Raw genomic sequence first — 222,618 nt, forward strand, 5'->3', positions numbered from 1 at the left:
AATAAAGTTGCTTCAGGTGTCATGACACGTGGTGAAAGGCTATTTTAGTCCCAGACACAAGCTGATGTATGGAGACATGAAGGCAGCCGTATGAAAGGCGGTTTGAAATATTCTTGTCTTTGAAGCGGAGGGGGAAGTACACGAAAAGGAAACAAAATGTACACCAAATCCACCAAAAATAATGACAAGCGGACCGTGAGACTTTTCTGCTTAAAAGTACAGAGACATGGCTGTGCTGGCTGCTTTGCTTTGTTCCTGATGATCTAACGTGAATGTTTAATTAATAATACAGAGGATGATATGTGATAGACTAACATTGTTCTAGAAGTCACTATTTTAAATGTGGGAACTGCAGACACTATCCTGAAATGAGAGGGGAGTGCCTATGACACAAGAAGTCACCACAACAGAGGATGCTTAAAATCACCTGCGGCAACTGCAGGTGCTTTACTGGAGTCAGTCAAAGCAATTGGGAAGCCGGTCCAGATTTCCACCGTGTCTTTGGCTTCTCTCGATGCCTTACACGGAGACCTTTCTTCTCATGACATGGTAACTCAGCCATCGACTGAAGTGCAGGGTGGTTGGACTTTAGGGGTGCTGTTTACTTTGTGTCTGAATTCTGCCACTGCTTTGGGCAGCTCAGGGCATCATCTCAGATGCAGAGATAGGGATTTGTGGGGACTTCTGTAGGAAGGAGACACCCAGTGGAAACCGGCGCCAATAATGAGGCATTAAGCCCTTGAAACCCCTCTGTCTCAGGAAAGGGATCTTGGAGCAGGTAAAGATGGGCTTTTCACACCCACCTTCAGGGCCTTAATCCACTTCTGACAATGCATTTGCTGATGTTGTTTGTCAAGGGCTTCAGTACCAGCTTTGTTGGGCTCCTGGAGACCCGTGAAGCCTGGTCTGTGTGTGGCAGTGTCTGTTCCCACCGGGGTGGCCCTGATGCTGGGTGACAGAGCAACAGAGAGCCCTGTGCTGCCTCCTGCTTCCTGGGCCAAGGGAGACGTGCACCAGCGTGGCCAGAGGATGTGCAGGGCCATGAGCATCAAGGCAGGACAGAAAGCAAGGAGAGATTCCTGGCTGACAGCACACATTGGGTGTCTATTGCCTTCATCCAAGGCCAGAAGGTGATTCCCAAGGCTGGGAACCAGGCCGTGGGCCCTGCCACCACAGGCACATTCACCCCGGTGCCTCATGACGTGCCATGCAGCCAGCGCGGCCCTCTCAGCCCGGCAAGAGCAACACCAGGCTGAGCTCAGCCTGCGCCCCCCAGGCAGGTTCCTCTTCTGCACCCAGGGGATTTCATGGTCTCCAGTGTGGGGGGAGCCCCTGAATTAGCAGCAGTCCTCAAAGGGCCCCTTCAGTGTGGCATAGTGCTGCTGGCATAGCTCCGGCAGGTCGTTCTGGTTCGTGCATGGGGCTCACCACACGCCTCTGCGAGAGGCAGACCAGCTTTGCCCTAGGGAAGCGGCAAGGAAACCTTTCTGTAGGATTGCCTTGGCAGCATGAGGAGCCAGCCCTGGAGTCACAGGCAAGCCTTCGAGCCCAGCACTCCACCCTTCCTCAGGCACCAGCCTCGCACGGCTCCTGGTGGCTGCTCTGAGCCTGTGCCTCCTGGCTCGTCGTTCTGCCTCGGGTGCAATTCCCACGTGAGTCAGCTGGAACTTCAGAGGTTTTTGGTGAAAGCAGAAGCCAGCTTTCTATGCATCGAGCAACTGTTGAGAAGAAACAGTCACTTTTCCTGGCATGCCTTTAGTCAGTGTGACCTTCAGAGTGTGAATAACAGGGGGCCTGGTGGTGAACGCAGTGGTTAAACAGCAGCAAGAGCGTTTCACAAGCGGACTTCAATTCAGTCATTGACACAGAAAACTTCCATGTAGACAGTGGGGCTTTTGGGCAAAGTTTGAAGAGTTAGGTGCTTGCACTGGTGTGGAAATCACTAGAAAAATCGAACAGTGCTGTGAGGTGCTGTAACTGTTCAGATCAGGAGCAAGACCAGTTAGGGAGTAATCGTCTCAACATATGCAAAAAGGACACTACGAAAGTCTACTGGCGTGCTGCTGCAGCATTTGATGCAGATAACACAGTTGCGTTATTGATCAGAGTTTTCTACTTTGCAGACTGAAATGGTGGTCCTAATTTTTTTTCCCATCTAAATGGAAATGGCTGATGTCCAGAAACCCTGAGCAACGAAGTCAGCAAAACGAATGACATTGTCATGGCTTACTCACAAGAAGACTTGCAGGGGCCAAGTGTGCACTTGGGAGTCTGGCTTTAAGCATGCACTCAAAGATTTGGGCAACTGCAGATAGTTTTCTGGCAGAATTATTTTTATTTTTATTTTTTTTTTGCACAAAGACAGCAACCAACCACCCAGCCAGAGAATTTCCCAAGCAATGTACTATCGTTTTTTTTTTTTTTTTTTTTTTTTTGTCTTTTGTAAAAGCTTATGAATGTCTTTGCCTTCTCTTAAAGCTTTCTTAATGTGTAACTCACCTAGCTCTCTACCATGAATTGCATTGGACAAGAACAAGTATTTTTTCAAGGTATTCTCCAGAAGCTGAGAAAGATGTTACTTTATCCTGAAGGCTTGGATCTAACGCAGATCAAATCTGCATGTTTCACACTGTTCAGACTTCGCTGTCTTAAAAACTGCAAAAAAAAGATGTGGTAGTAGAAATCTTCATTTTACAGAGATATGTGTCGAGCTGTTTTTGGGCTTGGTGAAACCACAGTCGGTGCCCTGAGTGCCACCCATACCTGCCTCTGGGAATCGCACCTTGGATTTTTGGGGAGCCTTTCTGATGCCTTCTGGTAGAGCTGCGGTTGCTCGTCTTGATTTAAGGTGGCTGTCACCTGCAATCTCAAAGGCGTGCCCTACTCTTTTAACGGTGCCTTAGCTCGTGACTGAAGAGATTTCTGGTGGGCTCTGCCAATTCTTTTTCGAGAGGATGGCGTGTCATAAACCCAACACCTAAAAATGGCTGCGCTTCTCACTTCCCCCTCAAAACGTGGCGATAATTGCATTTAAATTTCAGAAGATGGCGTTGAAGATTTGCAATTAATATCCTAAACCCTGCGGGTACCCTCCGCGCCGGCGGCCTGCCAGCGCAGGGCGCGATGACTGACTGGGTTTTTCGATCTGACACGTTACGGCACAAAGGATGTGGATGTGTTGGAAACGTTAAAACAGAACAACAACACGAAAGCAAGCGGAGCGGCATGGGACACGGGTGGTTAGAAACCTGACAGGCGCTCAGCCAGATTTTGGGGCCAGCCCGGCCCCCCAGCTTCTGTGCTTTGCGCATGGGGGCTGCTGGAGACGAGCGTGGGATGGGGTGGGGGGCAGCGGCCCCATGGGGCTGCGGACAGCCGGGATGAGCCGTCCTAAGGGAGAAAACCCCTCCGGCCGTGGAGGGCGGCTCCCGGCCCCCGCTTGTCGCCCTGCGAGCCCCGGGGCGGTGGCTGCGGGGGGCTCCTCGTTGGCCGCCCCGGCCGGCGCCGTCTGGGCCGTTTCTGGTGGGTGTAGCGAGCCGGCTCTCTTACAGTAAAACCCAGCCGGCTCTCACAGGTAGGAGTTTCCCCGTGCTATTTCTAGCCCCGCGTGTGTCTGTCTGCACAGATTGAAAGAAAAAAAAAAAAAAAAACACGCGCGGACGCCCCGAGGGCGCCGAGCCGCGGCCGCCCCCCCCCACCCCCCGCCGCCCTCCCCGCGGCTGGTGTTTACCAGCAATGGGCATGTGTCACTGCCTCAGATGTTTTCCAGCTCGCAAAGTCCCCGCTCTCCTCCGCCGGCTCCACCTCCGGGCCGGGGCCCGCCTCCCCCCCCGCCCGGCCCGGGGCCCTCCATCATATAAAGAAACTTCCCGGGGCAGCCGGCCCAGTCGCGCTGCGCCCCGTCCGAGGCAGCCGCCGGCCCCAGCCCGCTCCCAGCGCCGCCACAGAGGTAAGCGGCGGCCACCCCGGCCCCCCGGGTCCCCCCCGGTCCCCTGCTGCCACCCCCGGTCCCCCACTGCCACCCCCGGACCCCCGGTCCCCGGCCCCGGTGCGCCCCGACGGGTGGGCGCTGCGGGCACCGCGCCGTGAGCCCCCCGCTCCTCAGGTGCTGGTGGCACCGCGATTTCCTTCTTAAAAAAAATGTATTTTTTTCCCCCATTTTTTTTTTTCCTTTTCTTTATAACTTAAAGAAAATTAATCCCCGTCCCGTTTTGTGCTCCCGAGGTGAAGGCGTGCACCGCGCTTCTTGCTGCTCGGGGTAAAAGGGTGGGCTCCGTGCCGGGGGACGAGCACTTTTGGGGCGAGGAGCACTTTTTGGGGGGCTTTGCCCCGGCTCCTGCGGGCACGGTTTGGGGAGCCGCAGCCTCGGGGACCGCGCTGGGTGCCCGCGGGATGCTGCCACCTGAGGAGGGCTGTGAGGGATGCGGGGCTGCCTGCACATGCTGGCTGTGACTGTAAGGCAGCGACCCAAGGCAAGCTTTTGGGGGCACGACAACGTTTTTAGGTCGAGGGGACAAAGTTTGTGCCCGGTCCTCACCTGAGGAGCCCACGGCCGCACTGCGGGGCGAGTGCGGGCACCTCCGGGGCTGCCCGCGGTGGGACACGGGGAATCTGGCCACCCCTTGGGATCTTCCCACTTTTCGGGACTTGCAAAGTGTGGATCTGAAGGCTGTAATGCGTGCGTGTTGGGGGCAGTTGGAGGGGAGGTTTGCGTGGGATATCACGCGTTCAGATGTGATGTTACGGGAGCTACTTCGGTGTTACGGTGGAGCGCGGCGCAAAGCACAAGCGCACGCGGAGCCCTCCAGTTTGTGTGCGTGGGTCTGCCCTTGCATACGAGCTCTGTCATGTGCAAACGCACTTTTATGGTTTTATTTTATTTATTTTCTTTGGTTAAAAAATAAATTAAAAAAAAAAAAAGATGTAACTCAGAGCCGGACAGGGGTTTGTGCCTGAAGTCACTTGCACTGAGGGCTTCAGCCACCCGTGTATGCTCATGCAAAACAGCACCAGGCTGGGGGGGAGCCTGCAGTGGTGCCCGGGGAGGGGTGCGAGGGTCTCTGTCCCATTTGCTCACGCTTCCCGGGCCCTCTTGGCACGCTGCATCTGACCCCCTGGCTTTCCCTCAACCCGTCCCATCCCTCTCGCCCTCCTCCGCAGCCCCCCGAGAGCTGGTGCTTGGGTGCGCAGTGCGGTGGGCTCCGTGACGCACCCCGAAACCCCCCCACCCCACCCGACCGACGTGAGTGGCATGAACTTGGAGCCGGGCGAGTGCGGGATGAACTCGGTGAGCTGTGGCAACGGGAAACTCCGCCAGTGGCTGATCGACCAGATAGATAGCGGCAAGTACCCGGGGCTGGTGTGGGAGAACGACGAGAAGAGCATCTTCCGCATCCCCTGGAAGCACGCCGGCAAGCAGGACTACAACCGCGAGGAGGATGCTGCTCTCTTCAAGGTAGGGCTGCCTGCCCTCTCCCCCTTCCCCGTGTCAGAGCTAAGTGGGGCGGCAGCACGTCGATTGCCTCCACGTCCGTGCCGGGCACTGTTTTAACTTGCCACGCTGCTTTTTTTTCTCAGCCTGAACCTGTAGGGAGTAAATTCTTGCATGTATAAGCACAGACATATATGTTGTTGTAAGCGTTGTGAACTTTGTAACTTGTAGTTGATTCTTTTTCTTTCTTTTTTCTTTCTTTTTTCTTCTTTTTTTTTTTTTTTTTTCTTTTCTCCTTGCTCTTTTGATTACCTGAAATGTTTCCAGGCTTGGGCTCTTTTTAAAGGAAAGTTCAGAGAGGGCATTGATAAACCAGATCCCCCTACCTGGAAGACAAGATTAAGGTGTGCTTTGAACAAGAGCAATGACTTTGAAGAACTGGTGGAGAGGAGCCAGCTGGACATCTCAGATCCCTATAAAGTGTACAGAATAGTGCCAGAAGGAGCTAAAAAAGGTAAAACATCTTAAATACCCTGTGAACAGAGTGCAAAGATCTGTCTTATTGTAAGCACGTGAGGACTGAGGTGTGCTTGTCTGGAATGGCCACGCAGTCTTTTTAGGCGTAGGAGCCAAAGCGCAGGGCTCAGGTGCATCTTACTTTGACAACTCACGCAGGGGGCTCCGTCTGCGGGGGGGCTGCTGGCACCTGAGTCAGAGCACGGCAGGGGAGCCCTTGCAGAAGGTGCAGACAGGCTCCCTGCACGTGGAAAAAATAAATAAATCAACAACCCGAACCCATCCTGCTGGATGTAGGCTTTAAATACAGGGGGGAGCAGAAGTGTTTTGAGGCAGGCATTCGGTCGCTGCTGGGGGCCAGGGATGCTCAGCCTGCAGCTCCAGGCAGATGCCCCTGGTGCCAGGCAGGACTCGGAGGAGGCAGAGTTTTGGCAGGGTGCTGGAGGGTGTTGTGGTGAGGGCATCGTGGTTTTGGGGTTATGGGCAGTGCTTTTAGGGTTTGGTTCTGGGGAGCCCTGTGGGACAGGCTGGTGGCTGGAGCCACCTGTGAGGGAGGGCTGGGAACCCTTCCCCCAGCGGGCGCTGAAGCACATTTTGGTCCTCTGTTTGATCAAGGGCAGGTTGCATGGACTTGTCCTCAGTGCGCTGCTCTCAGATTTCCTTCAGATGTGGTTGATATCCTTTATTTTCGTTCCCTCTGCTGAACATAGGTGCAAAACAGATCAGCATGGAGGAGCAGCCGTTAATGATGAACCATCCCTTCCCAATAACGTCTCCTTACACTTCACTACCATCCCAGGTACGGCATCCATTGTGCGTTTGGTGCTGGGAGATCGGGCAGCATTGTTTTTGTGCTCTGCAGTCTGTCTTTCTTTGCTGGCCTGGCTCTCTTGAGTTCTCTCTGAGAAAAAGAAAACTTCATTATGAAAACTGAGAAATTGAGAAGCAACTTTCCTAATGTCATATGAGGCCACAGGGCAGTCGATTTCCTTTGGTGTTGTTTATCCCTGAGTAATAGCTCTTCTCTGTTCGGCGATAGATATTAGTGTACTGCCATCCTCTTGGAGCCAGAATGTAAGCACCCGATGAAGCATTGCTGTTCCAAGCAGACATTTACCAGCAATGCTTTGACTGCCTTTTGTTATTCCACCCGGCTTGTTATTTACACCAGTGGTGAGAAGTTCATTTGAAAGCCTCATTGGTGGCGGTGGCGAAGTGCCATTCATGTAGCCTGTGCAATGCTCAGACCTCCGCGAGCTTTGGCAGGGCAAATAATGCCAGGGAGCTGAGCTGTGAAAGCTGATGCAACACACAGCATCACTTCTGACAGCTGCCGGGTAAAAGAATATCTCGTTAAATTGAATAGGTACCGAACTACATGGTGCCCCATGAGCGCAACTGGAGAGAATTCGCCCCGGAGCAGCCGCACCCCGATATTCCCTACCAGTGCGCCAGCGTCCCCTTCACAGCTCGCGGTCACCACTGGCAGGCGCCCGGCTGTGAAAATGGTAAGACATCCATCCCACTCGGTGCTGATGGCTGGAAGGGAGGACGCACGGCCACCCAGAAGAACTGCAGGGTTCGCGTTTCCCATTCACGGCTTTCAGTGGCGTTAACAGAAGTGCCCATCCAGGAGCATGGGGCTTCCTTCGGGGGGGACCCTCACCCACCTTTGCCCTCTCCTTTACATTTGCTGCCAGTGTAGGAGCCGTGTGTGGGCTGCACAGTGCTCTGAGCTGATGCTCAAAAGGCAGCCCCCAAAAGTCCCGAGCTGTCCTGAAAGCCCTGAGCAGTAAGAAGGGAACCAGCCCCCCAAGCTCCCCAGATGGGAGCTTGTGTTCTTCAGCTTCGCTTCCTGATTTCGGGCCTTTTGAGGCACACATTAGTGAGGTTTTTCCCTCTAGCCCTGTGGAGTGGAATGGTATTATTCTCCCAAGAGGGAAGCTGAAATTATGGCTTCTTTTTAGTACTGTGACGATGGGACAACTTGTCATGGATTGAGTATCTCCTGGGGCTGGCACAGCAGAAACAGAATAAAGGGACGTTCCCTTCCCCGAAGATCTTACAGGATTAGGGCCCAGCATAATCATAGCTTTCCAAGCTCTGCATCCTTAGAAAGAATCCTGAATAGTCAAAATTGGCAACGCTGAAGTCTGCAGGGGTTAAAACACAGGAGAAAGAAAGGGAGCCGTGTGTCATTGGTACTTGCAGGACAGCTCACCTGGGCAGATGGGCATTTGCTTGATGAGGAGAAGGAGATGGCTCAGAAGGGCAGACAGGGATGGGAATTGAGGAGGGACTTCTGAGAGCAGAAACTGTCAGGGGACAGATCTCTGGAGGCTTCCGTGCAGAGAAATAAACTTCTTATTCTCTACGTCTGCTGAATAGTAACTGCTCAGTGCACTGCAACTTTTGCTGCTGGTGTTAGAATTGTTAAGCCAAATCATTTGCTTTTAGTTGAGCTGTTTGCTAATAATAATGGACCTATCAAGCAGAATAAACAGTGCCCCAGAATACATCCCCTGCAGCTGTTAAGCACACACGTGGCCACTTTGCTGTTTTTGGAGGCAGCGGTTAGTGGCTGGTGCTGGGTTTGTCACTGGGCTCCAAGGCTTGTCCGGAGGTGTGGGGGTTTTGTGCCTGCATCGCTCCAGCTCCTGATCGTGGTGGGTTCCACCATGGGGAAGGGTAGTGCGTGCTTGTCTGCAAGGCACTTGCATCATCCTCCAGAGACTCTTACTGACATTAAGAAACCGAGGAAAACATCAATTGCCCATATGATAATCTATGTACTGAAAGGCATCTCTTGGACTACGAGTAGTCCTGGTAATAAGAACCCAATAATCTCCTCCTGCACAATTTTCTTTCCCAACTTTCACAGCAGTGCTAATTCCAGCTTTGTTGTTATACCTGTCTCTAATAAAATTCCTTAGACTGAATGGATTGTTTATGCCGGCAGCTTTTAAGAGCACTGTGGTCTAGTTAATAATACAAGTTATTTCTATAACAGAATAACAGATTCTTGTTAGGTAAGGAAAAAGTAAAAAGGGTAGTACTGCTATGCTGAAGGAGTATTTCTCAGGGACCCAAATAGAAATATAGTCCAGATAACATCTCAAGAGATTTGTAGAGTTGGCATATTCAAAAAATGGGAAATAAAACTGTGTTAAGAAGGAGGGGGAAGAGAGAGAGTTCCTGGTGGGGCCCAGAAAAACACTCACTTTTGCAAAGCTGTGATCTCTGCCCAAGCTTTTCTCTTAGGGTTTAGGTAGCTGACACTGACTTTTGTTTGTGAAACAGGTTGTCAGGTGACAGGAACCTTTTATGCTTGCGCCCCTCCCGAGTCCCAGACTCCTGGCATCCCGATTGAGCCAAGCATAAGGTCTGGTGAAGCCCTCGCCCTGTCAGGTAAGGTCTGCAACCCCCTGGGGTCTATGGGGAGCCTGACAAGGGGGTCCCACTCCTGACTTGCCCTGACACTGATGAAATAAATAAATAATAATAATAATAATAAACAATAAAGCACCCTTTTCAGTGAATGAATTTGGTAATTTGGTGTATGGGCTTAAGCCTCTGTTTGCCAGGATGTTGAAACACTTGTAGGCTTTCCCAGGGGAGTTTGGAAATGTTGAAAGGGTCAGGAATGATGAGCTCGGTTTTTATCAGGGAGGAGCCCCACAAAGACTGGCATTTTCTGGGCACCTTGCTGTGCTCAGGCTGGTGCCGCAAGGCTTTGCTCCATCTTATTATTCGTGGTAAATAAAGGCCTTTGGGAAAGAAGAAGGGAGGAGCTGTCTCAGACAGGTTTGCAGACATCCAGATGCCAGGGGACTTTCTAAATAACTCTAGGAAAAGATGCAGGAATGTATTTTTCACAGAGGTAGTGGATAAACCTATGACACGATGCCTGACATGTTTCTTGATTAATCTGAATCAGGGTCTTGTGTGTATATATACATACACACACACATATATATATGTACGTGTGTATACATAGGTATATATATACCCATATATTCAGTGCTGTGTGAGCACTTAGCAGGCAGCCAAGCTGACCGAATGGCCATCTGAAAGTGAGGTTTGGGATTTCAGGTACAGCCCTGCTGGAGCCGAAGCCAGCAGCTGCTTCTCTTCAGGCAGCTAAGTGCAAGTTTGCAGGTCCCCTGTGCAGGAGCCTCTTTTATGCAAAATCTGGGGAGAAACGCAGCTACTTCCTGATTAAATCTGAGGAAGTGCACTGAGCCAGTGGGTTTAATTGTGATGTGAGCCTGGAAAATGTGACAAACAACAACTTTTCTCATGCAAGCTTTTCCTGTTAAATAGGAACAAGAGGTTTGCTGGGCATTAATTCCTCCTGAATTCCCACACCAGTAACCCTACTTAATAAAATGAGAGGGCATTAATGTTAACGTGGCCCAGATACTTTAGTATTTGTTTTCTTTATATGATTTTTGCTAATGTGAGCATGTCTTTTGGGTGGTGGTGACTGTCTGTAGTTACAGAAGTACAGAAGTCTCATGGAAATACGTCTCTTGGCCTTAATACAACTCTGAAGCATAAAACATTCATACAAATATATCATGGTGACTCTTTTTATTTTTCTTCTTGTAGATTGTCGACTCCACATCTGCTTATATTACCGTGAAATACTGGTAAAGGAGGTGACAACAACTAGTCCTGAAGGCTGTAGGATATCCCAGGGCCAAAGTTACGAGGTCAGCAGCCTGGAGCAAGTCATCTTCCCTTATCCAGAGGATAACGGCCAGAGGAAGAACATAGAAAAGCTACTGAGCCACTTGGAGCGGGGAGTAATACTGTGGATGGCGCCTGATGGCCTCTACGCTAAGAGACTTTGCCAAAGCAGGATCTACTGGGACGGGCCTCTGGCGCTCTGCAGTGACCGACCCAACAAGCTGGAGCGGGATCAAACATGCAAGCTCTTTGATACTCAGCAGTTTCTAGCAGGTAATTCCCTCCGTGGCTTTGGTATCCTTTCTGGAGAGGTCACCCACTCACTCTCCCTGTCAGCTGTATGGGAGTGCTCTTTTTATGTTAGGAATTACCCCACACTGCTATTTAAGCTATCATAGCCAAGGAGCAGTTGTCTTGTGAACAATTCTGCTCTCCATGCACATGCAGTGCCCCTGCACAAACAGGCAGGACTGACCCCCAAACCCCATCGTGAGGAGGAACCTAACAAAATAGTGTTTCCGAATGCTGGGTGGCAGAGGAAAGCAGGTCCTGGCCTTGGATCTGCTCCTGTTAAGTTCTGGGTAGCCCTGAGATCTGCAGTCACGCTGCTCTCAACCTGACCCGGAAATCTGGTGTAGGGTATTCAAACACTGGCATGGATTTCAGCAGAAAGCTGCCTTTTCTGTCTGCATCCTGTCCCACTTGTACCCTCTCCATTGCTCTATAAGGTCTCACTTTTCTCAGGGCACTTGTGAGCAGCAGTACAGGGGGAGCAACAGCACGGGTCGGGTCTGTCCTTTCTCCTTGCAGCCCTAAAGCCTCTGTCCCACTTTGAGAACTCCTGGGCAGTTTCCCCACCTGGAGAAACTGGTGGGAGCCTGGCGTTGCCTGGACATCAGCGGGCAACTTGGGCAGCAGGAGTGCACGTGGCCCCTTGTTGGAGAAGTGTGGCCTGGCTGCAGGTGAACTGCGTGGCTGCCCACTGGAACAGGGCATCTGCACTGGCAGGAGGCTCTTAGAGGAAAAACGCCTTCCAAAAAAAAAAAAAAAATAATAATAATAATAAAACAAACAAACAAACAACAAGCCCAAAGCACCAGCTTCTGCACACTTTATATTCCAGGGTTGAGGCACCATCCTAGCAAAATGGCCAAGCAGGAAATGCGTATAAAGAGAGAGATCTCATATGGATATGAAAATTGACAGTTAGAAAAGGGGAATTTGAGGTCAGGGTACTGGCTTGCACTTCAATCACATGCTAATTTAAAGACACATAATTCTGCCTGTGATGATGGTTTTGGAAATCCCTTTCCCTTTTCTCAGATGGTTTTTCAGATGTACTCTGGGTTCGTCCAGACGGTTGACAGTACATCTCTTTTTAGAAGCCTAACCCCAAAGATAAGTTAAAAAAATAGGTATTTTTCCCCCTCCTAAATTACTTATGCACCAGTGCCTGTGCAAACCCAAGCACGTGGTTGTAGCCATAGTCTGCGGTGTGTGCAAAGTGAGGTTTTGCATGCGTTGATGCTCAGCTAGGTTTGTAAGTGACTTCTCATGGGCATATCCTATCTGCAAGTCAGTTGAAATTACTGGGGTCCCAGGCTACAGGCTTAGGATTTCCCTCCTTGGGAAATTGTTCCTTCCTTGGGAAGAGACACAGGAGGCTACTACCAGGAGAGGTAGTACAGGGAGCAGAGAAAGGTCTCTGAAGAGCACTGTGTGATAAATGCAGTAGACCAGGGCCAGGGGAAGGGTGGGAGGATGCAGAAGGAAGATTTGGGAGCATGGTGATGGCAGCTGAAGGAGGGCTGGCTCGCCAGAAGGCCAAGAAGCAGGAGCTGGATCATCAGGACTGAGGGGTGGTCTTGGGAAGCGTGGTGGGACTGCAGCACGGGGAGGCACCTGGGCACGGAAAGGCAGACGAAGCAGGTGGAGGGCTTTGGAGAAATGCAAGGCCAACCTCCATCATGAGTAAAACGGGGGGAAGAGAAAGATGGGAGGAGTTCTCCATTAGCAGCGCTGAGTTGGATGGGCCATGGGTGGATCGTCCTGCCCTGTCCTGTGGGAAGCAGGGCCCCATGGAAAATCACTCCTCTCTCCTCACATATCACCAGAAGGCTCACAGCACTTTCAGGTGTTTTGATGTGTTTTAAGTGAACTGTCCATTATTTTTCTCTCCAAGTAAGAGCAGTATTCCCAAGCTAGGGCTGGGGCGCTGTTGGGGCAGCTGCTGAATTCATACCTTGCTCTGAACAGCTTGCAGTCAGAGTAGAAATGGCAGGTGTGTAGCAAAGGAAATGCTGCACTTGTCATGCCAGGTTCAAAGACTCCTTTCCCTATAGAGCAGGGAGTACTTCTTTATAAGACCTTGGTTTCAATATTAATTGCCTTTGCAACTTTTCTGCAGAAAGCACAAACTGGGCTATAAATTAAAATGAACTCTTTATTGATCAGCTATGTAGAAATAATTCACATAAAGCAGATTTTAAGGAGGATTTTGTATTAGATGCAGTTTTCTGTTTTGTGGAAGGAAATAGTTTCTAAAACACAACACAGTGATTTTGATCTCTCTTATAAAAGCCTCCCTAGCTCTCTGTTGGTGGTGACACTTTGGCTGTTGGTGTAATGCTAGGATTTGATCTTTTGCCTTTATACAAGGTGTGGATTAGTGAAGAGAGTACAGGCAGGCAGAAGACACAATCTCCTTTGCTGGCTTGGTGCATGGTTTAAATAAGATCCTGTGCCTCCCTGTCCACCACACGGAACAGTGGTGCCAGTGGCTCCATGACGGTGTCTAGGCGAGGTTGAATTTGTGCCTGGCAGCACTTTGGCTCTGCCAAGCCATTGGTTTCAGTGCTGCTGTTGGACGTCCTCTTGAGTGGGTCCAGGCTACCTCTGGCATCTGCTCCAGGAGGTTCTGCTGCCGAGGCCAAATAAAATTATTTGTTGGAAGACATCCCGGTTTGTGCATACGAGATGAGTTATGAGGCAAGGCAAGCAGGAAGATTGCAGTGTTACAACGAGCTTCTCCTGATCTGCAGGAAAGGCTTCAAACTCAGTTTCTTCTCCTTGACCTCTTGTCTTTCTCCTGACCTCTCTCGTCCTCCCCTGGAGTTACTTCACTCTCTCCCACTCAGCCATCCACAAAGCCTTCTTAACAGCCCTTTCTCTCTTCCCAGAGCTTCAAGCCTTTGCTCACCATGGACGTCCACTGCCCAGATACCAGGTTGCTCTGTGTTTTGGGGAGGAATTTCCGGATCCACAGAGGCAGCGGAAACTAATTACAGCCCATGTAAGTAGGACTTGTGCCTTTGCTGAACGAAACGTGTTCCTTGGAGGATATGAATCTGCCAGACAGGCTTTTCTGCCTTCTGAGGGAGGTGATAAATTCTTGACAATGCAGGACCATCAAGACTGGGGTTGAGTCCCCAGATCTGCCAAGGGCTACCTGGTGGCCAGAGGGCTCAGAGCACCCAATTTCCCCCTCTGTAAAGCATTAAGGGTGATCGCGATCTCTTTCACAAAGCCCTTCAGGGCCTAAAGGGCACCCTGGAAGAGCTGGGCAGGGCTGTTATTGCAGGCCCCATGGTGCTGCCAAGCCAGTGCAGGACACAGTGCTTTCACAGCTACTGCACCTAGGGGTGCTCCAGAGGCCCAGCCTGCATCTCAGAGACCTCAGCACCGAGCCTGATGCAGGGACTGCCTGTGCAGCTCCAGCATGGGGGTAGCTGGCGAGCTCCTGAACTGACTGACCACAGTTCGCACACACTCAAAGCTCGTGTTTCAGGATGCTGTCTCACAGAGGGTGATGATAGAGACTGAGACCAGGTACTTTCTAAATGGCCCGTAAAAACCACAAGAGAGAGAATGATGCACACGCTAGAGGTAGGGCTTAGCTTAGTGCATCTTTGGGAAGAAAACTGGTGTCTGTTTTAATCTTTCAAAAGCCCCTGGGTAGCAAGGGTCCCTAGTCAGGCTTGTGTCATAAACCTGGCCTCTTAGCTGTGCAGCTTCTGTACTGCCACACTGCTGCTTAGTAGCTGTTCAGAGCAGAAGGTGGGAAGCTTACAAACCTGTCCTGAGCTGGTGAGGGTAGTGCTCCATCCCTGTTTCTCCTCAAACTCTTTGCCATTTTGGCTTTCCAGCTTCCCTTTCTAGATCCCCCTTCCCAGCCCCTCCTCCATCTCCTGCCCCACCAAGTTCCTTGGGAATCTCCTGCCCTTTCAGGAGCTTTGCTTTCCCGTTACTGGTTGTTCCTCACCCTGCTCAGCTTCTCAGGCTGTCCCACCTTGTGGAGATGCTTCAGTGCAGAGCTCCCTGCCCAATCTGTCCCTGTCTGCTGGGCTGACCCGCAGCAAGTGTATTTTTCCACACGATTGGTGCCCGTGTCCTAATGCGGAGGAGCTGGCTGACTGGGAGAAGAGGGCTGTGTTGAAAAGTCTGCCAAGGCATCCAGTCCTGGAGAGTAAAGTTCAGGTTTTAGTGCTTAGTGTGCAAGCTAAATATTCCAACTGGTGCTCTAAGGCCTGGAGGGAATAGTGGTTTCTGAGCAGGCAGACGTGAAGGCAGTGTTAAATCATACAAATCCCTCCTGGCGGTGATCACTGGCTGAACAGATTCTTCAACAGAGCTTGAGGGGAAAAAAAATAAGAGTCACCTCGCAGTTAGATTGAAGTCTAATTCAAAAGGCAGTGATTTTGTGACATACCTAAGCACACCTGAGAGCTCCAGCATTTCAATCTAAGTCCTCAGAGTTCTTGAGAACAAAGATGAGTAGCCACAGACATGTCTGGGCTCTAGGCATCGCTCATGGGTGCAATTCCAGTACCCCATTTGTGTCACTGGTAACGTGCACCATAAGGTGTGTGTGCAGGTAAGGGGTGTGTGCGATTAGCAGAGCTCTTGTCATCAGAGCAGGCAAACCCTGTCTTAAAAGAGATGTTAGTGGGAACAGGGAAGTTGTTTTCCCATTCAGGTAAGCAGAACCGTTTTGTCCTGCCCTGTTTTTTAATTTAAAAGCGCTTTAGATAACTAACATGAGGAAGATGAAATTTTGTCACGTGTCTGATTAACATTTTGTCTGTTCTTAAGGTTGAACCAATGTTTGCCAGGCAGCTGTATTACTTTGCTCAACAAAACAGTGGACATCTTCTGAGAGGCTATGATTTGCCAGAACTTGTGACTAGTCCAGAGGATTATCACAGATCTATTCGCCATTCCTCTATTCAAGAATAAGATCCTGAGAATGAGTGTTTTTAAAGGCACTGTAAAGATTGTGCAGAGTGGAGGAGCAGATCTGGATAGCAATTTGGAGATCCAAATCACAGCTGGATGTGTTCAGGGGAATCAAGGGTTCAATGATAGGAAAGTGAACTGGGACAACTATATTGTATGATACAAATGACGGGTCTTCAACGTTTGGATGCTACATCTCACATAGATTCCACTGTTGCTGGGAATAACTCAAAACTGACGAAATGATTGCTATGTTTACGTTTGCTTAATGTTCTCCTTGGGTTTTGAGGACTGACGCTTACTGAAGACTTAAATGCAGAGTTTACACTGTTACATTTGCAGGGCTATTTATTTTGGATTACTGATCTCAGGGAAGGTACATAAATTTGCGGTGTTCCCAGTTTTAAACTGTAGCTACTATAGGTGGGTAGCGAACGTAGACGGTTTATCGAGAATAGCTATAAATGTAAGTGGTTATAAATTTAGACTGGTAGGTGTGACGCCTATATTCCTGTGTAGAATTTTTTAAAAACAATGCAAATCTTCAGAGACCTATTTTTTTAATGCCTGACTGACATTTTTCCTTACGATGAATTTTATTGCTGCCACTGTTGTTATTGGATTAGGCCCCGTAATAGCAGTTCCTAAGGTGATGAATTGATGGTACTGTGTTGGAAAAGTGACCGCTTAACCCACATTACCTGTGCATTTAGTGAATTAACCACTAAAATTCTAGAGTCACGGAGAGCAGGTTTGAAAAGAAATTACATGTTTTTCTTCTAATTGTAAGCTACTATGCATTATATATATATATATGCATTAGAATTAAGCTGGCAGACTTTGAGAAGAGCGCAGAAGTGGTCCTGCTAGCCTTTGTTCATGTGGCGTGCAGGAGCCAGGCTGAAGTAGCCACCACTTCTGGCTTGCACCGAGCCAAACTCTGCTCTTCGTGTGCACTCACAGCTTCCTTCCATTGGTACTGAAATGAATGTGGAGGGAGAGTTCGAGCAGAGCAGAACTTAGCCTCTCATACTAAGGCAGTCAAGGAAATACTTGTTTTAACTTTCATTTTCAAAAACTTCACAGAAGTATCATTTCATGCAATTTGCAGCTTTTCGTGCTAGGGTGCCATTATAAAGATGAAGCGAAGGTGTCTGTGGGGTCTGCATGGCAGTGAAACTTCCTCGCTGTTATGCTGGAGATCAGACTATGTGATCTCCCTGGTTTCAGCTCCAGAACATGACCTCCCTGTGATTAACATACATACTTCACTTGAATTTCTAAATGAGGAAGAAAAAAAAATGGTACTTGGTCTGGCAGCAGACTTGTTTTCTAGGGACTTGTGATTTATACATCTTAGAGATGCATACTCTTTTGGGATATATTATCCCCCTCCTGCTCCACAGTGCCAAGCAGAACCAATCAATCATTTTTACTTTTGTGTTCTTTGTTACCTGAAGTGTTTTCCTCGCTATAAGATTTTTGTAGGGGAGACCTCTTTCATAGACATTAAAAGCACTGTTTTAGGGGACCTTCAGAGCTTCTGCATATGCTTTTTGCCTGTGCATACATTTTACTGAAAGGGCCTTCTGTGTTCAAACTGAACTGGTACAATACGATATTTGATGTGTTTTTCACTTTTTTCTAGTGGTCGTTGCTTCATATGCTCATTGCTTCAGCTCACATCTTAGAATAAAGTCCTTATTCCCTACCAATGTGATTTGTATGTGTTGTTTTCAGTAGTGGGGCAAATCTAATGGGCTCAGTACTGCACTGCTAACCTGGGCAACACTGCTGGCTGAGTCAATGGGGAATCTGTTTTAAGCTAAAAGGGCAGGGAAAGGTCAAAAGGTAAGGATTTTTTATTTTTATTTTTATTTACTTGTGAAAATGTCTGCCATACCAGCTCAGCAAGTGAGAAAAGAGCATGGAGGGTGCCCTTTGGCTCGTGCCCCCGGGCTCAGCCCAGCACCCTGACCTGCTCTGATGAAACTTTATGAGGTTTGTGAAGTGTCAGAAGGGGAGCATCTTTCTCTTTATGTGGAGCATTGAGGTGCATTATCATTTCTGCCTTTGGAATGAGCTTTTCATTATTTTCCTCGAAGAAGCACAATTCAAAATCGGCTGTGAAGAGGAAGGGCGAAGAATGCTGTCCAGCTCCCAGCCAAGCACAACTTGCTCAGTTTTAGTGGTTAGATCCAGGCAAAAGGCTTACTGTAAGTAAGCAAAGGGTCTGAGGGCTGGGACAGGGGAGGATGGAAGAAAAATCAAAGTGTTGATTATTTTGCATGTGCGGACTTTTAAGGTGTGCTTGACTTTTGGAACAATCTTTTCAAAATAACTAATGGATGCGTAAAGTGGAAAAAAAAAAGCAAACAAGAAAAACCCTGAAAACATTTTCTCCTTTTAGTATCTTTCTACAGTCACTACGTGAAAACATTTGAAGTACTTCCTACTTCTGTTAACTTCTGTTTATAGTTTCTGAGGTCTACTTCCTTCCTGTTATGATTTCAGTGGCGTTATAAATGACATGCTTTACTCCTGTCAACACCGAAGGCATAGCTGGTGTTTTTCAAACAATTTCAGTGTGTGATTTGTCTCAGCATTGGTTTTTCTTATTTTAATACGGCCACAGTTGGAGCTGCTTCGTGAAAAGTTTCCTGCCGGAGTTCTGCAGCTGAAGTACGTGTCTCCAAAACTTGGTTCTGCTAAGTGGTTTTGCTCACTACTGTAAACTGTGTGAGCCTTAACGGGATTGTAGGTTAACCAGAAAGGAGGAGATGTATTTTAAGCCGAAATACAACGTAACAGGCTTTGTGGAAAAAACACAGGATTCACGTGAAAACCCCCGTGGCCTTTCAGGCGGGCATATGCTGTTTACATCAGCGTTTGTCAGCAGCGTGGAGGTGGGGAAACACCACCTTCGCGGAGAGCTTTCAGGAAAAAGCAGCATTTTCTCTTGCATGCTCTCAGATCATTGTCTGTGTGTACATGCAGAGAGGCAGAGGGAGAGAGAGTACTTATTAAAAAAAAAAAAAAAAAAAGAGCAGAGTAGACTAGTTTGAAACAATCGTAGTATCTTATTTCCCAGGCAGAGTTATACATCAAGATCATTTGAACCGGGACGGCATGATTTTAGAGATTGCTAGGGTGTTTTTTATCTGAATGCAGAGGCTGCTGTGGCTCATGGGGCTCTCAGGGTTCGCTCTTTGGATGTGAGTTTGGCCAGCTCTGAGGACAGGTTGAGAGCTCCCTGTGACTTGGGGCTGGCTGCAGTGGACGCCCAGGTGGATAAATTTTGGGAGTCACCAAGAGCAAGCACCTGTGCTCAAAGAGGAGCTAAAAAAACAAACGGTCAGATCCCTTGGTTCTGGACTTGGATTTGGTTTTCCACTCTGCACTGACAGAGTTTGACCCGAAAGCTGAAGTCCAGCTGAGCCTGCACGGGTTGGTGGATCATGAAAACAAAATAGTCAAGAAAGGGTAGAGCTCTGTCCATTTTTATTTTTATTTTTCTTCAGCTTTTAGATGTGAGTAGATCCATGCCTTGGAAAACAATGGCGATGAAATGCAGGACTACATTTTGCAAACGCATTTTTATTGTTTCTGCAGCGCTGGCGCGGCGCGGCTGTCTCACATACATGCCCCTGCAGGCCAGCTGGCACTCTCCTGCCACTTCAGTGACAGTGTTGCTGGCTGAGCCCAGACTGGGGATCGCTCACTGGTCACTCTTCTGAAATCAGTCTTCCAGGCTTTGGCTATCATTTCTTGCTCCCTTCAAAAAAAAAAAACAAAAAACCACCACCACCGCCAACAGAAAAACAACAGATCAGGAATTATGCACAAATTCTGTCTCTCAAGCCAAGAAAAGACAGACATAGGTGACTTCTTTCCCACAAGCCACAGGTAATGTGTGTTCTCCCTACTCCTGGGAAGTGTTTTCATTTTTGACCCTTGGGCTAGCTCTGTTTTCTTTTGAAGACTGCCTTCTGCATTCTTGCTCTGGAAAGGTCTGAAATCCAGAAACTTGTGGACTCAGGTTGGCCTGGCTGTTCTCCCTGGCTTTTAATCTCTTTCCTGGCCAGGCAGAATTGACGTCCATGTAGCATCATTGGATCTCCACATATCCCTCTCAGAGCAACATGTCCTGTCAACATGCAAATATATATGGTGAGGAGCTTAGAGCATGTACATGCACCTTAGCAGCAGAAATATACTTACCAGTATCTCTCTGCCGTATCAGTTAGTGACACTAACTTTCTTCATGAAGAGCAGATGTTTAAATCTGAATCAGTCAGAGGGATGCCCTGACTTGTTCAGTCCTCCAAGATGTGGACTCTCTATGCTATTGGCTTGACTGAGCTGGGGATAGCCAGCACAGCACAGGCAGAGGTAAGACACTTTCCAGGGCAAGCACTTGGAAGTCCTTGAACTTTCTTTGACTTTGTCTCCATAATTCATTAGCCTGTCTCTATCCATAGGTAAATCCTACTCATATGTCAGGGGATTGTCTGTCTCACGTAGTCTTATGCCTTCTCCAGCCCTGATACTTGATCATCAAGAAATTTCCTTCTTTACTGGAGTCTGCAGCCATCTATTAATGCTGTCCATTGCTAAATACTTTGCTGTGTGTCTAGTTAACGCTTTTGTCTCCCTCTTGGGTCTCCTCTCAATCTTTTTTCGTGTTGACAGCAAGACCCAAAGGTAGGGAGCACTTCTTATGTATTTGCACAGTGCCAAGCACGATGGGTAATACCTTTGAAGGTAAGGCTTTGGACCACACCAGAATTGCTGTAATTGTGAGAAGGGTGTCCTTGGGTCTTGCCAGTTATGATTCTTACTCTAGAAACCACAAAGTGCTCAGCAGAATATAATCGTGGCAATCATTTATGCTAGGCTTTCCCATAGGAAGCTGGCGTGCAGCTTAATTCAGCATGAGACACCACATTCAAATTACTTTTTCTCAAGGAGGTGATTGAATCAATTGTTTCTCACGCTTATCTCAGAGCCATTCATAATTTTCTTACAAAAGGCAAGGCTGAGCATTTCCAGCCTCTAGCCTAGAGCATCTCAGTTCAGATGAAATCACTGTAGAGCTCAATGCCCTACCTTTTTGGTAGGTATTCCTTTCAAATTTCTCCTGGAGTTCAGGATTTGTATATCCTCAGAAACAAAAGTTATGGGTCAGGTCTAGCTACATCTCCAACAACTCATTTTCATTTCCTCTTTTCACACATGATCAAGAGGTTTAGCCTTCTTCATGACTGTCCCCTCCCACAGAAAAACCCATGCGAGTAGTGAGAGAGAAAGACTTCAAAAACAGGGTAAGTGACATCATCATGTATCTACTGTAGAGACGTCAGTCTCCAAGAAATAGGAAAGGTCAGAGCTGTTTAGAGCAAGGGGTTTTCACAAAACGGCTGAAAAACCCAGACCAGGTCTGAAGAAATCATGCCATCCTTTCCCCCTATCTTATCTTAATCCAAAATATTTGAAGACCCTCTGCTCAGAGGTTTGCAGCTGTGTGACTTTTTCAATGTTGATCACCATCCTGAAGCTCAAGCTGGTCATGGTAGCTTTCCCCAGGCTTGAGCTAAGTAGGAAATAACACGGGCTTTCCAGAAGAAAACTGTGGAACAAGTGACAGATATTTGCATGGGAACAGAGCAAAATGCTTTTTTTTCCTTCTAAATGAAACACTTTTTTTTTTTTTTTATAAACCCCATAGAGCTTCCCCTACCCCACCCCCAAAATAGCTAAATCCTGAGTGTTTTCATTGCACCACCTGAACAACTGCTGCCCTCTGGACTAATAACCACGGATTGTTGCTGGACTTTGCTCCGCATCTCCTGGCCATCCCACCAGCAGTGGGGCACCCGGGGTGGGCAGGATTGATGGAGGAGCAACGTGGTGCCCCCACTCATCACTGCTTCATCACACCTGGGCTTCCTTCGTCTTGCTGGGTGGGAGCGGGCCGATGTGACCTCTGTTGTGGAGGTGAGGCAGGGAGGTGGAGGACAGGGCAGCTTCCCCAGGAGAAGGTTTGGGAGGGGGTTTGGCTGGCGTCCTGACAGCCACCCATGGAGCGGATGCTGGGCACCCATGCACGAGACAGTGGCAGCCCAAAGGGTGACTCTGAAGTCTCACTTTCCTTTAAAACCATCGTTGTGCGAATAAAATGGCTCACCTACAATCCCCACAGATACAGGCCCTGTTTAAATATAGCAAGCCTTGATGTCTATCTGTAAATTACAAGGAAATGAATAAATCGAGGCAACGCAGACCGCAAAAAGGAAGTTTGAGATCAGCCCCAGGCTTTGGTTGGTCGGCTCCCGCCGAGGGAACCTGCCTAACCTTCACGATCCGCTACGGCAGCGGCACAGCCACCGAACCGAGCCCACGGCTCCCGATCCCCCGCTGCCTGCCCCCAGTCCTGAAGCCACCCGCGGCTTCGCACGCCTGCCCGCCCGCGCTCCCGGGGGCCTGGACCACGTGCGGTGGTCCGGGCGAGTGTCACGGGGGGGCACGGAAATGCTGAACGAGCCCCTGTCGCCCAGTTTCTCAGGATCCCGGCCTTTTCTGCAAAACTACGAGCTCATTTCAGGCAGGCAGTGGGGGTGCGCAAGGGGTTGTGAAGAGGATCTGCACAGGAAGTTGGGGGGAAAGGTTTTCTTTCTTCTATTTCCTTTTTATTTTTTTTTTCTATTTTTTTTTCTTCCTTTTATTTATTTATTTCTTAAATTTAAAGCACAGCTCCCGTGCTGCTTGCCATCCCACAGCCTGCTAGGCAGGCACAGATACTTGGCCAAGGGTATTTGGCTCAGCTTCACTTTTATTATGAAGGCTGATCTTTTTTGTTTTTATTTTCTGCAAAGTTTAAAGCGAAGACAAAACTGTTAAGAAAAAAAAAAAAAAAAAAGACTTTTGCATACAGCATGTGTGTCTGCACCTAGCAAGCCTTCCCCACCCCCCCTAAAACAGCATTTCATATGGTTGGCCTGGTTTATTCCCATAGGACTGAAGGAAATGGTGCTAATGAGGTCCTAGAAGTGTTATGAAAATATTGGGATGGGGAGAGGAGATGGAAACAAGGATCACAAGGACACATGTGAATGGAAGCCTGCTGCAGGCTCTCAAGATGTATCAGACAACTCAATGTTTTACACTCCATCCAGGGGCAAGTGCCCATCGGTGCCTTAAACCTTATTAAACCACGCAGCCGGAGCTGCAGGGCACAGCAAGCAGGCCTCGCTGACCGTGCTGCTCCTAAGCTCCGTGTTTCTCACAAGGTCTTGCAGAAAACAAACCACAACGTCCACATATTCGCTGCTCCTACAACAAAGGCTTTGATAGCCTAGTTTCTCCTTCTTCCACATGCTTGGTGCTCACAAAACAAAGGCAGTAACTCTGGCACTGCCAAAACTTCTTTACTTCTCGCCGTGCAGGTGACTGAGCCCTGGCACAGGTTGCACAGGGACTTGGTGACGTCTCCACTCTTGGAGATCTTCAGAAGCAGCCTGGACGTGGCCCTGGTGTGGTGCTGAGCAGCAAGAAAAGGCACGTCTGGCAGGCTGTAGGGTCTGTCAGCATTGCTCGTTACGGCTCAGAGGTGGCTGCAGGAGCGGAGCCGGGGGACGCAAGGAGGTGGAGAGCAAGTGGGCAGGAGGGAAGCTGGCAGAGGACAGCTCATCCGCCATGTGTCCTTGAGCTGGGGATCATTAGGGCCATTTTGTGCGTGCTGCCAGGGTGAGTGTGCCTTGCCTCTCGCAAGGGAAGGGGGGAGCAGTTCTGGAGTGGAGAAGTGGGTTTTGGCCAGGAGGAGAAGTCAGCTATTTCTCAGAAATAAGGCAGCACATACAGGCGTGGGGAGCAGGAAAGGCATGAAAAAAAAAAATAATCAATGCATAATGTCAGCGCTCCCCCCTCCGCTTGCCTCCACCAAAAAAGAAAAAAAGGAAGAGAGAAGCTAAAAATGGCTGAACAAAAAAGAGGAGGGGAGGTGTGAGCTGCTGCCTGTGGCTGCAGGGGGAAAGGGGGCTTGTGGGGCAGGGAGGATGGGGTCAGCTGCCCGGGGGCTGCAAGAGAATTGGGGTGAGACAGGCGAGCAGGGCAGCCCCAGGCCAGGAGGAAGCCTGGAGGCCACCCCAGGGCGAGTGGAGGAGAGGACAGGGGGTGAGAGGACTCCAAAGGGCAGCAGTGGTCTTAGCCAAGGGAGGCTGGGATGGGTGCCAACTGGAGGTGTAGGCAGAATGAGAATTTGGGGATGCAGCCAGATTTGGGGAGAGAGCTTGAGGAAAGGGCTGGAGGGAGGGGAAGGGGAGAAAGTACAGCAGGAGGGATGATGCAGGCACTGGCTCTCTATCAAAAAGGTTGAAGGAAGGATGGAGAAGAGGAATAGGATGGTGATGGTTGGAAGTTAATGGCTTGTTGTGTTTTGAGGGGTCACTGTTGTGAGGCAAGATCTATAGGAGCTAGAGAAAAATGTTCTTGGAGGGCCTTGCCAGAAGGCTTTCGGTCACACTGGGAGAATGGGAAAAAGCAGATCTTGAACTGGGATAGAGGTTCCCAGAACAGACCCGATGCCTGAGGGAGAGGAAAGCAGGGGACGCCGAGTTGTCAGAGGGGTCCTGGAATTCAGCTGTGCAGAGAGTCACGGGGAGGCTGAAAACAGCGGAGGAGCCACAGCCAGTGATGCAGCTGAGGTCATGGAAAGGCCATGCAGAGACAAGAAGATGATGCTGAGGGAGAGGAGAAGGTGGTCATAGAGAAGGAACTGAGAGCCCAGAGATCAGATAAGGAGCAGCCTGTAGACTGAAGAACTTTCTTGAGAGGAGCAAAAGTTAACAAGTGGTCCTGATGTGGTGAAGCCTTAGTGAAAGTGGGATGTTGAATAATTCCTCAGTTCCTCAACAAAGTCAAGTGGAGCTTCCTTGGCTTCATGTAAGCATCTCCCCACAGCTACTCACGTGCTCCTGCCCAGCTCTCAGAAGCACCTTGTTTGGAGGGAGAAGGCAAAAAGTATTATTTTTAGAGCAAAGACAGCAATTCCTGCTCAGTACACCATGGTCTCTCATCAAGACCCCAAAAGGTTTAATGGTCCAGGAAGGCTGATTTTCAGTAGCAATCAGTCCAATTAATCATTATTTGTATTGCTAATGACACAAGGGTACCAGCTGGCATTACAGGTCAACACTTCTTTTCTTGGGAAGCATCAGCTCGCTGGACTGGCAATGCCATGGCCTTGCCCCCAGCAGAAGGCATCCCCGTGAGCTACACGGGTGCAAGGAAGTGCATGTGCCTAGCACACACAGCACTGTGGTGCCTATAAAAACCTCTTCAGGCTCACAGCCCCTCTATTTTGGGTCTTGAACAAGCATGAGTCAAGGGCCTCTGCCTAGCAAGAGTGACAACGAGGAAGGTTATAAGGTTATACTGCAGTCTGTGCACAGGGAAATGCTTGGTGATGTTGGACAAGGGGCAGACAGAAGTCTACAGTGGGTCCAGAGTAAACCCATGGCCAGGGGTTGCCCAAAGCCACCTGTGTGCTCCTGGAGCATGTCTATCTGCGGGAACTTACCCAGACCTGCTTTTAAATGCACTGGGAGCAGGCGAGTGTTCAGCTAAACACAGAAAGCACAAGTGCCTTTTATTGCTTCTCACGCTGACGATTAAAGCAAAGGTTTTCTTTTCTCTCTGAGGAATATTGTGAGCTGTGCTCAGTTGTGTTGACAACAGCAGTAACAACAACGGCAATAAGTACTACTTCAGTGGGAGCAGAGGTGTTCATGCGATGCTTATAGGCTAAGAAGATGGAGTGGGGCAGGGCTGAGGGGGGCTTGAAATCCTGACTTGCCTGGCTTTGTGGGCTGAGATTTCACCCCCAGGTGACAGTGAAGATTTAAACAATTGAGATGAGATAGTCACCTGGGAGCGGGTTTGTGATGTTACTTAACTTGTAGAGGCCATCCCATGAACCTCACGGCTTGTGAGCGGGGCCGCCTGTGTTGTGATGGCCAATTTCTAACCAAAGTGAGTTCTGTGGTGGAAATAATTATCTCATTGTCTGATTTAGTCACTTCGGCAAGGTGTTTGCAGAACGTAGTGGCTTTGTATAGGATAACAGCAAAGCAATGGGCTGGCTAATTTAATTAAAAGCGAATAGCTACAGTCTAGGCACTGACAGCATGTGGGAGGAAGTGGTGTTGTTTCCACTGTGACTGGCAGTGAACGACTAGCAAAAACAAGGTGGTTTGAGGAACGCTTGCGTGTTAATGGCATTTCCCTGTTCTGTTTGTCAAGCAAAGGTGGGAATATAGAGTCAGAACTTACTTGAATCAGTTCTTTTACAAGAAAAGACCAGAGGCCGCCATGGGAACGACGCCGAGCACCTGGCTGCCGCTGTGCATAGGCAGCACTTGTGCTGCAGGGGCTCAGGCTTGGGCTTCTGTGGGTGAAACAGAAAAAAAAAAGCCCTTGTGCATGGGGTGCCGGGGGGTGCCGGGCTGGGCTGTCTGCCGGGAGCAGCCGGCGGCGTGTGGTGCCAGCGGGGCCTCGCACTGGGGGGAAGGCAGCGGGCGCAGGGCATGAGGTGATGGCAGGCCTGCCTCGTGGCAGGAGGGTCTCCAGAAGTGAAACAGACACACTGTGCCTGACAGCCCCGTTACGGCTTGGCAGAGCATCCTCCTCTGCCTGCCTCTGCCTGCATTGAGCTTCACCTCGTTACTGAGCTGAGCAGGGCCCTGGCAGTGGTGGTTGGCGCGCCACTGGGTCACCTTTAGGCTGCTAATCCCCTTCTGACCGTCTCGTCAAGTAGCCTTAAAATAAAGTTACTCTCCTCAAAATAAAGTTATAATTAATTCCAGAGTTTCAGTGGCTTAACTATTCAGCCAGCATCTAGGGAAAGACACTTTTACCACAGAGGCCCCAGGGAAGCAGCATGAGGGGACTCAAGACTGTAGCTGCCTCCCCTCCTCATCTGCCGAGAGCTGAGAATGTGTGTGCAGGGAGGGGGCCAGAGCTTTGCTGCATGGAAATTTGGCCTGTCTTTATTTGATGAGGCACTAACTAATGAGTACGTGGTGCCTGTAGGATGCAGGGACCCGCTGTGGGTGTGCATTCCCACCTGCAGTGCTGGTCCTGCAGCGACCACCCTACACCAGTACCGGGCACCTTGCTGCAGGTCAGTCTCTGCTTTCTGAGGGGTCTCTTCTCTCTGCTGTATAACAGCAACAAATAAAATGAATACATCAGATATGCCACTGTCATTTCAAAGATTACAGGGGCATAAATCTGGAAAATGACATCTGGTTACTCTCCTCTTCCTATCCCCTAAGCACACCCCTGCCATAGTGGCAGCCGCTCCTTTGTGACTCAGGATAAAACCAGCTAAATTTTTTTGCCCTGACAGAGCTGCGCCACTTGGAGCCTCCTGCCCTCCCCCTGCCTGTCTTGCTCTGTTCCAGCTTGTTTGGTAATATTACTTTATTTTCATCGTGTTACAAATCATAACCCTTGAATACGCCCAAAGCAGAGCCAGGCCATGCGATGCATGGGGCCATAACACACCACTCCAGCTGGCCTGGGACTTCAGTCCCACAGTGCCCAGCAACAACTGCAGCTGAAATCTGAAATGGTTTTCATCTGCTTCCCACTCTAGGGAAGTAACGAGGCTGGCATGAGCTGGGAATTGCAGAATTGCAGTGGTGGGACTGGCACGTGTCACCTGCAGGCACCTGCTGCATCCCGGACGCACCGTGGCGGCAGCTACTTGACCATGCTCGCTCACATAAAAAAGCAGTTCCTTCTGTTCTGTGGTTGGCATCAGGAACTCCACACCAGTGATTTTTTTTTGTTTTCAAAAAGTCGTTGTCTTGTGGGGAGGAAGTGCAGCGCAAGGGTGCAGCCCCACAGCCCCTTGCCCCTGTCCTTGCAATCCTGCTGGACTGCCACAAGTCAGGAAACACCAAATGGACCCCAATACTTGGAAGCAAAACTGAAAGCGCACTGTTAGATGCTGCAGGTGGAACTTTTATTTATTTTATAATTTCTGAGGAGCACAAGGGGTTAGGGCCACCCCGAGCCAATGAGCTGGCTGTGGGACACTGCAGCTGGGTGGCCCCACGCTCCCTGGCACCTTGCGGCCCTGTGGCCTGAGCCATGCTCATGGCAGCAGCAGCATTCTTGGGATTTGAGCTGCATCCCATGTAGGAGGGTGTTTATGTGTTTTTTTTTTTTTTTCTCTCTTGTTTTCTTTCTTTTTTTCTTTTTCCACTGCCGTCACAGGTCTGTCTGCTTTGCTTCTGCCTGTCAATAAGTCAGGGCTGCTGGACAATAAGAACTCTGTTTTGAAGAAGAAGCGAGTTTTCTGACATTTGGGGTTTTGGGGCTTTCTCTTTTATTTATTTTTTTTTTCAACGAGAGGCTAGAAAAGAGAAATTTCTTTAAAATTTCCATTAAAATTTCCTGTGGAAAAAACACGCAACAAACAAGAAAATAAATATTAAAAAATAATAATGAAAAACAAACAAAAAACCAAAAACACATCAAAGATCAGCCACTCCCAGGCAAAGGCCACTGCTCCACACCGGCTGCCTCAGCCTGGTCTCCCCAGTCACCCTCCTGTGCATCACTGCAGGTGGCCCACCAGGGGCAGGGGGACACCTCTGTCCAATAGTAAAGCCACCAGTGGCCAAAGATGAGCTGGGGCCACCTGCAAGGGGAGGTGTGAGCCCCACTCCCCTGCAGTTTGGGGGCTCAGAGCTGCTGCTCCTTGCCAGCATCCGCAGGGAAAGCTGAGCCTGTGGCAAGAGCGTGGCAGTGCAGGGCAGGCTGGAGCAGCGCTGGTGCGCCTAACCCTGTTTTTCTAAAAACAGAAGGCTTACTCAGAAGCAGAATTGAGGTGCCACTCGTCTTCACTCCAGCCCTTTTTATATATAGTCCCCATTGCTCCTGATCTTACTGCAGCAGTCACCATATGAATTGCACTGTAGAAGTGGTGGGAGGGAGGGAGGGGTCGGGGTGAGCTCACCCTGGGTGGGGGAGCTGCTGGACCCGGGGAGCCGGCGGCTGGGGAGTCCCCGCTGCAGGGCCTGCTCCAAAGAGCAGCCTTCGCCCTTCAGACTCTTGGTACGTTTTGTTGTTGTTGTTATCTTAAATGAAACCCATGTCTCTTCTTTTTCCCCCAGGGACAAAACATCAGTGTTTTCATTAATGTTTTCCTTCCTGTTTTGTTATTTCTTTTTTTTTTTTCCTTTTTCCTTTTTTTTTTTTTTTTTTTTTTTTCTTTTCATTTTCCTTTTACAGAGACAAGCTGTGAAATGAAGAGCTTTATTTTCCTACAACACAAAATATGCTGAGCATTTGCAATATGGGTGTGGATTAGTCTCACGCCTTTTCAAGAGAGGTGCTTGAGGTCACCTCTGTGAACCGGATTGACCTAGAACCTACACTCAATGTGAGGAAAAGAGAGGTGCTTTGACCTTCCCTTTAGGCATCTTGGCATTGGAGACAGCAATATGCTTGCTTTCAGTTTGTCTATGACTTAGAAGATCCCCAGAACCATTAACAAAATGTCTTGAGGAACCACATATGCCTCATGATGATGCAAGCTGGAGTTGCATTTGCTTCAGCGATTCCCAAACTGATGAATCAAGCTCTCTGCTTATGACAGCAATTCAAAATGCATATTACTAGGAGGCCAGTCTCTTTCAGTCTTGGCGTTTTTACAAAGCTATGGCAACATAAACAGAGATTCATAACAGCCAAAACAGAGATCACTCAAGCAGCCTGAAGTATTTTCCTAGAAAATAGTCCCATATGCATGAATCTTTGGCCCAGCTGGCTATAAGCAGAGATAAACAGCAAATGCTCTTTTTGGACACTTCTTAGGCTGCTCTGCTCAGAGTAGGAGAAATTGAAAGCGAGGGACCTCTTTCCATACTGGTCACTTGAATTGACCTATTTTTTCTTTTTCCAGTGGTACCAAGCAACTTCTGAAAAAAAAGCAGCATGTCTCTTTCTGCAGTTTCCTACTTCATTTAACAGAAGTGGTGCATGATCAGCATGGGCACGCACACAAATCAGGTCATCTGCATGTTGGAGCCCAAATAATAATAATAAAAATCCCTCCAAAGCTCCAGAGCAATGCCAGACTTCTAAAAACTCCAAGACTTGACTTCACCTTTGGCGAAGGCGGCTGTGAAACTGTTGAGCAGGTCTTTCTAATATTTGGGCGCTCAGTTTTTATTATCATTGTCCTCTACATTGCTGTCTAGACACCAAACCAAAATGAGGTTACCCAGTGTAGTAGCATGTAATAAGGGATGTTTCTTGTCCTCAGAAGCTTCCTGTCTACATCAATGAGGCAAGTGGCAGGAGAATGGAAGCATTGCTAAATAGATCCCTCCTCCACCACCACCTTTAAAAAAAATTACGCACAGAAAGGGCTGACAACGAAAAAGATCTAGGCTTTGATAAAAAGAATAAAAGTGGCTCAAAATGTAGATGGCATTTCTCAAATGGAGTCATAGGCCTAGCAGTACTGGAAATGGCACCCTTTGGCAGCCTTAGGCACCAGACCTGCATCTCCAAGGGGGATTGAAGGATGCTGCAACCAGCTGCGTGGGTAGCTGGTCACAGGCAGCCCCACTGGGAAGGCCCCATAACTCCTCCTTGTGGGCTTACAGCTGCAGATGGTGTCCTTGCCCAAGCGCTGCTGTCCTTCATGGAGCATTTCCAGGAGCAGGCCCTGCCTTTGCTCCTTGCTTGTCCACTCTCATAGGCAGCTGAGAAAGGGGGAGGGTGGGCATGCATGTAGCTGCAGAAGGGTTGGTGGGACGCTTTTCCAGCCCTGTAGTTGCTGACACCACGTATAAACATGGAGAGTTGGCGGGACCTGCTTGCAACCTGGGCCTTTCCCACAGGCCTGGCTGGCCCGCTGGTGGGATGGCACCATGCGGTTGTGTGGTGCAGTAGGGTGTAGGGGCAGGCTCAGGGCTGTTTTAGGAGTTGCATTTGAGTGTTTGAGCAATTCACTAATGGTCACAGGGGAGAACTATTAGTTAAGCTGGGGATTAAAGCAAGATCCCTTGTATCCTTTTCGTGCCGTAGGAGGAAGGTTTCTGCACCACTTGTTGGCAAGGTGGGACGAGGATGGTGCTGGTGATGTCGAAAACGTACCTTTCACCAAGTAAAACGAACCAATCGAAAACCCCAACAACCTGTTTTTATGAGCAGTTTTGTCCATTACCTGAAATAAAGGGGAAATCCCAGAATTCTGGGAAAGGACTGGGCCTGAATGGGCTGGAGGCATTACCCAAGGTCTCCTGCCGATGGCAGATACCTCAGTGGGTGAAAAAGGAGGCAAAAAGAATTGAGGAATACAACTGCAGCACATGAAATGTGTCTCAGTAGCGCTAGAAAAGAAGAGCTGATGTAAGGAATATTCTTGGCACAGGTCTTAGGGTTTAGAAAGCCCTAACAGGCTGTGATTCAGAGGTGCTGGCCACCAACGTGGCTCTGTCTGACACGGTGGGTATTGAGTTTGATACACAGGCAACTCTATTTACAAACCCACTCATTGCTTACAAACCCACATATTTACAAAGCCTGCTGATGAAAGCGTCTCTTCTTGAACTTTTGTAGGAAGTCTCTTTAATCACAAACGTTTCAGATCTCTTACTTGCTTTGGGTTATTTATTTATTTATTTATTTTATTTTGCATTTCATGTGCAATATTATAGAGGATAAAATGATGAAAGCTACTTACTTAAGAACAACATTGGACTTCTCTGTGTGGGGTTTGCATACCTGGGTAGGCTGTTTCCTTACCTTAAGGTGGCAGAAATGGGAGACAGCAAACTAAAGCAACAAAACGCGATGATGTTATATCAGACCTTTTGGCTCTACCCTCCTGCTTTAGCCCACAGAGGTACGCTAAGTTGCCATCCTCATTATGAGTCCCCATACAGTCCCCCATGTGCTCCAGGCCTTTGGTCCTTTGTTGCTCTTTGGCTCCTCCTGGGTCTCATTCCCTCTCCTTTTTCTTGTGTCCTTGTTTCTCTCTGCTCCCTTGAAACCAGTCTCACACCCTCCCATCTCCAGTCCACCAGTTGGTGAGGGGATGGGGGGGCCATTTCCCTCAATGACTTCAACTTTTGCTCAGGTGCAGACCTCTGAGGGCTCATGTGCAGCTGTGAGACCAATCTGAAGATAGTGAAGATTTTTGTTTTATAATCAGTCTGGATTTAGTGAGTACTCGTGAGTGAGATGATTTTTTCTCTTCAGAGGCATATTACTTGGCAAAATTTGGATGGAGGGTTTTCACAGGCAAGCAACACATTCCTGACTCACAAGCCAAAATCCTGCCACATTTCAAGTTCTTTTTCCAAAGCCTGGGGGCATGAAGAAAAGGTCACCAAATTTCTAGAAACATGGGGGGAAAAATAAGTGCATATTTTCTTCCAGCTAAGTGATCAGCAACCACTTAAAATTTCCAGGCAGAGAAAATGTACTGGGGCAGACTCCAACCTGGAATATTCCAGCCCAAGCAGCTGTCATTTGACAGCGTTACGAGTAACTGCAATTGGGAAGCAACAGGCAACTGCTGGACTTGCTGGTGCCCCCGTTAAAACATGCTTTTGAAAACATTTTTTAAGGATTGAAAATTTCTGTGCAGGTGTATTTGCTATGGCTAGGGAGAGGTAGCATTCTGTTTCCCTTCCACCTCCCCCCACCTCCTTTTTTTTTTTTTTTTTTTTTTTTTTTTGTTCTGAATGAAAGTGTTTTACAAATGAAAAATGAGGTTTCCTGAAATGAAGGGGCTGCCTTTTATTCTGAGCTGGCTTCCATGAAATTGAGAACCTCCCATGCTTATCTCTGAACTTGTTTTGGGGTGATGAGCCTCTGTCCAAGTTGTCTTGGCTGCCTGTGTGGCTGGGCTGGAGGCTGAGCAATGAAGGATGCGGGCTCTGGTGAGCCTTGTGGAGTACCTGAGAAGGTTCTAGGCAGCTGCAGGAAGAGACGGTCACACTTTTTGTTGCCTACCCTCACCTAGATTTAAGCTCAAAGTCACTCAGCTTCTCCTTGGGGCTGGTGGGGTGCCCTGGTTGATGCTGGCTGCAGGAGGTGAGTCTCCCCCTGGCATCGCAGAGCTATGAGCAGCCCCCTGCTCCAGGCATGCCTCTGAGAGTGTAGCAGCAAGGATGCTCCACCGACTGCCAGGTCCTCAGCTGGGTGCATTTAGGGAGAGGCTGGAGGATGCAGAAAGGAACTGGGTGCCACTAAAGGGTCCCCTTCCCCCAGCCCAAGCAGGGATGCTGTCTGCAGACCTCTCACATCAGTGACCTCCACTTGCCCCCAGAGCTGCTGGCAGACTGGCCTCCCCCACACTTTCTGACTCATCTCCATCACCTCACTCCAAGCCCTTTATCTCTCCCCCCCTCCTTCCCTCCCTCCCCAAAAGCCCCTCTTTGTGGCCTCATCCTTCTTTCACCCTCATTGCTACTGCCTGGAGCACTGCCGTGAAGGACAGGACGCAGCAAAGATGTGCACCAAATCCCTTCCTCACTGGAATGGGAAAGCATAGGCTCCTGAAATACAGCCTGACATGCATCATGGCCAGGGCCAAGCTAGAAAGAGAGGAAGATGCAGGCATAAATGGGAGGCCGTGGACAAAAGCCTCTGTTGCTTTATCTAGGAATAGTTGATACACATCGAGGGAGGCTCTGGTATGGGAACGACAGCACCCCAGTACGCGTAGCAGTGCTAGGTTACAGTGAGCACCAAAGCTACCCCACACAGGCAAAAAGCTTTGCTCTTGCATGTGACAAACTGCTACTTGCAGTTACGGCTCTTTGCATATATTAGGATAATATGCAAATGAAAGATTTGCATACTATTATTATTGCACAAGGGAAAGATTTGCAGGAGGTAGCTCTGGTAGCTCTTCTCTCTCTAACGTTACCCTATGGGCTCGCTGCCACAAAGTATTGATGAAGCAACAGCTCAACAGAAAAGTTGAGCGTGTGATAATTCAGCCCCTTCCCCCTTGTCTTCGGGGCTGCTGGGGAAAGAGCATAGCATTGCAGCACAGGAAAAAAAAATGCAATTTTGTTCAGATATTACATACTGCAGGGCTCCTTGAGCCCACCAGGTATGTAGGAAGGATGGCTTAAGGCTGGAGCACTTGTTCCTCCTCATGCTCAGGGAGTCATTGTGCTTTCTAGAGCTGTGCTTCCCTGAGTTTTCACTCTGGGGGGGCAACCATAAGAGGTAAAGAGTGTGTGCTGCTGGCCTGTGAGCAGGGAGCAGGTCTGAGGAGCCTGAGCCCCCTCTCTGCTCCCATCTCCTCTCAGCATCACTGTCGCTGTGTCGCTGAACGTCCTCTTCTATCCTGGGGTCAAAACAGCAAAATTTCTTATCTTACATAGCAGATCACATAAAACACATTCTCTTTGGCCAGAGAGAAAATCTTTGTAATGCTGAAGTTAAAATTGAAATAATATACCGGTGGGAAGTGCAATTTGGAAAAAAAAAAAAAAAAGAAACAACTTTGCCAGTGCAAAATACTCCTCAAGTAGCACCCCTTTCCAACAGATCAAATACATGATCTTGCCAATAAAAATTCAAGCAATCAGACCAAACTGAAAACAAAAGAACTATAAAACCCAAAAGGACTGACCAGCCCCAAAACTCTGACAAAAGACCAGAAATCGTGTTTCACTGGAACTTGGTGAATTTAGTAGATGAAAATCCAAACAAAACACAGATATGGGAAGTGGGAAAAACAAACAAACAAACAAACAGACAGAAAAACAAGATGAAGACCAGAAGGAAGTGGATGCCTGGGGCATTGCTCCCCAAAATCCTAATGTTTTGCGGTGTGGCAAGTTACTTCAGATGATCCCCCAGCAGCCCTGCAGAGCTTTGCTCCCCTCCCCGCTCGCTGCAGCTCGATGAAAGAACAGGAAGGATGTTCGACTGCAGATTGGCCAGCAGCCACTTTCAAAGGGGAGTCATTTAGTGAGATTCACTCATACTTGTATAAGCTCGAGCAAAAAAATGAACAACATTGGTAAAGCAACGAGACCCATCTTGCAAACACTTGGACCCAACTGATGGGAAAGACACTCTGTTATGCAGAATGTAACATTACGAATACTGATAACACCTCCCAGCAAGCCTCAAACACCTATTTCCAGATGACTGTTTACCACCACGTGGTCAGCCGGGGCTGACCATAATGTGTGCAAGTCTGATTATTACAGCCCTGGTGCTGCATTGGTTTTACTTTCCTTTAAGTAGAGGCATGTATGGAGATGTTTTTGACTACTCCTTTATTTCTGTAACAGACTGGAGCTGTTGTGCTTAGACCAAAATCTGTGAGCTGTTCAACCTGAAGTGGTCAAACTGACTAAAAAGGCTCCCCAGAAAGGCTGAACCATTTTTAACAGTGAATATTTATCAGTTACTATCCTTGATAAAAGCTAGTCAGCCAGCCTTGAGGTTGTAAAGAGAGAAACCACAATGCTTCTTCAGTTAGTTTAGCCATATGCTGCTCCCAGAACTGTCGAGAACGCTTTTCAAGCTTAGATCATATTTCATTCATGAGAAATTGATTTTTTTTTTCTTTTTGGTCCTTTTACGCCCATTTCACAGATAAAACTCGACAGAGTTCACCAGCAGCAGGAAACTTTGGAGGGTGCGGTCTGCTGGGTCGAGCAGAGGCTCAGGGCTTTTGTGTCTCACTGCCATCCCTGCCGCTGGCACTGCACTGACTCACCGGGTGGGTGGCCGGGGCTGAGGTGAGTCACCTCCCCTCTGCGGTGACATACCTGGTGCGACAGCTCTGCTGTTGAAGCCAGCGAGCACCAGGCATGTGGCTTAGGGACTACTGAGGCCAATGGGTCGTTTCCCTCGGCTTTCACGGATTCTGATGCACATCCCTGCGAGATGCATCAAGAGTCAAATGCCCAGGGTGCTGGTGGAAACTACTTTGGATTTGCAAACCATGTTCTCAATGTGCTGTGAGGGTACTGGTTGAGTTAGTACAATACTGCCTTCTCTGAAGTGTCAAAAGCTTGCCACAGATTAGCCATCCAGAAGTATGGCCCTCCTAAAGGAGGACTTCATGGGTCCAGGTTTGTCTACAGGCGAGGAACCAAGGCTGACCTCATGTCAGGAGCCTCGGGGCATTTTGTCCCATCCCCAGCAGGGCTGCTTGTGGCCCCTCCAGCCCTGGACTGTATGTCCCTGATCCCTGTCTACTTCCTGAGCCAGGTCAGGGTGGTGATGAGGCAGCCTCACACTCCTTTGAGCCATGTGTTGGAGCATTGCATGAGACTTCACAACATCTGAGCCCTGTAGAAGAACCCATTCCTAACATCTTAAGCAAAGCTCCTTAACAAGGTGTCTCGAGAGCACATAGATGGCATGAAGAGTCAACTACAGTAGCCATTAGGAGAAACGAGGAGTTTGTTTTTAACCATGCCTTAGCCACGAGACTTCATCAGTCTTCACACCTGAAATGTGGAGCTTTCCCTGTCCTTGGTGATCATCTTAGGCAATGAAACACCACTTTGCTACTTCTTTCTGACCAAAGACATCTTGAATTCTTTCAGCTTACACCATGGCTGTTGAGGAGGCACAGTATTAATTCAGCTCTGGGCTTGCAATTAGATTTTAATTTAAGGCATGCATGAGAAAGCTGCCCTTAGCTGATCAGTGCATACACACACTACAAATGTGGTGGTAAGGAGACCATAATTACCATGTTAGGCATTGCAGGCACAGATGAGGAGATTCGATGTCACGCTCCTGCTCTTCAGCAGTTGTTTTTTGCCTACATCCCACCAAAATCTGGGATGGGAGCACTGTAGAAGTAAACAGAGGAGCTCTGATGTGCTATGAAAAGCCAAGTACCTTCAGGAGGACGGAGTGAAATACGATAGGATTAGCACAGTTCAGATGGGCACTCAGGAGGCTAAAAATACATACAGAATGTATTGTGCTGGCACAAAGGGCTCTGAAGGAGTGGAGGTTACGGAGGTTCAGAAAGAGATTCAGTGTGTGTTTGGATGGGACACTCAGTAAAACTGTATTCTGCTTACAAACGGGAACCATATGTGTTTGTCAAGGAGCCACTCAAGGCAAGAGCTAGAAATCAACTTTCTCTTTTAATACAACATTATGTAAAAGGACAACCTGGATGCTGCTGCTTCATGGCACAATGGTAAAACATGCCTACACAGACACCTTCCTCAGAGGTTTAGCCATGCTTAGCCCAAGTGTGTTGCTAGCTTTTCGATTTTCAAAAACATAGCACAGACTTTACCCTTGTGAGACAGAGAAATTTCCTGGGGCTTGCCTTACTCAGTTTTGTAGCATTTCAGTTAACACAGAGAAGCATCTTGCATTCTGCACCACGGTATCACCTGCTGCTGCTCTCCAGCACGGGCAGGTGGAAACGTCTCAAGAGACATGGAGGGACGTCTTCCCTGGGCAGGCTGCAGAGAAGAGGGTTACAACAGGTGTCTGCCAACGTTTTTACCACAATGGTTGAGAGCACTCTGGTCTATTAATTTATTTTCAAATCTATGTCTACCCATATTTATGTCGGGTTCTAAAAATAAGTAGCACCGTTAACATTTTGAATTTTAATTATCTCCTGAATATCTAAAAAGATAAGCTAGCAGGGAAAACCCCTCTGTGAGCAGAAGTACCATCTAGTTACATGAGTGAAATTTATCAGAAAAAGTGAGTAATGAGCAGTGAGGAAGACTGTCTCATTTTGCAAATTTTACTTTATAAATTATCTGATTTGACATTCTGCACTAAAAATCTGCTTATGAGCCAAGAAGAGCAAGGGACATGCTCCTCTTGGCTGAAGCAGACTCTGTGGACAGAGGTTTTTTTGCTGCTTTAGTACAGACCACCCCCTGCCACTGAGATGAAGACTCACAATGTTGTTTCTAGATCACCACATATCTAGAAATAGATAGGTACGCTGGGCTTTGGGTTTGAGTCCACACACAGAGCCTCCTGGTTTTCTGAATTCAATCAAAACTGTATTAATTACACTGCAGAGGTGTCATCCACGCACAGAAACACAGCACAGAAGTGCCAACCGAAGTTGTCCTCCCTACCTGCGCACCCGAGTCCACCCCAGGAGCGAAAGAGATAACTCTTAATCCTTAACCTAATAAAATAATTCTTAATCTGTAACTTTTATTTCATACATTTTTAATGGACCACATCAAGACTATCAGCCCATGTTATTTAGGAGCATTTGCCTGGGACTGGCAGTGAATATTTTACACTGAAGTTATTTCACAAGAAAGAGGCGAAATGGTGCCAAGATGGGCTATAAAACTAAGCATGTGTTAATAGCATCTGTTACAAATAAGGCTGGATTCCACTTTCCATTGTCTTACTCCTTTTTCCTCAAGTTGTTTAAATTTTCCAATTCAAAAGGAATTTGGCTGAAGATCTTCCTTACTTGGTCTTGACCTAAGGAAGGACTGCTCGCAGAAGGGCCGTGCAAAATCTATTACAAGCCTTTAAATAGTGAGAGCACGAGGGAAAAGGAACACAAACTTCTCCTTGGACATTCAGACTCGAAAAAAAAATCAGGTGCAATAAATGAACCCCTCCAGTCTCTCACTGTCTGAGCCCAAAAATAAACTGTAGCAGCTCTGTTTGTGCTGCTAATCCAAACGCAGCATGTGCCTCCCTGTTCCTAATGAACGATGCAGCAAAGTGTGTTGTTTAAGTTACTCACCAACACACATTACTTTAAAGGACTTACCCTCTGGGGCCATCAAGTAATACTGGAAGGAGTATATAATTTACTTGCTCAACACCTTACTTGGGAATAAATCTACCATTTTGGACATGCTCTCTTAGTATTCCCATTAGAGACAAGCTTTTAGAGCTCTAAAACTCAAACAGCCCAAAAAGAAGGGGAGCTGAATTCTACAGATCTCTTCAACCTGTGGACGCACTAAATAAAAACAGAAAAAAGGCAAAGACAGAAATGGCTACCATGTTCCCTAATGAAACTGGGCACCCCATTATTACCAGTTTTCCCCCTTTTATTCCATGGGGGAAAAAAAAATAAAATAAAAATGAAAAAAAAGTAGATACTGCAAATTCAGAAAATAAGCTATCACCACATGAAGCCAAAATACCCTAAAAAGTAATATAGTTCGTGTAAAAGTACTTTACCTATAATTACCCATGTAGCATTTTTATAGTCTCCTTCAACAACCTTAAAAGAATGTCATGAGTTAACACTGCAGAAACACTCGAGAGACTACAAACATGTTAATAATGTGCACGCTTAGTATTAGCATCTAATCCTGAAGAATATGAAAGCTGCTCATGAGGATACAGCAGGTAAATTGAACCATCTCTTTAGCAGAATATGGTCAGGCTGCAATGTAAGGGGTGATGCATGTTCAAACAGAATTTGTGTTCTTTTCTTTTTTCTTTTTTTTTTTTTTTTTCTTGAATTGTAAAATAACCAGATTCTCTCCTAAAGTTTTTAAAACAAATTTGCATTATACAGTGACTTATTTCTCTTTTGATTTTGGGTAAGGGTCAGCACCCAAAGCTCCTCTAGGTACATGGCTAGGCCCGAAATGCCAAAAGACTCAGGACCAAAGTCCTAACTGAACACATTTAACAAATCCCCAAATAGTTCCAAGCTATCTGGAAACTTAATTCAAAACACACTAATTTCTTACTAGTTAAATATGCCCAGGTGGCACAACATATGCATTTGCTGTTGCCTGCTTTGACAGTAGTCACAGGCTATTACCGATTCCTGACTGATGCTAAAATCGTTAGTGCCATGCAAAAACTACAATCCCTAATGGTAAGAACGAGATTGCTGTGATTTACCTACTGGGTCCCTCTTTTTGTCAGGACAAGACGCACATGACCAACTGGATCTTAGCAAGCAAGCACTTTACCAGTGTTAAAGATCCAGATCTGAGTTTTGGAGCTCAGGCTTCTGCAGGAGCACTTCACTGTTTTTTCATTTTCAGAGTGTTCTGATGTAGTTAGGGATCTTTCCTTTCTATGATAAATTTTTCCCTCCAAAGAACAAAGCAGCAGCACATTTATAGTGCTGAAAATGTAAAACCTCTCCTTGCTAGCAAGGGTCCAGAAACCTGTTTGGACACAAAAATCAGCATTTGCATCCACCAGTGTAATCAATATTGTAACAATCACTATTTGCAGGAAAATCACAATGCTTCATATATATTTTAGCCGGACAGGGCCAAAGAAGTTGGCTGGAATTGACTGAAATACTGTCTGGCAGCAGGTTTGGAGGTGTAAATCCCCTGCATAGCATTGTCTCAGATGTAGCCATGGCAAAAGATTCTCGGCTCAGTGTTCCTTTTCTTCACAAGGCCAAAAGAGTATCTAGGAAACTGCGGTTTACTACCTTCTCTTGGATTATAAACTGAAAATATCACTGCTTTCAACATCAAGGAGTTAAGTGAGTAATTTTCATGATTTTGGAGGCCTCTGCCTAGCTAAAGGTTAGATGTTTGCAAGCAAGGGACACCATGCTTGTCATTCAGCGTGGGCTCAGCAAAGAGCTTCACAGATTTTCTTGTACTATAACCTAGGTGTGTTCCCCTCCCCCCCTTTTTTAATATTAATTGCCATTACACCTTCTTTTATATGAACAATCAATTGTTCTTTTTTTTTTTTCTTTCTCTAAACATGTAAGTATTTAACTTGAGCAGAATCTTAATAAACAACGACTAAGTTTATCTTTATTATTTTTTTAGCACCATGCTCTGTACAATGTTATGCCAGCTGTTATGGATCTGTTTTTATCTGCATCTCCCTACTTACCAATAGAGCCAGAGAAACATGCTATTAGTTCATAAATGCTTCTTTATTTCTGGAAGACAAAAGGCTGTCTGCACTGAAGACAAAAGCCTCTCACCTTCAACATGAAGTACCCTCTCTTCAGGGAGATGCCATAGCTTTGGCTGAGGCTGGCAGACGACCTGCTTTTACAAGCCAACAGTCACACATCACTGCTCCAGCCAGAAGCGCCCCTACAAAGCACAACCCTGCAGCACTCCAAGCACAGATTTCTCATTTCCTTCTCCGCTGTCACACAGTGAAATTCAAATGGTTTGAGCCTCACTTCTTTTTATGCAACTGGAGGAAGATGCAAGGGGTTTAAGGCACAGAATACATCTTCCCTGATCCACAAATGCTGGGCGTTTGTGTTAAACATTTGAAGGAGATCAGAGCAAGAAGTCTCACATCTATTCATGGGCTAGAAATTCAGCACATGCATGAAACTTAGCAGGACTGCAGTTCTTTTTAAGTTCTCTAAATTGCTTGTTAAAAGTTTTAAGAAAGTGTTTAACTTGGACAACGATGCACTATCAGTACATTCCATAAACATCTTTTCCAAACAATATCAGTTTAAAAAAAGGAAAGGTTTTGTGAGTGAAAAGTGGCAGTGTTTTTTTCATTTCTTTATGCTACTTACTTTATCTGTTTCATTAAGTTACCATCCAGGTATGGAATGTAATGAATTTTCCTCTATTTTTTCTATCATTTTGCTGATGGATTTATTTCTCTGTTGCCACCTTCTCCCCCCTCTCCCCATTTCATTACATTGATACTGCATTTCCTTTTTATTACTTCTTTGCTTACATCCTGAACGCCTCATGACTACTCAAAATAAATGTTCAAAAATACAGTAACAGGAGAATGCCTCAACATCTCCAGAGGCTGAATATCTCAACACAATATATTGTGGTTGAATTTTCCCATAAGTCTTTACCTATTTTTAGCAAGACATGTTTTACAACCTTATTACTTCCTAAGTTTTTCTCTTAAATGAGAAATAAAGCTTTCCAGGTTTCCATTTCAGTATCTTTTTTTTTTTTTTTCTCCAGTATGAATTGATATTAGATTTTCTAGAGGTTCAAAGTTCATGTAATAATTCACTTTCTCTTGTACTGTTTTCAGCACTTACCTTTGCTTTAAATGTCAGAGCCTTTCACTTCTGTTACTTTAATTTCCTTGCTGCCTCCCTTTTCTCTGAGAGCCCTCATCGTGTATTTTAGTGTGGTCTCCCTATCTTTTTCCACTTCCAATACTATTTTTTTACACCTTATTGTATCTTTGATTTTTTTTTTTTTTTTTTTTTTTTGCAAAGCCACACTGACCACTTCTTGTTTTTGTTTTTTTTTTTTTTTGTTTGTTTTTGTTTTTGTTTTTTTTTGTAATCCCTTTAGAGGAACTGTAGCATGCTGTACCTCAGCTTTGAAGTCTTGGTAGTCCCAGCTTTCCTTATACACAAATGGACTTCAACACGTTCTGTTGCTGCATGATCCTCACTGACTTACTTAATTCCTCCAGCTGGATTAATGGAACCCAGTGCTCTGACTTGATTGTTGGCATTTATCTCATATCAGGCTGAATTCGAGTATTTGATCCCTTATACATTGTTCTTGTTTGGTTATCAATGACACATTCTGAAGCATTATTCAAGAAAAGCAACTAAACACAAACACATGACTTACATATTTCAGGTTTTAAAGGCAAGCAACAAACTGTTGCAACAGAAGACAGGAGAACAGTGTTACAGTAAATAAATGCCTGAACCTCTATTATGTCAGTACAGGCAATAAATTAAGTTTTTGATACTTATGAACATGTCTGATACAAATGTAGAAAATGTAGATGCTGGCAAAATTCATTAGAAAATCACATCTCTTGGAAAGCAAGGAATTCAAGAAAAAATTATGAACATATTTTTCTTAATATTTTATTATTCTGAAGCTAACTCCTTTACAGACTGAACTAACTGGATGATTATTTCAGTTAGTATCAGAAGCTGAGACTACGACAAGCTTGGAATTGACAACATTAAACAAAACAACATTGCTGAGATGTTTAACAACTTTCTCTCTTAAGCCGATAATGACATGCACTTGCACTTTTAAACTTCTATTCAACACACTATTACTATGTGCCCACAATACATGTGCATTGAATTATTTCTTGTAGTAATTACTGGAACTGTATGTTATATTTTTAAAGCACATAACTGGACTAGCATAAAGCTGACAAAAAACGTTTGAAAACTGAATGCACAATTTCAAAAAGTCACACCCCAAATGGCTGCAAGTACAGAAAGAATACATCATTACTGCATGATTTACTGAATGTGTGGTTTTCAGGTATAAAATCAAACCCACCCCTCACCCGCCAAAACAAGACCACTTTTTATTAGTTGCTCTCTCTTACAGCTTCCCACAGTTTTTATTAAGTCCCCAAATGAAAGTCACAATCAAGTCTGGTCTTGACTGTTCATTGGGAAGACAGCTATTGACTTTTGTGTAATGATAAAGTAATGGCAGCAAAACTGTTCTCGCCTCCTGAACCCCTATTCGCTTCCAAACAAATTTAATGGTGGTGACAAGAGGACTGACTAACAAGAGAGAAGAAGACAGTAAGACGGTAAGAATGATGAAAGACGAGAAGAGTGAGAAGGACACAACAAAACCAATGGCAAATTGTGCTCTTCTTTAGCCTCACACATAGTCAGAAGTAGTTACCGTTCTGTTCCTTAATGCTGAAGGATATTTAGCTTAAACATACTTTTAAAGCATCTACTAACCTCAAACTCAGAGCACTTTTAATTAATTGTTAATTGCCAATGAAAGGAAAGCTTATTTCTATTGTGAAGGGTTTAACACCAATACTCAAATGAAGGGAGAAACTAAGGGGACAGGAAGATCTTTTCAGTTATCAAAGAAATAAGAAAATAAAAGCCTCCCAAATATCAGATTTAATGAACACTAAAATTGTAGATCATATCAGAAAAAAAAATTAAATTAAATGCAGAGAAAGTAGTGTCCTTCAGCACATTGTATATGAATACTTAGGCATCTGTAGGTAGTAATGTTTATTGCATAATTCTCAATAGTTTACAGACGCTGGGTCTTCCAGTTACATCAGCATTGCTCTACATCTAGAAAGAAACTGATACATGTGTATGTACTTAAATTTAAGGCAATAGTTGCTAAAAATATATTTCAACGTATTTTAACAAATGAAACTGAGATTGCAGCATGTAAATAAATATTTTTTCACAAACATATAGCCAAGAAGAATGTATGTAAACAAAACTGGCTTAGTCCCCTCCACAGAATGAAATACAGTAGACAGAAAAACATTTTGTCAATATATTTACAACCAGAACTCTTACTCAGCAGGATACCTCTTATCATTACTCAAAGAGTTGGATCTCATAACTTCTTTTTCAATGAAATTCATTCCTTTTGATTTCCTCAGTCCTCAAAGGAACTGACGAAGTACAGACAAATGAGTGACGTCTATCGGCATTCATCTATCGAGTTGCCTGCATTGCATCGATGTCTATGTTTTCATCATTGCTGATGAAGAAGCTTGAAAACAGGTCAGCTGCAAGTGCATGCTGCTTTTAAATTTGTTGAGCAGCTCTTCTAATAACCTGTGAAAGGAAAATATTTATAATTTTGGTGGATTCTGAAAAGGGAACAATTACCAGAAGTTTTGGTTATTCTGTCTGTGACTTCAAATACATTGCCTGCGTAAATAAAGAGCCTAAAATTAGATCTAGTTTAAACATCTGAATCTTATAGATATTTAGAAATACACCAACTGTGTTGGGATGATCTGTGGTGAGAGAAGGACTTAGCCACAGAGATCTTATCAACATTATAAAATAGGCCTTTATATGCCTTTCCTTCCATATAAACACCATTTTCCTTAAAGAAACATAAATGCTAAACACAATAGCAAAAGGACTGGTAGAGAGGGTCATAAGATACTGCTGTAAGGCAACTTTCAGACGGTGCCATAAAACCGGTATCCCTTATCAAGGCTATGGCATTTAGCTTGCAGCTGAATTCAGAATGTGAGTTCTCAAACTTGTCTTTGAGAGGTATTCCATAGTTTTCTCTTAAAGATTATGGCTAAAGGATCAGAAATAAAATGTCTGTTCCAGGAGACATACTAATACACTGGCAAGCATATGTTTTTGTCCTTTATAGATAACTAAGAAAGTATGAGCTCAATTTGTAGCATAGCAATAGTTGGATAATTGGTGCAATGGATGATATTTATTATAAACCTAACTGCAGGTTTAGGACCAACGATGTCAATAGTTCTATTGTAGGAGATATTTATTGTAGCAGTGGAGATGCAACACAAAGTTTTACAGTCTTTCCTGTATGCTTTATGTTCCTTGTATTCTAGGAAAGAACATGTTCTCCAAACTTTCTGCTCTATTTCAAAAACAAGCTAGATAGGGCAGACATGCATCACTGCAACTTTTTTGGCAAACTGTGATTATTGAACAGCCAGTAACAGAAGAAATTATACTTGAACGTTAAAAAAATACCACGAACAACAACTTGAACCACAAAATCGGTATCTGCTTCCTCAGCAAGCCCTCTGGAAGATGCCTATGGCCACATTCATCATTTAGTATCACAGTAATGACTGAATAAACTGAAACAAACATCTCTAAATTAGTGCATAAATGTGTGTTATTTTAAAACAAATATATATTATGGCCAGTGTGGAATGATGACAATTGTCATATAGAAACCTGAGACACAGAACAAATATTATGCTGTCTAAGGCTCAGAACTCTGAGATAGATGTAAAAATGATGCAGTTCTTGATTCTCATCTGTCCTACAAAAGCTCACACACTTGTGACCAAGTCAAAAAAACCCCAACCCTACAGGTGTTTCGGAAAGTCTGAGTTGAAAGAGCTATCTCAAAACTGATTCCTATCTTTAATAAAGCAAGAGACCCAAGTAAGGCAAGGGGCTATCTTGAGACTTCTTGTGGCTGGTGAAGAGTAGGTTTGAACAGAGAAAAGACAATTAGTATGGGCTGCACAAACAGGCTCTACTTTTGTCTACAGAATATTCTAAATTCTGAATGTTAAGTGCAGGCTGATTTGATGCAGTTCAGTTCCTAAAAGTACCTTAATAGCAACCTCAAGTTCAAAAAAGCTATATTTATACTAATATACTCATTACAAATCTGTCCGTGCTTTACCACTCTTTATTAAGCTATGCTTATAAAATAGACCACCAAATACTAGGTTCAATGCAGCACAGCAGCTTGGTTGTCAAAGTTTGCTATGGTGGGGGAGAAAGAACCCCAAAGGCCTCCTCCTGATGTTAAGAAAGAACAACAGAAACTTCTTGATTTTAAAATTAAACAAGCCAGTTTTGAGAATTACCCAAATATCAGCTGACAAAAACTTGGACTTTGTTCCTTGGTCATTTTCTTTACTGCTGCTAAATTCACTAAGACAAGACAATGGACCTCACAGAAACTAAGATTAGCATGGAAGGCTAAAATGGACTGAAATTATAAAATAATTACAAAGCGATTTAGAACTGATAAGGCTAGAATGGGAGAGACATATGCCACGAAGTCATCAGCTCAGTTCCTCTGTATAACTTAACAGGCCACAAGGAATAGGGGTTTATATTATTCTTGGCTCTGTCCAAAGAGGCTTCTATTTTGTAATTTTAAAAGGTCAAATATAGCGAAAGTTAACTCTCTTCTAGCAAAGCTCTGGTAGAAGAGTAAAAAGCAATGGCTCCTTAGAGCATAAGAAGAACAAGAAGCTGCAGTGTACTCACTTTTTGTCAGTTCCACTCGAGAGCTGAGGCAAGGCTTCCAAAGCTTGCTTAAAGCTTGAGCTGTAAGGAAAACAAAAATACTCATATTCCTCCAGTACAAGTCTCAACTTTCAGCTTCTCTCTATAATTTTCATAGCAATGTACAATATTTTAGCCACGCTTCTTATTTCAATAAATTAACAAAATGTTAACTTGACACCTGACATTCACGTGCAAATTATACAGAAAGTGGCCAAAGGCCCAAGCAGGTCTCTCAACACTCCTGATGCGATGTACAACATACACCAACAAGAAATGTTCAATCCACTGATTTAAGACTGAGTCTGATGTTCTGGACCCTCCAAGGATTTGAGGTAGTTTGCCAGCCTGCCTTCTGCCTAGAAGTGAGCATCACTAAGTGAGCATCAGAGTGTGAAGCACAGATATAATGTTGATTTTGGCTTCCTGTGGTCAGCTGATAAGTCACTGCACTCTCCCCTAGAGAAGGGATCCTACAGAGATTTGCATTGTGCTAACACAGAATCATAGCATAATTGAGGTTGAAAGGGACCTCTGGAGGTCTTCTGGTACAACCCCCATCTCAAACTAGGGACAACTCTGAGGTTATTGAAGGTTTCTTGGGGCCAAGTCAAGTTTTGAGTATCTCCAAGGATGGGGGTTGCACACCTCTCCGGGCAACATGGAACAGCCATGCAGGGAATGATGCAACTCCTGCACTGATGGGTACAACCTTCTCTCAGCAGAATTAATATTAATTTGGTGGCTTGTGGCATCTACTGCTAGTGAAGGGACCAGGAATAAAAAGGCATCTATGAAGCTCCAGCTTCCGTGGTTCACTCTGATTCGCTCCCATTCTGCTCAGAAACAACAGCACTTTCGTTTTATCCAATATAAGCTGGGGCCAAATAGTCCACATTTAGGTCTTCATCACTATCAGACGCACAGTACAAAGAAGCAAGTCTTGAAACTGAATGCAGTGACACCACAGAATACCGTCAGCAGTGACGTGACGACACATCAGTGCCTTAAGCCCTGCAATGTCTCCTGCAAAGTATCGGTCAGTTAAGAGAGAGTTAAGACCAAATCGCAACCTGTGGGAATGGGTAATGCCAATCCTAACAAAAGTGTAGGTAATCGAAAATAGTGAATGGACACACCCAGTCCCGTATATATTCAACTAGAAATTTCAATCAATGAACTTTACTCAAAACTGCTGACAGCTACCACAGTTTGTGTTTTTACGTGTCTTGACTACACCAACCATATTAGCATATGCATGAGCACGTCCCCCACTGTTTAGCTCTGGTCTTTGACCTCCCTAAGAAATGATGCACTGCTGAAAGCTTTTCATTCTAATAGACAGGGTAAAGCTGAATTCACTCTCCTCAATGAGGTGTGTGGAAAAGGAGTAGGGTAATGTACAAGCTTGTGGAGAACCCTAATTCTCCATGTTCCCTTAAGGGGATCCTGCTGGTGTCTGGTTCTGTAGCCTCTTTGAAGTCTCTGGCAGACTCTCTGTGGTATGCTTTATGGGACCTCTGTAAAAAAATGGATGAAACTCAGTGGCAACTGCTTTTGCCTTAGCAACATTTTCCTCAGTAGCTGAAGTAAGAGTCATCATCCCTCCACCTCTTCCTTTGGTAAGAATGAAGAATATCTAGTCTTTGTCATCAATTAAAAAACAAAACAAAACAAAACCACAAATTCTTTCAAATGATAAAGCCATAGTAGTATCAATTTCCCACATATATATGTAATACATTACATATTCTATTTGTATCAATCTCCTGAAAATCCTTAATTTACACCATGTGTTTTTGCATGTTTACCAAGGACTCCACTACATGGAAATGACAGAAAATACAGCACAACTTACTTGCTCTCAGGTGTTAGGTATATGGCCACTGTATCCCTCAATGCACAGATTTCAAGTCTCGCCTGAAGACAGAAATGCAAATACTGAAACACTGAGACAACTTCCTTTGATCAGAATACCAGTATCCCAAAGCTTCATCTTTTTTAGAAGCAAATGCTACTGCATGCTGCAGTGGTAAGCAGCCTTGACTTCTAACAGTTTGTTTCCTGTATTTTTGGTTGCCATGCTGCTGTATCAGTTAGGAGAGTGCTAGAAGGAACAATTTCACATTTTTCATACTTTCATACAAGTCAAACTGTTTGCACGGTCACTATGTAGCAGTCTGAAAACATTGTTTTGTCTCTCAGTAACAGTAATAAAACTTTAATTCTGCTCCATCTTTTCCGTTCTGTTATAGACAGAGAAAGGGACACTACCTTGATAGGGTATGCTTCTTTTTTATTTATTTTTTTTAATAGTGAGCTTGACTTCTTACAGCCTGACTTGCCCAGGAAGGAAGGAAACACAAGAGTACAAAAATCTGTCAATACACATTTTATTCTTGGTTTTGCTGTTGAATTTATTTTTTTTCCATCAAATGAGGAAGTAAAACAGTCGTGCTTTGCTTCTTGTCTGTCACCTGGTGGGCACACAAGCTTGGGGATTTGATTCCTGCACGGTACTGTATGGCTAGGTATTGATTTTCACCTAGTTCATTCTCTACCATACGTAAGAGTGGAGAATGAACTCAAGGATTAAACCAAGTTCACAAATCTTCCTTCAGTCTTTGAAAAATATTCACTCAGATTTTTCATGTGAAACAAGCATTCTGAACGTGGTCAATATTACAACTATTTCATTTAAATCATAAACTGAACTTCATCCAAATTCAGATTCAGTTCTTATTCATCAAGGTACAATTTAATCCAGCTAGTCATTACAGAAAGTGATCTACATTTAGAACAAATTAATGTGACATTACTTTTCCAAAACAAAACTTTTTATAATATAGCATAGACATCTAATTCTGATTCCAATGAAAGCATCTGGCTTTTATGTCTTCTCCTTATCTCTCCCCTAGGTAGGAAGCCAGCAGAGATTAATGCATCTTTTTTTCGTACCAGAAATCTCACACAGAATAGGACCTAGCTACCCACCAATTTCATACCCATAAGGAATGCCTTTCTCACCACAGAATGTTTCACCTTTTCTGTATGGTGCTCCAAACTATCTGGGAGTTCCTGAAGTCCACATATAAGGTTCTGTAGTTTTCCCTACATTTTAGGAAGCAGCAGCAGAATATCCCAAATTGGAAGGGACCCACAAAGATCACTAAATCCAACTCCAGTACCATGTGACAGTGTCACATTCTCAGGCATCACAGCCTAAATAAACACAGTGTAAGGGCAAACACTGTGAAAGTATGGGCCATCTGATGTGAGTGTACAGATTTAGGCTTCTCTTAGGAAACGGGTCTCTTTTAAACAGACTGACACAGGCCCAGATCACTCTTATACTGCTGTTTCCTGCCTTGAGTGACATAGGGTTTTCTGTGCTCAGAGGAACAGAAAAGGATCATGAGTGAGAAATTTGCAGAAGGGAGAGAAAATCCTTCCAGTTATGAGTTTAGGCAGCAAGTTCATAGAGCGGGTCATCCAGTCAAATAAAAATAATTTACAGGTAGCTTTGTTGCTATTCATTGATTTGGTTTTAAGCCGGCAGCCAATCTTATTTGGTTGTGATCTTCCTACATTAATCATCTGTCATGTGCAATTACTAATAGCAATTGGAAAATAAAGCTTGCATTTGGATATTTATTTTCCCACAATAATGCAAGAATGTTATCACAGACAACGAAAAATGAAGGTTGCCTCTTCCTGCCTGTTACAGCCATGGCAATCATTAGGTCAATGGAATTTGTTTTTTAACATATGTAGCTCTTCTTCTATAAACTCCTTTAAAACTTTTTCAGCAGAAAAGACAACTACTGGTGCAATCACAAATGAAGAGGGCATTGTAAAAGTATCTGTTGCATCTGTGTTATGACAGAGTGCTAACACAGAAATAGCACAACAGGCATGTGACCAGTTCTGTAAAGACTTACAAGATCCTACAATATCACATTTTCAAGATTTTAAACCTCTAAATATTATAAAACTTTTTTTTTCTTTTCTTTTAAAATATTTTTTTTGGTGACAGGACAATGGTAGTTTAACAACAACTTAAACAGATACTGTTACGATGGTTTAGGCAACCTTATTTAGTGACTGATGTCCCTGCTCATTGCAGGGGGGTTAGAACTAGATCATCTTTAAAGGACCCTTCCTAACCAAACCGTTTAATGATTCTACGATGCTTTTTAACTCATAGGATATGGGTAACCTTTTACGCACTTACACAACGACAATGCTAAAATATGATCAACCCAAGGACTAGTTTCCCAAAGGGTATTCATCCATAAATATGAGAAAGAAGTTGTATACTAATCCTTTTAACCTCCTTGTTTTCACTGCTACAGTAAATCCAACAAATACACGTTATACCTCTCTGTTATTCTAAGTTTTATAAACTCAGATGTTTGACAGTACAAATGATTCATCTACCTGTAAAGCTCCATTCCTGCTGAAGGATGAAACACACTGCATCAGTCGACTCAATTCTTCAGAGACTGCTTCTACAATCCTTGACATTACCCGAGGAACTAGGTCTTTGGAAATGGTAAACACCTGATTTTTATAACATAAGAATCATGAGCACAATGCCTATATATTGACATAAGTATTTTATAAAGCAATATTTTGGTAAAAAGCATTAAACACTTTGATTGAAAGGGCCATTGTATTTTTAACAATGGACAAAGAAATTCACAGCAGCTTGAACCTGAAGAATCCTTTGACGCTTGCCCCGTGCTTTGGCCAATCACCTCTGCTAACCACAGTGCTCGCTACCCGACGTGATGCTGACAACCTTCTTGCAATACCTAAAAGGAAAGTATCTGCTCTCGCCTGATGCGTGCAGGTGGTCAGGTGGCTGTACATAAACTGCTGTTTTGTGGATAGCACCTTTTAAATTCAGGATTATGTCACTGACTGACCTAATTATGCATTCAGACACATTTTACCCAAGCATTTTGCAATTTCTTTTAGAACCTTTCATATGTGGCAGAGGCTCTGCTGCACACTTGCCTCATCACTGTCAAACGGCAAGTGTCTTTATGCTTTCTGTGGAGAAGAGTCTTAAAAAGGGTTTGAGACTATGGTGGCATAATGGATTTTCATTTAGATTTTTCCCTTACTGCAATTTGTTAGCTCCTGGGCAAAAACATTACATCTTACTGTTTTTTCCATGCATCAAGACTAGTTTTTATACTGTTTATTTGTACAACTGTTCAAAGTGGTCACATCCTCCATCTGAGATTCAGAGCAGCAACTGCAACCTACGACCACCACAGAATTAAACATTAGATCTATGCCTAAAGGAAAGCATGAAGTAACCAGTCTTCCCTAAAGCTCACTTTAAGGAAGTGAGAAACTGTTGGTGAATTAAAAAAAAATAAAGTATGGTGTTCTACACAGAATTGGGGAAAATGCAGACCGAGAGGCTGGATATAGGAGGAAGTGAGACTAGGTTAGACAGATCAAAACTGTGTCATGACTTAAAGGTGATGATAAAGCTGCACTAAAACTGCATGAGGTTGGGGAAAAAAGATGACACAAGGAACTGAAGATAATGTGACTAGAGTGGTGCAAGAAGGAAAACGAACTGGATAGAGTTTGTAAAAAATGTTTCACCTCATTTCCTCTTTAAAATGACCTAGAGAATTAAGCAGTTGAAATTTTGCTAGAATAGAGTCTGACAAGGAAAAGTAGATAGAGATAACAGAAGATATTCATACATGTATGTAAAAATAAATTAAAGGGAACAAAAATGAATGTAGGATTCTTACCCACATTCCAGTGCTTGAAGCAATGAATTATAATCAGGGATCCCATAAGGCTGACCATTCAAACAGGCAAATTTGCATCACAGACTAAGTACACTGACCACATAGGTACACGCCAGCTATCAGTTTTTATCACTGACAATTCAAACATGCAGCCTTTGCATGTACTTTGACTGTTTCGACCCACAAAAGCTATGTAACTGACATACTTAGCTTTACAGTAAAGAAAAAGTAATTTATGCATGGGTCATCTTATTCAGCAGCAAATATTGCTGAGCAATTCAACACAAACGTACCAGGAACACACAAAAAATCTTCTACTGAGAAAAGAGTATTTGTGCCCATAACGAGCACTCTTGATGTTACTATAGAGAATCCAAGAAAAAAAAGTTCTCAGCAATGGTGAATCATCACAAATTTGCAATATGATGCCCTTATTTTGATTTCAGCTGAATTTGAATTCAAAGGTAGTTCTCTTTCCATGCTCATTGTTCAGCTGATTGTTAATTTTTGCTGTTTCAAACTACAGAAACTTGCAGCTTTGCTAACTAAACTTAAATCTGACCCAGCTTAGAGAATTTCAGCAGAAAACAGTGCAAATGGGAGTTTCGTCTTGACACATTTTCACATTTCTGCAATATTTCACATGTAAAAATTCATGACGCAACACACTATTTGGGCCAAAATTAGTATCAGTCTCAATGAAGTCAGAAGCTAGTGCACCTTTCTGCAGGAGAATTTTAATAAGTATGCCTTTTATCAGGATTAGCAAAAGAAGTCAAAAATGCCTTTGAATCTTTTAATGCCCAAGCCCTCGTTTTTATTTTTATTAATTTCAACTACACTGAAAAACTGCAAAAACAAATGAATGTCATGTTGGTATCTAGTTTTGTTTACTCCCTCATTCTGAAGAATTTGGTAAAATAATCAATGCTAGTGTGAAAACTGCTGTAAGCATATATTGAAATCCAAACAATAACATTGCAACCGATAGAATATTTTTTTTTTGAAGATATTACACTTTGATTTACATGAAGCTTTGTAATTCATGGAGGAGTAAAATAAAAAGGAACCTCAGATGAATCTTAGCAGGTTTTAAATAGATTAATAAATAGATGTTAATACGTAGAGCAACTATACTAGTGATATTTTGAAAGGTATTTCTGATAATACAAAGATAAGAGTAATACTATTACCAGCATATACACCAGGAGCAATAGTAATCTGATAACACTCTCAGTACTCAGAAGGAAGGAACTTGTAGAACAAGTTGTAATTTAAAGTACTATAGAAAATTCCTGTATATTACCACAAGAGGCCAAATAACTGAAGCTCTGCAAGCTGTTAATTTTAATAATACTTAAATTTTAATATAGACTCTCTGTCATAAGCCATTGCCTACCCAAGTATTTCAAGTGCTATTTGTGCCATATAGAGACTACAAAAAATTCTGTGTTTAGCTTTTCATTTTTTATCCTATGTAGAAGAATATGATATATATATTGCCTTTTCAGTACAAAGGGCATATATCAAATATTTGTTTTAAATAAAGTTTAGCACAAGCTTGTTTCTATATGCTGTGGAAAATAAAGTTAATCAGAGAAAGTGAGCATCATCATCATCTTGCTTCCCCCTCCCTCCCCCCACTTTGTAAGGAAAGGGAAGAATTCAGCTTTAGACTTTGGCTTTCTTTTTCATCAGACAGTGGAAAGAAAAAGGCACTCCAAAACATGTAACAAAGTGTTACTGAGGATAAACAGGAACCGTTCATCTCTTTCTGCCTTTAAGTTAGCAGTTTCATACTTGGTTGGCTAAACCTAACCCAAAGCACCAACATCTATAATGAACACACTTCAACAGAGCTACAGTTTTCAGGGGTATGAAAGCCAGAATTTACTGAGCAAAATACACTGAAATTATTCATCTGAATGTAAGCATTGAACAATCTGAAGTTTTCTCACCTCTGCATGCACAGCAATGATATTCACTAATGCTTCTTTCAAATAGTTTCTGACACCTGAAAGAAAACAAAAAAGGGTAATTAATTACTTTCATTCTATCATCTCAACAAGGCCATAGTATTCTACAGTTCAATACTGTACTTTTTCTTTTCATTTCTTTCACTAGCACTTTTGCAATCAGAGGCAGAAAGAGAAAGTTCCATAGCCACACCACCAGTCTATTTCCTTTTTCAAATCAAATGGAGAAAGGCACATTTCCTTACAGCAAAAGGTTAAAAAAGCCAGCAGGTTCCTGTTTCAGTATTCTTCTCTGGCAACTTTTACCAGCTTTGCCATTTAATAAAAACTTAGCGTCATTATAAAAAAAAAAAACAACAAACAACTTCAGGATGTCTTGCTGGAATGCACTTACCATGGCATAGGACATGCACTACAACTTGGTAAGTTATAAGGAAACAGAGAACACAAGGGAACGCTTATATACCACAGCCTTGAAGAAGGCCTTGCTACTTTATCAGCTTATCTAACTGTATATTATTATTATAGATAGAAATAGCAAGGATTCTTGTTTCTCTGAAAGTGGTTCAGAAGGTATTACTCATGACAATTTATACGGAGATGTCAGGTCTTAGTAAAAATTTCCTCCTGGGGAAGGTGAAGAAGTTAAGCAAGCACTTTATTTACCAAGCAAGTGAAATAATTGTCAATTTATACTATGCCCTAAACAGGAGGACATTCAGCAGGGTATGTTTTATAGTTAGGACAGGCTCTTAGTCCCCTGCACTGCATCTGGAATAACTTCAGAGGACTGGACTGGAAGGATCTGGAAGATCTAAGATACGGTCGTGAATAGTGTCGTGAATAGAGACAGCAATGTCTCGCAACTGCCATCTCCGCTGTGGTTAAATTTGCTTTATGAAGTGAACGCTGTTCCCACAGCCTACCCCAAGATCTAAGAAGGAGATACTTACTCTTTCCTAGACAATCCTTATGGACAAAAACTTTATGAGAGTAGGACAAAAGGAAGACAGGATCCCCTTGCATGAGATACAAACACATTTTTGCCTACGTCTACGCCGTGTGACACGGTGCGGCCTAGCGTTCAGATTGAAGGGTGCTTCCTGAAGCACCTGCAGGTCTCCTGGGGGAAACAAGGGCATCTGGGGGAAAGTGGAGGGAGAGATGCTGAACAAGGAGCCCTTTCCAACACGTAGGCAGGATGTCACTAAGTTCTGCACCCAAACCTGTGCACAGGCCGTCTCCGTTTCAGAAGTTCATGGCAAAGAGGCACATGTCAAAGATGACTTTACAGCTCTCACTAAAAGCACTTTGGTTTCTAAACATACAAAAGCATAATGATCTTTACAGAAATAATGTTCTATTTTCACTTTGGAAGAAATGCAAATTAATGAAAAAGGTAAAGAATAAAACAAGCATTTCAGATATATTCCAAAACATCTCTGATACCTTTTGTTGCTATCTTTATTCTTTTCCATGAAAAATTTGTCATTCTTTCCATTTAAACTAGATGAACAACAAATCAAACAACATAGTATACTAGTATGCAAGCATATAGTTTCTTGTTATCTTAGTGATTTTTTGCAACAAGGAAGGAAGGGAGGGAGGAATAGAGCAATAGCAGAAATTTTATGAAACTTTTTTTTCTCTCTCTCTCTCTCCTCTGTAACCTGCAAAACAAAGTAAGGATGCTACACACCAGAACTCGAACCACACCAAAAGATCACAGGTATGTGTGGAAATGCAACACCCCCTTCCTTTTTCCTCTTCTGCTGCTCTCCTCCTGCCTCACTCTGCCCCAGTTTAAATCCCCCCCCCGGGCTTCGTATCACAGAGGACAAAATTTGTACCACCTCCCACAGTCAAATATACCTTGACAAGGCACCAAACGGTGGTATGCAAATCACGTCAAGAGGTACAGGGCAGATTTGGGAGCTGGTTTACAGTTAACCTCAGGGTGCAAAGTGTTGATTTCGGTCTGCAAACCTATGCGGTATTCAGCTCTTGGCTGTCTACTGGCCTCATCTTGTGACAGGAGGATCTTTCATGTGGAAACTGTGTGCTTTTACGTTTGCACAAATGCCATGCAACGTTAGGACTTATATGGTCCCTTATGGATGCTTGAGCACTGTCAGAGCATGTTCATTAATCAGTCAAAGTTATAAACAGAGAGGGCAGGTGTCTGCCCTAAAAAGAGGAGGCCAGCTGGCTGAGCTGGGAAGAAGCGTTATTTGGGAGGTGAGTGAAATGCTGGGATGCATACAGGCTGATCTGGGTGGGCTGTATGAGAGAGTGATGTGGTTTGACAGAAGAATCCTCGTCTTCCACCCATCCCACCAGAGCTCCTGAGATAATGTGTCTCTTCGGGTGCTTTTAAACAGGTTGGTTCAGCACAGCAGCTGCTAATTCTGTCTGCTGCTGCTGTGAGAGCATCCAAATTAAGCTGCTCTTGGCTGTGATAATAAAAAAAAGGTTGCCTATCACATCTGTCTGAAGAAACCTTCCATGACAAAATTCTTAAAAAATGCAGCCACTTGGTTAGGGTTTACAACCAGGTAACGTCACAGGTTTTAAGCACCACTGCCTAAGACAGACGACATAAATGACCATTTTCACCTTGCACCCTTGCCCATGAGAGCTTACAGGAGACTATTTCTTTGCTGCAATTCCAGCAGCTAGCACTAATGAGATGTTCCTGTGGTTCTCTTATGACTGCAGAATCAGAGGACTCAGCACAAGCTCAAATATTTCCTCAGTTTCTTAGGCTTTGCAATTTAACGCCAAAGAATTCAGCACAAACTGAGCTAATATTAGTAGCAAAGGTATGCAGCTTAGAGGCAGTCCACGCATATAAAACTGTAGTTGCCTTAATTACAGCATCTAAGAGTCTGAAAGACCTTGACTTGGTAAGCTAAACTAACCAAAGGTGGAGAGAGGATGCGACTGCACTCCAAAAATGCCAGTAAGTATAGGCAATCAGGGAGAAAAGAGAGAACTAGTTGAGCTTAAGAACAATATTGGCACCCCAAAGAAAGGTAGAAATTAATTGTCCATCAGTAAATTGAGGCTGGAAATTAAAAGTAACTATGTAACAGGTTTGATCTCACACTGCTGTTGAACATGTAGTGGTGTGAAAACCATTGCTGCCTGGGAGTCAGTTTCCTATCACGAACAGTACATAAAAAAGGTAAAAAGGGTATTTCCCCCCCCAGCCCTTCTCTTCTTTTTTTATGAAGGATTTTAGTTTTTGCATGTGGAGACAAAGCCAAGCATATCTGAATGTCAGGACCTGCAGGCATAGTTAATGACTATACTATATTTTGAACAACTACAATTAAAAAATATCCAATTTCTGATTTATATCACTGCACTGTTTGTGGCAGGCTTTGTTGAAGCAAAGTATTACTTTTCTGGAGTATGATTCAGTGGAAATACAAGCAGTGGCATCCAACTGTGAATTTGTTGTGAAATTCATTTCAAAATGAAAAAATTCTGTCTAGAATAGAATTTTTGTGCAGCTTTCTCTACAACTGTTCAGCAGCCCACGCAATTACAGTTTTTGGGACACCATGCTGCCAGTCCTATTATACAGCACTGAAAGCTAATGCAGCATATAACTGTAGGTTGCAACTATTAGGCTAATCAAGTGAAACATAACATTCTTAAGTCTAAAATACCTCTTATTTAGCATATTGAAGCACAAATACAATACCTTTCCATAGCTTCTGACAGAAACGTGTTAAAGAAAGTCTCAACAAGCCCTAGCAATTTCTCTCAAGAAAATGTTATTATTTTGTTACAGCATAAATGCATTCCACTCCCACTCTATTCTTAACGCCAAAGAATCTGACTTACTGGAATTCTAGCTTCCACTAACAAAGCCCCACGAACGCTATAAAGAAAATGGATGGGAAGACTTGAGACATATAAATGAAGGACAGTTTCAGCCATCAACTATCACAATGGCTGACAGAAACTTTAAAATAGCATCTTCCAATTTGGGCCCTCCACTGCACTTTTTACCGGTAAAAAAAAAAATCTAGCAAGATTATCCATTAAATTTAATTTCCAGTCTATACCACCTATTAACATTTTTACAAATGAAATCCGTCAGAAAGTCTACATCTACGAGCAATTTTAACGATACTACAAAGCCGTAGCAAGGATGACTGTGTGAACTATGGGAAAAGGAGAACGGAAAAAGATTTGTGGTTCTGAGGATTAGCAGAAACTGATCTCGTAGCCTGACAATGCAGGAGTCATTCAGGAGATGTTCGGAGGGGGTAGCGCTACCAGTTGTCCCACATGTGGTTCTAAGAGCTATGTTTCCCCCAAGTACACAGATGACAGCATTCTACTAGGAAACCTCCGAAGTGACTGAATAAGCATGCAGAAGTTGGAACTGCAATACCGTATGTGTAATTCTAAGATGCAAAGAAGCTACAAAAACTTGCAGGCACAAATAGAACAAAACTTACACATGCTACAACTGAACTCAACAGGATGATTTTTTTTCCGAAGCCAACAAAGTTTTTCAAATGATCCCAGTCATTCAAGAGTAAGAAAAGAGGATATGAGTAAACTTTTTTTTTTTTTTTAACCTATTCTGCAGATCAGAAAACACAAGTTCAAAGAATGAGTAGCAGTTCTGCTAGGACAACACAAACACACAGGAAATGTTATCCCCAGCAGCTTGGGTTTGACATATTTTAAACTCTTGTGAAATTGGGGTCTCATTTGAAACGGACAGAGCTAGAAGGCCTGGGAAGCTAATTTCGCTGCTGTTTCTTGCTAAACAATCCTTTCAGCCTGCCGATTGTGTGAAAAGGAGAAGGGCGGGATAAAAGCATACAACTGTTTAGAAAAAGTGGATGGTGTCAGCAGTTACCTCAATTCACTGGCAATAAGCCGCACAAGTGATGAGGATTAGAGGATACAAGGGACAGAAAGAAAGAAGGGTCCAAGGTCAACTCACAGTCAAATAAAATCAGGCAGGAGCATTAAAAGCTGCAGCTCTTCTGTGGAGGAGCTAAAAAAGCCATTAACTAACTAGATGCTCTACAGTTCAATAGCTGTCACTCAATTTTAGCCTTTCTTTTTTTTTTTGAAAAGCAAAGTTTTCACCAAAGAGGAAAAGCACAGTTCTTTACACACTGACCAAGTGACCAGCCCTGTTTCAAGTGCGACTTGACCTAAACTCTGAGGGACTGAAACAAAAATGAGCCTTGGGCAGGCATGGAGCCACCAACTGAGGGAGCAACGGGGAGCATTTTGGCCTCTGTAGGAGGCCAGTACTTGCTTCGGCAAGCAATTGCTGCTGAGGGGAGCAATTCTTAGTGCCTCTGAAAAGCAAGCACTGAATTTGCTGGCCTTGAGGCTTGAGCATGACTTGGTCGCGCTAGGAAAATTGATGCCCGAGAGTCTGAAATTTCAACTTTTAAGCCCATCCAGTTGTATGCAGTGTTTGTACAATTTATTGTTCCGTTCAGTGAGTTATGCCAGTGACAGTCAATCAGTCTGAAACTTTTTTTTTTTGCCTGATTACTTTTTGATAAAAACTTTCCTTAAAAGTAACATGAGACAGAATATGGTGATCCAGAGACATGAATGGTTTTCATACCTAGCTGCACTTAATATTTGATGTTTCGTTTGCTCTGCTGACAGTGAATATAGGAATAACAACACATAAAGGAGGATAAATGAAAAAAAAAAGATTTCATCTGCTCTGTTTTAAGGAAGATACCCGCTTTTTAAATACCTTAATATATATTCTTAATTACATTACATCCTATTGACAGATTTAATTGAATCGATATTGGAAATGTTCATCTCCAAGCTTCAGAAATGTAGTACTTTCCAGCTGTCACGCAGTGTTTTGAACTGTCAGTTAATCTCCTGCAGCTCTTCTCTAAGTTTTTTTACTTTGCTATATGAAACTGCTGGAAAAAAAAACAAAACCTGCACACATCTTTTGCAAGTCGTTAATCAGTGCTGTGTAGTGCACATTAAAAAAGAAACTCATCAATGGCATCCACAAAGCCATGTAACTTCTTTAAACAGTCTGATTTTAACTGTTGAATTTCCTCTAGATTCTGGCTGTGCTGTAGCTGAGGCAACAGCAATATTATTTAAAAACTGCTTTAACTGCAGTTACTCTAGCATCATTTCCAGTGTGGTTAGGACGTGTTTTTTTTTCCCCTTCAAGAAACACCGTGTTACAAAAACAGTAGTAAGGGCTAGCAGGATACCCTACGCTGTAGGATCACAGCCCGTTTGTATTTTGGCGGTTCTTGGAACCCCAGATCACACTTTGCGACTTGCCAAGCAATAACTGGCCTGCCTGGAGGAGCCTTCTTGGGAACTGGATGGTTCAATGGAAGCCTCCTGACAAAGCCCGCTGCCCGATTGCCCAGCACACACCACAGAATTTCACTTTCCAACCCAACCTAACCGATAACTTCCGACTCAAAGCAAGTAACCTCTTCTTAAAAAACTAAAAATATAAACAGGTAAGACAGAATGGGTGGGAGGGGGAAGAGGCATTAAAAAGTGAAACACCATCTGAGGTCACAGCAGGTCAGCAAAGAGGTTGGTGTCTGCATGCAGAAGTTGCTAGAAGGATTTAAAAAAATAAATCAGTGCAAACACGACTTGGTACACAAACCTTCAGAGAGCTGCAGAACATCTGTAGGCTTCCCTAACTTACAGACGACTGCCTGGCACCTTGAGCAGATTGAAGCTCTAACCATCAACTACTTTATTCCATGAAGCAAATGAGAGGCAGCACAGAATAAAAGTGGAAAGAAAAACGAATGACAAAACTTTTTTTAGTGTGCAGCATTCTGAATAAATCTAGTTTATAATACACCTTGCACACAAAATATTTCAGAGACAAACTAGAGATTCTATACCAAGGCTGCGCAGCAAAAATCATTTTATGATTTATTCTATACAGAATGCATTTGAATCAATTTATGATCAGAGAAAATTTGACAGTCTGTTTAATTCAAACATACTATTAACTGAAAGAATTAAAATTCCATTACAGACAAAACCTTTTTAAGTTTCTAGAACAACAAACTCTACTCGCCTCATTAGAAAATGTCCTAACTGCTTTATTATTTCTGGAAAATAATTTTAATAGCTAGCTACTATTTCCAATTACTGCGGTGAATACAATACCTCATTTAGAAAATTAATATTTTGATTTCCAAGAAGCCAGTACCTTTCAAGATAGTCTCCTAACTGTGGAATAGAAAGAAACCTAACTTGTTTGCAGACATGAGTCTTTCATGAACTATAGCACTTGTATGTGACTATGTCATGCTGTTTTACTGAAGTGTCCCCACCCACACAGTGTTATCATCTAACCCAACACCCTGCAGATGTTAAAAAGAAAGAAAAAAAAAAAAGTAGATACGTGACTTGGAATTTCCCCATGGACAAAACAAAGCAGCTCACCTTTACTCTTTACAACAGCACACAGGTTTCTGCCTTCAAAGACAGTTGATAGGAAATCAGCTTCAAATACTGTTACTTCCAGTGGCCTGTTTTCTAAATTAAAGTAGCTAGACAAGCCTGTTTCTTTCTAATTACTAAAAATTTATCATCACACTTTGTTGTTTTCCCTGCATAAAAAAACATTTCTAGTACACTGCAGGATCCCAACAGCAGGACACTGATGTCTGACAGTAATTCTAAAAACAGAAGAACTCCATCAGGTCACAGACTTTACCGCAACTAAAGCTGCTTCATTTATTATACTCACTCCTCCTTTTGACTCACAAATAAATTAAACAAACAAACAAAAAAAATAATTATTAGTTCCATTCAAAAAAAACAAATAAGGAGCAGAGCAAAGAATGGCTTTCACTTGCATGTTATTGCTTCTGCTCTCCTCAAAATAACAAACACAAACAATACCTCTTTGGGAATTATATGGATGTCACTATCATGTTTAATACATTTTCTGCTTCACGGTAAGACTTACCCAGTCTGATTCATAAAACTACTTTTTCTACCTCCAAACATGATTTTATATCTAATACCAAAATATGTGCATAGTATATTAACTAACAAGCACAATCCCATGTCAAAGAAAAAGGTAAAGTTGGAGGAAAGTCACTATTTTAAAAGGAATCTAGAAGTGAGGTTACAATGACAGTGTTCAAAGACTTTTATGGATTCATTTCATAACACCCAAACCAACCGAAATGCAATAGAAGTGCTCCAATGTTATTAAAGCCGAAAAAAACACAGACAGTGACTCCAGAGCCTCATTTGAATTTAACAAAGATTGTAAAACTTTTCTCTAGGCCACTTCCTGCTATTGCTGGAAACATTCCCTCCTTTAAGCAGAGATGGATTTCAAGGTACTGTACTTGGTGTTGTTTTGAGAGTGTATTCAGAAGAAAATGTGAACGTGTAGGCAAACTGGAAACTCTCTGGAGAGATTACCCGCTTACTTAACCACATTTCCTGTTTTTTTAACCCGTTTGTCCTAAGTCAGTCCTTAGACTACTGACAAAAATAGATACAAGCTGCTATAAATAGTTCATTAGCAGGTCTTTCTTGGTAAGACCGAAAATGTTTTGATAAACCTATTGTTCATAGGAGCTCCATTCTAATTAAACGGTGAATAGGATTAATGTTTACTTGAAATTCTCCTCTGCATAGGTCACCATCCCTGGAGGTCTTCAAGAAACGTCTAGATTTACAACTTATGATGATCTTAGAGGTCTTTTCCAACCTGGATGATTCTATGCTTACCACAAACATACAACACATTAGGAATTGTAGAAAGAGCGGGAAGAACTAAAACTGACCTAAAAATAGCTATTAAAAATTGAAGTTTAATGAATTAAGAATTACTTGTAATCTATCTAGGAAAATGCTTTTAGAAGCACAGTTCTGACACAAGACAGGGCAAAATCTAATTGCTGAGAGTCAGTCTGGCCAAATACTTTGAGAACTGAAGGCCAGAGCACTGCATTTTTGAATTACTTGCCTTGTTCTTATTTTCAGCCATGACACTATCTTGTTGTAGCAGTGAATGTCACTTGAAAGACTTGACACAGGTAGCCACAAAATTACTTTCCAAAAACATTAAACATGAAGGCTTTCAAGTCTTACATTACTTGTACTTTTTGAACTATTTTAATTCAAACAACAGAAGTTATGTCATAATATTCAAAGAACCTGAAAGTTTCTGTGTTTCAGCTGGCTGGGAGTAGCAAGAGCTCTAAAGACTGCCAATACTGTGATTAATATCTTCATCTACGCATAGACTTCAGTCTACAAGAAGAGGACGCTGAGAGAATTATACTGAGCCCTTGTGCATAGCCCAAACTAAGATGTTTTTAACAAAGCTGCTGCTGACATTGTGAACTGTCTGCTACTCCATCAAACCTGGATCTGAGGGAGAGCTGAAGAAGCCTACAGTTGAACATACTTGCTGCTTTCCAATCCTTACTGCTCACATTAAAATCCACTGCTTCCTGGGAGAGAATATAGTCTGCTTTATTATTCAGAAGGTAAGGAGAAAAGCCTGTAAAGGCCAAAGGCTACAACAGGAAATAGAGTCTAACAGTGCTTCACTTGGGAAGAAGAGATCTTTGCTAGCATCTAATACTTAAAAGATGTGCAGGTAGCTGAAGGCCAGTTCAATATGTCCAAATTTTGTTAACAGGTTTTGTTAGGAGATGGATTTACTTTCATTTCTTTTACCAGACACAGTAACATAAAATGTAAAGGGCATTTTACCAACCCAGACCTGAAGGTCATGAGCTAAGGATGCTGCATACCACACTCAGAACTGAACCACAAAAACTTTCGAATTACTTTAATTATTGCAGAATAAACCAAATTTCAACCCATTAATCAGGCAATAAGAGATATAAATGGCAAAAGACATACAACAGAAACAATCAAAAAGCCCTACACCAAACAAAATGCCTATACACTAATTCAAAAACAACAATAACAACAAAACACCAACAACTTAATTTGGAGCTTATAGCTATCCACACATTATCATCAAAAACATACATAGGCATCAGGTCACCCAAATCCCTCCTGTGAACAAATATATCAATAATCCTTAGCAGAGCACAGTGCTTGAGATACATGACCCATGGAAACTTGGCTTTTTGTTGTCATTTAGCTATTGACAACATTGCCTGGTATGCACCAGGCAATTAACTCATGAACATAACCTTGATACCGAATAAGAATACAAACACTTCACAGCCAACAGTGTGTTCCCATACAGATTTAGCAGCCCATTAAAAAAAAATAAAAAATGAATATGTATATATATATCTTACTGCATCTACTTCAGTAGTAACAGTGGTGGGGTTGTTAGGTCTTTTTTTGTCTGAATATAAGTGGCTGTGTGATTTAAGAGGAAACCCAACGGTATAAAATAATCAAAGCATCAGATATTTTAAAGTAGCTCGTTTGAGGTAGATGAAAAAATTGTGCTGTGAGAGAAGACATCTCACCCAACTACAACATGACATAAGCTACCCAAAACAAAACCATTGTTCTCCCTGAGTGGGAAAAATAGGCTCTGAAGAATGAAATTCACGTACAAGTTTCTTAAATATAACAAACCCTCCTTCTTTATATAAATACATCTAATCACGCCTCAGCATTATCTGAACTTCTTCTATTAGCAATCCATTACAGATATAGGACATCTTCTTAAGCAAATACAGTTTTATTCTCCACAAGAAAAAAAATCTTAATTTTTAAACAAATTCCCTCCCTATGCCTCTGTATCATTTTCATCACATAAAAGTCATAGCATTATGTATGTAACTCCTATTATCACTAGATTTCCACCCAAAGAACAGTGTGTTTTTTTAAGTGCTGGACCCTTTCCTTTTGATAAAGCAGAGTATTAATAACTAATATGTAAGGTGATGAAAAATCAGCAGAACGCACATCCCTGGTATGACTAGGTTCCCAGAGATTTCAGCAGTTTGTAAGGCAAGACTGAGATGCTTCTGTCCAAGAAAATGACATTTGACCATGTGGAAAGTGAATGGGTGTTTCCTGTCTGCAGAACATCCTTAAGTTTCCAGTGTCTGTGAGCAAGAGAAACAAGACGTGATATTGTACAGAAGAGGGCACAGACTGCTTAGCATATAGATTTGATATACACTGCATGCATTTTCAAAAGTGCCATCTGCATCAACACATGTCATAAAATAAAGTTAGAGCAACTGACCAGGAAACTACGCTGCTGCTTAAAAATTCTCTCTGGGTTTTTGTCAGACTTCAGAAAAATCAAGAAACTGCAGAACACAGCATCTGGGGGGTGGTGGACATACTAAATTATCATCATATTCTGAAACTAGTACCTATGTTCTTTAGAAACCTGGTACCCTCACGGTTTCCAGTGCTGTGCCCGGCTCATCATTGACCTAGAGGCTTTTCAAAATTCTTGACAAGTGAGCCATTTAGGAAAAAAAAGAAACCAATCGCACCCCTCTCATCTCACAATTTAGACAAAGGGTTCCAAAACCCTCTGTGTTACAACTCATCACGTTCAGTGGTCCTTGCCAAGCTGAAACACACCTCTCAATCTACAGATGCTTGTGTTAACACCTGGGTGCTAACGTGACAGTGACAAAAGATGTCAGTGAGGGGTCGAAGCCAGCAAGATAAACCGACCCTTCACACTGCCACCCTATGTCCCAGTGCAGGAGGATTTATGCAGTGGTGAGAGATGACAGTTTAAGAAGATGTGTTTCACAGATAAAAAGAGCTATATGCACCATTAAGATACCAGATGACCAGTTCAATGGCAAAAGCAAGTCATTTTGTTAACCGTAAAGTATGCTAAAAATCAACATCTCTATCAAAACTGAGAACAGTTGAATCCAAAAATCTCAAGCAATATTTCCTTTCATTAACACAAACCAAGCATAGTCTGCAAGAATATTCATTTATTTCTTTCAAACACATCATTTTTAAGGCACCCTGAAGGTGTCCTTTCATGATTTTATAAAACCTAAAATTATTAAAACCTTTCAAAACAGACTCGCTCAGGAAACTGTGTGTTCTTCTCAATTCCTGAAGTCACTGTTACTGTAATAATAGCCTGTCATATGCAAAATGACAGCAATTTCATAAACGAAGAATGGGTTTAGAGATATACTATGTTTATGAATTTACTTTGCTTGTCACTCAAACATTATTATTACAAGAAATCAGAAAACTGAAGCCGATTGATCCAAAAGAGACCAATGTCACATCAAAGTACTCGGAACAATACAGACACTAAAATTCTAGTGTCCAGTTATGTCTTGCATCCGTCTGACCTTCAAGCTACAGGAAAAAAAAATAATAATCCGTAAAAATATCCATATATCTTATGCTTATTACACTGACTTCAGACAGATATACTTTGGTAAGTAAATCAGAAAGCAAACACAGAAAATGAAAGTAGAGCATGGACTTCCAAAAAGTGACTTTAAATAAGAAAAGCGATGTTTTGAGAAACAGGATTACTAGCAGCAATAAGATATACTTTTTTTTTTTCTGTCTTTTACTGCATAGTTTTGTTAGCAACTTAAAAAAAATAATTGTACTATTGCTACTGAATTGTACCTGTAGTAAAATTGTAACAGGCAGGTCAAAGTAACTTTTCCTATGATTGGGCATGGATATAACATAAAACCCCATACTTTTGGATATCAATTCTGCAAAGGTCTGTGAATGTTAACTCAAAAAAATGCAAGCAATCGCCACACTGAACTAAACCACAAAACTGACTGTTAATACTTTTACATACTTTCTTCCAAACTGCCTTTGCATTTCTCAATACACAGGATTTTTATTTGTCCTTATTAATTAAATTCAGTAAACCAGCAACCAAATCGATGCCAGGTTATTACCTTAGAGGCAAACATATATAGGCAGCAATATTCTGGAGGCATAGTAGAAGTATAGAGTCATGGGAAAGACCTAAAGGAAGAAAGGGATTTTGGTTGCATACAGATCTAGTGTATTCCCTGGAAGATGTACAAAGGACAATTCTCAGATTCAGTTTCTATGGTAAAATGTACTTTCTTTTTCACAGATGTGATAACCTGTGATGACTGAAGAGGTAGTCATCATTTTGACTTTCAGACAGTCCTTACTTCTACCAACGTAGGTATTGAAGACTGCAGCATCTACTGAAGTCAAAGGCCTGTGGATTGGTAAATCAACTACTCACAAGAGTATACTTTAAATTTATGACCAAACAATGCCATAAGCTGGACTTAGTGTAGAATGTTATTTATCTGCGTGTTTACATATGCAGTGACTTGGAACCATACCATGGCAGCTTTTAGAGATATTACTGCAGTAAAAAACAAACAAACGAACAAACAAAAAGCACTTACTGCCCTCTACTCTGCAAGGAAAAAGAAAACAACAAAAAAAAAGATTAAAAAAATTTGCTAGGCACACAGCAACCTAGTGAGATTGTATATTTATCCTATTTATTAGAGTGAAGGTGAGAACTCTCCCTGGCTTCCAAACTTACTATTTCATAGTTTTTCTCTTCCAAGTTTCACTGAATCCAAACTGCATTTTGAAAAGGGCAAGAGTTTGAAATGAAGAATGTCTTTGCATGACCTGAACAATAGATCCGTAAAAATTGTTCAAGTCCAAATTTAACATTTGGAAGCTATCCGGACTCAGGAGTGACCCACAATAACTGGAAAGCTTAAGATTTTTCACAGTTCAAAGTAAAGGATTTTAATAATTTTGAATTACTTCAACCACTGAACAAGTCCAGCACTATAATTTCATCCAAACATCAATAAAGTTTAAGTGTTTCATTAAATTTAAATTGCTATTCGTTGTGTAAAGAAATTTTAAGCTAATGAAATGCTTTTTATTACAACAGATCTGCTGTACTGTTAGAAGTCTATCATATTTTCCCACTTAAAAAGTAAGAGTTCAAGGGCTTGATAACTTGGCTATACGGAGAATACGCTCTAGGCTGAATTTTGTATAGAGTTTTTGTATAGAAAACTGAGACTAAAATTTTTAACATAAAAACATACCCCAGGGCAGAAAGTGTTACCGAAGCTTGGAGTAGGCAACTATTTTCCCACTCTGCTAGCTTATTTAGCTGTCAAAAGTAACAAGGTACATTTTGGAGACTGTATTTTCATCAGTGTTTTTAAAATATTAAGAACTAAACATCCTTAGCTACAGTACACATTCAGGGATTAGAAAATGTTCATCTTTATCACACCTTTTATGTCCTGAATTCAGTACTTGTTTTACTACTGACCACAATCCCCATTTGCAGCATTTCAAGCTGTAACCAGAAAACGAAGTGACCGATATCTTTACTGAATACGTCAATGCTTTTGGACCTTTCCTGATGAATCATCTTGGGCAACTTTCAGATATTTTTACATGATTGTCTGCATCTGCACAGGTGGTATAGGAACTACTGCATCACTATATATCCGTACAGCTCTTGAAGGATCCCCACAACAAGTCAGTAAGCATCGTTATCGGGGGGGAACGCACAGTGCTGCGGACTGTTTTTAACTAGTACCTACATGCCAAAGGTTAACATGACAAAACTATTCTTTATGCACAAGTATCATGTATAGGAACCATATAGGAAGACTGAGTAACGTTTGTCATCATTCTGGCAGCTCTCTGCTAAGTCTAGCAGTTTTGACACAGTTTAGTTTACCTAGAACAAAAGCAAGCTTTTAACTTGGGACTTTAAAGGCAAAATTCGGAACCCTTATAATTTCAGTTAGAGGACTATGACTTAGGTAGAAGCAGCAGCAGGCACAAACCTCTACTACAGATCAGCCATTAACAGAAATGAGAGCCACAGTCACCTATGAGTAACAATAACACACCAAAGTTTCCCAAATATTGAGACCTGTAAATGCTTCTTCACCTCAAAGTGCTCCTGTGCACACACACGTCTAAAACTGTGAGCATGGCCTTCATATGATCTGCTAAACTGTTCCCCAGTTTCTACTGCATTAGTTTCTATAGCATAGGCTGTCTTGAGCCCAACTTTCAGAACAGATGTCTTTATTTCAACAGGATTTTGTCTGCAGCACTGACAGCCTCGAAATGGGAAATTGAATTGTGTGCTAACACAATATGAAAAAATGCCACTGTTCCAAAAGAGCAAATGCATTTAAATATAAAATAGCAGAAAAGAGATATCTCAGTAATATTTCTGAAATGTATATAGCCAAATGCTGTAGAGTAAAAAATTAGTTGCATCAATACAAAAGACCATGGCACGCAGACTAACTGACAGTCAAGCAGCAGCAGTGCAAGCAGGAATGCTTTTGGATTCTGGTTAGAGACTGCCAAAGGGACAGTTCCAGACTACAAGAAGAGAATGGTCCCAAACTCTTTAGCAGCAAGAATTACTCTGCTAAATATTACTGCAGCGAAAGCAAAGCATCTACAGTGTGCACACCTGAGGAAAGAAATCTTTGTAGGATGAGAGTAAGCCCAAAGTAAAAAGCCTAACTGAGGAGTCTGGGACAACCCGATACAGTTTGAGACTACAGTTTTTGCATGTGGCTTTCTTTCCCTCTGATTGTTTCATTATACCTCAGACTGTTAAAGAGTATTGCAGAAGTTACATTGAGCATTATCAAGAAAATAATACAAATCTAGCCTCTAAGGGTAACTATTAAAGGAGCAGTCTAACAGTAAACCCATTCAAACACCTCATTCAGAACCAAGGCAAGGTTTTTATTATTTTATTTTTTTTTATTTTTTTTTTTTTTATTTTTATTATTTTATTTTTTTTCTTATAATCAAACTCGTAATCAAATAAAAACAAGTATGAGTAACAGTAATTATTTACTTGGAGTTCTAAGCTTTTGCCTTTTTGTACAAGCAGTCATCATACCTCCCCTACCTTCCTGGTCTTCAGCTACGGCTCCCAAACCCACCTGAAATATCAAAGAGTTCTTCCACTCCCACCCCTCCCATTCATTCATTCCAAAAATTAGTCATTTGCCCAACCCACAAACCCAACCTGCCCATGCTCCAAAAGTTTTTCCCACCTCATTACGGTGACATGGGGTTACCCAAAGGATACGGAGGGGAAGAATCCAGGAAAAAGCTGTATTTGAATAAAGGTCTGACTTTTCCTACAAAAAATCCTCTCCTCCATTCCCAGCAGGTTTTCTTCATCCCCCAGAATACTTTCCAAGAAAGAGAGCTCTAGCTTTGGAAATATTTACTAGTTCATTTAATTATGTCAAGCATTTTCTAAAGCCAACATGTGAAGAACAGTTACTGGTTAATTAAAGGAGATAATCTAAATGACCCTCTTCTCTTAGATGAGTATTTCACCAGCAAAGAAAAAGACGATGACTTTAAAGGGATCAAACTGACAAAAATGTTTGCCCTTATGAAAGCAACCTACCATATCTGACCTTCATATCAGAAAAAAATCACATAAAATCCCTTAAATTAACTTCTAAACTCCCTTTAAAAAGTGAAAATAGTGTGCTTACAAACACATGAAGCTAAACTATGCTTAATGTCTTTTAGCAAATAAATACCTATTACACTTTGAAGATCATAGCTCATATCTGATACATTGGCTTCCAAACATTTAAAATGCCTAAATATTGGAAGATACAGAACCCAAAAGAAAGTATTCAAGAAGCTGTCTGATTTCACAATGCCTCTTTCTTCAGAGAAGGCAGTCTCCTTGATAGATTTTCAGTAGGAAATGTTTTGGTGCTCTTAGAAGTTCAAAGCCAGCTCCAGTATAGTGTGTTATTATGCAACGACAAGGCTTTGCATACACATATTTCTTTCTTCTCTTCTGGGAAGGCAGGTGTATAAATAGGGTGAAAAAATCTAGTTGTTCTAGCTATCACAAATTTGTTCTCAACAAAGATGTGCAAGTCAATAATAAATAATATGTTGGTTTTTGAATCTGGAGGGAAAAAAAAAAACAAACAAACGAAAGCTGGCTGTCTAGTTACAAACAGTTGCAATGGTGAAAGAAAAAGTCCTTTTGCCCCTCAATAGAAAATACAGACTTTCTAGAGCTTATATTACACAAAGATGCGTAAGTGTCCGTGTTTGGTAATAAGCTCACCTTATGAAAACAGCTTTGAACATATGGTTTAGTGGGGACTGTTAGCGTTAGGTCAGAGGTTGGACTCGATGATCTTGAGGTCTCTTCCAACCTAGAAATTCAGTGATTCTGTGAACTCTTCAATTAAATGCTGATCTACATAAACAGTCATAATTTGCTGAATGTTGGAATTCTAAGACTTGGTGACACATTATGGGAAAATGGACACAAAGAGATTATTATTTGAAGTCTGGATTCTGCAAACACTGAAGGTCATGCTAAATGTATGGGATGAAACTATCCCCGTATTCTACCTAAAATCAAAATGGATTCTACTAAAATCAAGTTGGAGAGTAATTCCCAAATCACAGTCCTCAGCAGAGTGTACATAGAAATGCCACAAGACACTGCAGGAATGGGTTTGACAGGTAAAGCCAAAGTGAAGTTGGGAGAGAAATGGATAACAGTCTAGTACATAACTACTAGCAGTCTTACTGGAAGAAAAGGTTATAGAACTGTGAGTAAAGGCAGACATGTGCAAAGCATGATGAAACATAAGAAGTAACCTTGTTAAATTGCAGATGAAGTCCTACTGCATTCCTGCACACCTAGAGTCAGGAGTCTCCTGAGAGCAGTCAACAAGAAACCTGACTAAAAGTCTTTAGGAGCAGAAAGATTTTCACGTATGATGTGTGCAGAGACACAAGAAGATACCTAATGCAGTCTACATTCAAGTGCAACTCACTATGTAGCAGGTAAAGACATGGAGAACGAAATGTCTATCCAGGATGGATACTGGGATTTCTATAGTAGCTAGAAATCAAAGAAATGTCCTGGCAGAAGCTACAAGAAACTGGAGAAACAGATGTTTCTTCTGTTCTCATCTTTTGTACCTGTTCCCTATGACTGAGAAGGTATGATGTCCACTCCATTTCCCCAGCTAGAATGACCTTTAATATTAATAATTCAGTCACGAACGTAATATGTTAAAGAAATCTCGCTGTTGCCAGAAGTAAGAAATGTAATGAAAAGTGGAGGTCTGAAAGTGAAATTGAAGAAAAATCTGAGGTTAAAATGAAATTACACAAATGAAGGTATTTTGAAACGTGCGTCAAAGTTTGTGCTTATGTATCAAGAAGCAAATTATTATTCTATTTTATTATTTTTTACAAAATGAGTTTAACAGGTATGGTACGAATACCACTGAGGTTTTAGTACACCATTCTACTCTGTCAAGAATTATGTGTAGTGTGCCAGATGAAGGAAGAGCAGTCATGCAACAGATGGAGTATCATATGTGCTGACATGTCATTTAAGGATTTTGAATTCAACTCATTCTAGTAAGATTTTAATTGTTGATGCAGAACATTGTTAATATTTCTTTGCTATAATGACAAAACATCAGTTTATTAATGGATGTTGTAAATGCAGTTAGTTTGAATCAAAACCAGCATACTTTAATAACAGCACGTAAGAAGTACTGTGTATAAGAACATTAGTGTTCAAAAAAGTTGCTTCACGAACACACAGCATATCTACATACACAGCTTTTTTTTTCAAATGCTTTTGTGCAGCACTGTTTTTTTTCCCTTCACACTTCCAAGATGAGCTGGCAGCAGCTCAGTTCTTCCAGGACTTAGAAAAAAGACCCAACTATACTTAACTGCTGGATAAAAAAGAAAAAAAAGAAAAAAAATCACTTGCTGCTGCAGTTGCTAGCAGTTAAAGGTAAGTTCCCTTTTCAGTTACCAACTCTCACTGACCCTGAACAACCTGTACTTTCTGAAATGCAACTTAAACGCTGCAGTAAAACGAAATACATTTGTACACAGTGCAAGAATGGGCAAACTGTAAGGCATGTAAGGCTTCAGCCTGCACCCTCTGCTTTTAGTCCACCAGCTGGATGAAATTAAGTAACTAACGGAATATATCCACGACTGCATCACAAACAGGTAACAAGCATTTTGTAACAAAAAAAAAGCATAACTGACAAGTCCTTTTGCAGCTTTATTTGCCATTGCATAAGACATTTTTTAAACATTAGATAATCTATTTTGTATATGTAACAGAACTGTAAAAAACACCACTGTTTTCTCTCTGTTTAACCCTGCAATGAAATAGCAGAATTTGGCTTTATTAAGAACAAAAAGAAATACAATTCCTAAACCCAGGGCATCACTAGTTTGATCTGTGAGAATTCAAAATCATCTAAACCAAGTAAGATTAATTCTGAAACCATTCATTTGAAATGTTAGAAGCAATCTAAAGGGTTACAGAGATTTCAAACCAAACTATTTTGTGCATTTCAGTCAAAAAGTAATTGCCTATTTCTCAAAAAAAAAAAAAAAAATCTACTATATCCAAATGTTTTTTAGATGTAAATGCACTTGTCATCTTAAATGTAAGCAGGGTGCTGGTGCCCCAAATTAAACAAAAGAAGAAAAGTTAGGGTTGACAAGTATGTCGCTGTGTAAGTACAAATTAAATATGCCTTTTGATATTTCATGTTTAACTGTTGAGTACCTTTTCATCAGGCTATTGCCATTAGAAATTTTTTATTAGATTTTTAAATTAGACAAATAACAGATAAGAGATGTGACAAGTATATCAAATCTGATTTAGCAGATCTGACGCACTTAATCTTTTACTGTAAGAGTGGCATTTGATATATTTGAAATGTTTCAAACAATTCTCCATTACCGTGACAAATAAAATTCAGATTTAACTCTACTATACTCCGTTTATGCCAAGTACAGAATGAATTTCTAAAAAAACCACAAACAACCAACTTCATATGAAAGTGTGAGATTACCTGAAACCTTCCATGCAATGTAAAATTTTAAATACTACAAAAAATGCCAGTGAAACACAGAAGATACATATTTTGAGATTGGTAGACTAACCTCTGCAACTCTGTATACTGTGAATCTTGAATGAATGTTGCCTAGACTGCACAGCAGGCCAGCATTTCATAAATAATGAAGGATCACTGTACTTGAATTCCTTAGAAAAATAAACAAGTACAGTGTGGTAAGTACAACCACACTGACTATGGTCTCAAATGTATGTAGTAGTTGTATATAAACAAATAAAATATAATTACCCTTGCCACATTATTAAAAATTATTTGACATTTGCATGCATACCACATATTAATCATCTAAAAGATTGAAGGCCCCCATACTACAAATACTTTTGCTTATACTGCACAAACTTCAGTGCACAAAAATCTTTTCTATCCAAATTCAAAGTAATACAACTTCTTCGTTAACCTTCCAAGAGGCCCTAGGCTTGGAATCCAGAAGAGATTAGAGTCTGATTTTACTTGTCAGGTGACTGAGATGAAATATATGCATTTTAAATTAAATTAAAAAACAAACAAACAAAACAAAACACAATGAAATAAGAACAAAAAAGATGGAACGTAGAGGGGAAAAAACCTGTATGACAAACTAGATGATTGACCTCTACACACAAAACAAAAAATAATCAAAAAACATACCTGGCAACTGTTTAACACTATGTTTCTCATTATCACCTACATCCCTCTTAATTCTGTCAGAAACATACACTAAATTAGAACAATGTTTCAAGCAAAAAAAAAGATTTCATTGTTATTGCGTGTTAAAATTGAAGACTTTGTTGTAAAGACTCAGAAGTTGCAATTGAAATTATAATGAAAATTTAAATGAAGTTATTTATTAACAATAAATAAATTAATCATGCTGCCTTTTACCACCAGCAGTGAGTTACTCCTTAGATCAAAATAAAGGGACAAATGTATAATTGCATTGTGTACAAGTTCTTACTGACACTCAGAACTTTCATATTGAAAAGGGCATATATATTGAAAAACTAAGTCATAAAAGTTTTAGCACACAGGCTAAATTAAAATTTGCCCAATGCAAACAATTTGCCCTCCCTTATATTTAAAACCGTAACAAAAAACATATGTATAAGTAAATATCTAATAATTACAGGACAACTACCTAACAGAGCAGGGCGTATGCTTTTTCCACACTGAGAGAAACAGGGTATAAAGCTTCAGTATTAAACCTTTTTCCAAACTTACAAAAAAGATGGGTTTCTTAATTTCATTCTAATTTCTTCTTCATAACTGTTCATTTATTACAGTATTTCCCATTCTTACATTTTCCCATGAATTATGTGATGTAAGGAAATAGTGTCCCCATACTTGCAGACAAATTACTGGAAGGGCATCAATGACGTAAAGTATAGACTATGAAGATTTTTGGTAGGATTTTTCTGAATAGTTGATATATTACAAGACTTCGGGCAAGTATATTAAATATGAATGTTCAAATAGACAGGATTCAAAGCAGGCATTTTACAAATAAAGACAAAAACGCTCAACTGAGTTAACAACAAAAAACAGAAAAACCCTGCACAGGCAGGGACACAATCCTGCCTCCACCATTTTTTCCTTCCATTTAATGCCTCGTTGATTTTTCAAAATCTGTTACAGCTGAGGGTAGATTTTTTGCCTGTAACAGATCCAGTTAATTTAAAATCCATTTTTATCTTCAAAACAGCCTCCATTTTGTGAAGCAAGTCCCACGTGAAGAAGTACCCATGTTGGAAATAATGTTATTATTTAAAAACTAAATTATACTTGACTGTCTTTGTGTGTGCTTTCTGCAAAAAACTTACTGGCTTTTTTAAAAAAAAGCTAACAGAAAAACAGAATGGAAAACAGGAAATTTGCCTTTTTATTTGCATTTCATTTCAGGTCTGTCTCTTGCTTGCAGCATCCCTTTATATGTGTATATATATGTGTATATATATGTATATGTATATATATACATATAGCTGTATATATATGTTCATGTCTTAATTCTATTTCTAAATACTACCCTAATTTATGTTTACCTTGCTTAGCCATGCCTATTTTCTCCCTTTTTTCCACTTTCATTCCCTGGTTGATCTCAGTCTTTATCACAATCTTTCTGTTCCACTCTGTTGCTTCCACTTCAGCCACCCTACTTTCTATCCACTTTTATATTCTCCCCATGAACAATTCCATCTACCCAAAAACATTATCTTCCTAGATAATCCAGATTTGGCTCTCTGCACTTGAATTCAAGCTTCCAGTTTCTTCCTTTTGCTAGGTAACAGCAGGGGGAGCATCAAGAACAGAGTACATGCTAGTGTTTGACCAACACAACTGTTCAGAAGAGTTGCAGGATTTAAGTTGTGGTCTGGATTACCACATTATCAGGACATTCTTAAATGTTATTTCTAACCAATTCCTGAGATTTTTCATAGTTACATTTTTTTCCAAAATGTCCTTTGCATTGATCCATGGCATCAATAGGCCCCAACTCTGGTCAAGTTTTCAGTCTCCAGATGGAATGCTTGAAAGTTTCAGACTGTAACAGTGAAGTTACTTACATTCTTACCTTATCTTTTAAACATGGGCAAGTTGATGTCTTCTCCCACTGCTTACTTTTAAAATCAGAGCTCTTATTGTCAAAACTTACCCTCATCCTACAACAAGCGTATTTGAAAGCTAATACAAAATTGAAAGCTAATACACCATACAAAAAAACTTCAGTACAAACTATTATGGCTTGGCTATCAAGAATAGTTGTATCCACTAACGAACACCAAATAACTTTGTCTATGCAATACTACATACCATTTATAGCACCCCTCAGGAACACAACTGACACCTAAATGTTTTGCCTTGCCAACACCATCAACACTTTCCTTTTTTAAAATCAAGGCTACAAAAATCAAGATCTAAACCGGCCAAATGACTCAAATCAAATTTTTAAGTTTTGCAGCCATAAGGACTACTGAAACACAGATGCTAACTTCCACTAGATACATGCATTTTTTTCATTACCAAACTAATGTGTTGATCTTTTAACGAGTCCTTGAGTATGCTCGACTTGGTCATGCCCATTCCCAGTCATCTGTATGTTATTTTAGTTTAATAATGTCGACACTTTTCATGTTATGCTTAAAGATTAATTCTAGTTTTTTTTTCTGTTTTCATTTTCCTCTCAAGGAAAAAAAAGATGGCATGGCAGTACTGCAACATACTGCATCTTTTGGATTATATAAGGGTACATTTTCTCAAATATAATTTTGCTGTACAATTTCGTTTTGTTTATGACTAAAAGTTTATTGTAAAAATCAGCTATATGCTTGCTGATTATTTTTTTTTTGGTTGAGTACTAGATAAAGTCAGATTTGCATGTGCCCCATGAAGAGGTTGTTTGTTTGTTTTTCAGTCCTCTTCAATAATTAAGTCCATTTACCTCATCCAAAAGGACGGCTTTCCCAGTCACTAACTTTATCTTAAGATCCCCACATATTTTCAAGATCATATAATTATGGCAAAAGGCAGACAAACTGAAGCTAAAGTCACACTTGTTATACCAATATTCAATACAGTACAACTGACAGGATTTATCCATCTGAAAGATGGATCATCAAGGTGAAGTTTGTAAAGAAGTGACTACATGTTCTTCTTAACACCTTTACTTTGTGGATTAACAGAAAAACTTTTTTATCACTTTAACTTGACACCTGTTGTGCAACACTATGACATGCACAGAAAGCTAATATACACCACCTTCACTTCGAATTTTGTGAAAAAGATGCAGATAAAGTATGTAAAACCAACAACGATCTGGAAAATAAACAGACCAAGGCACACCTCTAATAGAAGTTTGGTATTCTCTTTAAATGAAAAAAATACTACAAAACAATCCTAAAGGTAGTGTGAGTCGTGTAAGTAGATCCCAATGCACTGAATCGGGAACTGAGCACGTAAAAAGCTGACACAACAACTTTCTCATTGCTTTTGGGAATACAATCATGTCAAGCAAAAACACACTTCAAGCACAATGAGAAATTATGCATTATTCATATATAAATGTGAATGTATAAGATGAAAATTTAAGTTATTTCTGCTGTATATTGTATTAGAGCATATATTCCAAGCACAAAAGTAATAGAGAAAGATCAAAGAGATATTTTTCTCAAAAGTAACAAACCCTACGTTTTTTGCGTATTTACAGCCCAGTGAACAAGCACTGCAGCTCTTGATTCACAGATTACAAGTGTGCTTCTTGTAATTACCTCCCTTATCAAAGTACCACAGAATTTCTACTAAGCTTGCTATATGCAACTCTGAGAAACAATCAAACCAAGAAAGTACAAATTGTCACGTCAATCATTGATTTATTGAAAATTAATAGTAGATCACCTCCAAACTTCCAAGTACTGTTACTAAAACTTAATTTCAACTTCGTATTAGCTAGACATTCATATGGTGATTTAGATGGATTAGTTTTAGAAATGACAAATATGATGTTTAAAGGACCTAAATGTTAACATGCACAGTATTCACTGCTGAAAAAAATCAGATTCTTCCTTAAAATGGAGGTTCTTAAAGCACCTAAATAAATGACTAACATCTCAGTCATTCTAAATACCATATTCCTGCCCTTCTTCAATGGTTTAACAATTGTTGCTGAACTACTTTTATAGTATGCATTTGCTCATAATTTTACCTTTTCAGAACTGTAATTATGTCTATTACCAAAGTGGCCAGATTCTTTGGAAAAAAATTCCAAACAATCTCAATGAATTTCATAAGAAAATAGCAAAGATGTCTCTTATAATAATTTCTATTATATATAAGCAATGAAGCAAAATAATCACAAAAAACAACCATTAAAGAGATTATCAATGATAAAAGCTGCTTTAATCATTCAGGGGTATTTCAAAAATTATTTAGGAACTAAGTAAAATCTGTGAGAAAAACTTATAATAAGAACTTGTCAAAAGTTAAAAACAGACTAGAGAAAAGTTTTTAATTGTACAGTATATTTTAATTCCTATCAATCACTGTTAAAATAATTTCAGTTTAATAAGCAGATATTTACCTGCTGGAACAAGACAATCTTTCCAGTCAAAATATCCTGCGTAAATGCCAGGTTCTAATGACCCAACTATAGGATCTGCCTTGGATTCAATGTACATTTCAAACAGTCTCTGATCCAGCTCTTTCAAGGATTCCATACTAACCTAAAAACAAACAATCAAAACATATATAGTCATTAACTATATGAATTAAATTACATACGCAAAAACATTAGAACATCATCTTTAATTTTCAGTAGAGAGTAGCAATTACTTACACTTTTCAGTTCATAAATACCTATTAAAAAAAAAAATAGGAAATTCCATATCCTCTGTCCATCCTAGCCACTATAAAATCTTTCCTGATGGTGCTCAGCAACAAGTTTTTTTTGGGAAAGGTCCAAGAAATATCAAAGCAGGCAGATCATTCTATAACTGTCTGCTGGCACGATTTTCTTCTGCCTGTCCAGAGGTCTTGATCTTCCACCAAGTAAACAACTGAATTTTGCCAATGTTTTAAAATATGTCGATAATAATTATTTTCATAAAACATGAAGATTTTCTTAGGATACTTAAAATCTACCAACTGTAGTGTTACAATTTCTCATTATCAGCTGTGTACTTGAAAATGCATAAAGGAGCTTCTGACTTCTGAAACCATGCACGTGAACTTCCTGACTCCAAGGCATCTCCATACAACAGATGCATAAGCTGCAGCTCACGAACACCTGCAGAATTCTATTTAACAGCTCTCAATGCATTTTTTAGTACTTCACAACACTTAGCCACACTGAAAGCTAAAGGGATATGTACAATTTGTTCATTGTACATGAACAGCTTTAGATTTTATACAGAATCACAGAATCACAGAATTTCTAGGTTGGAAGAGACCTCAAGATCATCGAGTCCAACCTCTGACCTAACGCTAACAGTCCCCACTAAACCATATCCCTAAGCTCCACATCTAAACGTCTTTTAAAGACTTCCAGGGATGGTGACTCCACCACTTCCCTGGGCAGCCTGTTCCAATGTCTAACAACCCCTTCGGCAAAGAAGTTCTTCCTAAGATCCAACCTAAAACTCCCCTGGCGCAACTTAAGCCTATTCCCCCTCGTCCTGTCACCAGGCACTTGAGAGAACAGACCAAAATACAGTGCTGTTTTATTAAACATAGTTATCCTTCTATAGCTACAGCTTCTAAAGCAATTCTGGAACACAACCCATATCATAAAATGTTACAGTAGAAAGTCAGTATCTTAGTATGGCAATGTATGCTAAATGCAAACACAATACACTGAAAATATCATGTGAGTTCTGGTTAAATGTATTTACGTTTATGTGTAAGAGCTTAAGAAATAGAAAAGCAAAGCTTTAAACTACTGCTCATTTTCCTCAACCCGTATGGAAAAAGGCAGATTTATATAATAGGATAATTTGCAGAAACAACAGGGTTGTAAATATGAGGACGCAGAGCAGGGCTCTAGACAAAAGTGGGAATTCAGAAGAAGAAAGAAAAAACAACAACTTCTTATCATTCTTTTCTCTGTGAAGAACAGACAAAAGGTTTAATGCTACAAGCTGCAGAATTAAGGATAAAGCTTCTTCATTGCATGGATGTTTCTAAACTGTGCTCTCCTTTGGCACACCTGCATATTGCCAAATGAGGAGAAAAGTAACCTGCAATTTCTGAGTCAGGAATAGACAGACAGATAAGCCTTCAGGAATGAGATCATGAGTGCATGGGAAAGTAGAGGTATTAATGAGATCAAAGAATCTGCTGGGTTCAGCAAAGTTGGGGTGAAGAAGTTAGTGATCAGAAGTAACAGAGATCACCACTTTCCTGGTTTTCTATCTGATGAACCTCCTCTAATATGTCACAAGAAGATCTATATATCCTGAGCACAGGATTTTCATAAAGCACTGAGAATCTGGCCCCAAGCAAGGAATCAAGACTACCTTCTCCTACTTCCTTTTCTACCTCACAGCCTGTTGACACTTAAGACTTGAAAAAGAAAACATTCAAAAATGCACTGCAATCTCACTAAACCCTATTTTTCCCCTTACACAAAACTGCAGAAATGTAAACCTGGAACGAGTTTCAAAAGATATTTCACTCCAACTTCTTATGATTAAGGAGAGTACGAATCCGTAGACTATTTCAGCTTAGGTACGAGTCAAGGGTGGAAGGATACAACTTCCAGTGGGAAGTTCCCATCAACATTCACCATTCAAAGGACCTGTGGAACTGCTTTGATTGTCCTTAACAAAGTGTTCTAGAATTAAAGGATGCCACTTTCTACTTCTGCAGTCACTCAATAAAAAGAGCATACGTATGTACGCTACAGGTTCTTTTTTCTTTTTTCTTTCTTTTTTCTTTCTTTTTTCCCCTCCCCTCCCCTCCCCTCTCCTCTCCTCATTAGTTCACTTCAACCTGTTTCAGATTCAGTGCACAATCAAGATAATGGAGGCTAACCTTGTTTTTCAGCTGCTGGAAAGGTTACAAGATAGAACAACTCATCTGAATGTTATTTTGCGCCCTGGATGGAGTGTGAAGGGGAGGAGATGTCCTCAACAACATCCATTGTGTATACTCATTTCCCTGACTCCCAAATAGGGGGAGTAAAATATAAAATATATTTTTATAAAAATGTACAATTCTCTTATTGATTTATTTCTGCTGTGAACGTCTATTTCAATTTTTGTATTAAAGCCATTTTGAGCCTTTATCTTAGTAACTACTCTACACAATCTGAACACCAGAACTTTGGAGACAATTATATTCAGAAGCTTAATCAAGAAGCTGTGATAACTATCTTGGGATGCACACATTTTATTCCAGTTGCTAACTGAATAAACTGATGAGAAAATCACCACGGAAGAGCAATTGTAAAATAGCTATGTAGAAATTAAATAAAATTACTGGTGAATGTTCTAAGTATGTGCAAAGATGGCATGCATTAAAACAAAGGGCCATTTGGCCATTCTTATATAACTTAGCTATTTGCACCTGTGGAAAAAAAAAAGATATAAATACGCAGAATGTAAGAAAACGTCCTTGGTTATCACTTTACTTTTTTTTTTTTTTTTTTTCTTCAAAATATGGGATAATAATGATTTCCCTTCTAATTGGAAAAAACCCTCAACCTAACAAATAGTTTTTTCCAACATAAAATACAATGTTCAATTTAATTTACAAAATTTAAAAATTTCAATTTACAAAGCTAACAAGTGAAATATATAGTTTTGTTTCAAGACTCCTCAGAAAAGAGCAAATCCTATCTTTCAAGAAAATTCCAATTCCTTGCTTTATTTTTTTAACCTAATAAATAATTAAATAAACTAAGAGACAGAGAAAGCTAAGTGGCATAACAAAAAAACTGAAACAAGCATCCAATCCTCCTAAACCTCTGTGAACTTATAACCTCTCTTAAAATTAATGAAGGTTTCAACAATTGCCATCGTAAGATGATACTATTTGATTATCCAAACCCTGCAAGATAGCATTATCGGCTGATTTGTACCAGATATTCAGGACTGCATCAGTCCATGTTTTCCAAGGGTTAAAATAAATTTGAAATTAATCTGTGACTTCAACATTTGAATTTTGTTATTTGGAAACCTACCAGATATTTAAAGGCAATACTGTGATGTGGCTGTACAAGACAGAGTATTGAATATATAGCACGTCTCATTTGCCTATGTTGTCAACACTGTTTGTAGCTCAACTCTTGATTGCCTCAGCATCAAAGAGTGATGATATCCAGAGTAATTTCATATACTGCATTATCAATACAAATCATATCAGCCACGCTTAAATGTTATTCAAAATAACTTCAGCCACAAAAAATCAAACATTCAGACAGAAGAGGACTAGGGATGTACTATGTAGCAGAAGCATCAGTTCGAGTGAAATATTTTACTCTATACTGGAAGAGATAACATTTTACTTCCAATCAACAAATGTTTCTGGAAATACACCAACTTTATGGTCCTAAGGATTAAGTCACAACATTTCTCATAAAAAATGATTAATCTTTACAAAAAGGCAGGAAAATGAGACAGCTACTGCCGCCCACTTTGACATTTTCGTTCTTTGAAAAAGAAAAAAACACACACACAAAAAAAAACACACAACAAAAAACCTGAACTAGTTTATGAACAACAGCTATCAGTAATGTAGATTGCCAGATGAAATAATCTATCAAGTGTATTTCTGTGATAATGATCTTTTATCCTCTGCATTAAGAAAACACTGTGACATTAAACAGCTTTACTGAGAAATCTGATAAGCTTTGCCCGTGAACATACAAATCTTGAATAAGAAGTCATATTTTCTACACTAGCTACCTAAGCCTCATAAGAATGCATACAACCATATGATCATTATTGTTGTGTCCATGAACTAACTGATGTTTGGAGTCCCACTCATATGTAGAAGGCTCACTCAAGAGAAATTGGAACACTTGCAGTTAATTCCCACAGAAAATAAAACAAGTGCAAACTTTTCCTTCAAGCAGTGACACTTCATTCCAGTGTTCTCACTTACTTGAGTTATTTTTTCAACACCTTGAAAGCCATGTTTCTCAAAATGTTCAGCTATATTTAGGAAGGTATGACGTTCCAGATAGCGGCAGTTACTGAGTGCAATTAAAACTCTTTGTTCCTAAAAATTTGTTTTAAAAGAGAAAGAGTATAACAATTAGAAAAGAAAAACAAAAACAAGCAAACAAACAAACAAAAACCAGAAGTATCAGCATGACCAAAATTTTAGCACGACTAAATGTGTAGTATCTTATTGACTCTGTGTGTGATAGACATGCTGATAAATAAAGCAGAGTTTAGTAATATTTTTGTGAATAAAAGTGAGTAAATATAAGGCATGATGACTGAACATCTATGCTTTTTCTTATAGGATCCGGAGCATTCACTGGAATAACTGTGACTAATACAGAACTGTGGTTAAGATTTCTGTACAAAAATTAGGTTTGGACAATTTTCCAGGAAGCTGTTTCTAGCTTTTACTTTGTTTCAAGAAATACGCTAAAAATTATGACCATCATAAAATGTAATTGAAGATCATCTTCACCTTTACACGAAGCTGGCTAAAACAAGAGAAATAAAACAGGTACGGCACAGATATACCCACCCATTCTACACTACCGGAAAGTTCTGAAGTACCCAATGAAATTTGAAAAATTCTAGATGGTTACAACTTATCTCTGTTCTTCTATGACTTTTTCTTTTTTTTTTTTTTTACAAGAAGATTAAATATGCTCTGGCGTTGAGATATCAGAATTGCTTTTCCCTGACCTTGGTGCAACACGGTATAGTTTCCAAAGAGGAGACAACTAAAGAGATAGAACTACTTTAACAGATTTGTTTTTCCCTCTTCCCTTTTCTTTCCACTAATGGAAAAATATTTTCAACCTCAGATGGGGGTTCAGAATCAACAATGACAAATATTTTGCAAACAGAATTATTTGGCAATGAAATCAGCATAATCATAGTTAAGATCTGATTAAAAATGATGTTGACTTTCAGACTCAGAAAAATTCCGGACTGTTTTGTCTTCTAGCAATATGATGATTAGTACTGAGATGTGCAGTTGCCTACTACGTTAAACGCTCATGTGTTGGTATATATAATATTGACAAATAAGCATTTTACAAATAGTGACAAATCTTAGAATGGTCACTCAATTTTTCTGTTCTTGTTAATCATAACAGAAATGACAGTGTTCTGTGATTTACAGAAGAAAATAAATATGATACCATGGAAATCAAATATTGTCTAAAATATTTATTTATTTATTTTTAAATGTGAAATGGTCATACCCATGACATGTGGCAGGAAGGCCGTAACAACCACAAGAAATTATTTTGTCAACAGTCAATATCAAAATCCATGTGTTGTAAGAATGAAAGATAGAGACTATAAATCAGTACAGTCTGCAATTCAGATACTGGATTTTGCAACCTGTGATTGTTTATTGTAGTGGGAACAATCATTGCTCTGCTCTTGTAAATGAGGGAACGCCAGGATTCTGACATTTAAACCTGCACCAAGTAGCATTAACCTCAAAAGAGCTTCTCACTAGGTTTCTTTCAGGTAACAAGGACATTTTTTTTCTATCAGAAAAAAATGTCATCATCCCCTCTAGAAAAAATTATATTAAGCAAAGTGAAAGTACAATTTTTCAATTTATTAAAACTGCAACAACAAACAAACAAGTTACAGAAATAATCAACACTTACACTCAGCAATGTTAGTTTTTTGGGAAAAACTACATTACTGACTATCTGTATCTCTATGTATTTTAAAAGTAACTAATAACCAGACCAGTTCTTAGCATTTAAAACATGGTAATAAGTCAAAAGTTAAAGCATCAGATGTTTTAATGCTAGTGCTATTTTCACGGATTTTAATGATGCCATTTCTGAGGAGGGCCTGGTTTCAAAAATTGTCTTCATTACTTACTTTAAGATAGTATACTAAGATATCATACATGGTGCTTTTAAAAATACCCTTATGCTCAAGCCTTCTAATCTTACATTCTTGTAAATATATTTCTTAATGTATATGTTAGAAAATGCCTCTATAATACAGACTTGCTCTCTAAAAAAGAAACCCCCAAAATTTGAAACAATTAATTAAAAAAAAAAAAAGAATAAAAACACCACCTTCCTGGAACTTTGAGAATTATTAAGTTTCACATCAGCTTTTAAAAACAGAAGTCAAACTTACTGAAGAAAGACTTGAGTCCTCATGAATGCTTCCAAACAAATCTGGAGATGAAACATCAACTGAAAGACTGGGAATATTGTTTAAATTGTGAGTAGCGCAGTGATTTTAGCTATTTGATACATGAATAATGAGTTCAAATAAACAGTTGGAACAAAAGACTAGAATTTTGTGTCAACACCCCAGCATCACCCCCTGCCTCACACAAGATAACAAAGTAGCCCACATTAAGATGTCCAGAAAGCCTGCAAGAGCTTTGTGGACAGACAGTACTGCAGACCTTTCTTTAAAGCATTTTCAATGTCTTCAAGTTCTCTGGTTCGCTGCAGATTCTGCTCTATGTTTACACCTATCTAGTCATCAGAGTCATCCAAATAGCAAATAAAAATAGTATTGGGAACACAGTTAATTGGCCTCATTCTAATGCATATTGTGGGTAGTAGTATTTGCCAGCTCTCCAACATTTCACAAAAATTTTTTGTGCTCTGAAAACCCAGGCTATTCTGACTGCTTTGATCTCCAAAATAACTGGCTGATGAGCAATTATGGAACAACCTTTCAAGAATTTAGCAGAAATACTAATATCTAGTTGAAATAGAAGGGAAGAAAAAAAAGGCAGTGGCTACATCTCCATGAGTAGATATTACTTAGTGACAAGGATAATCCATTCCACGTCAGGTCATGTAAAAAACAACATACTTGCTTCTACAGCATACTACAAAGCCTGTCATTGAAGAAAGTGTTATAACAAATACCATATTAATTATCTTGTACAATATTTATTACTTTATATCACTCAATTTTTAGCATAAAAAGTATCTAATTGTATTTCAAAGCAACACTAGCCAGAGGCAAAAGTATTAATATGAAATATGTAACACCAGAGGGATAAAGTCACCACCACCACCAAAATGTGAGACCTGTACCCACAATTTCAGAATACTACAGTTGGGTCATGTTTATTTTACTTACTGTGCTGTATCTATGTCACCATCAGGTTTGGTACTCAATAGTTCCAAACAGTCTATGAAAACCTAGGAAACAAAGTAACATCCATATTTTCTGTCAGAACTGAAAAATAATCTCAAATTCACTTTTAGTACAGTCAATAGAAGCAGAACAATCATCAATAACTTTCACTGACATTAGTAGAGTAGTTAAACATTTTATATGGATCATACTCTTTACTTGTGGCAAAAAAATAGGTGGTTTTCGTCCTGCTAAGTGATTTACATCAAGTATGGCTAAAATTCTATGATGATAAAAATCTATGATTTGCAAAGAAGGCATTGCTAATAATTTTCGTGTTCAATCTGAAGAGTTGTATTTAAGTAAACATCACAGAAGCATCACTAAAATCCATTTTTTGCTTTTATTCAAGATTTCTTGTCTGAAAATACTATAAAAATGTTTTGGAAGCCTAAAGCATGCTATTACCCGATTTCAAATATATATGGTTTTAAAATACCAAATTTTACTATGAAGAATATTGGTTTCCAACAACAACAAATAAAAAGAATCTAGATCCTCAGCTGATGAAAATCAGCATTGCTCCTTTTATGGTAGTGTATCAATGCTAGTTGACATCAGCTTAGCAAGTATCTCGATCACAATGATGGTGGTTCAGTAAAATATTAGAACACGTCAACAGCCCACACACTCGGGATTTGATATCATCAGGTTCAGCTAGGAACATCTACATACTTCTCAAGTCAAACATTTGGCACGATCGCAGAGTGTATTAGAGGAACAACATACTGTCATCAACTTAAGCTACCCTTTGGAAGTTGGGAAGTATGCAAAGCACATCTTTTTGTTGGTCACTTACATTCACAATTTCATACCTCAAAACATTTGAGTTACCTGCATGATCCCAATGCTTAGCTGGCACACATCCTCCTGCGTTTTCTGTTGCTGGAACACCTGAAGATGCAAGCACATTATTTCAATGGAGCAGCTTCACAAAGCTTTATTCTCAAAGAAGGCCTGAGTGATGTGTCCCTCCAGAGACAACACAATTATGTGAATGACTGCTTGGACACAATGCTCTCATACAGATCAACTTCAGTTTTTCCCCACTCTAAAAATGGGGAAAAAGTTTATAAGACCAAATAAGCAGCTTGACAAGCACGAGGTGTTAAAACACTAAAGGTAAAGAAGTCCTAGTAACTAGTACACATGATACGTATTGCTGTCGGAGAATAGAATTGCAGCTAAATCTAGGATATTCAAAGATCTCTGCACCCTAACAAGAAGGATTCACCATGCACGGCATATTCTTATAAATAAGAAAACTGGACAAGCTAGTCATAAACAATGAAATAAAGAAGGAGATAGAAACCATACTCATACAGAAGGTTGCAAGGGGCTTTGGAAAAGTATTAAACTTCCTCACATCACTGAGGAAACCTGAAAGAAGATATCGGTATGACGTTCAATCATGGCCTCAATAAACTAAGTGGATGTGGATAGGCACGACTCCTGGTTTAGAAGTTTGCAGAAGTAAAAAGCTGAATTAATGTTCTGCTAGTAGTTCAGATGCAGCACTGAGTTAAGTGTAACTCCTGGGAATAGATATATACGTATACATATACACATGTGTATATATATATATATATATATATATATATATATATATGTCACATCTCTGGTAACCTGAAAAGTACATTAGTAGCATTCTTCTAAAAGAGGAGCTTCAAAAATTTAAATATAGGTCCATCCGCCCCATATACATACAATTAATCTTAACCGAAGGAAATAAATGAAATATAAATGATAATAATAAAAAGCTAGCAGCAGTGAAAAGGGTGCAAGTTAAAAAGAAGAAAAAAAAAAAAGGAAAAGTTAGAATCCTGTATCATTCTTTGAAAGTTCTTGTTCTGAAATGTAATAGTGATTTACATAAAAAGAAGGAAATTAGAAACATAAATCAAAACTTACACTGGCCTCTCCAGGTTTGCAGTCCAGCACAATTTTTAGAGATTGCAAGGAATGGACAATGCACTGTTCAAACTGGGATGGCTGAAAGACAAATGACTCTTTAGATTCTAGATAAGCATTCCATGTAAAATAAATGCTACACAAGCAAATGCATAAAAATTCCATTCCATATGGCAAACTCTTTATTCGGGATAAGGAGAAAAATCACAATTCATATATTACTAGAAGATACTTTTGAAATGATGTGATTATCTACAAAACTATTACAACAGATAACGATTTTTCTCTGAGAGACTTATCCACTGAATAGCCCCCTCTAGAAGGGTCATAAAAGAATTTTATGGCTTTTTTTGTGGTAGCACATACATTACATTATAGAGGCCTATGACACATCCCCTTGATCTAAGTTGGGACATAATTTCACCTTGGATATCTGTTATTTCTGCATTTAATTTCAGCAAAATATTTCTAAGAAAAGTGGACTGAAATTGCTTTCACATAGAAGAAAAATAAAGATTGGTTTGGGGGACTATTTTTTTTAAACCTCCAGGGTTTCCAAATCTGAAGCACGAATGCCTTGATGTATGTACCAATTTCACTATGAAAGTGCAAATGAGTTCACCGCATCACAGTCATTAGTCAGTTTTTCCTCATCTTTCTCTCTTCCCTGTTAAAGTCACTTTTTTTCTCTGAGACTGCTGGCTTGCTATGAGGCAGGAAGCTGCAGAGAGGTGTCACTGTTCTATGAAAGAGGGACATCATTCATTTGGATACAGGTCAGAGACACGGATGAAAAAGCTAAGCCATGTAAATTTGTGTTTTTCTGTTTTTTAAACCAGTAAATAGTTTATGACATGCCACCCACTTAATGCTTAGGAGTAATCTGTATTTCTGTAAATGCTAGGGTGGATGTGGAATACACGTGACGCCTGCACGGCAACCTGAAAAGCATGAAGGAAGGGCCACTCAGACTCTATTATTTTTGGATTGACTCAGAAAAACAACAACAGTAAAGTGCTGCTGTTATATTTCATTTTTGTATCATAAAACACCACACCGCAGGAGAAGAAAGCCATTCAGATACATTATCCTTTGCATATCATGAAACTGAGGAAAGCTGGTTTTCTGTCTTAGTGTATCTCTTACCTGGAATATGAATGCTAAAGGGGTTGTTATTAACCAGTATTTCCTACCTACTTAAAATACAGTTTCTGTATTAAGCCAAAGGTGTCTCCAAAGACACTGCGTGGCACTTGTTTATGCTCATTATTTTTTTATTACAATATTACCACAATGAACTCTACTTCAGTAGGCAGCTAATCTCATTATGACAAAACATAATCAACTGCCACCAATAAGATCTGGCATGGCTCAACCACTGCCTCAAAAGGGGGAATCTAGGAAAACATCGTACACAAGGAATTTATGGGTGACTTCTAAATACACAAAAGGTTGTTAAGCATTTATTAACAAAGATGCTGTAAAGGATACAGCCAAAGCATAAAGTAACAGAAGCTGTTGCAGTAGGTCTTTTCTCCCCCCTCCATTTTGCAGATGAATAAAGTGAAAAACAGAAATGTTAAGGGACTTGCCCAAGTCAATGGCAACTGAAACCAAGACCAGAAGCTATAAATCTGGTTATAATACCCGAATTGCCCAACAACACTCCTTCCTACAGTATGTATGTTGTGACTGCTTCATGCCCTCCTACTCAACTTCAAACGTATTTATAGAAGCAAATAAGAAAAACTAAAAAAGGCGGTGGAGCATTCCCTTAGCTAATATATACAAAGCAATTCTCCCTCCCACAGGCCCTTTCTGCTTTCGCAGATTGTTTTTAAGTCACACCTACAACGTGCTTGCTGTGTTTTAGCCATTACTCACTACTGTTTATTTCCAGAAAGCATCTCACTAGTTTATCCGAATTTGGTTTCAAGCCATTTGTTGTTTGTGTGTAGGCAATCTCCTAAATTAGTTGCTTTTCAGTTCAATTTCTCGTTATAACAGATAAGTGACCTATTTATTCAGCTACAGACCAATTCCATGGTAGTATGCCTACTAAGTTATGAAGCATTTTGATGTGAACTGAACTTGTGACCTCAAAAAAAAATTCTTTACTTCGGTAAACTATTCCTAAAATAAGTTGCTTAACAATTAAAGCTATTATTGTTTATTTCAGCAAAAATCATACTAAAGGTCAGCACTAATTATTCTGACACATTTGAATAACCCTACTTAAAAAAAAAAGTCATGCTACAGATCTTTATTCCCAATTCTTGTCTCTCGATACATGGCACAAATTTACAAACCTTTTATTTATACTTTTTAAAAAATTAGTATTCCCCCCATAAGTCAATGAACAAAAGAGGCTGGATAGGGAAAAAAAAAAGTCCTATATCTATGTTTACTATAATATATTTTAGAGCATATATTTTAATTCATCGTTAACTGGAATATACTGCATTGATTTTTTTAAAAAAATATTATAAATAGAGAACTCGTTCTGGAAGCCTACTTAAAAATCCTCAGAAAGAAAATACTAGTTATTTCCTTAAAAATATTAAAATGCAAGATTTCATAAAGTAAGAGTTACTAAGTATGTTTTTTTTGTTTGTTTGTTTGCTTCTTTAACATGTATAAAATACACAGAAATGAAAATAAACTGTACTTATGTAGAAAGCAATTTCTGAAAGAACCATTTTATCCCATTAGTGGTGGGTATTTGGTTATGGGCAGTTTCAGAAATAAGCAGTTTCATTGGACAGCTCACCCTAGAGCTGCAAAGTTTTATCCATTTTGATCCTAAGTTTCACTCACAGAAAATGGGGGTCACTCAAGGAGTTTGTCAATATGAACCTTGCATGCACAAAGTTAGGTACCATCAGTCTGAGAAGAAATATTGATACTGTTCAATAGGTGAAGTGGCAGAATCTCCATGTTAACTGCTTAGATTATAGGCATCAAAGAACTTAAGTCATACCTCCACCTCTGAAAACATTTGTCGTAGTAAGGAATGTTAGAAAGCATTCTTTTTATGTTAGAACTACTCCCACGTGAGAAAGGGCTGGTTTAGAAAGACAAGAAACTTATCCATCTCACAGACTTAAGACCAAGCTGTGTTCCCTATTCATGCCACCTGTGGAAGAAATGAGGTACTAGGATATGAAAATGCAGCTTTTATTTTGTTGGTCACATGTCAATATTGAACATTTATCTCAAACTAACTTCCTTTGTGATAATCCTAGCACAGTTAAGAAGCTACTTTATCTTACTACTAAGTTCACAATTTCTTTTGCACTTCAGAAAATACTGTTACCTAGTAGTACAATTATCACTTAATGTTAAAATTACTTCAAACAGAACAATTTAAGAAGAACAAATAAATGTCTTGGTAAAGACACAAAAATAATGTTGTGTTTTGTGATGGGATCTGTTAAGAAAGCCCTAAGTAACTATACCAATAAAACTTTTTGGATTTTTAATCTTCCTGTATTTTAATATTTTAATAAAACTGTAGACACCAGTATGCACACGCACAGACAAAGTCCAAACTAATTCAATTTCTCTGGAGAACATGCAAACCAGTTTATTTGCACTTCTTAAAAAATAAATAAATCCAAAGACACTGCCTGTAACACACAAGTATACCCACCAGCGATGTCAAACCTTCATTGTCAACAACCCAGTCTTCCTTTTCAGCTAGCCTCTTTATATCTGTAAGACAGAGAAAGAAAAAAAAAAAAAAGAGGTATTCATGTTCATTATTAAAAACTCCTTGAACTTGAAAAGATAAACCACAGACATTGGGACTGCAATGACTAGACATACAAGCAAATAGCACTAAAAGCTTCAAAGCTTTCAGCCTTCTCAAATGACTAAGAACGGAACACGTACATGGTATGCTGGTGACACCACACTGAGAAGCATATCTGTGATACATGGCAAGAGTTGCATGAAGCCCACCTTTTACTGGAAAGCTTAATATTAAAGGAATATTGTCAAGGCTCTGGGTTTGTTTTTATTTTCTAAGTTCTTAATCAGAATATAAAATAATTCATTTAAGAACTGAAGTCACTGATCTATTATACTCCAGCTCTTAATTAAAAATGAAAGACCAACTGCTTAGTATTTTAGAAAAGATAAAAAGGACAGCATATAATTCATAATTAATAACTATAAAGAAGGCTTAGAGACACCACTTAGTGTTAAGAGTCCATGGTGCTGGACCATTCATGAAAATGCTTGAAAGCATATGCAAAAAACTATCTTCTACTACCCAAAAGGTTTCAATTTCTACAGGTTTACTGAAGCTAAGAAGGAGCCAAGACAGGATGTGAATCCAAACCTGTTGTTCTGTGAACAAAAGTCCTCTGTGGATGCACTTATTCAGCAACACTTTTTTTTTTCTTTTTCTTTTTTTCTTTTTTTCTTAATTGACAAACATGAATGAGATAAACTGTGCGCACTTCATGGGGGCTTTGGCATACATTCTCTTACATAAATTGCTCTTCAGAACTGTCTGTATATCATGAAACTCCCTTTTAAATGGGAAATGATTTTGGTGAATTTCTCCTTTGAGCCCAAGAAAAGAGGGTAACTAACGCATGCTGAATGTATCTACATTACTCTTGGTGCTCTAATTAGCTAGATGAAAAAGCTTGAGCACGGTGTTATACCCTGCAATACTACATCTCATGGAAACAGTCTTATTGATGAAAAAAGTTATTAGGGGACTGCACAGAATAAATACTCTGTTCATTTCCCTATTTAGTAAATCTCTTATTGAACTGATATTCTTGCAGGCCTTTAGATTGTGCTGGTCAGCCTCCGCATGCTTTTGTGGCCGTTCATTTTTGCAACCTGTTCTGAGCTAGCACAAATACAAAACCAAAAACAAACCAAACCAAAAAACAAAATAAATAAAACCCAAAAAACTAATTTCACTGAAACCCTCCATCAAATTCCAGTCAAATACATTGATGTAAACCCCCTGTCTGGTCTGGCAGTCACATGCATGTATTCTGGCTCTCATGACCTTTATGACCAGTGATCACGCAGTAAGACGGAAAGAACAGAGGTCTTTCTCAGGGCCAGCATGAGTACACTGCATTTATCCGAAGACAACAAGAAAAACCTGTGTGTGGGCAGATTTGTCCTATTTAAATAGCTAATGGTAGTGAGCTCTATTAAAAATTTTAACTGATCTGAATGCCTCTACCAACTTACAACGTGTAGTAAGAGATGAGACTGAGCTTTACATTGCCAGTCTACGGAGCTCACATTTCAGAGAGATTATAGAGGGGGATTCAAGTCCAGTGGGAACCTCTTTCACTAATATAATACAGATATAAATATATCTGACATCCATTTACATAGCTCCATGAAAATATCCATTAATTGTTCTTTTGCTGGTTCCCTAAAGACAACAGTTTCTTCAAGGGCCCAATTAATCCAGTCCTGTTCAGAAAAATGATCTAAACACACTTAACATAAGCAATTTTGCCTAGACTGGTAAAGAACAAAAGAAGGCACCCGTAGATAAGTCACCCAGTGCAACAAAATGAAATGAGAGTTGTAATAGAGGCATGTATCTTCACTCTTTCTCTGGTTGATGCTCTGGCAAATGCATAGGACTGTTTCACTAACAGGGAATATAAGAAGCAATCAAGAAAGGCAGTTATAATTGGCTAGATAAAAAAAGATACATTAGCCAGCCAATATAAAATACCAAATGTTAAGGGATCTGATCTCTTTTAATTCAAGACACGGAAGGATGAATAAAGATGTTTAGACCAAACAGAGAATCATTCCTACACAGATTGGTGAATCTGCATTATCAAAAATCTAAGTTAGAGACTACTGCTAGAATTTTTCCTCCACTGAAGTTAAGTGGCCAGCAATCAGGACATAAACAGAAATACTGTATCTGAACAAAGGACTGGGCTACTCTGATGATGCAATAAGTAGGCAAAACTAGTAAGATAACAGGCTTTTTGACGTAGTGCTACATGATTAATCACATATCTGAGTTCTCTGTACCACACTGGGGAAACTAGGTGAATAGAGACTATAGAGAACTGATTTCTTCATATATCAAGCAAAAGCTGTGGTAAATCCTTTTCGTACAGAGTTTTAAAGAGACAAGACAATCTCTGCACTTGTATGGACAACAAGCTTGGTATTAATGCAGGAAAACTAATGTTAATGCTGAAATGGGATTTAATCAAAGAATTAATAGACAAGAATAGAATTCATATCGACATTATATCAAATAAACAACAGAGACTTTGTCATTTGTTGTCAATGAAAGTTTAAAAACATAATTAATGTAGCCACCTACATTTAACACACTTAAGGCTTGAGTAAAATACTTAGCTTCATGTCAGCCCACAAAATAATGATGAATCATATCAAAGATTAAAAAATGATTAAACTGAAAGAGTCACTTTTTTTTTATTTATATTGAGACCAATTAGTATTTTTGGGGAAAAATAGAACTATTGAACTTCCCTGAATTTTAAGAGGGAGAATTATTTCTGGAAGATTTACTTCATTCAAATTCAAGTTTCAGGATATGGTAAGATGAATGGCCTCTGATGCACATAGAATCACGTTAGGTTTAGAGAACGTGCTATTGGCCTTTACAATCCAGACATTTTTGGGAAAAGCTATGTACACAGAAGGAGGCACAAGGATAACAGTGTTAGCAAAAGGCCTTGGAAAAACAAAATAAAACAAAACACACAACTAAAATATTCCATAAAGGGTTGTTGGCGTTTCTGGGGAGGTGGTGTGAAGTGTTGGGGATTTTGGTGTGAGGGGTATTGCCGATTTAATTCGTCACTTCACAGAAGAACTCAAAAAAGAAAAGCTACATGATGAGATAAATCACTGTTTCAACCAAGAGAAGATGGATCTAAACTGCTGTAACAGTTACGATTAAGAGAAGAAAAGATTCAGAATACAGAATGTTCTCTGAACCATGAAATGTTTCAGTAATTCTTGGGAGATATACTACAGAACTCAGAGGAGTCCACTGCCCCTTCAATATCTTAAACATCATTATCATCCAGAACATGGTTTGGCATAGTTGGAGAGGAAAGAGAGGAAAGGAGAGAAGAGGAGAGAAATGAGAGAAAGAAAAAAAAAAAAAAAAAGGAAAAAACAAAGCAAAACAACAAACAAAAACAGAAAGATCTGCAGCCTTTTCTTACCTTCAGCTGTATGTTGTAAGGTCACTATAATGCAACGTACACGAAGATCCAAAATAAGATCCTGGATGATCTGAAGCATATCATTGGGTATCTCAAGTGCAGTAAGAGACTCAGAACTAAGCCTGAAAAGAATTAAAAAAATAAACAACTGAATTTTAAATCCGTGTAAGTTTTTTTTAGCAGATAAACTACATTAAATTTTTGTAAAATCTTCTCAATATGTGAATACAGTAGCTCCATCCACAGTAAGTCTTTGACAACTGGTTACCCTGGTGAGAAAAGTTTACTTTTTTACTTAATTCAGAAGCATGCAAATACGTACTTTTTTTTTCCCCCTGTAATGTTACAATAATGTCATCATACAAACATGCCTACTTTTCCCACTGTCCTCTTGCACTTTCCTACCTGCCTTCCTTCATCCATCTTATCTTATAATCTAAAAATAATCCTTCTGGAGCAGAGGTAGCTCTTTTGCTGTGTTTATATGAATGTCTAGATCAACTCCTAGGTCTACAACTGGGTTTATGAGGCATCGTCTACCTGTATTAAACAACAAGGTGCAATAAAAAGTTATGTGGCCATGTGGCAGATCACAATGGTACACATGTTTAAGGGACCAAAAATACAGCTACTGCTGAACAATGAATGAATTTGTTGACTGTTTTGTTCTGAACCGGGACTGGGCTCAATCACCAAGTTTTGTAGCAGAGGATGGAAAGATTCATTTCTACTTTCCCCTTTAGAAAAAGCAACACAATAGCTGCTTAGAAGGAATTTCATTTCAGCTTTTGACTAAAAGATTGTTGTTAGTCAGACTTTAGTTAGGGGCACAAAGTGAGGTTTATTGTTTGTTTCCATCCTCTTGAATACATAAGCAAAGACAATTCAAATGCAGTCATTGCTGTTTCCTGTACTGCTAATACTGAGCAAAGCACAGGTACCAGAAATTGCCAAAAAACAGCAGTAGGAAGGCACAAACAAATACGTTCGAGTAATAAGTGGAACACTTCTAGCCATCCACCTGCAAACTCTATTTTTTTACTCCTGGTGTTGGTCATAATCCATAAAAACAGCACCATTAATTGCTAACTACATTCCAACTCCACAGTTTTAACTCTAAAAATGTTATTCAGATCCCGACTGCTATCAGCTCAGCATAACTACTGAATCAATAGATTACATAAATCTGCATTATCTCAGTCATGCAGAAAACACAGGACGTAAACAGCCATCTGTGAGAAATTTAAGTGACTTCAGGCTGCATAAAAGTCCTGTACTTGGAGTCGACTGCATTCCCAAAAGAGCGCACAGCTTTACCTCACACAACTTATCCTAACATACACATCTTTCTAATCCCTATAATGAGGCCAAAGTCTTGCAGGAGATGGCTTCACTTTATTGCTGAGCTCTCATTTATCCTTTGGAACCTACTGCTTACACCAGGCAATGACAGAGTGGGATACAAGGCAAAAAAGCATGTAACCACCTCACTGTAAGCTCTCTGATGTATATAAACAAATAGAAAAATTAAGATACAAGCACTAATTTGGGAAATGACTAATCCCATCATGTGCTTCTTGATGACTAGATGTTGGGAATTACAAAAATAAGACATAAGTCATCATATAACTTTGCGACAAGTAAAGTTTATATGTAATGTGTAGACTATTCGTGAGAGCAGTCCAACTTCTTTACTGGTGAGAGTCGCAAGAATTAATTAGATTGTCAAAGAACGCCGGAGCTTGAAACGAAGACCTGCAGTACTTGCAAAAATTTAAGATTTGGTCATCACTGATTGGTACCATATCGTGGTATGTTCAGTCCCTCTTGTCCAGATTGCCCCTCTTCTCTACTTTTGACTGCTTTCTTTGCATTAAGCCCTAGCTCACTCCTGTTAAGAGCACTAACAACATGAGGTGGTGAAAAGAATGGGAAGAAGAGACAGTTTCCCAGATTTCAGTTCTGGTACTCATTACCAGGGCAGTAGCCAGAAAGAATGATGAGAATACCTAGAAAAGAGCCTTCACATATCTTATAACCTTATACTGGATCATATCTCAGATGGCAGGACTCTGACACACAACCAACCTTCAGACAATCTGTTGGTCAAATTGCCAAGCCAGTGCAAGTGGTAAATACTAGATTTTTATAATTTGAGTGTAATTGGATTACTTTTCATAAATTGGCAACACGCATGCTGAAGCCTGTTCCCTCACCCCTTTATGTATTTTTCATCCAATGCCAAGTCCATTCCTTATTAAACTGGAAGCTTTCCATAAACTTCAGCCAGAGTAATAAACTTCAACCATCCAGAAAAAAAAAAATAAATCCATGTGAAATTCAGATAATGTAACTGACAACAGACTTCTGCAAAGTGTTAAACAGACTTAACAACAGGTGCATATCATTGTTAGCTCCATCTGCAGTAAGAGTTAAATACATGTGAATTAACATATGAGTAAGAGTTAACTACACCCTTTCTCTTCATCACCTGTGTTTTGCTTGTTATTTACTTTGAATAGTAAAGTAATTAAGTAAGAAAGTAAGTAAGAAATATGCTATCAAATCCACGTTATTACTTGAATTTCCAAATGATAATGATGATGCATATACCCTCCATGGACAAATGGAAGGAAATTCCATGTATTTTTTGAGACATTTTGTAATTGATGACATGCACATCACTAAGTTTATAAACAAACATAATTATAAGCAGAATGACATTGTAAGCAGGAGCATCACCTTTCGTAAAACAACTGCGAAAGCAAATTGTGATTTGAAAATGATACTATACTGAGAGGCATGTTATTTTTATCTATTTTGGCAGAGATGGGAAGATATGTAGTAAATAAAGCTAATAATAGCAAAGCTGCCTACCTAATTTTACCCTAAAGAATCAAATCCCATTTCATTCATGGAGCTTCTATGCTGTGCCATGCAAATCATTTATTCAACCCTTTCCTAAGGTGGTCTAGGAAAAAATGAATATATCATTTGTAATAAGCACGTATCATGAGACATCACAAATTAAACTTGCTTGCAGAATCCTAAATCTGCCCTAAGCTATTTTTCATGATTGTATTTCTGAAAGCATTAACATTCTCAGTACGCAAGAGTATTTAATGAAACAAACAAAACAATTTGTGTTAGAACATACACATTCCAGGAATAGCATCATATTGTAGGTCAACAGCTCCATTTACCTTACTGTCTGGATAACATGTGTTAGCCACTGGCCAGAAAGTTCAGTTTTCATCTCCCAGCCACCATACTGCCTTGATTCTCCTTCTCTGAGACTGAATGGAAGTAAAGCTCCACGGATAAGTTTCACCAGAGAGTGCATCACTTCTTGAATCATTTTCTGAATCAGAATAAGGAAAAGAAAAATCGAGCTCTATCAGTATGCTTAAGAAGTTAAACTATATATTTGCTATACTTGCTATACACTTGCTATACTTGCTAGACACAATATCTTGTAACATATGATTTACAGGAGGTTCCATATGACAGAGAGCATGGAAGGATGAGGTATAAGGGCACAAAGATGATTTAAGAAATCTGATTTTCAAGGTGGTGATGCTAAAACATCCTGGTATGAAAGGCAACTGAAAGAAAGCAACGTTTACTCCCCATAACTTACCTTGAAATCATTTTGTCTTTGCCTAGCGTTTTTCTTCGATCTTTCCATTTGGCCAGATTTTTCAGCAGTCTTGTGAAAATGAGAAAATTGAAAAGTGTAAGTATCTCATAACCACTGTTAAAATAATTCTGAAAAAGGGGGGTTTCAAAGTGAAGAAGTGAAAACCGAACACTGAGTTTATGATGTAATTATAAAAACTAACTCATGCCATCTGAATAGGCAGACTATATATACCAGTAAACTTTACTTACAGTAGATCAGTGTGCAAACGTTTTATTCTGAGGAACAATATGTATTTAAGACAAAGCTGGAGACAAATGTAAGAGTAGCTCAAATATCAACTTCATGAAGTCAACGTATTCTCATTACAATATTAATGAGAGCTAAACATATATAGTCTAATTGTGCATCAAGTTTGTATGAAGAAACTATTTTCTCAGTGTGGAAGGTGTCCAGAGAAAGGCATCAATATGAAGTGACAGACACTTTTTGGAATGAGTGCAATTTGGAATTACAACATGGATAGGGGATTTTTAAATCATTATTATTATTTTATATTATTTTGTGTGCGTGTGGTTTTAAGAGCAGCATTTTGTTGAAAAAGCCCTTGAAATAATTCAACTAACTGTAAAAGAGAGTCTGCAAAATAATCATCAGCTTAATGGACAGTTCACATTTTTGAGAACTGAGGAACGTGAGTACGCTTTGCATGAGACAGTTACAGTTGAAGAAAAACATGGTTTGACTAATAGTCTTCCTGTTTGTAGTTCCAACCTTCTGTGGAGTCTACTGAGAACACAAAGCAAATTGTACCGAAAAAGTTATTTAAAATACTGTGTTAAGCGCAGATAATAGAATTTTATAGTTAGAAAATCTCCTGTTTAATGTATGTACAGCAACATCTACTGGACAAGAAGTGCAATAACATGACAACAGTTTATTCTCAGAGACTACGTTTACTTTCAAGTCATTAACTTGAAATTGCTGTATTTTTTGAATTCCATCTCTAGCAAAAGTGTTTCACATTTTTAGGATAAAATACATCTTTTGAAATGATCACAACTTAGAAAAAAGAACTAAAACTGCTCAACCATTCTGGAAAATAGATAGGTATGAAACTGTTGTACTTTAAAGCTGACTTGCAGAGTTTCAGACAAGGAGAACAAAACTTTAGAATTACTTCTATGTATAATAACCACTTCTCTCTTTAATGCCTTAAAAAAGAAAAGAAGCAGTATTCCTTTAAACCTCAGGTATCAAGTTAAAATTCACACCGTTTTGCAGCTGGATTAAAGAACAAGAAAAAGTTCAGAGATCTTTGATATCTTTCTTTTCTTAGTGGTTTGCTGAAGACCAATCTTAAACCTTTCCTGCACAGACAGACCAAAACTATTTTGTGGTAAAACCAACGGTTACTACTCACATATGCTACTTCACCTAGAGTGATTCAAAGAACTACACTTTTTAAACTGTTGAAAATATCACGTAAATCTTTAACTGACAATATTTTAAGGCATAGAAGCTAACCTTTCAGAAGCAAAAAGCACACCCCCCCCCCAAACCCAAAAAACCCTACAAACCGAACAAGAAAAAATAAATACAGCTTGTTATTTATAAGTGGGGATTTTCTTTCCCCATTTTTACAATGCCTTGTGCACTTGCTCAAGTTAACTGAAATGACTGTCTATGCCATTTTCACAGGACTTTTCTCACAAAATAGTAGCGTGTCACTTTGCTTCCAGAATGACAACAAACAGCAAGTAACACAGTTAATAAATTTCTTACAGGTCAAATAAAATCTGTATGGTCTCTTATAGAAAAACATACACATCTTGAATGTATAAATCTAAAACATATGAAGCTTTGAATGAGACATGGTGACACATTCTTGGGTGCTCTAGAAGTTTTCTAGCTTGTGCCACACTGTCCTCTCTGTCACTGTCTGTTGATTTATGGCATGCAGACACTCAAAAGGACACAGTTCCTCCTCTCTTCCCTAAGAACTTGGAGGGTCTTCCATACTGATCAACAGACCAGAAGATACCAAGCATATGGGGGGTTAACGTCTTACAAGCTCAGAATCTGTCCCAACAGAAGAAAAGTACAGGTACCTTGCAGACTAATGGGAAAACTACCTCCTCCTTTTCTTTTTTTCTCTCTTTTTTTTTTTTTAATAATTAATAAGGAAACAATGTTTTGATTAAACCCAACATAAGATCATTGCATTTTCCACTTGCAGTCACTCTCAAGAGCAAAATTTCCTCAACCTCATTTACAATTCAAGTCTCAGTTTCTCTAGAAACTGCTTTCCTTTTCATTGTAGTCAGAGAAAGAAAATCACAATAACTTAAATTTGTAAAGTCTAATTTCCAATAGTATTGTGATCAAATATGAAAGCTGTCATTTCCCTTACAAAATAACTTTTGTGAAAGCTAACAGTACCAAGATTTATTCTTGATTCTACCTCCTTCACAGAATGGCATGAGTAAATGTAGTATCTTTCTTTTGATTTTATCATGTGAAATGAAGATTATGAATAGAATCTATTTCACTAGGGCTGCTAGGAGCTTTATATTGTGTTTGACATAGTACCTATAGTACCTATCAGTATCATCATATGAAAACATTGCACTGGATATCAGACAGTGACAACAAATAGAACTGACAGCTTGAGAAATTAATTCTTCAGTTAGAGAAAAGGGAAAACAGCAAAACAAGCATCTAAATTGCCTTTACACAATTTGTTTTGTTTTCTACTAAATCTGCGAAGAATAGTAGTTAGCTGTCACTGTAGTTCTATTTCAGGGATTATTTTCTAGTGGAATAGTGTAATTGTGATGACTTAGGGTTGTAAGCATAGCAGGACACTGTAAGCATGACAAGATTTTATCTCAACTGATGAAACGATATTGCCACCATTAAACAGAGAAGTTTTAGATGCACAAACCTTTACGCTTAACTATAGAAATACAGAAACTTTAATAAAGAGAAGCTGATATGAATAATGCACGTTGAAAAGCTTGCTTATTTTCTGCCTGTTTCGTAGTAACCCAACTGACGCTACATCTACTTGCAGACCTTGCCTTCAGAGTTTTCTAGGATCCAGAATGAGCACGTTCAACCTGCAGCCACAAGACTTTGCAGTGATTAAATGTGAATTAGTGCCCTGTAATCTGTTGATGGAACAGGGCACTACCTCTCACTGTGCTTAAATCATGTGTTTGTCTTTGTCAGATTCGCACCTCGGGAATATCCCATCACTACAGATCTCCTTCTGGAGAAAGAACAGCACAGCTTGAGGACCAGAAGCAAACTCTCTATAAAACATATTCTGTGACCAACTTTTAACAACAACACAAAAACAAAAGGTATTATATTCATCTGTTAATGATTATGATGGTAAACAGTATACTACCCATACCAAGTTAATTCTGAAATGTGTCCTTTTCAAATGTGTTAATAGTGTGCACATAGAAATGGCACATGATGGCATGAATTGTTACTTTTTTTTGTTGTTTGTTTAATACTTTCTGCATCTTGGAGTATCATCATTCTATTTACAGAATTTGTAGAAAACAGATCACTTCAGCAAAGACTAGGCGCACAGGTGACTGCAGCTGACTACTTTCAGACTAGACTCCCTGTAGCATTTCTGTGTACAGTGCTCGTCTTGGTCATTTTACAACTCTGGCGTTGAACCTATCTTCACTTCCAAATTCTTAAAGCTCAAGAAATGAGTACTTCCGTTCCAAAGAAATGAAGCTTTTTTTTTTTTTTTCCTCTATGACTTTGTCTCTTACATATCTCTATCCTTCAGCCAATTTGCTATTTCTTCAAGATCACCAAAGAAGGGCAGCTGGTGACCTACGATCAAGAGGTGAAACTACACAGATGTTGACTCCAGCATCTGGAACACACACACAGGCAGAATTCTAAGTAATTCCAGTGTATGCTTTCATTCTTTTAAAAATAAAGAACCTCACTTCTATAGGCTAGTATTACCAGACAAGCTAGATGTCACCATTTGTAATAGACCAAAGGTAGCATCTCTCAAATGTGTAAAAGTTTACAAATTGTTTTATAAACCCCTCAGATTAAAAAAAATCCAGTCACTTCTTCCAGTGAAATATAACACTTCAAACCTAATTATTATGGAACTTTGTTATTTAGAAGTCATTTATATACAAGAATCCATACCTCACTGAATAAACTTCCATTCACATAAGAAATCCAGAGCTTCCAGAAGTTGGGCAGCTGACTCACAACAAGTTTTGTCAACTTTTCAACAAACACAACTTGCTGAGGTGCTTTGTATCGCCAGGCTAAAAAGGGGGAAAATAAAAGAGGGGGGGAGGGAGAGGAAGCAAAAAAAAAAGAACTTTGCATTAATAATAAAATATATAAAATAATAAAATAGGTTTGCTGTTGCCTTGTATTACACAAATGATTATACAGTATGGATATAAAACCTTTCAGGTAGGAGTGGAAAAATTTAACAGCCTGGTCCATATATATGCAAATAATTGGTACACATGCAAGTTCTTTCTTATTTTCTCATATGCTTACAAGGTGCCAGCACTATGACAGAATGTACAGACAATTCACCAAACAATCCATTCAACTGGTCTTCTGTCTTCAAACCACTAAACGTTACGGTATCATAAAACCAATCAAGACCTTCAAAGTTTCAGATGATGAGGTGGTGATGCTAAAGAATTAGGGCTGCTAGGACGGGTTTGGTAAAGGTAAACAATGGCAATGGGAAGATCTGCTTAATTTCTAGCTCAAAGAATTTTCCATTGTGGCCTGAGGAAAGTTGCCAACCTCTCATCTTCATTTCCATTTGTTTGCGAAAATCTTTTCTCTGGAAAACAGGGAAGATTCCAATACTGTTGTTCAAACTCAATAAATGTAGCACTAAGTATATACCGAGAGTCTTGGATGAAGAACACAATCAGAATTATCATATAACACTGCCACATCTCTCACTTCACCAACCTACTTACAGCCCTGCTGCACTGGCTATTAAAACAAAATAGCTTACATTTTGGCAGCAGATAACTTTTCGCAGTTTCTTATCAAATGGGCAAAAGAGACTGGCAGAGGGAAAGTAAAGAGAAAGCTGAAAATGTGCAGAAGAAAAGTGCTGATTAATATGAAAACCAAAGGAAAATGAAATATTTCTGTAAAACCATCCACCATCTCCACAGAACCTTTCTTGATAATGATGTTTTTAGCAAACCAAGATATATAGGCAATTTTTACATGCTAAAAGACTGTTTTATTTCACCTTATTAATTAAAGTCTACTTTAGAATGTTAGGAAAATAAACAGATTTCGGAAAAGACTGTTTAAAGAGTTTTTTTTTCTTTTTTGCTGTTGTTATTATTTTTTAAACCAACCGTGATCTTTTATAAACGAAAAAATTAAAAACATGATATTACCCTACATAACTCTGGAAATGCAGATTTTTTTTTTTTGCCTTTAGCCTGCCAGAGAATATCATCCATCCATAGGAGTTCACCATTTAGGCCAAAACAGGTGCCTAATAGCACATTAGGTAACCAGCACACATTACCAGAGCCTCACTATTTTATCGTGTTAGTAGCTGGTTTTGAATCTCCTTGAATGCCTTTTGATTCTCCTTGAATCTCCATAGCATGCCTTCAGCAGCATCCATCACTAGAGGTGCAGGTCAAGTATTGGTCCACTTGTTTACTGGGTGGATAAACATCTCCACTAACCAAAGCATTCTTTTTCATCACAGCGAAAAAGTCTAGGGACTGTGGGTTAGTATTCAAGAACCCAAAAATCACATTGGAAGCCTAAATTTAGAGAGACTCTTTAGAGAGAGACTCTGACATAACTGAAGTGTAACACTCAACTCATAGTGCTGTTCCCGTTAGGAAGCATAAAAACATCGAAGTTCAAACAGCAAAACTTGTACGGTGGACACACAGATGTCAGAGCTGTGCTTTTGCCAGCTTAGTTTATGACAGTCAGAGAACTGGTCTAGACCCAGTAGCAGAAAAAGCCTTCTTACTAACATAGGCTGTGACTGTGCCAGGAAGCCGGGCCAACACTGCTATAGCAACAGAGGCTCTGTAATGCCAACAAACCAACTTCTAACCAAAAGATTTTAATTTCTCCTGGAAACCAGATCATCTTTGCCAAAAGCTCCAGTGCCAACCTAAGGTTATGACCAGGGATGTCTGTTCCTAACTATAAACACAAAATTTACTTTACGCATGATACTCTTTTCTTCCAGGAAGAATACTTCAGGCCTATTGCAGAGGCTGTCTTAGTCTCAAGTCTACAGACAGCAGATACTTCTTAGAGTAAGTTATCGCATATCATGGCAAAAGGACATTCAGGCCATAAGTAACAGCATATTTGGACTTCGTTGCTAGAGAAAGCTCCAATCTATATTAAAGATTTTCTTAAAATTTGATGAAACATTTTCTTTCATTCTATTTATTCTATTATAATCTGTGCTATAACATCCTAGAGATGAAACTAGATGAAACCAGATTTCTTGTTCAAACATTCTCGCAAACATGCACTCTAGCCAGAGCTGAATTATATTTGAATACTGCAGTTTCAAATTCAAAGCAATTTGTTCAAAAAAAAATGTCATGTACAATGACTGTCAATTACATTGTGGAGTAAAACCAAATGAAACCAAAAAAACTATGCCATTCCTCAAATTTTCTGAAAAATAAAAGGGTGCGCATACTGCCTGAAAAGAGAGTAAGTACATAATGGCATATTTGGAATGGCATCTTGTGCACAGGTATCATAAATTATTTATTTGCTTTGGATCTCCGCTCTGAGAACAGCAAGACAGCAAAGCCCTCAGCTCTTCCTAAGCATGCATTGGGCACGAGCACCTAAGGAGCAATGAACTTAAGTCAGAGGCAACTCATTCAGACTCTAGGGTCTGTGCTGGATTAGATTCCTAAGGTATTGTGGTGTTCTGATCCTCCAATTTTCCTTTGAAATTTGGTTTGAATTGCTGGTTACAGAATCTGAAAAACTTGCTGAAGACATGATCTTTTCCAGGTTGTGAAAGGTTATGGATCCATAACTAAGAATCTGAAGCCAAATATAATCAATGAAACTGAAATTGCCTTCACTAAATGTAACTATTTAAGTTGAGAGAAATGCTAAAGAAATTAAATAAAGGAAAAAAAAAAGAAACTGGACTAACTATGCTGCTTTGCTACATTGTCTGGCATGTGTATTGATAGTGTTGCAGAAACCACTTCAAAACATGCAAGTACTACATAGAAACCAAGAGCTTGTAGTAATGGTGGCACAGAACAATAAGCAATTCACTGTTTTGGTCTGTAAATACCAGGCTCTGGGCTGAGAAAGGACAAAGTTAACAGCAATACAGTAATGCAATTACTCAGTATACACATATATTTTGAAATACAAACATTCAGTTTCAAATCACAAAGTAATTTAATTTTCTCACTTGTAAAGTTACACTGTGGCACCACAAGAATGTACAATTCTTTCATTATTCTTCACTATGCTCTTGAGAGATTCCCTTCATTCTTCTTTGTGCTCGAAAAGATCAGATATTTATAGATGTTTTTTCAAGTAAGCCCACAGAGTTGGGAGAAGAGCAACATCAAAGCAGAACACAGCCAGAAAGTTCTTCATAAAAAACTGCTTTCTGCATAGCTTCAAGATCTAAACAAAACAAAATATCACACCCCCAACTGGTGTGAATGCTGAACTTTCTGAAATAAAACTATTAAAGCATTTATGTCAAAACTTACACTTCAGAGCTTCAAGCAGCTTGGTAAGAAATGACCTCTCCTGTGAAATGCATGTTTTCTGACTCCTGTGATTTCACTATTAAAAGACTCCTGTTGTTTGGACAAGGTGCACTGAAGACACTCTTGACACACAAGGGCTCTGTTGGTTGTGGACACACTGCTCAAGCTAAGTCATACACTTTTGTTTCCCCTTCTAAGCTCAGAAAATAAGGGACCCAGAACTGGATATATGAAGTCACAGAAGGAGCAAATACAAGATCTGTCTCAAACGCACACAAAAGATGTAACAACAGCAATAGGAAAGTAGGTGGTTATGTAAAGGGGGGAAAAAAATCTGATACTGTGGAAAAAAAAAATTACGAAGATTTTAGTTAATGAACTGCTTTTTAATTCTGGAAAAAAAAGCAAACAAACAAACAAACAAAAAAATCACACAAGAAACAGAAGACCCCCTTGATAAGCAACGGTAATACACAAAAAGAAAGAACACAGTTCCTAACATTAAAAACAAAACAAAACAAAACAAAACAAAACAAAAACAAACAAACAAACAAACAAAAAAACATTTGGAGTGAAGTTTCAAAATTTGCCTCTAAGACTTTGTCTTCACAGAGATCTAAGATAATCTATAGCAGCACATAATGTTAATAATGGTGACTGGAGAGATTTGCTGTCTACCAACAAACCAAAACAATAAACACACAGAATCTAGGTTTCTGTTTGTTTTTCTGACTGTGCAGCACACTGGATATAGGGAATTACAGATTTGTGTTTCCAAACAAAACAGTTGCCTACCATCATCACGGCCAGACTGAAAACTGCTGCCTCTTTTCAATGAAGCAGTTTGACTGAGGTGGCCAATTGGAGATGGACGCACGTCACTGTCCAGGTCTAACATTGGGCTGTGGATCAATGAGGTGCCTATGGAGGGGGAAGAAGAGTAGTAATAATGATTTTGCACATCAATTGACATGAAAATGCATATGGATTCAGAAGTAGTTTGGAAGTGATACAAGACTAAAGTTATCTATCAAAAACATTCTTAATCTTATTTAGACTGTTTGTTCATCCACACAAATGCTATTCAAAAACACGGCTATTGACACCCACAACAAACCCAAAACCACTTATCACGCGAAAAATGTTCTTTGGTCTGTATTTCCCAGCTTTTACAATTAAGACCCTACAATTATTTGCTTGAAAGCCATGGATAAATATGTATTTATACCATTAATGACGTGACACACACTGGCATATGACTGAATATACTTTTCAACTGCAAAGGCTTCTTGTGTCTCCAACTGAAGCAGTAAAGGGCAGAGTATTCTACTACTTCTTAGATGCTTGACCTACACAGAATTCAGGTAGTAAGAATCCACCCATCGTGAAGCAGATGAACTAATTGCTCCATATTCCTGTGCATGTCTATAAATCACCCCCTATGTACACATGGTTCAAAACACAGAATATATTTTTCAAAGAACCAGTTACTGTTTGCAAATTAATTATATTTTCTTTGAGTGTTTGTCCCTATGTAGATCACTATAAGCAAGCCCTAAACAATGATCTAACTTGGTGGAGGTGTATACTTGGAGTCTAATAAACGTTCTGGAAAACAACTTCATAATGAGAAGACCATGACGATTTTTTATTTCTGTTTTTAAATATACTAAAGCGCTGCTGGTATTTCTCTTGAAGTCTACAATGATGGTTTATGCATCTCACTTTACAGATATATTTCTGAAAGTAACCACCAAAAAGGATATCAGCACTGGCCAAGTGAGCTGTAACACATCTGAACTTGAATTAATCACAATTCATAAGGAATTCTGTAGTGAGAATCTAGGAGTTTGAGTTTATATTGCTTGATCTTTTCCATCGATACCTGCATTCACTTAAAATAACAGGAAAGCCACACAGTAAGAGCACTAATTCTAACATGACTGTATACAGGAACAAGAATAACACAAAATAAAAAGGACTTGAAGTATGTTTCTTCTGAATTTATGTTTCTGTCAGACCAGTGTTGTAGTAAAGATACACCTAGTCACTTTACTTCAACAGCCAGGATTTAAAGAACAATATTAAACACTGTGAAAATCACTGCAAACTTACAATAGATGACAGCATTGTTTTTTGCTTCTTTTTGAAAATAATTTTTCCTCCCATAATTTTTAATGGCTTTTAAACAGATTTTCCTGCGGCCTCAAGGAGGCACTGTCATTACAGAGCTGTCAGTTCCCTGCTTCATGTTATTACCATTCACACTATAAAATACCTAAATAAACAGATCTATTTGCTACATAGTGAAAAACTGCAATGGATACGTTGTGTTAATTGACTATATTTGGCCTGCATTATGAATATGTTGACTATTCAACTTCTACACCACTTATTAAAACTGGCTTATATTTATTACACCTTGAAAATTAATGAATTTTCAGCTATACGGAATCTGCTGCAATGGGCAAGTAGCACCACGGTCAATTTCTACTATAAGTTGATTTGGGAAAAGACTTCTCCCTCTGAATTAACTAAAAATATGAGAAAGGAAAAAAATAAAGCTATCAGAAGTTTTTAGAGTAGGTATGGATGCTGCAAATAGTTAATTATGAACATGTACTATGCAACTGCCCATATGACAGAGATCTGTTTAAGGTCACATATCTTCTGCATTCAGGAATTAAATGCCTTTAACTTTTAAAACATATCTTAAATGTTGTAAATTTGCAATAATTAACTTGTGTGAAAACATTCCAGCAACCGTGCAGAAAAAAGTAAAACAATGTCTTCTTTTTTTGATTAAAAAAAAAAAAAAGATGTGAGATGCATTTGGTACCTTGCAGAGATTCTACTCAAAATAAAAAGAAAATTGCATAAAAGGTTTTAAGAACTTTTACGTGTCTCCCATAGTTCTTTGGTTTCCACAAAAAGTTGTCTCTGAGATTCGTATCTGCCTTTTATTTGGTTGAAAATAAATACATGCCCAAAAATACAAATCAGAACTGTCACAGGCATTGCTAGTTAAAAAGCACATATATTTAATACGTAAAAATAAAAATGCTATTTCCACAAAAACTACATTTAGAAAAAGGCATGATACACCAAAATTTCTCTCTTTGATGTCTTCGTGTAGGAGTTATGCTCTCACCCTTCAAACACCTTGTTAATACAGGGAATTTCTTGTAAACAGATGGTATCTAAAAATGACAGTGCCAATTAAACCTCAGAATTAAGAAAAACAGACACACTTACCAAAACATCTTAATGTGAATTAGTTCAATTAAAGCCATTTGCCTGAGGTAGCTGAAAAGCTAAAAATTCTGTATTGCTGATGATATACTAACCCCACGTCGTCCAAATGGTTTATATATTCACCAGTAACAGAAAACACGTAAAGAATACTCTCTTGTTCCACCAGAAAAACCACATCATCAGTTTGCAGCCGTACCAGGAAAAGAAAGTTTAACATGAACTAATTTCTTAATTGGTTGTCTAGCATTACAAGCAAGTATAACACAGCAGCAGGGAACTACAACAGCACATATACCCTCAGGACTAATAAACATCTGGATTACATTAGCAATGCTGATCTTGCTTGCAGCCGACCAGAAGATAGCGCTTGAAGACTGCATACTAATGCATATATCTTGTGTTTAAAAAAAAAGAGAAAAAAAAGGAGTAAACTTAACAAACAATTTTTCTCCCATCCCAATTCATTCCCTCTCTGGAGCCATGAGCTTAATTTTAGCAGCATAATGTAATACAATGAATTAATATTAGTATGAACTGCAGACAATAATATTTATAAAACTAAATAAACTACCAAAATAATAATTTACTGCTTATTCATTATCTGATTTTATACTATTTCTACATTCTTAGATCCTGAATATCGCATAGCAAAAATCTCAATTTTTAAAGAAATTAACTTTCTACCTTGCTAACAGTTTTTTAGATATTGTATAAGCAAACGGTACGAAAAATAGATTCCTGGCAGACATCCGTTTTTTAACAAACGTACTGCATCTTTGAAGTCACACAAATATTTTTTCCCCCAAAATACAGCATTTACATGGAACGTATCTGTCAGTGACTACAGTGCCAAGTGTATATTTAACCAAGGAAACACAGGAAAAATAAATGTACTACATTCTCCTCTTCTACCTCGTCATGACAAGTAAGTACAAGAAGTATAATTAAATCCTTCTTACATTTACAACTGTGAAATCATGAGATCAAACAAGTTTTGAGGACCTTAATAATTGTTTTATTTTTTTCTTTTTAAAAGATTTTATTGGGTTTCAACTTTTTGCACGTATATTTTAAAGGTATGCAGAATAAAATTGAGGTTATTCAGATACCGTGTGAAATACAAACAATGCAGTGTCTTTTTTTTTCAGACCTCCCTGTTCTAGTGCACTAAGATATCACCGGAATAAGGATTTTAATAAAATACAATACAAGCACGATACTTTTTGAGGTCATTTACTTTATTTGGGTTTTCACTTTTCACCAAATTTATCAGCACTAGAGTTGCTATAGGGTATGTATATGCCTACAGTATTTATGGCTGATGTACATACTCTTTGACCCCAGCTTTTGTGCACATCATTGTCTGCATGCTCGTGGCACATAGCACGCTGCAGCCTCAGTGTAAAAGATGACTAGCGTGAAATTTGCCTAAAATACGATTTTTCCATGATCAACGATTTAAGCCTTTAAAAGCAGCTCGACGTTCGTGTTTCAAACCCATTACAAAACCGAGTGCAAGACCCATCCTTTGAGCCACGGCCCTGCTTGCTGTGTCCCCCTGCCTCCTAGCGGAGTGAGGCTCCTGGCGGGCGTCAGGCCCACCTCGCCTCCTGGCTGCCACCAGGCCTCGGCCGCGGCTCTGTCAGCCTGTCTCAGCGTTAATGTCCCGCTGAAGCTTTATAAAAGGCTTTTTGCAAAAGATACCGAGTGACCTGAGGATAATGCAGGGCTAGTGCTTTTTGCAGCAAGAAAGAAAAATGTTTACAAGTGGCCAGCCTCGGGCTGAGTAGTTTTTCAGTGTGATCCCCCATGGCAAGTCAAACGCCAGTCATTACACAGACTAAATGCACAACCAGAACATGTATATGAGCACGAGGGGGAAAGAAAACGACTGTACAGATGTGCAACCAGGTGAATACAGTCACTGTATTCTTTCATCCATTATGTATCTCGCAGCGAATTTTCTCACAGGCTACAATGGCGAGGGAGCGCTGATCTATAGCCTCCGGACGCTCTGAAGGGCGGCAGACTTCCTTACCACCCTTAAACACCTTTGAACATTTTTTCCTGCGCACAGCGGGCCCTTGTCCTGTGCTACAGCCTGACCACCCACTGTTGCTTGTTGACCAAACACACGGTGCCTGGAGCCTGCACTGACACGACCAGGATAAGATTCCTTTCAAGGACGCCGCAGAGAGAATTTCAATTTGTCTGGGCAAAAAAAAAAAATTAAAAAAAAAATAGGCAAGCAGAAGAAATTACCTAAAAATTAACCTGCTCAGCAAATGAATGATTGCATTTTATTCTTTTGCTTGAGTACTCTTTTTGTTCTAACTTTACATAAACATTTATTTGGAATCTGACAGGTTTAAAAGATCAACACAAAAATGGGTTGTATTTCTAGCAAAGAGATGAGTGCTAAAGATTAAAATTGCTGCACTTTAGGGAAAGCACATTTTCTGAATACATTTTCAAATGTGCTCCCCCCTCACCCCTCCTAACTTAAGGTCAGTCTTTGTTATCCTAAATGTATAATGAAATGATTTCTTTGGTTTACCACAAAAAAGGCAATTGGGCCTACTCTTATTTTGAGTGGTGTTCTAAGTATTTCACATCACAATCTACGGGTAAGCCTTACTGTCAGGCCAAAAAACACTGAAGCAAAAGCCAAATACTCCGAGTTCAGCATATAAACAAAAATGATGTCATTTTACTAGCTTGAGCTCCAGTGGACACTGAGATCTTCAGCAACTTTGAGATCAGTCCACTTCCACTAAGTATCCTGCATAGTGATTTAAAAGACTCAGGAAGACACTGAGGTAAAATTCTAGCCACAAAGAGTTTCTTTTATCTTCAGTAATACCGGTCCTTCTCGGTTTTGATTTTATACTACCTGTGCCTCTTTTTAATCACGGTATTTACTGTCTGTGGGATGGATTCTTATGTAAAATTTTATTCAAGCAATGCCCCCTCCATTTCCCAACAAAAGTCTAAACATCAGCAAAGTTACAGATACAGGTGGTTAAAGGAAAACAAATCTAGCGTCAAATTTTGTACTGATTAATTTTTTTTTTCAATTAATAACCCATTAAGGGTTTGCTTGACGACTGCTGTCAAGAGAGTATTTCTGCTACGGACAGGGGATGTGGTTTAGACGTGAAATGGTTCCCAGCTGTAAGAAGTCTTCTTCCAGATGTACAGTAAGCAAAGGCAATGGAAGAGAACCAGCTGCTAGGATAACAAATTGAAAAGGCCCTTTTGACACAAGCCTTGCTGGCCTGTCTGATCTAACAAAGATAGATCATTCATTGCAAGGTGAACAGAATCTCAGTGTGGCACAGAAGACAGACCAATGTGGTCTAAGTAACCGTCTCTCTCCTTCATGCTATACACAGCTGCTGTTAATCTGGCACAAAAAAAAAAGACTGTTTTTTTTTTTTTTTTAAAAAAATGATATCTGCACCATATTCTGAGTGCTGCAAAGACTATTTTTTCAGCAGTTTAAACTGCTGAAACTGACTGAACTAGTATACTTGTGTATCAAGAACTGTCTCCATCTTGGGAACATTAAGAGGCTGTATATTTTGCAGCCAGAAGGGTTGCAGAAAGATCACACCACCACTTCATTAGTGTTTCCATTTACAATTTCAATTTCTAGAAGGTATTAACAGACAGCTTATTTGCACTAATATTACTTATATCTCGAAAAGGCCTGTTAGCAGATGTTTAGTCACTTTTAAGATAACTTGATTAAAGTCCCTATGCATTTTAGCTCATAGCATCATGAAAACTGCCTAGCAAATTCAAAGTCTAAGCAATAACCACTGGCCACACAGAAAATAGTCTTAATCTCCATAGCTTCTTTCCCCAATAGTTACATTGCTTAATTCATTTTGGCTACCTGCCCAGTGCCACAGGCAAATTTTAAACTAAACCTCATTTATTTACATTTATTTTCATGTCATTTTACGTCACTGTATCCCCCATGTTTCCTGTACTCCAAGTCTGGGAAGCAGAAACCATACTTAAAAATCTAAAATTACACCTTAATAGTAGGGGAATTATCAAGTAAAATTAAAAAATACAAATATTTAAAAGTTTTAGTTGAAGGAAACAGCATAGTATCCAGAAAGCAGGTCCAAAAGCCTCCAGACTTCTTCAAATTCTAAGTTCAAAGTTCAGAAGAATCAATTCAGACTAGCCAATACAAGGCACAAAATACCAGCACAATGTAGTTTGTCATTCAGGTATTGTTTACGAAACATTTTAGAAATACTACTTTGACTGAGCATAGTGCTTTTCTATGTTAAATTTTATATTTATAGTAATCAAAAATATTTTTCCTGTCCTAGTCTCACACATTTCTATCTCCCTAACACATATCTACATATTAAGTAACAGCAGCAAACTAGCTTTACCTACTTTAGGTCCTTCCAGTGGGCAGCAATAGCATTTTGCAGTCAGAGCTATAAATGGAACCTATTGGTGCTTCAGGAAATTACTTCATGACCATAAAAAAATAAGTTTCAAAAACAATAAAAGAGCACAAAGGTGTCTATTCCATTCGTAAAAGACAGATATTAAATAGAAAACAAAAAGTTAATAAACCTGTTTATTTCCAAGCATCACAACATCGTAGAGGTAGAGCACAAGGCAGCTGCAGATGGGTCCCGTGTCCATAGGGGCATCTTTTATGAAAGACTCTGAGTATCAGAGAAGTGGGAGGATGGCTTTATGAAAGGACACTACCATTCAAGTTTTCTGATCTGAGCATCCCCTGTACTGTCTAATGCTTCCATGATGGCTTTGACTATGCTGTTGAGTCTCTCTCTCTGTCCTGGCTTCTCATACGTCTGAGCAGAAGAAATTTTAATCTGCTGTCATAGATGCATATTCACTCTTTCCTTTCAACATACGGGCTTGGATTTCAACAGTTTTTCATCTTCTGTCCTAGGTTAAAGGCTGGACTAGATGATCTTAGAGGTCTTTTCCTATCTAAATGACTCTAGGACTTTATGATTCTGCCTGCATTATTTACCTCACAAATGAGAAGGTCAGTTACGGTTATACAGTGTAAGAGAGAGCTAGGATGAAAGCAAAGTTGTGCAAGTAACAACTGCCGTATCGGAGTATGTAATGAAGTGCACATAACTTGAGACTAATCAGCAAACCAGTAGGGTTTAAGACTGAGAGGAAATGGTATGTTAATACACATACATAGATATTCCTCAAGGGAAATTAAATTCTCTCCAAAATGCTAGCACTGCCATAAAGGAGTTTGTACACAGGACTTTATAAAATTCAAATCCTACTTGCACCCTTTGAAATGAACACAACCAAATAGCTAATGATAAGATTGCTGTATGCTTTATAATTAATAATTGCCTATTTAAATCAGAGAAGACATCTGATTGAATGATTCGCTGTTGGTAGTTAACTGTCTTTAAGACACACTGCCAAATCATCTGCCAAAGTTTAGTACAGCCTGACACACCTTTCAGTTTTTGGAAATAATATTAATACAAGCAGGATTAACTGAAAACAGATAGTACTTGAAACACAAAGAACTTCTGCTAACCACAGAAACACAGTCCAAGAGTGAACTCCAAGACTATTACAGCACTGTAAATTTGCCACATATTTCAAGCTCCATCAGAGTTTGTACTATACTGTGATATTTTGCAGTTCTTTGGACATACAAGTGCAGAGTATTTTTACAAAAAGGAGCTAATCTCTAATAATAGTCAAGCACTGAGGCTATTCTATTCTTGTTTTACTTTACATATGGAAGTGCTGCTGAGTGTGAAGGATTCACACTTAGATATAAAAATAAAATATATGTGTATGAAAATATATCTCTAATTTGTGGTTTTGTGATAGCACTTTCAATCACCTCTGCATGTACATTAGTTAACTACACTTTTCAACTATGCTTCAGATAGTCTTGAAAGTACAGCCACTTACAATGTTAACCTTCTCTTCCCAAATGCATCATGGCCCCACAAACAAATTACATGTATTTGAGGATGCTTGGTTTTTGACAATTAGCTACAAACCTTCTGTGCAGGAATGTCAGTAGAGTTTTTACCAAAAACTTTTCCAGATAAGAAAAGCAAAGTTTTTTTTGGTCTAATTCCAACTCCATTTCACATAGTAAAAAAATGGATCACGTTTAACAACTCAGAGCTCTAATGTGCTTTGAAAACTACTAAATCATCAGCAAAATACTTTTGCACAAACTCAGTTGAATGTTGAAAAATATGTGCACAAATGCATAAATAGATACAATCTGCTATAAAGATTTAAGTTAACTACACTCAAGAGTTTTGAGTCAGTCAGTTTGAAGCCACAGATTCATGGTCTGCAGAAAAACAGTTAATAATTGCCAGAAACTGTTGGTATATTCAAGGTGGAATTGTAATCTCTGTTTGTATAATCTAGCATATGCCATCTGCTAGAAACAATATATATTATCTCTGTTAAAGAGAAACCTAGAAAAACATCTAATGCACTTTCAAGAGAGTACCAACATTATGACCTACCTCTTCCTCCAAACATTTGATACGCAAAATCTTTTCTGGAAGAATGTTTCAAACTCCAGTTTGAAAATTTATTACTATTCTCTCTTAAAAATACCCTCTGAAACTACGAACATAGAAACAACATTTCTGACTTCAAGTTGATTTGATTTCTCAAAATCATGCGTAACTAATTTGATATCTGAGTGAAAAAAGCACACTTTTCCTGTCAGAAAAGCATACATCAAAGAAAGTATATTAAAATAAATTCCATGTCTCTGATCACAATCAGCACTGTTCTGCTTGGCAGTTAATACCAATTCTGAGTTTTCTCTTTGCCTTCTCCCATCTGGTGTATGCTAAAATTAAAGATGTATGGAAATGAGAAACTAAGTTTAGCAACTTTTGCCCAACTAGATACTAAGATACTAAATGGGAAATTCCATCAACCAGGATCAATACTTGAGTATTTTACAGACTGTGCAAAAATTGTATCAACAAGGACCATATAAAAGAAAAATAAAGCTATTTAAATTAGATTGGCTCTTTTTAATGGAAGTCATAATATATTACCATTTTTTTCATGCAAATATTAACCATTCATACATGCATTTACTGGGCAGTCAAGTTATGTAAATTCCTCCTTCTGTCAGCCAAACAAAGCTGTTAACATAAAAAGTCCCTTTGATATTAAGGCTGAGGTAAGCAGAATCGTTGCAAGAAAAACATCACATTGGTTGAGATTTTCAAGACAAGCCAAGGAATTTAGGCTCATTTTCAATATTTTACTGGAGCATGCATATCAAAATTATACAGACCAGTACAACAAAAAACTCTCAAGTATTTAATGTCTTTATGATCCTATTTTTCTTGCTGAGAAGCTGAGAGATGGCATTTTGCAGTGGAAAAGAGAAAAAGAAAGCTTAGAATCATTAATGGCAGCCTTTTTTTGCAACCTGGTGTTGCCCTTTACCGGTGTGTTGCAAGGTAGGGTATCTCAGGTTTCTGGGGAGGACAGGAGATGGGGAGGTTATGGAAATGTTCTGAATTTTGACCAAGAGGCCAAGAAACCAACCTGGCATTCCAACTCTTCCCATAAAAAAGAGCACTCAATAACGTGTTGTAGAACAAAGATGGTCTGTGCATGCTTACAGCTAAAACTTATTGTCATATGATAAATACCATGTGAACCCTACACCTGTTGCCACAACCTCTGCTAAAGAAGAAAATTTAAGCATCCTGTGGCAACTTCACAGCACTTATCTGCAGCAGCATTTACTCAGTAAAATTCTTGTGCCTTCTCATAAGAAAACACCTTCCTTGGTTTGGGATACACACACAGCAACACTGAACATGAGCATTACCCATAAGCCAAGCGAAGTTAGGTTCCAATATGCCTATTTCAGAAATATCAGCAATCCTGCTAAGACTCCTTGAGAAACAAGACACTACTTGTCATTTTCTAATACAGTTTTCAGATTGTACTAGAAATGACAGGCCAATAGCTTCCCACCTATACCCTTTTGAAAATATGCTGATGTGATAGATTCTATTTACCAGTAGCTAAGTTGCTGCCACACCTGAAAGCAATACCCATCAGGGTGCATTTCTTCAGGGAGTAATACTGGCAAAAACATACAGAACACAAATAAGTATTTGTATAGTTCTTAATACAACATGGACAAATGGGATATTTAGACAGTCTCACAGGTCTGTGCATCATTCACTGCATATTAAGAAATTACAATTTATTCCACTATACCCTGATGTCTTGCATATTCATACCCTACCAGCATACCCTGTGAAATGAAATCAAAATAGTAGATTCAAACAATCTAAATTTAATGTGGCCTCCAAGACGTATTTCTAGTGGACAGTAAACTTCACATATATGATTGAAATTCAATGCTTTTCCCATGTAAAGAGCTTAAAAGTTCTAAGTTAAACAAAAATAAAATTCCAATTGCTGTTTTGTTTTCATAAGAATAAAGAAAACAATACATTTCAGTATTCAATGTTGTAAAAACTACCAAAATTAAATGGAGAAAAGTATCATTTTTACACTAAATCTTGTCAAATAAAAGGCAATGCCAAATTCCTAAGTGTCAAACATATATATGTATATATAACAAAAAATATATCCTTGCCTTTTTGTTCTTTAACATAGTTCTCCTTGCAGTTGTGCATGAGCTTTAGAATCCACTGATGTTGAGCACCAATGCACTGCCAAGCAGGGTCCCCAGGCGCATGAAGATCAGAAAGATATCTGTAAAACCCAGTCCAAAAATCACAGTTCTGACTTGACACACTGAAGGCCTCATTGAAACAGACCAAAGATGTACCATGAAATATATATATATATATTAAAATCATTTTAAAAATTCAAGAAGAATAGTTAAGATAACCTCATACCCAATGCAAACACAAACTTTGCATTCTTCCTTCCTAATTTACTGAAGCAAAAGTCAGTTAAAAAAAAAGTGTAATAATAAACAAAAAACACACATATATCACATATATATAACACATTAACATTTATTTTCTGTTGAGCCTCTAGAAACGTACCCTGGAAATCAAGCTCTTTATCTGCCAAAATTGCAAATAGTACTTCATGTTTTACATGAAATCTGTGATGGCATATCAAGCACATGAAATATGATATTTTTCTTCCCACTTTATAAGTCCCAATCGTGTCATCATGCAACTGTAACAGGCAAACGCAGATGGAGTTAATTTTTAGTGGTTCATTAATTTTAGCACAGGCATGCGCAAGTGAATGTAAACTAAGCTCCTGTTTTGTTTCTTTTTGCTTCTTTTTATTTTGTTTTGCATTAGGATGCACACACACAGTTTTTAAAATTTAATTTATATGTATATATTTATTATTCCATCTATACATGGGGTAATGAAAAAAATGAACAGATTGCCCTGAGAGGTTGTGGAGTCTCCCTTCTTGGAGATTTTCAAAAAAGGAGGTGGTCCTGGGCATCCTGCTCCTTGTAGCCCTGCTGGAGCAGGAGGGTTGTACCAGGTGACCTCCAGAGATCCCTTCCCACCTCAACCCTTCTGTGATTCTCTGAGTGGGGCTTTCAATTAGTGAAAGTGAAAAACACCATGTCTTTGGGGAGAGTGGAGTATTGGAAGCCAACTGCTGTGATTCCTAAGAGAACACAAAAGTATAGTCTAACGTACAGGATTCATGACTAGATGACAATGGTACTCTCAAAAGAAAATTTTCATAAAGCAGTAGCTTCTCTACTATTTAACGTGCTCCATTATGCTCTGTATTTAGAGACATGGGACAAATTCAAAAATTCAAGGTGTTCAAGATGAAGTATGCTGATTTATTATCTTAAGATGTACAGGGAGGGCATGTCCAAGTCTTTCACAAAAGCTATTTTACTACAATATGTCTAATACTAGTTAGGACTGCATTGCTAAATGCTGTCTTCCTTGAGAACTGTCTGCAGTACACGAACAAGCAAAAACTGTCAAAGTAGGATTGGTGGGATGGATGAGAACATTACACAACCAACCATTTTGACAGGGTGATATTTATAAATTATGAGCTCAAGTTTTACCTCAGCATTCAGGGGACTTTTAGTATTTGTTTAGACACAAAATTGAAAAAAATTAATACTGCTGGTCTTGAAAAAAATACGCCCCCTTGCCTGTTAAAGTGATATGGTTAAGTTTCTGAGCAGTATAAATAATTATCAGTGTAAAGAATGTAATAAAATAAGGGGAAAATGTGAATTTGGGAAAATATGAATTGAAGCTTAATTATAAAGACTGAATACATACATTAAATATCTGAGTGGGGAGAGTATGGTATTTCAAATCTTGCTCTGTTTTAGACATTGGAGACATACAAAACAAACATATCAAGGAAGAAAAAAAAACTCTTAAAAGTAGCAGTTCCTATGCAAATAATTTTACAGTTAGGATTTTATTAATTTCCACTTAACTGAAGTGCTCTGAAGAAAGCTTTCTTTGCACCTCGACTCCAGGAATTTTACACTAGTATTAACCACACCAGCATACCTAGACTAGTGAAACTCATTTAATGGATTTGTATGTTGGACTTTTGTTAATTCTTTATCACAAAATTATTCCAGATTTGTGCAATCCTGCTCTCCTTCATGATACTATTCTACATGTGGAATATATCTGTCACTTACATTAACAGACTGTTTTAATGTAGAATGGGATAATCTTAGGGATTCAACATACCTCAAGGTGAGGGGTTGGAAAAAAAAAGCAACAAAAAATGAACAACCACCACCACAATCAAACACCCACAGAAATGCAAACATATACAACTCTGATTCTTCCGAGGAATCTTTAGAAGAGTTCATAAGACTTGGCCTAGATAAAGAAGCTCTTCTTTAAGGTTTTCAAGACTGAAATAGACAGAAGGAAATAGCAATGTCTTCTTCAAGAGACATGCTTAACTACTCACCTTAAAATGAAATCTTAGTAAATATGCAATATTTACATGGCATCCAGAAGAATGAGAAGCACTCTACATAATTGTACATTCTTCACATAAACTAACATAAATCAAATGGACCTAAGACTCCAACGCTGTATTTTGTCCTGTGCAACTTGGTCTGGTGAGCTTACAAAACATCAAAGACCTCACACAGGTGTCAGAGTTTTTAGAATATCCCATACAAACCATTTGGTCTACGTCTTTAAAGATAACTGAAAAAAGCACTAAGTATGTCAAGAAACACTAGGAGTCCTACTAACATCTGAGACTCAAAAGCCTTCAAAGTAAAGCTGTCATATGTTTCAGAGCACTCTCAAGTCTGGCTCCAAAGAATGTAAAAAGCAGGCTCAGGTCTATGGTATAAGAAGGTCCAACCAATTCATGTTAGTATTCCTTCAACAGGCTTTGACATAAGCCTCAATAATGACAGAAAACAGAGGAATTCCAATGAAAACCAGGAATCTGGTATATGTTCATTAAATGTAAAGGAAATGTATTATTTAGAATGAATAGTAAAATAGCCAAAACCAAATTTAAACGAAAGTCTGGATTAAAACCTTTCTACTATCTGAATCAAGATGATTCCATTTCAACACCAAGTCAAGCCGAAATAAATGATAAGTTCATAAGCAATCTGTAAATGATCATTTCAGATGTAACTTGCAATATCATGGTTTAGAGGAAGCAACAACTTTAAATGTAATACAGACTTTTAAAAATGATATTCAAACCACTCAATAAATAATCAAGTACCAATGTAATGCTATTATTTATATATTCACAAAGCTGCTACTTGCAGCTTTCCAATCAGTATATAAGCTACCATAAAAATAGTCACTCTCCTATTCAGGAAATAGTTTAAAATACAAATCTAACACCATATGTCTGAAAAAGACAGTAGTCAAATGATTACCTTATATAACGTTTCTGATCATGCAATGTTGATGGAGTTTCAAGGAGTTTATCTAACAGAAGTTCTCTTAAAGCTTCAATTCTGGTTTCAACTTCAGCATAATCTAGGAATGGGGAGAGGAAATAAATCCAGTGTGTGTCTTCAGCAGTAGTATGAACTTAAAATCACATTATTTTTCTAGGACATCAATCACTTCTGAACTTATTATGGAAATCAATTATTCATTTTATAACAAGCACCTGAAAATTTCATACACAGTTCAACAAAAAAATTGGACTTCGAAATCTTTCCAATAATATACCATTGAGAAATAGCCAAAGCCATATTTTTAGTTACCGTAACTGTTTTTTAAAAATGTCCATTAATACCTGGTCTTAGTAAATAAATAAAATATGCTGTGATTTCACGTTTTGAAGAATATACCTTTCTTAAAAATCTTGCCACACATATTGCTTACAGTAATTGTTTCTATAAATGTGTAATTTTTATGGATTAAAATCCACATAAACCTCTTTGAAATACCATATGCTTTTTAGCCTTTAAGTTTTACAAAAAATCAGGAAAAAAAATAAATAGAAGCTAATAATAGAATCCATCTTACATTTTTTGAATACTTGCACCTCTGTCTTTCCAAAGAGTGACTTGGCTTTTTCGTAGTCATTAATAACCACATCATAATCACCCTTAAAAACAACAACAAAACAACAATAAACATTTTTATTTCTCAAGAAAATGTAACAGAGTAATTTCAGCAAAAATAAAAGTATTTTTAAAGAATTATACCTTCTGGATATTTCTTTCAATGTTCAAAGGAAGGTTGAAAAGAAATTTAAAACGTTGAAGAACATTAAGTGCATTTCTTGTTGAATCTGCTTTATCTTTACGGCCCAGCACCTCTTGGAATAAGGTATCTGCTGTGTTACTGGCTCCTATTTTAAAAAGCATAAATAAGAAAAAGTAGAGTAAGTAATCAGTTCAAACTGAATACAAATTTTCCTCATTTTAATGAATGGCATGGTCATCCAAATTTGTTAGAGCAAATGAGTAATTATTGCTAAGTTTTTACTCTGTTTTTGTTCAACAGTTTTAACATTTTACAACTGATGAAATACTATTTCAAAGTGAACCACTTAGCATTTTCATGTGGTAAGACCCTTGTGCAATTAAAACAATCACTATTTCCTATTTCAAATGCTTAACTTCGCTGCAGATATTTTATAGTTTGCTTTGGCTCCAAATCTACATTTTACAACTAAATTATGCATCTCAGGATATAGAGAAAGTCATAGAAGGTTTTCTCTTTTAGAAAAGAGAAAACCTTTCATTATGTTAATTAAGGTCACAGCTTCAAGAGCTATCAGTGAATTTTGCAAACAACTTTTCTTACATTGTCAAATTCTGTCTTAAATATGATTAATAATGTCTGGTATTTAAATGAGTCACTTTTAAAACTACTGATGAGTAAATCATAGACAGTGGCATGACTGAAAATCTAACTAGCTGGTCATTGTAACAGAACAAATATAAATTGTCTTCATATTGCATTAAAACTCTGGCTTCTTTGCATACAGGATCAAGCCTTGGTTAACAATTTCATGCAATTACATTTCTCCATTAACTGTGAATACATAAATCCTTAGAATCCTTCCTATTCAGAGTAAAAATAGCATTCTATTTTGTGCTAAAGTTTCTTCATATTTTCCTGAGAGAATAACAGAATTCCATTTATATTTTCATGTGAATATTTGCATTTTTCAACTCGTGACTTATTTTTAATTAACCAAAAAAAAAAAAAAGAGTCAAAATAGTGGAACTGTTTTAGCCTTTTTGATCGTTGCGTGTAGGAGTTTCTACATTATCTGGTCTAGTGACTATACTTTAAGCAAAGATGAAAAAAATTACATCAGTCTCACTGGGTGGCTTGCATGCCATTTTCTCTAGTCAACACTGTGGGTGGCCTGCTCATGTTAAAAGTAGTCTTTGTAAAATAATTGTTATATCTAAATAATGTTTAAACTTTGCTGAATTTTTGAAGCCCTGATGTAAAAAAATGTTTTGTCAGGATAGCTATTTGTACTACATACTATTTAGCGTAAAATACTTTAATCCATTAAGGAGAAATACACAATGAAAGCAGCTAGCTGGACATTTAAATACAGATCACTGATAAAGTTTGATTTTCTTTCCTCTTGAGGTTATAATAAATGCCAGTGTTGTAAATTCTTTGAGTAAATTAGTTTGTTTTGTTTGAATTCATATATTTCTGGTCCATTCTGTTAACAGCCAAGAAGGAACATACTATATTTGGGAAGTTATATTCACACAGCATTTTTTTTAATTCAATGCAAGTGTTTTTAAAAGGTAATTGGCAACTGCAGGAATTGCACAAAGATAGATTTTAGTTTAAAACTACATCTTTTTATAATTCACTGTGAAGTCCTCAAATTAAGTAAATTATTTTACATTTTTCTATGGATACATTTTCTGTTTTGCTTAGAAAATTAAACATGTCAAATGATTGAAGTGCCTTGATCACACTCAATACTTTGTTCAGAACAGGTTTTTCTTTTTAGACTGAAAAACCATTGTAAAATTTCTTCCTTTCTCTTGCCTCCCCGAATCCCATTATTAATCTCTCTCTTGATTAGTAATGAATAATCTAAACCTGAATAATAAAATTAATGAATAAAGATTCAGGTCCTATATAGCCTGACAATGATTAAAAATAGTTAAAAGGAGACGATTCATCTACTGTGTGCAAATTTTTTTTTACCAAAAAAAAACAAACCTCTAGTTACTCAACACTTGCCTTTCATAGAGCCTGACAAAAACACCACAAAATAGAATTTGATTGGCCTCCTTTAAGAAGCATTTTTTTGTGAAATTCGTTTCAGCAAATCATATGCCTTTGTGAACATATATTTAATAGCTTATTTAACAATTAAACTTAATCTATTAAAAACTCTGAACACTTACGATTTCACCTATAACAACAGATTCTACTTTTACCATCCTATGATATTTCAATGCAATAATTTTTCACACTCTCTTAATATGTTCATCTGCTGTAGTAAACACCGTTTGTCTCAGGTGTTTGCATCAAGCTCACATCAATTCTCTCTCAAGATATGCACCTACAGTCTATAAAATGTGAAATCCAAATGAAGATTTGAAGTCATTTTTGAAGGCAGACCCTGTAACTCACGGATTACGGAAGTACTTGAAAGCCTGTTCTTTGCAGAGTAGTAACTAAGGACACTTTTGAATGGTCAGACAAGAAACAAACCTTTGATCCTAAACTACTTTGCATAATATTATTTACTCTTTTTAAATCCTTGTATTCCTACCCCCCTGCCTCCCACCCATCATGACTTGCAAAGTATCAGGAGGAAAAGCAGCCAATTCTTTTCACAGCAGAGCCAAACTTAATACACTCTGAAGTGGCTGGCACAAGTTCCTCTACAGATCCAGTTTGAAAAATAATGTCTGCATTATCTGCATACAGATTTCAGCTGCCTCTTAGCAAGTGAAAAAATGCTTATATACTATAGTTGGGTTTGTCTCGTATTAAAGCATGGAAGAAAACATTACGAACCTCAAAATTTGATGGCTTATGCTTTTTATGTTAAAATCTGTCACATAATTTTGTCAAAGGGAAAGTGCTGTCTGCAGGATCTGTGCTAAGTGTGTGACATGTCATAAACACAGAACACTTGGAATAGCATTGGCAATTCCAGCAAATGTTTTTTTCTCCTACCCTATATGTATCAGATATTTGGCACACAAGCCATTCAGACTGCACACTATATTTTGCACGCACACATTGTCTTGTTTATAGCGTGTGTCTGCATGCACATGAGGGTTTTTTTTTTTCATTCCAATCAAGAAGATAGGGCAATAATTATGTTCAAACCACATCTTTATTTTGAGTGTGAACGTATGTCTACAGAAAAAAAGCTAAAATTGTGCAGGAAAAACAAAAACAAAAACAAAACTGCTTTATTTGTGCTCCATACAAAAGCACACATACAGTCACTGCTTTCTTCATGCAAGAGAACAAAAACAGTGAACTTCCAATGTCACTTTCTTGATTTCATAAAACACACTCAGACTTTCCAGCACTGAGTCAGCTATCTGCATGTCATTCCTGCTTATTGATACAGCACTAAGGGAAACATCCCTTCCTCTGTGAGAAAAATCACAATGAAACAAAGTAAAATTATCTTGGCAGAAGTCCCAGAATTAAAAAAGTAACTTTTTGATCTGCTGAAAGGCATACCAAACTGCAGTGAATTCAAGCCACATCTCTCAATGCAATTGTACAGCTAATAGAGAAACAGAGAAAAGAAAGTACCAAGAGCTTTTCAAAGTTTCTAAAAATAATGCTCATTTTAAGTAGTTCAAGTGATAACACATCAAGTGAGAAAGATTCTGTTAGTAACCTTGTTACAGCAAACAATTTGTATTTTTAGCCCTCAAAACATCTTACAATCCTGGCACTTAGCTTTGCTCGTTCTTGTACATCTCCATCGCATCTCCTGTTTTCTTTGTATGCTCAAAATTGAGATATCACCAAAATTAGCTTAATGTTATAGACATCCTTTATTTTGATACTTATTCTCTTCGTTATCACAAACACCGCTGACGGTGATGACAGAAGCTGCTACTTCTTCCAGAAGCGTACTAAGATCGTTGCCATCACACAGGAAGTGTCAAGAGAGTCCGTACTGTTTTCTACTTTCTACCATATTCCAAGGAATAAGTTAAAGCTTGTTAGAAAGCCCAAAGTCCATAAATAGGTGCTGCTGGAAGGACAAAACTTACTGTTCAGTACATTCTCCAGTTTTTGCGTCATGGATCCTTCTACTTTTTCCGTTCCATCCGCTTCCAGTTTTTGATGGATTGCTGGAATAAAGTGTCTAGTTAAAATGTAGAACATTTTAATAGGTGGGAATACGTTACATCAAAGTGACACTTTTAAACATTTTTAAAATTTAACATAAAGTGTTATTTTTCTTGTTAGACATTAAAAAATACAAACATGCTTCATGGCAGCAGAGTCTAGTGGAGGACAGGGCTTCGAGCCAGACACTGCAGAATTTTAACCATTTCTTTAACACAGACTTCCTGTGTGTTCTTGAACAAGACGTTAATGCTCAAGAAAAACAAAAACAAAACCAACAAAAATGTGGAGAAAATAACTGCAACTAGCTATGTTGTAATAAAATTATTAATTGTTCGGTATTTTGAAAAGTAAGCATCATTCAAGCACAAAATGGTTTTGGTTTGCATGTCACAACTTTTACACTTATCTCACTGAAATGGCATTGCCAATAATTAAAGGGTAGAAAAAGTCACAAGGAATCAGAGTGACCCTGACATCAAGTGCTAGGACCCCACCGCATCCATTGTTTTTGTCCACAAAAATGCACTCTCAAAACACGCAATTTAAATGTACCTTGTAGCAACACACTGTGTTAATTATTATACAAAAGCGTTGTAATGTTTTTGCTCAAGAGTACAGGAAAATGGAGAATGAGACGGGCTCATTTTATTTTTTGAAGAAGCTATTTTTCCTCTTGCCCTAAAACATCCCCCTCCCAGATTCCAAGTGGTGTTACTAATGGATGTGGAAGTAGGTAGTATCAACACCAGCTTGTTGTCTTATTATACTTCCTTTCAGAGGAAGAGACAGATTTACCACCATGCTCTGACTACACTGTGGCACTCTGGAAATACAGGCAGTGAATGGACTGTAGATACTGCTTTCTTCTACTCTCTTACACAGCCTTCCTTTCCTCTACCTCTGTTCAGTACAGCCAGCACAGATTAGTAGGTTTCTCTTTTTTAAAGTTAGTATTCGTATATGTATTTGTATATGTATGTAAACAATTGCTTAAACATATAATTTCCCTTTAAAAATTGTAATCTGTTAAACTACGTAAAATCACCTCTATCACACAGCCATCAGTTCCTATTGGTTTAGATAAAATTAAGGCTTCTAAAAAACCTCCTACTGCTTCCTGTTAGTTCTCAGTAGAGTGAACCGAAGCTAAGCAAGTCTTGAAAATGGTGATGCTGCTCACTGTTTCAAGAGAATTATCATATATTTTAGTACAGAACACAAAGGCAATTTTGAAAACAATCTCCCAGTTGGCCCAACCTATCTTGCTTCAGTTTCCATGCTGGGGTCCATCAGGTGGATTCTTTGAAGATGAAACCTATCTAGAACATGCACTCTATGCCTGATGTGCTCCAGCAGATACCTGGAATTCAATCCAAAGGGTGACCTCAAGTTTGTCTGAAATACAAATCCAAACTGCCTAACTGCGTATGACGTGCACATCAAGCTGTCCTTATCAACTGTTTTCCTCTACAACTCCATCCCTACTTGCCTGTGCTTTGTAGATGCAGACCAAGACAGCACATACATAAAGTACCCTCAGTAAGGCAACCCTGTGGCCTTCAGTCCTACTGTAAGCAGAGAGGGTAGCTATTCTGAAACAGGTTAGCTCTGTACGAGTCTCAAGACTTGTTCAATGGAAGAAGTTTAATTTTAAAAGGGGAAGAAGATGGAAAAAAAAATAAAGAGTGAAAATCCCGTTTATCTCAGACGTTTAAATCTGACTCTTCAAATGGATCCTGCAAAGAATTGCAGTAAGCTTTGCTTTCATGAAAATGCAATAGCACTTCTTCATTTTGGTTGTTCAAATTTAGAGAGGAAATGAAAATTTAATTTAGGATGGCATATATCTTAAGACAATCAACACCTGAATAAAGTGAACTTACAGATTCTTGCCTATTTTAAGGAACAGAATTCTATCGTGAAGACTGTGTATTCTTAACAGTAGCACATATTTTATATATGACATAGATACCGCTTAGCTGTAAGAATATCTCTACAATTTTATAACAAAAACATTAAAGGTTGTAATGACATTATTCCATTTATATACATCAGTTCTGGTCATGGGTAGCCAATGACAGTACTACTGAAAAGTAAGTTCATCAGAACAGCAACCACAACATTAGCAGATAATTTAAAGCCGAATATTGCAAGTACGACTGGAACTGTATCAAAGTATAATGACTGAGTTTAAATATTTTGAAATCACTCTATGAAACATATTTTCGAAAATGAAATTTTCAAAATGCATCTTCCCCAAAGCTGTCGTCTTTCACACCTCCCTTAGATAAGAGAATGTAAGTGCAACACAATTCCCTTCTCTTCTTTTTAAAATGAACGTAACATTTTCGCCACTGGTAGCATTTAAAGCTAGCAGTTAGACCTAAAGTATTTGAGATTCTTAGTTCCAAAATATTGGTGTTGTAAACAGAGGAAAAACTGTCACATTAAGGCAATTCATAGGTGTGATCAGACAGAAAAGAAATATGCCAATGGGGAAAAACAAAGGAAACAACAAAACCCACAAACAAACAAACAAACAAAAAAACCCACAGGGCATTAAGTTCCAGAGAGGTTGAAAGCACTGTGGAGCACAGACAAGGGTATATTAAACATATGTAACAGGTAAACTGAGAGTTTTGGATCACTGTCTTAAATAAGGTATATTAGAACATATTGAAAAAATGTGTAGACTTACGTAAATTGTGTACACACAATGGGAATTGCTACATTTCTTTTTATATATTTAATGTGCTCCTATTTTTTTTTTATGTACTGAAGCTATTTTTACACACTGTATTCAGATTTAGCAATAAGCCCATTCATATGTACGGCAAACTGGAGTTACAAAAAAAAAAAAAAAGTTTTAAGTTTTCAGAGTAAAGACCATCATGAAAAACACTTTATAAGAATGCCTAGGCTTCCTTTGCTTTGCTTGCATCGACTAACTTTAAAAAGTTAAGTACACGTTCCTTCCATGGGGACCAGATAAAATGTTTCCGAATTAGACGTTCAGTCAAGCAAAACTATATGCAGTCAAAAAAAAATCTGTAGACCAAATGTGACTGGAAGAAATACAGAGGTGATCAAATTATTCATTTTTCTTAGACTACCAAATCCATGTGATGGTGGGCTGCTGCCTTCTGGGACAGTCTCCCTTCTCTTCACCACTTGCACCCACATGCTTCCTTTTGCTGGATCTGGCAATCAAACAGCTGCAAGGCAGGAGCAGTGAGATGACTTGGTAGAAAACTAACTCTGTATAGAAGAAAATTTTCTTCTATACAAGAGGACTTTTTGTCTTGAATTGCCACTCACTTTTGGCTTACCTGATATGAACCATAAAAGTTGGAAACCTAGGACAGGCTGTTTACCTTTATTAATAAGCTTTACTGTGAGGAACAGCAAAAATGAGGAAAGGATTTGGTCCAGATGTTTTAATGAGGGCCAGAAAATTAATTGTATTTTGTATTTTCTTTACCAGTAAGTGCTCAGGTTGCCCAGTTAAGTTGGAATATCTAAAGGCTTACAGGTTTCATAGCCACGGTGATATAATAATTTAAAACAGTGAAGAGCTAAAGTTTAGAGCCTTGAAATTCAGAGTCTTGAAATTGTGACGAAAGTCTGCAGAACTGGTTATTTTTGTCAAAACATATGCAAAGTTCAATCTGGCAAATAAACCATAGTACAGGCCCTGTAGTAAAATAAACTGCAATTAATTTATTGCTGCTTGTGTTGAAAACAATTTTATTTAATCTAAAGAAGGATAAGGTTTTCTACTTGGCAATCATATCTCTGTAATGAATTAAACCACACTTCAAAGGTTATGCAGGTTTGACTTGCAAATTTCATTCTTGATTTACTCATTAGATATTCTCAAAACATATTTAGAGATAAGCACCAAGGGTGGTGCTTATTTTCCAAACTTCCTCAGCTTAACAGCTCAAAGCTGAGTTATATAAATACATGCAACTTTTCTACCATTTTCTGATGAGCAGAAGGCTACACTTGCATTTAGTGTATCTGGAAATCTAGCCCATTAGCACAAAAACATGGTTATAGAAGAACCCAAAACATATCAAGACTTTTCTTGTCAGATGGACAAAAAAAAAAAAAAAAAGAAAGGAAAAAAGTGACAAATTGACAAAAAGGAAAGACTGACAGTGCAGAGTACCTCTGAAGATCTCATGTGCTAAAAATAGACAACTTGGCACCAAAAAAAAGTAAAGGAGGGATGAAGAACACAGATTAACATACTTCCAAGATTCATGCCAATGCCTGAATAAAAATGTCTTTGGTTTCTTTTCTTTTAAAAAAAAGATTTAAGGATTTTCTGTAATTTGAACAGAACGTTATTGATAAGGACAGCACCCCTACACAGGGTAAAAACTCCTCTGAATGGATTCAACAGGAGTGCATAGCTGTATATAATGCATAAGGCAATACGTAAAGACAGCATATCATTAACAGTGTTGACAAAACATCACAATATGTAAACCCCTCCAAAATAAAGTTTGTTACTACAGCCAGTAGTCTGTACTGCTATGAATAATTTTTTTTTCCAGAGTTTTCCGGATATTTTTGTGAACTGCAGGGCAAACTTGGCTTTATTTTGATAAACAATGCTAAGCCGAGACAAAATCACAAAATATGGAAGTAAACGTAGTATTCTCTTTAATTGCTTTTTTGTGTTTTGTTTCTCTAGCATTTAATTTTTCAAGTTTATTTACTCAACATGGTGGGGAAAAAAAAAAAAAAAAAGAAAAAAAGAAAGAAAATGGCCAGACTTAAGATGGAAAAAAAAAAAAAACACGGCACAGTGCTAGAAGGAGAATTTTTACGCAAATAGGAGACCAAACATCGCGGTCTAACAACATCGTGATCCCTGATAAATATAACCTATGTGAGAGCAAAGTTAAGCAAGTGTGACATTTCCAGGGAACTATCCCAGAAACAGATATGGAAGCATGGTTTACTGCTCTTCTTATAGATTTACTACAATTCCAGGACTGGACGAAGACCCATGCCAGGATACTTGAGAATCTCAGAGCATGGAAAATGCTATTTCTCTTTTTACTGACACAGTATTAACCTTCCTGCATCTGTGAAAACTAATGGTAGAAATAAAAGCAGCTTTTAAATGTTGCATGTAAGCTAAAAGCTGTACCAGAATCAGAATGGAATGATGCAAGATGAAATTAAGCTGTTTAGATGGCCTGTAGGTCTGGCCAATTTTAATCATGGGTCATTTTTGCACACTTTTTACCTACTGCAATGTTTACTACTTGAAAACTGCAGTGCAAAACTAATCTTTCTTTTTGATTCCTTGTATTTTTCAAATGAAAAAAAAATCATTTACCTGAAAAAAACAATTTAATAGAACATAATAGCCAGACAGTAGCTAAAAGTCATCATTACAATTCCTGCTGTTTCTCATTTTTTCTCAGAATCACAGAGTGGTTTGGGTTGGAAGGGACCTTAAAGACCACCTGGTTCCACCCCCCTGCCATGGGCAGGGACACCTCCCACCAGCCCAGGTTGCCCAAGGCCCCATCCAGCCTGGCCTTGAGCACCTCCAGGGATGGCGCATCCACAGCTTCTCTGGGCAGCCTGTTCCCATGCCTCACCACCCTCATAGTAAAGAATTTCTTCCTTGTATTTAATCTAAACCTACCCTCTTTTAGTTTAAAGCCATTCCCCCTTGTCCTACCCCTACACTCCCTGATAAGGAGTCCCTCCCCAGCTTTTCTGTAGGCAAATCAGACCACCTCTTTCTTGAGACACTGAAAAAAAATCCCTAGAAAACACTATGCTAGAACCTGTATGAAGGGAAGGTTTCAGTCTATTTTTCAAACATGGTCAGTAAATTTTGCTTTTCTAAGGTTGCATTAAAATAATAATTGGTCTGCTACAGAAATTGATTGTTGTCTTTGTATAGCGAGGTAGCATCCACCTGAGACTAAACTACTTATCACAACATACATATTTTACCCGCAATCCTGTATCAGGTCGTCTCTATCTCAGCATATATTGCACATTGCAAGCTCTTGTTCTTATTATTTCTAGCATTTCTACCAGAACACAAGTTTTCAACACAGAAACTTAAATCAGAAAACAATTCTTCATTTTCCCTCTGAGCCTATATATGAAGGCCCAAAAAGCAATACGAAGCAATTGCACTGTCATTGCCTCACATTTTGCTTTTATTCAGCACGTGTGTAATGTCGCACAAGGATACCCTAAACCTTCATACATCAACATCCTTGGGAAAGCCACACAGTGAACTTAAAAGCACATCAGCTACTGCTTCGTGGTTACTAAGAGGCACGATCTTAATTCTTTAATAAGCTGCACCTACTGTGAGGCACTAGCATGCATGTAAACTGTAACTTTGAAGTGGCTGACTTGCTGTCAGATACATGCCAGATAGATAATGCAGTAGCCTAGTTTATTCCAGGCAGCTTGCTTCCATAGCCCTGTTCTTTCTTGACGTCCATGAACCTCTATATTTAAAATTAGTAGGAATAACCTTACAATGTTCTTACCTTCTGCAGACTGCATGTTACTGCTGAAAGCAGGATGACAAAAATAACATTAACAGACATTTGCCACACCAAAAGCACTCAGTGTAGACCTATTCTAGCTATAACAAGTCAGCTGCATAGGACTCAGATACTCATCATGTGTTTGAATTTGGTTTAATGAAATGCACGTGTCTAAGAAAATCATGCCATTTGGGAAAATGTATATGAGACTGAAGTAGATCGAAAATGCAATATGCAATAAAATGTGAATTACATGTAGATGTTACAAAACAGGAACATGACAACAGCAAAATCTGGTGCAACAGTCTGATGCTGTGACACTCAACAAAACCAGTCATGGATTAGCATTTAGGTGGACAAAATCGAAGAGTGAACTGAGATAAGAAGTTAGTGATGTAAAAAACACTTCAACATTAGTCAGTCTAATTAATTTGCCAACAGAATCACTAATCAAAAATTGGCTGTAGGGACTCTTTTCACATGACACAACTCCTCATTCCTTCCAGTACCCCAGAGTTCAAAAAATGTGAATGATCAAGACCTGCTTCTGAAGAACACTTTAAAACACAGAAGCAAAGAGATACATATATGACAGATAAACAGTTCTTAGTTTCCCAAATTCCCAGTCTGACTCAGAATTGAATATAGATGTGGTCATTTCTTTTGTTTTAGTTTCAGAAGAGTTGTATTAAGCAGACATAACGCCAACAGAATATGCTTATTCACACTGAATCAGATCCCGCATCACTGACATTCTCATCCCCTAATGGGCCGTACAAACTGAAATGCAAAAATATTTCTATAGGAAGAAACCAAGAGGCACTGACCAGATATTTAGGATCATTTCAGACAGGTAAGCACTACCCCAGCTTACATACTAGGTAAGATATTAGACAGAAGGACACTTACGGTCCAAGTATCCCATCAAATAGTCTTTCCCACAGGCCAAGTATCTGAACAAGAGAGGAAAGGGGAAAAATGGAATAGAGCTGTGGTAGCCAGCAGTGTTTTGTCTCTCACGTGAAATTTTTGTAGTTGTAATTGCATCAGAATTGTTGCCATGACAAACTAGAGCATCAAAACTAGACCTCAAATTTGTTCAATAAATCTGTGTTTCAAAGAAAGTACAGTGACGTCCTTGCTTGCCAATATGGGTGTCATACTTGCATGTTTTTGAATAATTGAGCAACTCAAGTGGCTGTTTCCGTATTTTCCTCCTGTCGCTTGAATGAGAAGAAACTGTGGAGACTAGGGTTTCTAAGGAGCACTTCTGAAAAAGTATATTAATAAATTATTTTTCTAGCTTTCCAGAGACTTCTGTGTGGTACGTGATTTGCTCATGACAATAAAACATTACATCTTTCCAAGCATATAAATAGTAGCCCCTTTAGGAATGCTGCTTTCTAGGTTGCGGTTAGACTTACGGGAGATAAATCAGCTGAACTCCCTGATGCTGACAAATGGATCAAGTTGAGGTAAGCCCAGTTCCCCTCGGCTCCCTTCGGCTGACGAAATAAACTTCCTGTTGAACATCTCCTCTGCGACAAAGTCACTGTCAAACTGTCAGCCAAGCTAACAGACAACGAGACGCGTAGATCTGATAAGGCAATTCTGTTTTCCAAGAAATCAGACCAAGGGTTCTGGCCTATCTGACCTCTTATTTTCTTAGTAAATGCTTTCAACTTGCACGGTATAATAAGCATCCTGGCATAACGTTTTATGGGTTTCATTGCATGCTTGTGAAAATATTAAAACTAAAATAAACGGGTATTGTAGTCTGATGGCACACCAAAAATCAGTCTGATCTCACTGATCCCTGCTATTAAAAAAAGCTACACTAAAAGTGAGCAATTCACTGCTCAATTGCTCAAAAAGGGAGCGATTCCCTTGATCAATTTCATATATTTGCAGTAAACGTTAACAGCGTATGAGTTCTAAAAGCATGTATAAATATATAAAAGATGTGCAAATAGATGAATATGAAACACTTGGTAAAGCAAGTGTTATACTTTTTAAAATCATCTTCCTACAAAAAAGTTACATCTTGTACCAATTCAGGGAGAACTAGGAGAAACAACCATACTCGGATAGCTCTGATTTACAATGACAAAATCCCACAGAGAAATGAAGCTGACCTAGAGTTTATAAAGCATAATCATTGGGGTTGGAAAAAGTGTTCTACGATATTTAGAGAGGAAAATCAAGTGCCTAAGTTTCTCCCCACCGACAGAAATGTATCTTCAGAAAACACATAAGATTTTAGAATATCTTCCCTAAAGAAGTGAATTAAAAAACCAAATATTACAAAAAACCACACACCCCCTTAAAATCCCAAATCAAGCAGCTCAGGACATTTAAACTACCCTGGAAGACTCATATAGATATAATTAGTAATGATCTTCCCTTCAGTCACTTCTCATCCGTAACAGTCGTATGCTCAGCAACAAACAACGAAAGTTCACAGATCCAAGGCTGTGTCCCTAAGAGTTTGTGTTGAAGCCAGCTTTCAGCTTTCAAACAAACTATTCTTGATGTAGCTTTGTTTACAAATTCTAGTTGCATCTTTCTAGAGGAGAAAATAAAACACACAAATTCACCATTGTACAGGCAGGAAAACAGCATGATATCGTCTCATACGACTGCTGTCAAGCCACAGTATAATAGGACTTTTAATTTTCTCCTATTAAAGAGCGTGAATTTCTTAATTGCATACCTAGAATTAATTTTTTTTTTTTTTTTTTTTTAATTTTCCATCAGAGCTGTTTCTTCAGAGCAACGTTAATAATGCTTATGCTGAATTCTCTTCAGGTTTTCTTTGAGGAAAATGCAGTGACCAAATGTTTTGGAGAAAAGCCTTGACATCTGGCAGGAGGGCTGGGTGATGGTGTCAATGATATCCCTTTTTTTCTTGCTGCCACTGGAACGCTCTCCTCATCCAACTTAGCTATTGCTTTTAACTCTCACAGGTACAACTCTCTCAAAAGATATGCATTTTTTCCAGCTAGACTCCCTCAAAAACATTCTTTTTTTTTTAGACTGAAAAGAATCCAACCCCTTTCTGCATGGGCAATTAATGGAAAAATTCAAAAGAGAAATGCATATTAAAATACTTTAGAAGGAAGCTGTGACCTGTAATGCATCCTCATTAAGAATGTGGTCTCAGAAGTTGAGAACTAAATATTACATTGATTTTAAAGTTCCTTGAACTCCAGTGTTTTAACTGTGAACGTGTAAGGGATTAAGACTTCAAGTCTCTAAATTTCTTCTACGACAACATCAAGGTCATTCTCTTAGCACTATTTTAACACACTGTTTATAACAGCACAAGATACAAGTCTGCTTCCTTTTGAATACTTCAGGGAGATCACTATGAGAAAGACAAAACAAGCCATTTTGGTTACAGACATAAAGTGGCACCAAGAACCACGAGTCATCCCATTTTGAGTGCATAATTCATCTGAAGGACTGCATGGATGAAATCTAATTTTAGATAAACACTGTTACAGATGAGAGATGCAAAACAGTATTAAATCTATTGCCATTGTAAAAATTCAGAACAAAGCATTTCCAGTGAAATAAATGAGATTGCTTTCCCTATCATTTTATTACTGTTTTTTATATTCCAGCTACCTCTCTGGCCTCTCAATTTTTCAGGCAATCAGTTTCCAGAGGCAAGAAGCCTACATTTTAAAAATGGGACAAGAAAAAAAAAAAACAAAACACACTAATTTGCTCTTTCTAAAAAGTCACAACACTTATGGTTTGCATTAGCTTTCTGTAAATCCTACTAAGCCTTTGCTAGTCCAAAAAATAATCTTACAAGGTAACACGTATGCCCACCAGCACTTCTTTTTTTTTCCCATAGCAGTAACTGTTGGGAAATAGAACTCTGAACCTTAGAGTATTTAATAGCTTTATATGTTATGCAGATTTGGTTGGAAAAAAAAAAAAAAAAAAAAAAAAAGGTCACATGTCAGTATTTGTTCAAGATTATTTATGTTTTTGAACTATTTTTAAAAAATAGCATTTCAGATTCTCAAGATATTGAAGACTACTCCAAAAAATAGCCTACTACCAATGGGCATTCTTAGAATTTAATAAAAATTTCCTTGAAAAGATCTAGCTAGAGAATGCCATATAATGATTTCCCTTCACCCTGAAAGTCAAAAGTGGCTATCAGATGGTTAGTGATTGGTCTATAAGTGGCTCAACAGAAAACCAGTGCTTATCCAAAGCAGGGCTCCCAAACCCAACAGAAGTGCTAGCTTGGCTGAGGCTATGAGTAGATCAATCCAAATTCACTCATTCCACGGTACCCTTAACACAGGATCACAAGTGGTAATCCTGAAATACAAAGCAATTGTACTGTATACACGCATACAGCGTAATAGTAAATGTCAAACCTACTAGGGATAGCCCTGCACAGACAATTTCTTAGCCAACACAATCCTTAGTCCACAGACATTTTATGCCTTAAGTAAACACACAAGTTTATACATATTTATATATATATATATATAAAATGGCACAGAAAACTAATGTACTCTCACTACAGAGCTGCATTTTCCCCTACAGTAAGCAGAATATAAAGGTTGATTTCCTAAATCTGAGTGCACTGAATATGTATATAAATATTACAATTAACTATAAGGCAACACGAAACAGAAACTTTTATGTTGCTATAGTTTGTAAATCATCTTAGTATCATATCTAGTTCCGTATTTCCCCACTTTTCGGGATTTGTGGGATATACAGCTTCAACAAAAGCCTCTAATTCCTGTCTAATACTTTTGGTGTGATTATTTGCAAATACACTGCAACAATAAACTAGTCAGTCCCAGCTTGTGATCAAAATAACATAGATTTCAGACTCATACACTTTCAGAAAAAATTGCAAAGAACGGTATTTTTAACGTTAAATCCAACTATATGTGTAGTTACTATCTTCTCTCTTACAGCATGCTTAGTAAGTACAATTTACCTGACAGAGCATCTTGTGCTTCAAAAAATGTGCTGAGACCTCCTTTCACATAAGCCAGACTTCCCTCATTTTTCTTATTAGCTTGTTTCTTCAAGTTCACAACAGCCGTTTTGAGCTGATCAAAACTGAAAACAAACAAAAAACCACCATGACATTCAAGAAACAACTAAGGTCACCTAATGAATAAATAGAACAAGTTACTTAGAAAATAAAGACAGCTATTGTTGCATAAACTATTAACAAGAGTAATTACTAATTCTCGGGAAGTTTACTTCCCGAGAATGACAGTCTACTGGTAGTCTGTATCTTTTTGTGCCTTTTTAAAATTTTTTAATCCTAAAAGCAATTCCTACTGCTTATGATAGAATAGTCTTCTCTATGGTACAAATTAGTTAAGAAATTCTTCTGAATATGCAATATTGCTCTTAGCTAACTGCTTTTTTACATTAAAAATGCAATAATAAATCACTACACTTAGTATACTAGACCAACTACTGCAATGTTTGAAGTCTCTTTAATGATGACATGTTTAACTCTGCAGTTTAGTCCAAACCTTTTCACTTCCAGTTTCTGAAGTCCTTTAATATTTTTATTTCTGGTTTCCAAATGCAGTTCAGAATTGAACAGAATATTGATGAAAACAATAAAGAAAAACTGAAACAAATTTCTGCTTTATGAAATTCTGTTTTCATTTGTAGTCCACTTTTTTTTTTTTTGAAGGATGCTTTGAAGTACAATATTAATATCCAATTTATCATTGTTATTTATACAGTATGTTTCTTTTTGTCTTGGTTTCCTAATGTTTCTAGATTATTACCAGTTTATATTTGATTTCAAATTTGTATTTCTTGCAAGCAGGTGCAATATGATCTCATTAGTTACATTGATGAGACTCATAAAAACACCACAACAAAGAAGTTCAGAAATACAAATTCATGATTTTCATTCTTAAAAAAGTATTTTCTCCTAACTGCAGGACAAACCCATCTCCCTAAAACAAAAGAGTCACATGAAAAAGTGCACCATACCTCTGAATGTAGAGGAAAAGAAACAATTAAGGAAAGAAATAAAGATATAAAACAATTGCACTGATTTTGTCTGTTTTAAGCTGTGTTAGAAAAAGATATATATTGCAAGCATAAAACAAGCTTTAGATCAGGCAGTAAGAAGGCTATCACCACCTGCTGGGAGACAAAAACACTGGTGCACTTACAGGCATTTTACTTTTCATACCTATAATGTCACATCATTTTACTTTATTTCCTGTTTCCATCTGCTGGTCAGAAATCACATTACCCAATGGCTGGATTAGTCTACTCGGGCAGACAAGAAGTACTTACCAGCAGCATTTTCAAAGTAACAAAAATCTGCATAGTCCTCTTTTTAAGCACTATTTCACGTTATCTGATGATCTAATAGTATGTCTAAATAGTTTATTTATATTTGTCAGGCTGTTGCCGGGGAGGGGAAAAAAAAGATGTTATTTTGATTGCTTAAAAAAGAACTTCCTTCAAGGAAAAAACATACATAAGCTAACCAAAACATCAGCACACCACACATTTAGCACTCCTAATACCTGAGGTTACACAGAGGACGAGAACTAAACCGTTGCTGTGTATTTCTGGAACAACGGCACAAATCACACGGGCAAGATAATTCAACAATTAATAGCAACAGAACAGAATATATCTAAAACTAGACATTCTGAAGTGGGGAAAAAAACAATTTTGCTTCTTAAAATAAAATTATAATTAGATTCAATGCATGATTAGATTCATCCTACCCTTTGAGTCATTCTTTCTGTTGACAGTTTTTCACGGTTTTTGGACCTTCAACACTAAGACTTAAATTTAAATTTTCTAAATCAATGTGAACCTTTTTATTCCACTAGAGCAAGGGGAACATGACTTGAAGCTGTTGATATTCGAAGACTTTTCTTTGCCCAGAAAGATTAAGAACTTAAACTGATACTGGAAAAAAAATATTACAAATATTTCTTAACAGGAAGCCTCACATTTACGTGAGAACAGATTTTGAGGCACTGAACCACTGTCATAGTACAAGGTAAAAAGGTGTCATACAAGCTAATGTATCAGTTCATAGTACTGATGACCAGAAAAAATCAGCATTTTTTGCTGACGTCTTATCATATTACAGATATAACCACCACATTATGCTTTTCTACATTTTCCATGGTAATAAAAGTCGTTTAATCAATTCTAAAAAATCATTTAATCCACTTTTTGGATCCAAGACATCCTTAAAGGTACTTTAGTCACCTATGACAGGCACCCATCAAAGCAAATCTCATCAGCCTTCAGTGACGGTGATTCTGCAGCTTTCCAAGTCGCTTGGTTCCAAGTCTTATGCAATCTAGTATCATTTTTAACCTGTATTTAACCTAGATCTCCCTTGCTGCAAACGGAGCCAGCTGTTCTATTCTTAGCAAACCAAGAACAATTGATGTCTACTCTTGAACTGCCCACTACGTGTTTCAGAACCGGCACTCTGTATTAATTCTTTCTTTTCTACCAGCACGAAATTCATTCAAGCTATGTACCCACAGACATTTATATATTTTTATTTTTGTGATCAGCTACCACCTTTCTTAACGCAGTGGCCAAAACTGGGCAGAGCACTTCAACTGCTGCTAAAATAATGCCAAGCAGAATAATTATCCCCATATCTTACATAACCCTGCCTTCCTGATACACCCCAGAAGATGATTTGTATGGGGACTGCCAACTGGTATTTACGGCATGTTACAAACACCAGATCCTTGTCTGTGCTGCTGTTGCCTAACCCAGGGTTCCAAGAACTCTCCACAAGCTTCCTGGACTGCTTGAATCCTGCAACGTTACCCTTCCAGCAAATACTAGCTATGTTAAAATCTTCTCCAAGGACACACATACACATAGCACGCTGTACCTTCAGTTGACTGCTAGATGTTACCACAGTCCCCTAATATACCTAAGTGAAAGTCCTTGTCACCAAGTTGCAACCCTGCTGGCAAAAATGTTCCTACCCCACTTCTTCAGTTGAATCCCATTTCTCACCGAAGGTTTTTATTCTTTAAAGAAAGATCCATGACTACTGAAGCAAAACATGCTGCCTCTGAAACCAGTCCTACAGCCAGCTGTGAACCTACAGGATGCATCCGCTACTACCTGAACCTTTCCACTTCACCTGTAATTAAAAGGAAATACCTCGATTCCCATGTTCTTCACATTTGTACCCAGAACTTTTTAATCACTCTTGATCTGTCCTTCATCTCTCCAGGCAGTGTCACCGGTACCCAACTGAATGAGCACCAAAAGGGCCAAGATTCAGGCAAAATTCTTAAACACAGTTATATCAAAAGTTGTCTGTTCTTTCTTAATTTTTCTCCCAAACTTTTTAAAAACCTAATGGATGCTGAAGAAGTTATCAGGTTGTGGTAAATATAGTAAATTTTGACTCATTCTTCTTGTAGTTACCTGATTTCAAAAGATGCTATCATTGTGCTATCATGTATTCATCCGTAACGGTCTCTTGCTGTTGTTTTGGCTCCACTAATTATCTCTTTGAGAACAAATTATTTACCAGGCATATTAATGAATACATTTTTGAGGTCTTAAAGAAAAAAACTCTCCTCCCCCCCCCCCAAAGAAACAACAACAGCACACATTTGTTTCTACCATTATGAGAAAATATTAAACAAATTTGCAGTTTTACTTCCTTTCAAAACACTAATCACAAGCAGAAAGAACTCATCCTCCCTAGTAAAAATGGCTTCAAATATTACCTGAACACTATCAGACAAATTTCAGAACTCGTATGTGCAAAAGTATGCATATGTTATCTATCCTTGTAAGCACACATTATTATGAAATAGACATAAAAATGAAGAATCATCAATATTTTAAGACTTTCCCCAATGATTTACTCACTTGTCCATCTTCTTTCTGCAGTAGAATTTTCTACAGGAGTTGACTGAAAGCTAACTGATATCACTAAGAGTTTTACTCTTAATCTGTTCAGTGCCCTCATCCTGACCTTCTAGTCATAGTCATGACTGAAGATAACACCTGGAGTTTCCACTTAAGGCCATGCTTCTTGACTTCTTGGTTCATAAGGAGGTTTAGCCTGAAGCAAGACAACTGCCATCTTACACAGAAAAAAATTAAGCCACAAATTAACTCTGGTTAAAACTGAAGTTCTTCTCCTATCCACACTGAGAGAATTGGCTTTGTTGATTCAAGTCCCTACCCACGCAGAAATACCACAGGCAGTACAGACTACAGGCCTATTACTTTAATGTCAATCACCAATGACACATCTACTTTACAATGAAAATGCAAATCTGCTTGATGTTATTAAAACAATAATTTATATAATAGCAACAAACCTTGTTGTTGAATGATTCTCAATCAGGTACCAGGCAGCAGAGAAGTTTTCGCTTGTGAAATCAGCACTCATCCCAGGGAACAGTGCCTCTAAATCTTTCTGAGGAAATCTGCCTCTGAAAAATGAATATTTATTTCTTCAGTGAGACTTATTCTGGTAAACAGCTCACAATTTAAAAAGTCACATAAAATAACAGCTCATGTTCCAGCAAAATGTAAATATAAATTTGCAACTCACTGTGAAAATAAATCCGGTATTACAGACATAATGTGACCAGGAAATAAAAGATTGAAATCTAATCTAAGTAAAATTTGTTGTATCATTTTGATTTCACCACTGTGCATATGTAAGAAAGTGTTGTCTATACAAAAAGTTTCTAAAGAAAGATAACTGATGTCTTAAGAAAATGGGACAGACTCTATAATACTACTAATATCCAAACACAGGATCATTTATGCTGAATGTATTCTAAGTTAACTCTGTCCTTTAAAAGGGGAAATCACTGCATCAAGCAGAGTAAAGTAGAGAATATTCTTTATAATCCATGATACAGAGACCCTTATGTCTGTCTAACTTTAAAACCACAGGACACCAACCAGGTTGACAGCTTGTAAGTGATCTTGCACCATCTCTTGCCTATAGGGCCATTTGCAGCAGAAGTCCAATGGACATGTGAAGGATGACACAGCATAGCTCCAGCATATAAAAATCCTTGGTTAAAATTATCCTCTTGCAAAACAGAATACACTGATCTGTCTGCTGATAGTATACAAAACACGAAGGAGAAGTGGGCATGTGTCAAGTGAAAAATAGCATGTTCTGTTTATTTTTCTTCAGTCTTATGCTGCGTGGAGAAAGCATGTGAGCCAATTCCTTGTGAAAGCAGATTCTCTGCAATGGCATTTTTGAAACTACAAGTAGTTTCTAAGATACTCTAACAGAAAATGTTATTCATTTTAAGTCAGTGAAAAAAAAAAAAAGTTAAATCACTTTTGATGACAACATGACAAAATTCTTCTCTCAGTCCAGACACACATTTAACGCTTGGCCCATATTCAGTCCTAATAAGTCACCAGGTACATGCACCGCTGTTCTTTACCACCAGCTGCATTCCGTCTTCAGAAACTAATCATGCCAACGTAGTTTAAAAATGCATTACTTAATTTGGCGATCACAAAGTTAAACTCAAAAATCAATAAAATCCCTCTCTGATGTCCACAGGTTTGGTGAACTCTGCTATACAAAGAATGTCAAACACAAACGCAAACTTGTGGTACCCTGCATTTAGAACCAAACTTGGCAAATGGGATCAGCTACTGGAAATTAATTTAAAATGTACGAAAAGCCATTTGAATGGACATTGAAGCGATGATTTGTTAGAAAGATGTCTAGATTACAGAAAAAAAAACAAACATTTCACGATGGCTAAAGCTGTTTTTATAACAAAAAGCAAACAGCAAATTAAATGAAGTAAATCTAAAGGCAGGCACATTAAAAAGTACAATTATACAGAAATAGAAGTTGTTTTCTCTAAGTTTCTATTCATACCCAAATGGCCACTAATACAAGCAGGTACAAAGGACCACATACATAAGGGCATGGCACAGAAATCATCACTAGCACCTGATTACAGCAAGGCCATGAAAACTCTTTTCCCCACATTAAAGAATAAAAAAAAAGGTCAAATGAGACGCAAGGATAAGCAACGACAGATATGAGAATTAGGGAGACAGGGAAAACTGTGTAAAACAAACACACTAGCTAACAGTGAAGGTCCTAATATTTCTCCAAGCTCAATGAAAAAAGCAATAATGCAACATAAAATTATAAGCATAAACAGTGAGATTAAAGATTATCAATGACCTTGACCTTCGTTAATACCAGTTAGTGAGCAGAAAATGTTCACTAGAAGAAAACTTTAATTTATTCTTGCCTGATATTCATTTTAGGACAATATCTTATTTTTTAAAGTACTCAAAAGTGCTACAGGGCACAAGAATTTACAGTACAGTATTTCACATGTGATATATCCCATGGCTGCCCAAAAAATCTTTTATATCAAATCCATATGTGGTACATTTTTAAAATGCTAAAACCAAAATCAAGAACAACAAGAACAAAAAAACACTGTTGCTTTGAGACTCAGAACTCTTCTGCAAGTACCACATAAATGCACATGCACGATACAGAAGCAGAATTTTGCTCAATTTTTCAGACCTTCAATATATTTCCTCAGAAACCAACAGAAATAGATATAACACAAAAAGAACAGCCACTCAACAAATATATTGTCACCAAACACTACTTATTACTACGAGATTGCAAGACATATGCATAACAGTTTAAGCTTAAACATAAGCTGTATAATTCCTCGGAAAAAAAAAAAAAAAAAAAAAAAAGGTAAGTAAGTTGAGATAAAGATCACTTATTTAGCTAGGGATGTAATAAATTCCTGCAAATGAGTTTTGCCCACAGAATGTCCGAGAGAAACAAAGTTTTTTTTCAGTTTGATGTTTGACTGCATTGAAAAGTTATTGGGAGCTTTTTTCCAGCAGATGTATTTGTGTAGAACCATAAATTAGCAATGCATTTATGGGTGCTTTTATCTGTCTGGACATATTTTAGACATAGTCACAACAGAGTAGAAACATGAACGTGAATGTGTGTGGTACGTTAACAATACGTTATACTCTATAGCATGTTACACTTATTTTCAATCATAAATTTTACCAGTAGTTTTTCCACTAACAGATATGGGTAGCTCAAAATGACTTGCTACAGCTGTCTTCACAACAAGCTGCTCACTAAGAAGTTCAAACTGAAAGCGACTGTATTTCTACAATGTCTGGCCAGATGCATCTGAAAAGAGACTGACTCCATACACACACAAGTTTGTTTCATTAACTTCCATTAGCAAATTAAATAAATAAGTCCTTGGAAGTTGTTCTCATGAAAATTTGCTTACCATTTACTTATAAACAAGCACATATGTGACTTGGAAAAGTATTTCTGTTTTACTCATTTCAACATCATGGAGTGAACATGAACTAGTAGCAAAAGCTGAGTTCATGCTAGCACGCAAAGAAATTGTTTATCATTTTTGGTGGATTTGCTAGTTCTACAGAAGTCAATTCAGGAAGCAACTCTTAATACTCTATCATTGATTAAAAAGCAATAACTGTAAAAGGAATTACAACCAGAGAATAAATCCAGAAAAAAAAAAAAAAAAAAGAAGAGGTAAGTTTACCATCTTTGAAGACTACGCATTTCCCTACCTTTAGAGTTTCAGCAAGGGTAAACATATTGGATTTATATACTTTCTGCTAGGCAGACTATTTTACTTAAAGCAAAACCAGATCTGGTAATAAAGTTCTAGCTAACATTTTAAAGTAGTCTTATTTATCCATCAGAACTATTTAAAATATCATCAGAAACAATTTAAAATACAAAAGAAAACTTTACATACTACTGATATTCATGAGATAATTATAATAAAAAAATGGTTTCAAGCCACTGTATACTTTCACATTCCTCAAACTGATTTTAGCTATACCTAATACTGCCATGCAGTACCCCAAAACGGTCCTTGCTTCCACATAAAGGGCACGCACATGTAGTTTGGATTCAAACTTCACAAGGCACAACCAATTCCCTTCTGTCACACCTACCCAACAATACAAGTCCCTCCCTCCACGACCCCAAACTTAGGTCCTGTATAGCCTAGTACTCGATAATTCAACATCACAGCATATATCAGGTCTTACAAATTTTACTACAGAAGTTGTGCGTATACAGAACGTTTATAGTCTCCAGCAGTTTAAGATCAGCTGTGATCTCAGCAGATAAATCACAGCCCGGACCAGTCATAATTTAATAGCAGAATTCTTGAGTAAATGGATACAAATGAACAGAGCTTGACGATGAGTGCAACTTAGCAAACTGTAAGTTTTCTGTAAAGATTTTTTGCTCCCAGGGTCTCACAGTATGTTTTCCAGCATGCGTGGCAACGTACACAGATTAAAGGCAGGTCCAAGAACAGGATACAGCCACCAAAAGGTAACTTGAACCTCGGTTCCACAGGAGTTTATAGGTCAAAAGGAGCAACTTTAAATAAACACAGATTCTGAATACCAACCAGCATAAACAAGCTCAAAGTAGGGCTGTTGTGCACTCCCCCTCTGTCTGGTACCCGCCAGACTCCTCGAAGCAGGCTAAGGACCAGCTGCGCTGCGTTAATCATACATGCAAGAAGGCCAGCATAGAGGACACTGGAGTAGACTAAACACGATGAATCAAAAGGTGTTAACAAGGGTCTCTCCGACAGCAAAGAGACAAGGATGCGCACCAGCAGTGACTCTCTTGCAGTGCTGGGTTTATCAGAAATATGACAGCAAAATGACAAGCGTATCTGAGTAATGGCAGAATGTGAAGAGAAAAACCTACGAAGAAATTAATAAGTAGGTAGCTGAAACTGATGCATCAGCCTTATAAGCAGTAAGTGTTACTCTACTTTTAGCGTCATAACAGTGTGACACATATCCTGCATCTCTCTCCTAGTTTCCACATTTTTTTTCCTCTGGTGTCGCTGTGATAAAAAGTTTCCACGAGCCCCTTACATTCAAGGATGAAATTGCTGAGTTTCCGTACGCTCCATTTAAAAACAAATACATTATCCTAGCCTCCAGAAAGCCTTTTCCCCTCTCATGGCAGCACGCTGATGCTCGCCGTTAGGTGGCAGCGTAAGATCATCTCTTCCTCCTGCCAGACGAGCTGTTTTGGAAGCTGGCGTGGGAAGAGGGAAGCATCTGTATTGAGTGGGTGGATGTAGAAGTATGTGGAATGTACTTAGCATGTCAGCGTTTGCTTTCATGTGCGAGATGGACCCACCATAATGACCTCTGCTACATGCAAAACAACAAACAATGCTCAAAATTTTTTCAAACTACCGCCAGGTCTGCCTGCAGTTACTTAGTCTGACAAGAGTAGGTAGGGGAAGCAGGGAACCTTGCACATAAACAAGGCCTTGCCGTGCAAGAGGGTAAACGTGTATGCAACAGCAGTTCATTCACAAATCTTACACAGTTCTTTATTTTCCACCAACTGATTTCACCCAGTGCTCTTAGGAAGCAGGTCTCGTGTATTGTCTCCCAGAACTGCTCAAAATCCTCGTCAGGACGCGGCCTACCAGCCCCGTCCTGTAACCATCCCAAACTGTGAGCACCAACCCAAGCACTACAACATAGCTGTTACTGTTAGTATTCTCATGCCAACTTTCCACACTTCTTAGATTGAGGTTACTATTCGGTGTACAATTTTTCTTGCTGCAAGCTATTTAAGTCTCCTGTAAGGATTTCTGGCTACATCTCCCTAACACCACAGCCAGGAATATTCCTTGGGGTGGAGGGTGGCACAGACCTGCTTTGCACTTAAAGCCAGATGGCGGTAGAAAACTAAGGCTCTAAGTCCTTAATACACCCTGAAAATTAATAAACTAGAACTCAAAGATTACATATTTTAAATACCTGTTTTCTTTTGTGAAGGAAGTACTTCACAGCATGCACACAATGTGCACTAACTGATAGCAGTGTAACAAAACTTCATCAAACTGGATCAGTTCTTTGTTCTAGGCTATGAATTATACAACCATGGACAAAGTGTACAGGACAGTAACGTGTGCAAACACTCTTCTATTAACACATTTGTGACTTGATTACATTTCAATGGTGATTTGTAACCAGCAAGATATAGTTTATTTAACTTTTAATGAATCATTAAAATATGATTCATTTCATTTTTTAGCAACTGATATTCCTTTTCTTCCCCTTCATTTTTTTTCAAGTTATTTTTGTGGCACAGCAACAGGAATTAGGTCTTGTAAAACATGAAGGGTTTCTTGGGTAGAAATTATTAATACTTAGTATTTGTTAAGCTCGCAAGCTGAAAGATGATTCTGTGTATGCTTTCAATTCCAGTCACTCAAAATTAAACTCCAACCTTACGCCTACTGAGCTAGAATAAAGTTTTTGTCCCCACGAACACCTAACAGTTTAATGAAATGTTGTACTAAGCACTTCTGTTATGGAACTTCTTTTCTAGTATTTCAGTGTCCCATTTGCAAAACCTTGAAAAGTAAGTACCCAGCTGTGTAATTCACACACTATGACTAAATTTTAAATGCATTTTAATCGGATTGAGTATCACATTTAAAACATTTAAAAGCCCACAAACGCAACTTCTAGAACTGAGCACAATCTATGTTAAAAACAAAATAAACCTCACAGGACAGGTGATCTAACTCTTTCTGGGATGTCTTTTCTGTGTCATTTGCTGATGACTGACAACCACTTTCTGGAAGGACTTCTTTCTCTCTCTGTGTAGGCTACTCACTTCCTGCCTGCTCCTCAGCGTGCTCCCCTCTAGCTTTTTCCTATCCCAGTTTCTTAGGTCTGTTGTTTTTCTCTCTGATCCTTTCCTTAAGTACTTCGTTTGTTTACCATGTTTGTATGACCAATACATGGCACTCCTTTCCTTATCAGCCACCAGGCTGCAAGGCAGGGGGTTGCAAACCCCACCAAGTCAGCCCAATGCCAAACACTTCAGCCTCAAAAGGAAAGTACATCCCAATTTGCACACATTAAAAAAATAGTTTAAAGAAGCCAAAGGTATTATCAAAGGAGAAATCCACTATACTATAGAGTCCAATCTCCTTTTATACACAACTATTCTTTATCATATTAGGCTTTTATTTTAAAGCATCCCAAGCTTCCAACAATTTTTATCACTCCTAGGGATAAACTATTCCCATGCCTAGTAATGATTAATGCTAATAGCCTACTTATAAACTTCCCTAATTTATAATTGCATTTTTTTCACTACCTTGTAAAATATTTCTCCCTCCTCACCCATCCTCTACTTCAAGTACTTGCAAACATGTTTAACTAAACAATGTGGTATTAAAGATTATTTTATGAAAGTAAACACTGTATTGCTCCAATTTTTCAAAAAATTATGAAAAAATCAATTGGGGAAGCACTTAAAGTTACATGCAGATGTTCCGTCTATATATATATAGTCTTTACTATTAACACTATGCTGTTACCCACAGAACATGAGCAGCCCAGGCTTTTCACATCTTTCCCGCCTCCATGATCTAATTCTCATTCCCTCTCCACAACTGTTCGTAATATTGACTAGTGTTTCTTCTCTCAAACTGGTCGTTTTCAACAGCAGTGCTTGCCATAATCTTCATATTTCACCTCCAGTGAACTTGGAGGTGAATAAACAAGAAACAAAGCTTGATGTAATGCTTCCCCAAGTATTTCTTTATCCCACTCCACCCTAACCCCACTCCAGAGTTCTTATTTTCTACCTGTATTTACATACTTCTGACTTCCTTTTCTCATTTCTTTTTCATGCAAAACCTGAGGTTTCATTAACATGCTTATTCCCTAATGCTTCCAGATAAAACTTCTAAAACATGGTATTTTTCTTTTCCTGTTTAACAAACGTCCAAACTAATGACTATGAATTAAACTAATCCTCAACTGATTCTCTTCAGTTTTCTGGGAGATAATTCTTAATCTATCAAATTCATGCTGTCATGACTGTAAGAACTGTTAATTTTGGTTATCTAGTTGAGTACTACATTAAAAGTTTTCTTAAAACAAGCAGAACTTGTCATATCCAATGCATTTACAGAAAGAATTCTCGTGAGAAACACACAGATAGAGGACTGATGCAACAGAACCAACTTAAAGTTACCTTGACTTAAATTCCAGATAAAATAACAGAAAAGCTGTTACAGGGCATTCAACAAACAGAAAATTAAAGAGGAGAAAAATAGTTTTAATGTCAGTCATAAATGTTTCATACAATATTTGAAAAAATATCATACAGGCTTTAAGATAAAGTGCTTCACTGAAAAATATGAGACGTGACACGCTAGTGTTTGGCAATGCCAACAGAATGTATCACATGGATTAAAGAACTAGCTAATTACGAAACAAAAAAAACCAAACACCAGTAACATCAAGAAGCAAATCAAGCAGTGGAGAAGCAAACCTGAGAAAATCCATAGGTAAAGCTTTACTATAGCCCACGCTACTTTTTCATTTGTATTTGCATCATTTGCTAACTTTATCACCAACGTTTTTTTATTATTAGTTGGTGATAATGTTAAGTAAAGAAAGACTCTGTCATCTGGATTGAGAAGACCAATTTGTCTAGGAAGCAACAAACAGCAGTGTCAACTGTAAAAAGATACAGCTAAGATAAAAGAATCCAGATCATGCCTACACAGTAATGAGTGGCTATGACAGTAGCAGAAGTAGCAACTTCAGAGAATTAGCTAATACTTCATTGCTAGTTCCCCATGTAGCACTATGTTAAAAAAGGATTATTTCATTTATTGAATTTACAAACAGGGGACAGAAGGTGGGGGCAGACACAAGAAGCCTTCCCGTAAGGCTCTGGAATACTGTCCAGTTCTAGAGTCCCCATTTTAACAGGGCTGTAAAATAAGAGGAGATGAAAGAAGCATCTGTAAGAAGCTAGGCCAAGAGGCTGTTGAGAACGACAACAGACAACATCTTCAGCTTATTAGAAAAAAAATGACTTAGCACTTTGAAAAGAAAAATATGTATTTCAAGTAGGAAAGAAATACATAACGAGAGTCTAGAAGATGATGACAGATTCACTATAAATCCTATACAGATTTTGAAAAAAGGGCTATTTCCCCTCAGAACAAGGTTAATGATGGACACTGGATTTTCTTCAATGTGATGCCCTCAAATCAAGACCGGACACCTTCTGAGAAAGCAGTAAAACAATCACAAATTGTTGGATTGATGCAAAAATAACTGAAGTTTAAAAAAAGACTGGGCTGGGAAGACTTTGGATCAAATATTTTAACAATTTCCCTAGCCTTCAGTACTATGAATCTCTTCACATGGTTGTTGCCACTGGGTACAAATGAGCGTAAGAACAAAAAGCAAGAAATTCATGTGTCCTGAACTTCTTGGAGTCTGCCATGCTGCTTCACGAATTCAGACTCAAATCTTTAACTGTCAAGATTTCAAAAGGGCCATGATTCAGGCATTACACAGATCTGGGGACAACTGAACTCAGTCACTAAGAACAAAATAGAAGATTTTGTCTATTGTGTTAAGTAGTAAGTGACAGTGCTTGAATAAGATTACAAAGAGTTATTAATAGAGACACTGGCAAACCTCGGACATCAAAAATTATACCAGGAGTTTCTTACAGCAGAAGTACACAATTACACTACCCCACCCTTCTGAAAAAGAAATTATTCTGACATCATTCACAGCCTCCACCATAGGAGAAGACAGATAAATGAAATCACAGATTCCCTCCTCCTCATAAACAGGCCACTTAGAGGACGAGAGCCTTAGTAACAGTGTAATTTTAAATCTATTTTGTTTTTGGTAGAGGTCTTATCTCTATCAAGGGAAATACTAATAATCTTGATGCTATTTCTATGAGCTGGTCAGGTCTAGAGTCCTAACAGTGTCTTTTTCTAAGCCCTCTGATTCTGTTTATCACTTACTAGAAAGTTTCTATTTCAGAAAAAAAAAGTCATGAAGTTCACCATACTTACGAACAAAAGTAAAGGAGTCTGTGGGTTGGAAAACAGTATTAATATTTCAATAAAATAAACCAGTTGCTGTGGTATAATAAATCACATTTTACAGTGCAATTTTAGCAACAGATAGCAATCTAAACATCCCTAAAAGCCCCATGAAACTCAGACGCAACAGTAAGTATTCCATAAGTACAATGTATAAATCCAAAGCCTTAGGTTATTTACCAATCCTTGTAACTAAACATCACTGCAGTTCAATATATCAGGCTTTTAGATTATCTACAGTTTTAATTGATGATCCAAAATATGGATTATGAAGCGGGACATGGTTGCTCATCAACTCTTCTGAGTCCCAAATATACCATCAGCTAATACACGCATGTTTTTTTAAATCTCTCCCTGTCTCATAAACCATTAAAACTTTTCTGGAATTTACAGAGGCATATATAGAGAAAAATGCCAAAAAAAAAAAAAAAAGTGTATTAAAGACATTTGGTACTCACTTGTCTATCTCAATACCAAGCGGATTAGCTGGACGTAGAGACAAGGGGGGAATCCCTTTATTCCTATCAGTGCGCATGTCATAATAGTTCATTTCATCCACCCAGACAGCAGACTGATCCAAGATACCTAGAGAAAACAAAGCACATATCCTTAAAACAACAATGGCTGTCCAGCACTATCAAATTCTAACATACTGAATTAATTTGAAAAATCCTGATAAATGTAAAATGCATGCCTAGGTAATATATTGGAAGATACATGACAAAGCAACCTGGATACAATTATGTTTTTATTTTTTTATAGTTACTGAAAAGTTATTAATGACTGAAAATCAAACATTACCTCCTAGAGTATGCAGAGGTCCAGGTAAATTAAGAGCATTTTCCTGATAACAGTGTATTAGTAATTTTCACTTTGCTACCTGTCCATGCCTTGTCATCTACTGCTTTCAAAAGCAGCATTGACCCGGATGTCTTCTTATTTGCATAATTTAGGAAAGATCCCTTTTCTGTGTCACTCATTAACAAAAAAGTAAGTCTACTTTGGCCACATGACAAAATGGATGACTTAACATCTCAGAGAACACAGGACTGGCCTTGTTTCCAAAGCCTTATACCACAGACAATAGAAAAAGGTAAAAAACAATGGTTGTTTGGCCCTGGTCAAAATTGTGGCCAGTCATAGTTTTCATCATCCCCTTCTTTTCACCCATCAGATACTCAATGTCAGAAATTACCCAGGTCCCAAACTTTGGTGTGTTTTTTTCTTTTTGAATACTGATTTTCCTCTCCACCACCAAAAGCTTCACCATCACCACTCTCTCATGTTTCCTCTTTCTGTTGGTAAGATCTTAGCACAGACTGAAAGAAAATAGGCTTTATTTAACTCTCAGTGAACTGCAGAGAGCAGAAGCCTAATACAGTTACTCTTGTGTGAACCCCTATCTTATAAAAGATGACAATCCAGCTTCATCAATGAGGTGTTCTGAAAGAAACACTTAAAATCGAGGATGAATTTAGGCTGGATTCTAGATAAAGCAGAGTTCCTGGACTGCTTGACAACATCATTTTGATGATTAAATGTCACACCAAAAATACTTCATACTTTCCATCTTGCAGGATGGTTTGAATTACAAATAAGAAATGGCATCAAGAACTCAGCTTTCATTTAAAGATCAACAGGCAGCTCAGGATTTAGGTATAAAGCTTACGAACTGGTTTATCTTGAATTTATCTAGTAAGCTTCAAAGCAATATGAATAATTACTGGATGTTATGAACTTTTTGAAAATTTTAGAATTTCAGTGCTCCTGCTTACAAATAAAAAGGGACGCTTCATTAGTCATTGAGGACTTTTATCAGGATATTGAGAAAGCAGGATTAATTTCACAAATTACCACGAACTTATACATATTTGCACGGTGTATTGATTACAGTATGTTTTTTCTAGACAACTGAAGACTGTCCTGAGGTGGATCCATTTTAAACATACATTTTATTTAAAGTCACTAAGTCATAAGTTTGTTTAGCAAATAAAATAGTTTTGAGTTTGAACAATACCTATTTTTTCAGGCTTCAGCAGTTTGAAGGAAACAGTTGAAGTTCCTTTGCCGCCAGACTTTGTAGTGACAATAATATCTCCCTTGTCATTTTTTGCCTGTCCGACTCGACACACGATTTTACTGGCAGACATCCATTCAGCAGTTAGCAGACAGTTGTGCCCACATATTGTTAAACCTGGGGAAAACAAAACAGAACAACACAACCTACTATGAATAAAGTTATCTTCAGGGTAAATATGTTTATGATGCTTCACATATTTTAAACACGCCCACCCATGATGCTTCTCCAGTCCCGTGTTGGCAACTACAGCAAGAGTCACAAATATATTTTTCAGATGTTCCTTCAGCTTTAGAGTTTAATTTAGTGTTAGCATTTAGTTTGGTGTTTATCATTTTAGAACACCTCTTAACACTTACAAGTCAAGTTACACCTTAATATGAGGTCAGGCTTCCTGGGGCTTCATGTATCTCCGGCAGTCAGACTAATTTGACCAACTAACCAATAAATCTGGCCAGATAAGGGCTCTGGATGCTGGAACAGACGGATCGTTTTCTCAGATCTGAAAGAATTCAACATTCCCAGTTCGAGTTTTCTTGTTGTGAGGAACTAGCAAGATCCTAATTTCTACAGTATTAATACAGGAAAGCCCCTAAAAGATTTGATCCGTAGAGCAACTTCATTAGTTTCCTCTTAACTAAATAAATTAGTTTGTTCCTCTATTACCTAGAAATACTTTACCTCATGTTCAAACTGACAAGACCGTACTATTCTGTCGGCTGTACTGGAATATAAGTTAGTCAGGCAGAGCAGTTCATCCCCTGTTGGCTTGGCTTTTGTTTTGAATTTCTAAAAAGCTCTGACCAATTTAACAAATACTTACAGACAGAAAAGGGTCAGCGTATGTGGCTCAGCACCAAAGCTTCACACTTACTTTTTCTCACAATTTAAACCTCTGACATTACACAGCAGACAAATTTGGCAGTTTTCATGGTTTTGTCAGACATAAAAATGCCTTACTCCCTGCCAAAACCTATTTTGAAAACAAAAACCAAAATATAAAAACCAGAAAGGCCTTGAATCTATTACAACTGAAGGTAATTTTCCTTTAGAAATGACAGTAGATAAGTTTCGTTAAAATGCCTGGAGGAGGAGAGGGGGCAAAACCAAAAGCAACCAAACAAAAGTATTTTAAATTAAAAAATATTTTGGTTGTTCTCACATAGGCCAGAGTTTTTATTTTTCAGAGGGGGAAAAAGCCCACACATTTATGATGCGTATGTTTTAACCTTAGACTATGCTAAGCCTTTTCTGTTGTTATGCTAGACATCTCTCTGATGAAGAAAAAGACTACAGCACAAAATAAGACTGACAGAGTTTGTCCAAATCATTCATAAGGACAGGTTTTCACCCCAGAGTTTAAAAGGTCTGAGTTCATACTTAAATTAGTACTTTAAAATCAACACCTGAGCTTGAGCAATTTAGTAGGGTAGAAATTTTTCAATAACTAGGATCTTTTTGAAGATCCTTTTATCAATTATTTTTTACTCATTGGAGGTTCCTAAAGCTAGCAGAAGAACATGATCACATAATCCAACACTTTTTAAATGGAGGGAAACTACCTTTATCTGTATCTTAAAAATGCCAAAGTTTCGATTAACATTTTATATGCCTCACTAAGTACAGTAATGGCACAAGACAATTTCTGGGGGGAAAAAAAAATCATGTTCAGGGAGATAGTAAAAATAAACTTTTTTTTTTGTTTTTTTCCTCCAAAAATGAAAGAACTTCCCTTTCAGTAAAACTTAATTTTAATCTGCTGCACGGTATGAGGATCTTTGAGAATGTCATACTGGGGGTCTAGTTTTTATAGGGTATTTTGGAGAGTCCAATCCACTGCCTATTTCAATAAATAGGCACAAGTAATTCTCATGAGACTTTCCAATTTGGGCTAAGCTTATAAATCGACAATTTTACAATGCCTACAAAAATACAGCTGCAAATGTCTTATAAGACAAACTAAACCTTGAGAGCATAAATGTTGCGTGCATCTCCTGGATTTGACTTTTTGTACCATGAGCTATAGAGTTACAAATAAAAAGTTTATTTAGTTTCAAAGATACAAATAGATTACAAGAAGGCTCTCTTTTAAATGAAACCAAAAGGCATATTCTCCTATTATGTGATATTCCGTTTATATAAAAAAATAGTTTCTTGCTTTTCATTTTACTTTAATGCATCTCAAGTAGCAGATTATAAACTTTGTAAAACCCTCACTCAAACTTGCTTAAATCGCATGCCTACGAAGACTCACTTTTGCAAGTATTTCCATTCAAGTCACAGGGACTATTTACATGCCTAATTTAACCATGAAAAGAAATCTCTTTACGTGTCTGGGGCCTTAGTCACTTACTGGAAAAAGATGATAATCAAATGAGCTAAGGGGGGAAAAAAATACAGCAACCCTCTTTTTTATAACCTTAAAACGTCAGACTATTAGCAGCTATATGTTATAAGAGTTACTCTGAGATAAACAAAACCCAAAAACCTTAGCAATCAGCTGTAATACTGAGACACCGTTCAGGAGATGTCTTCCTTCCAAGAATCTAGCACTGATCACTTACAAAGAGATTATACCAATGAACTAATGAGGTTATTGAGATCCATGAACCATACTAATACAGAAAAATATACTTACCTATAACACTATCAGTTTTTGAGTATTTCTCAATAAAGATTCTTTAGCGTACCGCAATCTTGTCTAGCAGCTCAGCAAAATACTACTTCCTCTCCAAAAGAGGCAGCAAATTGAAATGAAGGGGAAAATTGTAGTAGCTTATGCTTGGCCATAAAGTTCATTGTGGTGGCCAAGAATGGAATTTGGAAATCTTGGTTTACAGCCATGAAGTGAAGTATTGCTTCTAGCAAAGCCAAACAAAATTCCAATGGACTTCAGAGGAGTCATGATTCCACAACAAATTAGACAGATTGTCTCTAGCATGAATGCTGAAGTACACATATGCTTAACTTAGAGAAGGAATATGGGAAATTCCAGTAGTTATAGTTAGCTTGGGTTTCAAAAAGATTTTACAAAGTCCTTCTCAAAAGGCTTAAGAATATTAAGCATTCACTGGATATGATTCTCAAATGGATAAATGGCTTGCTAAAAGACAGAAACAGGGCTACAGCAAATGGTGTGTCTTCACTGAGGAAAATTTCCACAGGGCATGCGATGGGAGCTCTGCTGCTCACTATATTTGTAAATGACTAGACAAAGAGGTTACAAAGTTTGCTAATGATATGAATTTATTAGGAACATAAAACAGTAAAAACTAGAACAAAATGCAGAACTGATGAAACTGAGTGGTGCTATAAAACAGCAGCTGAAATTCAATGAACAAAGAGATGATGCACACATGCAAAATCAATGTTAAATTCACAGATGACAGGTGCTGAACTATTAACCCTCAAGCATTATATCATGGGACTACAGTAGGCAAATAAATGAAAAAAATCAGCTTGGTGCTTAGTGGTAATTATATGGAAAACAGAAGCCTATGAAAGAAACACCAAACACAAACAAGAGTAAAGTATTATGCTACAGTGTATTCATATCCTGAACATTGACTGCATGTATCCAAAATGTTGTTCACCCAACTCAAGCTATCAGTAATTAAACTGAAAAAGATTCACTGAAGCGGAAGAAGAAGGGTCAAAAATACAGGCAGAGAAATTAAATATATTAGGACTACTTAGCCTGAAAAAGAAGCAACTGAAAGCAATGGTGGTCGAGATTGCTACCGTCAGAAGAATCACAAAGAAAACTGCTTGTTCCCTCTTCCGATGCAAGAACTATGACGGTAACTTCCAAAGAATTTAACATGTTAAAATCAAAACAGCGCAGGTGGAGAGTTCTTCACGCAATGCATGTAGCTAAATTGCTGAATCCACTTTGTCACACACTGTTGCAGGTGCACTAATTGACTTTTACACTAATTCAAGGAATAGTAATGCTCAATGACTTTCTCAATACACTAATAACACTTCTGATAGAATAGTCCCCTTGCTGTAAAACCTTAATGCCTGCGTAAGTAGCAAAAGAGAGAGTTGCATTACACCTATTCTCTTCTCGTACACTCCCACAGGCATTCACTCTTAGCCAGTGCTCGGCACAGGATGCTGAGTCAGGCTAACAGGCTGTCTAACAGAGTATGTATGATTTGCTAGGTGTGGACTTGGGGATTCAAGTGCATAGTTGTGAAAAAGGTCATTTCTTGTAACATGCAACATTGACTTCACCATGTTATTTGCAAAGGAAACACATCCCTCATCATATCCTAAATGTGACATTCTACAAATGTGACGTCCTACAGTCTCAAAAGTGCTAAGTTTTCTTTTCAACTTACCTATGAGATCTGTAGGCCCAGTTCCCAAATTTTCTCCTCGAATTGTCACTTTTGTCCATGAGATGCCCTCGTTGGGAGAGATGCCAGTTACAAGTGGGGGCTGCCGTGCTCGAGACATGATGTCGACTTATTTACTGGAAACTGAGTGACTTGTATCTGTTCAGAAAGAAACAATAATTTTAAAAAAATATATTATATCATGTAAAAAATATTTTAAACCCGGTTTTTCTTCTGAAATGATAGAGAAAAAATATGAACATACATGTGAAACATCACTCTCAAGGCCCTTTTTGCCACAGTTATCAAACAATAAGGAATACCTACACCTTCCCTACACTTAGATTTTTTTGTAATAGGTATAGCCCTAGTTCTGAATTGAAAAGGAAAAATAAATTCATAAAAATCATAAAAAGGAAAAATTCATAAAAAGGAAAAATAAATTCATAAAAATCATAAATCCTCAAAATGCTTAATAGACCCCAAATCACTTAGATCAGAATTCTTTGGTCTTCCATTAGAAAGCTATCACTGCACTCCCTTGAAAGTTTAGAATCGCTAAACTAAGTAATGGACTATGGTTACACATTTGCTGTGCTTTTTCCCCATCAAAAGTTGACTGACTTGCACAGACACTCTCATAGGGAGGAATCCCCAGCACTAATTTGTATTAAGCATCACCAGTTAGACAATCTGAGAAAGTTAAAACATTACTACAGACACTACACCAGCAGAGAACATCAATAAAGCACATAATATCCCAAGAGATAAACAAATGCACACAGAATTATCAAAAAAGCATTTCCATAAGAGTATTGCATCAGAAACACCACTATGGCACCCATGTCATGCAGCCTAAATTCAGTTTATTATCAGACTGATCATGAATTCCTACTGCTTATTAGCACTTCCCCTTGTGCAGCTTTGCAACTGTAAGAAGCAGGTAGGGAAAACCAGAAGCACCTTAGTTCCCAAATTCTCCACATTTACAACTTATGCATACAGCCTAGCCTCCCCACAGGTATACAGGTCCTACAGAAGTCCTAAGACAGGCAAAACATTTAAGGACTTCCACGCATCAACTTTGTATCACCTGTTCCATTTCATCACTTCTGAATTCTTCCACTGAGACAACAGCATCCTTAACAGTCCAAGTGAAAAAAATAAAACAAAAAATAAAAAATCTCATTTGGTACCATGAAGTTATCTATAATCAATTTCTAAGATGAATTTATCTGCACTGAGAAAGTAAAAAACAAAAATAACCTATGGGCAAAAAAGATTTATTTTTAAGAAAACATAGGGATGATGAAAGAGTTCACTATTAAAAAAATCTTAGGTACACATACAGAACACTTCAGAACAGACAACTTTAAAAGTTCAGGTTGGTCAGAAACACATGGAACAAGTCAATCTTCACAACACATCTTTTATTACATTTTATGTATTTTTACCTTGGATTAAAGCATATTTTCCTATTTTTACTTACAATAATCACAACACCCAGAAACTCTGTAAATCATCCTTAAAAATAATAAACTACTATATACTTGCAGTTTCTAAGCAATTAGGAAATATCCAAATGAATAAAGTTATCTTGGTCTCTGCCACTTTTGCATAGACAAAATACATTTGCTGTACGAGCTTACGCTATGCTTCTATAGAACTTCACCAAGCTTTTCAGAGTTACTGGATAGATCTTCCATGAGGAAGAAAAGCTCCCATAGCAGGATATTTTCTTCATTTTCTGAAGGTGCACACTGAAAATGAAGACAGAAATCAGAAAGGCAGATATCTCTGAAGAGGAAGCTCCCATGGTTAAAGTAGTAATAAAGTAGTACTGCCCCCGGAACAGGATCCTGTCTCTATCTATACCACAGATGCACAGCAAATCACTTGTAATAAAACTTTAAGGTAATAATTTTTTCTTCTCAGTTTCTCAACTTCAGAGCCCACAGCCACACCTGAGATCAGTAGGAAACACGTACTGAACGTAGGAAATGCTACACAATGCTCCAAAACATTCAAGACCTATATGTAAATAATCATCTCAGATCTGTAACACCACAGAGACACCACGAATACCACAAAATTAGTATTTTCAGAGACATTTTTGAGACTGCCATTGAAGAAGAGCGTGCAATTAATAAGACCGAGATTTCTGTTGAACAAGCAGAAACTTAGAAAGGTGCTGCATGTGGGCCATGCCCAGTACATGAAGGATGCCTGGTAGGCGTCCACGATTAACACACAGAATGTGCATCTGGGACCAAGGTGTTTTGTTTTGTTTTAAGCAGCAAACCTCTGAAGAACTGAGTGGTTGACTTCACAACACTAAAAATTACATTATGTTTTTAATATAACATTAATTTCCCAGGTTTTTGCAAGCAGGAAACTGATGAAAAAGGAATTCAACAATGCAGTGTCATGGACCCTCTTGTAAGTTGGTATGTAAAATGCTGGAACCTTTCATATCCAACATGGAGCTACTTATGGAAGTCATCAAAGAACGTGGTCTATAACCTGGTGGCTGAAATGTCACTGCAGGACAGGAGGACAGTCTCAGCAGACTGCAAAGAAGTCTGCTGACAGTAATCTCCAGATACAAAACAGACGGCTGTGCAGAGCCCTTCTCTCCTGCTACCCTATGCCCACAAGGCCAATACCCCAATGCTCTGTTCAAATCCTGACACCTTGATAACTCCTCTTCCTTACCCCCATCCTTCTTGTCCAGATAGCTCACCTGAACTACTGTTGAAGTGCTTCCTTGCCAGAGGTGAAAACGACAGTCCCAATCTGCTGCCAAGACTCCTGCTCCTGGAGCTGCACTGCTTGCCTAGCTCTTGGCCCACCTGAACTGGATGCAAAGCTTTCTTTGCTACATCACCAAGGCATCACCCAACAAAACAACAGGCAGCAGAATAGAAACAAGCTTCCCAGATCCCATTTTGAACCCTAATCCTACCTGGAGCAATCAGAAACTGAAAATGCAGGGAAAGTCTTGTTTGTTCCTATACGATTAGAAGCTGCACAGGCACAGAAGCTCCGACCTTTCAGTATATCAGGTCTCCTCTGGGGTGATGTGCAAAGAGGCATTAGAAAAGAATCAGGTGCATAAATTTATCTAGAACAAGAATAAACTGCATGTATCCCTCACGATCTTATCTACATAGACTTTGCAGCTTTCTTCACACACCCTGAACAGAGGTCAAAGAAATGCAACAGCTACACAGAAAGAGTGGGGCTACGTCTCCACATACACACTTTAGTCACCTTCCCTAGGAAGCAGCATATGTCTAGGAATTGGTGACACAATGTAAAACATCTCTTTTACTTTTGAGCAATGTCTTTAAATGATTTATATAGAAGATTAATCAGTAACACAGATGTAAAAAAAAAAAAAAAAGCCACTTTCCAGAATTCAGTGGTAATATGGAGAGAAAAATCTTGAGGAAAACAAGTAAAATTGAAGGTATTTTGGTATTATTTGGTTGATTTCCATCCTCCCCCTAATGTCATGATTCCCTTGCGTTGCAGCTATCATTTTGTTCAAAATACCTAGGCATACAGGTAATTGGCTTGTATCAACACCAAAACGCAAAAGTAATATAACAACGTATTTTTCTGGATTTCAGAAATTGGCATTATATCTCTCTTCATGATGAGCTGAATAAATGCAATAAAGATGCTGAGCCTCCTGAAGTCTAGTATTTCTTCTAAATTATTTCCATACTTATTTCAGAATTGTTTTAAAATACCCCACTGGATGAGAAGACCACAGTAAATCTCAACACATTACAAAGCACTACAGTACTGAGATGGTCTATTATTTTATTTCTTTTTTTTTTTTTAATAGCAATTGGTTTCATTTCTTTCAAAGAGTAAATGGTGGGACACTATGGAATCTGTCCTTGCTACAGAGATCAAACAAATCCTTGAGATCACTGAGAATATTTTCCTTCCTTCTTTTGACTCACGTGTCAATAGTCAAAATGACTGAACTGCTTATTGGGAAGCAGAGACTGCATACTCCTATGACCCAAAAGCAAGTTTCTCATTTTTTGAAAAAATCTTTAAGGCAAAACTTGAAAAAAAAATGCATTTTAGTTTCATATGTTAGAAATCATATGTTAGGTAGTCTAATCAAGAACTATGATTGCAGTTCTATAATTGCCCTTATATATTCTATAAAAAAAAAAAAAACAAACTTCCTTCCTACTGAAAGAGTAGTTCTCATACACAGTAGGGGAGATTGCACAAAGACAGTTTTCTACATTTCTTCTGAGTAGCTAGACTTACTGAAGAAGTGTTAGCAAGACTAATTTTTTGCTATGGACAATCTTCTTTTACACTATACTTACAGAGGTCTCCCCCCGTGCTGTGCCCATTTCTTTTTAAACTTCATTTCCTCACAATAGCTCCTCAACGTTTTAACGTGGATGACATCTGTTTGACTGCTCCCATGATCTTGCCCATATTATTCCCTCTATTATTCTGTCATAATTCTTGTTATGAAGTGCAAGGAGTTAGAAAGCCTCTGCAAAGACCACCTACTACAAAGCCATCTTAAAAAATGCCTTTCGTAAACATCATCTTCATCTTTACATGAGCTGCTCAAATAAACTGTCCTCTCACAAAGGTTTGGTTCAGAAAAAAAATCAGCCTGTTCTGAACATTGCAAGCTTGCTAAAGATGGGACATCTCCACTCTCTAAAGCCACTTTAAAAACAAAAGAAGTTTTTAGTGAAAAAGGAGCTCACCAATGCCTACCAGAACTGTTCTGTAGCGCAGAGTGCTGCTCACTGCTCTGGAAGAAATACCAAAATGCAAAATAAGTGAACGACAAAAGCTCAGGCTTTAGGGATGCTAAACTGGCCGGCATGTTCAAATCGCAACGTAAAACTACAAACACAATGAAGGCATGCAACTTCAGAAGATGAGTGACAACCAGATGCACCTTATAAATTTCACCAATAAAAAAAAAATTAGCAGTTGAGACGTTTTAAAAAGGTGTTTCTGACTTCTAAAGGAAGAGAGCAAGTTGGTTCCTGTGATTGAAAATTCATTTAAGTAAAGGTTTCAGCAGTACTTTGTCACAGACACTGAACTTAAAAGACTCTTTGGAAGGAAGACAGCATCAAGGTCAACGCAAGTGCCATGGTCATCTAGCAAAGGGAATCTAAGTTGTCAAGAAGGGAAGAAAGAAAAAGCCTATTTGTCATCTTTGAGAATGTCTAAGCTGCATGCAAGCTTAAAATGAGATACACGTAGAATTAAAGTCTTCAGGTACCAAATATTTATTTGTTCTCGATCCTATATGATAAATGTGACCGAATATCCTTTAAAAAGCTTTGACGCAGATACAGCTGGAACGACGAAAGCATCTCCCATGCTCAAATCACAGTGTGACTGAGATGTTGTTGTTTACTTACAAAAAATAAAAAAATAATTTAAAAAAGCAAACAAACCAGTATGTTTTGGAACTCTTACCACACTAACATCACAGCATTAAATGCGCTCTGAATGAACAGATTTATGAAACACCCGTTTTTAAACAAACAATAAATGCTCTGCTTCTAGAACTTAGGTGACGGCCTTTTAACTTTGAAGTACACGAACTTGTGCTTCTATTAAATAAATCTAGTAATTTGTTTTCACTAGAAAACCCGAAGAGTCCACTGAGTCCAACACACTGAACAGCACGACTGAAAGAATATGGCAAATGACCCTAAGAAGGACGACAACGCAACAAGTTTCCTACATGTTTGCATTCAAAACCATTACGAAATGATGAAAAACACCACGGCAACCTTTTCTGTGCTTTATCTTCCCACCAATATAAATTCAGACAGACAATCTCCATAAACTAAGATTTAAAAGCATTCAAAAAGCAGCACTGTGAAAATAACTGACATTTATTAACCCCTCTGGAGATCTTCAGTGCCCCAGAATTTCCACAGCCTTCAACACTGCATTAATAATACAAAGTCCATTCCTGCGAGCCTGCCAGGAAAGACTGGGAAGTGAATAAGCTAAACAATGCTGAAATTCCAAGTGATATTAAGAATCTATGCGTGTTTATTTAAATAATAAAAGAAGACTTGTCAATTTAAACAAGAAGTGCTCACAAATCTTACATTTTTTGGGGGGGAACCCTTCAAAACACCACTAAGCTACTTATATTGAAAAGATGAACAAACATTAAAAAAAAAAGGGGGGGGGGGGGATTTCACCATCACACAGAAAATAACAAAGCCTCATTTGTCTTGGTCTGTCATATCCGGCATGTTGATTCAAGCCAATATTAACACTGACAAACATGTTAACCTACAGGACAGCGCTCCATGCCAAAATCAATTCCCGCTTGGGAAGATGTGCGTGTTTTGAGACGGAGAGGGCAAGCGACGAGAAAGAAAAGATTTAGAGTATTAAATGACATAATATGATACCCTTCTCTATTTAGAAGGGCTACTGAATGTTCCAGTCAGTCACCAAGCCCGTGCTGGAGGTTTTAGCTCGGAGATAGCCAAGCGCCAAGCGCAATCGCTTTGTTTCCACAGTGGCTCTGCCTGCACGCTTCATCCCCAGCTCCTGCTTTACTTAACCCAGAGGGGTACATCTCCCGAGCTGGACGTCTTGCCACAGCGAAAGCAAAGTGATGGGAGCACTCGGCGATGCCATGCACATTTCTGAGGCCCAGGGGATGAAAAGGCTGGACCCACGGCAGATGCTGGGAGGGCGCTGGGTGGAGGAGCCCGGCGCATATTTCAGGCCGGGCCGCAGCTGCGAGGGATTGACACCGCTAACTGTGGAATCAAGCTCAGGAGAAACTCCGGGCACAGTTCCGGCATCCGAAATAAATTAAAGTAAACAGTGTTGCTCTCTCTCATCCACCCTGTTAGCAGCCTCTCGGTCGAGCTGGAGACCACACACCCAGACCACACAGCACCAGCTGAACTCACTCGCACGCAACATCTAGGAGCTGTCACTCTGCTGAGGTATGGGGAGGAAAAAGAGGGGGCAGGAGTGCAAGAGAGTGTGTCTGTGTGTGTGTGTCTGTGTGTGTGCGTGTGTGTGTTTAGAAAAGCTGCTTGCTCTCTCCTCCTATCATTACAGCTGGTTATGTTTTGTGCGGTTGGGAAGGAGGGAAAGAAGGGAGGGATATTAAAAAAAAAAAAAAAAAAGACCTATAAACCTCACTAAGAAAACACACTGGTCTTGGCCTTTTGTAGTAATGATTTGCACTCCTCCTGTACTGGTTTAGGAGCTGATAAAGGTCTAACAAAGCATCCATTTAACATCAATTAACCTTCTATCTATCACGTGTCAAAAAAAAAAAAAATCGAGACCTGTATAAATCCATCTCACTGCACCTATTAAATGACAGCATCGTATCAGTTACGACACCCAGCACACCTATACACTGCTGTATTTTTAATTCAGGAATTGTGATAGGCTATTTATTCAGGGAGGGACTCCCCACAAAGGTCACTTAACAATATGATGGTTACGATGTCAAAATGCTGAATTTTTCCACAGACATCTCAAAACGAAATTTTGTTCATTAGGATCCTATCCCATAAACAACCTGAGAGAAATGAATGAGCCTACATGTAACACTCAGCTTATGATCCGTCACCAAGAAGGAACAATATTGAATTCTAAAAATAGTTTTAAAAGAAGATTAGCCTATATTACGATGAACAGAGGCTTCTAAAACGGTAGTCTTGGGGAGGGGATTCCCTCGTTCCTTTTAGTTCAGAAAATCATTTAATTGGTCATTTATATTGCCTGTTGAAACAGAAAAAGCTGAATTAGCCACATGAACACTACTCTTTAAAGATGAAACGTTTCCTTTCCCTTCACTCTGCCACCACAAATGCACGTATCTAATCCACAAAACTCACCACCACACATATTTAATTTAATCCACTTACATATTCTAACAGCTCAGAACCCACAGCCACATTTTCACCTCTTTCCAAAAAAATAATCTATTTACTTAAACGACAACAATCTCCACGTGCCACTATTAAACAAAATCAGCAAAATCTACAATAATCCAAACGTCAATACTAGCCCTATTAACCTGGATTCGGACATTTTCATTGCAGAAAACCTTAAGAAAAAAATCCTCAGAATGTCACCTTATGAAATACATTTCCAAAAACAATTAGCTTTACAGTTCTATAATTTCACGCTGAAAACAAATTATCCCTCCGATTTATTAAGTACATGCTACATGCTGTTTCATGCCAGTTCCTGAATGAATACTTTTGCTGTTAGAGCCAGTTACAGCACCTATGCATTACCAAGTCTCAAGTCAAACCAATTTAAATTTTCTGAATGTCTGCTCTTCCGGTCATGCTAAGCTGGCTAGAGAAGAGCAGTAGCTCAGAAGAAAATGTAATTCAAGAAAGCCCGAACACAGATGTTTCTCCCCCAAATTTCCGCTCTTTTCGTTATAAATTGCATTACAACTCCCCAGAATTTAAGACATCTACTTGTTAAAAGCTTCTGTATTTATTATGTGACACATCACTATAATCTAGCAACGTTGTGAAGAAAAGCCTTAAACATATATATATATAAACATGTATAGAGAAAAAAGTCAACTCAGCTTTACACAAAACCATATCACAGATGGCCATAAATCTCCCATTCATTTCTAAATTCTCAAAGCACATGTTTCCCTACATCTGCTTCTACCTCCAAAATCCAGTAAGTTTGCTTCATATATAAGTCATTCCCCTTACTGTCTTCAAGCTAAACCATTCATCCCTCTTTTCTTCTGAGCTTCTAAAGTTATTCATAATTTTCTGAGCATTATTTTAGTTATCAGAAGAATGGTAAAGAATCTGAATACCTTCATCATCTATCTTACGTTATTCATAGGCAGAAATTAGAAATCAATGCTGCCAGAATCAGAAACTTTCAAATATGTTTACTCAAATGCATTCAAAAAGATTCAGAAGTTCAAAAAAATAAACTAAATAAATCCCAATGGGATGGGATTTATTTTTTTTAATAGAGAAAAGAAACAAGACACCACAGATTTTTCCTAAGCCCTGTAACTATACACAATATTCTTTATAAAAACACTATATAACCACTGTAATTACACAGTTCACATCACTGAAGATTTACCTTGTGCTCTTATAGTTAGGACTGCTACAGTAAATTTGACATTTGCCGTGTGACTTTTTTTTGGCAGTTTCTTTTGCTTCAAAAAATATTTAAAAGATGATGGGATGTATGCTTCTGTTTCTGAGGTTCCCCTATTTTTCATGTTGTCTTCCAGACATCCTGCTCTGTCCCTGCTCAGCAGAGTACCCAAGCCATCTGCATCCTTCTCTACTCACACGGTCGAACACATGTACCTGTCTGAGAGCCTGCATGCACAGGTATTTTATTACATATTTCAGCCTGCTTCTACCTCACGTACTCTCAATCTCCATTTCCACTCCTCCACCTAAAATCCCGTCTCCTGTACGGCACTAGAATGCTTTCGGAGCAGTGAAGTTATTTTGCGGGAAACAGGAGCTCCGCTGCCTTCCATGCTGATGAAAAGGAAACAGGAGAAAAACACGTCGTCTTTCGATGTAACCCCTTAACTCTTTGCCAAAATAGTAATGTTCAGTTTCCCAGCAAGAAGCAACGCATATGCGTCAAAAACACAGTGATGTTCAAAGTGCCACCGTGCTCTCAGAATTTGAAAACACAACATTTAAAGCCATCTCTTTTTTTAACTGAGAGGTTTTAGGATTAGCTTAAAAATTCAGTTTGACTCCAATAAAAAAGTTGCCATTTAAAAGGCACTCTTGCTCAGCATAATCCTAACTCTCAAACTCCTAAAGACTTTTAGATGCCTTACGGGAACTCCTGAGTAAAGGGTACCTTTGGCATACTCATAGAGTAAAAGATAAAATACAGAACGTAACCTAAAAATCACTGATTTATATTGTCATCTAATCCACAGGCACTTTTACGCTGACAGTTTCCACTGGCTTCCGCATAATATAGCTGCAGGTCTGCCTTTGAAAATTTGACCGAAAATTCAGCAGTCTGTTGTTGCCTTATGGTCAAGGGAAAAACAGACCTTGAGGGGCTTGGTGTCTCCGAACTGTTTTCCTTAAAAATAAAACAAACAAATACAGAAAGGAAACACAGGCTTTCACACCCATCACTGAGTGCAATCAGAGTATTTGCTACTGAAAATTCTGAACATAGCGTCTGCACTGATTAACAACTGGTGTAAAAAAAAAAAAAAAAAGCTACACATCAATTTCCTTTTGAAGAAAAAGCACTAAATGCTTCTGAAATAACATAAAAAGGGTATCGTCACATGCACAGAATATGAAGGGAGAGGAGACGTTTGATTTAGTTTTGTTTTAATTATGGAATACCTAGCTTACCTTCCCCTAATCAAAAAACACAACTTACCAATCACACAATTAATCCTCATTTTCAGACACTTATCTTACTACTCAATTTCTGGGAAAACTGCCTCAGATTTGTTTTTTTTTTTCAGAAGATCACAAAAATGAGGCTCCCCCCCACCCTCCCAACTTGTGACACTGGGAGGATAAGCAGCAATCCAACAGCTTTTGAAATGAAATACTGTCAGGAATTCTGTCACTTAAAAATCATTTTCAGGTCAAGGTACAAAATATTCTTTTATCAGCTTTATGTTTAAATTGATCCTTTGCAAGTTGTGAACGTAGACTTTAATCTTTGTGTTCTGTGCAAAAGATGAAACACCGATCTGAGGTGGCTGCCCTGCCTAATCACCCCTCATCCTACAAGCACCTTTACAAACAAAATTTCCCCGTTACCAGGCACCATTTCCCTCCCTTGGGAAAAGTAATCTGAAAGACAATTCTGCATAATACAAATTTATAGAAAGTAGGTGGTCTAAGACAAAAGGTTAAGCTGAAGCACTAGCGTCTGACTTCTGCTAAAAGATATTCATTTAGCTCTTTTCAGATTTCAAACCTTCAGCCTACGTGTAAGTACAGCAGCAGATTCCACTCATACTGAAAAGCTCCCACTGAAGCTAAATCCACTATAGCACATACAGTCTTGGGAGCATTGTTTTCAGTGTCCTTGAATTTAAACTGAAGGACTACTGATTACTTTTGTTGAAGATGTTTGTCTTTATTTGCATAATTAAAGCAATGCACAGCTGTTCAGAATACACACAGGTAGAGCCCATCTGTGCTTCAGAGGCCCATTTTGTCCTGGAGTACTAAACTATACTTTACATCACATCTTCTTTCGGTAGCTGTCCAAACCCATGTTTTCAAAACCACCTTCTATATTCAGCCTTCTGTCACCATCCTATCAAGGTAGCATTCCCTACCCTGCTTTCCCCCTCCCTCAGGTGGATTCGGGGTGAAGTAGAAACGCCCAGAAGAACAGAATTAAAGTAACTCACGTGTGACGATTACTTTCAAGTACGGTGCTTGAGACCTACTGGATTTACAGCTAACCATATCAGTAGCTGACAGAAAGTTAAGTACAGTCTAACGTAACATATCTCAAGTTTTAATCGCTAACAGAGGCTTTTCTACTCTCCCCACTTATTCCCCTTTAGTGCGGCTCCACTGTGAGGAGCAGCATAATAATGGACGGACTGTATCAGTGGATACAGTTCCTTTTTAACGGGACTCTGGGAAAAATACTAGTGAATTATATATTTTAACATCTTTATTATCTGTTTTTGCCTCTAATGCTCTCAACGGCTAGCAGAAAAAAATGCTGCTTGTATTCACAGGAAAACCTACAACTCAACACAGTAAGATTCACATACTGTACAATCCAAAAACACTCGGTGAGCATTACCTTTTGTACTAAAGATAAAATGTCTTCTCCATACAACACCACCCACTGCTTAAAAGGCAAGGTATCGAACATTTTATTAAAAAGGAATTTGAGTGTTTTGTTTGTTTCCCCCCTTAAGTTCATGACTACAACTGAAGGGATTTCCACTGAATTCTAAAAATGCTCATTAACGTAGGACTGTTATTCAGCACTAATTTCTGACAAAGCAAATACAGCATTAGAAGAATTATTGGGCCTAAAAAAATGTAACTTATTGAACCAAGGCCATGAAAACACAAGGAAACTTTATATTATGTTAACAACAACAACAAAAAAGCACAAGTTTGATCACTAACATGCTTTTAAACAGTTAAATAATTAATCATTTTCACCTCTGACATATATTAAGAAAAGTTAGGCTTTCCACAATGAAAAAAGCCTTACCACTAAAATGTAAATTAGCGTTTTCACAGAGATAAATCACACCAGTACGATGAAAATCACTGCATCCAAAACGTTTAACATGACGTTTAAGACACCAGAAACCCCATCTAAGTAAAAATATTGTTGTCCGAGGGTGGGCATAAATCACACAAACCGTAAACTAAGCTATCCACGGGAAGGAAAAGCAGCAGCAGGGCCTGCCTTTGGCTGCTTCGTGCTGGGTCAGGGCAAGCTGTGACAGACGCCACCGCAACAGGGAGATAAAAATTACAGAGCTCAGCTTCAGGTGGCCAGAAGACGGTGCAAGGAGTCAGACCTGATTTAAGTGACAAGCTTGTTGGTTTGCAGTTTGGAAAAGAAAGAGAAACAAGGAAAGAAAGGAAACACGGAAAGAAACAAGGAAAGAAACACGGAAAGAAACAAAATAAATAGGCTCTTTTACTGGTTTGACAAATTTATTTATTGCTTTTGGCAGTTTGTGGCAGTGAAATGCATGCAACTCGTTAAAGGACAAAAGTAAGTGTCTTCTTGTTTTGAGAATGATCAGAAAAGGAGCGATGGAAAGTAAAAGTGAGATTACAATTTTAAGTAATAAAGAACGGGTATTAATAATTTAGGTTTCATCTGATGTTCTGCCAGAGCTAAATGACTTAATACTCTCTGGCTTTCCACTCAATGCTTTTGAGCACAAGGCTTGAAGCTGCGAACATAACAAAGAAGGAAGCAAGCCGAGAGCAGCAAAAATTAATAGTTTAATTAGCCAAGCTGTGAAACAGGGCAAGACACCAGGCTCCCCGCTGGGACTGGGACACCCCTTGCCCGTGCAAGCTCCCTCCCAGGCTCCCAGTTAAGCTACTGGAGAGAGAAGGGAGGACGGCGCCTGGCGCCCCTGCCCCTGCCCCTGCCCCTGCCCCTGCCCCAGCCCCGCAGCCCCCGGCGGGGCGGGAGCGGCCTAAGATGGCGGCCGGGGGGGGAGCGGGGGGGGGGGGGGCAGGAGCCGGGGCTGCCCCGGCGGGAGCCGGCCCCGCGCAGCGCGGAGCGGGGCAGAGCGGAGCGCGAGGCCGCGCCGTGTCACTCACCGGCCACCGTCGCCGCCGCCGCCGCCTTTGTAGCCGGCACCTGGGGCCGCGCCGCTCCCAGCAGCGCCTCGGCGGCCGGCGCTCGCAGGCAGCGGCAGCCGCGGCCCGAGGGAGTCGATGGAGCGCGGAGAGATCGAGGGGAGCCCGCCCCCTTAAAGGGGCTCCATGGCAGAGGCGACAGCAGCGTCGAGACATGAAATCACACTCATAAATAAATGTTAAAACGTCAAATAATAATCAATAAACAGTCATGAAACTGAAAGGCTTCGTGATTTCTCACAGTGCTCATATGCAGGGCAGAAACCCACCGTCAGCACCTGCAACATGGCGGCCTGTGGGCAGTCATGGCGGGCTGTGTGTGGAAGGAGAGGGAGCAGCCCCGTGCCTGTGGGGCAGGCAGCCGGGCCCCTCAGATTGTGGCCAGGAGCCTCGGCTGCGTCCTGCGTTGCAGGGGACAACCATGGTGGTGCCCGCAAAGTGTTGCCACGCCAAGCCCATGGCCATGGTGCAGAGGGCTCAACGTTATTTACGTGCTCCCCTTTGGGAAACCCCTGTTAGGAGTGTGGGATAAAACGCACCTACAGCTGGGACACTGTAGGACTGTCCCCTGCCACCCCTCAGGTGGGCTGGGGCTTCCTCACCCACCAGGCTCACTGTGGGGTGTGGGGCAACAGCAAGGTTTTTCAGGTCATCTGTACAAGAGACCAGATTTTCCTCAGAAGTGGATGGGGAAAACCTGTGAAAGTCCTTTTCTTGGGGAAGTTTCTTTTTCCCCAGCAGCCCGACCCCCCGGGCAGTGGCTTTCCGGCACCGCCGTGGAACTGGACAGAAACAGGACACAGCTGCCGCGGGAGATGGTGTGCGGGCAGGCATTGCAGCCACAGCTCAGTCATGCAAATCAGCCCTGGTTTCCCAACAAAAATGCCAGAACACATCTTACCAAACCATCTGTCTACCTAAGGCACCTCTGAACAGGGGCTCTTCTTCCTTTTGGAAAGGGCCAGGAGATGTCTTTTTTCCCATTCTGCTGGGATTGTTTGGAGTTCGGTTGCGAAAGCCAAGTGCAGATGAAATCTTAATGGAAAGCAGAGGGAAAATAATGAGAGAGAAAACAGAAGGGAGAATCAGTTGCTCAGTTTTGCCAAACCAGACCTAAAGTGGGACATTAGTGGGAAAATAAATTATCTTTCATAAAACCTCAAAGAACTTGAGCACCATAAAAAGCATTATGGCAAAGAAATGTCATTTCCCTCACTGTTTTTCCAGAAGTGAGAGCTGCCCAAGTTATATTAGTAGGCTGTAATATCTCAGTACATGAATAAACAGCTCATTTCTGACTCTTTCCTCTAGCTTCTTTAAATCATCACACGGCATCTGCCTGGGGAACAATGAGAGCCTTTGGTGCCACTCTTTTCTCTAATTACCTCCAAAGTTGTTGCTGGTGACTGAGTGGTTTTCTGTTAATACCTGATGCAGAAAGAGCTTGCTTGTCCATCCTCCATGAAAAGTAAAGTTGGCATCACATTAAAAAAAAAAAAAAAGAGTATAACCCGCTGCCACCCATTTCAAGATGATGTTTTTCCTTCATGACAGCTTGTTTGTATTTTCTCATTAAAAGCCTGTCATCAGATGTGCCAAATAAAACCACTACTTTGAAAGGTTTGGTTGATACTGAAGACCCCACCCAGCACTCCACATACCTGGGTGAAGCCTTGCCAGATGCTCTCTCTGAGCAGGTACCTATGCCTAAAAAGCCCATTAACTTTAAGAGGTGCATAAAGGGAGATGTTTTTCTGGAATATTTTGTAATAAACAACCCTGAATTTAGATTTAGATAAATGACAAACTTCAGAGTTGGGCTGAAGTTTTGTTGTGGAGCTGACTGCATCTTCTCCTCTGCTGTAAATACAAATACTGTAAAAAGGTGAATCAATATCAAGAGAGGGTCTGAACTTCAGAAGAGACAACACCCTAATGTCTGCTAACGTAAGAAAAAGCTGCAAGACCTTTGTGCCTTTGGAAATATCACCTAGACTCCCCATCTAGGGTTTTAAACCATCTGCTCGGCAGTGTTTTTGTGCTGATCTTGGTCCTAGGGAACCTGTCAGAACAGCACAACCAGACTAAACTCTGTGACGGCAGGAGCCTGAGGGATGGTGTATGTGGGTTCATCCACAGGCATCCGTGTACACAAATCCTGCTGTTGCCAAGAGTGGCACCCAGGACCCTTGTGATCTGCAGGAGCCCTGGATAATATTGTCAGTGAAGGGCTTCCTGTGTGCAGCACTTTGTTGAATCTATTGTGGGTGGTTTTCCCAGCTGATGTGCAGTGACCATGTGGTAACCATCACCTACCCCTTCAGTGACTCCAGAACAAAGCTGACAGTGACTGACTACAGATTTGACCCACTGGAGAACAGAAACACTGCCCCACACATCCCTTTAGAACAAAAGGAGGAAAACTAGTGCTGTCATATATATAACCATATATGTAGCTTATAGTATGTATATACCGTAGTATATAGTATATATTTGCTGTCATACATAATGCTGCTAATATAAATATATTACTCCATGGAACTCCAGATGCCATTAAAGAGATTAATCTATGCTGTTAAAACTGAGGAAAGAAATGACAAGTTGTAATATAATGACCTGGTAAATAGTAAGTATTATACCTCATAGAGGTCACACAAGTAATTGCTCATTCATGCCTTTTTCTAATCCATTTATGCAGATTTGACAGTGATCTGTAAACATTACATCTCTCCACAAAGTTGGGTAAACAGATATGAAAGCCAAGAGAGATTATTATGATCATCTTGTCTAACCTGAATATTGAAAGCTGTAGAATTTCCTCCAGCCATTCCCACATCAAGCTCTTTGTGAAGTTGCTTCTTAGAGAGACATTTTCATCTTGTTTTAGGGAGTTGGAGAAATTGTGAATGCATCGCTGCACTTCTGAGGATTTCTCAGCAGTTACCCTAACATGTACCATGCTACCCTACCGTGTGAAAAATAACTAATAGAAATACAAATTTTATTTGAAAAGGTAAATCCATCTAGCTGCAGCATCTGTCCATTGCAAGCCTGCTTCTTGTTAACAGAAGTATCTTCCTTTTGAAGATGTTTATAAAATACAGCTTTACTCCTTCACCTGCTCTAGGATTAAACTTTGATTCTGCACTGTATAATTGCCTTTCCAGGATTGTTCTCCTTTCTGAATCCTTTCAAGCTTACAGCTATCGCCCTTCTTTTTTGACACATGGACATCAAAATTAGGCCTCTCCCTATTTCTGTTTGAGCTTGTGAGGTGAATATTATAAACAGGGAAATCTAAGGAAGAAAAAAAAGCTAAGAAGCACACGGCTGAAAATCACTTTAAGAATCACCTTTCTGCTCCCTTTCCGTGCCCCAACACAGGATCAGCTATTCCTTTGCTATAACATAACCACTTTTTCAATCTTGTTCTTAAAGACTTCCCAGCATGATGCTTTTACCATCTCCTCAGGCAATATTTCCCAGTGTTTTAATACCCTTATCATTAAAGGTGATTTTCTTAATGTGTACTCTAAGTATTCCCTGCTGAAATTTCAGTCTGTTTGTGAAAGATCTGTCCTTACTGGGGCCAGAGAAATGATTGTTTGCTCCCTCCCTTTAACAGCCTTTTGCAAATTTTAAGGCTCTGTCTCCATTATGTTCTTTTATTCATTAAACAAAACAGCCCCATTAGCAGCCTGATGTTCTGCCCTTTCAGGACTGGTCATCAAGCCTGATCTCTGCTCTACATTTCTCCAGTCACTTAAAGTCATTCTGGAAGAACAATGCCCCAAATCTGGCTTGTTCCAGGTGAAAAACATTTTAAAAAGGATAAACTCCAATTGCAGTCACACTATGGCTTAGCAGAACAAGATGATTGCTTTGCCTGTTTTGCGCACTATCTTCCCGTTCCTACACCCTCATATGGCAATTTGCCTTTTTACAACAGCGTAACAATGTTGACTCGTGTTTAGCCTGTGATTCACTCTACATTTTTCCTGTGCAACTGTAATCCTGTTTACTTTTCCCCTTCCTGTATCCGGGGAACTGATGATTCCATGTCTAATACACTTGCACCTATTGAATACTCTCTTTGTAAAATTTCTTTAAAAAATTCTCCGTTTTGTCAAAACCACTCTGAATTCTAATTCTGTTCTCTAACATATTTCTAGCTGCTCCCTTCTTCCTGTTCTCCCCAAATATAGCAAGCTTAGTCTATATTCCATTCTTCAGATAGTGAACAAACAGTGATAATTAATATCAGATTCAGGACAGACCCTTGAGGAACCTCTTCCAATCCATCCTTCCATTTTGATATGAGGCCATTTTGCTAACGCTTCCCCAGCCATTCCTCTAACCTCATGGGATTTTCAATGTGGACCATATTGTCTTTGCTTATTCTTGAGGAATGTTGCCAATTTTTTTTTTCTAAAATGAAGATATGTGAAGTTTCACTGCTTCTTTCCTTTGTATAACACCTATTACCTTACTGTAAAACAAAATCAGGTTGGTTTAAAAGGATTTGTTCTTGAAAAATCCATGTTAGTTTTTAGTCATATTATTTCCTTCTAATGCTTACAGGTGGTTAGTTTGATCATTTCCACAAACCAAAGCTACCTGACCCATAAATTCACCAACTCCTTTTTTTTTTTTCTATGTTTAATTAACTTTAAGCCTGATTGAAATCTAGAGGGCTACTTTCATGTGAGAGGTGCCTTCTGAGGCAGAGATCAGAGATCTGAACCAGGAGCAAACCCAACCTTTCCCTGTCTGCTCTAACAAATCTAACATTTTTTTTTTTTTTTTTTTTCATTTTGATAAGTAGGTACAGAAAGAAGTTCTTTGACCTTTGCAGCCTTTTGACCATTATCTAGGAGTTTCAGCCAGAAACCCTCATTATGATATATTCATCGTTGCTGAAAGGCAAGAGAGAAAGAAACAACGGACTGATCAGTGTTTGCCCCCAGATGATTTCTGGTATGCTTCAAGAGAAACAACATACAAATTAATGCACACAATATTTTGAGTTTCCTTCCAGAACACGTACAGTCAGTTTTTCCACATCAAACAAAAAATACAGTCTTTTGCACTTTCAACGATTTCCAACAGTACACAAAATTCTGTCACTGGTTTACTTTCTTGGCTAACACCACCCTAATTCTTCCCTTTCAAGGCTTATCCAAGGAATCTGTGCACTACTGACCCAGAGGCATTGTTTCTCTAAACAGCACCAACGAAACAAATTATTACTCTACTTTGTGCAGCTAAAAATACTGAATGCTGTATACTACAGCTCTGTCAAGGGTGTCACAACTAAGTTGCATCAGTTTGAATCTTTCTTGGGACCAACCTTTATCTTCTGTGTGTATTTTTAAATGACAGATACAAAAAAAAAAAAAAAAGCTGAAACCTAAAGCAACATAAAATTAAGCCACATTTTTTATTTTTTATTTTTTAATTTTTTTTAGCTTTGATAAAAAGATAATTCAAAGACCATTTTGCATTTTCTTTCCCTGGAAGTCCAGGAGAAATTCCAAAATTCCATCCTGCTTTTCCACAAGAGCAAACTGTGGTGCAACTGCTGTCACTTCCTGGCTTTTGGGAACAAGCAGGGAAAAGCCATTCATCAGATATTTCTCTCTGACTTCCGAGATCATGTCGAGTGAGGGCAGAGATCAGCTCTCACGTCATGCTGCCCACCCACCCCAGCTCTCCTCCAGGGGTGGCAAGCATCCCTCTGCTTTGGTAGCAGTCAGAACCTCCTGGTGTGCCCTAGCGAAAGCCAGATAGCATAGTAAAGACCTCTTATTTGATAACCAAGCTTATTTTGATGAAATACAGTGGGAAACACATGCTTCCCATACTTGCCCCGTTCCAAGGCTCTGGTGGCACATGTCTGTGGAGAGAGGATGTGACAAGCAGCCTGAGGTCAGCTAGGGTTTTGCTACTGCCGTTGTTTGCTCGCCATTGTGCCTATCATTTTGTAATTTCATGGGCATGTGCAATGTCTTGCAGGCACATGGACATATTTTGTGAGCACTTTGGGGCCAGATCCATTTTGTTCCGTATGTAGTACAATGGGGACTGTTATTTGACAACCGATACATAATAGTAAATAAACAAAGGCTGATTACACAATAGATGTATCTCATACACTCTTGCAAAAACACATTTATTTTTAAAGGAAATGATATGGTTGCCCCTTTTTTTTTTTTTTTTTTTTGGTATGCATTTAATGACGTAAATAAGCATTCCATCTATTTCTAAAACCCTTCTTGGCTGTATCTTTTTCCTGCCTAAGTTTCCTTCTCTCTTCTGTCTTATTCCTCCATGTCATTATCTTCTTCCTGACCTGTCATGGTGCTATGGTGAAAAAGAGAGGGAAAATGAAAAAAAAAAAAAAATAAGGCTGGGCAAAAGGGAACAAGAATGACAAAGTGGTTAGCTACAGTATGCTATCTGGGCCAAGGAGAATTGTTCTTCCAAAAATTAACTTTTGATAATTATGTTCAGATTAATATCACAACTGTATGCCATTAACAGGAGGTTGCATTTTACATCAATTAGGTATAATTATGGAATTTCTTTTAGAGATAAAAGGTTGTTTTAACATATCAGACAAGCAATTAGTATTAAAATGTAGATTTTGATCCATGCCATAAATGCACAAAGGTACCAGATCAGACAGCTTGATCTGAAACCCAGATACCTGACAATATTTGACTTTAATGAACTACAGTTCTAGTCTTCGGCATTTCTTATTGTCACTTATTTTTAGACACGGAAGACTATCAGGAGAAGTGCATTTACATGAGAGCGGTGTTTGGCCTGGACTTCAGGTCTACAGCAATTTCCACAGAAATTTTTGAAAAGAACACTGGTTAGCATTTAAAAACACAGGGCCCTAAATTTAGACTGTTAAATCTGTATTTAGCCCTGCAATGTGCTGAGCACTCTGGCTGCGATCCAAGAAAGCACTTACGCATTCCCATTAACTTTAAAACACGTTCAGGTCTATTATTCACTTTACCAAAAGAACTAAACTCAAATACTTAAACTAAGCATGCACTTCAGTGAGCGGTTGGACTGAGCCTTATTTAACCCCCATTTTGCCCACTGTTAAGACCCTGACTCACGTTATTTGCACGACTTTCCCTGCTGTAGCAGCAGGACTCGTCGTAGCAATGAAGCTCCTTGAGCATCTCACAGATTTCAAGGCTGTTTTTCCAAAAGGGCCAGGTGCCTATCACACTTTCAGAACTTACCACGAAACACACATTTCAAAACATACATTTTGGCCAATATCTGAATACAATTATAAAAAATATTCTGTCCTGTTCCTGCTGGATATTATATTGTGTTTTGCACATCCAAATCTAACTTTTGTGCACTATTCACACGCTTCTAATGGCCTGATAAAGTCCCACTGCAGTGGTTAAGAGCCAGTTTTCAGTATCTGTGAGGGATGGGACAATAAGCAGGATACTATAGCAAGGAACATTCAGGTCAGACCTTAGGAAGAACTGCAACACTAGAAACAATGAAATACTGGGACAGGTTATTTGGGAAATGGAATGAACCTCCTTTACTGGAAGCCTTGAAGAAGCCATTAAATAAGTGCCTACCAGAAATTATGCTATTTGTGGTGCTACAGTCAGTCCTTCTTTACACAGGCTGGATGCACTTAGGCAAGTTCAAAAGGTGCCTTACAGCCTCTGTGAGAACATTAATTGTAGCAGTACTTTTATCAAGATACACCGAGTCCATCTCGCTATTTACTGCCTAGCCTTTCACATTGGTCTCTTTGCATTTGCCCCCATAGGAACCATATCATAATTCAGTTATCAGCAAACAGCAATATTAGACAAATTTAAAAGAAAGAAGGGTGGCTTTTCTTTTTTTTTTTTTAAGCAGTTTCTAGCAACAGAAGGAAAAAAAAAAAAAGACTGTATGTGAAAACTGGCTAGAAACATTTCCATTAGAGTAATTTCCAAAAGTTATCAGATGTAGTTAAAGACAACATCCGTCACAATCTACCAAAAATTCTGATATTTTCTGAAAAGGGGTATTTGCAGGAAAAATATGAAAACAGTGCTCATTTGTGAATGTGATAGCCAGCAGCTAGTTACTGTTCAGGATTGTATCTTACAGCTAAAATGCCTGCTCTCTCCTCCAGTGCATAACCACTAAGCCCCAACAACCCTGGTGTTGCCTTCACCAACAGTAAAGGAACAAGCAGAAGATCTTCTAAAGCATGTGATGCTCTGGAGATTATGCAACATAATTTTTCTCTGTGGGCAGCAGACCAAGTTTTAAAAGTGCCCATTGTGCCTGCTATACATTCCCTGCCTTCCTGTGAAGTGCCTCCGTTGTGCCAACACCAAAGTGATGGGGTGGCTGTATCCTTGATGAGGCACAGAAACACTCAGTGAGGAGAGATGGGGCTGGGGGAGCACCCATCTTCCATTTAAACCCGATTTTTGATTACTGCTCACACCTGCAAGGCAAAATTAACCAGCTGTAAATATAAAGTTTCATTTAATCCTTTTTTGTAACATCCAGCTGAAACAGAAGTCACCATGAATTGTGACAGGGCACACACAAAATACACTCAGATAGGTTGCTCCTCTACCACTAGTTTGGAGGCATTTTTTAAACTACCAAAATCAACCTTTTTTTCCCTGGGAAATGGACAGGGAGGAAGTTTGGAAATAGCACTGGAACCGGCTGGAGAGGTCCACTCCAGGTCAGAACTTCCCCAGCGTGGATATCTAGAATTTCTAAAGAATGCAGTGGAAACGGAGGAATAATAGGGATGACTTTTTGGTTTCAGACTTTCTCTATTTAAAAACAACAACAACACCCTGCTTATTTTGGTGTTTTACTCGTTTACAAGTAAACGTTTGGTGCTTGACTAAAAAATCTCCAAATTTCAGTTGTAGATGAAACCACAAAGTGGCATCCTGATTATGCAGAAATAGGAACAGACATTTCCTTTAAAAAATATATATATATATTTTCCTTTTGGACACTAGTTTTGTCTCCATTCTGTAATGTCTACAAATTCAAATAGTTTGGTAACCTTGAAGGCATGTGCCTGTAGGTAAGAACTGCGTCCATCTTCAGTTCATTCTTCCTCTGAATAATTTCTAAGATACAAATCAGCATCCTAATGGCAAATTTCTCATTATAGATTTCTTTATCTAAGGTATCAAAGCATGATTCCCCAAAATTTCAATAGTTGCAGTTAGTGTACTGAGGAGAAGAGCAATACAAAACAAAAAACAAGCAGGATACTATTTGTTAACGTTGACCTTCTTGCACTAACCTTAATTTCTTGAACAAAAAAAATGTAACGAAGCAAAATAATTAAGCAACAAGAGAAGAACGATGGAGGGCCGCAATTCTGGGGAGGGGCTGGGGAAAACATTTGAAGAATCTTAAAATCTAAGGCAGGCACACATAGGCAAGCACGTGCACCTAGGAGCACAAAGGTAGGGATGACGCAGTGACCCTGGCTGCTGTGGGATCACATTCCTGCAGCGGTGCAGGGAGGCACAGCATAGCGCCAGGGCCGAGCCTACATGCTGGCGGAGCTGGAATTTGCCTGGAGAGGGCAGGGGGGGCTTCTTCTCTCCTCCCTCCACACGCATTGTGTAGCGATTGAACTCTGCCAGACTTGCAAAGAATACACGCTCTATTATCTTTTCATTTCCATGGCATCTGTGCGTTTAAACTTTCATGCCTCATTCTGCCTGCGTGTGATCGTCTTGTACATGTATTTAAGTTGCTGCTCTTGCCTCTGATCTTGAGGGACAAAAGCGACACCGAATTCTTTTTCCATTATATATTTTTACAAAAGAACTACTGTAAAAATTAATCAAAGGTATGCTGGTTTTTATCGTTATTTTTTTAATTTCGGGGGGTACTTCTCTTCATATTGCAGCGGTTTTGAAATTGAAACGTTGCACTGCTGAGAAAGTGCCATGAAAATATAACCCACTACATTCCATGAAAATAAATAAGCAAGGCCACCCAAATTTTCAATTAGTGCTAGTGCAGTGTGCAGGAAATGGCTCGGGAACTGTCAAAGGCAGCCTTAGGCTGGGTCGTGGATACGGAACAGTGACAGGAAGGTTTGAGGCAGGAATACAGGCTCAGTGTGAAGATGGCTCCTCTCCAAGGAAAACGGCATGCTAATAGGTTAATACTGATTTCCTGAAACATACAGCCTGGGTATTACACAGTGGAATTTACATTCTGACAAAGGCAATTGCGGAGCCTCGAGACTTGGCTTTTTTGGTGATGAAATAACACTAGAAAGTTCAAGCTGCATTATATATTTTATGTTTTAAGCTTATTAAACATTCAAAGTACAAACTGTGCACATATTTTTAAGCCACCTGAAATAGCAACAGCCTCACAAGTTTGGGAAGCTGGTATGAGAATCGTTACATTTCAACAAGTGATGCCACCAAGAGATACTGACCAGGGTGGAGTTAGGCCACTTTCAGAGCTGATCTGCCCTGAATCCAGAAATATTGCCCAATCAAACAGACCTGCACGGAATTGGGGAATGAGACACTTTTTTTTTTTTTTTTTAAACACAACCTTCACAGCCAAAGAGGTATTTTGAATAAAACCCATGACTGAGTCAGACAAAGGTTGGGCAAAGGACTTTGGAAACTGAAAAGCTAAAAGCATGAAACTGGACAATGCATCCCTTTCTGCAAGTCAGAGGAAGGGTTCCTGTTGACAAAAGAAGGAGCTGCACCAGACCTTAATCCTGAAAGCAAGTGCCCAAAACATGAAGAACAAAATGAAAAAGGGAAGAAACTGACTGGGAGAGAAAGCCCCATCTAGATAAAACATCCAGCCAACCTTTCTCTGTCAGCTGCTGCCTTTTTCCCTCTACCCAAGTGGTTGAGTGCTGGCCAGCTGTGGGTGGCACTACAGTGTCACAGGAGGCCCTCATCACTGGGAATTCTGCCCAGGTAGAGCCTGGAAAAGCTGAGCCACACAAAAAGCCCCTCATTATCTGCATTATGAGGCAGAAGCAATCTCATAGCGGTCCCAGCCTCTCCCATAGGAAAACTTCTGTGGGACTGAATGCACAGAAAACGAGCTGGGACCCAAAACATGCCTGCTGATAAGGATGCACTTTTCAACTCTTCTAGGGGATGCTATTTTAAATAAGGTTTGTAAAAATTTCAATCAGCGCAGAATACTTGAAGTTCCAAGTACCTTACAAGTACCTACCCTGGAACCTCTCTAGCTTAAAGTCAAGAGTTGTGCTGCTTGCCTGTGAAAGAGCAATTAACATAGCAAGGAAGGAAGTGGGGAGAACTTGGGGGGCGAGGGGGAGGAGGGTTAATTTGTTTTCACACATCGTGGTACATTTTTTTGGTCATACGTGATAATTATTTAATCAAATGGAATTTGCCTGGTGGTATTTCACATGACACCACTGCCAATCACTCCAAAGCAAACAAACCCTTCAGATGGTAAAGGGAGAGATTCCTCATCTGTCTTCTGGCAAACTGCTTGCTGTGAACTCTGAATGGCACATCTAATATTGCTGGAGTGATTCATGGGCAGCTACATGGAATAGGCTTCAATTCAGGGAAGCATTTGCCTGTTTAGAGAACTCTGAACAGCTTTTACAGAACTTGTCAGGCTCAGTCATTGTCCTGAATCAAGATGCTCTGCTGAACTGAGGCCACAGCTTTTATGAAAAGGTACTGCTTCCCTATAGGAATAGAAAGCCTCATTTCCTTTCCACGTGAACACTTGATCCATGATAAATGTTTATGAAGTTCCCCTTCACCAAGTTTCTTAACTGCTGAAGAATAAATATTTGAAGAATCACAAATACTATAATCAAAACCACGTAAGATGCTACAAGAGTGTTCCCTATTGTACGAAAAAACAAAGGAGCTGAAGCTTGCAGAAAACTTCATTTTCCCGGTTTGAAAGCTGATCTACTGTAGGATACAGTATGTATTATCTTTGTGCAATATTTTTAAAACAATGCCTTAAATGCCATTGGCTTAATTCTTACCATATTACTATAACAAAACTATGGAAGCCCTGCAGAAGACCAATGAAGAAGAGGGTTGGGAATCCCACCTGCAGGGTACTGAGTGCTTTAAGCTTCTATTCAGTGGAGTCTTGGGGATTAGACCCGTGTTTAAGGTTAAGGACATACCCAAGTGCCTTGATGGATGGCAGCCAGAATGTTCAGCACCTTCCAGGACTGAGCCCTTTGCTGGCGTTTGGGATAGAGACTGTCATTATTGAACAAATTCCTTAGCTGGAGTAAAAGTTATGGTTAAAACAAAAAGGCACATTTCCCAATTGAAGTCTGTAACACTTGCATACTTACCCCAGGAAGCACTGGGTCACTTGATGGAAACTACTCACAGATTTTAGAAATGTAACTACACACATAGAGTTGAACAAGACTTTTAGTTTAGTTATTAAGGTTAAAATCCTTGTTCCATGGAACAAAATGGGAGTACCACCATTTTTGTCAAGGGGCTTAGATTTTGCTCATCTTTTATTGTGTGACATAGCCTGATGTGGAGCCTCCTCCTGCCTCCGAATTTGACTGTAATATTAAATTAAATGGCAATTTCCTATGGCTAGTGGCCAAATTATCCAATAATGTCTTTTTAATACAAACAAAATTTAAAAAATGTAGAAGTAATGTCACTTTAATGCAAGTGATGTTTCCTGAATTATAATCAAATGGGACACAAGGATAAAATTAGACATAAAATTACAGTGATTCAAGGCTGTTCGGAACACAAACCTACACCTCTGCACAGGTAGAATTATTTCTCAAGTCTTAGTCTCCTCCCCTTCTTTCCCTCCCTACAATTTTTGCATATATCGAATACAATGGAAACAGCTTTTCTGTCTTGGAAGGTAATAAGGTCTATAAGGATGTTTAACCACGGTAACTCTGGACTTCTGCAAATAAAGGATAGTTCCCTGTTTTCCTCTCCAGGTTGGCATGCAACCAGTCTGGAAAAAAAGCCCTAGGGTTTCATCATAGTGAAGGGTGAGGGTGCTGTCCCTCTGGGCTGTACAGAGACATTTCTGGGCTCTCATCACCACCAGGCTGCCCATGCACTCCAGCAGTGGCAGATATGCAACAAGCATCTGAGCGAGCATCACGGCTGTGGTGTTTGGGCTTCGGCCCCATGCGCATGCCAGAATTGCAATTGCAGCCAGCATCAGACCGCCCACAGGCCAGCACTGACTTCTGCAGAAGCAGAACATGATTAGAGCAATTTTCACCTTGCATGTTCTGTATGTTTGTAATTAGCGGTGAATTAATGCAGAACATTCCTATGGGAGTTCTCCTTTCACCAGCAACAGGCATGCCCACGTATTTAAGCCAAGGGAGAAAGAGAAATGTATTGAAAAACGTTCTCCTTTTTGTGTCCCTGTCAGCCTCCAGGTATAAATAATATTTATAAGTGAAATCTTAATCTCCATTTACGTTATCATTAATTTGCACAGCAACTGCCAAGAAAAAAAAAAGTGGTGATATCTTTTTCTAAGGAAATAGCCACAGAGTCCATTCAAATCTGGCACAGTATTACAAGGAAGTGAAGAACTAATACACACATTTTGCTGGTGAAACTGTTAATGAAACAATCTCAGCAGAATTACCTTCCTCATTGCTGTGTGATAGATCAGTATGCATTTCTCCTCTCTCAAGATATAGCAATAAAATGTCACGATAAAAGCAGGTGACAGCCGGAGTAGGAATCAGGTGTGCAACCTTCTGTAAACATTTAACAGCTTCTTATGCACAACACTACTGCTTTTTTGAGTTATGTTATATAAATGTCTGTGCACGCTGACAAGCTTTTCCTCTACTGATTTTCTGGTTTTCAAACACCACCAGAGGGAGCCCGCAACCTCTCATAAGTACATGGATGGTGGGGTTGACATTGAAAAAAATGAAATAAGAATTAAGCTGCCTTTACGTTTCAAAGAAATATATGAATACCTGATTCAATGAGATCTACATAAATACAAAGTTCTGGACAGTGACATGTGATGTACATAAACCAGCTAAAATAATGGAGAGAGAAGGGATACCACATTCAGTGCTTTGTTGCTGTTTTCGTGTAATGGGCACTACTTTTAAAAATTCTATCCATGCTGAGTTTGCGTTAAGAAATAATATTCGAGCAAACTGAGGAAAACAAAGCTGTGTGCAATTACTTAGGGTATTTTATATTCCACAAGTAGAACTATTGTGGAAGACCCTTTTAAATTTTGGTCATTAATACAATTCACGAGAGTTCTAGTATGCTGGAAGATACATTTTGGAGATGTGGATGAAATATTGTAAGCAGCCAAATACCATTTGTTATTTAGTAACATACTTTTAAATGCCACTGTTGCCTCTGTGTAACACAATCACCTGCACGAAAACATAACTTCTGTTATTTACAGCATGGCATCAGGGGCTGCTTCATACAGCCACCAGGGTCTACTCCCTTGTAAATGCTGATGCTGGACAATGTTAATCACTGAAAAAAGGCTATTTGGATGGAAGCATGAGGAGCACAATGCCATGAAGAACTGAGGTCTACAAGTGTCTACACCTTACATATTAGTGATCGTAGTGGCTGTCATGAAGACGACCTTCCAAATCTGGGCTGATTTACTGTATGACTTGCTACCAATTTGGCCATCAGTTGGTCACTGGTGTAATTAAATTTTACCTTGACTAGAATACAAAGAAAGTATTTAACTGTGCAGATGGTCCAAATAGACTTAGCAGACTGAATGATTAGGCACTTTTACCAGAAAAGGCTAAAAATATCAAGTATAAATCATGATCCCTTACCATGAGTTACCGGTTGTAAAGATTCTTCCAGAAGTTCAACAGGGCTCTGACCAAAACAAAAGTAGACACTAGGAAATGCTCAAGAAGTTTGGCGTAATGATACAGCGGATAATATATGTAATTTGTTTGCACTTGCCTAGGTCGATATCTTCAGGAACCAAGTCTTGGTTTTATAGGAGAAAACAAAAAGCTTAAAGTACACAAAAGCCTAAGATGAAGATGGTCAAAAGGTAATGTATGATAGCAGGACCTGATGCATAAAACCACTGTTTCTTTAATCAGCCAAATAAAATTAATTGAGATTAGATAAGCTCCAAGTTGCTGTAGCCAAGAACTGAATTTTAGCTCTTGCTAACTGTTGGGGAAGGCTCTTTAACACATGGCTCTTTTTCTGGGCGCAGAAGAAAAAACACATTGCATACATCCTTCCCTTGATGAATAGTCACAGGCTTTAATTACAAGATTTTTCAAATCAAGCTTCAACTTATAACTGGCTAAGGCTCTCTGTAAGAAAACGTGTGTCTTTGTGATGCTTTGGTTCTGGTGGTCACACAAACTGATTACCTACGGCTTTTGCAGATTGTAAAGCATTATTTTCAGCTTTTGCACTGAGCTCTTGCCATTTGTTTTAATTCCACTCCTGTGACCTCAGCGATGGTGGAAATCATTCTTTCCCAGTTCTGGCTCTGTAGTTCTCTGGGGAAGAAGATGCTTTAAACAATGCCTGAAATGCTGAACTAATATGCAATTCTCTTTATACACACATTACAAGTAGACTAGTCTATGCCACAGAGCACAAGCCAGGAAAACAGATTGGTAGTAGTTGTGCAGCACACATCTCAATGACAGTGGGGACTGAGTCCTGTAACACTGTGAGTCCTGATCTCAGCACAAAAGGGTCTAATTCAACATTCAGAAAAAGCACTTTCATCTGATCTACCTTACTTGGCCCATAGGACAACTCATGAAAAGTAAATAAATAGAAGGAACTAAAGGTAACATTATGTTATTTCTGTCCTCACTTCCTCTCTAGGAGACACAGCAAACTTGTAGCCAGTTTATTATTTAGATCAAGTAGAGATCAGCTAATTAAAAAAAAAAAAAAAGATATTATAAGAACATCATAATTAAGGGGGGAAATTATTTGAAAGCCAGGAAATTCCTCGTTTAGTTTTCACAAAGTCCTGACCATTAGGGCTTTCTCATTAGGAGAGAAATCTCATTCTCACAGAGGCTGCACAGATTACAACCACCTAGGTGCAGAAGATGATGCAGGGAAAGAGTTCAAGCCTCGGTCAGATAAAAAGGGCATCCTGCAGGTGGAGAAGGGTCTACCCTCCCAGAGGAACTCTGCAAAGGGCTGGTGCAAAAGTCCCAGAGGCGACTCTCATGTCACATCTCTCATGAACCCTCATAAAATCCAACCCATGTCTGCTTTTAGTGCTTTAAAGCAAAGAAAGGCACCTCTTCACAAAATGTAAAGCGAGGACAAAAACCTCTTGTTCTTCACCCAAATTGCAGTCACTATTGCGGCCTGGCTTGGAGGGCAGCCAGAGTCCCTCCAGGCGTGCCAGCACCCAGCCATAGTGCTGCTCCGAGGAGATGGCTGCAGGGGACGTGTGACAACCCCTGCGGCCAGGGGGCAAGCACAGGGCCACGGCCACAGCCAAAGTCCGTCTCCTCCAGCCCCAGGCTCCTTCCTCGCCCCGCTTCCCACGGCGCTGCACAGTCGGCGATCGCGCCTGCAGCCTCCCTCGGCTGCCCATCTCTCTTTGAGCCCGTGAGTCACTTCCTCTGCTCAGATCCCACCTTTCAAAACTTCCTTTTTCCTCCTCGGGGGTATGTCTAGAAACCCTCTTCTGAAGGCGGGCATTCGGCTTGCTTTATCTGCGGGCCGAGGTGCGGCTGGGAAGCGGCACGTTCTGGTGCCTGGTGACACCCAGCCAAGAGCACGAGCCAGCTCGTCCCACTACGCCGTGCTTGCAGCTCTACCCCGGCCTCCACTTCCCCACACTGTCTGTGGCTATGGGGTGGTGATAGGGGCTTCTCGCCCCCTCCCCTGCCCACAGGTGTGGAGCGGGCAACGGGAAGATGAAAGGACGGAGAGGCCCATCTCACCCTACTGCTGCTCATCTGCCCTTTTTGCAATGCTCCCTGCCTCTCATGAGAGCAGGATTTCACCCTTTTGTGCCCCTCGAAACACCAGGAAAGATACAGGGGGAGGAGATGGGGTTGTGATGGGGGGGGAGGACCTGTCAAGGTCTGAGTGGTGGTGCAGGCACAACTTGTTCTCCGGGAGGTCTCTGTGTTTTATCAGCAAGATAATCACACCAGTTGAAGACTTATTCTGCAGGCACGGAGGCCAGATTTGCCTGTGCTCAGCAATTTAACTTGAAGCTATTAGTTAACTCTCCTATCTGACACTATATTTTAGAGATTAGGTTGTTGGATCAGCGTGCTTTGACATCTCTAGCCTTCAAGCTGCTTGGGAGGCTGTGCTTTCTGCTATCAGACCTCTGAGACCTTACGACCTAGCATTCTGCCTACCTGTAAGGCTGTTATCACTTCCTCACAGGGCAGCACTGTTAGATCAGGAAGCATAACGTTACGGGGGCCAAATTCTCAGCTGCTGCAAAACAGCGTCTGGAAAGTGTATAACCTATACAGATTGATGCTAGCCAAGAATTTAGCCTGTTGAAGTTATTACAAGAATGTGCTTATGGAAGAGATCGGTTGTTTGATTACTTTACAGCAGGGAGCTGTCATCTTTCACGTTAATTTTAGGCCACGCTAATTAAGCCATTGGGCAGACAAGTGCAGTATTTAAATTAAGCTTGTGAACCAATGTGGTGTTGAAAGGTACTGCTTCATTGGTATCTTCCATTCTCAAACATTATGGTATTTTTTTTATGGGCAAATATACCCACACAGGAGAAAGGGAACGTGGAGAGAATAAACCCCACGTGCAGGTTCCCACGTGTCACCATCCTGCGGCTACAGAACTGCATTCCTTTTGGTCAGTGGGTTGTGCTCCTTTCCAGCCTGACATCCCTTTGGATGCACTGACTGGTAGATACGCTGACATAAAAGTCCACTGACATCATCTTCGCTTTCAGTTACCCAAGAACACTGACAGAAAACCACTGGTTAAAGAACACCATCTCTATCTTCTCCAAAGCTAACAGGATGGAGGGAATGCAAAAAAGAACTAGTTTCACCCTGCGCTCCACAGCGTGCATGAGAAGTGGTCTGTGCCCCACGGTTTCTCCTTCTTAAAGCCCACTCAAACCGAAGAGGCACTTATGCAGTTCCAGTTTATTTTCCAACCATAAAAATACAGACAACAGCACTCAACTGTACAGCCCTGAGCAGTCACTGAGGGTATGTGCTCTTCCACCGCTGCTAAAGGGAACACCCTGGAAATCAGCCGTCTTCCCTGTTCTGAATTATCCCCAGAGGAAAAAGAGAGCAGCGGCCAAACTAGACAGAGAGGATGAATTAGTAACACAACATTCCCACCAAAGCCTTGTATGCCAAGCCATCTACGATCTGTGTTTTTTCCACAACACAGAGCCCTTCTACCCATGGACCACATTCCCCATGTAGGACGAGCTGGTCATTTTTTTTCCCATCTTATCCTCATAAGAATAAGAGAAAATCCCCCAAATTGCTGAATTTTGGGAGATTACCTGGCGGTAACAGCATGATCTCGCCTCGCTGAAAACTTTGCATGATACATTTGGGTCACTATATTAGTTTTTTTATAAAGCAGCAAATTAATCTGTCAGACAAAAACTGCATGACCTCTTCTAGGCAGGAATCAAAAAGTTGCAATCACCAATGCTTGCTATCCACTGACATTAGGTAGGTGACAGTAAATAGACACAGGAGCAAAATTTTCTGGGGGAAGAAGCTGCAGTTTTTCATAGAATAATTAATAAGCAACCATAAAGTAAATTAGGAACATAACCCCACCACTACCACTTTTAAAACATATTTATGTTCACAAGGTTTTTATACAAAAGACAAATACAAGCCACATCTTACCCCTAAATCTCAAGTAGCATTTATTTTTCAGAGGGATTATTTTCCAACAATGTGTCACTCTAGATTTCTTATCAAGAAGTAACAAAGAAAGGGATTTCTCATTTCAAATCAAGAGAGCAGCTTTGGTAATGCCTGTACTCATTCAGCTTTTCATTCCAAACATCATCCATCATGCTGTACGTCCCTCGCACTGGACTGCAGAAAACATACCACAAATTCTACTTCGAATAGCAATGCATCTTGAACAAAGCTGACTAAACTCAAAATTAAGTTTTCAACAACTGTGTTAAAAAGAAAATCAATGAAAGAAAAACAGCGAGCTCTACTGAACAAACATCCTGCAGTTAAAAAAAAATATGTTTTGATTGATGAAGGAAAAAGCCATGACATTTTAGGTGGCCTAAAAGAAATTTCAAGGATCTTATTAAAAAGAAAGCTGGCATTGTATTAAAACATAATTATGTCGAGGGATAACTAGAATATACTGGAAAAGCAAGACATAGACTGGCTTCACTCTTTTCTCAAAGCACTTGATTAAATCTCGCTTTCTTTATCTCATGTCCCCAAGTAGGGGTGTTTACCTTCAGAATCATCAACTTTCTGGGTTGTGAAGCAGCTCTAATCCACTTCCTTGATCCTCCTGCAATCAGTTAATGCCTTGCTAATCCTGTCCTGGCCATGCACAGCGTGGAAAACTAAGTGCGTTACATTATCGACAAAGAAAGTATTCGGGAGACTAGGTCTGAATCCAAGACACTTTTACCTTTGTAGGAAGGTCAAGACGAAACACTCAATAAGATTTACTGAGCTGCAATATCTCCAAAACCAGCAAGGTAAGCTCTAAGGAGCAGCAAAATCTTTCATCAGATCAACTGATATAGCTGGAAAAAGAAGGCAACCTTTCAGGCACAGAGACCCAGTGCAGCTAAGGGCAACATCCAAAGTTTAAATTAAAGTTCAATGCCCTGCAGTGGAAACAAGCCTTTTGGTGATGAAAATTTACATAGTTAACACTTTCTCTCTCTCTCTCTTTTTTTTTTTTTCTTTTTAATTCTCATAATGGAAAACATTTTCATGGTGTAATTAGAAGAAGTTCCCAGCTTTTATTTTAATGACGCTAAAATCCCAAATACTCCCATAGGATCTCATATGTTAGGACTATTAATACAAATGCATTTGCTAAAATTAGCCATAATTTTAGTATTGGAAACCTCAGTCCAGTTTCACAAATTCTCAGTCTAAACACGCTGATTCCAGAGAATGGACTGTTCTTTTCCAATAGCTTGATTTCTATTCTTACAAGCAAAATGCATTACATATTTTTGTGAAAAAGTGTAGGTCAGTGAAATTACTATGCAAAATGCAACTTCCTTTTGAGTGAACTTGCCAAGTGAGTGTCTTCAGTTACATATTTTGGATGCTACTCCTTACAAAGCAATACCACTTTGGTAAAAGGAAGCAAAAACTCTTCTTTCTTGCACACATGTAGGCTTGTTTATCTACTGCCAGCCAGTTACACAGGCAACAAGATGGCACAGGTGTCCCCCATGGGCAAATCCTTTTTACCTACACCATCCTTGTGGAGACAAAACTGCTCTGAGAATAAGGTTCCAAATTCCCAATTCTCCTGTGCATTGTCAGTGGGATTCTTGAATGGAAGTTCAAGAATTTGACAATACTCATTTCCAGTTGGCTACAGCTGTGCAAATTCACAGCCAGCTCATCTTCCATGTACAGTAGCTGTCATTAATATACTAGCTTCTATTTTATTTCCCTTTCAGATATAGGAATAGCAGAACAATGTAAAATCATGGAAATAAAACCTCCCAACAAACGAAAAGGCCATCATAAAGAAAACCAAAGAGTGTGCTGCATTTGTATTCTCTTGTCTACAGACAGCCTTGCCAGTACAAAGGAAACGAGGTGTACTCACGCTGAAAAGAAACAGGCCCCTTCTCCATGGTTGGGGCCCCTCTGCCGTGGAGGCAGCTGGTAGTCATGGCTTGGGCTCTGAAGGAAAACCACTGGGATCTTCTTGCTTTTCCTCCCTTCTGGGCAAGCGCAGCTTCCTCCTCTCTGGGTGGTCTTTCCAGTGATGGAGGTCTTGTCCTTCTGCTCCTGGTGTGACCCAGGAGTGAACTGAGCTCATTAAATGTGCTTACCTTTCCTTTGAAAAAAGAAAAAGGGTGGTAATTGGAAGATTCAGTTTATGATTTTACATTTCTATTAAAATTAAAAAGATGGTGTACTTTCCGCTTTCTGGAGAAATCAATAGTATTTCACCCATGTGATGCATCTCTCTTCAGAGACCAGAGCAATTGTCAGATCAAGCATTTCAGGATGAGTCGTTTCCAGAAGAGAGGAGTTAGACACACTCTTGATCGTGTGCTTCTGTTTATTCTGTGTAAGGGATCTAGGACACCTGTGTTAGTTTTAAAGCTACTACATGTACAGCACTTGACTGCTATATTTTGGCAAGTCCCAGCTGTTATTTCACATGTGTGAACTAAGAAAATACCCAAGGTAAACACAGATTTTGAAGAAGTACCAAAAACATTTACAATAAAGTGCAAGTATGGCCCAGTATGTTAACCTGCTAATATATACAGTGTGCTGGCCACTTTCTATTTTCTTTTAGAGAGGCAAAGGAAAAGAGACGTAACAAAGCCTGGTTTAAACATCACAACTGGTTACCAGTCATTTCTCCTAAAGCACCAGTAAGAAAATCACTCATCTAATATTTTTCTTTACTTACAGTTTTTACCAGCCAAGCTTACCCAAATGTGGGCAATGCAGCACAGAAACATTTTTTTTCCTATTCATTTTGTGCATCTGACAGCATTTAATCTAAAATCAGTTTAAATCCAGATTACTTACATGTGTGCAAATGCTCACACTCCCCCTCTATACACACAGTGTTAAAAGGACATTACTGATGATCATTTATTTTTCTCTGCTCTCGCTGCATTTTATAATATCCCTTCTCTCCTGAAATGCTGCCAGACAAGATTGTCTTTAATACACTTCAGTGGTGTCAAAAGAACCTCAGGAAATGAGGACTGAGGTGAACCTAAGGTCCACTCTATGCCACCAGCGCTCTGATTATACTGCTTTGTACAGGAGGTAAAGATCTGCGCTCCTGATGTCCTGCCTTCAGAAACCAATATTCAGTTCACTTTCCATCTGCTCTAATTAAAGCCAATTACTTTGACCTGCTTGGTTTCTCCTCCGTAAGTTATATTCTATTATTACCTTCTCTTGCCCACAATCAGGTTTGAGTTATGCCTCAGATACTCTTAGATTTCACTAGAAATGAGTTTTGTTGGAAAAACAGGGTTTCTTTATCTCCGTGATTTCCTGTATATAGGTCATCATTTCAAGTACGATCACCAGCTCTGTAAATACTACCCTTAGGTGTAAGCTTTCCAGCTGCTGCCTGACACATCCCGGTATAACCACCCAGTCTGTGAGCCATCGCTTTTTTGGGGCAAAGAAATAAAGAAATGAGAATTCAAATTCAAGGGGTCAAATAAGTTATTTCCAGGCAGCAACCTGAGCAGAGAATAATGTTTCCTGAGACTGATTCCATCATAGCGGAGCCTAGCAGATATGAAAAGCTTTAGGAGAAAAGGGTCACTTCTTGGTTAGTAACATGAACAACATTTTGTAATGGCATGGCACTGTGGGACTAAGGTCAACCCAGGCTGTGTAGGAAAGTTTCACAATGCTTTAATTCTCACTTGCCAGTTCAGCCCTGATGTAAGCGAGCCCTGTTCTGCTGGAGCTATACAATGGGTGAATTAGCTTGCTGTGTAAGAACCACATGCCATTTTGTAATTAACTAATTTCTCACTCAGAAGTTTTCAGTACTTAAAGACGAATATCGTATTTGTCCCACGTATGACATTGAAATGTTCAGTCAAAGTATCATGTCCCTCTAATTACAGGCGCTTCAGACTCAATGTTTTGCTTACATCAGTCACTGATCATTCACTACTCCCATTCATCATAATCCTGGATTGCTGTAGTTCACTCAGCAGTGATTCTAGTTGGCTTTCATCATTCACATGGAAAACATATACCAACAATTAAATCTCTCAGCAGAAGGAATCAACCTCATTTGAAGGTTTATAAAAGCACTGAGAGAAAAAAGCATGTATATATTTATGCGATCAATAGGATTGAATAAGCATTTAAATCTCTGATAACAGTACAGCCCTTCTTGTCAATAGCAAAATGTTAATTTGATGAATTCAGCTATTTTATCTTTCTGACACCAGACAGTGCAATGCATTTTAGAGTAACAGGTCTAGAGATTCTTGAGATCTTCATGGATAACTAGGAAAGAAGATGGGGGGAAGAAGAGATGAGGAAAAGACAAACAGTTGTCTAAAGAAGTTCATATAAAGTCACCAATACAGGGCAATCTAGAAAACATTTGTATACTATAATGATATAACCATGAGATAGTTACATATCATCTTTAGAAACAGCAAAGTACATCCCATTACTTTAAGACAGTGAGAGTGGTTGCCCAAGGCAGAGAACATTTTGCTTTTCATTTCTTACCCTCACAGAGTTTATGCATACTGAACTCAGCTGTCTGTCCAGCTCCACCAGCTCTGATGACTTGTTTGAAGTCCTGTCTGAAATCTGTGTGAGGGCAGGGAAAGAAGCAAGCTCTTCTGTCTTCTTACTGCATACGGTAAACAAAGGACTGCCATCCTATATGGGAGCCAGAAGATATCGCAATATCATGTGAAAGGCACTTCTACATCTTTCCATATGTTTTAGCCAAAATAGCTTTTCAAGACTAGAGGATAAGCAGTGAGCGTAATGGTTTGAGGGTCGATGGCTCTAGCAAAGAAATATTTACATCATGTTGATACTGTCTTTATTTGGTCTTTTCTAGCTGCCATTATGATGATTTATAAGTCCTTCAAAATCCTGAAAGAAAGAAATGAGCCTTAACATTAGCTTTCTAAAGATACCCTTATGTTTTTATAGAGAAAGAGCATAACTGGCGGATAGCTGTCTACGCATAGAGAATGTTAGCTCTGAAAAATTGCAAACGGTGCTCATTTTGTGTATACAACTTGTAGTAAAAGGAATAAGAGAAAAGAAGACATGAGAAACTGCAGAAGCTGTGATAGCTGCAAGACTTGAAAAACATTCCGTAATGGGGATCACGCATGATAAAATAGTGAAATGGGATTTGATGAAGCTGGTGCCCAGGCCACGGTCCCATAGGCTGCTGAAGAAAAACAATTCTGCATTATGTAGAGTGTCCATAACCTGAAATTTTTTGTAACTCACCAATATTTCAAAAAGACACTATGGTATAGGAAGAGCATACTTAGAATCACTGAATAATTTAGTTGGGAAGAGGTCTTTGAAGGCAGGACTAATATTAGGTCAGACCTGATGCTCATGCTTGGAGTTCGTAAACCAAGAAATACAGAATTTTTAAGATTCAACCCTTTGGTCAACCATCAGTGCTTTGGCTACAGCATAAACATCAGCCTAACCCAGAGACATCCCATTTATTCTGTAGGCTTGGTTTAGACCCGTGTACCCAAACTAGAGACTGTTTCAGAGATCAGTTTCAGTGCCTTCAGAACATCTGTCTTTCTGCTCTCATGGAAACCTGTTCTGAGACAAGGCATCCTTAACCTCCACCAACTTCCTATTACTTCCATCACTGACCAGAAGCACTGAACTGTTTTGGGCTTCCTGACAAATGCTATGGTGTTTGAGAGAGCAACCACTATTATATTACATATATACTATAATATATATACTATATATAATATATACATAATATATATATTATGTATATAATATATTATATATATATTATATTATATTATATTATATTATATTATATTATATTATATTATATTATATTATATTATATTATATTATTAACCACTTCATGTGTGGATCTTTAACAGGACATTCTCACAGAACTAGCTCTGGTAGCAGGAAGAGTTGTTTCCATCCACATCTCCCAATGTCACGTCTGGTGCATATTCATTATGTATACTTCATTTCAGTCCAGATGAAAATTTGTCTCTGCCACAGAACCTACAAAACAACCGAAAATGAGTAAACAGCTTGGTCCTCTCCGGACATCCAGTGGTCTTTCTGTTGACTTCAAGAATTGTTTATCATTTGCTCCTCCTAACACTGCAACGTTAATGCAGTTAATACTATTCCTAATACTATCAATATTTGCTTCATGCATGCCTTGGTCCTCCAAGCTCACAGACATAATGGTTGAGTGTACTAAGGAGGGGAATTGACTTTAATTCTTCACTTTGCATGACGTGACAAGAAAGATTCATCCAAGAACAAGCAGGTACCAAGAGAAAGCAGTTCTGGAGCTACAAAGCCTTATAAGGACCCTTTCAAGGAGTCAGACCCCTACAGAACTATCAGTGCTGTGACAGATTAGTACTACGAGTTAGGAAAAGAAATTGACTGCATCATCTTAAAAGAAACAATCTATCTTTATTGCCTTTTAAACCAATTAGGGATCAGACCACCAGCATTTCTACCTTCTGTTTTTGCTCATGGTACTCATGGATTATAAAAAATGTTGACATTTCACTTCAACTTTATAAGGAAATTATGCCTGTCTTCTAATGGATGTGTTATTTTTTAAATGCATTACATTTTATAAGTAGCGTTGCTGTAGTTATGATGGTCTAAGGATATAACCAAGGCCATATTTGCAGACAAAGACAATGTCTTTCATTAGACTAGCTGAAATGGTTGAAGAAATTGACAAGATTTAGAGCACACAAACTCTCTTTGGGTATAGAGAATAAACTATCCTTAATTGCGTCATGTTAAACTGTGGAAAATGCTGAACTACATGTCAAGGTTACAATTACTGACCCTCTAGAACAGGCCTGCTGGTAGAGGGAGGTGCAAAACCTGCCCATCATCTGCACTGCACAAGAGGAGTCCCTACTTATGATTCCTGATTCTGAAGAAATTTGGGGATTGCTATCCCCAGAGACCAAAGAGGACAGGATTTTTTTTTTTTCCTCTTTTCTGAGTGCCATGGACAAAAGTATTTTTGATAGGATTTTCACTCCTCGTAGAAGGTTAGGCAGCAGACATCTTGTTGGTCAATACACAGTTGCATGGCATCTAATTCATCTGTTGGCAAACAGGGTCTTCTCACTGCAGCCTCACTACTTACTTCTTTGACTGGCAGGTAGTCACGTTTAAGTCAAGGGGACTGAGCTCCCAGTAAAGTTTAAGATGGATTTAAGTCTCTGAAGAATGGAGACCCAAAAGAACAAAACCACTGTCTTTAGAAAGCCTGCAGATGGCATTGCTCAAGCAAGCATATTTCTTCATGAAAAGAAAAATATATCTGACTAAGAAATATCCAAGCAAAAAAAGCTCCTAACAGCTGCTGCCTTCTACTTTTCAGCATATTTTACCTTAGATTCAGCTGCACTCAAGAACTTTATATAAAACAAAGCTTTGGGTCCTGAAGCCTAACTGTGTATCCTTGCTCTGTAAAAGCAAGTAAATAAATAAACACTAACAAAATCTCAGAATTTATATGAGGGGCTGAGATAAGAATTTAGATGAAATTCAACAAATGCTATTAAGGTACCATCTTTGAAGAATAAATGTCCACAGTTTTGAGGCTATTCTGCTTTCATTCTAATGCAATTATGGAACCCAGTGTTAGAGTTGTGTTCACGAGTATTTGACTATAAATTCTTGTGCACTAATCTGGCCAGGCAACAGAAACAGTGCTCTCAGCTGGCCAAATACAATGAATGAAATAGAATATAAAATTCTGTGCATTTGAAATCAATGCTGAAATGTAATTTTTTGTAAAACATTCCAACCTTCAACAGCCTGGAAATATGTGGACAAAAAGGAATTAAAGCTATAAATATTCTTTTTATTTATTTATTATTATTAATTTTTTGTCATGGATTAATACAGCACTGATACACTGGAATGCCTAACTTAAAAAGGGACGGCATTTTACAGATGCTGACAATACTGATTATGTTAAAACAGCCTTTTTTTTAAAAAAAAAAAACAACTATTAATCTCGTATTAGACTGGCAACATGCACAGGATATTAGAGAAACCAGAAGCAGCGTGGGAGATGAGAACAGACACACACTTCTGATTCTGGGGTCCATTCTACAAGTAGTGAACATTCACACAAATATGACAATATATGCTTGCACGTAGATAGTACAACAAATGAGAAAGACTGAATGACCCTTTGAAAAGGGTAGGACATTTCTCAAATTTGTTTCGTATATGGAAAAATGTCTTAATTCTCCTCTGATTCCTTGGATAGATGCTCAGCAAAGATTCAGCTGATTAAAAAGTTCTTGAGAACTTTTTACACACATCATATCCACAAAGAAATGGACATCTACATTTGCTCCACAGTGGTGAAGAGGACTCAGAAACAAAAACTAACAAATTTCCTTAAGGATTAAGCTTAGGTCTCTAAGTTTTGTGGATTTGGTTTTGTTTTGTTCGATTGTTCAAAAAATCTTTAGGTAGATAATATTAGCAAGATTTTTTTTTCAGTTTATCCTATAGCATGCATGTATGTGTGAATACCGGCATATGTGAATATGAATGTAAATTTACTCTACAATTTATATGAAGAAACAGGGTTTCTGCCTTGATAAGTTCTCTAAAGTGGAGGCCTATGGTCTTGTATGAAACCATAAAACCCTGAAAGAGGAAGTGGAACAACACTGTATGATTGAGACAAGGTTTGGTCCTTTTTGACTTCTGCCTTTTCTATGGCCTATTTTACCTTGGTTTAGTTATCACAGAATGGTCGAGGTTGGAAGGAACCTCCAGAGATCATCTAGTCCAACTCCTCTGCTCAAGCAGAGTCACTTAGAGCATGCTACACAGGATCACATCCAGGCGGGTTTTGAATATCTCCAAAGAAGATGACTCCACAAGCTAATGTTAGCTTTAATGGAGGTACTATTATGCAACTGTATATAAATCACTAGGGGATAAACTGAGATTCTTCAGCATCCTGAACATAAGGACCAGATTTAATATCCACCTACCCACATGCTTGAAATTGATGTTCTACATTGCCTGCAATGAAATTGTTGGTTTCTCTCTTTGAGTTGCAAAACACAATTGCAGTGAAAATACAAAGCTAGGTTGATGCTCTGTGGGAAAATGGGACTCTGAAAACACATACCTTTTGCAAACTAGGAGATTCCACTGATCTATAAAAGACCTGTAGCATTTGTACAAATTTGTCTTACCGTCAGCTGTTTGTGTGTACGTGGACAAGATACCTTGATAGAGACCATTTACTGAGTGCAGGCGTATCTTTATGAAGTGGTCATTCTATGATCTGCTAGATTTCATAGTCACTGACAGGTTAATGCTGCTGCTGGTCAGCAAAGGGCTTACGATGATCTCTCCTAATTTCTACTTTCCCAACAGCTTCTAAAGTGTGGAGTAGTCACAGGACTGAAGGGAGAAGGGTAAGCACATAACCAGTGAGACAAGGGATGTGGGACGTATATGCAGTCCCATGATAAATGTGTGCGCATTCATGCTATATCATGTGAGGTTGAGAGGGAATGGTGCCAGGCCCTCAAGTCATTCTGCAATACAACAGGCAGATTGCTCTAATAGAAAAAATGTAAACCACGATAAATGAGAGCAGATTTTAGTTATGATAGTCCATGTAGCCTTCAATGCATGAATTAATTCTTTGATGAAAGTCTGAGCTATTTTTATTGTTGATGGATACATTTCTGTTCATCCAATAGTTTTATAAAAATTTACAATATAAAATTAAAAAAAAGGATAGCTTAGCTAGTTTGTCTTTATTCTCCAATTCAGTTTCTTTTAAATGAAACATTTCAAGAGGTCAAAATACCGTGTTCTGATTAAAAAACACTGAAATGTTCAGTTCCAGCTGGGAAAAAAAAAAAAAGGCTCAAGTCTGAGATATTTAAAATATCCGAGATTTTAAATATCTGAGTTTTATTCAATTTGTTCATTCTTTAAAGAGACACAAAACAAAAGCAACCTCAATATCCTAACTCAGAAAATCTACAAAAGAAAAGGATATGATCATCTTTTAGTGAGTTAATAAATTGTCAACAAAATCATGTGTTTTCTATGTACGTAGGTCTTTCTTGTGATAGTTCCAGTTTTGCAGTGTAGGGCCACCTGGAATAACAATGGAACCACTACACAATCAAGCCACAATTATGTTGTGCATATATGGCCAGGACTGGGTCCTATCTACACACACACAAAAAAACTTTTGAAGATGTTTTCAACCTTTATGAATAGCATCAGTCACAATGCAAAAGCTTGAGTTCTATCTCAAGTCCGTTTGGTGCAAACCTACTGTAATTGACTGGTACTCTTGATTAAATCTGCATGACGGGGAAACCCTGTAAAAAAGTCTGTCTGTAGAAATCCAGCTAAATGGTAGAATTTTATATGTATTCCTTACTCTAGCCTCCAGTAGAAATCACATTCTTTGAGTTATGGATAGTTCCCAAAGTTGAAGAGAGCCAGATTTCTGTCTTCCATTACCCAATGGGAAATGGGAAAACACAAATGTATACTAAGTGGTGCAGTTAGCCAACATCACATCTGACCCCTTTACAGTAATTCAAAAGAAAGATTGAGGGGAGGGAATTGATACAGAAAACACTACGATACAAAGCATTCTGCGAATGTTTTACAAGAGCATCACCCGCTGAATGAGGAAAAGATAATTGACAGATAGCTGGCAGCAATGTTAAGTGTAACTATTTAAATACCTATAACCTTCACAAAGATTCCCAACTCACCCACTTTTTTTTTTTTTCTCCTTACACTCCTTATAGTGGCAATGCCACCTTTTTACATATAAAAATAACATACAAAATGTTCGTTTCAAGCCTTCCAAAGTCTTTTTCTCCTACTTTTTAATATGATTAATAACTCTAACAGGTATTCTCCAAGCCAAACAGCTGGGTTATTGCTGGAGAAACAGCTGTTTCATTGCTAAATATATCCTTACTTCACCAGCCATCAGCTTGCTGAAACTTTGCTGGTTACTTGCCTTTAAACATTTGCTGATAGTGAGAAAGCCCTCATACTTAATCACAGCAAGTGCTACGAAAGCCGGAGCTACTTTGAAAAAATAATACACAGAAGAACATTGGCAGAAGGCTTTTTGATTTGAGGGTGGGGAGATTTTTTATTTTTATATTTTTTTTTGTTTCAGTGCCACACATTAGGTTGCAACCAGATGTGCACATTATAGATCCTGCCTGGATTAAAAAAAAAAAAAAGAAAAAAACAAAACAAAAAACCCTTTTTATTCAAAAATGTCAATATCGTTTAACAGCAAATGTAATATAATTACAGTATTCCATAAACATTTAACAAGACACAGACATTTTCTGCAGGAAAATATTACCAGAGTGAGCCTTTTAGCAGTTTAGCAGTTAAATTAGTAATTTCTTTTATAACATCTGGTGAGCAGTCTCTAATTTCTAAAGTTTTGGAACAAAAAGACATCGGGCAGATTTTGAGTTATGAATAATTTGCCAGTTGTTTACCTTTATGCCAATCTAATTCTCCCCTGCATAGATGCAATCGAATATGTTACAAATGTGTTTTCCATAAAAATCCCTAAAATGCAGGAGGGGGAAGGTAGAGAATGAATTCAAGCAACTCTTGCCATTCACAGGCACTGCCATGTTTGTCACCATCCTCCCAAGGCTCTTGACACCTGATGGAAGCCCAGGGACCTGCTCTGAACTCCTGAAGTTCAAGAGTGCCTCCGTGCAGTGACTCAGGCCAAAGCAGTTGACCTTAGCAGGAATTTTTCCATAAACTCTGTGGATTTAGGATCAAGTCCAACAAGAAGCTCTTATGGCAAGAGGAATCTCTCTGGAAGCAGCAGAACAGTGAGGGACCATCCGGGTGGAGGAGTACAGTCCCAGCCACCTGCTGACGTGCCTCAGGGCACCCTGGGGACATGGCCTTTGGGGAGGAGGAGGCTCCTTCCTCAAGCTGCATCACTGAGAGGATGCCAGAACACTAACCCTGTTCCTGTTCTGAGAGCTTTCTCTGCATAGGGTTCCTCCCTAACATACCAACACTTCTCGCTCCGTGTTTTTCCAAACTTGGCTGAAGATCTCAGATCTGTTTGTAGCTACCACTTCCTCTTCAAAGATCAAGCACTGCTCTCCACTGCAGACAGGGCTGCAACAGTTATAGTGACAGCCTTCATGACAGAAGGGGTATCAGTCCACCATATCTGCTCCTATCTCCTACAAAGTTAGATCAGTCCTTTTCGCGACTGGAATTAGTACTGGAGCCCCTGTAATCCTGTGCATTTAGCGAAGACCACCAGCATGACAGGGAATTATTATACAACTAGCGCTCCACAAACCACATGTTGGAAACTCTGATAAATCTTTCTGTAACTTGTGGATTTCCAGAATGTTGTTAATTTATTACCATTTATCTTGAATGGGTGATAAAGTTAATAAAATTTACAATTTGTCATCATGTCATCTGTCAGTATGCAACAGATACAAGATTTTTGTTCTTCTTAGATGAAAGGTTTAATTATTAGCCTATTTCTAAATGCCATAATGTTTATTCTTTAATCCCAAAAAATAAAGCTGCAAGATTTTTTAACATCTCGTTAACAGTATATATTCCATGTATGCTTTTAAGCTTGTAATACTTCTGAAAAATATTTCCAAACCATCCAAAAAAGGGCTTTCAGAAAATCCTTCCTGTTTTTCTAAAGTATCAACATTGAAAGGTCTTTTAAACACCCAATAAGAAATACTCATTTAAAAATCATGGGGTTATCTCACAGAACAGGATCTCTTCTTGAGGATGCTTTTACTGTACAGTATGACAAAGCATAGCCAGATTTTCATCTGCTGGGTGTTCTCTGCTCATTAAAATTATCTGAAACTGGTGCAATTGCTGGCCAGATGGCATCTAGTGTAAAAGCACTGTAGTGATCCTTCCCTTTCTCTTACCTCCTTCCCCACCCCTCTTCCCTCCCACCCCAAAAAAAAAGTTCAGAGGAGACACAGATAAAGCAGGTGGATATTTGTGTATATGTGCCTTGCTAGATCAGCTAGGGCATTTCCAGTCCCCTGCAGTTCATGGAAACAGAAATCATCCTAAAAGAGGAAAGAGAGAAGAGACAAGCTTTGCTTTTCTGTCAGTAACTCCCTTTTCCACATGTGGGAAGTAAGCTAGATAATTTCTTCTATAGACTACATCGCCAGCAGCAATTATATCATGGAATGAAGTAACATAATATCAAATGCCAAGCAGTATCAGGAATTGGAGGTAACACAAACCACTTCCTCTTCTGGAAACTAAAGCAATTTGGATCAGGAGGAAAGAGCACCCAGAATCCAAAATCTAAGACACAAGTGGACTTGTAACAGGGAAGGATCTGTTATCTGCCAGTGATAAAAGTGCAGTCAGTTCACAGCCAGAATTGCCTTCACTTCAAGTCTTTCTTGCTCTGATGGCTGTGAACGGGCTTTCTGCCCACTGCAGCTACTAGGCCTCGGCATCCTCTGACCTACAGGAGCATACCCATTGCTCCTTGCTGGAGGAATTAGATCAAGTTTAGGATAAATAATTCTGTAAGATAGGAGATGTTTTAATGCAAGAGGTGAGCATATTTATTTTTTTTCTCATTTGGCATTTCTCTGCAGCTTCTTAAAGCAGAGCATATCTGGGATGTGACGCCCTGTGGTAAGTGCTCCATCCAGCTGCAATATAAACAGAGCTTTTTGCTGCACATTCTAAAGCTGTAACATTAAGGAGAATAATGGACGATGCCTTTTGATATCTTTGTGTAAACAAAGAATTTTATTACAGTGAATTACCATGTTAATTTATGAAAAGTAAACAAAACCAAGTGCAAAACTGATTCAATGTATAACCTAACTTTCCTGGTGCCTAATGAGGTGACAGTGATGAAATCAAAACAAATATCTTTATGTTTCATAAATGTAGGGAAAAATACTTCTGTGTTTAATCACTGCCTGAGTCACTGACAATGCTGGCACACCAACACCACAGGTTTTAAAGTAAATAGAGGTCACTTTGTCTAGTGGCTGAGGATACAGGCAAACTCCCTGTAGACCACCATGGGTTGTAGGATAACAAGGATGCAGGGAAACACCAGATAACACTCAGAAACGAGTGTTTGCACCAGTCTACACTTAGGTAGCATACCTTCTACATCACTATTCTGATTTCTACATTAATTTTTAAGCTTGTGCAGAAACAAAACCAAGCTAAACACTTCATATCAAATGCCTCCCTTGGGCCAAAGATTCCCTTTGGCTTCCAAGATTATTATTATTATTATTATAATTTTCCTAGGGGAAGACAACGAAGCCTTTTCCTATGGATGACAAAGAGCTACCACTACCACTGACACAGGTTCTTCCTCAAGTTGGCAAATTTCTTCCCAGGCTAGTATGATTATCAGGGGACCCACATCTGGTTCAGATCTTTCCAAAAACTGTGTGAACACAGGAAACACAGGTAACCTTGGGTTTGTGGAAATGGCTGTAACCCCCAGATCTATTAAATGTATGTACAGTTTGATTCTGCACAGCCTCAAAGCAGTTCATCTCAGAAGGCTCCCTGGGCTGTCAAGAGCTGTTGGACAGTGTCTGAAAGAGCTTAATCTTTAATAGGAATGTAATCTATACCTCTCTGGAACAACCTGGGTGGATCTGTTGCTTTCCCTTTATTCTCTCTCTCTCTGACACTTGAGAAGTAGATGTATATTGCTGTGGATGTATATTGCAAACACAGAGCTGGTGTTTGAGCACCCACTACAGTGTAATCAACAGGCTAGAGTGTTAGAGGAAGAGACTCCACCTCAGAGGCATGCTGGAGTGAGGTTCTGCACATGGGTAGAGGCTAGCAAGCTTGGTTCTCCAAAACCAGGGCCAGTCCAAGTCACCCTGATGAACAATCATGCAGTATGAAAAGCAATGCCAAACCAACTTGTAAACTGCAGCTGGTTACATTTATTACGTGTCTGAGAGACATACAGTGAAACTGGTTTAGTTGTTGTGTCTGTGGATTGGACTATTACATTCTTTAAAACTGTCTAGAGAGAAGATATTTTTGTCCTCTATCTCCTACTAATTCTTTCTGAGAAAGTGGACAGAATGTACAGCCTCCCTTTGAAACTCTCCTCTCTTTTTCCTCTTATTTCACAATAGAAATATTTGCAGTCAAAGTAACTTTTTATGTGGAAACAGAGAAGTTTGTGGACCCCTGGTACTGTTGGGTATGGTAACTCCAATATCCTTCTACACAGCCAAAGATGAATAACATACCACAAACTGTCAGTTGCAGCAGTGACAAAAATAAAGTTGGTTAAGAGTCCACGTGTCACTGTCCATACAATCCTTAAGCTGATTAAGAATCCAGGGTGTTGGCTGGACATCAGCAAACAGCCAGGCCCTTGGACTCAGGCTCTTTTGGTTCTGCCAAGATATAATCGCTCTAACCCTGCCTTCTTTTTAATAAGCTCCCATTTAGGGGACCATTTATAGATAAAATAAAGGAAAAATTATTGAGCTCACTTTATATTCCTGAAGAAGGAAAAAGCAAAGTAAATTAAGTCCAATTTGCATGGACTTTTGAACACGCACAGATTTGGATATAAACTATGGAGCAGACATAGAATGTTGTAGCCTTTATAGTATATATTTTATTAAATTTTTCCTTGTAAATGTTGCTGTGTCTTTATTGCATTCACTCAATAATAGGAGAGCTTTCCTATAGCTAATTCTATGCCTTAAAGTTTCCCTTCTTGTTAACCTGTGAGCACAGTCTAATGGATAGAGTGTCTGCCATACAATACGGCAAGGGTAGATTCAGGTACCAAGGTGACTGTATTTTTTATTAAAATACCTTTTTATATGCTCAGTTTTAAACTGATGACTGCATTTGCAACACCTAATTGCCACCAGTATCCGCAAATATTTTGCATTTAATGAAAATATCAAATCAAGTCCATTATTTCAGCTGAAGCAGCAGGTTGTATTATGCGGTATAAAATCCCATTTTATGAAATTTCACAGAAATACAGATCTAAGTTTGCACTCTCCATTCTTATTTGAACTTTATAGTCTTTATATTGCAGGGCTTTATTAATTTTTTTCATCGTAAGTCTCAAAATATTTCTGTTGCATCAGGGAACTAGGCAGCCCCATTGTGGTTAATTTAACACCTGTAAATTGCCATGGCTACCAACCAAACACTTGCTGGCTTTATAAGGTAAGTATCTATTTCGTGTTTTAAAACAGTGGTGAGTTCAGTTCCAGGGATTGTAGTTTTTATTAAAATTCTCTTAACTTCATTCATCAACACCATCAGGGATCACTATGAGCACACGATTTCTCACACTTCTTAAGGCCAGGAGGGAATTACCTAAGTCAGCCAAGGCTGACCTTCATACTGTATCTCATAGACCCTCACCTAATATTGTCTAAATTACATTTTTTTAAAGGATCCACTTACAAGAGTGAACCAGAAAAAAAAAACAGTTAAACTGTTTGAAGACTTGGCTATAACAAGGAGCAGAGAGAACTGCATCACCTTTGATTCTGTCCTTCATTCCATTTTCCTCAATGCAGAGCTTCAGACAATTTTTGTAAACAAAGGACCTGAAAACAAATGAAGTTCATTTTTCTTTTGTGCAGCTATGTTCTATGTTGCTCAAATGTCCTGCTAATGCAGCTTTAAATTTTCTTTTTTCTTAAGAGAAAAAGTCTTGCCTGCATCAGGTATGAAATGGCATAGTTTCTACAGCCTAACAAGGTACAAGTCATGGATTTTAGTTTATAAACCAAAATTAAGTCATCAAGATTTGAATAAAAGGTAGTAATTCTTTGAACTTAAAGGACAGAATGATACCACAAAAAGCAATGGGTTTAGTGCCCAAAGTTATCATTTATATCTGTGTAATATGAATGTGACACCCCATAAGCATTGCCTGAGATAAGAGGAGGTCCCTTTTCTACAGGGACTGAGCTGGGACCTACCAGCTGTTGGACATGGTCTTGGTTTCATCCTTATTCAGCACAAATTATATCATGAGAAGACAGTGAGGCTCCATAACTTGCAAGAACTGAGAATTTGTCTCCATACCTTAAGGAAATTAAAAAAAAAAAAAAAAAAAAAAAAAGAAAAGTATAAGCCACAGTTGCCAATAAATAAGCTTTTCTATGTAAGCCATTTAAATAGTTTTGGACCAAATTCTGGATCACATCTAGATTACCCTACTGATTGAGTTCATTACTACACAGATGCATTACTACACAGATGTCAAGAACTGGTGAGAAGGCATGAAGAATGGAAGAAAGACGTGAAGAATGACAGAAAAAATACAAGAAGAAAGCCACCAACTTTGGCACAAGGCAGTGGGGGTCTCTTAGGGTGTATTTAAAACATCCTAGAGCACCTCAGCCAGAGAACATGTAATAAGTGGTTAACACTTCTTACAGGAACATGTGCCTAGCACCTCAAACTTTACAACAGCATTAGCTAGGTGGTGGAAAGTTGACTTGGGCTTACACATTCTGAGAAAGCATGGTTCTGGATCAGAGTCCGTGGCTTAAACCCATCGCTGCATTGCTGTAATTACTTCTCTGTCAAACAAAACTGTGGCAGCATGAAAACTCAGCACAGAAATCAAGTAACTTTGATGTTGCAGTTCTAACACAATTAGAAGTTATGTATGAAAAATGCAGAAATTTCGCAAATCACTAGGAGAAGGTTGTAACATAGCTAGATTCATTCACTTCATCCTCCTGATTTAGTGGGAACTGGTCAGAAAGGTCACAGGAAAATATACAACACTTTCAGATTTTTAAAAAAATAAAGGAAAAGAAAAAAAGAGCTTGGAATACATTGAAAGGAGAAGTAAGAATGTGGGAATACAACTGCAATGAGCTCTTTGATCATGAATCCAGTAGGGATGTTACTTATCTTTAAACTTGTGACAAGGCTGTGGGATTTCCTTTTCAGCAAGCTCCTTCAAAAATAGAGGAAAACAGCGATATAACAAATTTGGCTTTGCTAATTCAGATGAGGAAGACTTCCTTACACATAGTGTAAATATCTTTGCAACCCCAAGTAGAAATCAAAGAAAGAAAGGGGAGATGCTTTTCACAGGACACATCACATGCTGCTGTTGAGCTCAGCAATGTAAATCTACTGTTATTCCACTGGCTTTGGTTACGTTCTACAGATTTTCTCTATTAAAAACAAAACTAAACAAAAGACCTAATTCCCCTTTCATTTATACACACATCATGTAGGTTACATGGTAAATCCACTGAAGCTAAAGTATGCAAGACAAAAAACAAGCATTATGCACATAAGATGTGTTCACATCCCAGATATCAGAACAGCACTGGATCTGCAGTCATTTGTATAATGTCAGTACTGTTTAACGCAAGGTAATTCCATTAATTCCTGATTCACACTGGCAAAAAAAGATTCAGATCCTAAAAAGTAATTTCTTTAGCTTTGGTCAGAATACATCTGTTGAGCAGATCACTTCTTTCTCCACACTTTTTTTAATTATTATTTTTGTTTTTTATTTCTTCTTCCTTGTTCTAACTATTCTTCTGCCTCCTCCTTTTCTGGGCAGCAAGTGCCTGACTATTTCAAGGAGCTTGCAGTGATTTGGACTTCTTGAAAAAACAGATTGCTTTGTTAGGGAAAATTTTTCGAGAGAAAGTTTCCTTTGTGTTTTTATAAAAACCAAGCCCAATACCTGTTGCAAATCCGAAAGACTTTTGCTTCAAGATTAAAAAGAAAAAAAAAAAAATGGTTAGGCATGCTGAAAGTGAGTGACTGTTGGGGTTTGTTTTACTTTCAGAGAACACCTGAAAGATAGCAATGATAAAATTTACGTAAGTTTTCAGATTCCATCACCACCTTCCCAGTGACAGAGTGGAGAGACACTGATTTCTTTAAGTTTGCATAGATTGAAGCTACCTTCTAAGAGAGAAATCTTTAAACTCATATTTAAAAAATATGCATAAAAAAATAACAAACCAACCAGCCACAGCTGTTTCTGTTTCCGTGGGGACAAGCCCAAGGATTGAACGTCTCCATCCCTGAGCTCTTCCCGGTTGGGGGCGGCCGCCGCCGGCAGGGGTCACGGTCGCCCCGCCGCCGCTGCAGCGCTGCTGGCAGCCGGTCCCCAAGCCGGAAAATTTGGTCGGCGTGTGCGACACGTACTTCTCGGACAGTGGTGTACGAGGACACGCCGTAACAGAACAGGCGGAGAGCTTTTTTTAAAAAAAAAAATAAAAAAAAATCTCTCCTGCGTTTACGTGGGAGGTAAATGAGCGCAGCGCACGGAGGACAAGGGTTGCGGTGCAGCGTGATTGCAGCCTGATCCAGAAAGGATTACGAGTTGCACTTTCTATTTTCAAACTCCCATGAAAGATGCATTTCAGGCTATTTTGCCTATCAATCAAGCTTTTGCCAGACTCTGGCCAAGGGGGGGACTAAAGCAACCCCAGCAGCTAGCAAACAGGCTTGGTGGGGAGGGGGATGCATCTCCATGTCCAAAAAATTATCAAGAAATTATGGATAAAGTGAGTCTCAAAGCGTTTGGTAGCAGGCTACAAATTTTACCTTCTTTTAATTCAGTTCATGTACAGCTTGCTTTGTTTCAGATCAAATGCCTCACCAAACGTGAAAATAAAAGAGAAACACAGCTAGCCAAACAGCCCAAGATCACAGCCCTACAAAAACAACCCAGGACACTCACACAATAGAAAAGAAAAACTTCTCCAGCAGCAAGGAAACAGACTTCAGCCTCAAGCTTCCAGGGGGGTTAAAACAACAGCAAGTTAAACGTGCAACTTTGCATAATATGAAAATATCTTGGTCTTACATTCTCTCAGTGAAGCTGAAGAATCAGAGATGGGGTATGGCAACAGAACCTGCGTTATGAACCTTGGGTTTCTTTGCATGTGGAGACAAGATTTTTTCTAATGCTAATTCAAGGAGAGGGGAAGAAATTGGGAAGAATGCTTATGCACACACACTGGAACACAGGAAAGTCCCTAAGACTGAAAAAAATGAATCAACATGCGATTAAACACTTTTTTGAATCAGGGCCAATGTCTGTGGTAATAATTGGAGCATTTTAATAATCAGTATGTTTTAATTAATATTCAGTCGGTTGTCTTTTTATGTAAAGAAAATATATGCATGTACACATACCCCCCATATATTTTTATATATTACATAAATAGTTTAGAGGAGGAGGAATTTCTCTTCTAACAATTTTAAGAATAATTAAGAAGAATAAATACGGTAATGTAGTTAATACTTGTGATATTGTAGCACACTGAAAAAAATAATCCAAAGGAACAACAAAAAAAGATTTTTCTAATTTACTGACCAGTTCTAGAATTCCTTGCACTTGGAAAAAGCATTTTACTTGCAAGTTTTACCATAATTTAGAACATTTATATATTCCCTCCCGCTGTGATACAAACTGTTCTTATTATTAAATACAACAGCACCGTGAGCATTATAGGACATTTGCAATATAATGAACTTTCCCACATTCAACCTTTTTTTCATGCTCTCAGTTACAATAACTACTTATTACTCAGAAAATAACATCACTTACTGTACAGTTTCTCTGTGCGGGGTGAAGCAATATCATATCTACCTAAACTATGGTTATAGCTTTTTTCAGTCTCAACTAGAAATTCAGCCATATAATTGTAGAGCTATTTACTCCAATTTGGAGATAATCTGAAGGACATTTATTGTTAGTAAAATGTGTCTTTGTGAGTGCTTGCAAATGGTTATAATTCAGAAAAATTTCTACCTCTTCCCCAGGAGTGGTGGTTGTGATCTAAGATTGAGCCAGCCAATACAGGAGACTATGTCTGGAATTTCTCAACATGCAGAAGACTGGAGAAAATTCGCATTGATGTTCTATCAATATAACAGCTTTCATTGTAAAGACAGGGCTAATTGAATCAGGAACTGACCTGCATAAATTGCAGGTTGGGCATAAAGTTATTCATTGGGCATAAATTCAAAGCTAAAGTAGATTACAGTAATCTAGGTAGAAACAGTAGGTAGATTAAAGGACGGTGGCAATACCACTCACAGAAGTTATGCCTCACTGTAACATCTACAAATTAAAATTTCAACATCCATTTCCCATTTGACATGTCTGTACGTACATATGGACATTTGCCGACCACATAGCTACAGAAGCGAAGGCAGTGAATAACTCCTAGCAAGTTTCCAGATGAACATGATCTCTACGTTTCTTGACCCCTGCAGAGAATATGATCATCTATCTCATGCTCTTCCAGACAAAACTCTGAAACGCTGCTTCTCCCGTTTTCTCTAATATCAGTGGAGCACTGCTAATAAATCTCTGATTGCTGAGGGAAATGGTGAGGAACCAAGTTCAAGGTTACTTCTTCCCAGAAGAGGCTAAGCCAGTTCAGTGGATTTGTGCCGATTAATATTAGCACATGGTTTGCCTCAAATATGTTCCTAATCAGACTTTTTTTTTTTTTTTTTAAATACAGCCATAGCCTTTTTCCATCAAAGGCAGGGGACATGACCAGAATACTTTTAGAAGGATGTGTTTCATGGGAAGTTTCAAAACTTTATTGGGAATCATTGTTTGCATAAGAAATTGCTCAAAATTGAGGAACTTTTCAAATAAAATTAAGCAGTTTGTATTTTGGAGCACTACAGCCAGACTAGAAACTTGTGTCAGAGCAAGATTTCAACAAGGCTCCTGCGTATAGGCTTAGTAACAGGGCTCGGAGGCAGTTAAATGGTTGAAGAACAAAGTTTGTTTTTCTTATTTTAACTGCTTGGTCGCAGCAGCGCAATGAGGGTAGAGCACATTCTATCTACTGCCTGCTGCCATGTCCTTGTATTTCCAAACACGATGCAAGACACATCAGTCATTACTGGCAAAAACTGTGAGATTTTTCTTTTGCTGGAGAATTCGGCTGGCTCTTCTCCATGTTGCTGTGCTTCCAAGTCCCTTGCACCTTCTCTCTCAGACCTCAGCTCCCTTAACCCTTTCTTCCACACCCCGCACTGCTCCTGGTCTTTGTACTATTCCCCCTCCTTACGGCTGGTTGCAGACAGGAGGTGGTGAGGAAGGAGAAGCTAGAAAGCTTTAGAGATGAGTTTGTAAGATGAAAGAAAAAAAAATCTGAGAAGGGGAAAATTTTGCCCAAATGAAGAAACCCTCTCTCTGTGGCTGCCCAAGATTGGGGAAAAGAGCTGTGCCTTTGTCCGGCAATCTGGATTTCAAAGAGGGAAGAGACACTAAGTGTCAGAAGATCCCATCAGTAGGGCTGCGGCGTGAGTTCCCACCAAAGAGGACACGGCACTATGTACGTGGTGACTGCTGAGGCCTTTTTTGCATTAAAGCTGCTGCCCAAGAATCCTGAGGAGAGGTCTGCATTTCTACAAAGAACTAGAAAATGACCAAGAGCTAAGCTATGAGGATCAAAGGCAAACAGCATCCATGTGAGCGTGGTTGCTCAGACCAAGAACAGCAAAGCTGTGCTGCTACTGGAGCATGAAGCAACTCCAAAGGGACTTAACAGCTGTCAGTGCAACAGGCTGGGAGGTTCTGCCAGGCAGCCAGATGTTGTTGTTGGGGAAAATGTGTCCAGCACAGCCCACCATCTGGGACCCACGATTACCACTGAAATGGTGGAAAGCACTGGGATGTGGTGGACAAAAGGCTTTCAGAGCTGTACCCCAGCCTTCTTTTCAACTAGCTGAGAACGTTTTGTGGAAAGTTGGGGTGCTTAAAAGGGCAAGTCTTAAAACATGAGTGAAGAATAACTTACGCACGTTATTTTTATATTTACCAAAACATGTGCCTCTTATTAAGACTTTTTATCCTTGTTTCTTATGAGACCATTGTTTGAAAGCTGGGAAATATATACTGAAATTAAACCACTCACTAATATTTATATTATGATGTATATGTGTGTGGGGTGCTGGTGGTGGGGTGACAAATCTGTGCCCAAACCTGTTCTCAGTTAAATCCAGACAAAACCCCCACTAACATTAACAGGAGGAGAACCTGACCTGGTGAGGGTCAGCAAGACTTCCCCTGAGCTCAGCAGGCCCTGAGTCAAATCCAAACGATGACTGGGCTGACAGAAGCTCATTCAAACGCACTTTGTCTGAAGATGGTGATAAATCATTTGCTATACTAAGTGAACCTTAGGGGAACTTGTACACTTCTGTGATTATTTTTGCCTGGCTGAAATCTGAGGCATTGTGTTGGTACGGGAGGGTTGGAGTTGGTTAGATTTCTTTTTTTCCAGTTTGTTTTACATGTTGAAGTCAGATGCTGTCAGAAATGCCAACTCATTTTTGCTGTTTTCTGGGAAAAATCTGATTTTGAAAGCATTCTGCACTTGTCATTCCTACTGAATCTACCTGTGAGGAGGAGTGCTTGGTAGCTCTAAAAGGCTCTCAGTCTAAGACTGAACAGACCAAGTAGGAGGTACCTATATGCTTCTGTAAAAACAACAACAAAAAACATACACAGAAAACAACAGCCTAATTAAACAAAGTTCACAACCACATCTGAAATCTCTGTAATCTGTCCCTGTTCACCCATGTACTTGAGTACACTTTGAAGCGTGCTGCTGGGGGTTGGGTGTGCTAAGGCTATGTGTGGTGTGTAATGGTGCATCGGTGGTGGATGCCCAGGCTGAGCACCCAGAACTTTCCAAGGAGGGCATGGTACTGTGCCTAGATCCCCAGACTCAGTTCCTGAATGATACTGAAAATACTACTGAACTAGCAAAAACATTTAGGATTGTTTCACCCCAGTGTTATGAGGAACCATGCAAAACTGGACAAACCATATCAGAAAGCCCTCTTCTCCAATCTGCACTTTGAATAGGTGCCTGCAACAGCGCTGAATGGCTAAAAAACATTATTCACAGCCACAGCAGTGAATTCTGCTGTGCTGGCATTTCCAATGCTTTCGTACAGGTGGTAAATTATGGCATAGAGTGCAACAGTTCATATCAGCAATGACGAGCACAGGTTTGCTGGGGAGGCAGGAAGGAGCAGAAGGAAAACAAGAGTCTGTGGCCAGAGCCTGTGCCCTGACTAGATGGAGCCAGCCAGAGCAAAGTTCACGCTGCGTGATGCAGTTACCTGCCCAGCCCCTGTTAAAAAGAGAAAGCTGAGCTTGCAGGTATGACTGCAAGGAGTTCTGCAGCACAACAACTGTGCAGCAAGTTTTCTACCCTGATGCATTTAATTTTGTACTAACTTAAACAAAGCAGGGTTATACATTTTTTAAAAAATAGGGCTGTGTCAGGGTAGAAAAAAAGTTTGTTTTAATTTTATTTTAACCTTACCCAAGACAAGTTTTATTAATTACAACAGCCAGGCTCTTTATTATTTGAGAGCTGAAATGAGACTGGGCATACACCTTCATTTCAGAGGGTTACAACTGCACAGTAAAGGCAGTACTTGGTTATAAGTATCTTAAATAAGAAACAGGAACATAGTACTAAGATATTGGCTAGGGCACTTGCCATGGATATCTAGACAGCCAGTATCTCATACCATGGACAGGTAGAAATTGTTGCAGGTAGAAACAGATCATTTAGACCTGCTGTCCTTGAGATTTTATGTTATAGCCCCTGAACTGCTAGGTTTTTATGAAGCACCATGGGTTCTAGGTTCGGCTTCAGATAAAACGTTTGTGCTTTCTGAAGAGTTGCCTTTTCTGCTAAGGCTCCCTTACTGAAGTGTGAAAAGTAGTAGTATTAGTCTACCACAGAGGATGCATGTCCCATATCTACAGCCCTGTATACATTTGAGATCTTGAAGGCATCCTCCTTTTTAACTGCAACTAGAGGGGCATGCACTAAAATAACCATAAAAGCTGAATTCATTATTTTAACATTTTTCTCGAATTGGCACACTGAAAATTCTCTGTCTCATATCTTACTTAAGCTAGCAGAATGCTTTACATAGCTGCTCTTCAAGATTTTATGATTGCAATTCCAGACTACCCAAAATTACTTTTCCGACTCATGAATTTCAAGGAAAGCTTGAGTGGCAAGAAGAAGGAATTTAAAATAGTGCCTTTCAGAGACATTGAAATATTTTAGAGTTATTAAAAAAAAAAAAAAAAAAGGCAGTGAGTTTTTTAAGTTGTGCCTCTAGACCTTGATGTATCTTGGCCCCTCTAATGGTTTCTACACAATGTTTAACAAGGTTTCAAATTATTGGAATCTGAATTGAGAGCAACTTCAAAGTATTGTGTGCAGTAGACTCTATAACGTATATTAGCTTTTTTTTTTTTTTTCCTCCTCCTCCTACCCTAGAAATGTTTTTGGCCTCCATAATCATGCTTGGAAAACATTTGGGGCAAGATGCACTTGGCTCACTTTATAGCCACGTATTGTACAAGCAGACACCACACTTACAAACCAACCATGTATAGCCAGAACTTATAATAATAGCCTTCTCCTTTCAACACACTAACCTCAACACAAGGAGCGAAAGGAGCTGTACTGAGCATGCAGTCAAGTCCAGGGAACATACCAGAAACACTCAGGAACAGCTTTGGTACGTTCCTGCTTCTAGAATTCAACAGCACAGATAAACACATTCAACCTTCCTAATGATGGACACGCAAGTTTGGGATCCTCATTGATGGAGGTAGAAGGTGGTATATATGTATACTTTTGGTTTACTTTTGGGGAAAGAAGAAGCAACACTGAAGTATGATTCTGATGATTAGGGAAAGAGTCACGTTACTGGAATCAGGAGTGACACTTGTACTGTGATCTCATGACAGCTGAATTCCAATAGACTTATTTTTCTCACCCACCCTCGTTCAAAGGAAACTCAGCATACACATTTTAGTGGAGCAGCTGGTCTTAGTGCACACCTATGCCCTCCATTAAATGGAAGCATGTTTGAGGACACCCCCAAAATTATTTTTATTTATGGTTTTGTTTCCTATTTTTCGAGGTGTTCATGTACAAGAACTAGTGTCATACAGACCCTAGTTTGAATGGATGAGGGGTTTAATCAAGCCAGAAAAATAGGCAATGCTCCCAGAGCATTTTCCCTGTACATATAGTCAGTAGTCCTTGTTTCAGGGCTTGTTTAAAAAACAGTCGAAGCAAAGCAGTGGAGTTGATATAGCACATAGAATTTTGATATATCACAGAAATCCCATCAAATAAGCAGTTCTTAAATTGCTGTGGCCAACTCAGAGTATGACAGTCAGTTGTTAGCTTTTCTGCCTTTGGTCACTCTGTGACAAAAATGGTATATATTTTTTTAAGCAGTAGAGCAGCTACTGCCTTAAGTTCAGCCCATAAGAAATCCTCTTTGTTGACCTAATCCTGCTTCCACCAAAGCTGATGGAAGTCTTTTGTGGACTTCAGAGTCATCAGAACAAAGCTAAACACGAGTTTAGCCTCTAAAAATCCCATTCATTATGACCACATTTCACAAAAAAAGATTTTGCTCTTTCAGCAGAGGCATCTGCACAGAGCTTAGGGAATCCAATACTGGACAAGCTGAAACACATTTATTTTATTTATATTACATCTACTACATAACATCTGGGCTTAATGTAAAAGTACATCATAGCAGACTAAAACACTGCAATCACAAAATGGCCCCTAATCTAACCTAGCACCTTCTCTACACATAAATAGATTTGCCATTTACAAAAAAAAAAAAAGTCCAGGTTAGAGAAGTGGGTGCAAGTGCCCTACATTGCATTTGTCAAGCTGAAACTTTTAAAAGGCTTTGAAATTTTGCAGCCAGGGGGCAATGCTATATGATCAGCCACACTGCCTTCCTGCAAAATATGAGCCCGAAGAACATGAGCCCAAGAACACCCCAGTTCTTGTGGGAAACGTAATAACACATGGTGGAAGTAGAGAGTTTAAAACACTGCAGCAACTAATTCTACTGCTAAAGACATACTTACACTTAGTTGCAGCTACAAAAAGAAACTTTTGCATTATGGATTCAGAGAGACTTTACGTTCTTTCTTTTCTCATCTTTGTTTTCAGTTTATCACCTTTTTGACAATTAGGATTGACCAGATTGAAAAGTACACTGATAAAAAAACATACCTACTGTGCCAGACAACAGTATAAGGTCTTTTTGAAGATTTTGAAAAATATAAAAAAAACATTCTACCAGCTCTTCTTAAATATTTGTACTTATAAGGGAAAAATTTTAAACGAGAAGTACTTTTCCACTTCTCATTTGCAATTTTCTGTCTCCAAAACATTTTTGGTGAGAAATTAATTTTACTGTACATTTTCTCAGACAGAAAAATAAAGTCTTTGATTTACATATTCCACAGATGGTATGTTGTAATCACTGATACTATTCTTTGTAAAATTATAGACTGCTTTTAAACCTTAATGTGCTTTAGCGATCTTGACTTTAAAGAGTCCCTTTATGTAAAAATTACTAGTGTTAAACTAATACACAGTAAGAAAATGTTTTCTTGTGCTTTGTTGAACTCATGTTTCTGTTTTTGTTTATTGTTGTGTTTGTTTGTTTTTTTTTTCTGAAACATATTAGTTAATAGAAATAAATTTAAATAACAAAGAAGCAATAGAAGTATAACTGAAATTTACACACTGATTCAGGTCAAGCATGTTTGCCTCAGTGGTAACTGGAAATCCATGATTTCAAGTTGATTTCGAGACTGAATTCTGTGGAATCAGAATCTTCAATGACACGATCCAAACTTCGATTTATTTTTATTCCTTTATAAATTGCTAGAGTTTCCTTAAAATATATTTCAAGTCTCTCATTTATTTTTATTTTTTTTTCTCCATTAGAGGTTCTTTGTTTTCATTGAGCATTCCTTATGGGAATGCCAAACCTCAAATTATACCCCAAATCAGCTGGCGCAGGAAGCTTTTCAACATTTCTTTGGGCCCATGTCTACAAAGTCCTCAGCATTTCTCTACATCTCACTCTCTGAGGGCTTCATTAACCAGATGGGGGGGAGGGCACCAAAAGATCGAACATAGCATCAAACCTAAACGTATTATTTCTGGTACAGCAGTGAAGCAGAAGGCAGGCTTTAAAGCCAAAATGGTGAAAACATGTTTCAGGAAGCTACAGGGCTATTTTGGGCAAAAGGATGAGGAAGTTCTATAACACCAGCCTATTTTACAAAATCCCATTAGATCGTGCAACCTTTCTGGCTTCTAAGAACAAACCCACGGAAAAGAATCTCAATTACCTTCAGATGCACATGAGTAATGCATTGGTTCCAATACGTACCAAGTCTGTGCATGTGTTTTTGAGGGCTGTAGTTATGAATATATTACCAGCTAATATGCTGGCAGATTTATGTGCTGGATGCAATTCTGCCTCTTGTTACAAGGTGGAGATGAGCGTCTCATATCTTGGAAACAGCAGCTATTCTGTTAGCACAGAAACAGCTTTTCTCAAGATGCTTTCTGAATAATAGGGAGAAACCTCAAATCTGTAACACTCCCTATTTTCCATTATGAAAAGTGCATTCATTGCAACCTATACATCAATCACATGACAGCTATGCTTTGCCTAAATGATGAAAGACGACTGATATTTTTAAAATACATGTTAATAGAGTGAAATTGCTATAGGGTTTCTTGAAGTTTTAATATATGTCTGAATTGAGATCTTAATAACACTCTGGCAATGCCAGTGGGAAAAAAGAGAAACATGAAAAGACTATTTTATCATTCCAGCTCAAGCGACGTTGAAATTGACTCTTTTTATTACTTAAATATTAGGAAAATATTAATAAAATATTTAATATCGAACAAACTATTGCAAGCACTTAATAATGGAAATTTGACAAGTTAAACTGCATGGTTGAAAGAGATGGAGGTTAATTGTTGTTTTACATTAACTCTGTTTCATTTTCCCCTAGATTTCTGCAAAGGCCTGCTGGCATGACACAGAGGGATTTTTAACAGCCTAAAGAAATCAGATAAAAGAATGTCATTTTTTACAGTAAAGCTTTAACATAGAATGAACCTATTTGTTCCGGATTGTAAAGTTATATCAAGACAGGTATATAAAAAAGAGGACCAGGGAATATTCCTGGCCTGGAGGCCAAGTGGCCCATTCTGGCTGCGTTCACTGTAGTTGGCCTTGGTCTCTCCCACCACCCCACCTTCATCCTTCATGTTGTGTTATGGTGGCCCTATGACATTACTTTCTCCCCCCCCTCCCCAGTTCAGTATGCCTGTGAAATAACACGTTGGCCCATCAGAATGGTATTTTCATCATATAAGCATGTATTGCATGAGGATGCAGAGATGTTGGAAGGTGCAAAGCCTGCTAGACCTGGAGGTCTATGCTGACAAGAAGGATCTAGGTTTGGTTCAGTCTTATCTATTTTCACTCTTGGAAATAGTTTCTGCTCTATGCTTTCACTGTGACAGGCCTAGGTATTGTCTTAGACAGCACCACTTGGCAAGTGCCAAAATTTTGGGAACATACCCAAATTTAAGCAGCACAGATGTTTGGCTGTCAGTGCTTGAAAGCATTCTGGCCCAGCTTCATTTAGCAACAGACACAGCCCAAATGATTAAAGGAACTTTACTAAACCCTAAAGAACTGAGTTATAATAAAGGTCAAAATACAATTTACACTATGCAAATCTGGCTTTGTCTGCAATTTTGTTATTATTATGGTCCACCTCCAAGGGAGACAGCCAGCTGTGTGTGAAGGAGGATGTGCATTCAGGGGCAAGGAAAAAGAAAGGGGTTACTACCCATTATGTTCTGCTGCAGAGCCAAGAAGCTGGCGCAGGTAGATACAATTTCTTCCCATGCAAACACAGCTATTGATGCTTTCTAGCACAAAGAGATAGGAGACTGGGACAGTAAGTAGTGCCCCATCAAATACTCATAGGAACATGCTTCTATCTTCCCCTATTTCTTCCCTTTAGGGCTTTTCTAATACAATTCTTTTGGGAGAAACAAGGTGGGTCTCCAGAAGGGGTCAACAGGTGATGGCCAGGGTGGAGGCCAGGGCTGCAGACTGGTCCTCATCATGCACTTTTGACTAATTTATACCAGCAGCTTAGCAAGCACCTCTTTTAGGTTAAGAACACTGTCAAGAATTTGCTTTACATGAGTGCTGTAATTATTGTGTCTTGGCTTTTGCATTCACGCATAGAGCAGCCTATTGTCTCCAGGGGTAGAGGGGAACAAGAAGGTGCACATTATAATGATCCTTTTTTACTTTTTATATGCCTATGCCTTTATCTATCATATAACATGCAAATCTCATTTTTGAGCATCTAGTGAGCCGGTATTGCCTTGCCAAAAGAGCTATTCTTTTCTATTATACCTCTTCTGTGTGAAAACGCTTCAGCACCTAGCAGGTATTAAAACAGACAGAACAAAATTTGAAAACTCAGATGGGAAG

At 39.2% G+C, this 222,618-nt stretch overlaps 2 protein-coding genes across 4 annotated transcripts; one reads left to right on the forward strand and one right to left on the reverse strand.

Annotated features, from left to right (window-relative positions):
- Positions 1-3,806: 3,806 nt before the first annotated feature.
- Positions 3,807-17,589, forward strand: IRF4 (interferon regulatory factor 4). Its single transcript, XM_038175291.2, has 9 exons — positions 3,807-3,949; positions 5,161-5,455; positions 5,759-5,945; positions 6,658-6,746; positions 7,314-7,455; positions 9,248-9,355; positions 10,559-10,912; positions 13,819-13,931; positions 15,731-17,589. The coding sequence occupies exons 2-9, from the start codon at positions 5,252-5,254 to the stop codon at positions 15,872-15,874; spliced, it is 1,341 nt and encodes a 446-aa protein (XP_038031219.1). The 5' UTR covers positions 3,807-3,949; positions 5,161-5,251; the 3' UTR covers positions 15,875-17,589.
- Positions 17,590-42,670: 25,081 nt separating this feature from the next.
- Positions 42,671-196,758, reverse strand: EXOC2 (exocyst complex component 2). Of its 3 annotated transcripts, XM_072034988.1 has the most exons (29): positions 196,621-196,758; positions 193,985-194,218; positions 159,748-159,903; positions 155,342-155,518; positions 153,783-153,909; positions 143,677-143,790; positions 139,290-139,414; positions 127,682-127,762; positions 123,641-123,786; positions 123,459-123,540; positions 122,858-122,960; positions 119,597-119,715; positions 108,472-108,597; positions 104,084-104,208; positions 99,887-99,955; positions 99,450-99,607; positions 96,247-96,368; positions 92,685-92,746; positions 89,033-89,113; positions 87,956-88,015; positions 87,065-87,126; positions 86,096-86,162; positions 83,898-84,014; positions 79,375-79,516; positions 54,334-54,389; positions 51,033-51,155; positions 48,451-48,512; positions 46,575-46,634; positions 42,671-44,396 (listed from the first exon to the last, which is right to left on the reverse strand). In XM_072034988.1, exons 3-29 carry the CDS (start codon positions 159,863-159,865, stop codon positions 44,303-44,305), a joined length of 2,778 nt encoding a protein of 925 aa, XP_071891089.1. In that variant the 5' UTR covers positions 159,866-159,903; positions 193,985-194,218; positions 196,621-196,758; the 3' UTR covers positions 42,671-44,302. The 3 variants fall into 3 exon arrangements, with proteins under 3 accessions (XP_071891089.1, XP_027307494.1, XP_005022911.1); XM_027451693.3 differs by lacking the exons at positions 193,985-194,218; positions 196,621-196,758 and adding an exon at positions 173,091-173,248; XM_005022854.6 differs by lacking the exons at positions 193,985-194,218; positions 196,621-196,758 and adding an exon at positions 172,012-172,313.
- Between the last annotated feature and the right edge of the window lie 25,860 nt (positions 196,759-222,618).

Source organism: Anas platyrhynchos, chromosome 2, assembly GCF_047663525.1.
Source record: "Anas platyrhynchos isolate ZD024472 breed Pekin duck chromosome 2, IASCAAS_PekinDuck_T2T, whole genome shotgun sequence".
NCBI classification, from domain to species: Eukaryota; Metazoa; Chordata; class Aves; order Anseriformes; family Anatidae; genus Anas; species Anas platyrhynchos.

What these genes read in the sequence shown, in the direction of transcription:
- IRF4 (XM_038175291.2), top strand. Translation starts at nt 5,252, where the DNA reads ATGAACTTGGAGCCGGGCGAGTGCGGGATGAACTCGGTGAGCTGTGGC. An exon ending in GCCAGAAGGAGCTAAAAAAG is followed by an intron (nt 5,946 to 6,657) that starts GTAAAACATCTT and finishes TGCTGAACATAG; the next exon opens with GTGCAAAACAGATCAGCATG. An exon ending in GGAAACTAATTACAGCCCAT is followed by an intron (nt 13,932 to 15,730) that starts GTAAGTAGGACT and finishes TCTGTTCTTAAG; the next exon opens with GTTGAACCAATGTTTGCCAG.
- EXOC2 (XM_072034988.1), bottom strand. Translation starts at nt 159,865, where the DNA reads ATGTCTCGAGCACGGCAGCCCCCACTTGTAACTGGCATCTCTCCCAAC. An exon ending in GGTGCAAGTATTCAAAAAAT is followed by an intron (nt 122,961 to 123,458) that starts GTAAGATGGATT and finishes CCCCATTCCTAG; the next exon opens with ATTATGCTGAAGTTGAAACC. An exon ending in CTTACAACATACAGCTGAAG is followed by an intron (nt 92,747 to 96,246) that starts GTAAGAAAAGGC and finishes TCTGTCTTACAG; the next exon opens with ATATAAAGAGGCTAGCTGAA.